The sequence below is a fragment of the Melopsittacus undulatus genome, chromosome 6 (genome assembly GCF_012275295.1).
Source record: "Melopsittacus undulatus isolate bMelUnd1 chromosome 6, bMelUnd1.mat.Z, whole genome shotgun sequence".
NCBI lineage: Eukaryota > Metazoa > Chordata > Aves > Psittaciformes > Psittaculidae > Melopsittacus > Melopsittacus undulatus.
Genome location: NC_047532.1, coordinates 62,919,654 through 63,208,011, shown reverse-complemented (window position 1 = coordinate 63,208,011; position 288,358 = coordinate 62,919,654). Strand labels below are relative to the sequence as shown.

Sequence of the window (288,358 nt, the reverse complement as noted above, 5' to 3'; positions counted from 1 at the left end):
AACTTGATGATCTTAAAGTCCTTTCCAACCCTAACTATTCTAGGATTCTACAAAACTACTACTACTACTGCCACCTATAATAGACATGATAGGGGAAATTACAAGCGGAGAGGATACAGGACACCAGCACTGTACACAGTGCTCCAAGTGGGGTCTCATGAGAGCAGAGCAGAGGGGCAGGAACACCTCCTTCGACCTGCTACTCATGCTCCTTTTGATGCAGCTCAGTATACGAGCCTACATGATTTCAAATAGGAGCTTTAGTCCTGCGTTTGACAGAAATCTAGTTCTGTCAGTGAAATCCTGAGAGTGTATATGTGAGTAGGAGTTAGTAGAGCTGAAATATTTGATGAAGTAAATAGAGCAGTGTGATTCTCAAGGGCTTTTGGCATACAGATTATACAAACAAGGCTTTGAGATGGTACATTACATTCCTTCTTCCTGTCACACTATCCACCATACTTTTCCTTTCTCTATTTCGCCTCTAAAAATCAATTTGATGAGAGTGTACTTAGTTTGAACCTAGTGTGGTTTCAAGAAGAACAGAACTTCATCTATGATACTGGAAAAATCTCTATCGATGGAAAAAGCCCTAATGGGGAATATCTTATTAGCATATTTCTCAAGGAAAGCTGCCACCTTAGATTGTGTCCCTCCAGGAGAGAAAGGCAGCAGTATCCCTTGTGTAAAATGTGTGTGTGCATGTGTATGGTGACACGACACAATGATTTGTGACAGCTCATTTTATTCTGGGTCCTTCACATGACAGTTATAATGATTTCTGTAATTATTCTTAGGTATAAGACCCAAAGTCTGTTCTGTTAATGCATGTACTTGGATTGTTTGGCATAAAATGCATTTAGGCATCTCACTTAAACACCCCTCTGGAAAAAAACTCTGGAAATCAGAAGGGACTGAGTCAATGAATTGCAGCTGTATTGCCTTGAGGCTCAGGAAAAAGGAAAGTATAACTGCCTGATTTTAATTTCAAATGTTTCATTTGCAGTGAAATTTCATCTCAAGTCTTACATAATCAGACTTACTTTACTTGTAGCTAAATTAGCTCTTGTTTTACTTCTAAGTTAAATTAAGATCATTGCCATTTTATGTTAAAAAGTAGGAGAAAATTTAAGCACATACTTGCTTCAGAACAGAAATGTGCATTAGCCATACCAGTGAGAAAATACTACTTGTCATTACAAGTCTTCATCACCATTTGTGATTAGAAATAGATGAATAATACAATTAGACATACTTCTGAGGAAACTGTTGTCTATATAACTATGCCTTATTTTAAAAGAATTCTTAAATTTATAATTAGTTTAGAACCCCCAAATCTTTTGTTAGTGAATTAAGAAAAAATAATGTAGTCTCCTAAAGCTTGAAGAGGCTTTGTTGTCTCTGTATTAGTTATGTAGTAATAATGCACACATTACGCAGCTTTTATCATCTATTTAGAGACAATCCTGCTTAATTTGGTGAAGTTTTTATTCCTTTTTTTTGAGCATTCCATGTGAATTTTGCCATGCATTTTGAAGCTTCCAGCTGGGCTGGTTTGTTCTCCTTCTAGGACTGAAGTCAGTTGGTGTATTCCCAGGATTATTGAATGGTTGAACCTACCTTAGTGATGTTTTGGGTCTATAGAAAAAAACGTGCCTGAGAGAGGGAATATGTCCAAAAACATTTGCTAAGTCACCTATCAAAAACACCAGTGTAGCCAGTGGCTTTATTTCTCAGGAAAGCAGAGAGAGATGAACTTTCATGAGGAGATATTTTTTTGGTTGCTTTCTGGGAGAATTATTTTATATGTTACTTTAGCAAAGGATGTAATTTGTCTGGGGTGCAGTAGGAGTAGTATGAAAAGGACTGGGAGAAATGCATTCCTGATTTACTTTGTGTGAAATGATGCAGTTCTATCAGAAACAGAACTGTATTAGGAGCTCCAAAAGTGTCACTTGAGATGGATGTGACTTGATGTGTTTGATTACAGTTAACTCTTAAAAGATTTGTTGAAAGAAAAAACTGAGCATTGGGAGGAAGAGAAATTTTTTTACTTCTCAATGAACTGTTCATGCAACAGCAAAGAAGTTAGCATTTTTGCTCTTTCTTTGCTCAGGCATACCTTGTACTAGCCTGTCAGAATGATGGGTGACATTACACATAGTCCATGTGCTTGAAACTAAAAGGGTACAGAGGCTTGGAGATAGCACAGGTGTTGCAGTAATCTGGATCATCCAGAAGAATAAGATACATTTAACTGTTGCTATCATGAGGAGGACTCCTGAGAGCCTTAAAAAATGCCTAACTTTGATAGTTATATTTGTCTGATGGAAATGTGATTGTTGATGCTGCCTTTGATCTGTTACTGCTTTGTATCAAAGTGGTCACCTTCGAATATTCCACACAGATACACTGGGCTTTGCAAAATTCAGATAAAGTAGAGCTTAAATTCATAGTATCTTGTTTTGGTTTGGAAATCAACAGCTCGATAGATGAAACATTGCAAAAGAATACCTTGACAAAAAATTACATCCTCTCCAATATTTAGTTAATATTAGAGTGTTTTGCTATTTAAAATCTCCAGATAAGGTAAGTACTTTTACCAGTTCCCAACCTGAGCAATGGCAGTCCTTAGGCTGTGCCAAGAGCAGGGATATGGTAGCAAAAAAAAAATCTGTGTTTCCCCCTATAAAATCCTGTGGAGACCCCTATTCCAAAAGGCCTCCATTTGCTGTGGCTGTTAGAAAGGTATGGATTCATTATTAATGAATATGACAGATATGACAACTAGGATCCATTATGGTAACATGTTTGAGATGTGTAAACATTCTTTATAACTGGACTAAGACTATTAATTCATTACATGCATAGAATCAGGCAGCCATGGATTAAATAGTATGGTCGGTTTGTTTCTTATTGTGTGGGCCAGATTAGAAATGATGACTGAGAGAAACTGTGCTGATTCTTAATTCTCCATAAGATACATTTTCAACTGCATGAGGATATAAACAACAATTGTTGTTTATAACTGTGTTGTTCTTCTGGCATTCAGTATTCATTGGTTGTATGCTATCAGTTGTGACTGTAGATAATCAAGAATTTGATTTTTATGGAAAATTATAATTACCTTCCCTTTTATTCTATTTTTTACTTACAGCTTCAAACAGCATTTCAGTGCAGTCTGCACAGTATCAGAGAAGAAAATTCCATACAATCCAGAAAGAATTTTCTGTGTAATAGAAGAGGCCACCTGAGTGGAACAATGACTAGGTGTCATACAGAAGAACCATGTCTGAGACATTGGCAATGGTCTGAGAAAACATGGAAAGACAGTTTGAAGCTGGTAATGAGAAACAACAAGCTACCTTTATTGTTACCCACTTATTACTATTTTCTGTCCAATTAAAGATTGTTAAAGTGAATGAATGAGGATTTTTACTCTTGTTTTTTGTAGACAATGTTTTGTCTGAAGCAACAGACTCTTGGAAAGCTTAGCTGAAACTTCTTTGCCTGAGTTGCTGTATTTGTTGTAGCTTAAAGTTTTTCAAAAGGAAGTGGTGCTGTCTATCCTGAATCACTTGAGGCTTTAGAGCACCTTGGGCCTGATCAGTCACCGTAAACAATGATTTCATAACTGTTAAGAGACAAAACTTTGCATCATCAGTAAAAGACCCCAGGAGCTTATCAAGGCATCGATACTTTTATTTTCTTCAGCTAATTTAGGCTAAACTTTCACACATGTAAGTAATCAGCTGCAGGATGTGATGCACTGACATACTTATAAGACTGCTTTCTTTCCCATCTCTGTGATGGAAACCTTGAAAATCTATTAGTGCATGCCTTATGATACCTTTAACCTGTATCATAACATTGCCTGATCTAAGATCTGATGTCAAAAACAGTATCTTCCTTAAATTTGAATCTGGGAGTTGATCAACTCTATCAGTTTTTCCACATGCAATTCTCTGGATATAGGTCCCATTTCCTTCTACTTGTGATTCAGAGATAGGCTCATCTCCTGCAAGTTAAAGTAGCTTAAAAAAATCAAACAAACAAACCTTTTTAAAACAAATTATTATATTCTTTGTATCAACCTGCCTAATAATTATCACTGTTTATTATTAGAACAAATCTGATCAGTGATTTGATGATTGAAATTTGTATAAATGTTTTCTGGAGTATTTGTTTTTTATATTTAAGGAAGAAAAAACAATTCAGTGTTCCTGCATTGGACACATGAAAGGTCTAAGATTTGCTGGAATTAGATGTCGCTCCCAGTTACTATCAGTCCTCATTGCTCACTGTCACACTGCAAAAGAACATAGTTAGGTTTTCTGAATTACAGAGTCTTACTGTACAGCCATACACTGACATTTTTCACTGGCATTAACATAAAGTAATCTTATTGGTAGAAAATCCTGCTTCAGTAGTCAAAGTGGTGGAGTTGTGTTCTGAATTTAGTTTTGATGCACTGTATGCTTTTTTAAAATTTGTATGAGTATTTTTGTGTCCAAAATTCATGAATGTATTTACAAAAGTGAATTGTTTCTCTTCCAGACTAAGAAGAGAATCATGTAATTTGATTTACACAAAGATAGCAGTCAACAAGGTAGCTGAGTTAGACTAAGAACTATACCATGGTGAGTAAACTGAGGTTTTCATACACTGAGTGGATTCTGTGGCACATTCCTTCAAATAAGTGGACATTACAAAGTTGCAGTAACTGAATGAAACCTCAAAGAATTAATCTTACAAAAATAGTTATTAAAAATGAAACATTAGTTACTGTTTCAGTACTTTAGCTAAGGTAGTCCTTTTTAGTGCAGACTGGGATTTGTTGTTAGTTTGATCAACATTCTTACATTTTACTGTCACTTTGTGACATCTAATGCTGTATATTGTGGTTGTATCATCAAACAATATCTGTAGGTGAAGCTATGAAGCACTTTTGCCTACTAAGAAATCTTACTACTTGACAAGCTTGTATTTGAATATATCATTGCTGTAATTGCAATTATATACTACCAAGTGGCATTTAAGGCATTGATTTTGTAGGGACATGACTGTCTTCATCAATTCCAGTCAGATTTACCAAAGGGACAAAGCTTGTTCTTGCTAAAATTAGATCAGTTCTTGCTGGAGACTGTAATGTGGCTTGCAGTAGGGATCCTCAGTGATAAAGCCAATGGCCAAATAGCTGAGAGAAAAGTGCTGCAGACAGAGCAGAATTCTTCCCATGGGGCTCAGCCTCTCAGTGATAGCTGGTAATGCTACTGAATGTAGGGAATCTAAACACTGCTCCTTTGCTCTTCTGATATACATATTCACTAGGACTCAAAAAGCAAAACCTGAGCACCTATAAGTGAATGTGAAAATACCGAGCTTTGTTCCTGTGAATGTAATCATTTGGGGGGCATTTTGTGCAGAGGAAAAATTAAAAAGGAAGCTAACACTTAGTATCTTTTTTTCAAAATTGTGTCTATAAACTGTTTTACTGAGGCCTTGTGCCTGTATCCATTCTGCACAATTAGGTAACCTGAAGCTCTAAAAAAGAAACTAATTTTAAGGGGCATGATTCAGCCTCTATTCAAGGAAAGGAGGATTTTCACCTGACATAGAAGACATTTAGCTGACAGAGGTGAATAGTTAATGGAGGGAAAATTTAGAACCATATCACTAAGGAAGTGATACATAAGTATGGTTAAACTCACAAAATAAATGCATACTGTACATCAGTTAATGTTGTATTACTGGAGGTTTTTATCTTTGATTCTATTCCTGCACAGTATAGCAAAATTACTTGTCTCTTCCATGTAAAAATCTGCTTTGATAAAACTTGTAAAACTATTAGACCTGGAAAAAGCTACTCAATCATCTAAATTGAGTTTAAAGTTATTTTAACTGGTTTGAAAGGTGGCAAGCGTTTTCCAAAAAGTATTTTCAGAATCTGTGCTAGTGAAATAATTTTCTTATTTTACTTAACACAAAGGAAACACTGTGAACAGAACATTTTGCTCCTCTGCTTTTGTTCATGGATGGATCATTGAAGAAGTCTGGTAGATAAATCACACTTTATCTTTTATATGTGCACTTTGATTCTTGCAGAAATAAATATAACTTTCCTGCTAACATGCTGTATGGTGACAGCTCTAAAATTTACAATTGTGCCTGAGTGTGGAAGGGTGCATATCCTGAAGCAGGACTATATTGCTTTCTAGTATCTTCTGGGAGCACAGCCAGGAAGAAGCAGTGGGGGCAGGTTTGGTAAGGGGGATGGAGCAGAAGCGAGCAGATTCTAGTCAGACAGGGCAGGGATCTACCATACGGAGTTGCACAGCTGCTGTTCAGTCATTCATCACTGTCTTCTTTACATGGCAATTCCTTAGAGCTGGGCAAAAGTTTCCTGCCAAAGCTGGGCATTGTCTGCTGAGTGTACTGTGGTCATTTGTTTAGTCATTGTCTTCATACCACTGCTTCCAACTTCAACTCCAAGCCTAGTACTACCTAGTACTACCACTCTTCCTTCCTTCCCTTCCAGGGGCTCCCTATTGATGTGGCCCCCTGCTTAGATACTTTCCCCCTCTGTTCATACATCCTTACTCAAAAACTATGCTTTTGTAAGTCATGTGTATAGCATGTTGAAGCAGGCTTATTAAAAAAGTCTGTTGGAGGGGCTGCTGTTCCACCTAGACTATTCTATGCAGTTAAACATATATATACAGACTGATGAAAAATCACCCTGGATCAGACTTTTGTGCAGGCTAAAATGCAGCAGCTAACTAGGCTGAATTTGTATAGTGGAATAAAGGGAAATGCATTCATCTGAAAATTATTTGGTGTGCCTGATAACAGATTTTATAAATAAATTATCTTAAGAACCTCTTGATACTTGCACAGAAATAACACTAAATCCAGTGAGATTTCCCTGCTTAAATAATTCTGAAATAATATACTTGTGGGTAGCAAGAAAAATAAATCAATATTGTGTTATGTCTACGTAAAACTTTCAGACAAGTCCAATATATGCTAGTTAACTCCCTAGAGATATTATTGAAACATGGGTTGAGGAGAAGAAATGTTTAAGACTAATTTCTATATAATATTTACACGGAATAGGTTTGTCATATTAAAGTAAAGGGAAAATAAACAAAACAGCTGAACAAATGTCCTTATTGATTGAACTGTTTCGGTTTTTTTTCTTTCCTGTTTAATGCCAATACACGCTCTTTGTGCCATAGGATTCCCTGGTTTTCACAGGACTCAAATCTGATAAAACAGTCTACTGCCCCTGCATGACTTAATTTTAGGTCTTCACTGAGATCACTAGATGCCTTAGTAAACATTACTTGTGTCCACATTGCTATGCATAAAATTAGAGCTATATTGTGCCAAATTAATATATCCAAAGCACAAATGAGAATGCTCTGTCAATAAAGAGCACAAAGAAAGAGAGATATCTAGGGCAAGCTATAAATACCACAGGATAATCCCCTTAAGAGGAAGGCTCGTTTCCATTTTCTGGTGAGCATTTTCAAGCTGTGGGTAATGATGGCTGGAAATTACTATTTCTTAATTCTCCATGAATTAAAACTCAGGCTTGAAGCTGCAAAGGACTTTATAATATAGTAGATTGTGTTCCTCTGTAGTTGTAGTGGACTACAGAGGGCTTGTCAGTAACAATTATGTATATATATGTATGTATATTTGTATAACTATCTTGATATTATGCTTGTGTGTATAATATGTATGCTATACAAATGTGTAGCTCTGGAGTCCTCAGTACATGAAAGACATGGACCTGTTGGAGGGTAGCCAGAGAAGGACCACAATAATGATCAGAGAGATGGAAAACCTCTTCTAAGAGGAAAGGCTCTCTCAGCTGGGTTCCTGAGCCTGGAGAAGAGAAGGCTCTGGCAAGACCTTATTGTGGCCTTTCAGTTCTTAAAAAAGGCCTTGAAGAAAGATGGGGAGAGACTTTTCATCAGGGCCTGTTGCAATAGGATGAAGGGTGATGGGTTTAAACTGACAGAGAAAGATTCAGGCTGGACATGAGGAAAAAATACTTTACAATGAGGGGGGGAAAACACTGGCACAGGATGCCCAAAAGAGGTGGAGGCTGGAGACATTCAAGGCCAGGCTGGATGTGGTTCTGGGAGACTTCTCTAGGTCAAGATGTCCCAGTTCATTACAGGATGTTGGACTAGATGAGCTTTGGATGTCCCTTCTAACCCAAACAATTCTGTGATTCTGTGATTCTGCATACTTAGCATATGCATGTGTATTTATATTATAGGTATGTAATGATATATATGTACAGTTATAGAGGTATATATGCACAGTTATATAGGTATATATGCATGTGTGTGAGAGAGAAGTTAAGATATTTTTTAAGCTCTGTGGAAGAAATATAAGCTAGCACTATTATTTCCAATAAGTGTGCTATGGGAAGTGTTGTTAAGCATTATTATTGATGAGTAATAACCCTTTTCAAAGTTTGCCTTTCAAGCAAAGGCATGACACTTGTTAGAGTTATTAAATTCTTTCTCTCTTCTTTATTTTCTCCCTGATGTTCTGTTGTCTCATCCAGATAGCTTTGAACTGGTGCTTTCAGAAAGCATTCTCACTGTCAGCTCAGGGATTTTGTATTTTTCTGGCAATGATGCCTAAAATGAACTAAGCACCTTGTGACTGAGCATGCTGCCAGCGTAACAGATGGATGTGATTGTTCACAACTAAGAAGCCCTATGAAACATGGGTATCAAATCATTAGACAGCATTTTTGATTCAAAAATTTTTGTTAGATGTTCTGGGTTTATGCACATGATTGAGCATAATATAATCAGGTTGACAGAGTTATTTTAAAATGTAAACTATAATTCTTAATCATATAGTTTGAGTGTTACTTGCATAACCTTGAGCTGTTATACTTTTGTGTCTTCAAGATTTATGTTTAATTTGTGCTGAAACTTCCATCTTAGAGAATAAGGGCAGAGGACTAATAGCTGTGCTTGCTTCTTAGACCATAATGTGTATGGTATGATATCAATATCATGACATATATCCCTCTCCTTTTCACACATCTAGATCATTGTTGAATTTGTTGCAGGGATTAATTTATACTTGTATTTTAATGTCGCATATATTGCTGTATTTCAAGTTATATTCTTTTATTGTAGCTAATTTAATTATACAAAAATAAGGTGACATTTCTGAGATACAGCTGACCTACTGCTGTTTTTCCCTCCTTTTCTGCCCCACATGGAGAGAAAACATTAACATGTACAAAAAACAGTGACAGATAGTTTTTTGGAATATCCCACTGCATGCTTATCTATACCTGAGTCCATAATTACTTTGATACGAAGGCACTCATCATCTCATCATCATCATCATGGCTTGACTTTGCGAACAAAAGTGTGGGAAAGGCTTTACCCATGCTTACTAAAAGTGTGCCGATGACTAAAAAGGCCAATGTGGGATAGGCAAATCCAGTTGCAAAAATCACAACGAAAGGTCTCCTTAGGTGGTATAGGCAGGGTGCAATTCTTTCTATGTTGTCTTTTCTTCTCGAGACTAGTTCTGCATGTGTTCTTAAAGAAGACAACAGCGTTATGTATGGTGTGTCTCCAAGTCTCCCGACTGGAGGCCAAGGTGAACCACTGATGGCAGTCGACATGACCAAGGCTAAGGTATTGTTTCAGGGAATCCTTTTATCTCTTCTTTGGGGCACTTCTCTTGCAACAGTTGGTGGCAAGCTCACTGTAGAACACAGTCTTAGGGAGGCGATGATCCTTCATCCTAGAGACATGCCTTGCCCAGTGCAGCTGCAATTTCAGCAGTATGACCTCGATACCGGTGACCCCTGCCTGTTGAAGGACAGTAACATTTGACACATAGTCAGTCCAATGAATGTTTAGAATTGTACAGAAGCAGTGCTGATGAAAGCATTCAAGGAGTCGCAGGTGATGGTGGTAGATAACCCATGATCCAGACCCATATAAAAGAGTAGACAGTGCAATGGCTCTGTAGGCACTAATCTTTGTACTTTTCTTCAGGTGTTTATTGCACCAGACTCTTTTATGGGGTTTTCCGAAGGCTCTATAAGCCTTTGCTATTCTGTTGTCTCTTTGTCGATAGTGGCATCCGAGGAAATAATGCTTCCCAGATAGCTGAACTGCTGAACCTACTTAAGCTCTGACTCACCAATGGTAATGTGAAGATGCTGATAATCTTCTTGTGGTGCAGGTCAGTAGAAAACTACTGCCTTATTCAAGCTGACTTCCAGCCCCAAAAGCTCAGCTACCTCTGTGAAGCAAGATGTTAAACGCTGCAGAGCTGTTTCTGTGTGGACAACAAAGGCAGCATCATCAGCAAAAAGTAGTTCATGGACAAGATGATTTAAGGTCTCAGTGTGGGCCTTCAGTTGCCCAGTGCTCCCATCAGTACGGTATCGAATATAACTCACTCATGTCAAACCATACTGGTTTTCATTCAGGTTTTCTGATTCTAAATCAGTGAAGTGCTTTAAAATACCTTCAAAGGTGAAAAGTAGACTTCCTTTTTTGAAAATGGTTGGTTGGCTATCTCATTGAGTACAGAATACTTGGAATCCTCTGGTTCATTGTATCTGCTCAGCATGATCCCCATAAACCAATATCCTGCCCCTTCTTATTAGATGTTATTCTTTGTTAGTTCTTAGAGAGCTTGCTGTATGAGAAGGTGGGGTGTGTGCTGGTATGTGGAAACCTGTGGTGTGTAATTTGTCTTCACATAGCATTCACATGCAGATAAATGAAAGAAAATGTTTGCTTTGGGGAACGGAAACAAGGTGTTCTAGGAAAAAAATAAATTACAGCTTATAAAATCACTGTGATATGTTGAATTAGCACATTAAACTGAGCACATTAATAATTTAAGCCAAAACCAAATATTTATACTTCATATTTAAAATTCATGTCTGAGAGAGATTTTTTTTTTTTTCTCCTTACATCCTGAGATAGTTTCATTTCAGGCTGCATTATCCTCTGAAATCCGATGTACTATTAATAGAGATGGGAAAGCTAGTATACGGCAAGAAGCGTCATTCAAGGCAGGCAGTTCTGCATCCTTATCGTAAATATGCTTGAAATGACAATAGAGAATGTGCAGGAGGAATCTAATGGTGTTTCTCAGTGAATACTTAGTGACCTTGGTCTTGAAGTTCAAGAAGGCCTCTGAGTTTGCATTTATTCTAGTTCTCAAGCACACTTAAGGATACCTGGAGATTAAAAAATCACAAATCCTTAAGACTATATGAATATAAAGTAAAAAGAGAAAGGGGACCATTTATAATGCAGTGTCAGCACTTCTGATTTTAAAACATAATAATGTATTAATTTTATATCTATCCAAAGTGGCAGATTCTAAGATGAAATAATAACAAAACTTGACCAGTGTCCGTGTAGCCATGCAGATTTATTAGACTCTTGCCTATTCAAAGAAGTCCAAATCTAGGATTTTTTTTTTATTACACTTACACCATCATGAAACCACATAATAATTAATCATGTTTTATTACTAGATGCCCAGTCTGTCCTTCTTCTTCAATTACACAGAGAATTAGAATATGGTCTGGGGACAGAGGGGCACCCTCAAACTGAGGAATTAATCACAATACATTCAAATATACACATATATATACTAAGCACATTGGAAGAGAGGAGGGGGAATTGCTAGGAAGAAAATTCAACCTGTGCATTTCCAGGGCTGGCTACCATTAATAAGTATGGACACCTGCACTGAGATGTGGGATTAGGTATTGGGTAGTTTGAAGAGTCAGGAAAACCTGTAATTGCAGGCTTTGGGAGCAGTATGCCTGCTGTTGAAACTGTAGGCATCTTTCACGAATTCAAAGCAAGGCTTTCAGGCTTATTCCTTGGCAATTGCCTTCTGAAATAGTTTCTGCAGCAAAATACCTCGCCTACATTTTGTCTGTAACTCTTTTCAGTGCTGCTCAATGTACACAGGCTTTTCAGGTGTACTGTGATAGCATATACTCCCTCTCTTATTGAAACAATTTGATTTAATTTCAAGAAAAGCAGCAGATCAGGACAGGTTGAAGTGTGGTCTTCCTGTTTGGAAGTGGCAGAGTAACATGTTAGTATTGGCATGCAGCATATGTGTCATGGGTGCTGGTACAGAAGGAGATTGTGAAAGTAAATAAAATTTAAAGGAAAGGGGAAGAGAGAGAAAACAGATAACTGGGTTTACTACTTTTGAGTTGAGACCATTTGTTTTTAGGACTCCAGTTGTGTGAATCATGTTACTATCTGCTAAACCTTAATCACACTAACAGTGCCTTTGATTTCAGTGTGATTTTCGGTTATATGAGTAAAGTTAAGGATGCGCAAGAATGTGCAAAAATAAAATAAAAGTAGGCATGGTGCTAATATATTTATACTCTCTCACACAATTATATCATAATGCTGCATGTCCAAGTGAAATAACACAGAGCAACAGTATGTTAATCCTGACATGTTTCTAATTCAGGCTACATTCTGAAGGCAAGTCTTTCTGTAATTGCACTGGCTCTGTTTTCTAAACCACTTGTGTCTCTAGTTGTGCTTATTTCAGGAACTAAAGCTTATGTTGGACAGAAAGTAAACAGAAATCTCATGAAATATTCTCAGTATCAGTAAGCATTTATAACAAAGATAAAAATAGGTATTTTGAAAAAAAATGCAAGTGCAACTGAGGGAGAACTGTAATATTTACATTGGACAGGGTTTTTACATTAGAAAATCTGTCACATAGTTCAGTTTTTCTGTGACATACTAACTACTTTTATTTTATATTATTTTACTTCTTTTTTATATATTTTTCTATTATTTTAATATATTTTACATTATTTTAATTATTCCAACATACTTCTTTCAGCAAAGGCTGTATCTTCCCTTCTGGTCATGCCTGCACTTTCAGCTACCATCAGTAGAAGGTCTGCCCAAAATTACAGATTTCTTGTGCTTTAGAGCTTACTGAAAACTTGACAGCAGGAGAGGTTGCAGCTTAGCATGCTGTCTGGTATTATCACTTTTGTGTGTCCTCCATCAGTTTCTCTCAGCCTTTCTTGTTTCTTTTGAGACATTCCTAAAAGAGACAGTCACTGGGAAGTGGGCTGTTCTAACACCTCACTTTTAGGCATAGTGGAGGCTTATCAGCTCTTTGAACAGAGCATGGGTGAGCTAATGCCTTACAATGGAGTACCAACCACATCACCACCAGACTTCTTTCTGCGAGGCATTGGGGGATACTGCTTATACTGGGAATCTTCACAGGGCTTCATGGCTCTGGGGACCTGAACTCTTCATGGCACCCCAAGCGCTAATGCAGCCAGTAACACTAGGTCCTCATGTGTTCACTAGTCTCCCATCTCCTCTCCTCTTACACCTGTGTTCTGCTTTCCACATATCAAGATCCAATGGAAGTCATGGTGCTCTCACACCAGGAGCAGGCCCTCAGAGTACATCTGCAGGTCACTTTCTAAATGTTGAAGTCTTTGTTGATAGAGATAAAATCTCACTTTTGATCCCCTAGGAATTGATAGATAACCTCAACATTGTCCCAGCGAACCCAAGCATAGCTATCCTTTTGTGAAATGGGCGCTATGATATTAGTAATGATTTGTGATACGAGAGGCCCAGGTTCATTTTTCAGTTTTGACCACAGATGTTCATTTTCCTGGCATGACCTAACCATCATAATGGGATAGAGAAAACAGCAAGGGAGAGGATGAGGAATCTTTCATGTTGAAAATGTTCCTCAAATAGCAATACACATGTACAGCAAAAAAATTAAAAGACAGTTTTTCAGTAAAGGAGGGGGAAAAAAACTTTTTTAACACAGGAACCTGCAATTTTTAGGAATGCTTCTAAGCATGTATAATCCTTTCATATCCTTTGGAACAGCATTATGAAAAGGAATTCAAACCAGGAACAGCTTCTGAAAATTAGTTGAAGCTCAGCATATATGTACAAAGCTGCTGTGCAGTGCTACTAAAACTGAGTTACATTTTGGTATTCATATCTTTGAAGACCTGTATATGGAAAAACTGATGTTTCTTTCAAGTATGAGTACCTTCAGCTTTCAATGAAAGTTCGGTAGATATTTCAGGATAATTTAGGAGGTGGTCTTCCAGTTTTTACATTAATGTTTTTGCAGATGCTTTTCTTGAGCTCTGCCCCTCAGTTGTTTTGGGCTCAAGTAGCTTCTTCTCATACAGTATATTGTGCACATTTATAACCTCCTATGACTGTCGTTCTGAAGATTACTCAAAAAAAAAAAAGTAAAAAAATGGTTATAGCAATAACAGTGCCAGTAAGGACACTGAGATCCACACTGTTCTGGAAAGTATTGTCAAGCAGTGTGGTCACTGGCTAGTGTCAGAGATACTATGGATCTAATAGTCACAGTCAGTGCATGTCTGAGGAATGCAGAGTTAGTGTTCCTCACTATTAGCCCTTCAGTGCATCAGAAGCCTGTAGGAAATGAGGCTGAAAAAAGTCACAGCTTCATTTCTCACTAGTTTAATGAAGTGAGTGGTAGGCTTTGAAAGAGACCACTTGATTCATTGCTTGGCAGGAGCCATTGCAGAATTCCTCTTTAGGATGTCTCTTTCACTCTCTCTAAATTATGGTGATCAAACAAAGCCTGTCCAGTATTGGAAAAAAATCAACTTTTAAATGTGTTTAGGACAGAATAGAGAAGATTTTTTTTTTCAAAAAAAAAAAAGAAAAATTAAGAAAAGGGGAGAGGGGAAGGGAGGAATCTGATAAAGTTACACAGGATGTAATAAAATAAGATCCAGATAAAACCTTTGCTTGTATTAGGTCCACATTAACTTCTATTATGTGGAAGATTCTAGTTTAATCAAGTGGAAGGTTTCTGTGTAGGGGTGCAAAACTGCTAGCACCAGATTTATAATATGAATGCTCACAAAAATACTGTGAATGGTTTCCTTTCCACTGTGTTAGTTTCCTTTCCACCTCTTAGGGGAGAAAAGGGGAATCCTGAGGTAAAGTAATTCTAAAAAGCTTTTGCAAATAATTTTCAGTGTTTATCTAAAATTTAATGGGCTGCTGTCCTGGGTTTAGCTGTAACAGTTGTTTTTCTCCTTAGTAGCTGGTGCAGTCCACAGACTGACTGGCTACCAAAGTGTAAAAAAATCATACAAGAATTCAGACATCAGTGTATTCCTCTTGCCTAGGGGAACCTACCTTCCTCATCAACATATTGTTAAAAATAAAAGGGTGGGTTGAATGTACCTGCAGCCCTTACTGATATTGCTTTCTAAAATGCATTTTAAAAGTATTTTTGCTTTACTTACACAATTATTTTCATTACAGTTTCTTTTTTTGTTTTCAATTGAAATTGTTCTGTTTTCTAAAGGCAGATTTATTAAGAGATAGAAAGCATTTGGCTAGAACACCATACTGGGGCCAAGAGAGGAGTATTGGAGATTCTGTATAGTGACCTTTTAGACTACTTTTCCACTGCAAACAGTTCCCAGTTGTCCTGGTTTGGGCGACACCAGTGAAGTAAAGATAATTAAGGAGGGTAAATTTATCTTATTCTTTTGGTTGTTCTTTCTCAGAAGGTGTCATTTATCAGTTCGATTTCATATAAAAAGTAGCGAAAATATCAAAAGAAGAGTGGCACTGTGTATCTCTAAAAGGGATGAAATAGAAAAAAGGCACAGGTACCTTGTATTAAAAGAAATAGATTGCATACTATTTTTTGGGTGTAATTTTCTAAACCTGTTATATCTTTAGGTATTGATTTACCCAAAATACAGTGGAATATCTCAGTTGCTCTGTAACCCCTTCACATGAAAGCAAATGTCTGAGTCAGAGGTAATTGTTTTCTGACTTATGATTCATAGAATCATAGAATAGTTAGGTCTGGAAAAGACCTTAAGGTCATCAAGTTCCAGCACCCCTGCTGTGGGTGGGGACATCTCACACTAAACCATGTTACCCAAGGCTCTGTCCAACTGGGCCTTGAACTCTTCCAGGGATGGAGCATTCACAACTTCCTTGAGCAACCCATTCTAGTGCCTCACCACCCTCATAGTAAAGAACTTCCTCCATATATCCAATCTAAATTTCCTATGTGTAAGTTTTAACCCATTGCCACTTGTCCTATCACTACAGTCCCTAATGAAAAGTCCCTTCCCAGCATCCTTATAGCCCACTTCAGATAATGGAAGTCTGCTATGAGGTCTCCATGCAGCCTTCTCTTCTCCAGGCTGAACAGACCCAACTTTCTCAGCCTCTCTTCATACAGGAGGTGCTCCAGTCCCCTGATCATCCTTGTGGCCCTCCTCTGGACTTGTTCTAACAGTTCCATGTCCTTTTTATGTTGAGGACACCAGAACTGCACACAATACTCCAAGTGAGGTCTCATGAGAGCAGAGCAGAGCAGAGGGGCAGGATCACCTCCTTTGACCTGCTGGTCACAATCCTTTTGGTGCAGCCAAGGATGTGGTTGTGTTTCTGGGCTGCGAGAGCACACACTTAAGCTGGCTCATGTTCATTTTCTCATCGACCAACACCACCAAGTCCTTCTCCACAGAGCTGCTCTGAATTTTTTCTCTGCCCAACTTGTATCTGTGCCTGGAATTGCTCTGACCCAGATGTGTAGGACCTTGCACTAAATGGCTCTTCAAATGCCATTGTTTAAATGCCCTGTAGGGGAACCAGAGTCAGTGTATTAGGTGAACATAATTTATGGAAAGATGCAGTATTTTATTTTTTGGAGCTTTTTATTGTTCTTTTCCTTGAGTTCCTTGTTGTTCTTTTATGGCTATCTAAAACCATGATGTAATATGCATATATACTAATACTGTTAGAGTGTCTTTCCCTTAGATGGAAGGCCTTACAAGGCTAGATGAGCTTCATCTGCCCAGTCACCATAGCACTTGTAGGAAGCGTAGGTAAAGCCCTTCCCAAATCTTCATTCGTGAAGCCATGCCATCAATACTGTTAGTATAAAATGGTCAGGCTAATAATGGTTTTGCAAGCATTTGGAATTAATCTTGTAAAAAATGTGCACTAAGCATTAGTTAAATGTTTTCTGCTTTGTTTCCTTTCATTTAACAACCAGGCCTCCCTTTTGCTCAAGGAGACCAGCCCTGCAGAACTACTAAAAATGCACTGATGTCAGACAGCTTTTTAGTTCTTTTAGGGTTTTTGTGGTCTCCTAGGTACTCTTTGCAAAATCAAAGATATTTACCTATGTATCTGACATAGTTTAAATTCAGCTACACAGTTTCTCTCTCACTCCCCCCTTTCCTTGCCCCTGCTCCTGGACAGATGGGCAGGAGAATTGAAAGAATGTAGCTCCCACGGGTTGAGATAAGAACTCCAGTAACTAAGGTATAACACAAATCACTACTGCTACCACCAATAATAATAATGATAAGGGAAATAACAAGGGAAGACAATACAACCAATCACCACCTGCCGACCGATAATACCAAGCCTGACCCCAGCACTGAACTAGCCCTTTTGGGTAACTGCTAATATTTATATAGTGGGCATGATATGGTGTGGCATGGAATACCTCTTTGGCTAGTTTGGGTCAGGTGTCCTGTCTCTGCTTTCTCCCAGCTTCCCCTGCTACCTGGCAGGGCATGAGACTCGGAAAGCCCTTGGTCAGACTAAACATTTGAGCAGTAACTAAAACCATCAGTGTTATCAGCGCTGTTCCCAGGCCGAAAGTCAAAAACACAGCACTGCACCAGCTACTAAGAAGCAGAAAGAAATGACTGCTACTGCTGAACCCAGTACAGTACATATTTTTTTCTTTTAAACCTGGGGATGGTAGGAAACATGTCAAGGAAATTCACATTTCCTGAGTATGTCAGTCATTTTGTATCTGAATCCTGTCTCAGAATACAGTGCTCAAATGTATTCCATAAGATGAGATAGTCCATCAGCAGCTGATCTCTGCAGAGCTACTTCTGTTCCTATCAGAGTTGATTTTGATTTACAAAAGAGGCTCAAATTATTTTGACTGAGGTTTCCAAGCTGTCAATACACAGTAAGCTCAAGTGGAGCATTGTCAAATCTTGCAAGATCTGCCACACGTTGGGAGTCCCTCCCTGGCCCCGTGCTCCCCTTTGGTGCTTCATGCTACCCTGAGGGAAGGTGCGCACATGTCTGTGTGGTGCCACCTGTGCGCTGAGGTGAGCATGCCATCCTGATGTCTGCATGGTGCCACTGGTGCGCTGAGGTGAGCAGGGAAGACGTGGTGTTAGGAGCTGTCTGAAGGATGAAAAGTAAGTGGCACAGCAGACATCAGGAAAGCTGAAAGAGTCCACCAACTCTGTTCTGTAGCATTGAGTGCTGAATGTAGTTTATAGCATGTGATGCACTTCACTGCTAATAAGAAAAACTACTGAATTGGAAATTATGTTAATAGACCTATCTGTAAGGTGGATATGTTCAAGGTCTAGAAAGTTGGTTGAGTGAGGCTTATTTATAGAGGTTTTGGGAATGTGGAGCATTTCAGTAACAACCGAATGTAGCACAAAATCAGCTTTTTCCTCCCTCCCAGTTGTGAGCTTTGAGGACATAAGCCATTGTTTTTTATCCTGGTTTCATAATTAAAAAAATGTACTGATCTGTGGCATATGCCCCTTATAATAAATACTCCATCCTTTACAGTGTTCAAGGCCGCCATGTTGGATGGAGTCTTGGGCGACATGGTCTGGTGTGTGGTGTCCCTGTCTATGGCAGGGGGGTTGGAACTAGATGATCTTAAGGTCCTTTTCAACCCAAACCATTCTATGATTCTATGATCTTTGTCCTAGTACAGTAGAGGAGTGCTAAGTGATTCTTTGATAATAAACAGGTTACCTGTCAAAGTTTGGTGGAGTTTTTTTTGGTTGGTTGGTTTGGGTTTGGTATGTTGGGTTTTTTTTGTTTGTTTGTTTGTTTTGGTTTTTTTTAATAGCTATTTGTTTGGTTGGGGGGGTTTGTTGTTTGTTTCTTTTTTTAATAACTGTTAGGAAACATACAGGCTCAAAGGCAAGCTTTTTCTTACTAATCACCCCCATGATCCAGTTGAAATAGAACTGATTTAAGTGTTTAGTGCAGTGGTACTTTATCTTTGTTCATCTTTTAACTGCTAATATGTGGTAGGCTGATGCCAAATGAATCTTTATATCTGCTCCTAGTAGTATAAACTAGTCAATTCAATTTTAGTTTTGTCAGTCTCTTGCATAACCTCAGCCATTTGTTTCACAATCTTGAAGTCCTTATTTTTCTCTGTGACATTCAAGAGCAAAAGATAGGTCTTCACATGCTTCACTGCACAGCTTTTAGGTTTATCTTCATACTTTTGATGGACAGTTACTATTTTTTATTGACTCAAACTGCATTTCTGTCTTTAAGTATACAGTATATATAGAACTGGAACACTTTGTCCTCTCAAATAGGAAGTTTAACAGTAGAAGTTATTTTTCCAGTCCATTTACAGAAGTAGATTTTTCCATATATATTTATAAGTATAATCTTTGTATTTTTAGTGAAAATGAAACAGGTGGGTGCCACACTTTTTATTTAGTAGAGAAATGAGCAGTCACTAGAGAATAAAGGTTTTCTGGCTGACTATGATGCAGAAGTAAAATTGAAATAGCCAGTCTATCTTTCAGCTAATAGAAGTTAATCCAAGTTAAATTAACTTATTCTGATGAAAATATCTAAATACTGGCATTGATAAAAACCCTCATACTCAGAAGAGCCAGTCATTCTAGGTTCTTTAACTGGGTATATGCTTCATGTCCTGACCTTGAATGACCATACCAGAATCTAATTAGAAAAACACAAACTAAGAAGCAGAACTGCTAGAATTTCTCTTTCAAGTGGTGAGGAGGACAGAGTTCCTGTTTCCTTTTGGAAAACAGAAACAGGATTCTAAAGGGATTTGATTTCTTTAGTCATTTTGTTGTGAGCTACAGCATTTAAAGGGTTTTCTTCATTTGCTGCTATGTCACCACTGGTTTGTTCTATAAAAAAAGACCATTTTTTTAAATGACTGAATGCAAAACCCATCCCTTTTACTTTTCTATATACTGACCTGTATATTCCTGGAGTTTTTTTGTTGTTAAGCGTATTTGGATTAAAACATCGAATAAGCATTTCTTGCTTCCTTTTCGAAATCTGAGTCTTTATGATTCTGATTTATTTGCAATTGGATGCCATAAACCAAAGATATTTCCAAGCAGGAGTCTATGACAATGTAGTTTATTCTCTCTTCTTGTTCTCTGCACTGATCTTCTGTAACAAGATAAAGCAAAACAATATATCCTTCTTTGCCTCAATCTCTGGTCTCCTGAGATATTACTGAGATAAATCACTCTTGTTTACCCTAGGTTCATCTCCTTCTCTTTCTGGTTTGCCTCTTGTAATGTTCATTCTCAAGTATAACTAAAAAAAAAAAAAAAGTTAAATAAATGGAAGTAAAGGTGGAATGAAATACTGTAACTATGTGATGATCCTTTATTGCTGTTTTCATTATGCTAATAGTAATAATTCGTGTCAAATCACATAGTACAAAGATAACTTCATCCTCACTATTAATATGGTGAGCTTTTTGTTCTGCAAGTCATTCTGGACAATTGACAATACTTATTTTTGTTAAAATTGAATTATAAAAAATATAGTAATTCTAATGTGCTTCTCTGCGTGTACTTAATTCCACTGAAACACTGAGACTAGATAAAAGTTGTTTGTTTTGTCAGTGTTCATTGGGGGTTTCTTTGATGGAATTAAAGGAAAAATTAATATTAATCTCTATTAAAGTTTCAAATGGACAAATTGTCATAGGGCTGCTACATTTATAAAATGGAAATAAGTGTACATCTATATTTATAAATGGTTAATAGTAATTTTAATACTAAAATGAACACTGATTTGGTCTGAAACTCAGTCTTTCACTGTTACACCAGCACTAGGAATCTGTCATATGTAACAAACATGGGGGAAATAACTGTATTTATGTAACTAACATAGGGGAAACCTGCAGGGTTGTCTGCAACTGTAAGTATGTGGAGACCAAAAGGTTATTTAGTTTCACTGGTAAGTCTGATCTGGGGACTTGGACCATGTCAAGCCCAGTATGTGTGCAATAGAAACAGGAAATCACCAAATAATAGTGCTATTCATCATGGCATTCTCATTTGTCTGCCTGTCTCTTCATTCTCTGGATATCCTATATTTCCCCCACTTGCCCTACCAGGCTTTATTGCTTATATTGTTCTATCAGTACATCAGATAATAAAGGTATAGACAGAGAAACATAAAAATCTATGCTGTTTTTATTGGCTTGCTATCAAAGCCAAGAAACAAGTAAAGAATACTATTTTGAGAACCTTACTAACATCATTTGATGAAGCTTATGTGTGTACCAGAAACTTGATACATTATTTTGTTGTATTTGAGGTGAAGAATATTTTATTTGAGCAGGCAAAAGCCAATTTTAACTCCAGTTAAACCAAGGAAAACCTCTACTTTGGAGAAATAGAAAAGGCATGAACACTTAATAGCTGATCCCAAGTTATTGCAAGCATTCTAAACATCAAGCCAATATTATGGAAGTCATGCTAACTTTTCACATCATCTAATTAGACACACAGGTTTATTCAGATCACAGTGAACAAACTGAGAAATTAAGAGGACAAATTAAAAAGAGTTGATAGTTCCTTTATGAAAGTAGTATGCTTAGATCAAAGTAAAAACTAAAAATACAAGTTAAAAAGCTAAACAATACATTAAAAAGTCAAAATTTCTCAGGATGGACTTTATCATAGTAATTTAGGAAAGAGCCTTAGTCTGTGGCTCCATGTTCATCAGTGAATCTGTGTGCCATTAAGTAGAAGCACAGACTTGCATCTCAGTAAAATAAGAGCATTTTGGTCAGTTTAACCCTTCTGCTGGCCAGCTGAGGGGGTTAGCTAAATGAGATACTGGTAGTCTTCTGCTTAAAAGTGAATTCCAGAAAGGAGAACTAGGTAAAGGTGTCAGTAGAAAAGGTTATGAACAGATGGCAGCCTCAGGATGACCTTTTGTCTAACTCTTCCATTACACTGGTGGTATGATGCATACAACAAAACAAATTAACAGTGTTTGTATGAAAATAAAAATGACAAGATGTCTCTTTTCTGGAAAAATAACTGTACCTTTCTTTCCTGTATTACTGGGGAAAGTTGCGTATTTTCTCATGAAATGAGAAAATGGGAAATGAGAGAAATTAGGCTGTGGGTGTGTTTGTGTGCACAGCGCATGGTATAACATATGGCACTATATATATTAACTAATACTTTTATATATGTTCATACTATCAAAAATGTTGCATTTTTGTCAGTACAACTAACAGTTATTCTGCATTAAGTACTGTACTCTTTGACTAGTTTAATTCATAAACCAATTTCCCCACATACAAATGGCTTTCTGAATTCCACATCATTAGTTTTCCTGTGTTGTTTTTGAACTGTCAGAGCATTAAACGAACATAAGTTGTAGTTTGAAGAAGTTTGACTATCTAAAACAAAATATATAAAGGAAATCTATGAAAATAGTCAGAGTAAGTACCTGTGCTTGCGTGCTCAAATGTCATATTATAGCTCAATACATACATGAATATTTTAGGCAGTTGGGCATAGCATTTGTAGTAGTTTAAGAGATTTAGAGAATGTGGGAATTACTGTTAACATAAACAAGGCTGTAGTTGGGTTTATTTTTTCTTTGCTAGTTTTTGTTTTGTTTTGTTGGTAGGTTAGTTTTTTGTTTGCTTTTTGTGAGTTTGGTGGTGGTTTGGTTTGGGGTTTTTTGACACAAGCTATCATCTTCTTTGGATAGTTATCACACAACCTTTTTCAGCTCTGAAACTGAAATAGCAACAGCAAAGAAACAGACAGACAATGTTTACAAATATCTAGCTCATAAACATAGTTTAGTCTTCAGCCAGGGCTGTCTGCATGCTTACATTTCATTTTGCAGTAAGAATGCCTTCCATCACTTTTGGATGGGTATTAAGTGTTTTCTTGTAGTTAGTTTGCAAGATCATGTTTTAAGATTTATGAATTAGACTGCTATGTTTCCATCAGGTTCTTTGTATTTCTAACCTACAAACAAACATACTGCAAACTCAGGATTTGGAAGAGAATAAAAATGCAAAATGTAGAAATGCCTAAACATGTAAGTATTAAATAGATGACAGTGGTACTTGTGCAGTCCTAACACAGATAACCTGAACAAGGATTTGTAGATTTTCATATCATTATCATTGCTATAGATCCTTTTTTCCCCTCTATACAGTGCAGGTTTTTTTGTTCTTCAGTCCCACCTAAGATTCCTCCTCTGAACAAATGGAACATATTTGGTGGGTCATTGTATATTATGTTTCTATTGGAAAACAAGGCATGCTCAGAAGAAAGAAAAATAATTCAAAGAAAAAGCCACAAAGGATTAAACCCCAAGTCTTTGTGGTTATATTATCAATTTTGCAATAAGAAAGTTCAATGGTAGTTTAGAAGGAAATATTCTGCTTATGTTTGTGTTTGAAGATCATCATAAAGAGTTTTGGACCTTATAACTGATGATCAGAAATAACCAATAGGATGGCTGGTTTTTAATGATCTGTTTCTAAAAGACAGTATGGCCCGGCACAAGCAATCCAGAAGGTTTCTCGATTGTGTGGAAGACAACTTCCTTCTGCAAGCAATAGAGGAGCCGACAAGGAGAGGTGCCGTGCTTGACCTCGTGCTCTCCAGCAGAGAAGGGCTTGTTGCAAATGTGGATCTCTAGGGAAGTCTTGGCTGCAATGATCACGAGATGGTCGAATTCAAGGTCCTCAGGACAGTGAGAAGAGCATGCAGCAAGCTCACTGCCCTGGACTTCAAGCGAGCAGACTTCGGACTCTTCAGGAACCTGCTTAGAAAGGTTCCATGGGATATAGCCCTAGAGGGCAGGGGGGTCCAAGACTCTTCCTTAATATTCAAGGATCACCTGCTACAAGCTCAGGAGTGTTGCAACCCTACCAGAAGGAAGTGCAGCAGGAGGGCCAGGAGACCTCCTTGGATGGGTAAGGAGCTGCTGAGAAAAAAATAACAGGAAAAAAAGGACAGGCAGCCTAGGATGTTGTCCAGGAAGCTAGGGACCGGATTAGGAGAGCTAAGGCCCAGTTGGAGCTAAACTTGGCTAGGGATGTTAAAAATAACAGGAAGGGATTTTATAGGTATGTAGCGGCTAAAAAAAGGACAGGGAACAATGTAGGCCCCCTCCAGAAGCTTTTGGGAGAACTGGCTGCACAGCATTTGGAGAAGGCTGAGGTTCTTAATGACTTCTTTGCCTTGGTCTTCACTGGCAAAGGCTCTGACCACACCACCCAAGTCTTGGAAGGCGGACGCAGGGACTGAAAATCTAGACCTTGGGCCCACTGTACATAAGGATCTGGTTCGAGACCATCTTAAGAACCTGAACGTACACAAGTCCAAGGGACCTGATGAAATCCATTCACAGGTCGGGAAGGAGCTAGCAAATGAAGTTCCTCAGCCACTCTCCATCATATTTAAAAAATAGTGGCAGTCAGGTAAAGTTTCTGATCAAAGGAAAAAGGGAAATATAACCCCCATTTTCAAGAAGGGGAAAATGGATGACCCGGGGAATTACAGACCAGTCAGTCTCACCTCAGTGCCTGACAAAATCTGGGAGCAGATTCTCTTGGAAGGCATGCTAGGGCATATGAAAAACAGCAAGGTGCTTGGTGACAGCCAGCATGGCTTCACTAAGGGGAAATCGTGCCTGACCAATTTGGTGGCCTTCTATGATGGGGCTACAGAATTGATGGACAGGGGTAGAGCAGTTGATGTCATCTACCTGGAATTGTTCGACACTGTCCCACACGACATCCTTGTCTCTAAATTGGAGAGACATCATTTTGATAGGTGGACCACTCAGTGGATAAAGAACTGGCTGGATGGCCACATGCAAAGAGTTGTGGTTAATGGCTCAATGTTCGGCTGGAGACCCATAACGAGCGGTGTCCCTCAGGGGTGAATGTTGGGACCGTTCTTATTTAAAACATCTTTGTCGGTGACATGGACAGTGGGATTGAGTGTGCCCTCAGCAAGGTTGCTGATGACACCAAGCTGTGTGGTTCTGTTGATATGCTGGAGGGAAGGAATGCCATCCAGAGGGACCTTGACACACTTGTGAGGTGGGCTGATGCCCATCTCATGAAGTTTAACCATGCCGAGTGCAAGGTCCTACACCTGGGTGGGAGCAATCCCAGGCACAGCTACAGGTTGGGCAAAAAGGAAATTCAGTGCAGCCCTGCGGAGAAGGACTTGGGGGTGTTGGTTGATGAGAAAATGAACATGAGCCAGCAGTGTGCACATTGGTCGGTGCTCGGTCAGGCAAGGTGGGGTGAGTTGTCGGTCAGCAGGTGATGAGGTGTTGTATTCTCGTCACTTGTTATTTCCTTTATCATTATTATTACTATTGGTAGTAGCAGTAGTGATTTGTGTTATACCTTAGTTATTAAACTGTTCTTATCTCAACCTGTGGGAGCTACATTCTTTGGATTCTCCTCCCCAGCTCTCTGGGAGTTGGGGGAGAAAGGGGGGGGGGGATTGAGTGAACAATCTGGGTGGGTGGGTTTAAACCACAACAGTACCCAGGCTTTCCTACTATGTTCTGGGGGATTTGCAGCCACATCTTTTTATTGTATGTTATTGACTAGCTTTGCTGCAGAGAAGAACACTATCTGAACAGGTTTTGGTATTTGCTGAGCTCTGCATCAGCTTTCAACATCTGAAATTCTCAGCATGGAGCCCCAAGTAGAACAAAACCATAGCTACATAAATTCCCCCAGTATTTGTTAATGTCTTCTGTTTACCCATCATATACTTCCCATTTCATTTGGAAGTGACAGTCCCTCTTCTTCCTTAAGTTTTTATTTAATTATTTTATAATGTCAGCATTAAATGCATGGTCAGTCGACCCTAGAAACATAACATCATGCTGACCATTAAAAATTAAACTACTTTTCTGATTTGGTTTTTCTAATTCCTGCACTCACTAGAAATTTCAAACTGTATTAATAATGCTTACACTAATTGCAGCAGAGCTGTACATTTTCCTGATTTGCTTCAATACTCAATATTAAATTGCTCAATATTGAAGCTCCCTCACTTAAAAGTTGCCAGATAATTAAATATATTTTGGATTAGATTATCAGTTGTTTTTTTCCTTTCAGCTTGTGTTCTTGCTTTTTTTTTTTTTTTTTTTGCTTGCATTCTTTTGTTCTCTTGCTTTCTTGCTTGCTTTCTTCTTCAGGATTGATCAGGAATAATTTGGTTATGCTAGAGAGTGATATTTGTCAATATTAAGTGATCCTCAAGAAATTTACAACCTTTTTGCAATATGAATCAAGTGATATTATCTTCATGAATTTTCCTTCTATTTTTATTATTGTGGTGTCCACAGTATAATTTCAGAGACATCTTTAGTGCAACTGTTAATATAGTGAGCTAGGTTCCAATAGGATTCCAATGAGAAGAGGTCAACACAACATCTGTCTTTCTTTTTTTTGCCTACCCAGTAATGCACACCATTCTGCTACTTCAGGAATCTCTGGAGTATAACATAAACTGAGATTTAATGGCTTGGAACCTGCTGTTTCAACTGATATTTTAACAAACTGCTAGCCTGCTCTAGCTTATGCAAGACTCTTTTTGTTTTAATCCTTCACAGAGACCTTAATAATTTTTAATTACTGGTGGCAAGTTTTAGGGTAAAACTTGTGCCTATGGCGATTTCTTGGCATAAGAGACACACCAGAGTTTAAGCTATCTTGCTGAAGTGTGACAGTGTTTTAGGTAATGCTGCATTCATCTCCTCCTAGGTTTCACTGGTTGTCTGTGAGGCATTTCTCTTTCCATGACACTTACTAATGCTTTTATGAAGACAAATGTGTGACATGCATTTGGAGGAACAATTGATTTTGTAACTGAAGTCATAAAGCACGTCCTACACTGCAATGAGTTACAAGGAGCAGACAATGAGAAGTTGCATGAACATCAGTACAGAAAAGTCTGATCTTGTTTACATAAGTATAATCACAGATCTGCCCATGTGAACAATATGAAATTACTCTGATTTTACCCTGCTTTTACTGAGATGTGGATGTCGTGACTTTTTCTGTCAGTGAGTGGTGTCCTTGAGTAAGGGTGTGTGGTTCATCTAAATGCTGCAATAGCAGAGGGTAAAGTCTTTTTAGTTGATATAATTTTTAAAAACTCAGTTCACTGCTTAGTAAAAACAGTGTGCAGGCTAGATGTAATAACCAAGGAAAAGGCAGGACTTTGCATTGCAGTTTTGCTTTCTATTCTCTTTTTATCATGAGAGAATCTATGTATCCAACAGCCACAAAGTGTATACAACAGGTAGGAAATACTGATGTTTAGACTAGAAGGAAATGTAATGACTGAAGGGCAGGACCTGACTCCTTGCTTGATGTGCAGCTGCCAGTCAGTCTGGTGTAATGCCTTATGCCAGATTAGCATGGAGCTGTTTCAGGAATGAGAGAAGTGTGGGTTTTCGCTGTTGCAATAGTGTTGTAACGAATATTCTTGAATAGTGAATAAGAAACCGTTCCTGGATGAACAGTGTGGGAAGGGTACTAGAGTACTGTTAGAGAAAAAAAACACTAATTGATAAACTGATTTCTGCTTTCCCCAGGACCCAGCAAAATTGTTATGCCTCTTGTTACTTCTCCTATAGGGTGTAGCAGCAGCTCCAGGTTGCTATAAGCAAATTGCTCAACTGAGGGATTACTTATTTATCAGTTATGATTAAAACTAGAGGGAAATACAATGCATACAGGAATTCTAAATCTTGAGTTCCTTCAGAGATAGTGGCAGAATTTCAAGTTAAACACAAACATAAACATAACAAACATTTAAACATAAACTTTGTTCCATCTATTCTTAAACATTTAAATCAGTGAAAAATTCTGCTCAAGAAGAGATCTTATGGTCTTTTTAGTAGAGAAGATTCTGGCCTTGGTTCTACAGTCACTGAATGTTAATTTCACAGTTAAATGAAGACATTAAATAAACATGGTCAAACCATTTTATGTGGCATTATGCATTCAACTGATTAGTCTATCAATTTAAAAAGGATTGATTTTGGTTTTATTCACAGGACAGTCAACATATTTATATTTTCCTACTTATTTGTTAGTTAAGTACTTTCTCGTTAACTACAGTTCATTTAAGAAGCAGGGACTGTGAAAACCTAGACCTTGGGCCCACTGTACATGAGGATCTGGTTCGAGACCATCTTAAAAACCTGAATGTACACAAGTCCATGGGACCTGATAAAATCCATTCACAGGTCAGGAAGGAGGTAGCGAATGAAGTTGCAAAGCCACTGGCCATCATATTTGAAAAATCATGGCAGACAGTTGAAGTTTCTGATGACTGGAAAAAGGGAAATATAACCCCATTTTCAAGAAGGGGAAAATGGATGAGCCGGGGAATTACAGACCAGTCAGTCTTACCTCTGTGCCTGGCAAAATCTGGGAGCAGATTCTCTTGGAAGGCATGCTAGGGCACATGAAAAAGAGAAATGTGCTTGGTGACAGCCAGCATGGCTTTACTAGGGGAAAATCCTGCCTGACCAATTTGGTGGCCTTCTATGATGGGGCTACAAAAGTGATGGACAGGGGTGGAGCAGCTGATGTCATCTACCTGGACTTGTGCAAAGCGTTCGACACTGTCCCACACAACATCCTTGTCTCTAAATTGGAGAGACATCAATTTGATAGGTGGACCACTGGGTGGATAAAGAACTGGCTGATGGCTGCACTCAAAGAGTTGTGGTCAACGGTTCAATGTCCGGTTGGAGATCAGTAACGAGTGGTGTCCCTCAGGGATTGGTGTTGGTTCCAGTCTTGTTTAATATCTTTGCCGCTGACATGGACAATGTAATTGAGTGTGCCCTCAGCAAGTTTGCCGATGACAGCAAGCTGTGTGGTTCCGTTGATATGCTGGAGGAAAAGAATGCCATTCAGAGGGACCTTGACACACTTGTGAGGTGGGCTGATGCCAACCTTATGAAGTTTAACCATGCCAAGTGCAAGGTCCTACACCTGGGTTGGAGCAATCCCAGGCACAGCTACAGGTTGGGCAAAAAGGAAATTCATGGTAGTCCTGCGGAGAAGGACTTGGGGGTGTTAGTCAATGAGAAAATGAACATGAGCCAGCAGTGTGCACTCACAGCCCAGAAAGCCAACCGTATCCTGAGCTGCATCAAAAGGAGCGTGACCAGCAGGTCGAAGGAGGTGATCCTGCCCCTCTACTCTGCTCTCATGAGACCTCACTTGGAGTATTGTGTGCAGTTCTGGTGTCCTCAACATAAAAAGGACATGGAACTGTTAGAACAAGTCCAGAGGAGGGCCACAAGTATGATGAGGGGACTGGAGCACCTCCCATATGAAGAGAGGCTGAGAAAGTTGGGTCTGTTCAGCCTGGAGAAGAGAAGGCTGCGTGGAGACCTCAGAGCATCCTTCCAGGATCTGAAGGGGGCCTACAGGGATGCTGGTGAGGGACTCTTCATTAGGGACTGTAGTGATAGGACAAGGGGTAATGGGTTGAAACTTAAACAGCAGAGGTTTAGACTTAATATAAGGAAGGAATTCTTTCCTGTGAGGGTGGTGAGGTACTGGAATGGGTTGCCCAGGGAGGGAGTGAATGCTCCGTCTGTGGCAGTGTTCAAGACCAGGTTGGATGAAGCCTTGGGTGATATGGTTTAGTGTGAGGTGTCCCTGCCGATGTCAGGGGGACTGAAACTAGATGATCTTGAGGTCCTTTCCAATCCTAACTAGTCTATGATTCTATGATTCTAAGAAATTCCAATACAAGTGGATTACTTCAGAAATAAAAATACATGTTCCCCTCAGAGAATATTTCTGCAGAAATTAAATGCTGGCTTCTATTCTGAAAAACCTGTGACTGCCAAAACTATTTGTTGATTTGGATTTCTGTCACCTGACCAAACTAAAGCGGTCTGGAAAACAGAGCAGCATCTACAGGTGCTTTTCACAGACTACATCTGGAAACTTGAATTAAAATTTGTTTAATTGTGCCTGATGCTCTTGAACAAAATCGAGGCCAAAAATTACAAGCATAAAAGTCATAGTATGTTTAAATTATTAAACTCAAGGCCAGGTTCATTCTGCTCCTCTTAAATATATAGAAATGCTTACATCTGGCTGGCAAAAACACTGGTGCTTTTAAAATCTAAACTTCCATATACAACCACTATGATCTTAAAACTTTTTAACTCATTGTCAAATAAAATAGGAAAGTTGCTTTGCATTTGATTTAAAACCTTTCAACTCATTGTCAAATGGTAAGGTTACTTTGCGTTTAGTTTGACATAAGAAGTTTTAAAGCTGACATCATTGGAATACTAGGTAACATAATATCCATTTACTATCTATTAAACCTGAACCCCTTCTTTGAGACATCCATGCAGATAGACATTGTTGCAAGCAGAATGATTTGAGGAAGGCTAGATTGAGATAAAGTGTATATTTTTTCTGTTTTCCTGTGTGTTACTGCTGTATCAATATGGTGAAAAAGCCCTTTTGGATTTTGTCATTGTTGTGACATTTGTCCACTGGTAGTGTTTTCTCAAAAGAAACTTTATCTCATTAGAAATACAGACACTCATGGGGTCTGTCACCACTTTCCCTCTGCAGTTAGATTGCTGGCTTGCTCATCAGATATCCTGATTATAGAACCTCTTCCAAAATTACTGCATAAAAGCTGGTTCAAATATATTTATGTGCTGCTTCACTGCAATCTCTGCAAGACATATGACTAGGTGAAATCAATACAGAATTTCATTATAAAGTTTCTATAGTCTCCAATTTCAAACATGGTTTAACATTACTCTTACTTGGGCATAGCATTGAACAGATGTTATCATGCTTCAGTCATGGTATTCCTTTCCTTTGTGATCAGTATACTGATCACATAATTGTAATCTGTTCAGTCTGTAGATCTGCTAGAATCTACTCGTTTTATCTGTGGATTTCTGTTGGATCTGTGAGCTGAAGCAACTCACCTTGTTGCCTGCATGAGAATTAATTAGATCCAGAGCAACAAAACCAGTAGGAGAGCAAGGCCAGGGATAAGTAAACTGAAATTCCTTTTTTACTTTTTTTTTTTTTTTTGGAAGCAAGCCACAATTATCCTAGAATAGCCATAATAGGAAACTGTAAGATTTGTTTTTTTCTCATTTCTAGGTAACTGCAGAGTCCAGCCTCATCGTTCCACTTTTAAAATCAACAACATCAACTTGTAGGTAATCTTCCTATTTAATATAAACTGAAAAAAAAAAATTATCTTTGTTTTGATGAGAATATTTTGGTCATTCAGCCTCTAACAAAGAATGCCAAGCTGTCTATCAACACTATTGCTAGTGTCTGGTTTATAATAGTGTGGGATGTAGTTCTGTAATAAATGTAAAATAATGTAACCTTGTGTTGCAAGCTCACTGGGTATAGGGTTCTGATATAATTTATGTTTGTGTGTCTGACCCAGTCTTTCTAGTAATCTGTGAATCTGGTAAGAAGCTGATGTTATGTATTATGTCAAATAGCTGAGACTTGAAATGTGAACCGAATTCCATCATCACTTGTAATCTGTTCAGGAATACCTAACAAGTTTTAACACTTACTTACTGATGGTTCTGATCTAGCTGAGCTCACACAGACTACTACTGTTATTAGAATGAATAATGACTATAGCAGAAAGCATATACTTCTTGAACTGTATATCAAAATACTGTAGTATATTGGATCTTAACTGCGAGAATATGAACCACATTTCTTGAGATTATGGAAGATCTAATACTACTAATAATGTATTATTCCAGTATGTTTGGAATCTTGGGAAAATTAAGTATTTCCATATATATATGTATTATTATATTTCATTATGTTTTACAATACTCCATTAAAAAAGAAAAGAAAAACCAAAAAAACAACCAAACAAAAAACCCCCCAGAAACAAATACGACTTTCAAGAGTCTTTCAAATGACTTGAAAATGCATTTCACTAGTAGCTGCTGTAACTGTTATATTAATGTTGTGAACCAGTGATGTTCTAAAATAATCCTTCTAAAACTTCCTGTCAAATATCGTGTGTAGGTTTTGTTAATCTGTAAGCTGAAGTAATATCTGTTCTAATAAATAGGTTCCTTTTTTATTGCACTTTATACTGTCCTCCCAATTTGTTTCAGCAAGGTTGATGTTCTAGAAATGTTTCTACCACATAAGGCAGATGAAGTCTTCATTCGTGTGACATTTATTTATAGGTGACATGGCTTAGGGTGAGGTGTCCCTGCCTATGGCAGGGGGTTGGAACTAGGTAATCTTAAGGTCCTTTCCAACCCTAACTATTCTATAATTCTATTATTCTATTCTGGGTAAAAAGAAAAAAAAAATAGAAAAAGGAGGAAATGTGGATTCCTTTCTGGTTAATGTAATCTCTAAATTACCCTAGATCCAGAGACTGTATTTTTTTCATTACCCACAAGTCAAGGGGTTCATTCAATTTTGGAATATAACTCCAAAGGACTGAAAACCTGCAAGTTTTGCCTCTAGTTTTGATTGTAACTTTGTAAGTTATCAGGCATTGCAAAACCTAGGCATTACAAAATCTTAAAAAATTTTGTTTCACATATACTAAGACTGTAATTATATCCCAGAAGCCCTTGTATGACTTTTCCCAAAATTTTAGCTAATTTTTGTTTTCAAAAGAAGTTAAATATGGTAAGCCTCCAGACACATCATGATTTGCCAGTCGAACTGAATACTTCCATAAGTTAACATGTATCACTGCTGCTTCCAGTGCAGAGGTTTACAGTACTGCATCACCTCCAGCATGTAAGGCAACAAAGATTCTTCTGATCGTGCTCCATATGCTTCTAGTTTATATGCTTCTACTCTAATTTACTGGAAATGCTCTGTGATACCCAGCTCCAAATACCAAACTCAATTGGTCCATGGGACCTGATGAAATCCATTCACAGGTCGGGAAGGAGCTAGCAAATGAAGTTCCTCAGCCACTCTCCATCATATTTAAAAAATAGTGGCAGTCAGGTAAAGTTTCTGATCAAAGGAAAAAGGGAAATATAACCCCCATTTTCAAGAAGGGGAAAATGGATGACCCGGGGAATTACAGACCAGTTAGTCTTACCTCTGTGCCTGGCAAAATCTGGGAGCAGATTCTCTTGGAAGGCATGCTAGGGCATATGAAAAACAACAAGGTGCTTGGTGACAGCCAGCATGGCTTCACTAAGGGGAAATCGTGCCTGACCAATTTGGTGGCCTTCTATGATGGGGCTACAAAATTGATGGACAGGGGTAGAGCAGTTGACGTCATCTACCTGGAATTGTGCAAAGCATTTGACACTGTCCCACACGACATCCTTGTCTCTAAATTGGAGAGACATCATTTTGATAGAGGGACCACTCAGTGGATAAAGAACTGGCTGGATGGTCGCAGTCAAAGAGTTGTGGTCAATGGCTCAATGTCTGGCTGGAGACCAGTAACGAGTGGTGTCCCTCAGGGACTGGTGTTGGGGCCAGTCTTGTTCAACATCTTTGTCGCTGACATAGACAGTGGGATTGAGTGTGCCCTCAGCAAGTTTGTCGATGACACCAAGCAGTGTGGTTCTGTTGATACAATGGAGGGAAGAAATGCCATCCAGAGGGACTTTGACACATTTGTGAGGTGGGCTGATACCAACCTCATGAAGTTTAACCATGCCAAGTGCAAGGTCCTACACCTGGGTGGGAGCAATCCCAGGCACAGCTACAGGTTGGGCAAAAAGGAAATTCATGGTAATCCTGCGGAGAAGAACTTGGGGTTGTTTGTTGATGAGAAAATAAACATGACCTGGCTTCAGTGTGTGCTTGCAGCCCAGAAAGAAAACTGTATTCTGGGCTGCATCAAAAGAAGCGTGACCAGCAGGTCGAAGAAGGTGATCCTGTCCCTCTGCTCTGCTCTCATGAGACCTCACTTGGAGTATTGTGTGCAGTTCTGGTGTCCTCAACATAAAAAGGACATGGAACTGTTAGAACAAGTCCAGAGGAGAGCCACGAGGATGATGAGGGTACTGGAGCACCTCCCATATGAAGAGAGGCTGAGAACGTTGGGGCTGTTCAGCCTGGAGAAGAGAAGGCTGCGTGGAGACCTCATAGCAGCCTTCCAGTATTTGAAGGGGGCCTACAAGGATGTTTGAGAGGGACTCTTCATTAGGGACTGTAGTGATAGGACAAGGGGTAACGGGTTAAAACTTAAACAGCAGAGGTTTAGAGTGGATATAAGGAAGAAATTCTTTACTGTGAGGGTGGTGAGGTACTGGCATGGGTTGCCCAGGGAGGTAGTGAATGCTCCATCCCTGGGAGTGTTCAAGACCAGGTTGGATGAAGCCTTGGGTGATATGGTTTAGTGTTAGGGGTTTGGAACTGGATGATCTTAAGGTGCTTTCTAACCTTAACTGTTCTATGGTTCTATGATTCTGTATTGCTCCTTCTGCAAATCCAAACAATAAAATTACCTTCCAATGTAAGCAGTCATATAATCATTTGAGAAAAATATTTGTTTTCTCATTGGCCTTGAAGTTTGTCATGGTTTAAAGCAAGTCCACACACAGCTCGTTCACTCACTCCCCCCATCTCTCCCCCAATTCCCAGAGAGTTAGGAAGGAGAATATAAAGGATGTAGCCCCCATGGGTTGAGATAAGCACAGTTTAATAGCTAAGGTATAACACAAATCACTCCTGCTGCTACTACTACTATTAACAATAATGATAAAGCAAATAACAAGTGAAGAGAATACAACACCTCACCAGCTACCGACCCATAACTCATCCCACCCTGTCCGACTGAGCACCGACCAATACCTCCTCCATCCCCCCAGAGCTCCAGCCCTTCCAGGTCTCTCCTGGTTACATCTTGGGTATGACATGCTATGGTATGGAATACCCCTTTGGCTAGCCTGGGTCAGGTGTCCTGTCTCTTCTTCCTCCCGGCCTCCCCTCCTCCCTGGCAGAGCATGAGGCTCAGAAAAGGCCTTGGACAAACCAAACATTTGAGCAGTAACTCAAAACATACTTGCTATCAGCAACTGCTCTCAGCCTGAAAGTCAAAACACAGCACTGCACCAGCCACCAAGAAGGAGAAAAATGACTGCTACTGCTCAAATCAGGACAAAGTTCCATGTGTATTCTCGAATTTCTTGTAGATGTTCTTTGACAGAAAACCCACTGACATTTTCTTACAGTGAAAATGCACTATGAATATTGTCCTTGATGTCCTTTCTTTCTGAGTCAAGCTTGTTTCTTCTACAGAGTATTTAATTTTGTTGCAACTGTGAAACATGCACTAAACCTGCTTTTTTAGTGAGCATGCCAGAACAATTGCATTTCCTTGCCAGGTTGCATTGCTTCAATCTGTGTAGCACATACAAACCAATTTCCTTGCTTCATTTTAGCCCTTGACAAATCAAGTCCATTCTGTTTTTTTGATGCAGCTTATATTCAGGGATAGATGCACTTCCTCTTTCCATCTGTAACAGAAGTCCTCTGTAAGCACCATTGACTTTGGGGGCAAATGACTGTAGAATTTCTGCAGTGTCAGCTAATATTTTCTTCATTCTTTGTAGAGTCTGTAAGGCTGCATGGTAGCTTTATAACTGCTATGTCTTTATTAATTTCCATTCTGTTATATAAAGCCGCTGTCATTTTCCTAACAGACAGGGTGATGGTGGTGTTGGTTTGAGTAACCTAATATTTGAGAAAAGGTGTTTCAGAGAGGCTGGAGTGCAGATTTTTGCATTTTGCAATCTGAGCCACTCACTGATGGGCTTCAGTTGTAGCTTCAAATTGTGGTATTCATAGAATCATTTAGGTTGGAAAACACCCTGAAGATCATCAAGTTCAACCATTTACCTAACATTACCAGTCTGCCAAGACTTTGCAACACCTTTGTAACATCTCCGCATTAGAACTCGATTTGATCTTTATAGCTGCTTTATAGTACCTGGTTTACACATGCTGTCAATGTGGGAGCCCACTCTTGTATATCTGAGTTCATATGAAGCAGAAATGGATTTACAGTTGTGTGAGATAACTACCATTTTTCTCCTTCTAGCCTAAAAAGCCTGAAGTTTGTTTTTCTTAGCTTGGTAGGCACAATTGTGAATGTCTCAGTGATGCCAGGGTGCACAAATTAATAGATTCATCTTTGTAAAAATCTTCATTCATGCAGGCATGTTTAATTCAAGATTTTACACAGAGAAGGGACTACTTATTAAATAGGGAACATTTTTTAAGATCAATATTACAAACAGTAATTGAAACATAAATACTGTGATCTAATGCAGCATCAGCATAATTTCCGCATCCAAGATGCAGATTTAGCTGAATCTACATATTTAGGCTTCTCTCCCTGTCCCTTGGTTGAGATAGAATTGAGAGAATGGACATGCTGGATGATGTAGAATGCAGTTCCCAGGAGATGCCAGCCACAGATGCTTTAGTAGAGCATTCACCATAATAACTAGATAATCTGCTTCTTTTTCCCTAATGCCTAGTAAGTAGCAATGGTCTTTAGCCTCAAAGGAACCAACGTTTATATTCAATTTTTTCATCCACTGTAATCCTTCATTTCTTTGTACACATTACCATAACTGAACATTTCTGTAAATCCTGCAAATTTCGGTCCTTTTGGACTGCTCAAATAGTCCTGTGTTTAATGGCAACGCTTCTTAAAATCTGTTCCTATGCTGTACTATTACCTAGAATTAGTCTGCAATTAGCTTGCTTCCTATTTTTAGTGTCATTTTGTTCTTACCTTGAGAGGCAAAGAGAACAGAAATTTAATCTGCCTTCACTGTTTAATACTTCTTAGTGTCTCCTTTGTGAGTTATCTTTTTCAAACTAAGCTGTCCCAGCATCTTTAGTATCCCACTCCTTTGTTACACATTGTTTCCTTTTGTTTTTTTGCAATCAAGTGACTAATGATGAATAAGTTTAATAACAATCACATTGCTAATTTTTAGACATTTATCTGAATTTGCATTGTTCCCCCAAAAGCCAGATTGTTATACTGACCACAAAAGTTGCTCCATCCCTGGCAGTGTTCAAGGCCAGGTTGGACAGCGCCTTAGGCAAGCTTGTCTAGTGTGTGATTGTCCCTACACAAGGCAGGGGGGTTGGATCTAGATGATCTTAAGGTCCTTTCCAACCCTAATGATTCCATGATTCTATGACTCTCAGGATCTACTGCACTAGTAAAGTAGAAAATAATGATTTCTTTAATGCCATGTAAATGTATTCCCAGATTACTCTTCACCTAATTCCTTTTGATTTTTGGATTGAAGCCAAATATCTTATAGGGAACTTCATTTAGTCATCTGTCCTGAGTTAAGCAGTAGCAGTCATTTTTCTCCTTAGTAGCTTGTGCAGTGCTGTGTTTTTTACTTTAGTCTGGGAACAGCACTGATAACACCGATGGTTTTAGTTGTTGCTCAGTAACATTTAGCCTGATCAAGTACTTTCTGAGCCTCATGCTCCGCCAGGGAGGAGGGGAAGTCGGGAGGAAGGAGAGACAGGACACCTGACCCAAACTAGCCAAACAGGTATTCCATACCACAGCACATCATGCCCACTATATAAACTGGGGGAGTCACCGAGAAGGCCCAGATGGCTGCTTGGGTCGGGCTGGGTATCAGTCAGCAGGTGGTGAGTGGTTGTATTCTCTTTCCTTGTTATTTCCCTTATTATTATTATTGGTGGTAGCAGTAGTGGTTTTGTGTTATACCTTAGTTATTGGACTTTTGTTATCTTAATCCATGGGGGTTACATACTTTCTATTCTCCTCCCCATCCCTCTGGGAGCAGGGAGAGGAAGAAGGAGGGGAGTGAGCGTGCAGCTGCGTTATTCTGGGTTGCCGGCTGGGCTTAAACCACGACAGCATCTGCGATGAAGCCCAGTTAAGTATCAGGAATGTCATGTCATACTGTAGGGTTTTGAAGAAAGACAACAACAAACTTTCTTTTTAAACATGTATTTGTTCCAAACAGTACTTTGTTTTCTTATTTAAAATTAGAATTTTCTTTTTGAGTAAACATTCCTGGGCAAATTGTACTGTAGGAAGTTTCTACTCCATAGAGCATGTTTGCCAACTTTTGAATGAGAACATTTAAAGTAAGTGGCCTTTTCTTTATTACTTTAGTTCAACTGAATGTTATTACAAATTATTCGAAGTCATATACCTCTTTGAATTATGGTAAATCCTTGATTTCAACATCAAGGCATCATGTATCCTATTTATGCCACTGGACGTAAAAATAAGCTGGATTTTTTAATTTGCTCACTTAATGTGCATTAATCATCCCTGTTAAAGAGTATAGTTTCTTTCACACCAGAGATTCATATAAAACCTAAAAATTAACTACCCGTGACCCAGAACGATCCTTTGCCTCAGCTGGTAGGATAAACACTGTGGTTTGCAAACTGTACTTTCTTTTTTAAGCCTTTGTACCATCAACTGTTACTGATTAAAATAGGCTAGTGCTGCTAAATATTTTATAGTGCAGTGCAACAGCAGAGGATTATCAGGAACATTGTTAGGCCCCAGCAGTCAAACATATCAGTGTGTAAATTTACTTCACTGTCTCTTAAAACACAGTTGATTTGTTCATGTTTTCCTAAGAGCAATTAACAGCAAGCAGGAGCTTTAATGAAATGAGCTGGTGATTCCCAGAGGGACTATTTTTAATGAACATTACAGAGTAGCAACAGCTTCAAAGTGTTTACATTAAGACATGATTAATAACAAACCTGTTAAACTACACATTATATGAAATGCAGATCCACAGTAAAGGACATTCCTAATTAAATCATATTCATTGGTATCTTCTCTGTTTAGGTATATTTTTGGGGGTGGGGTTATTTAGGAGGTGGTAGAACTAACATCTCAGATTTTTTTCCTAGTCTCCTTAGATTTCGGAGCATAATATGTAATGTAAATCATGTTCTTCTGAACAAGCAAACCCAACTGCACTTGTAAAAGTGAGGTTAAAAAAATCTTCAGGAGCTCTTTAGGTGAAATAACTATTCAAAACATGAGAAGCATATTTAAGAAACTTATGCTGGAAAGTGAGATTTTTAGAAGCACCTGAGTGATTTAGAATTTAAACCACCACTTGAAATCAATGTGATTTATGCTTTTAAGGAATTTAAGTACTTAAGAAAAATGGATGACATGATGAAATAAATAGCTGGATTTTTAAAAATGTAGTATCACTGCTCTACAAGACTCTAACTAGATGATCTTAAGGTCCTTTCCAACTTTATTCTATGATTCTATGTTGTATAGATGATATTGTGATACAACTTCATAATCATTGGTATCACTGAACTCAGACTTGGCTTGCTTTAAAACACTTATGCAATTGAAATTATCTTACTTATGTTTCTGTAACTCAGTTGTGAGACTCTTGATTGAGGGTGTCTTGATGTTTTAGCAGATTGCTTCCAGCGCTGTTCATAGCTCAGTGTCTTCAATCCGATTCACTTCCTGTGGCAAGTTTTTAAATGAGAAATAGTTGTGCTTTTATCTCCTGACTAAGTAAACTGAATCTGCTGTTCTGATTGCTTTGTCTTACTGCAGCCCTTTAAAAGTGGGATCCTTTAACAAGAAATGTGCTGCTTTCATTATGAAACTCCCCAGGTCAACATAATCAAATAGTAATTAACATTTATGTAAGGTGACTTTCCAAATCAGAATTCATTCTCTTATTTTGGATTCCCAGTTTTTTCTTTATGGAATGCTTAAACATCACATGTATGCAAGGAAAATCGTTTTATGGATACCTGGAGCTCTTTATAACAGGTATCTTTATCCAGTGCAGAGATCAAGCAAGGCAGTGCAAATGAAAAGTGTAAGTGAAATAGCATTTGGATTCTGCATTGGAGTTATAAAGACGGTGTAAATAATATAGCCAGGTTGAAAAAATACGTTGTACTGATGTATACACACAAATGCATTTACTAATACATAACTAGTACAGTGTACCAATTGCCACAGATTTCTACTGAAATAGAATTTAAGCAACGTATATGAGTACATTTACATTACAGATTTGGTGGTCAGTTTTTTTCATACAAAGGACATAACCTTTGTGTTGGTAGACAAGGCCCTGGTTTAAAATCATGGACATCCTGAGGGAAGAAGTGCCCTCCACTGGAACAGGTTAGCTGTAGAAGGGGCCTGAACACATTAGATGATATAGTCTATTAATTAACAGGTTTAGAATTGTTTCAAACATATATTCAGATGGCTCATGTGAAGCTTTTCTTCACTTCCTTAAAGGTCCTGTATTTTCTTCTCATGATGGTACTTTCCCACACTAGTCATAGAATCATAAAATAGTCAAGGTTGGAAAGGACCTCAAAATCATCTAGTTCCAACCTCCCTGCCATCGGCAGGGACACCTCACACTAAACCATATCACCCAAGGCTTCATCCAACCTGGCCTTGAACACTGCCAGGGATGGAGCATTCACCATCTCCCTGGGCAACCCATTCCAGTGCCTCACCATGCTTACAGTAAAGAATTTCTTCCTTATATCCAATCTAAGCCTCTGCTGTTTAAGTTTTAACCCATTACCCCTTGTCCTGTCACTACAGTCCCTAATGAATAGTCCCTCACCAGCATCTCTGTAGGCCCCCTTCAAATACTGGAAGGCTGCTATGAGGTCTCCACACAGCCTTCTCTTCTCCAGGCTGAACAGCCCCAACTTTCCCAGCCTGTCTTCATATGGGAGGTGCTCCAGTCCCCTGATCATCCTCGTGGCCCTCCTCTGGACTTGTTCCAACAGTTCCATGTCCTTTTTATGTTAAGGACACCAGAACTGCACACAATACTCCAAGTGAGGTCTCATGAGAGCAGAGTAGAGGGGCAGGATCACCTCCTTTGATCTGCTGGTCACGCTTCTTTTGATGCAGCCCAGGATACAGCTGGCTTTCTGATCCCTTCTCAAGCTTTTGATGAGATGAATAATACAATTTCTCTGTAAGGCACTTATAAAAACATGATTCTTGTTAAGGATACCTTCTTTTTTTTTTTTTTTTCTAATATTCTCTGTTGTCCAGTAATTATTTTGCTGAAGCAACTGTAAGAGATATTTTACTCCTTCCGGATAAATCCAGCTCAGTAATTGCTGTTCTCTAGGCCTTGAGTTAAGTATTAATTCCCAAACGGTTACAGTAGCTGTTATAAAAGCACTGTTAAAATTTTTCATCATATGACTCAAGTTTTATGATGGGAACATTTGTACCTAATGGACAAGAATATATGTTGGTAAAATATCTAGTGATTTTGTGAACAGAATAAAATATCCTAAATATGAAGGAAAACAGATCTTTAAAAATACAATGAATCTGAAAATTCATTCTATTTCAGTTTATATGACCCCATTTGGAGTATTGTGTGCAGTTCTGGTGCCCTCAACATAAAAAGGACATGGTACTGTTAGAACAAGTCCAGAGGAAGGCCACAAGTATGATGAGGGGACTGGAGCACCTCCCATATGAAGAGAGGCTGAGAAAGTTGGGTCTGTTCAGCCTGGAGAAGAGAAGGCTGCGTGGAGACCTCAGAGCAGCCTTCCAGTATCTGAAGGGGGCCTACAGGGATGCTGGTGAGGGACTCTTCATTAGGGACTGTAGTGATAAGACAAGGGGTAACGGGTTGAAACTTAAACAGCAGAGGTTTAGATTGGATATAAGGAAGAAATTCTTTACTGTAAGCATGGTGAGGCACTGGAATGGGTTGCCCAGGGAGATGGTGAATGCTCCATCCCTGGCAGTGTTCAAGGCCAGGTTGGATGAAGCCTTGGGTGATATGGTTTAGTGTGAGGTGTCCCTGCCGATGGCAGGGAGGTTGGAACTAGATGATTTTGAGGTCCTTTCCAACCCTAACTATTCTATGATTATATGATTCTATACCTTGGTGAATGTAGTACCAAAGCAATTCACACAGTCTCTTCCTGGGTCTATTCTAGAGGTTGCACCTCCTAAGTCAATCATGAAAAGTCGGTTTTCCATACAAACAAGTACAGCAGTCATTCTAGTAGAGGAGACAGTATTGCAAGCAAACATGTCTCTGATGTGATAGACTCAAGGGCTCTTTAGAGCTTGGTCTTGGCCACAGAATTCAGATAAGTAATAAATGTCTCCATTGGCATTTCAAAGTGGTGTTAGGGTGCCACAGTCAACAGGACATTCTAGCACTTTGCATGGACAATGCAGTGCCAGTTACTATTTCATTAAGCACAAGTCTCTATAAGTGTAAGGACTCTTCCAGCTGCAGAGATGAGATTATTTTAGTATTTCATTGCTATAAAATCAAACCAAACAAAAATCCATACAATACGTTTGTGTAGTTGGTTATATACTGGAAATAGAACAGTTGCGAAGAGCCTAGGTTAAGCTGTGGATATTAACATTCCTAAATCTAGTAAATAATTTAAAACAGCCATTATAATGAACCAGTGCCAATGTAATTAAGTATAACAACTCTACAAATCACACATTAGTTCTTCTTTTTAATTTTTGGCACCACCTTATTAAAAAAATAAAAATCCTCAGCGCATCTGTTGATATATTTTAAACTTGCTATTTATAAAAGCTTGGAAAACTGCTTGCTTCTGGTTGCCATCATATACATATTCAGATGTGTAATTATAGCAATTCAAAACCAGTCTGTAGACTGTAGTATTAACTACAAGACAGGTTTTAATTAGAAATAAAAATACATTTATTGTGGGTTTGTAAATTATCTTTTTTTGTGTTACTGCTTTTTGAAGCCGGGATAAAACCTGACTTTCAAAGTTACTTGGTTTATACAGAAACCAGTGTTTCTGAAAGTAGTATGGTAGCATTGATCATAAGAATTGCAATCTACTGTAGATGAACTTTTAATATGTGAAAATGCAAATGCAATAATTCTTTTAAAAAATGCTTGGGTATTGAAATGTTCGTGGCACCTGGAAATTGCATTGTCATTATTATTGTATTATTATCTTGTATTGTAGTATTATCTTGTAAATTCTTCCAATTTGATTATCAGAATTTATTTCAACAGTTTGAGGAATAAAAGAAGTTTAAAAATTGAATTTATTTCTATTTTATATGATTTTAAATAGAATGAATGCTATTTCTTCAAAATAACCAAAAGAGGGTGGGAGAAACATTAAATCTTTAACAGTGATGTTTCAAAATCTCTAAGTTCTGGTCTTGGTTTTTGTTGTTGCTGTTGAGCCATGTGTGTTCCCATGGGTGTGTGCACTTGTATTGCTCAGTCTCTTACACTCTCAAGCTTAGCCTTAGTTGAGAAAAAAAGATGTATGTCTAATTCCTAATGCTGAATAGGAACAGAGGTCCTGTTTTCTATAGCCATATGGGGGGCTACCAGCAGACAAACCCAGACTGAACATTTGAGGAGGATTTACCATTTGTAAATATTTGACTTGATTTGGGGAGGAATAGAAAAAATTGTTGAATTAAAATGAAACCATGGTTAAACTGCATTATAAAGGTATGCCTATTCCTTCATCTGCTTCTTCTGACTATTTCTGTTGTAATAATCCATGTTACTCCTTGATCTGTTTCCATAAAATTATACTGAAATTATCTTTCAAATCATTCAGGCTTCTTTTCCAGAAATCTCAGCGGTTCATGGTCTTTTCTAAGGCCAGGTTCTCTTCAGTTTCTGGCCATCTATTGAAGGACTTGGCCAGAACTTCTCCACTGTTATCCAACTCAGAATTTTAGGGCTTTGAATTGTATACCTAATCACTGACCTTAACAGAAAGTCTGAGCCTGACAAGGACTACTGTCAGCATTACTCATGTTCTTTATTCAATATATCACCCTCACAGCTCTTGTCAGAAAACTTAATTTTACATCTTTAAGCAACTATGTTCAGAATATTAAAGTAATGAAGTGTAAATATTTCAGCATGTGAATAAAATGCATTAGGCTTTGACTGGAAACTGTTGAAGATGTTATTGACACTTCCTTATATTAAAATTCCTGCTTATTGAGGCTGATGAATATACATACATTTATTGATAATCTAAGCCAATATAGATAGTTTTCCTAAAGTACATTTCAAATTTTTATTTCTGTTTTCTATTCTCTATTTTTAGATATTTCTAGAGATCTTTTAACTGAAGTGTTATTGTATATTCAGTATTAGTTTTGTCCCAGTTTTATATGTACCACTGTCCTTGGTTCAGCTGTAGCAGTCATTTTTCTCCGTTTAGTAGCTGGTGCAGTGCTGTGTTTTTTACTTTAGTCTGGGAATAACTCTTGTAACACCGATGTTTTCAGTTGTTGCTCGGGAGGAGGAAGAAGGGGGGGAGTGAGTGAACAGCTGCGTGGTTCTGAGTTACCGGCTGGGTAAAACCATGACAACCCCAATCTTTCTTCTGCATCTGATCAGAGGGTCTCTATGTTTGCTATTGCTGCCTTAGCTGGTTTTTTGCTTGTCCACATCTCTCTGTGTTGAATTTCATTCGTTTGGCCTGTTGCTCTGTCTATTCAGAAAGCTTTTTTTTTCTGGAATCTTATCATCTTCTATAACATACTTTTAGTTTAAGTAACAATCATTGTTCTCTGCAAGATGTTATTAAGTTAGCCTTGATTTGGGTATCGATACTGTGACCTCTAATGTTCTGTAGTGTATTAGGCACAATTGATTGAACTTCTTCCTAATAGTTTGCAAATACCTTATCCATTAAATATCTCATGGCTATCCATTAGATATCTTACGATTATCCATTAAATGATCATGGTTAAGTAAACAGACTAAATTGTAAAATACTTCAATGGCATGCATTTGGGGTTTTTTGTTTGGTTTGGTTTGGGTTTATATCTATCTACCTACCTATCTCTATGAATCTTTCTTCCGTGACGTCTTTGTAGTTCATTCACATGGAAATGAACTGTAGTTGTGCTGTGTATGTTTAAAACAATTCTAGCAGAACAAAACTCTACTAATGGAATATCTGCTTCTGAAATTTTATGTTCCAGCATGACAAAGAAGTTCTTATTCCCTAGATAAACATCATCCTGTGCAGAGAACTATTCTCTTTGAACTTGTGTGAGCTGACTAAAACTTTGTTACAAGTCTCTCTGGAGACAACTGACACTTCAGGTTGCTGACAAAAGAACCCTTGAGGGGTTTCTACGATCACTTCAGCTGCACCAAAAATCAGGTATTCAAAGTTCTCCTTGATGATGGGCTGTGAAAATTTGAAAAGCAAAAAATTCTGGAAACTTCTCTGGAAGAGTGGGAGGACTAAACCACTCCTCCACTACGAAACTACCAGCAACTAATGACTATCTAGAGGACAACATGTAAGTATGACAACCACCTCTACACTGGAAAAATTACTTGGAGCTTCAGTGAAAAATCCAGTAAGGTGAGATTTGTGTTGCTAATTGGGATTGTATTGTCACTGCAGAAGGAAGTGTGTAGGTTCAGCTGTGCTTTCTGCTAAGAACTTTGGACAGCAAAAACAGGAAAAAAATACAAAAAAAAAAAGGGATTTGGAAAACTATTTGTAAAGATTGGTCAGCCACTATAAAAATGACAGGTCCTAAGTTTTTAGGTGGGACTGGTTTTGTGCACAAAAGGTAGTTCACTGTCACCTCTTCAGAAATTTTACATTGTTTTGGAAAAACTGCTGAAAATTGTATTTTTTAATCTTTTTAAAGAAAACTTTATATTTCATATAACTCTGTCAAATACATTTAAAATTAATTTATGGTCCTACCCCAGACTCATCAAGTATATGTTCATATTTGTTTTTTTGGAAATTGCTTCTAAAATTTCTGTTCTCTCTCTCTGATCCTCTCCCCACAACTTGATCATGAATAATACAATGATGTCCTGTATCAGATAATTTATGTTCTCTGGGAGGCTTCATTGTACAGTAATGATTCAGATTATCCATAGGGGCCAGATTATCAATCACAATATAAATGGATATGCTTGAGGAAAGTTATTGCCAGCTGAACAAATGAGCTTTATCGTCTAAAACTACCAAAGTACTAGAGTACCCTTATGTATGACTAGCCCTTAATTCTAATTATTAACTTCAGTGCTGTTAAGATGCATGCCAAGCTAAAGTTAACCACAATTTAAGGAGAAAATGCTTAAACTTAGGTCCTAATGTAATGTTAGTTTAGCTATGGCTGATATAGTTGCATGTCTTAGGTTATGCAGATTAATGTTAGCTCCTCTTTACAGCAAGCTCTGCTCTAGGAAATTCATGTTGTGATCTGAAGAACAAATACAACTCTGTTCATTCCTGCTCTTCTCATGCAGAAATGATTCACAACCACCTTCCATGGAAAGGAAAGATTTTTCCCTTGCAATCTACTTACCTTACAATCTAAATGAAAATCGGGACTTTTCTTCTACCTCTTACTGGGCAGCTTCCTGTCCAACCCACCCAAATTGGGACTGTTGTTTTGTTACCTTTCTGCAGTGGGTATAGGAATAAAGATTCTAGCTTCCCTCTGTTCTCATCTTTGCTTGCAGAAAATCTTCCCTGACTCTATGCAGAAGGAAAATGAGAAGAACCTCATTTATTGGAGCCACAAAGAGAATCAGTTTGGATGGAGAAATGTGGAGGAAAGAGATTAGGTATCAGTGGAGAGGAATGTCCAGATGTAAATAATAGGTAAGGAGGTGATGAACTGAGCGGCTAAGGAATATTGAAACTGCACAGAAACACAAAGAGAGACAGAAAAATAATGATATAAAGTAGATATTTATGAGGAAATAGAACTGGGCATATGCTCACCATAAAATTTGATTTTCCTCTGCCCAGAAGAGAAACAAAGTTTCTTAGACTTTTTCATGTCTGTGTGTGTTAGCAAACTGCTGGGAAGTCCAGTGATTGTCCTGCTTAACTCTGGTTTTCATCTGTGTTAGTGAAAATATGGGATATCTTTCCATAACTGTACAAAACTGTGGATTCAAAGATTTCAGCACTGCTTATTACTTATATCAGTGACTTAGATCAGGCTACTCAATGGAATTTCTGTTTAAGGTGGATTCACCCCATCCCCTAAAAGTTTGAAAGCAAATTTTCTTGTAAATATTTTTGAGAGAGATATATATATACCCTGGTGTTGTTCCAAGCATTTTCCAATCCTGTAAACAACTCAGTATTCAGTACTGAGAAAGTACGGTTTTTCAAACAGTGTATCAGTTCCTCATGAAGTGTCAGAACTTGTTACTGCATGTAGTATGTTTTTGCCACAGCATTACTGATTTTTCCTTTGTCGAGAAGGAAAAGAAAGTAAACATTTTTTAGGGAGGTGGGAGCCATCTGACCCTTGTTCCATAGAAGCCAAGGGGATTTCACCACTTGTCTGTTTTTTAACCAATAATAGATTGTGCTAAGTAAGGCACCTGGACTTGTGCAAAGCGTTCAACACTGTCCCGCACGACGTCCTTGTCTCTAAATTGGAGAGACATCAATTTGATAGAGGGACCACTCAATGGATAAAGAACTGGCTGGATGGCTGCACCCAAAGAGTTGGGCTCAGTGTCCAGCTGGAGACCAGTAATGAGTGGTGTCCCTCAGGGATCGGTGTTGGGACTGGTCTTGTTTAACATCTTTGTCGCTGACATGGACAGTGGGATTGAGTGTGCCCTCAGCAAATTTGCTGATTGACACCAAGCTGTGTGGTTCTGTTGATATGCTGAAGGGAAGGAATGTCTTCCAAAGGGACCTTGACACGCTTATAAAGTGACCAGCAGGTTGAAGGAGGTGATCTTTTCCCTCTACTCTGCTGTCATGAGACCTCACTTGGAGTATTGTGTGCAGTTCTGGTGTCCTTAACATAAAAAGGACATGGAACTGTTGGAACAAGTCCAGAGGAGGCCACGAGGATGATCAGGGGACTGGAGCACCTCCCATATGAAGACAGGCTGAGAAAGTTGGGTCTGTTCAGCCTGGAGAAGAGAAGGCTGTGTGGAGACATCATAGCAGCCTTCCAGTATTTGAAGGGGGCCTACAGGGATGCTGGGAAGGGACTATTCATTAGGGACTGTAGTTACAGAACAAGGGGTAACGGGTTAAAATTTAAACAGGGGAAGTTTAGACTGGATATAAGAAAGGAGTTCCTTACTGTAAGGGTGGTGAGGCACTGCAATGGGTCACCCAAGGAAGTTGTGAATGCTCCATTCCTGGCAGTGTTCGAGGCCCAGTTAGACAGAGACTTGTGTGATGTGGTTTAGTGTGAGGTGTCCCTACTCATGGCAGGTGGGTTGGAACTAGATGATCTTAAGGTCCTTTCCCACCCCAACTATTCTATGAGTCTATGATTCTATGAAATGCCAGTTTTTCTGATTCATAAATTTTTCTGAAAGTTGAGTGATTATCTGCTGGCCCATATTATTTTGGAAAACAAGTTCAGTGTATCTTTCCAAGGAAACCAAACGGGTGTTTTAGCTGATGTGATGTGAATCAAAATGAAACATTTGGGCAGCACATTTTAAAGGCTGTATGTGTGAATTAATGTGGAGGTACTGTTGCTAATTCCTTAAGCTGGTCAAGGATGGAATTTTACTTTACCTGGATATTTTAGAGAATAAAAGGACAAAGTAATTTGCTCAGCATCACACAGCACAGCCAGGAGAACCCTTCTGGCTTTCTGGTTTATATCTGACACCCTATGTCACTAAGGTATGCTATTTTCTGTGTGGCTAAATCCATCATTATTAGGTCCATAAAATGAATGAAGCCCAGTCAACAGAAGAGGAAGCCAAAATTTCATACTGAATATGATGCCATTTGTGTTCATACCTTTGCTCATGTGTAGCTTATGTCTGTCCGTTCCATACAGGGTTATAAGAACAGAAATAACTTGAACCTTTCCCATTAGTAGGGTAATTGTTTCTGTGGTATCCATGAATTATAGTAATGCATGACAATAAAAAGCTGTCCTGGAATTATCACAGCAAGGTATTTCCCTCCTGTTCTGAAGTCTTAGATCATAGTGAGGTCAAGGCATACAGTTTAATTAGATTATTTTCTTGAGTTCTGCAATGAGTTATTAATTTTGAATCGCTAGATATTTATTTCATTTTTTGTAAGTACAAATCTAGTCTCATTTTATCTTCTTAAACTGGGTAAAATAAAAATTACCATTTTTAGTCAATCAGTAGCCCACATATGAAAAAAAATTACCAACCCTGGATTCTATCCCTTCCCTCCAACTGAATCACACAGCTTAGTGTCATCACAAACTTGCTGAGTGTCATCAGTCCTACTGTCCATGTCAATGACAAAGATGTTGAACTGAACACAGTTAAACATAATATTGGTAGTACACTTAATCAGTGCACTTATTCAAAATGTTGCAGATGTGTTTGCATTCCCTAACAGTTTTTCAGCTAGAAAACATATTTTCAATCTTCACTAGTTTTAACAGTAGTCAGGGAACTTCTTACTGAAATGCTGATTTACAGAAGTGTAAAGTCATTGGAGTTTCTTAAGAGTGATTGGAGGTATTTGTTTGCATATGTATTTGAAAACAAGCACAATGCACAGCTGCATCTTGTACATATGAAGATTTCCAGTATTGAAGCTCACTATTTCAGTGGAAAGTTCCTAAAAATTCTGCTACCAGTATTCAAGTTATAAAAAAAGCATTCATATTCCAAGTGAAAGCTCAGATGGAGGAGGAGCCAAGAAAAATCCTTTCCTTTTGATGCATCATCACCACCCATAAATATGCTGTGAAGTTAGTTAGACCCTAAGCTCCACTTGTAGAAACTCATTCTGCAGTGAGGTGGCATAACTATAATTAAGGACAGAAATGACTTCGCAATTTATAATCCAGTTGAGGTCCTCAATGGCTGTAAGTCATCAGATATTACAGACTTTAGTGGAGTTTTTCTATTTACTCTTAGTACCTGCCACACAGTCCATAAGCCTGCCAAAACTTGTTTAGAGGAAAGAAACTTGGCTCAATTTCTCATGGGCATTTAGGCTAATGCAATCAAAAAGGGTATTGTTTTGTTCTTCAAGTAAAGAGATGAGACCTGGAGCACAAAGCAGAGTAAGCAGCTGAGTAGCAAGGTGATGTTTAAACAAGATGATTTGTTCTAGTGCTTCTGCATTTGTAAATTATGATGTGTGATCTACAGTAGATGGCTGAAGTTCTGCACTGCTGTTATCAGAGTAATTATTTATCTGCCAACAAGATGCTGTAACATAGGATATCAACATAGGATACTGTCTGGAATAGCTGCCATTGCTATTCTTCATTTTGGTGTATTTTGTAGCTGCTAATTTTGTTGTCCTTTAGTTTACATGTATTTTTTTCTTACTGGTTTAGCATAGCTGCATTTTACAGAGTACAAACAATCTCGCACCTTTGATGTGCTCTATATATCAGAGAGTGTATGCTGCAAAGAAATTATCACATGGAAACAGATTTATGACTGTAGAACAAATTCAGATATGAGAGCTGTTTGTGCAACCTGTATTATAAAAGCACAGCTAGACTCACTGTATGCTAATGTGATACTGGTGCACCCTTTTTTCCCTATGAGCATGTCTCACTCCTTTACTTTCCATTCAGTTGACAAGGGGTCTTTCACATCCATGCTGCTTGCATTCTCCTTTATCATTATGAGTCTGAATCCTTTGTTCCTGGCTGGCAACAGGAACCGTCTGTAAAATCCAGAGTTCATTTTTTGCATCTTTACACGGATACTGCATGCTTTTGTTGAATCTCTTGCATGGGTCTAGTATGCTCAAAACATTTTAAGGTGCAATGTTTTACCCCAGTTTATAACATCCCTGGTCAAACAAGGAAGATAAAAATCTTAATCTCAGTTTGAGTTTGCTTTTTATGTTTCTTAGTCATATTATGAGTAAAAAGACCTATTGAAGAAAAATAGCAATCTGTGTGAAAGAGCTAAATCTATCTGACCTTTTGCATGTTGTAACAAAAGAACAGGCTATAGAGCTAAGCAAAAGCAGGCTCAGAATGACTGCAGTCTCTGATACCATGCATCAAAGCATGATTGATGTGCTGCTGTCAGAAAAGAATACATTGGGAAGGTCTACATGAAAAAGTCAATGGCAGCAAGAAGAGGGAGCACAGAAGAGCTTGAATTGCTGCTCAATGAATAAGAATGCTGCATATTTATGCTAATTGCCTGACTTGGTGTAGTGGGATTATAACTAAGAAACAAAGCAAGGTCTAACAACAGGGAAAGTAAGCCCAGCAAAAATGCAAGGTATTTGGGGAAGGTACTGGCGGAAAAAAGGCACAAAAATCAGCCAAATGCAGTAGATATGCTACCTGCAGGTTTTGTACCCAACAGAATGGAATGAAAGCTTAATGGCTTGAAGCTGGGTAGCTGAAAGGGTAAGTAGCAGGAAGATGCAAGAGAATGAAACTCTCCCCTCCTGATCTTCATTATAAAAAAAAGTGGCAGTTTACCCTATAAAGGTATAAAATGATGGCGGTTAATGTATTCTCATGTGGGCTGAGAAGGTTAGTGCACAACTATAGGACCTGCGGCTTAATTTGAATGTAAGTGCAATTTATGTATTTATTTTTAGAACCTTATTTCCTGAGTTCAAGCTTATTTTAATTGCAAAATGAAATTAAAACCTTGAACAAAACATGATAGTCTAGTGAAAAATTCAAATTACTTTTTCCTCACTGGATTGAAGTCTGCAAAGAAAAAAGATTGGAGAGAATTCGAAAACAATGCAAAGGTGTTTGCAGCGGTAAAAAAAAAATAACTGTGGAGAGAGAATAAATAATCACAAAATATGAAAACAGTCATTTGCACATTGCTTTTGCTTTTTAGATGAAGTTTCAGGATGATAGGTCTTGAAAGTGATAAATACAAACCAACTTTCACTAGGTCACACAGTATCCAAACAAACACATTCTCACCACAGAGACTTTCAAATACTACACTGCATGATGATGCTTCTTTAGAAGATACAGTAAGGTCCATATGTTTCCTTGAAACATGCTCCAAGCAATGAAAAGTCTTACATAAATTACATATGGAATTAGAATTTTTATCTAGGCATCATAATCTACCAAATGAGGCTTAGAAATATCAGAAGGGGAAAACACGAAAGTCATACTTCAAGTCCCATAAGCATTTTGTTTTTACTCTCTTAGCTCTTCTGTGTTGTTTCAGTTTATTATTTGGAATTTGGTGTCATTGCTGATAGTTGTTATTCTGATAGTTGTCATTGCTGATAGCTGTCATTGCTGAAAATTGCCATTGCTGATAGTAACAAAGATTTGTTTCCTGCTGTTCTGAAACATAACTGAATCTTCTGGGTTTGTTTTAAATTGAGCATTCTTTATTTTAAGATTCACAGTCTTTAAGAGTAAGTGTATTTCTGCACTGAAAAAGTCAGACTGTGTTTACTTGACACTTAGGCAATATTAAAAGAAAAACCTAGATCTGAAATACTTTGAAATGAAAGCACTACTCCTCAACCTCAGTAATTATGACTAAGCAATACAACGACTATGCATGGAAAACACATTCTTAAATGTGTGTTAAAGGAGTAGAAAGGCATCCATGGAACAGTGTCTCAGAACAGTCACTGAGACGTTTACTAGTAAATCTTCCCAAGGGCTATTGCATGACTCAGGTGAGTTTTAAGTTTTTATCTAGTTGAAGGAAATTAGTTGATTGTTTCCTGAAAGGTTAATCACACAAATCATTAGTATTTTCTCCCCATGAGGGGGAAAACCAAATAGAAATAATTTCTCCTGTTAAATATTTTTTTCCTTATCATTCAAATCCCTTCAAATTGCTGGAGAGGAAAAAGAACAGGTACAAAGTGAACAGCTGCAGTGTATGATTCTGTAATAACCGTAAGTCTAATTTTAGAGGAGATCAAATAGGTTCCCAATCAAACATAGTGCAATTCACTAAGGACTTTGGCCTCTATCACTCTTTGAATGCACTATAACTCAGGGTACCCTTCTATAGAGTTTATTAAACTTGAATCAACAAAAATAAGCTAAAGCAAGCTTAGAATAAAAGGTGTTTCTTGACAAAGTGACATTATAGCTAACAAATCAAAGTAAGACTATATCTACATAACAGTGAATTTATGTTAGTATTGCATTATAATCAGAGCATGATGTTAGCCACAACTCTAGATTAATACAATCAGTTTTCAAACTTTTACATAGAAGCAGAAAATAACATTCAATTTACCTTTTATAAAAGCTCAATATTAAATGTGAAGTGCTTGAGGATGCTATTGGCACAAGAATAAACAGCTATTACCCGGCTGCAAATAACTTCAGCCTGCAGATGAAAAAGTTTAACATGTGACAAAGATTTACAGCAGAAGAATATCCCTAAGCCTTGCTGGAAGAGTAATCAAAAGTTTGGTGTTTCTATCATTTTTCACTTTTATTCTTTCCACAACAGGTGTTAAAGTTAGCAGAAGCAGTGGTTTCTTAGTGAAGCTTTCTTGTGCTTGCTGAAAGAACTTGTTTGCATAGCTGTTATCTTAGCTTTTAACATTCAGTTTTGAACATACTGAATGGGCAACAGTGCTTGGCCCCCAATAATATCATAGAATCATAGAACAGTTAGGGTTGGAAAGGACCGTAAGATAATCTAGTTCCAACCCCCCTGCCATGGCAGGGACACCTCACACTAAACCATATCACCCGAGGCTTCATCCAAACTGGTCTTGAACACTGCCAGGGATGGAGCATTCACTGCCTCCCTGGGCAACCCATTCCCATACCTCACCACCCTTACAGTAAAGAACTTCTTCCTTATATCCAATCTAAACTTCCCCTGTTTAAATTTTAACCTGTTACCCCTTGTCCTATCACTACAGTCCCTAATGAAGAGTCCCTCTCAAACATCCTTGTAGACCCCTTCAGATACTGGAAGGCTGCTCTGAGGTCTCCACACAGCCTTCTCTTCTCCAGGCTGAACAGCCCCGACTTTCTCAGCCTGTCTTTATATGGGAGGTGCTCCAGTACCCTGATCATCCTCGTGGCTCTCCTCTGGACTTGTTCCAACAGTTCCATGTCCTTTTTATGTTGAAGACTCCAACATAAGTATTTCAGTGTATGACATATAACTCAATCAAACCAAATCAAGGCAAAGTTTATGCTGGCTGGGTGCCCTGAAATTCCCACATGATTAAAAAGGAAAAAGTAGTGCCTACTTCTGAGCCTGAGTCAGAAGGTTACAGCATTAGCCCTCATTTTTCATAACAATACAAGTAACAAGGTATGAAAAGTCCCAGGACAAAGCTATCTGGCACCAGACATTTCTTGACCTGCAGACCTCAGCCGGAAACTGGTGAAGTCAGTTCCAAAAAAAAACAAAAAAGCACTTGAATTTAAAGGAATTTTATTGAAACTTAACCAGAAACTACATGATGCACTATAAATATTTCATGAAAGATATATGTAAGTAGTATAATTTTATATTCCGTTAGGAATGAGAAGGTAATTATTGCTGAAATCCTAATAAACCTTATGATGTGAAGAAATACTAAAACATGGCACAGACTATTAAATCTAAATTATCCTCATGCTTTACATGTTTGAGAGGGAATGCACATCTTTGTGTATCTTTCCTGAAGATAGGTCCTTCAGCAAAAATATGAGTGTTCCTGTTGTTTATTACGTAGTCACTAACTTAAAGCTGTCATTTTAGAGATACATTAAGTGGATGCACTTAATTTACTATACTGTTTCTGAGGAAAGAAAAATACTCTTTAACCTTGTTTATATTCAACTGTTACATGAAACAGTCTGATCATGTTGCTGGCTCTTAAATATCACCGTTATGCTTCATTCTTCTTCTGTGCTCAAGTTCTTTTTTTGATCTGACTCCAGCTAAAAATCTTTGCTCCTGAAGCACTGCAAAAAGATTTTTCTTCTTTTCTGTTCCCTAATAACTCTCTACAGTAGAAGTGTTCTTAATTCTCTTCTGGCAGCAAGGTACATTACAATGTATTCATAATCTGTGACTAGGGCTCCTAGTTGCTGCTATAAGTCTGTACAGAAGACCTGTACAGTCCTTATCAGCCAGCTCTGGGAAATTTGACCATATTTTTTCTTTCTAGCAATCACCTTCCTTATGTATCAGTAGCAATGATATGACTAATAATACAGTCACAATGTTTTAGATCTTGTGTAGATAGAATACCATATCTCAGGTGGACTAGAAAATCAGTACGCAGAAGGCCATTTCTTAAATCTCCCAGAAGAAGCATTATGGCTGTTCTTCAAGCATGTGAACAGACAGAACAACTGGAAGAAATATGTTAACAAAATATCTTCATATTCCAGACATTCTCTCGTGGCCAGCATTAACCGAGGCTACTGCTGCACTTACTTAAATATTAAATAGTCTTATGTCTGTGTATCACCTGCTTTTTTGCAATTGTACTCTGAAAGCTAACCAACCATAGCTCCAGAGAAAGACAAGAAAGGAGCTGGAGAAAACAACTGGCAGCATGTTTTGGTGAAAAATGTGCCAAACAGTACCATACCCAAATACAGAAGAACATGGAATTATAGAATAGTTAGGGTTGGAAAGGACCTTAAGATCGTGTAAGTTATTTGCACAATGACCAGTGTTGAGTACAGGTGCTCTACAAGTACAGTGTTGCACAGATAATGTGGGACTTGTTTATTAGTGCTAAATGTTTCTTAGCACTCTTTGGTCATACTATATTATAAAAACAATGTAAAAAAACTACTCTAAAATTAAGAAGTAGGAGAAGTATGGAAATAAGAAAGACCATGTGTTCATCTTGTGCACCATCATGGCAACATAAGATTGTTCCCTTTTACATGTCTGCATCTTTCTTATCTAAATTGTTATGCAGAAGTAATCTGAGTTTCCCATATTGCTTAGGAGGCAACCATTCTTACCCTATGAAGAGTAAAAAGTGTTCTGATTTTTGTCGTGGTTTCTGTTTTGATAAGTTACTTATATTGATGCCACTGTCATAATAAATACTTCCTCATATTCCTCTGAATTATATTTTTCTTTTTGTTTCATAAGCCATAGGTGTGTATTGTAATAGACAGTGAGATCTTGGAACTTAATGGACTGCATGAAGCTATGAGGCTTGGGATGAATTTTTAAAATCACTGTTAAAAGCTCATGGGAACATTCAGATGCAGTTTTTATTGCACAGGAAGGACAAAAAAGCAGTGAGGTATCTGTGTTGCTCTTTTTGCTTAATGCTGTAGATGACCATATAACATAATTTAAAATTGCCTTTACCCTTTTGTAAAGCTATGTGCATGCTCACTCAGGTCTTTATTAAGACAGGTACTTAGCCTGTTAATATAATGCCAATAAGGCCATCTGGCCATGAATAAATTTCTTGGTTGAAATATTCATATTGACCCCACTATAGTTTCAGGACTCTCTCACTTATGTGAAAAATAGAGGTTGTAGGAACATAGTTTTAAGATTCCTGTATTTCTAAACTGTACTCTCAGTTTCTAAGGTGCATTTACATTAAAATTATGTAAAATGGAGTGTTTAGTCAAAGATCCAGGTGAATTTCTGGTCTAAAATGTATTCAGACCTAAAGTCTATCCCACATAATATGTCTCTAAAGCAAAAAAAAATTTAAATGTAACACACTAGAAAGAGAAGTAAACTTTTTTTCCAACTGCACAGGGTTCACATACATACTGTGAATCTCTAGAACAATAGAGTAAGGTTCTTATTTGAAAAGACAAGTGAAATAGGATAATATTTTTACTGCTGGTGACTTGACTACATGGGTTTTAATAATTTTCAGATTGAGTATTCTAACTGGTATATTATTTACATATGGGAAGAGCCAGTTATGATAAGAAAGTTCTTTTTTTGTGGTATGAAATGAAGTAGCATTGGGGTATGTGGTGTATTCCAATAATCTCATTCATGTGTTTCAATATTTTTGAAGCATTTGGATTAAAGAAAATACAATCAAGTAAAGAATGTTTAATCCAAAAGAAAAGTGTGAAACACAGAATCATAGAATCATAAAATAGCTAGGGTTGGAAAGGACCTCAAGATCATCTAGTTCCAACCCCCCCTGCCATGGGCAGGGATGTCTCACACTAAACCATATCACCCAAGGCTTCATCCAACCTGGCCTTGAACACTGCCAGGGATAGAGCATTCACAACCTCCCTGGGCAACCCATTCCAGTATCACCACCCCATCAGTAAAGAATTATTTCCTTATATCCAATCTAAATCTCCGCTGTTTAAATTACAACCCATTACCCCTTGTCCTATCACTACAGTCCCTAATGAAGAGTCCCTCACCAGCATCCCTATAGGCCCCCTTCAGATACTGGAAGGCTACTATGAGGTCTCCACGCAGCCTTCTCTTCTCCAGGCTGAACAGACCCAACTTTCTCAGCCTCTCTTCATATGGGAGGTGCTCCAGTCCCCTGATCATCCTCGTGGCCCTCCTCTGGACTTGTTCCAACAGTTCCATGTCCTTTTTATGTTGAGGACACCAGAACTGCACACAATACTCCAAGTGAGGTCTCACAAGAGCAGAGTAGAGGGACAGGATCACCTCCTTCGACCTGCTGGTCACGCTCCTTTTGATGCAGCCCAGGATATGGTTGGCTTTCTGGGCTGCAAGTGCACACTGAAGCTGGCTCATGTTCATTTTCTCATCCACCAACACCCCCAAGTCCTTCTCCGCAGGGCTGCACTGAATTTCCTTTTTGCCCAGCCTGTAGCTGTGTCTGGGATTGCTCCAACCCAGGTGTAGGACCTTGCACTTGTCACGGTTAAACTTCATGAGATGGGCATCAGCCCACCTCACAAACATGTCAAGGTGCCTTTGGATGGCATTCCTTCCGTCCAGCATATCAATGGAACCACACAGATTGGTGTCAATCAGCAAACTTGCTGAGGGCACACTCAATCCCACTGTCCATGTCACCGACAAAGATGTTGAAGAAGACCGGTCCCATCACCAATCCCTGAGGGACACCATTAGTTACTGGTCTATTCCAGTTGCTGGTTGTTCAATGCAGCAGAATAGCTGAGGTTTAAGACAAGATCTTTAAACATCTACAGACTTGCAGCTCCCTGAAGAGGAGCAAATGAATATGTTATTATTATAGTACTTGGATCTTTGTATTAGAAGAGGACCTATTGCTTTACTTGTGCAAGTCATTATAACACAAAGTTTGTGCTTTATGGAGCCATAAGAAGTAACGGAGTAGGCAAGACTGCATACAAAGTGGTTTGCCTAGGAAGTCACTATCCAGAGGATTATAGTACAACTTAAATGTGAGTTAATGCATAGGAATTGGGATAGAAGGAATATGTAGCTGTCTTCCCTGCTCTGACCAAACCGAGTTCCTTCAGAGTGGAAGTGTGGCATGTAAGAGCAGCTGTTTATTGGACATACTGCAGTGAGTGGAAGATGATTTTCACAGCAAGGTTTGGAGATATTTATGAAGACATAATCACTGAAACTGTTGTGTTCCATATTTTGCATGTCCATGTGTGAGTAACTGTGATGAAGATCCATGGACTGCTAAGCAAAACAAAGAAACACAGCTAGGAATATGGTACAAATACTGGGGTTTGGTATATGAGGTAGGACTCAGCTCACTCTGTATTAAAGGGATTCACTTTTCCTAAATGTTGGTGCCTAAAATGTAGGTTTTAAGTGATTTTCATGTCTAGGTGCCTGTAACAATCTGGAAAAACTGAATCAGTTCATTCAGTGGAGTTCAGGCAGTTTCCAAGCTAACCAGAGGTACAAGATTATTTTCAAGGGGTGGTTAATAATTCTCTAAACTCCAGTGACAGGAGCCCAGACTCCTCTGTTGCCAAAATGCAGTTACGTGAGTTGAATCTCATCCTTGGAGCTCATATTATGAGGTGCCTCTCAAATCTTGCTACCTTTTGCCCATTCATGTAGATCCTTAAATAAACTGCCTAAGCTGCGCATCATGAAATAGCCACAGCAGGAAACTGCAGCTTTCAGTGTCTATTATTGTCTGTCAGTGAAGAATCTAAATTGCAGTGACTATGACCTTTCTTAAAAGACTGCTGAAGACTAGACCTGGACTCTTTTCGGCAAGAGCTTATAACTATTTTGACTCTTTTATGGGGAGATAACTGAGACTACCCGCAACCAGCAAGAATGTCTAGTTACTATGAAGAAAAGGACTATAGAGAAAAATAGAAAATGAAAAAAAAAATCACTAAATTATTTATCTTCATTATATTTACAGATCTAATCACTTAGGGAGCTCTGAATTAAAGTGTTTGGTCATGTATCTATAAATGCATTAACAGCTTGATACTGTGTATTGAAGATCCTTCAGAATCTTTTAGATATTAGCTCCACAGGGTTATAAAAAGAAAAAATAAAGAACTGATGAATTTTTGCATTACAGAAATATTGTCCTTGGACGTTTCCCCAAGGTTTTATTTCAAGGGACTGAAGGCAATATTAGAGAAAATTAATTTCCACTAAGTCATGATGACACATTTATAATTTTGATCCTGAAAAAAAAGAGACCTGAATGATATTGGAAATTTGCAGAACGGATTTTTCTGCTCTTCATAAAATAAGTAATTTCAGTTGGAGATCTAGCAAACCTTAGGAAAGCTGCAGTTTGCTGAGCTGTATTCTTTGCCCTATTACATTTTAACTTCTGAGATTTTGTTCTAGAGTTTCTAGAACACTATACATTTATAGTTTGATAATTAGTTGATTTTGTCAGATCAAGAGATATTACTCCTTATTACATTAGTGATAGAATACTCTTCAGAATGTATGTTGAAAAGGGAACTTATATTGAACTGAAATACAATTAATAGCAAAGTCTGAGCAACTAGGGCAGTAACATCACTTGCCACATTGGACAATTAATGGGCTGATATTTTCGTGGTTGTTTTTTAGATGTTAATGACCCCTACTGTGGGTTTAGGCATTATTTTATTTCTGATTCTTTTCTCATACATACATTCCAAACTGTGATGTGTCTTATATTGAAAACCTAATTAATTTTAATTACTGAAAGGAGTAGAGGTCAGTAACTGCCAGTTTATCCTTCTATTCCAGGATTACTCAATTGGTGTGCAACTTATTTAGAGGCAGCACTGGTAGGAGTCTGACATAAATTAATTCACATAAGAACAGGCCTTCACTAAATCATGCCAGAACAGTATGAGAAGAGAGATAAGGTAGCGGAGCTGAAAATATTCATCTTTACTGCAGTGGGATGAGCAGCTTTAAAAAACTAAGGGATAGTGTATTGAAAGGCAATAATAAAGGCAGAATGTTGGGAAGAAGTCCCTATGGAGTCTGCAGCCTGTGTATTTAGAGGTTTATTTCTTCTCTTTTACTTTTAGGAGAGATGCTGCCTGGATAAAGATGCCAACCCCCCAGGTCTGTAGCCAACTTTAGTATTACTTTATGAATTAAACTTAGGCCTACATTAGCTTCTTTATACTTTATTTCCTGTGTTTAGGCCTTTCACTGGTTATTTGCATTTTCCACCTCATAATGGTTCCTGTCGTAAGTCCAACATTGCACATGAATGTAACTGTGAAACTGAGAAACAATACTGTTAGTTTCTGTGCCAGATAGCTTTATATGGTAATACATGCTTCACAGATTTAGCTATATTAGCTTCCTAATATCACTGAATTAAATGGAAGTGTGTTACTTAATATTGTCCTTAGTGGGGAAAACCACTGATTCAATCTAATTTATGTGACAGAGCAAACCACCTTGGTCTAGCCCTCACTAGGATAGGACAAGTCACACTGCATTAGCGGGTATCACCTGCTCTTTTCAGAATAAAAAACAGGGTGGAAGGGGGCCTGAAATATCACCTAATCCACCCCACTGCCCTTGAGCAGGATCAGCTATAGTTAACAGATCTTGTGGGATGTTTGCCTAACCTTGTGCTGGACACATGCAGTGACAACCATATAGGAGTTTTGCTGAGCAGTACTCATCTAGCATAAACCTGATTGTCAAAATGCAATGAAACAAAACTGCTGATCTCTACCTGAGATCAATAAAAGTGCAAACATTATGGGATGAGAATTTGATCTGCCTTGTCTGTTATCAGAGTTCTTGCTCTTCCACTAGCCCACAGCCAGATGAAATTTCAGTATTTGACTCTTGAGTCTGCTGTCTTTTTCTACTTTTTGCTGTCTCTTTCAGTCTTTACTATGTCAGCTCCATACATTGAGCAAAAAGTATTGCACTGCAGTTATTCTTCACCACTGGGTACTTGTATGTGGTTCTGAAACCCACTATTGCTGGAGGCATCTGTAGAACGTGCAGTTCTGACAGCCTTCTCTTGTGTGTAAACTGTGGAAAGCTTTGTTTTGCTCCTTTTAAAGACATATTTGGGAAAAAGTAGATTATAACGTAAAATATATTGACTCCCTCCCCCAAAGCACCAGCACTGCAGTACCATAGTGAATATACTAGAGGCCCAAAGGTACAGACTTCTGTTTTTGTATATACCCAGGTGGCATAAATACATACACAAAAATGTGCTTAGCACTCTTTCCAATTAATATACACTTGTTTAACAGCAAGAATGTGAACTTTGAGTATGGATGGAGATGGTAACAAATGTTTGCCAAAAGTGGTGGAAGAATAAAAACATAATTCTTTTTGTGAATTTTGATACTCAATAAGTTGAAAATTTGTTGCAGTTCTTCAATATTGAAAGTCAGCAGTGAACAACTCTGTCATTTCAGTGTTGAAAAAGGACTTGAGGAATTATTTAGAAATGTATTGATCTAGCTCTTGCAAACTTATTTCTGAAGACTGTAGCACCTGAATTATTATTTTTAGTTAAGCAACTTCAAAATAAAACTGAAATTTTTATGACAGCAGAAGCATGTGTGCACAGATACATTAAATCCAGAATAGCAATATGCACCACTGTAAGCAGTGATTCCTTATACTAGAAATAAGTAGGCCTAGATAACCCTTTCTGAAGAAACTAGGAACACAAATGATACAGAACTTAGTAAAATCTGTGGAGGAATATCAATAAAATATGTGTATTTTTCACAGTCTTCAAGTACTTTTCCCAAATGTTTGCTAGGTTTTGCTTCTCTAAAGAAGTGTTTTTTGTCCTTGTCATCAAGCTTCTGTGAATTTAGTGCATTTTTTGACACAACTGAAAAACAATGGAATTGGGCAAGAAACAACTTCCATAATGGAATCATGTCACAAATGTATTGAATGAGTACAGTAAAAATTGGTAGGTATGTCTGTATTAACCAGTTACTAAAAGCAAACAAACATGTAGGAGGGAAGGAATGATCAGATTTTTCCAGTCAACCTAAATAATTCAGATTATACTATCTACTTAGAAACACTTTTTTTTTTCTGTTGCCTATAAAATGCTTCTTTCTTGATGTAATATGCATCAGCACTGACACCCGGTGGCCAGAGGGGTTTAAATCATGTTACTCGCAACTTGCTTTCTGTGCCTATTTTAAACATATTAAGACCCTGAATTTAATTTAATATCTATGTAATTATGCTTACGTGCACACAGACACACATGGCTAGGCAGAGAGAAAGTGTTTTCCCATTTGAAATATATTAACAAATGGAGATATATTCAGTAGCCCAAAATGGCATTTGGACATCCATCTTCCTTTGACTTTCAACAGGAATCAGCCCTTGGGCTGACATTTATGCTAGTGAAAATCTTCTCTTACACACTGCCCTTGTCTGGTTGCAACAAGTTAAGAAACATGTTCATACCAGTCAGAGAGAATTACTTCCTACCAGAACTAAAATAAAAGTTCAATTAATAATGTAAGTACCATAAGAAAAACACAAACCCAAAGTATTTTTACCTCATTTTATGCAGTTCTCATGTTGGCACGGGCAGGGTTGATGTGAACAAGTCTCCTGAGATCTTTAAGCCAGCATTACTGAATGCAAGCTGTAGACAGATATGTCCACTAGAAGTGGGGTAAAGCTTTATAATGAGGAAGAATATAAGGACTAAGGAGAAAAAGAATAATAGCACTTAGCACAGATGGGATAGAAGTCATCAGGCAGTGAAAGAGAGTAAGGCAGCAGGCTTACCTTTGTGAGAACGCTGGAATGTGAACAAGAATTGTGGCCACTGCAACACCAAGAAAATGGATTCTGATAGTTCTTTTGAAAAACAAAACCAACTAAGCAAAATCCAACAACCAAGAAATCCAAACACCAAACCACCACCTTTTTTTGTCTCCCCAAGGTTTTATATTTTTCTCAGCCTACTTACATCAAAGGGCATGTTTCCCTAGAAGATGACCAGTGTACTTGACACTATTTACTATAATGGAAACATAAAGCTGGACAAGCCTATAAGAAAAATATTCAACTCACAAGCCAGAGGCTAAGTCCTTTATATCTCAGGACAGGTAAGTACAAAATAACTGCACTTCATGAAAGAATTTGAGAAGCAGGAGGAGAATAGAAACTAAGAATTATTTCCTATTATGATGTAGGACTCTGAATAGTGAATAGTTTGACTGAGGCAGAATTTGCCATTGTAGTTTGATTCAAGCAGGGAGGTTGGACTAGATGACCTTTTGAGGTCCCTTCCAACCCTTGGGATTCTGTGATTCTGTGAAGACACACCTCATCTCTCTCAGAAGAGTTGGCTGACCTAGATTGTTGCCTTTGCAATAAGTCTTTGACTCTTCATTGCAAAGTCTTGCAATGCAGAACAAATCCCTGCCTCCTGGATTGAATATTGAGTCCACATTTCCTTTACATTTTAAGGTCTTATTCTAAATTTCTGAGAATAATGGGGGAGGTTTTTTGTGGAAAAAATTAATTATAATTTTGGGGACAAAATGTAAAGAATTTCATGGAGAACGTAGATCATTATGTATGTATTGAGACAGAGAGAGCAAAATGGGGTAAGAAAATATGGGAATTGTCAGCAACAGAAATGCAAAGGTAATTTATTTTTAATAAGAGTAGAACAAAATAAGGTAAAGAATGCCAATTCTTTTCAATAAATACAACAGTGACAAGCCTACTTATCATTGAGAGACCATCCATTGTCTCCTTATAAACCTAATTTTACTAATATGTGTGTTGTACTGGTAGGTATCTCAGAAAGAGGAAGAGGAGAACAGCACTAATGAAAGTTCTATTACATAGAATAGTGGAAATGAGAGTTTTCCAATTTAGAATCATAGAATGGTTTAGGTTGGAAGGGACCTTAAAGCTCATCCAGTTCCAACCCCCTGCCAAGGGCAGGGACACCTTCAGCTAGAGGAGGTTGCTCCAAGCCCTGTCCAGCCTGGCCTTGAACACTGCCAGGGATGGGGCAGGCACAGCTTCTCTCAGCAACCTGTGCCAGCGCCTCAGCACCCTTGTAGTGAATAATTTCTACTCTAAATCTGCTGCCTTTCAGTTTAATACCACCCACCCTTGTCCTGTCACTACATGTCCTTATCCAAAGACCTCTCCAGGTTTCCTGTAGGCCTCTTTTAGGCACTGGGAGCTGCTCTAATGTCTCCCTGGAGCCTTTTCTTCTCCAAGCTGAAGAAGCCCAATTTCCCTTCACCTGTCTTCATAAGAGAGGTGCTCCAATCCCCTCATGATCATCTTCATGGCCCACCTCTGTTTTATTATTTACCTGTTGTTATCCAAGGCTTACTGTACCTTAAAAGCCCTCTGCTTTACTCTCTGATATGGCTAATCAACACACAGATTTCTCAGCAGATACAAGCAATGAAAAAGACAGTTCTCTCTTGTGCCATAAAGAGTGAAGTGGTAATGGTTAACTAATTCCCATACAAGGCTTATGTTTTATAATTCATATCTGATTGTATGTTTAGCACTTATTACTGACATTGGAAACATATCACAAAGGGGCCTTGGTTGCCTTGTTGTTTAGGGTTCTTTTAATACCCCTGAGAACTGTGTCTCAATATCAACTTAATGGAAAGCCAATTTCATTTCATAATTGTAAAATTATACATTTCTTTAAAAGGTTTCAACTTTGAAGATAGTTTCAGACTTTCAGCCTGTGATTTTCAAATTTCCTTTGATAGCAGAGTTTTACAGGGAAAGGCAAACACAATTGAAGTGCAGTACAGTTTGTGAGGATGTTACTGTATCTGCAGTTTCATGTTAATTTTAATACCTTTACTTTAGCCTTTAAATACAACTTCAGTTTTGCTCTTGAGCCATCACAGGAAGCTGTAGAGAGCAATGAGATTACCCCCTCCACCTCCTTTTCTCTACACTAGACAAGCCCAAAGTCTTTAGGCACTTCTTTCAGGATTTTCCTTCTACCTTTCACCAGCTTTCTTGCCCTCCTCTGGATGCATTTGAGTACCTTGACATCTTTCTTAACCTATGTGGCACAGTGCTCAAGATGAGCAACCCCAATGCTGAATACAGCAGGATAATCACCTCTTTTGTTTGCCTCTTGCCTGCCAGGGCACTGGGGACGCTGCCTCTTTCTGCCTACTTAAGAGGCTATGGAAGAAAAATATTCTCCTAAAAGCTACTGCTTCTATTTTCAGTTCTTGCACTAAATGTCATTTTCTAAAACTTTTCCTTCAGTATATTTTGAACAATTCTCCTGACATTGTATTAGTGAACATGAATACTGTGATGCTCAGTGCTCCTACACATAAAGCCTGGTAGTCTTTTCATCAGTCTATTCACTGGTGCCTTGAAAGATATCTTTTGTCTCTTTTGCATTTAGGTGTCTTCTCTCTTGCTGCAGAAAATAATTAATCTCACAATTTAAACAACAAAATTATTATAGTGCCTTTGTCAGTTTTCAAGTCTTGCAATGACACTGGAAATAAAAACTACTTTAAAACAGAGAGGAAAATTCACTGCATGGTGTTGCTGGCCTTGCTCACGAAGGTCAGAGATCTACTTGCCCTCTTTCAAGGCAAAAAAGCACACTATGTTTTCCATATGAGCAGCCTGTATTTGACTTTTCATTCTACCTGCTCCTTAATATGATTAGGACCATATCTAACAGCATCAAGATGAGTCTGCAAACCCTGTTGTGCCAGGTGTGCAGAACTGAGCACTGCATGGGAAGTGTAATTGCTGAGCCCTCTTTAGAGCATTCACTGCTTGACTACAAACTGGGAGGAGCTGCAAGTAAATTGAGAGACAAGAGTAGAATTGAAAATGATCTGGACAAGTAGGAAAAACAAAAGCAGGGGTGGGGAAAGGAGGGAGGAGAATTGAAGGCAATTTTGGGAAGACAGGAGCAAAATATCATCCTTTTTGTGACAGAAAAATCAACTGCTGAGTAGAAGATGGGGTATGCCTAGCATGGCAGTAGTTTTGTTGAATTTGTCCTTCTGTTGTAAAGAGGAAGAAGATAAACAGTGAACTGTAATGTGTATAGTATAGTTTATGCTATTTTTAATATAAGCTTAACGCAAGTTTCAGTATTATCTTCAGGTGTGGGTACAAGACTGCAATATAGAGAGAAAATGTTTAGTTTGAAGAAGGGAAAGAAGAATAGATGGAAATCAAGATCTTTGAGAAATGATTACAAACATTAGGTTGTTTTGCTTAGGCAAGTTAATTTATAGCTGCTCTACTTAAACCAGCAGAACTATTTCCTGTCAGCTGACTCATGAAAGCCATGAGTGTCACTTTGAAAAGCCCCTGCTTTTGGCTTAAGGTGTTTCATGTTCTTTCCTTTGTAGCTGTGGCAGGCAAAGAAGAGGGGATTTATCCAAGATGAGTTGGTGGGTGGGATAAACACATGACCTGCAATGAATTTACTGCTTTTACTACCTATGTGGGTTTTTTTCAGTGGATGCACCTTAAGAAGAGACATAGTAACAGTTTTCACATGTAGAAAAGAGAAAGAGAACATAGCATGCAATGTATATAAAAGAAAAAGAAAGAGTGTCAACCACAGCACAGAAAATGTAGGTTAGACATAAAGAAACACAATCCTTTCCCAACTGTGAGGATTGTTAACGACTGCAGTGGGTAGCTTAAGAAAGCTGTATAATCTACATCAATGGGGATAATTAAAAGTACAGTAGGGAAGTAGCTGTCAGGAATTGTTTAGGTGCAGTTGATCTTGCCATGAGGGTTTTTTTTTTCCTGAATGTCTCTGTTTCTGTGTTTTTTATTTGCATGGAGCTGTGGGATCAGATCTGCCAGAGGAAGTCTACATTGGAAAGAGCTAAACATTTCTATCTACTTGTTCTCTCTCACACACACACAAAAAAATCCCCAAAAAGTTTACTTTAACTTCTTTTAGATCAGTGACTGTAAAACCCTAACCAGTAAAATTTCCACAATAAAACTTCATATATATGTTCGAAGCCAGAAAATGGCTACTGGCATCTGATCACATGTGAATTATTTTAAACTAAATGCAATTACAATGAAGGATAGACGGTTACATGCTCAATGATACAAGTTGTCCAACTTTTAAAGCTTAAAGCTGGCTTATTAAAAGCTGTAAGGGCTTAGTGAAGTAACAGTATTGTTCTGTTTTGCTTGTAAAAGTAAGTTCACTCTCTGCTACATAGATCAGTGCAAAGGAGCCTCCTGCAAAACTAGACATAAAAAACGTCATTGTTCCCTTCATATTTATTATACCAGAGTAACTTTATATAAGACATCTAATCAATCTATCATGGGTGTATTCTGGCAAACAGACAGCTAGATAAAATTATAACAGATAATAAAAAACTCACATTTGTCATACTGACTGACTTTCAACACATTCAACTACACCAGAATTAAGTACTGTCAATCTTTGCCTGTCATATGTCGCTGAGGTGAGTAGCTTGAGAGAGGATGCTTGCAACACCGGAGCGGAGTGGGAGAAGATCAGCGTCCAGGAGCCTCACCTCAGAGTGACAAGAGCCACTGAGGAGGGAGCCTGAAGTCCTCGATAGGACTTGCCCAGGAGCTGGCAGCTCAGCTCCCGCGAGGAGGTGACTCACCGGGGGCCGAGCCAGGAGGAGTGGCACCAGCTGTGAGTGGTTAAAAACCTACCCAGGGAGCTCAGTGACCAGGAGCGGGGTGAACAGAGCGGGTCGAGGCAGTTTGCATGGCAGTTCGCACAGGCAGGTGAGCGGGATGATCAGTATTCGCCATATGACCAGGGTCTGGTCTGGGAGCTCTGACTTGGCTGCCCCAACGGTGGCCAGCATAGGCACCCAGACAGAGCTGGTAAGAGGGGAGGCTCTGGTGCAGAACTCGGAGTGTAGAGAGTGCCTGCACTGGTCTGGTGAGGGAAAGGTGCAGAATGGGCAGGGCTGCGCTCACTGCTCCCTGATGGAGGTCCTCCTGCAGCAGGTGGCTGAGCTATGGGATGCTGTCAGTAAGCTGCAAGTTGTCAGGGAAGCTGAGAGGAAGCAGGACTGCTTGCTCCAGGACCAAACAGCACAGGGGCCTCAAACTTCTCCTCTAATTTATGGAGGAAAGAAGGAGGCTGTTAACCCAGGAAGCTGGGAATTATTGACAAAAAAAAAAAAAAAAACAACAAAAAGAGGAAGAGAGCAATTAAAAGCAAGGGGCTTCCTTCTAAATCTGCTGTACCCACCCAGAACTGCTTTGCTGTCCTGTAGGGGGCTGATGAGGAAATGCCCTTGCATCAGAAACAGTCGGCTGGTGCACTGGTACAGAAGATCTTTACTGGTGCCGCCAGGAAAAAGCAGCAGGTTGTAGTAGTAGGGGACTCTGCCTTGAAAGGGACAGAAGCGCTCATCTGTCGCCCTGACCCAGGTGCAAGGGAGGTGTGTTGCCTGCCTGGGGCACGGATCAGGGATGTTGTGGAGAGGCTGCCTGCTCTAGTAAGTCCCATGGACTATTACCCGCTTCTAGTGATATATGTGAGTGCTAGGGATATAGATAGTAGTAGCCTGAGGAGTATAAAGAAGGACTACAGAGCTCTGGGAGAGGTGGTCAGGGGTTCTGGAGCTCAGATAGTCTTTTTGACAATTCTCCAAGACACAGGGAAGGACCTTCCAAAGGCAAGGAGGACTGGACAGGTTAATAAATGGTTTGGAAGCCATTGAATAGTGAAGTTTCCGACTGAGTACATGGTAAACAGTGATTCAGAACCACAAACAGGTGTAAAATTGTACTAAGATACTGAAGGATTAGATCTTCTTATTTTAGACTTGCAAAGTACACTGGTTTCAGTGAACCCACTTCAATTTACACCACCTGACAAATTGGCTTTAAGGGTATTGAATAGAAGCTAAGATATTTAGAAACACCAGGAACAGACAGAACCATAGAATCATTTAGATTGGAAAAGACCTTTGAGATCATCAGTTCCAAATGTAAACCCAGTCCTGCCAAGGCCACCAGTAAACCATGTGCTTAAATGCCGTGTCTACACACCTTTAAATATCTCCAGGGATATTGACTTTACCAGTTCCCTGAGTAGCCTGTTCCAATGCTTGACCTTTTTGGTGAAGAAATTTCTCCTAATATCCAATCTAAATCTCCCCTGGCACAACTTCAGGCCATTTCCTCTTGTCCTACTGCTTGTTACCTGGGAGAAGAGACTGACACCCACCTTGCTACAACCTCTTTCAGGTAGCTTTGTTTACATAGTAATCTAGCAAAAAAAGGACGGCTCATGGCCAAGACTGTTTTATTCATACTGAAAGAAAAGCTAATTGAATAGGTAATTCAAATCTGGAACAACAACAAAAATATATTAAGAAATTGTTTTCTATGTTAGTTATTCTAAAACTTTTACTTCCAGGTAGTCTTTTATTATTCACTTGAAATCTTACAGACAAACATATTTCTGACTTCTGACTGGGAAATTTAGAACTTTCGGCCTTGCCTTTAAGACAGCTGCCAGTTTAGGAGTACAGCTTCTTGGCAGATCCTCTCCAATCACTGAATTCACCGTAACAGCAAGAATTTTAACATGGGTCTCTTTAAAAATCCAAATAGTTTACAGAATCATAGATCTGCTTGATTGGAAGTGATTTCCTGAAATCTTCTGCTTCATCTTCTCAGACTGAGGTTGGCACAAGAACACCTCTTCTTAGAATCTATTAGTAAAGGGATACCATAGCTTATTCTGATAAATTTGTTCAGTGCTTATTTTCAAAGTTGCAATGTTGTTTCTAATAGCTGAGTTATGTTTTGTCTGCTGAAACTAAATCAATTTCTTTTCCTTCGGCTCTTCCGATAGAAAACTAGTAACTGATCATCATTTTCCTTACATTTTCCATTTGCTGCTGTTTTAAGGATTGTCTCTAGATTTCCCTCCTTCCTTGCAATTCAGGGTTTGGAGTCTTGGCTCTATAGTGCCTCTGCAAAGACCCTGTCAGTCACCTGTCTTATCTGTATTAGACACTGCAATATGTCACATCACTATCATCACTGTGTAGGAGAAACTTTTTTTTTTGTGCTGCTGTTGCACAGCTAATTGCTGTGACTGTCAGCTTGCTTTTGTTCATAGTTGTTCATTACTTGTTCTTAGTAAGGATACTACGTGCTAGCTGAGACCTTACCACAACTGTAAGTGCATAGGAATAATTCTACTACAGACTGTAAGATAGCTAACTTCCTTCCACACACTTTTTAAATACTGATTCTTCCATACCCTTTTTAGGAGGTAGCGATTGGTGACTTACTTTCAGTTTGTGATTCACTGTCTCCCATATCTTCAGCAGTACTGTACCTAAGCAGCTGTTCCTTCTTGTGTTAGTCACATGGTTTCTCCTCCTTTATCTCACTTCCTTTGAAACAGCTTTCAAAATCAAATTCTGTTGCTTAGAATGCTCTCCACACTATTTAGTACCAGTCAAATACAGTGCCTTAAACTTTTCTAACAATAAGTTGCATAAAAGATGTAATCATAAAAGCAAACCAATGTAACATTCCTGCAGAAAACAAGGATGTGTTTTATTTGCAGTAGGTGTCATGGTTTAAGCCTAGCTGCTAACTCAGAGCCATGCTGCTGCTCGCTTACTCCCCCCTGTTGTGGGAGGTATGAGGAGGACAAGGGAAAAGATATAACTCCCACGGACTGAGACAAGAACAGTCCAGTAACTAAGGTATAACACAACAAAACCACTACTGCTACCACCAGTACTAATAATGATAAGGGGAATAACAAGGGAAGAGAATACAACCGCTCACTACCTGCTGACTGATATCCAGCGTGACCTGAGCAGCGATCTGGGCCTTCTGGGTAACCCCCCCCAGTTTCTGTCCTTGGCATGATGTGCTGTGGTATGGAATACCTCTTTGGCTAGTTTGGGTCAGGTGTCCTGTGTCTGCTTCCTCTCGGGCTTCCCGTGCCCCTCCTCACTGGCAGAGCCTAAGACTGAAAAGGCCTCAATTGGGGTAAACATTACTTAGCAGCAACTAAAAACATCGTTGTGTTATCAGCACTGTTCCCAGGCTAAAGTCAAAGCCACAACACTGCACCAGCTACTAAGAAGGAGAAAAATTACTGCTATTGTTGAACACAGGACAAGTGGGTCAAATCTTAAAGCAAACAAATAAATCTTTATTATTTTCATTGATTAAATATTTCCAAAGTTTCCCTGAGAGCTTTTACTGTGTGTATTCCTGAATTAATGCCATTCAAAACAATAATAAATATAAGACAATACCTAAGGAGTAATAAGTCAGCTTGAAACTAACTGAGGTTAGAGACGTCTTGGCAAGGAAGAGAAATCAGGCTTTCAAACTCCCAGGTTCAGTATCAGGTTGTAATATAAACCTGCTTATTCATCTTTCTAGTGGAACTGAACTGATTGGCACACACTGTTTTCTAAATTGTGTTAGATAAAACAGCAATGTCTCTAGAGACAGATGTTTTCTCATCCACTTAAGATAAGCTCTTCCCTCTATTGCTTTTGCTTTTCCTCAGGAGTTAAATCACAGTTTTATGCTTACCTGGCAATATAAAAATAGCACTGCTGAATCTGCTTTTAACTCCTTAAATCTCCAAACTGTAAGGTGGAGCCACTGAAAATCCTGAAAATTCACTGCAACTCTTGTAAGAGAAAGTGATAACAGTGAAAGACCTTGGTCTTGATTTGTGAGCTGAAGAATCCATTGGGGGTCTTATATAAGCATCTCTTTCCCCATATATCAGTACCTTCTGGAAAGAAGGCTTTCTGTAGTGTGATAAGGGCAGCATGGTCTTAGTGAATCAGGCTATAAGCAATATGCTGGTTACAAATGTCCAGTATTTTTAGAAATTCTTCTTGAAAAAAAAAAAAATTGTGGGTTTTGTTTTGTGTTGGGTTTTTGTTTGTTTTCAAGAAATATTTTTTGGACAGCAGACATATTTTTTCACCACTGGAATTCCAGTTCACAAATTTTTGCTAACAGCTGTAAGGTGCTAGGAGAGAAGAATCAATATTTGAAAGAAGGTATTACTTTGGTCTGTTAATAATACATTTTCTTCTATGTGTATACAATACCTGTGCGAACTTCATGCAGTTCAACAAAGCCAAGTGCAAGGTCCTGCACCTGGGTTGGAGCAATCCCAAGTCCACATGCAGACTGGGGGAGACTGGATAGAGCAGCCCTAAGGAGAAGGACTTGGGAGTGTTGGCTGACAAGAAGCTCAACATGACCCAGCAATGTGCACTTGCAGTCCAGAAACCAATCATTTCCTGGGCTGCATTGAAAGTCCCATGACTGGAGAGGGATTTTTTATAAGGTCATGTATTGCCCTTACATGTTCTTTGAGGGGGCGTGAATTAAAAAGAGAAATCCAGTCATTTCAGACTGTATGTTCTGTAAACGTGCTTAGTAGTAGTTGACTTGTGGGTCATAGGATAAAGACATTTTGCATGAGAATATAGTGAATTTCTTAGAGTGAAGCAATAAATAGGAGATCTTGGGTTTCATTTTTCAAGCTCTATAAATGACTTAGAGACATTGCCACCACAACATCAATAATGAGGAAACAGCCATAGGGAAAACATGAGAGAACAATGTTGTCTCTCAGTCCCAGAAGAGATTTAAACCTTTTGGACTGTATATTCAGAGGTATGTTCCACAAAACAGATGTTTAGTGTTTTAAAGCCTATTGACTTTCAGCAGAAGACACCTGAATACATTTAAATATAACTGGTACTGAGGGGTGAAGATATTTAACAGCAAAAATAGAAATTTAGAAACATATAATTTTCTTTTAAAGGTGGCACCTTATTGTTCCTTTTCTCTTGGAAAGACATTCTATTTTTGAAACCAGCCTGGACCTAAGGATGCTTTATACTTGTTCAGCCTTCAGAAGGCTCTGGGGAGACCTTATAACAGTTTTCCAGTACCTAAAAGAGTGGGTTGAGATTTGGTTCAACAAGAAGGTTGAGATTTACAAGTTCATGTAATGACAAGACAAGGGATTATGGGTTTAAACTGAAACAGGGGGTGATCAGGTTAGATAGAGGGAAGTTCTTTATTGTGAGGGTGCTGAGGCACAGGGTGTCCGTGGGTGCTCCATTCCTGGCAGTGCTCAAGGTCAGGTTGGATGAGGCTTGGAGCAGCCTGTTCTAGTGGAAGGTGTCCCTCCTTATGGCAGGGAGTTGGAACTGGATGAGCTTTAAGGTCCCTTTCAACCCAAACCAGTCTGGAATTCTGATACTTCAGTGCTCTTTAATATTTCCTTACAATCTGTATTTCAAATGCATTCAGGGCTCCAATGAGGGACATACAATGTCTGTAAATGAGGTAAAGTGCTGTTTCAGAAGTGGAGGTGTTGAGCCCACTCCATCTGTGAAAAAGAACTGAGTAACAGTACAGAGAGCAAAACATTCATGCATGCAAACTGGGTGACAGAACAAACAGAAAAACCCAATCGTATCTAGGTGAATGAAGATAATTTAACTTCTCAGGTTCTTTTATGCCAATCAGTTCTTCTGCTGTGTGTTGCAACTATTCAAGTTAAAGTTTGGCCAGGTTTCAAAGATCGATTTCCCTGTATTTGTCAAGCTTTCAGATCTGTTTGATGACAGCTTCTTAGATCAAAGTCAGTTGGATTCCTGTGACTGTCTAAAATAAGATGGTATCTGAAGTGATTTTCAGACATAACAAATGCTGCCAAATGTCTTTCAGTGACTCTCTGTCACTAGTTTGTCATCCTTTTTAATACATTAAGATTTCTACTTACAACACAGACAGCCTTATATTCATTTTTTGAATGCTTGGATATGTTCTATTATTTACCAGGCATCAGATGCTATATGAAAACATGGTCAGAAAGGTAAAACATACATCATGAATGCTACCTGGCTTCTTTAAAACATGCCATATCTAGCCTACCTAGCAGTATATTTGTTTGACTTTTCAAGGAGGATGAAGAATGTTTCATCTCTGGATAGGATCAAATACCAAATAGTAGTATTTGGTGAAAAAATAAAATCCTTCAAATATTGTTCTGTCTTTGAAATATGGCTGCATCACAGTAACTGAAGAAAGGTGGACTTCCTTAAGGGTCACTTCCTCCATCACTGTCTGCCTCTAGACAGACTTATGTGCCATCACACATCTACCTGTCCTGAGACACTAGTGGCTGGGAATCTATTTCAGTATTTATAGCCCTTTTTTATTCTGACTGGTTACAGGTAAGGAAAATTCTGTTTCACTTTGCATGTTATTTGCACTGTCTCCATACAAGGGAGGTCAGGCAGACCCATGGGCTAGCAGACTTCAAGTGGAATATCATTCACAACAGATCTGCATGAATTATAGGGGTTTTAAAGTACTGGTGATGGTCTGTGCTTTGTGTCCTTAACACTTGACAGTTTCTGGCCTATTATGTTCCTAGAGTCAGGCATTTCTGGCTTACTACATGAAAGCTGGCAGCTTTTAATTAGCATTCTAATCAGAATTGCAGCTGCTACTCAGCACTTGGAGCTTTGGTATCGTCCAGCTGGGTATATTGTGCTGGTTTTATGCTCCTGTATGATCTGTTCGCTGGAATGAATTCACCTTGCTGGATTTCCATGCCAGAACCCAAATCTCATGACAAAGATTTCAGTCCCTAGCATTATTGTTTCTCAGAAAAGTTAAGTTTGAAAGCTAAAGTTTGAATATCTGACTATGGGTATACAGGGCAAATAACCCACATCTATCACACAATGACCCACATCAATGAGTCATGCTAAAAGGAGGGAAGAAGTGGTTAAAATGAAAGCTTAATAACTCAATTTCTGTATGACGTTTTGTAACTTTCCAAAATCAGCAACAGTGTGAAAACATCACAATGACAATTCCAGATTTTTCAGCACTTTTGGAAAAAAAATCTATTTATTTGCTAATTATCAGTATGGAAAGCATGTGAAGGGCATCAGCAGTAACAGGGAATTTTGTCTCTTTAGGTATTTAGTGAATGCAAGATGTGGCAAAACCAGAGGAATGAACTAGTTATTTTGGATATGATGTTTTAGACAATGTCTCATTTCCTTCCTAGTTAAGGAGTGCCCCTTGTCAAGCTCAGAACTCTCTGTTATAGCAAGGTAAATTGTTAGAGTCCTCAAAGTCCTGCATATACTTCTGCTTGGAGTCAGACTTGGACAGAGTATCTTCACTGATGGAAGCCCTGCACATGTAAATCAAGCCCTGTATCTTACTGAAATCTATTTCCTAGCATGCTACTAACTAGAAATGCAGTTTGATGTGACAACCCCAAATGCTTGTTGTTACTGAAGATCCTATTACATATTTACTGAAATTTAAGCCATATATTTTAGTGTATGAAATCTTCAGCTGGATTCCCTTCTTTTCATAATACATGTCTTGTAGGTTTATTAGAGATCATAAAACCCAAAAAGCCAGAAGGATCATGAGGCCCCGCAGATAACTGGCTTATGGTGGCCAAGCGTTCATAGCGAGGTCACCTTTTGATCCTTTGATATCGGCTCTTCCTATCATTGTGAAGCAGAATTCACCAGGTGTTGGATTGTTCACCCACTAATAGGGAACATGAGCTGGGTTTATGCCATCGTGAGACAGGTTAGTTTTATCCTACTGATGATGTGTTGTTGCAATAGTAATCTTGCTCAGTACAAGAAGAACTGCAGGTTCAGACCCCTGGTGCGTATGCTTGGCTGAGGAACCACTGGCACAAGGCTACCATCTTCAGGCTTATGACTGAACACCTCTAAGTCAGAATCCCACCTAGATATAGCGATAACACAGCACCACCGGCGCCTCAGTAGGCTCGCGATAGCGGTCATTGGAGATTGACCCAGGAAATGAGAGTCTTGCTCAGAACACAGGGAAAGGAAAACTCCTCTCTTCAAACCCAGGTGGATGGTGCTCATCCAGCCTTACATGTCTGCCACCTAAGAGAAGGACACTCTTACAAAGCCTATGATCTGCGGACTTTGCTGTCACCATCCTAGCTCGCTAGGCCTGGCAGTTAAACCTCAGGTGTAAAGGGTGGGGACAGTTCTGTGCAAGCTGCACCTCATCTAAAAAATCCACTGAGAGGGCTTGCTCTCACTTGTGGGTATGGACACTTGAGGGTCAAATCGGTAGGTGACAAGGTGCATGAGAAGCTGCAGATCCAGCCTTGCATGAGAGCGGACCAACGTATGGGTAGTTCGAGTTTACTCGGGAAATGTCAGTCATGGTCGGACACTCCCTGTTTGCCTAAACACCCTTTTCAAACCAGATTTGCACGTCGCACTCACCCTTGGTCACTGTGCTTGTAGTAACTGTGGTTAAAGCCCTTCCCAAAATCTTTGCTCCCAAAGCCAAGCCATCAATCAATCAATTAGAGATCATATGAACTGAAGGTAAGAAAAAGCTAGTTTTTGACCTGTCTTCTTCTAGTGAAAGACTGAAGACTGGAAGGTTATTCCCTAGGAAATGTGGAGATAATTTGTTATCTTGTTTTATGAATGTGCTGTTAAATGGCTGCTATGTTTCCAATGAGAGGTGGCTGCAGTGAAGTAAAATCAATTGCTTTGGCAAAATGATCCCCAGAGCTTGATAATTAATTGCATTTTACTTCAGGCTTGCACAATCTTTTTATTTTCTTTGGGACCAAAGAAAATACAGAGTTGCTTTTATTTATTAATGAGGATTATTTTTTAGCACCAAAGCTATCCTATCCAAATACAAAGCAGAAGTTAAGATATACAGAGAAATGCAGACAAATGAAGACTCTCTCATTCTGTCTCCTTCCAGCCCTCCTTTTCTCTTTTTCCTTTTCCTTTGGCAATAGCAATTCATTCCCTTGGTCCAGGAATTGAAAAAAGAAAGTGTAGGCTGAAGTAACTAACTAGATGAAGACAAACCAAACCAGTCACCTCTATTATTGCTTTATTTTTAGATGATACTTGTTTTAGGTACAGCCTGACCCTAAAGACAGCACAAGATGGAGACAAGGAACTAATAGTCACAAAGTAAAATTGACACTAGTGGAGGATTAATAAAATCTCTGTATCTACCTCCAGACATCACCTCTGAGACAAAATTAGTTTAGACATATTAACACTGCTAGTTACTCGCGGACAACAATATCAGATGTTAAAAAAGACAATATTGTAGTTGTTTTCTTTTATCTTTTGATTTTACTAACTGGGGTATTTTTCTGCAGGGGAGCTCACACAGGTTTTTCTATCCAGTTCTTATATGCAGATGGTTTAGCATTCCTCAAAGTAGTAGAACATAGCAAACTACATCCATTGCTGATGTTTCCTTTGTTTCACTTACAGGTAGGAGACAGACAGCAGCATAAAAACTCCTACGACTTTAATTAACTCAGGCTGCCTCAGGAATACTTTCTCAGAAGGCTGATGCTAATGATTCGTATGGTAATAGCTTAAGAGCCGAGAAATTACCAGTAGGATTATGAAGTTGTCCAAATTCTGCAGTTTACTCAAGGGGAAGCTGAGGTCAACATCCTCACCACTGCAATAGGACATAGGCACAAACACAAAGCCCTTGCATTTGATTTGATGCCTGGCATTTCAGCCCCATATATTTTAATGTAGAAAGTCAAATATCAGGGGAATAAAATTTGATTTTCAAAGTATTTCCTGGCTGCCTGACATGTTAAAATACTTGTAAATTATTACTAAAACATTCATATTTAGACTGTCGTTATTTAACATTACATCTGTACTCACTGCAGTTTTTTTTTTTCTTCAGGGTTTGCTTCACTTGAAGAAGTAATTGTCATAAAAAATGCTGGCATAAGAACACTTAGAAAAACTCAGATGAACAGCTCTACATTATTTCTTGGCTTACAAACATTATTACTGAACAGCTGTAAGATAGAATCACAGAATGGTTTGGGTTGAAAGGGACCTTCAAAGCTCATCTAGTCCAACCCCTGCAATGAGCAGGGACATCTTCAACTAGATCAGATTGCTCAGAACAACATCCAGCCTGGCTTGGAATGTCTTCAGGGATGGGGCATCCATCACCTCTCTGGACAACCTGTGCCAGTGTTTTACCCCTCTCAGTGTGAAGAATTTCTTCCTCACATCCAGCCTCTTTACAGCTCCCCCTCCTTCAGTTTAAACCCATCACCCCCTCATTCTTCATAACAGACCCTGCTAAAAAGCTTATCCCTATCATTAAAGAGTAGAAATATACCTTCTTTTTGGAAGGAAAAAACATCTGAGGATTTAATAGTTTCTTTGTCTTATAAATCTTCTGAATATTACAGAAATATCCAGATCAGGCAGAAGCTTTGAGATCAGAATGGGAGGATTAGAATAATAATGATAGATTTAGTATTGAGCTTTATTTTAACATTTGAAATTATGATCCACTAGAGTGACCAAATTTAAGCTCAAGTTCTTTAAATAAATCTGGAGAAAACTTCCTAATTTATGAGGGTATTCTGAGGTGGCGAGATTTGGTAATGGCCTTAAAGACATGTAAAATAATTATGCCAGCTACAAGATGGTACATAGTAAGTCCCCAGCTATGAGATCTGTGCCACCAGCCAGCAGAGCTACCATATGTTGATGAGATGAGCAGCCAAGAGTAATTTGGAAGACATCAATTAAAAATATGGGGATACTGGTATGTGAAGAGAAGGATTTAAAACTAAAGCGGGGGAAATAGGGACGCACAGAAGGAGGATGTTAGTATTGATTATGGACAACTGGAGCAGATAACTTTTTTCACGTAGGGAGCTGATATAGACACTGAATTCTGATTAATACAGATCTGGTTAATACAGATCCCATTTTCTTGTTTCATAGTGAAATCACAATGATTCAAGTATCATTCTCTTTGAGGTTTCAGTCCAAAGACATGGAAAAATCCCTGTTCAAGAACAAGATTATTGCTACATATCTAATGCCTTTGATATTGGCTAGCACCGTAAATCTCCAGATTTTAAAAATATGAACAGTAGCAACCTTGCTCTCATTGCCCCGTTACCAAAGAATTGACAAAATCCCATTGTGGGGCTTGGTTGTTTTTTTTCTGCTGTCAGTGAATCTTGCAGTATAATCAGGGAAGAAAAAAATAGTTACTTCTAAGAATAATGCTCTTTTATACAGATAACATACTTTTTTAGAGAATAAACAAGTGGAAAAAGGGAAATGAACCCTTTCAGGCTCTGTTCTAAGTGGAAAATAAAGTTTTCTTAGATTTAAGGGACATTCAAAGCTATCCTGGTTTCTGCTGTGACAGAGTTAATTTTCTTCCCTAGTAGCTGGTGCAATGCTGTGTTTTGGATTTAGTATGTGAATAATGCTGATAACACACTGATGTTTTCATTGCTGCTAAGTAGTGCTTAGTCTAAGTCAAGGACTTTTCGGTCTCTCATGCTATGCCGTGATGAGGGGCAAAAGAAGCTGGAAGGAAGTACAGCCAGGACAGCTGACCCAAACTAGCCAGAGCAATAGTCCATAGTGTAGAACATCACACTCAATATAAAAACTGAGGGGAGTTGTCTGGAAGATGCCAGTTGCTTCTTGGGTATTGGCTGGACATAGTCAGTGGGTGGTGAGCAACTGTATTGTGCATCACTGTGTTTTGGGGTTTTATTCCTCTCTGTTGTCTTCCTTTTCATTATGATGATAATGAATATTACTATATCTCTATTTTAATTATTAAACTGTTGTCTCAAATCACTGGGCAATTTTCCTCACCATCTCACCAGGGCAGGAGGGGGGACACAGCAAGCAGCTGTGGGGCGCTTAGTTGCAAGCTCGGTTTAAAATGTAGTCCTTTTTGGCATCCAGTGTGGGGCTTGAAGGCTTGAGATAACAACACATCTCACTAGCATGTGTTAAACTGAATTTGTTATGAGCATTCATCATATTAGTTTAATAGCATCTGGTCACAATATTGATTTATTTGTCCTCAGAGTTGCTGCGCTTGGTCTCAGAGTTACATCATACCTTACTAGGCATATATATTCTCTGATGTGATTTCTGTCATCTCTGGGGGTCTGGGCTAAGAGTATCAATTCCCAATTCTTCTTCCCATCCCACATCACACCTAGGGGATGGAGGGAGTGAGCGACTGTGTGGTATGTATTTGCCAGCTGGGGTTAAACCATGACAATAGTGAAAACATACATGTTGTATTTTCAAGTAATAGAAACTAAATCACCCTAAATTTGGCAACAACTAAATTGTTGCAAAAATAACCTACAAATTACTGAATTTATCACTTTAAATTTAGAGTAAGATAGTTTAAAATGTTAATACAGAAATCACAGCGTAGTTGATAATCTAGTACCAATTATCTCTTTGAAATCTTTTTACATCTTCAAATTCTAGCTGCATCCTGTGAGTACAGTATTCTTATGGGATCTAATTACTGGTGGCCTAAGGACGACTCTTCACAGCATGTGCTTTTTTCCAAATCTTACTCATGTATTTCAACAAAGGAGTGTATCTGGCTGACAGTGAATGTAAGTCTCTTAATGTGTATGGATGACTTCAGAAACCCATTCCTTACCTTCTTCTCAATAAGGGAATCTCAATGACATTTGGAAGGTGCTTTGGAAGGTACTCTGTGTTTAAAATAATTTCGTTTGTTAGAATCCTGACCATCTGAACATGTGGTTTAAGAGAAATATTAGTTACAATTTCTCAACTGTTCTAGAACCATAAAGACAATTTAGGACTGCTGTGGTTTAAGTCCGGTCAGTAATTCAGAACCACGTAGTCACTCCCTCACTCCCCCCTTACTCCCCCCTGCTCCCAGAGGGATGGGAAGGAGAATCGAAAGAATGTAACTCCCATGGGTTGAGATAAGAACAGTCCAGCAACTAAGGTATAACACAAAACCACTACTGCTGCCACCAATAATAACAATAATGATAAGGGAAATAACAAGGGGAGAGAATACAACCACTCACAACCTACCGACCAATACACAGCCTGACCCAAGCAGTGATCTAGCCCTTCTGGGTAACTGCCCCAGTTCTACATCCTGGGCATGATGTGCTGTGGTATGGAATACCTCTTTGGCTAGTTTGGGTCAGATGCCCTGTCTCTGCTTCCTCCCGGCTTCCCCTCCTCCCTGGCAGAGCATGAGACTCACAAAGTCCTTGGTTAGACTAAATATTTGAGCAGTAACTAAAAATATCGGTGTTATCAGCTCTCTTCCCAGGCTGAAACTCAAAACCACAGCACTGCACCAGCTACTAAGAAGGAGAAAAATGACTGCTATTGCTGAACCCAGGACAAGGAGAAACTTCCATTCAAGTCTCCTTTTAACACATTATTAGAACTAAAATGCGCTTCACCAAGTGATGGCAAACCACTTGGGTGCTTGTTTTTAGTTCAGTTATAGAGTCTGTGTCCAGAAGTTTCTCTCTTCATTTTACATTTTTGTTGAAGCTGAGACACTCTATGATCTGAGACTCACTGTGATCTGAGATCTCCTATGATCTTCCCACACAGAGAGGACAATGGTCATTAATCTGTAACTGAAGTCAAGTTCGTGTATAAGAATGCAATGTGTAGTGTGTAACCTAACTTGGGAAGGTCAAAAGGGGATTTCTGATTATAATACTGTTTGAGCTTTTAAAATAAAGGTGTGAGTTTTGAGTTGAAGCAAGTTTTTATGTGTTAGCATCCTTGTACCATCAGTCATCAGAAGCAGCTCCGTTTTTGCCTTTAAAATACATTGACTGTATGAGCTTATTTTCTATACAAGGACACAAATCTATCATCTCCAGGACAATGCTGTTTACTCACAAAATCCCAGTTTGTAGTTGTTGTAAACCAGACTAGTCTCTATTGCTGACTTGTGATTTCTATTGCTGGTTGTGATTTGACCCAGATGATGGATTGAGGAATTCTGAGTTAGGGTATTATTGCTCTTGTTAGTCTTAACTACCTGGTATCACCTCCGTGTAGAGATATGAGACTGCCTATGCTAGTGAGTGATAAATGATTTCTTTTAGCCTACCAGCTCCTTATACCTGTGTCATTAATGTTCACTTTGAGCATCTTATTAACTATGCTATGGCTAACATAGAAGGAGAGTAAGGCAAACAGAAAGGAAAGGAGTGCATACAGGCATCCATTCTTAATGAAGATGTTTTTTATCTTGCAAACATTTTTACTTGCAAATGTGTTTCCAAGAAAATTAAAATGACAAGTGCTCCTAAAACACACCTGCATCCCATCTGATCTCAGCAGGTCCTTATATTACTCAAGCCCATCTGCTGCTGCACAGTGACAAACCACTTTGCTTCCAAAAGAGCATTAAATTTACTATCTATGCACAGACCCCATTATCTCTTTGGATAAGAGCTGAGAGAGCAAACCTGAAACCCTAATAATTGTTGAATCTTTAGTGAAGTAAGGAATATTCAGTCAAATTACCATCCTTCCTTGAGTGTGCATTTTTGAACTTAATCTCAGAACTGTAAAAGGTGAAATTATCCTCTCCCAGTCGTATTCTTAGGCCCTGGTAGTTACATTTCTTCTATTGGCAAAGGCTGGAATCCAAGGACTTGTATTAAAAGACTGTAATGTGAAAAGCAGCACTGAAAATTTTGAGCATGGTAAATACTGGGGACAAACTTCACATCTGGACTTTGCAATGCTGTATGGGATTAGTCTCTCAGATCCTGACTCCTCAATGATCAGCACAAGCTGATGCAGAGGATAAAGCCACTACCTATATGAGATGGTACCTTCAAGAAGAGTTTTTGTCTTTAGGCTTAGTAGCTAGAGATTGTAGAGATGTTTCAAATGGTCTTGTTCTTAATGGCTCTGCTACATCTTTCCAAGAACTGAAATCCCTTGAACATCTGCTAGATATTAAGAAGTGATTGAGATGTGCTCTCTAAAGAGAAAAAGTAGCAAGGTTTTGTAAGTATGATAATCTTCTACACTAATAACTGAATATCCATGCCAGCATTAATGAGAAAAAACAGGTAAGCTTTTAGGCCTATTATTCTCTCAGCCAAATGAACAGTTTTAATATGCAAGATTTTAGGATGCTCATGCAGTTAACTCAGTATATTTTATAATGCCTGTCTTGTCACTGAAGGAGCAGATTTTCTTATAATAGAACCACTTCTGGTGAAAATATCTGCTATTTCCCCATTGCTTAACAATTCTGATTTCCAGTCCCATAACAAGATTTACAAGTGAAGGAGGATTCCTATGCAGCTGCTTCAGGAACGTTTGTCTGCAAAGGCACATTTGTTTTCCATCTGAGTGTTCACTTAAACTGCATTTCATCCTTCATTTGTATTTCTCATCTACCTGATAACATCATGCATGCTGATGCAGTTTCTATAGCTATCATCCACATGACTGTATCTGATTTCATTTGACACTGTATTAAGGTAGACCATGTTCTCAGCACCAAGGTGGCTGAGTGCTGCTTTGAATGAAGACAGATGAATGGAGGGAAATGTAATGACTATAAACTATGCAAAGCAAAAAGGCTGTCTTTATGAACTTAGACAGCTTATGAGAATAAAATGACTTCACTAACATAGAGTTGAGATGGATTTGACTGATTCAGCCAACAGCTTGCTTAAGGTGCCATATTATTATCATATCACTAATAACTACAATGTAAAGAGTTCCCTGAATCTCATAGCTCTGGTACCACTCATTCATGCCTGTAAAACTTAATTTTACTCCTGGGTAGGTCTTCATTTGATTTATTTCACTAACATATGCTTATTGCACTGAATATATTTGGGCATAACATTTGTTCCTTAAGTACTTTGAAATAAAAAAACCCGAAGCTACCAGAATGACCTAAGAGAGCAGACATCACAAATAGAGCGGCCAGTTCAGAGAAGTGTTTTCAGTGAAACTGCAATACATTCTCTAGGCTAGTCTTTATGCATTGTATATGTTAAACTGTCAGCTGCTAGATGTCACAGTATAATTCCAGTTGCAACAAGCATTCATACAAATACTATATTATGCACAAAGGAAAAAATCATGCTAATGATTTTATCATGGTTAAAAGAGCAGTGGAGTTCACATGGAGTGACAGTGTGTCTTCACAAAGGTTTTTGGGTTTCTGTAAGCTTGCTAAGACAGTTCATTTTGTATACTAGTAGGAAAGAAAATTTAATACTTGAGAGATGGTTGAAATAAAAATACTTTAAATCCAAGGCAGCATTAAGGAAAAAAAAACAACAAAGTTGTGAGTTCTCTGATCTTAATTTTGTACTTCTACTGTTAACATACAAAATCATCTTTATATTTCCAAAACTGTTTTTCTCACTGTATCATTACTTTTTTGGGTATTCTAGCAAGTACCATCACTGAGAGTAGATCTCTGCGTGTGCATGGACAATTCTTTCCAGTATATTTACTCAAAAGTATTGATAAGGTGAAGCATAAGTGTGAAAAGTTTGTCTCTGCATCTGAAGAACTTTCTTATGAAAGTTGGGACACCTGTTTTCCAAGAATTCCGTGGAAAACCAGGAGTTTGTCATGACTTCAATTTCTGACAGTGATTTGTACATATTGGGAAAGCATGGATTTAAGCAAGGAGGAGACTTAAAGAAAAGGCTGGTCTTTTAGCAAACATAAGACATATTGAAACAACTCCTTTGTGTATCTTAGAGGATGGGCAAATAATTCAAGGCAACAAGTCTATAGGAGATACAGTAGACCACTTCTTGTGGACTGTACTTGCTATTGTCTTCTTGTATTGTGTATAATGTTCAAATATTAGAAGCGGTAAGACATTTAAAACCATGGCTGGTGATTTCTGTCAGTTTGGCAGTGAACATCAGTGAACTGATGTGAAAGAAAATCAATAGTAGCTAGATAAGGCCATACAATTTAATGAACAGTTTGCATACATGTCAATAAACAGAAGACTGCTGTTATATTCAGATTTTTTTTCTCACTGATGTAGATTTGAGGGTGGGAAATCTCAGTTACTCAATCAGTGCTGGATTGTGTCACAGTAAAAATAAGAGTGAGCTTTGAAAAAAGAAATTTCAAATACATTTTGATATTTTAACTGGTTTATTCATCACATATTGTTGCAAATGGATTTAAAAAAAATAGTCCATGTTACATTCAGAGTCTTATTGATAAACTAATTGCCAAGTTACCTTAAAATTTGCTAAACTTTCCACTGTTCCTGCTAGTAATTTCAAGCAGACTGCATTATCCAAAGGCTAGATTTCAGAATCCGTAACTACAAATGCTGCTTTGTTGTTCATGATTTGGGATGATTTTTTTTTACCTATAACCACATTGTATTCTCCTTAGTTTACTTTTAAAATCCCTAAATAAAGCAGGCAAAGTGAGGAGCTGCTAGCTGATTCTGCTGTAGTGTTCCTTTGTCTTCTAAGCATATCTGAAATGCTGACCTACTATTTTGGAACTTTTGTTTTTTGTATTAGCAGTCTTTCTTTCTTTTTCAAAATCTTAGGCCAATAATGCACAAGCAATGGAGCAAATAAGTAGGTAGTTGACTAGCCAGAAAGTGCAGCTACTGGCTTCCTTGCTAGGGATACTTTTACATTTTCCAGCATGAGCTCTTAAGAGGGATTTGGACTTCCAGACCACTCAGAATGATCACTAAACATTCATTTGTTGGAAACAGTCACTAGTATTAAGTGACTCTACATTCCTTTTGATTTTTGAGTATCATTTGTAAAGCATCTGTGCATCTGACAGCAACTGGACCATATCATTAGACTATCCAAGGGATTTTTCATCAAATATATTTCTAAAGGCAATGCTAATAGAAGAACTCTTTAGTTCTGAATCAGAAGATGGGTATGTAAGAGAGGGTAGTATTGTAAATGAAAGAACTGAAAGAAAACACCTGCTAGAAGGCTGTTTGAAGTTACAGATCTCAAGTAATCCTTGATCAAGGAAGGTAGCACCATAATTGACCTGAACGTTTTTGAGGATGTTGAATTCTTAATATTTGTGGGAGTCTGTCAATAGCAAAAAGCCTATTTCTTGGCTCCAGAAAAAGTGCACCCTCAGAAAAAAGAAGAATGTAAGAGGTGCTTGGCCACACTTCTGCATCTGTGGCAGTTCATAATGCACCATGTCTAGTCCCATGCTTATGAGCTGACTCATCTAACCTTCTCCTCTGGGGCCATAGACAATGTGAGGTATCTACTCCACAAGTAATGCTGCAGCTGGGGCTGTGTGTGTGACCCTTTCCTATCATGTGGTGTGAGAAACACTGATTTGAATTAGCTTTAGGTGAATACATCTGAATGTGTTGCAGAACAATTCCTGGGATTTTTTTTAATAGGCTTTTAGAATCAGGTCAGATTGAGCTAACTGAGATAGAGGAGAGATTACAGTATATTTCACCTGTAGTTAGTTGAGCACTGACAGCACCCCAGACATACAACCTGTCACTGTTTTGCTAGCAAGAACAGATTTCCACCCCCAATTTACAAACAAAAATCTGAAAAGATTAACTTGGAAACAATAGTATCTCTACCCACCAAGCAAAGACTAAAATTTATTTACTGCAATGAGCTAGAATTTAAACAATCAAATGTACTTTCTTTTTTAAAGTTTCTTTCTAAAAATTCAAGCACACAACTTTAGCTTTGACTTTCACCTTTGATTAAGTTTTGATCTCAGGTTCTCATGCAATTTAACTTCCTGTTGCAATAAATAGGATCCAGACAAGAATACTAGTATTTTGGAAAGAAAATACGTATTCTCAGGGTTCTGCACTCAGAATCTAGGCTTCCAGTTCTAGAACTTTCCTTTCTTACTACAGTTGGTTAGTTATCTTGACCACTACCTTACCTATTAAGTTTACCCAAATACCAGTCAAGTATTATTGTAACTGTTACTGACAAAATACTTCTGAATAACTTCTCCAAATTTGTGAAACCTGTTAGCAAGAAATATGAACTTTTATCTTTGAGAGTCTTGAAATGCCCTTCCAAAGTATATTGAGTTTTTCCAGAAATTTGAGTTTCAGAAGTCAAAATACTTAATACTTGAATTTAATACTTAAACCACAAAACTTTGCATATGTTTTCCTTGTAAATAAAGGCTAATGTAGTGCAGAAGAAGCTTATTTAAACTATGCATACAAATATGCATGAATGCCAATTGGCTTCAATTTATCCTGATTTAATTTGAATTAACTTGATGGTTCTTTTGACACAAGCTGTGCTAATTGTTGCATATTTGGGTGCACTATATCAGTGAGCATGGCAATCAAAAGCTCAGCCAGATGTTCATATTTCCTTTGATTGCCCACAGACTTAGGTTTCAAGAGAAGTCAATCAGGAAAATTATACTTCTTAGCAGCTGTCAAGGTACTGATCGCATTACCATGATAGCAGTCAGGAAAGCAGAATAGCTCTGATTTTCCTTTCACTTACCATCGTATCAGCCTTCAGCAGCGGTACTCAGTGTTGGTTTGTTACTAGCACAAAATATAAAATTATGTGAAATTAGACCAAAAGTCTTTGTAAGTCATTGATATCACCACAGCGAAGAGTGAATGTATTTCTTATCTTTGTATGAACTTATATTTTTGAGTCAATTCAATAAAAGTATCTTTTATATATTTTATACTGCCATATGTTTATGATGAGTTATTATTGACTGCAGGCATACATTTTCCAAACATCACCTAAAAGCTTTTAGAAGCTGAAAAACTGTAATGTGTTGCACCTGTATCCAGGAAACCTAAGCCTAGTGAAACAATTCCTTTGGATTTACTTTAAGACCTGTAAGATACATCAAGCTTTAATTTACTGCACAAACAATATTTTTCAATTTAGTAGTGTTTTCATGAAAGCATGCACACAAAACTAAGGTGGTGTTGGGTTATTTTCCCCCCTTTTTGTTTATTTTTTTCCTGATATTCTGGAAGCATGTAACAGATGGAAAATGTGCATTTAGTTCTAGGAGGGATACAGCTCAAAACCGTCTTAACCTTTCTCTCCTTTCATTCCTAGGTGTTTGGAATGTATCCTCACATTTGTTTTGTTTTTTTTTTTTTTGCTAAAGAGAACTGAGGGAAGAAAGCTTAGTCTTTCAGCACCACTGTTAATTTGCTGCTGGTCTATGTGTAGGACTGGAGCAGGTCTCTTTGTTGCATGTTACCTAGAAACATCCTGAAACCGAATGTACAAGACCCATTGACATGGTCCTTAAAGGTGATGGGCTGTGGACATGAGGATTCCTTGTCTTCAATTGCTAATCTTAAAAGTTGTGATGAAATGTCCTACATATTTCATCAAGTGCAAAAGCAGACCTGTGGACACTAACAGCGCTGTATTTTTGAATAACAAAGTCTGTCCTTTTTTACACTGTTTAATGGGTGTCACATCAAAAAGATGAATTTAACCTGACAGATGACGATAACAGGGGAAAGATTCTGGAAATATTACCATGAGTGGTGAGCTCCAGCAGCAATGAATCCAGGAATAAGTTTGCTGAAAGGAAAGCTCCCAGGCTCAGCCACAAAACCATGATCATGGCTTAGTTTTCAATAAAAACTGTCAGAGGAAGAGATTACATGGAAGAGGAGCTGTCATACCCATCCCAGAATTATTTAATATGACTTTTAGTCTCAATGGAAGAGTTTTCAGTGTAAAAACTCTGCAAAGGGTGTCTCAAAACCAGTGACACATATCCCTGGTTAGTTTATAGTTGTTTAAATATTGTTCATTTTTGCACACCTGCTGTCAGATGTCCCACAGCTACTGAGGTTTTTCAGAACTGTGCAGCCCCTTCTACCAACCAAAACACCTGGGTAAAGAAAACAAATAATCCCATTCTTTCCTTTTACTATTTGAAAAGGTTTCTTGCTGGACATTACATGCACCAAGATCATCAGAGATTGATGCTGACTTGTGTGAAGTGTTTGGATGGTGTGACAGGGGAGAAAACACAAACCAGAGGTGGAGCTGATCGCTGTACACCATGTGTCAGAGGACACACAGTGGGTTCATGCATCTGAAGGAGAGGAAGGCTGGGTTCTTATTTTGTGGTGTTGTTTTTTTTTTTTACTTTACCCTGCAGAATTAATAGATTTTAATCTATTTGAATGTGTGGCTCTGACCAGTACGTAGCATTCACATGCCATGTGCTTTGCCCTTTTCTGCTCTTTGCCTTGATCCAGCCCTGTGCTCTCTGTGTGGGAGCTGGCCACGTTTATTCACAGGGATTTGAAAGCAGACATCATATCCTCTACTCCTTTCCTGTGTTTAAGCAGAAAAAAGGCTGCGTGCTGTCTGGCTAATACTGCCTATGCCATGAAAATATTCCAGTGTTGAAAGAACAAAAGAGCCCTCAAGTTTTGTGGGTTTGCTTCCTCTGTGTTATGTGTCCCATTAGAGTTAAATGTATGATTTCATACACCGTCACAGCTGAGTTCCACTTGGGTAATGTGCATCCAAATTTGCTGTCTATCTATATGAAGTATTTATCAGTGTGCATATTAAGAAGCTACCAACTAAATCTGCTTGCATATGTTTCAGCCCTTAGATGTTTTCAAATTTGTGATTTTGCTTTCATCTTAGTTTTATACTAGATAATTCCAACCTACTCATTAAATTTAATGAGTAATCACACTGGCTAGCTGCTGTTTCCACATGGAACATTTGTGCACACAGTCATCAGGAAGATTATACAAAATACGAGAATTTAATGCACATATGGAAAACTGTATAATGGCTTGAAATAGTCAAGAATCATTTAATCAGGACATTTTGCAGGTATCATCAGTTAGTGTGTACTGACCTTTTCTTTTAGTATTTTTATTGCTTTCTCCAGGAAAATAGTTATGGAAAGATGCGGCACTAGTTCAAATGTGGTTCCTCAAAATATTACATCTTTTTTTCGAGGTTAATGGGTTTAGAAAATGAAATGGACTAACACTAATGTGCAGAGGGAGGTTTCACATGGTCATCAACACGAGCTGATCTTCCTGTAGTATTCATCTGACTTTTGTTGCAGAGACAGTTGTCAGGAAGACTGTAGTGCTCCCTGACCCATATGCTTGTCTATGGTTGGGTAAAAGACACAGAACTTGAGAAGCCCTGGTCATTGCTTATTCCTAATCTGGATGTCTGTATGGTCCTGATACGTGTCATGTTTTGTGAGTCTGGAAGCATGTTATTGTGGCTGTATACTGATTTCTGAGCCTGCTCATGCTCTCTGATGCACAAGTCAAATTAAACTTAGAGCAGAGCAACAAGCCTGAGGTTTTAAATGGAAAATATTAACTAAATGTTGAAATTGTGGATATGACTAACAAATAACAATAACAACATTCCAATACAAGTAGTGTTTCAAACACAGATACTAGTTTGTTACTTGTTAGTTTACTCAGAATCATACAAAGAAAGCCCAGTGAAATCAGCTAGGGTATAATCACTGATTTGAATGACTTTCAGAGCAGGCACTGTTCTTTACAACATAAGTGAATGAAAAATGTTTTTACTGATATAAAAAACTGATATAAAAAACAAGAAATTGTTTTTACTGATATAAAATCTTTTTTCAGTCAAATATTAACAAAAATAAAAGGTTTTATATTCTTTTCAGACAGTCTCTTGACTTTTTTTTATTAGAATATCATCTCAATGACAGCTAAGGTGAGAAAGTAGCTCTGCTTTATGGTCCCATGGTCCAAATTTGTTTACAAGATAACACAGCACAATGTGAAGGCTCAGGAGAATGCATAAATATATAATCTTCATAACATTCACAGTCACTTTCTGATTTGGTCACTTAGTCCTTTATTATTCCTCAGAAAGATTTTTGAAATAGCCACTTTGCTCTAGGCCTGCAGACTTGCTCAATACACAGATGCCAAGATCAGAGCTGTTTACTGTCAGAGCCAGAACAGAGCCCATTTCTGAAGAGAGGAAAGTGTGCTTCACCTGACCACTTTTCCCCTTTTTTTAACTGCGATCTTTCCATTGGAAATAATGAAGTATTCTTCTTCAAACTAACTGAATAATATTTGACTGGTAGAAGAAAGTCCAGTCATCTCCACACTGAGATTCTTTACCCATGTACTAGGGGATGGGAGCTGAGGACAGTAGTGACAGTTGAATAGAGTAGAAAAGAAAGGCACAATAAAGCCAAAGCAAAATGGTTTTCAGTGTACAACAGAAAGAAGTAAAATATAGGGGGGAAGGAAATAAGAAAACAGTGGGGAAATATGTTCATGAAGTTCAACCAAGCCAAGTGCAAGGTCCTACACCTGAGTCTGGGCAATCCCTGGCACAGCTACAGGTCGGGCAGACAAGAGATTCAGAGCAGCCTGGGGACTGGGGCTGTTGGTCAATGAGAAACTGAACATGAGGTGCTTCAGTGTGCGCTTCAGCCCTGAAACAAGTCTGATTTTGCCTAGAATACCATGTCTGAGTATCTGTATACTTGCAGCCTTCCTCACTGTAATAATCTTCAATGTCCTTACTGAAAATAAAATCAATAAATATCTTAGAACTCTTTACTCCTTTGCAATAATCTTGGCATTGCTTTTCACCAAATTAGCAATAAGCCTCTTTGACCATTCATGTGCCTAGAAAAGGATCACAAATAAGATACCTTTCCAAGTAAATATGATAGACATCTAATATCCTGCCCTTGTCATTTTCAAGTTATTCTTGGTGCATGTACAATAAAAGATGCTCATTCACAGAAGACGGAATGTGTTTGTAATAGAAAATCAATGGCTATTAAGACAACTCCTAGCAGTCATTAGCATGTGAAGCTTAATTTTAAATTAACAATGTTGTTCCTAAGGGGAAGAACCTTAAGCAAAGAACTGTGCCTGTTTTTTTAACAGCTGGTTGCTTTCCGTGTCACGGGGGGACTGCTGATGTTTGCTAGCTATAATGACTGTCCACTTAGACTGAAAAAAATACCTTCCTTACATTACATGCAGTTTTCCAAGAGATGTGCCAGTCGTGGAGAATGGATATTGCCCTATCCTGGGTTAAAAAAAGAGGAAAGGGGGGAGAGAAAGGAGAAACTACATCTATACACAGGACAGTTTATACCTCCTTAGTTGTAGCTTGTCATTTAAATCTCTATCATATGTTTGTATTATTCTGAACAGAACACTGCCTCTATCTGTAATATTTGTTGTGTTTGCTGTGTGCCTACTTACTCATTTCCATGCAACATGACAGTCACACCTGCATCTGCAGTGAAGAACCCATCTTCGTTATACCACCTCCAGTGTTGCTTTTCTTTATTTGGAGAGAGAACAGAGAAGAAAAACTGCCCAGTTTGCTCTGAGGGAGGGTGAAATTGCACCATCACAGAAAATCCATGTTCTCAAAAGTCTGTCAGTTGCTAGAGGTAAAATCCAACTGTCATATAGCAACAGAATTGTCATCCAGCAGTTTTAATCTGTTTGTGATTACACAGGGTTTTGATTTCTGGTGTAAAAAATGTTGAGCCTTGTTTTCTTATGGACTTGGTTGAGTAAGGAATTTAGCTTACATAGAGCACTGATGAGGCTTCTATTGGGAGAAAAATAAATATTGTAATCTTTGCTTGAAAGCAAGAATACATAATGACAATTTTCCTCCTTTAATCAGAAACTTGGAGAGAACAAGAGTGCATTGAAAGAGAGAATGGACAAAGAGGCATTAGAATCTAGAGGTGGAGAAGTGTTCATGGCAAGGGTAAATAATAAAGTACCTGGCTAAGGCCTTGCCTGAGAGATGTAGAAAGACTCAAGTTCATTTCCTCCTTTGAAATGTTGTCAACATGAACATTGGCAAGATATGTTGACTAATACTGCAAAAAATCTGGGTTTGTTTGTCTTCCTGCATACACCATTACACTCTACTGCTGCATCAATCTGCTGCAGCCTAATCCTGACTTGCCAAATCAGTTAGCAGATTAAAAAAAGCCATATAAATCATTTTGGAAGAGGACTCAGGTGACACAGGTCATGTCTCTAGCTTGGACCCATCGCTGTTTCTGGTTCCACTACCTAAACCACTGGAAATGTGTTTCAGTAGTTTCTAGGCCTTGGCCTAGTTCTTGTTGATAAATGATTTATTTACGTTATGGGATCCTACAAGGATAAGCATGAGATTGTAAAGCAGTTGGTCACTGTAGGTAAAAGAGTGGCTTTGGAAAAACTTCTGGGTTCCTATCTTGTGTTTCATAATTTTATGTGTAATGCTGCAGCCACAAATCCATATGAACTAAATGAGAACTTCTCAGCCTTGCTGCATATGCCAATGGCCAGATCAGTATCTTTTCTATTAACATTTCTCTTCCCAGTAATTGTGGTACTACTTCCTCAGTGCTTGCCAGGACATGTAGTAACATTAACTTTGTTTTTAGTCTGGATGGTCTGGAAGCAGAGTGAGGTTACAGTACTAACAGTGGATGAGCTCTGGACACTGAAAAAAGATAATGACCAATCCAGGTAGACAAGACTTGATTTTATTAATAAAATTTGTATTTTCCTCTTTGAGGTTAGAGTTACAAACTTTGGTTCAAAAATAAAGAAAATATGACCAGCAAGAAGTTGACTTTTGAAATCTCACTTTTACATGTATAAACGTGCGTAAGAAAAGACCAGTTGGAAAAGAGCCAGCAGAAACTACTACTATTTAATTTAACAATTTTTGAAGAAATAGAAACAAACATTTCAAGTCTTACATATATTACGAAAAATAATTACAAAAGGACTTGTGTTGTAAAGCTAAAATGTAATTTCTACTTCCAACTACCTGAATAAAATGTTCAGAGGGAAGGCCAAACCAACATTTGTTTGGTGACATTTGAATAGCACATTGTATCAGGTTTGGTCAAAGACAGCTCAGTAGGAAGCAGTACCCTTGTATGTTGCTTAGCAACTGTATAGAATCACATGACCTAGACATATTGCATCCCTAGCCTTCAGGTGAAATAACAAGGAAAAAATACTTCATATTAATGGGACAGGCAAATATTGTATATGACCATCCTGTGGAACTTCCCGTATCCAGTTCAGGAAGCAAACATCCATCATTGCTTACATAAAAATCTAAGTAAACACTGCAAGAATCCATAAATAACTGTTATAATGCAGTTTCAATATTGATGTAAATAAACACAATGGAAACAAATTCAGATGAGATGAAAAAAAAGAGACTGATTTCTTTCACACAGATTTTTAACAGATCTTTTACAGAAAAGTTGGTGGGTTTTTTTCTCATTTTTGTCACATATTTTCCCCACCCAAAAATAGAAATTTGTTTATTTTAGGTATATACAGTTATCTTATGAAATGGTGGAATGAGAAAAGAACATAAAAAGTCTGAGGTATAGCACCATGGAACACAGCACCTTTGAAGGTGTTTTCACTGAAGTTCATCATCACAGAGTGATACTAGAAGAGAGTTTCAGTGTGCTGCTCAAGATCTTCCAGTTTTGCCACCTTACATTTTGTTGGTGACTTCAAATAACAAGCCCTTCAACAGCAATATATACAAAGGGAGTTTTATTATTAATCAGAAATGGAATTCGCTTCACTTGCAAGTACAGCTTTATTTTTTCAAATACATACACAGTTCTGACAATGGAGTTTTGTAATTATAAAATAAGAGCCAGATGCAATTCAAAGACACATGCAAGTTTTGGAAATTGAGAGAAATAACAGTATAGTACTGTACACAGAATAATTACAATTTATTCAACATTTTCTTAACACCTCTTTGTTGTAATGGAAGGAGCACCATGTCATTCATTTTTTTTACAGCAACAAAGGACTCCAAAGGGGCTGTTCCTAAAGTGAGCCCTATTTTGTCTGTGCCACAGCATCGTTGTAAAAGAAGTTTAAGTCATGTGATTCTGGCCCTACAAGGGCAACAATTACTTTCTAGGTAAGACATACACAACAAGACATATTTTCTACGCCATCCTTACTCAAAACTTGCATGTGGCATAAAGTGGGTTGGTAGCACCAAAGTGCAACATTTTTGTTGATGTGATTTTTGTCTTAAGCTTAACCAAGGAAGCAGACTGGACCGACCTCAAATCCAAACTTCTGGTTCTGATCACCAAAGTCATTGATCATTACATCAACTATAGGCACTTGGTCTATTTTGGGTGTGTTGATTTCAATCACTGTCTTTGCATAGCCTTTTCTTGACTGTTAAAAAACAAGGAAAAAAAGAGAAACAAACCCAAACATGGTTATATATCAGAGCAGTAAGCATGTGCTATAGATCTTCATAGGCTATCTCTTGAGTGTAGAATTTATAATTTATTGCTCCCCTCATGGACAAGTTCTTAGGATTTTATTTTGAAAATTAAATGGAATGGTTTTGATTTAAGAAAGTGATCAGCCCATAGCTTTTGGCTTACTAGAACAGGCCTACAAATGAAAAGTTACCCAAGACATTTAATGTTTCTTAGAGAATATATATGCTATCTATACTATTAAATAACTTATAACAATATTCTACTAGCAGTGTACATGTCTTCCTTGTGAAAAAATTACTGATTAGTTCTGAAAGGCAGAAGAAAGATCCACTTCTAAGAAGAAAGACTGTGACTGTCTCACAAAATATTACAGCAGCTGTTTGGACATGTGAAAGAAAGCAGTAGTCTGACAGGACTGCCAACTGGTGCCTTTAGAACCAGGTTTGAAGGCACACTTCCTAACAAAGGCTCTCTAGATCCTCTAAATATCATTCAGCCAAGTTGTTCTGTGAGTTATCAAGACTGCACTTTGTTAAGATTGTCTCTTGTATCTTGCTGAGAACTCTTTCACCTATACCAGGATCTCAAGTTTAGATGAGCATCAAAATTATGTAGATCTGAGAGTTCTCAGTTTAGTGACAGACTTAAAGACTCTGGAGCTCTACATTCATCCACTGTGGATAACAAAAGCAGAATACAGAACCTACAGAAAGGCTGTCCCGAAGCAGTATGTATTCAGATATCATTACTGAGGGGAGGAGACTCTGCACCTACCTGAGCTGAATCTCTCTCAGACAGGTATGTATCCAGGTACTTTCAGGTCTCTGATTTCTATCACTGATTTCTCAGGAGCTGCCTTCAAAATGCTCCCATATCAAACCCCAACATAATTAATGATGCTTTAACTGTCACTTGCTCCTTTGATGCCTTTGTTTAAAAGTGTTCAGTACAAGCCATTCTGTTTCTAAGAGGTAACAGTTGCTATGCCTACAAGACCCTGCTGGAGAGGTGGTCAGGAAACTGATACGTGTTTGGGATTTTAGCTAAGCTAAGAAAAGATAATGAAAGAGACAATCCACAAACTTCACCTGGCTTTGACTACCAAAATTGAGAAAAGGAAATACAAAGAAACATATCAATACAATTAATTCACTGTTTGGGTACACATATATGGCTTAGTTCATAAACGTTTTTACTGTATTCACTAAATACGCTGTCTTCATATGCCTTGATTTTGAGTATAAACATATTTTCCCAATGGGCTACCTCCCCTGATTATGCTTTTTCTGCTTCTGCTCTTCTCTTACACTGCACTCATATTAGCAAATAGTCTAGTTTCAGCACAATGGTGCTGACAGCCTGTATGCATGCCAGGTTTGCTCCATTTCTGTTGTTTTGCTTATGTTTGCTTAGGATTTTTTTTCTTGGTACCTATATGAAAATTAAATAAGGGAATTATGTACTGTAGTTAAAAATCTCCTGAAAGGCATTCTATTAAAATAGAATAGTTCAGAGGATTTTTTTTCCAGAAGAAAACTGTGAAAAAAAAGTGTTTGTTTGATTTCTACTTTAATTGATAGGTTGGTTTTGTAAAGACTCTTCTGAGCCTCCACTTACCGCACAGCCGTCGTGAAGGGCTTTGATGTAAGGACTGTTGTCATAAGACATTTCTTCATCATTTGATCCTAAGAACCTTAGTGCTTTGTCATAGCTGTCAGATGATGCATCATGCCAAGCTACAGACTGATGACAGTTGTAAGTGAAATTCTGTCTGGCAGAGGCACTCAGTAGTCTAAGGAATGTCATTTGGACCATATTAATGGAATTGCCTTCAACATCCAAATAGGAAAGCTGAAAAATACAAGTTACATCAATATTTTCAATTTCCTTTGTTAAAATGCAAACCAAAGTTATTGTTGACAAAAGAACCACAAAACTGTCCTTAAAATAATAATAATAAAAAAAATCAGCCAACATAATAACATTTTATGGAGTGTTAAAGTTCAATAAAGCTATGACCCAATAAATAGGTTTTCATGTTGTCTCAATAGATTTAAGATGAAGAACTATAATTCAGAACTCAGGACAAAATTATACAGTGAAAGACAGCAGAATCTCTTTGGGAATATGTGTTCAGTTAATTATAAAGTGATGTCATCCTGCAGTCTCATCTTTGTATGCTCAGTATATTTCCAGTTACCTAGAAGTGGGCAGGGGATCTGTGTTCCAGCTGTTTTACTAAGGGTCAGTGGTGATGTGAGCACTGGGATCACTGTGGCACAATACAGAGCAGGCTGCTGTTCAGTGGCAAGAGGTTGCATACCTGTGCTAATATCTAGGGGAAAAGGACTGGGGCTGAAGAGACTTTTTATTATCTATGTATTTGTAAAATTATTTGGGATCTGTTGATCACTGATAATGTGTACTTGATTTGTGAGTAAATGTTATGTTGCAGTGATAACTTACAAGTTTGCCTCGTTTAAATTCACTAAACCAAGATCCTGGATTCTCCTTTGGCCATGATGAAATCCTAATCTGTGTGGTAAAACAGCAGAGATAGAAGTATTTAAAACATATGTTATCAGATAGAAAGTTTTACATTACCTCGGACAAATTTCACATCAGATAGTGAGATCTCAGCCCCTTTAAAAGGTCTAAAATAGGATGGTTTTCTTGTACAGAATGCCTTCAAATTAGTGACTTTAAACGGAATCCAAGGTGATAGCTTATAGAGAGCTACTTCTATTTAAAGGAGACTGTTTTCATTTGTTAAGTTTCAGGTAAACTGCTGGTTTAAACTGTCCCTGTGAAGAGTGTATAAATTAGAGTTTTCACTGTTGTTAACGCTGATAGATCTCTCTCATTTAGGCAAGCTTTTAGAAAGCCACCTCTACACCATCTGCCCCAACAGAGGTCATTTATAACAAGTGAGGACACTGTTAATACAGTGTTTTATATCTACTTTGCACAGGTATAAAAGGAATAGATAGATATAAATGAAACCACAAGAGAAATGTAGTTAAGAGTCTAGGTTTTAGGTCAAATGCTAGATTCTGCACTTTAACTGCCTACACAGCTATGTTGCATCCTGAAATGTAGTGAAATGTCAGCAAGCAGATGCAGAGATTCCCTATCTAAGCAAAACAGTGAAAATACTGTTTGTTACATCTATGTACCATTTTACCACTTCATTCAGATTTGTGCACATTTTAGTGTAACCAGAAAGATAGATACATGAAAATGTGACAATGTAGCTCAACATTGCAACAGCGTAGTAGGATCTGTCAGCAGCCAGCTGAAAACATGGATTGGCACTTACTCCTTCAGATTTCTTATCTGGGTAGATGCAAGTTTCTCCACCTGCTGTGAAATTGCAGTACACTTTGAAGGAGTCTCCAGAACATCCCTGGTTAGGATCAATCCAATATTCCCCTAAAACAAATGAGAAATTATTTGTCTTATGTAGTGGAATCAGTATTTGTAAGATCCAGGTTTTACTGCTACCCCAGTACTTTTTTCTTTACTTTGGTCCTCCAAAGTTTATAGCAAAGTTGTTTTCTCTGAATGATGAGAAAGCAACCCTTTTCTGCCCTGTGATTTGTTTCTGCTATTATTAAGACTTAACAGACATATCAAGTCTATTTTTATCTTTTCTTTTCTCTAAGTTTTTCCTTTTCTTTTTCTCTAATTTTACTTCAAACTATGATTCTGTTGCAGGATATTGCTTGAGGTTATGAAGGAACTTGGTCTAGTGGAGGAAGGACATTATGCGTGAAACATACATTGCAAATCTCAACAATTTGGCCATTTCAGTTTTTAAGATAGAAGGATAATTTGTACCTGTGATAACAGCACTCTCAAAAACCGAACACAGGCATCTTTAGGCACAAAAAAGATATGGCTTACGTCAGAGAGAAAAATCTGTAGTCATTTGCACACCTATCTACATAAAAATATGGTCACACAGGGTTTGGTGAGGATGTAGCTGGCACAGCTTCTTTTTATTGAAAGAGACATATTTTAAGCGAAGATGTTTTTGCTACTGGGTTAGGAAGCTGCAAGACTAGACTAGTGAAGATCCAGGCTGCTTCAGTTGATAAAAGCACCTTAACTAATCCTTGGTTAGGTGACACTATGGGAAAGACAGCTAAAACTTCCCCTATATAGTTTCAAGAATCCTGCCAGACTGGCATGGCTGAGAATTCAGGCTCTACAATGCTAAGGTGAGTGAAGGCTGGGCATTAAAGAGAGCCACAGTCAATCCAAAGTCCATTAAAAATGAACACTTTTAAACACCATACTAATTATAATGGTGATATCTGTGGTGTGGGTCCTTATCACTGGCTAGTTCCTCAGTAAGACGATGATTTTCTGACGTTACTGTTCTAATCCAATTTCAAGCTAATAGTGAAGGTTTCAAAAAAGAATGACAAATCCCTTCATCAGTTCTATCTTCTAATTACAGGGCACAGACAAAGCATTTATGGTATTTTAAAATCCCATTGATTCAGGCTGTATTTACTGAAAACAAATTCTTGCCCCTGGAGAATCCTGTGTTTTAATGAATGCATTTACTTTTATTTTAAACAAAACACTACTTTTATATGAAGAAAGCTCCAGATACTAAGCAAATACTGGTAAATGAAGAAGGTGAATCTAGTTTATAAAAAACATTTATTATTATGAACGTCACTGAATTGTAAAATATGTACTTTTCATATAGCGTATACATGGCTTAACTATGCCTCAAGGCAATCATCTGTTTTTATTTATCTAGAATGAAAACAATAAAATAGCATTAAACTGTTGAAATCTATTTTCCCTCCCATTTAAAGGCACAAAAAAAAATACTGCTTTGAACTTGGAAAATTATCCATTACGATTGAAGTAACTATGAAAGCATGAAAGCTCTGTGAAGGCTAGCTTTCATTTAAACCTTTCCAGAGGGTAAGCTCAGAAAACAACAAAGAATAATTAAATCAAGATAGTTCTTGAAAACACAGTGTCTTGTTCATACTACTCTGCATTTTATTGAGCTAGTTCTTAGATGCACTAAACAGTGTAAAAGAAACTTGAATGTCTATTTGCTGAATGATACAGAACAGTGGTCATTCAGTGAAACAAAATGTTGTTTCTAAGGGTAAAAGAAGAGTAAATTTTTTGAGAGTCACAGTGCTATTTTATATTATTTTGCTCAGCTAAAGTATACAGCTAAAATAGTTTTTGTTTCTTTTAATACAAGCTGATGTTTGTGATTTTCCTTTCCAGTGATGTATCAGCATCAATCTTTAATTTCTCTCCTGTTTGGATAGCTCTGGAAATGCAAGGCCCACATTTCCAAAAAAAAAGAACTGTTTTTTATTTGGCACTCAACAAAGTTTTAAATCTAAACCCAAATCAGGTTATGTATTTAAAGCATTTAGGATTTTACCAAGAGAACAGCTCTTACTTACATTTTATGCATTTTTATAAATGAAAAATTGATTTAATGAGACTGTGTTTATTGATCAACTATATTAACCACCTACCAATAATGAATTATTCTCTAAAGTATCTTAGCAGATTATAATTTCAGCCTTGTTTGCCTTTGTCATGCAATATTAACATACCATCTGGGAAGTCTGAGTGGCAGAGTTGCAAGTCTTTGCAAGTTCGGGCTGGGTTATTCTGTGTGCCCATTGGATACTTCATATGCTCAATGTCTTGCTTCAGTGAATTCAATGATCCAAAGATCTCTTCCATGCCATCGGAATAATCCAGAATATTATCACCAGCATCAGATAACATGTAATCAGGAGATCTTCTTGTCTTTTTGGGAGACTGGATTGGCAGTGGCTGGATTACCTCACCCGGAGGACCCTGAGTGGAAAACAATGCATCTGGTTACCTTTTCTGCCTGTTTTTTAGCTGCATAAATAGGCAGAGGAAGCCCACAGGATGTGGCTTGCAGGAGCTTTGAATAGGCTTTCTTCAAATGCTTTGTTTCACTTATTTCCTTGATATTTTGCCCTCATATAAGTTAAACATGCAGAACTGACTTGTACTTGCCTATTTATCCCTGGCAATTCCCTCAAGCACAGGCATAACCTATGACAAATGAAAACTGAAGATGTTTTCTTTGATAAAATTTTAAAACTCCACTTGGGGTCTATAAAGCAATCCTTCAAGTGATTGAAACATTTCATTTAGATTTGCAAAAAAACCCATTTTTCATTAATCCAAATCATTAGTATATTCCTTATCTGCAAGTTCAAAAATGCTGGCTTCTACCCTTCTGCATGTCAGATAAGAGTTCTTACTTACTGGGGGACCAGGTGGACCAGGTAACCCACTGTCACCTTTTTGACCAGCAGGACCCTATAAGGCAATTAAAGAAATTAAGTGCTGACCATACTACACAATGTTAAAAGTAACACACACAGAAGTTAAAGAACAAAGAATATGGATGCAAACTACTTACACTGGATCCTTTGGAACCTTTGGGACCTTGGGGACCCTATGGGCAAAAACACAGAACTATAGCTGGAGTGTATGTCACACAATCAGGGAGTGTTTTGAACAGGAGGACTGGATGAAACTACTTACAGGTAAACCAGGAGGACCAGGGGGTCCGAGTGGACCTGCAGGACCAGAAATTCCCTAAGACAGAATAAGAGAGTAAGTACAGAACTGAAATACTGGACTGGATTTAAAAACGCATATCTATGAAAGCATCCAACCCCGATGAGTTTTGATTAGGGTCATTTGCTACAGTCCAAATAGCCTGTAAGTTTAAAATATTACCAGACAGTTTGCCTGTAGTTGTTCTTACTCTGCAGTACCTACAGTCACAACTGTGTTTCCCTTTAGACTGACTTCAAAACCTCACTTTTTACATAATGCCTGGAATCAGGGATAGTAACTAGGAGAAAGGAAGCTACTTTGAATAGTGCAGTTTATAAACATAATGAGATTGGTGTTGCTATTTTTATCTTATCCCTTAGGTGTATATGATTACTTCATCTTCTGAAGTATGATCTTGTTTTAAGCTAACTTCACCCTGTCTGTAGGAAAGTCTTAACTTCTAGCAGGAGGTTCTGGGTGTTACATGTTTATCGTAACTCTCAAAAGAAATAGCTGAATATGTGCTCTTTGCTTGCACAGTACTTGAATGAAAGCACAAATATGCTTTACTCACTGCATCGCCCTTGGCTCCAGGAGATCCCTGTGGGCCAGGAAGACCTCTATCACCCTTTTCACCCTGTTCTCCTGGAGGTCCAATCAGGCCTATCAAACCAGGATGTCCCTAAACAAGAGAGAAGAAAATATAGTTAACACACAATACATATAAAGTAAATGTGCTTTTCAAACACAGGAATGAGAACTGTCAAATGTCATCACTGTTGCTAGTCAATGATTAACCCAGAAAAAAGTTGTTCTGAAAGCATATTAATAGGTTTTACTTGGCCTTTTAGACTTAATTTACAAGCTGTGACTGCTTATTCGGGTACAACATACTCCTTACTGAAACCAATACAGAAATAACAATACCTGTGGGTACAAATTTCATAAATGTTACATTTAGATGCTATAAGCATATTATAGAGTTGCACGGTTGTTTCCACATGCAGTAATAAGCAGCTGCTGCAAGCACATAAACAAAACCTGAAATTCAGAAAATACTGATATCCCTTTCTCTATGTAGTTTTTGTCTGATATACAAGCAATCAATAAACTGTGCTATCATGGATTTCTCAACTCATTATTTCAAAAGAAGGTATTATAGCTGTTAAATATTTAGATTTTATTGTTTTAAAATAAAAATCTGAAGTACTTTTTATTGCTACTTAGTTTTTGTCAAATGAACAGCTCTCTTTACATCACTGTCTTTAGGATTTTTATTGCAAGGAAGAATCACATGGTCAATAAATTATGACACAGGAAGCAATCTCTTCCTTTCTATATAGCTCCAGGATACTATATGTGGATTAAAACTTCACAATTACTATCAGACTATGTGAAGCTGAGTAGACACAGTAAGTTGTCTTGCTTTCTGATACAAAACCTCTGGTGTTTCTTCTGCTAATTTTATATAGACTTTTAGACTGGATAAAAATTACAAATGCACAAACAATGACTACATTATACCTTCTCTCCTTTGGAACCTGGATCTCCTTTCAAGCCAGGCAGGCCAGGTGGACCCTAAATAAATCAAGGGAAGTAATGTTAAAGTAAATTTTAACATACTGCTCAGATCATGGTTGCTTGAAATACTACTAAAGGCAGTGTGAGTCAAAGTACAGAATCATTCAGTCGTTAATGGTTGTCATTAATAGCGTGTAATTTAGGGCCCATGATGAAGCTGAAATAAAAAGTGTGATACTGCTGCTGTAGCTTTAGGTTACTTTATAATTAGAAATCTATAGAGTTGTGTGATTAGAAATCTATGAAGCAGAGGGTCAACTAAATTCTCAGAGCACTGAAAGCATCCAGTGAAGCAAGTGATGTAAAAAAATTCAAATACTCTTTTTTTATTACCTTAATTTTACCTGTGGTTACATTACATGCTTTCAATTGTGACTTCCATTTTAATTGTCATACCTTATTTTAATTGTTTATTTTAGCCCTTTCATATCATAGTGGACAGTATTGTCGTAAAGTTTTAATGCTTATAAAAGATGGAAGCAAGGACAGGTGGCCTTCGAAGAATACACAGATGTTGCCTGGGAAGCTAAGGACCAGGTTAGGAAAGCTAAAAGGTCCAGTTAGAATTAAACATGGGTAGGGATGTTAAAAAAAACAGGAAGGGATTCTATAGGTATATTGCAAATAAAAGACAGACTAGGGACAACATGGGCCCTCTCTGGAAGCTATCAGGAAAACTGGCTACGCTGGATTTGGAGAAGGCTGAGGTTCTTAATGGCTTCTTTGCCTCAGTCTTCACTGGCAAAGGCTCTGACCAAACCATCCAAGTCTTGGAAGACAGATGCAGGGACTTTGAGAATGAAGACCTTGGGCCCACTGTAGGAGACGATCTGGTTCAAGACCATCTTAAGAACCTCAATGTAAACAAGTCCATGGGACCTGATGAAATCCATCCGCGGGTCCTGAAGGAGCTGGCGAATGAAGTTGCAAAGCCACTGGCCATCATATTTGAAAAATCATGGCAGACAGGTGAAGTTCCTGATCAAAGGAAAAAGGGAAATATAACCCCCATTTTCAAGAAGGGGAAAATGGATGACCCGGGGAATTACAGACCAGTCAGTCTCACCTTTGTGCCTGGCAAAATCTGGGGGCAGATCCTCCTGGAAGGCAACAAGGTGCTTTGTGACAGCCAGCATGGCTTCACTAAGGGGAAATCTTGCCTGACCAATTTGGTGTTCTTCTATGATGGAGCCATGGAACCGATGGACAGGGGTAGAGCAGTTGATGTCATCGACTTGGACTTGTGCAAAGTGTTCAACACTGTCCCACACAACATCCTTGTCTCTAAATTGGAGAGACATCAATTTGATAGAGGGACCACTCGGTGGATAAAGAACTGGCTGGATGGTCGCACTCGAAGAGTTGTGGTCAATGGTTCAATGTCCAGCTGGAAACCAGTAACGAGTGGTGTCCCTCAGGGATCGGTGTTGGGACCAGTCTTGTTCAACATCTTTGTCACTGACATAGACAGTGGGATTGAGTGTGCCCTCAGCAAGTTTGTTGATGAGAGCAAACTGTGGTTCCGTTGATATGCTGGAGGGAAGGAATTCCATTCAGAGGGACCTTGACATGTTTGTGAGGTGGGCTGATGCCAACCTCATGAAGTTTAACCATGACAAGTGCAAGGTCCTACACCTGGGTGGGAGCAATCCCAGGCACAGCTACAGGCTGGGCAAAAAGGAAATTCAGAGCAGCCCTGCAGAGAAGGACTTGGGGGTGTTGGTTGATGAGAAAATGAACATGAGCCAGCTCCAGTGTGCGCTTGCAGCCCAGAAAGCCAACCGTATTCTGGGCTGCATCAAAAGGAGCATGACCAGCAGATCGAAGGAAGTGATCCTGCCCCTCTACTCTGCTCTTGTGAGACCTCACTTGGAGTATTGTGTGCAGTTCTGGTGCCCTTAACATAAAAAGGACATGGAACTGTTAGAACAAGTCCAGAGGAGGGTCACGAGGACGATCAGTGGACTGGAGCACCTCCCATATGAAGACAGGCTGAGAAAGTTGGGGCTGTTCAGCCTGGAGAAGAGAAGGCTGCGTGGAGACCTCATAGCAGCCTTCCAGTATTTGAAGGGGGCCTACAGGGATGCTGGGGAGGGACTATTCATTAGAGATTGTAGTGAGAGGACAAGGGATAACGGGTTAAAACAGGGGAAGTTTAGATTGGATATAAGGAGGAAGTTCTTTACTGTGAGGGTGGTGAGGCACTGGAATGGGTTGCCCAAGGAAGTTGTGAATGCTCCATCCCTGACTGTGCTCAATGCCAGGCTGGACAGAGCCTTGGGTGATACGGTTCAGTGTGAGGTGTCCCTGCCCACGGCAGGGGTGTTGAAACTAGATGATCTTAAGGTCCTGCCCAACCCTAACTATTCTAGGATTCTAATGGTTTTTTTTCGAGTTTACTACAACTCAGCAATATTTTCTGCAGAATATAAATCATGTTGCTTGTACTCACAGCTCCTTAGTATTGTTTTGTTGGAGATCTACTACCTATTTTGTTTTAGCACTTGGGGCATTGTCTTGGGATCATGGTTTATTTGATCTGCCGCATGTAATTCTTGCGTGACCACTGTGATGCATTTAAATTTGTATTTTCTACATAGTCACGTCTTTTCTACTCAACATTGCATGCTTGTTTGATGTTATCTATGTGCGCTAGCTCCACTGACATGTACAAGCTTATGACCCTTTGTCATTTTTGTAAATGTGATTAGTTACACAAATTACTCAAGTTTTGCAATTCTAGTCTGGGCAATCCTAAATGCTTTTAGCAACTGCCTTAATCTTTTTGGGCCTCCACTCCTCATCTGTGGGATAATACCCCTTTGTCCTGTGTTCAACAATAGCAGTAATTTTTCTCCTTCTTAGTAGCTGGTGCAGTGTTGTGGCTTTGACTTTAGCCTGGGAACAGTGCTGATAACACAACGATGTTTTTAGTTGCTGCTAAGTAATGTTTACCCCGATTGAGGCCTTTTCAGTCTTAGGCTCTGCCAGTGAGGAAGGGCATGGGAAGCCCGAGAGGAAGCAGACACAGGACACCTGACCCAAACTAGCCAAAGAGGTATTCCATACCACAGCACATCATGCCAAGGACAGAAACTGGAGGGAGTCACCCAGAAGGCCCAGATCACTGCTCGGGTTGGGCTGGGTATCGGTTGGCGGCTGCTGAGTGGTTGTATTCTCTCCCCTTATTTCCCTGATTATTATTATTATTACTGGTGGTAGCAGTAGTGGTTTTGTGTTCTACCCTAGTTATTGGACTGTTCTTATCTCAACCCGTGGGAGTTACATTCTTTCCATTCTCCTCCCTATCCCTTGGGAGGGGGCAGGCAGAAGGAAGTGGGGGGAAGAAAGAGGGGAAGAGAGCGAGCAGCTGCATGGTTCTGTGTTACCAGCTGGGCTTAAACCACAACACCTTACCGTACAGAGGTGTGAAACTGATACCTTTTTACTGGTATCAGTTTACTTAAATGGTTCACATCATGAGCAGCTTACAATTTCTAATTTATATTTATAAGCCATCCTTTCTACAGCACAGTAAAGGCATATGTTAGTTTATGAAACTGAGTAGGAAATTAATGCTTTTTATTCTCTGTCTTATCTGCAGTTGTACCTCAGCATTACTCCACAGAGGTAGATTTCTGTAAACAAAAAGTGCCAGGACAGGAGACAGAGCTGTGAAGAACACAGTGTCAACAAAACCATTCCACAAGCCTTTCCATGTTTCTGGGATGGGTGTGGGGAAGGGACAAAGTAAATCACTTTTTTTTTTCAGGTGGATCCAATGTAAGCTAACGCTTATAGAATCTATAGGAAAACTCCACTGCAGTCTTGCTAGCTGGGAAACCACTGCAAATGAGAAACATATTCACATAGATAGGTCTTTTTTTTTTGCACCTCCCTTGCAAAAACCACTGAATAACCTTGTTCTTATAACTTGACACAAGCTGGTATTTTTCTGTAGCTTTACTGGGTCATAAGAAGAATCCATTGAAGATACGATTTTATCAATTGTAAAAATCCGGATAGATGTCACAGAAAAAGTCTCTATATGAAGCTTGTTAAAATCACCTTGGCTTGCATTTTTTTATTATTTTAATCCTTATTTATCATTTTAGAAGAATTTTGAGGGATTTGAGAAATATTCTGAACTTCACAAGAATGGCAGTGCTGGTTTTCTGTAATTTGTACTGAATTAAGTGAAAAAATTCAGGCTATGCAGCGCACATGCAACCCCAGAAAAAGCATTCATTTCTCAGAGGCTATGAATCCGGGCACTGAACACTTCTGCGTCAGGTGTAGAGATACTAGACTCAGTCAGTATCTCATCTCTGCTGGCAGTTGACATCTGAGAAGTTATGCTATGGATAGCAGTAATAAGTGACCTTTTCAACCAGGCACAGATTCAAAAGTGCTGTAACAGTTCATGTACAAAATATTATTCAGTGCATACCCTTTCCATCTCTACTTCAGGTATCATTAGATGCAAAAGCCTAGGCAAATACATAATTCATGCATAAAAAGTGGAATTTTTAAGCTTCTTGAACACAGAATTAGATATTTCACCTGCATTGTGTTGTGCTCTGCTGCAAATCTGTTTTCATATTCTTCTCCCTATAACAATCTCCTGTGGAGGGAGGAATGTGAAGGAGGGAGACCTAACCTCAGCAACTGTTGCATATAAACTTTACTTCCTTAAAATCCAAACTAAAGTTTAAGTTGCAGCAACGCCATCTAAAAAAAGGTTCTTGTTGGGCTGACAAGACGCTCTTGTTGAGCCTGTTCATTTGGGAGTATACACTTCATTAATACATTCAGCTTCAGACTTGAACTGAATATTTAAGCTCTCAAATGTTGGAAAAGAGATTTTTTGATGATGTATTAGGAGGCTTCTGGTAACTGATGAGTGGGAAAGGGATGCTTATTATTGCTGAGTAATTGTTCTTTGGCTTTAGGTATCAACACAGAATTGTAACAGAGGAGAGCAGTTTTCAGTTCCTTGATTTCTCCCCCAAGCATTTTATTGGGCACATCATTTAAAAACTATGGTGGTGATCCCATCATAAACTCTCTGTAAAAAAGAGTTTGTATTACGGGCTTAGCACCGAAGAATACTTTTTCCTTGCAGCTTCTCATTCATTGTTTTCCATTTCTGACTTACAAGCAATATGTTAACCATGAGACTAGACAAAATTAGAATGTTAAAATGAAGGACAACAGAGACCTATAGCGTAAAGTTTCCTTGGCACATTATTTGCTCATTTTTTGTTTTCTAATGGACAGAAAAAAATAAACTATATGTAGGTGCCTTTGTAATATCATCTATAATTATTTACATAGAAGTGATAGATAGATACACCTATCCACCAGATCACAGTCCATTGGGAAAAATCCTTCTAGTGAGTGGGGCATAAAACTATTTGTTCTGAAACTCTACTTAGAGGTTATGAACTTGCATGTTTTGAAAATGCAAATGGTACCCAAATGCTTTCACCTGTGCAAGTGTTTCTGTCAATGGAAGAAAAGGCAATTGCTCATTTTCACATATGCACATGAAAGTGAACAACTGGTTTAGGGTAAAAGTCTTGATTTATGCAGCATCTCAGTTTAAATTCCTCATTTTTTTCCACTTCCATTCTTATCTACTGGAGAATTCTGATATGAAAAAATGTATAGCTGCTGTTCAGACCTTGAATTCTCACTGAGGAAGCAGGAATGCTCTTGGAAAGATTTGAGTTCAGATTTATAGCTTAACTGCAAAAACTTTCAGTATTAAGGCTACTTAAGGACCTGTAACATTTGTATCTGAGTCTATACAGGAAAAGGAACAGAGGATTCCCTTCACACTTCTTACTCAAAGCCTTTCTCTTGCCCTTTAAAAGCCACATAATTTCTGATGTTGAGGTTAGCTCTTTATTGCCCTATTCTCCTGAAGTAACCTGATTGTATATTCTGGCCAAAATAACAGAGTACATTTTACTTAGTATGTGGTATGTTTGTACTGCTTGCGAACTGTAAAATGCCTTAATAGTGTAACACTTATTTTTTTTTCCATCAAACTGTAACAGTCTATATATTGTTTCAAGGATTTTTATTCCCAATGTGTCACTCAACTGTGACAGTTTCAGTGAATTTGGAAAGCAGCAGATGTAACATCTTTCCACTAGTTTATATGATTTAGATTTGAATTTCTGCACATAATACTGAATAAGAACAGCAGTGTTGTGCAATTTGTGCTCGGTATCATGTTTTCAGCTTGTTAGAAGAAAATGCACTAAAATAGCAAGTGTAAAAAGAAGCAATGATGTAATTTGATAGTATGTCATCTATGAGCTTCCTTTGCTTTAATGATTATTAAGACATAGCAGAACTGTGGCATGCCTTAGATGCACTAGAAACTGTGAGTTTGGCTCATTCAGACCCTTTGAAACACTGGTTCCTGGCACTGCCTCAGTGAACAACTGATATGATGCTACTGTTCATTTTTAGAAAACTAGCAACTTTTTTTCATTGGTAGAAGCTCCTTTTTGGCCCTAATTCTGACTTGATTTTTACTCTCTAAGGAATACATAACTTTTACCCTATAAATAATGTTTTCCTAAACTAGCAGTCACTAAAATCAATGGCTGTACAAAACTTGCAACTGCTAAGGAAACTCAAAAGATTTAAAGTATGAAGCTTTGCTGATGTGAGGATAGAAGTAGATTCTTTGATTGCAAGTTTCATTAATTTTAGTTTTAATTCTCTTCAGGAGATTTCAAAAATTTGGTTTTACACTGCCTTATGCAAGTTTTTATGTGCTCAGCATCATTCAGCACAGCTGCCTACTGAAGTAGAGCAGTAAAATTCGAAGGCAGTTGTGCATCAGATTTTACCAGCACAGAAGAATAGTGACTTTGTGCTAGGAACAGACTTGTACATTCATTTTCTTGTAAATGCTGTATTTTAATGAAATGGTGCTTTTTCTGGTTTGGCACTGAAAGGAAGTGTACTCACCAGAGGCCCAGGAGGGCCATCGCGACCTGGCGCTCCAGGTAGACCTTGTTCTCCCTAGAAAAAAAAAATTAAAGTTGCTTTACCAAAGGATATACAAGAAATGCAACATTTATATTATTTCTATATGCTCTGTTTACTTACCACAGGGCCAGGAATGCCCCGGAGACCCTCTGGGCCAGGTTTTCCTGCAGGTCCTTGTGGACCAACAGGACCTGTTTTTCCAGGAGCCCCTTCTGCACCAGGTTCACCCTAGAAAGAACATAGCAACAGAGATCAGATAAGATCTAACTAAGCTTGGCACTGCAGGGAGATACAAGCTGCACAGTGAGAGTCAAGTTTCTTCACTCCTTTTTTTAGAAGCTATTCTAGAAACAGTGTTCTGTACAGGACAGGTTTTTGAACAGTATTTTGATAGCTTCATATAAAGATGTGGTGCTGCCAGTAAAGCAGGCTCATCTTGCTTTTCTGCAGGTATGAGCTAGATTTGGGCCTGCACTGTGAGAGTCCACCATGTACTCCATTATGTACTGCTACTAATTCTGGAGTTAAATTTGGATTTTACGGTTTGCCCATTATTGTTTTGGTTAAGTTTCACATTCAATGCATGAGAAGGAATTTACTTTCCATTTATATACAGTGTACATCTAAATGCTCCCCAAAAAAATCTTGCCTGTATTACCTTGGCACCTTTTTCGCCTTGTCTGCCTTCAGCACCAGTTGCTCCTGGAGGTCCCTGTAAAACATGGAGACAAAGCTCATAATCTCAGGTTTCTAAAACACTGCCAGTGGAAAAAACTCTGAGAATCTGATTTCCACTATATTAATAAGCAGTGAATACTAACTAAATAACATTAAATTTCTCTTTTGGCATTTAATTCACAGGATAAAAATCCCAATCTGTCATATCAGCTGTTTTTCTCTTTATAAAACTTTCTGGATTTTTAGAATAGCTAAAAGAATATACATCATCTAACAACTCTGATATGATTAAAAACAATAAATAGCTTGGAAAAATCAAAACAGGATATAAAAGGGAAAGAACAGTGCTAATTTACATATACAGTAACAGTTTTAAATTTGCTTTGCATTGGTTTCTACCTATTCATTGTAATCCACTGATTCCAGAAGTGCCTGTCATTCTACAGTGCACAGAATGGCATATAATTCTTTATTCTAAGTCAGGAATGGTCTTAGTAAGCATTTGATGATATCTGGACAGCCAAAATTGATACATGCCTTAATATTATCCAGTAAATATGGAAGAGATAAAAATAATCATGAGTAGAGGTTGTAAGGAATGAAATGAAGACACTGACTACAAGTAGCTCTTGGTACCTGGTTCCCTGGTACCTTGATATCTGGATACTGGTCTACAAAAGCTCTATTTGACTAAGAAGACACAACTTCGTACTGCAGAAGAACATGGAGATGAGATAAGGTTAAGGTGAAGACCACAAAACAGGAGTTGCAGTCACATGGAAACACTTCAAATACCTATTACTTATGTCACCCATCTTTCATTTTCTTAAGGTTTCAATGAAAAATAAAACTATATTTTTCTCCTCAAAAACATTAAGGGGTTATTTTCAGGTCAGGGAATTAATATTCATAGCTCGTGTTATGAACAAAAGCAGTATCTAGAATCTAATGTACCCTGCTGAAAATGGTTCTCTTACATAGTTTACAAAAAGATGCAGTCAAGATAATAGACCAACTGTTTCCTAGGAGGTTAATTTTTATCATGGGAAATGCCTTTATTACAAGTGGCCATTTCTTGCCAATCAATGAGCAGCTTAAAGCAAAAGGAAGGTAAAGGGACTATGATCAAACACAAGGTGATCTTCTGAATCTGTAAAACTTCCTAAGACTCAGCTATTCATTAATGCTGCAAGCAGTTTGCTATGTAGAAATGTATTTACTGCTTTTTATTTCAAAACAAGAGGCAATTAAAAAAATGCAGGTCCCTAAACCGCATTCTTTAATTTTACAGATAAGACCTGTTTTTACAACCAAGCATGAGCCTGTATGCTTTGTGAGTTCTGGGTTTTAGACTACAGTTTGACCTAAAAGCAATTTTTTATACTAGAGCTGAATTTAGCCTAACCTTGTTATAGCTTAATATATTCCATCATCCACCATTACTGGCACATATCTTGAGCAACTCAACCAGTTTTAATGTACTTCCTGGAAATATGTATTCTTTTAATAACTATTTCCATAGAAGTATACTAAGATCATTCATTTGCTTCTGAAATAAAGCTTTCTCTAGGGTGGAACTGAACATCAGCAGCACTGCATGAACCTTCTGGTCAACAGAGACAGTTCATAGAATCACAGACTGGTTTGGGTTGGAAAGGACCTTAAAATCACCCAGTTCCAACGCCCATGCCATGGGTAGTATGCCTCACACTAGACCATGTCACCCAAGACTCCATCCAACATGGCCTTGAATACTGCCAGGGATGGAGCATTCACCTCTTCTTTGGGCAACTGTGCCAGTACCTCACCACCCTCACAGTAAAGAACTTCCTTTTATTTAACCTGAACTTCCCCTGTTTAAGTTTGAACCCATCACCCCCTGTCCTATTGCTGCAGTCCCTGATGAAGAGAAGTTCAGGCTTTCCATCAAAGGTAACACAAAGTGATTTGAATTATCCACAGTGGACCTTGGCCATTTGGGTATCAACAGGTTGTTCTCTTTGGTGTTTTTCAGAGCTGTAAGTGGTAAAGGACTTAATTTCATCTCTTCAAAATACAGAGAAACTAAAAAGCCCTGTGCAGTGTGGGCAAATTGCTCACTCTTTAAAACAGGAAGAATAATTCAAATTACTCCTATTCCAGTAATAATCGCTGGTGCATATACCCCTTTGTGTAGATTGCAATTAGCTGGGTGGATTGCAGTTTGCAGCGGTAACAAGAAAACTGATTAGCAGGTATATAAACAAACTCAGGAGCATTTTAGAAACAGGACTTTTTTGTTGTGGTTGCATGAATTAGTTTACATGCCCGCTGTATTTACTGCATGAAAACTCCTTGCACTCAAGTTCCCGTATGGATTATAATCTACCTAAGAAAGCAAAAAGGGTTGAGTGTTGTAATTTGTATTTGAGAAATATGGTCTCTGCCTCATCTAGAAATGCAGCTGCAACATGAATTTAACAGGGCTAAAAACACTGTGATTGCTAAATTACAAATACAGTGAATCACAATTGCTAAAGAAAGGGGGTGCAGTCATTATCAAACAGTGCCAATGCAAAGCATCTCAATAAACTGCTCTTTCTAACAGCCTGTGATTGCTGGCATAGCACAGATGGTGCTTTTACACAGAAAGACTGCTAATTATTATTTATTTTACCTTCCTACACTTGAGCTATTGGGAGTGTGTCGTGGTTTAAACCAATCTGCACAGCTTGTGCACTCACTTCCCCCCCTTGCTCCCCCAACTCCCGGACAGTTAGGAAGGAGAATCCAAAGAATGTAGCCCCCACGGGTTGAGATAAGAACAGTTTAATAACTAAGATATAACACAAATCACTACTGCTACCACTACCACAAACAATAATGATAAAGCAAATAACAAGTGAAGAGAATACAACACCTCACCAGCCACCGACCCATAACTCATCCCACCCTGCTTGACTGAGCACCGACTGATACCTCCTCCATGCCCCCAGAGCTCTCTAGCCATTCCGGGTAACTGCCGGTTACATCCTGGGCATGACGTGCTATGGTATGGAATACCTCTTTGGCTAGCCTGGGTCAGGTTTCCTGTCTCTCCTTCCTCCTAGCTTCCCCTCCTCCCTGGCAGAGCATGAGGCTCTGAAAAAGGCCTTGGACAAACCAAACATTTGAGCAGTAACTCAAAACATACTTGCTATCAGCAACCGTTCCCAGCCCGAAAGTCAAAACACAGCACTGCACCAGCTACCAAGAAGGATTAAAAATGACTGCTACTGCTGAACCCAGGGCAGAGTGTCTTTTAAATTCTAACCGACAAAAAAGATATCAATAATTTTAAACTGATGCAAGGCTCCCCACCATCACCACCCCAGCTACCATGGTGATTTTTATGATCATTACACTTTAAATCTGGACCTGATATATTTTATGCAGAACTGAGAAGACAAGAACTCAGACAGAAACAAATCTGTCCTCAGCTTTTGTTACATGAACCTACCAGGCATTTTTTTTTTGCTATGCTATATTTCATCATTTAATTAAAATGATTTGTTGTTTATCATGTCTATCATCTAAGACATGAAAAGGAAGTCAGGCAAAAACTCCAGGGGGCCTGCATAGATGAACAAGAAGCTCTGGCACAAAGTCAAACAGAGATGGAAACCTACAGAGGGTGGAAGCAAGGACAAGTAGGTGGCCTGGAAGGAATACAGAAAATTATATGAGCAGCCAGGGATCAGGTTAGGAAAGCTGAAGCTCTGACAGAATTAAATCTGGCCATGAACGTCAAGGGCAACAAGATAAGCTTCTATAGGTACATTGGTGATAAAAGGAATACTAGGGAAAATGTGGACCCTCTCTGGAAGGAAACAGGAGACCTGGCTACCTAGGATATGGAAAAGGCTGAGGTACTCGACAACTCTTCTGCCTTGGTCTTCACTGGCATGTACTCCAGTCACCGACTAAGTCACAGGAGGCAAAGCTGGGACTGGGAGAATGAACGACCACTCAATGTAGGAGCTCAGGTTGAAGACCATTTAGTGAACCTGAAGGTGCACAAGCCCATGGGACCTGATGAGATGCACCCATGGGTCCTGAGGGAACTGCAGATGAAGTGGCTAAGCTGCTGTCCATCATATTTGCAAAGTTGTGGCAGGCCAGGGAAGTTCTCACTGACTGGAAATGGAAAAACGCAACCCCCATTGTTGGAAAAAAATGAACATGTGGGGAACCACAGACCAGTCGGTCTCACCCTGGTGCCTGGAAAATATGTTAAGGCACATGGACAGTAAAGGGGTGATTGTTGACAGCCAACATAGCTTCCCATGTATGCTCTTTTACAGCAGGGTTGGTGGTTAAAGGAAAAGCAACTGACAGAGTCTACTTGGACCTACCAAGTCCAAGTAGACATCTACTAGTGCAAAACATGTGACACTATCCTGCTTGACATTCTTGCCTGGAGAGACATGGAATTTGACAGATGGATCACTGTGGATAGGGAATTGGCTGGATGGTCATATTCAAAAGTTGTGGTCAACAGCTCAATGCCAAGGTGGAGACTAGCAATGAGCAGCATTCCTGAGGGGTTGGTATTAGGGCTCGCACTGTTTAACACTTTTCTCAGTGACATGGGACAGTGGGATTGAGTGCACTTTTAGTGCACCCTCAGCAAGTTTGCTGATGATATTAAGCTGCATGGTTTGGCTGACATGCTGGAGGGAAGAGATGTGATCCAGATGAGGACTTTGATAGGCTTAAGAGGAGGGCCCATGTGACCTCATGAAGTTCAGTAATGCCAACTGGAAGGTCCTGCATGTGGGCTGGGGCAATCCAAACACAAATACAGGCTGGGCAGAGACTAGATTGAGAGCAGCACTGAGGAGAAGGACTTGAGGGTGTTAGCTGTTAGGAAGCTCAACATGACCTGTGAATGTGCACTTGCAGCCCAGAAAGCCAACTGTATCCTGGGCCGCACCCCTAGCAGCATTCCTGGTAGGTCAAGGGAGGTAATTTGCCCCCTACTTACTGTGAGGGGGGTGAGACACTGGAACAGGGTGCCCAGAGAAGCTGTGGCTGCCCCATCCTGGCAGTATTCAAGGCCAGGTTGGACAGGGCTTGGAGCAACCTGTTCTAGTGGAAGGTGTCCCTGACCATGGCAGGGGGTTGGAATTAAATGAGCTTTAAAGTCCCATCCAACTCAAACCATTCTATGATCCTTTTGTGAGTTTGGCAAATTTAATCTTTTTTTTTTTTTAGCATATAGAGAAATTCAGGCAGCAATATTACAAATGTTTAACAGTCATATAATGAAAAAGGTTTAGAAGAGGGGTTTCTATTCCCAAAGCTATACTAGACTATTTGTTCAGCTTGGAATGTGATATAAATGCATGTAATGCCTCATGTTTTCTACAGAATCTAGGCTGATTTCCATCAGTTGAAAACTTGTCAAGGGATCTGATGCGAGGAAGACATGCTGATGAAGAGCAGCTATTCCTAACTCAGACAGAACTGGTAAGGCTAGTACTGGGTCCTGGACAGCTGAGAAGTCCAGTTAGCCATCTGCTGTGGACTATCTCTACCAAACAGCTTACTGTATTGGATATTTTTAGACATATAAAGTGAATGTAACAGCCAATGAAGTGATAGCCATTATGTCAAGCCTCTGAGGTCTCAATTTGCTAAGATGCTTAAATAGAGGGGAAGAGGGGAATAACAGAATAAATAAGGGGACTATACAGCAGAGGAGGTCAAGGGACTACATTTAAAAGTACAAATGCTGAGCTCTGTCAACTTGTCATTTCAGAAAAAGAAAAACAAAAAGCTGGGGTTGAATATTGCTTTCAAGTAATACAGCCAGAGCTGCACCTTCACAGATAGCAGTACTACTACTAAATGGTATGTCCTTCTAAATACAAATGAAGGTCACTTGTTAGTGCTTTTTGTTGGAATTGATTCTACCATACAACTGATGAAAACCTGTTTGTGTTCATTCTGCCACTGAAGTATGAAGCTTTCAATCCTTAGTTGTTTCTCTCTGGTACAGTATCAATACAGTACAGACCCTCTACATGCTTGAAACATTCAGGTGCTTAAGTAATGTAGAATTTGATTCTGTAAAATGGTTTCTTCAGAATTCAGGAATGGGATTACCTGGCAATTTTTGGCTATACATTCTCCCTAAATTGGAATTGTGTCAGACTACAGGGTGTGCTTGTAAAGTGTTTTTTGTCTAGGTACAGTCAGATGCAATATATCCCATCTGTTTAGAAATGAGCTAGTGCCTTTCTGTATAATAAAGCAGGAAGTTCTAATTTGATGTCAAACAAACATACAAATTGGTAAAATTCAATTGAGCCACATTTTAGTTCTAGTGATAAGGTTGCTAATGCTACTATAATAATTTACAGTATTATCAATGTTTTGCAAGTTGGTGTAGCAAATAGATTATTGTGTAACTTAGAGAAAACTAATAAGGCATGTCAGTTCAATCAAGCCCATTAAATAGAGCAGTTTAAAGTATTTTGTTAAATAGCTATCAGCTTACATTTAATGACGCCCTCTTCCTTACTTTCTAAAGTGTAAAAGTTGCATGTAAATGCTCTCTAAAGGTTAATGCATCTACTACAGTTCTGTAAATGTAACGTTATTTACTGGTTTTGATTAGCTATATTTGTAAAGCCTGTGAACCTTGAAAGACCTTAGAAATCATGGAATGGGTTCATAAGTTACAAAAACGTCTGCTTGTTAATTCTGTATGCAGAAGAAATGATACAGAATTGCACAAAAACTGCATTGAAATGATTCTATTTTCAGAGACACCAAAGCACAAGCATTCTTCCTGTTCCTTGCTAACAATAATGTGCCTACAGGTGATGTCTTGTATTACACTCATAATCACTCACTCCTAATGAGTGGAGACTTAAGAATTAGTCTCCTTAGGAGACTAATCCAGCAGATACTAAATTCTTACACTAGCAGACACTGAATTCACTTGGGTGGACAGAAAAAGCATGTTTATAGATAAGGAATAAATTCTTTCCTGTTTTATTTTTTTTCCAATGTTCAAGGGTTTTCTCTGCTGTTTCTATTTTTTCACTTCTCACATTACTTAGAAGAAACTTCAGACATCACCTATGAGTGTCACAACACAGAAAACAAGTAGCTGACATTGTCTAGAAGATAGTGTCTCAGAAAGAGAATTGTGCAAGAAAATTACTTACTCTTTTTCCAGGTGGACCAGGTGGGCCAGCTTCACCTGAAGGACCTGGTGGACCCTGCAAGGGAAAATGATCTGCTCAGTGGAAACAAAGGATAAAGTTTGGATAAATCTTTACTAAACTCAACAAACATCAGCAGTATGTTGGCTACTTTCAAATGACAGAAAGTAAGCACCATAAATACACACAGAGAAGTATACAAGCGTATTCAATAAATCCTTTCTTAGGGTAGTCTTTCGAAACTTTTGACAGCTTTTGTATCTGTACAAAATGTAATTCTTCTCTTTCTACCGGCAACAAGACATTTCAGACCAGGAACTGTCTGCATAGAAATAACGTATGTCTTAGCCTACTAGCGAGCTCTATTAAGAAGCTTCTCTGTCTCAGGTGCTGAAGTCATTACTTTTGCTAAGTATTTTCACTAACATTCGTGAATTACCTGCCCCATGGGTGCCCTGATAGCCATTTGGCTATTCCATCTGGGTAATCTATGATAATCTTAAACATTTCAGGGTTGCTAAACAATTTGATAAGCTTTCCTTCAGGAACTCTAAAAGCACTTACTGTTAAAGTAAGACACACAGATACTGATTTCCTGAAGTTTGCAGCTAAACAGCAGTTTATAACTTCCAACCTCAATGTACTACCATTTTTTTATTTTCAAGCTGACCTGTATAGGATAATTCCCTGATAAGAATCCATTTAGAAAGTATTTTTAAGTGCATGAATGTATAGAAACCACAGATTCAGCATAAGATACTTTCTTAGCATAGGAGAGAACATGCAGCTGGAATAAAATGACAAGAGACAACTCACAGGTTGACCAGGATCACCATCTTCACCTTTCTCTCCACCAACACCATCTTGACCCTACAGAAATCACAAAAAAATAAACAAAATACCAATTCAGCTAAATTAAGTAACTTAGTTTCATAGATGAATATAAAAGACCTGTTTTTCTACAGAGCATTTTCTTAAATACACTAGTCTTCAAAACTTTTTAAAGATTTCTAAACTTTTTAAGCCTTAAGAAATACATGAACAGAAAAGCAAGGGATCTTAAAGGGAAGACCACATCCCCAGATAAGGAAGAGGCAGGATTAACTAGAATTTAATGCAAACCAGGACTAGGACCTAAACCTGTTTTTTTAAAGTATACTTACAGCTGGACCAGGTTCACCAGGGGGACCAGGATCCCCAGGAAATCCAACTGGGCCCTAGATAAACAAGGAATGTGTCATCCATTGGCAAGCAGGCAGCAATCAGCACAAGTATTTTATTAAGCATATAATGAATTTAGTTCAAGTGTGGAAAATTATATACAGTTCTATACATAGCATAACTTTGGCAGTGCTTCATAATGCTTTATATGAAAACTATTAAGCTAACTTACTGGGTTACCCTTAGGTCCATCATCACCTGGAGGTCCTTTAGCACCTGGTGGTCCAGCTGCTCCAGGTGGACCAGCCTCACCTTTTTCTCCCCTTTCACCTTTTGGACCCTGTGGAAAACATATAAACCCCAAACAGTAATCTGAAAATTGAATGGCTAAAAAAAATCACAGTGGCAAAACTGTTTGTCAGACCTAGGCAATGTTACTCCTCACTAAATGCTGGCAAGTAAATGGGAAAATAGGGCTTCAGCCTCAGGTTGAAAAACCTGTGAATCTCAGGTGAAGTGCCAACATCTGCACCCAATTTGAGTCAATGAACTGTCTTCAGAAAGAAAAATGTGTCAACTGCATGTCAAAGTTAATACATTTGGAAGAAAAATAGGTACTCTTTTAAGTGGCTTCAGCTTTGTTCTCTAGTTATTAATACAAGATGTGGCTATAATTATGCAGAAGCAAACTGCATTTTAAAAGTGTAAACGCTTCACTGAAAATGTAAAGAAAACGTACACAAGTAATCTGATGAAACACTTTCTAAAGTAAGGACCACCAAATACCTTAGTTTACCATATTAAGTGTTAAGAATAAAACTAACCCCAAATACTCACAGATGTTCCAGATTCTCCAGGAGGTCCAGGGTTACCAGCTTCTCCAGGTTCACCCTGTAAATTTGTGAGGATATATTGATGAGTCATTAGGGAGAATATTTCTATTAATTTACATGTTATTACATATGCTTCTCGTGCTTGTTCATGTTAACAGTTTACAATAACTGTCTCATATTTGGTCCCCCTAAAGGGTGTTCAGTTACACATGAGTTTGCAGAAAGGGAATCAGAAATTTTAGAGAGATTACAGCAAACTAAGCTTTTAGTGAGCTTGGAAGACTAACCTTCCCTTTGGGCTTTGGAAGATCATCGAATCATAGAATAGTTAGGGTTGGAAAGAACCTTAAGATGGTCCTAGTTACAACCCCCTTGCCATGGGCAGGGACACCTCACACTAAACCGTATCACCCAAGGCTTCATCCAACCTGGCTTGAACACTGCCAGGGATGGAGCATTCACTACCTCCCTGGGCAACCCGTTCTAGTGCCTCATCACCCTAACAGTAAAGAATTTCTTCCTTATATTCAATCTAAACCTCTGCTGTTTAATTTTCAACCTGTTACCCCTTGTCCTATCACTACAATCCCTAATGAAGAGTCCCTCCCCAGCATCCCTGTAGGCCCCTTCAAACACTGGAAGGCTGCTATGAGGTCTCCACGCAGCCTTCTCTTCTCCAGGCTGAACAGACCAAACTTTGTCAGCCTGTCTTCATATGGGAGGTGCTTCAGTCCCCTGATCATCCTCGTGGCCCTCCTCTGGACTTGTTCTAACAGTTCCATGTCCTTTTTATGTTGAGGGCACCCGAACTGCACACAATACTCCAAGTGAGGTCTCATGAGAGCAGAGTAGAGGGGCAGGATCACCTCCTTCGACCTGCTGGTCACGCTTCTTTTGATGCAGCCCAGGATACGGTTGGCTTTCTGGGCTGCAAGCACACTACTGGCTCATGTTCATTTTCTCATCAACCAACACCCCCAAGTCCTTCTCTGCAGGGCTGCTCTGAATTTCCTTTTTGCCCAACCTGTAGCTGTGCCTGGGATTGCTCCGACCCAGGTGTACGACCTTGCACTTGGCATGGTTAAACTTCATGAGGTTGGCATCAGCCCACCTCACAAGCGTGTCCAGGTCCCTCTGGATGGCATTCCCCTTTATTATCCCATATATTGCAGATATCCTCTTTGCCATCTTTCTTTCTTTCTTGTCACAGAAAAGCCAAAGAAGTATATTGACTGTATATGTTTTTTTTCTTTAGAAGACACATTTTGCATGGAAGCAAGTTTCTACAAATAAGAGGAAGTTAATTGGAAATGAACATCAGTGGAGTGAAAATAGTATTGCTGCTATTATATAAAGGAAAATATAAGGATAAAATAGTGGCTGTTAGTAAAACTTTCAGCACAAGCTATAAAGCTGTACACTATGATTTACTGGTGATGGCAATTGTTTAGTAAAGGAGATGACTTTGAGGATGAAACTGTATGAAGAAAATCTGTGCAAGCCAAGTTACACACTATTAAGTGAATACTTAAGTTAATTCAGTCTCTTTTTGAGCTACTAGACAGTATTAACCTTAAGTCTGTCTTTGCAATTGTTTGTTTTAATTTTTAGTTATGACTGATTATTTTCTAGCTCAGTGGTCTGATAAACCTTTTAGAAAACTACTGTTAATAGAATATTTAGCTATTAGCATCACAGACACACAAAGCTGTGAAAGGATAACAGAATCTGCTTTGTAATTACCATGGAGTGCTGAGATAAGAACTAGTATGTTTTTATTCCAAAGGATTTCTCAATGTAATGGAGGGATATTTTTCCCCCATAAATATTCTTTTTCCAAATCAAATGATCCTTGCCAATAATTATGCCTATAAACAAGAGTAGAGGTGTTGAAAATGCATTTCACCTAATCCTATCTACTGAACTCAAAAACACATTCGGAATAAATCCGTGTCTCCCTCATATCCTGTATGACCTCCACACCTCTCTTCATTCTATGGCAAATCAGTTAATACAACATGCACATCTGGCATTTCCACCTGGACAGTAAAAAAGTATAAATTATAAATTATGAATTTTACAGGAGTCTCATGATATACATACTGAACATTTTCTCATAAAAGCTAATGGCAGCACGATGACCTTTCTGGGACCAGAATTTGGCCCAATTAAGCATAATGTTAGATGAATGGAAGAAGATCTGAGTACTCAACTGAATTCAAGAGTAGGATAAATAATAGATAACCACAATTTTAAGAGCAATACTAAAATGCTGTTAGAAAGGGAGGTGTGTTTTATTAGACATATTTGCATTTGCAGTAATTTAATGATTAATGATCCCTTTTAGTACTTGTTGTGGTTTAATACTCATTCGCTTCTGTGATACAGCATTCATTATAAAATAAATCTAGTGAATATTTCAGGTCAATAAGCATTAAGTATGTTTTCTAGAAAAATTCATGATCTTCATTTCCTTATTCTCTGCATGGGCTTTATTGAACCTGCAGCATTATCAGTATTTTTATTTATTCTTATTATTAATCAAATTCCATTTATATAGCAACAGAGAATAAGGTCTGGAATTAGCAAAACAAAATTATGTTTTTCAAGTTAGTAAATGTATCAAACAGAGTACACAATACTGACACTTTCAACTGGTGTCCCTATTGCAAGACTAACTAACTGAGTGACATAGGAGCACTAATTATGCCAAGTCTTTCCTTGTACCAGTATAATACCCTTCTAAGTTTCTCATCGAGTAAGTTCTTTCTTTGCCTTTCAGATTATGATGATTTGCATTTGATTTCTAATGCACTTTTTACCCTTTCCACTGACAAACACGTTTTCATTTTATGACATCATGCAACAAGAGAAAAGATGGGCTTTCTACAACATCATGATCTATACTTGGGGACAACAGAGGAAAACTGTGCTCCTGGGATCTCAGGGTCCCTACTATAGCACGCATGTCCAAACTGGAAGATTGAGGCAGCCTATATAAGCTCTGTGCACAGTAGCTCCCCAATAAGCAGCAGTGTGGAAAACAGTAAAACTGGAGAATGTCAAAAATGTTCCCCTTAAAGGGCATCTGTAAAAGACGAGACCAGTTAAAGTCTCATCTCAGATTAACACTTCTAAATCATTGCTCTATTAAAAAATATGACCCTTCCCTGTATGGAGTCCTTGTTTTTTCTGACACTGGTTTTTATATTCCAAATATTAGGTTCCATAAAAAGTTATACTAGTTTTAGACAGCTGTTACAGGAGCTAACCACTGTTTTGATAGAGAAGACTGGAGCTGATATATATTTACAGAGTGCATATTTATATCTACAAACCCCTGTGTGATCTGTAGGTTATTGTTTGCCTTTGTCATTCTTTGCATTTTTAGTAAAGACGGTATTAATTCATAATCTGATGCACCTTCTTCATGGCAAATAATTCATATTCTTTCAGGAAATGGATTTTATGATCTAATAATAAATTTATTCCACCTCTGGAACTTTTTTATCTTTCGTTATTGGATCAGATCTTTTAATAGTTAGATAGGCAAAGTCTTCCTCTGACAGGATTTCAACAAGCAGAGACAAACATTTTAAACTACAAAGAGTCATGTAATTTCACGGACATGTTTAATTCTGAAAACCTCCTTGGATTAACTAAGCAGAATGTTTTCTATCAGGCTAAGGACAGTAGTGTAAAAGTCCTTTGTTGTCTTTATTATTACCAGTTCTAGAGAACTGTCCATACAAAGCACAGACAGAGAAATTGTGACTCTAGAAGACAATCCCTTTTCACACTGGTATGCATATGTGACTGTGTTTTTTATATTTATATTTATATTTTTATGTATATATAATGGCTCTGTGGAGAGCTAGATTTAATCAAGAGAGAAATTCTAAAGCTGTGCTGTATTTTCTGGGAGAGCTTATGTTTGCAAGCATGTTGAAGTGATGGAGAAGGATGAAAAGATATCACAGTTAGTGAGCTCATGAAAAGTTGTTAAAAGTAATTTGTTAGGATAGATACTCAGGTAGCATAAACTGTGACAGATACATCTTGATTAAGTACCTTAGCAATTGTCTGCACAGAGGTGTGTGGAAAAATTATACCCACACATGAAGATGCCTATGCAAACTTATCAGATGTAGTTTAAATCAGATGTGTTTAAAAACCATAAAACTTTAAGGTTTAACCTTAAGGGCAAGAATATTCAATTGATTTTGTCCTCTCACTTCCATCTGCAGTAGAAATCAATGGCTGATTAAGCATGTCAAGTATTGATTTCACTTGTTTACTGTGTTGGACTCCTTATTAGCGTACTGTTTTAAAAATAATTTTAGAATAATATAATAGGAAGGAGGATAAACCCAGGTGAATGCAGTGATTTTCTAACCAGACTTTTTCATATAGTAAACCAGATCTAAACTCTGAGAGACTGCAGAAAGAATGCTTAGGTTCTGCAGACATTTGTTTTGCATTACGTACTGACTCTGCCAGTTTAACACATATTGTGGCCTCTTATACCAGATTAGAGATAAGCATGTGTTGGTCCATTTTGGTTTTCTGCTTTTTCTTAATTGTAAGCACAACAAAGATAATAATTTCTGTGGGGAAGCCAGATTCAAGTAGTTCTAGTTGAGTGCAATTCTCAAGACTTCTAGACCAGTCCATGTAAGCTACTGGTATTAATAATGCAAGGCTACATGCACATCTGTACTGAAGGTGTCTTTGAAAATTTAGGCCTTTGTACGTACAGCAGAGGAAACAAAAAGTTACTTAAAAGTAAATGGTGTTACGGGTTACAAAAAAATGTAATTTGCCAGAAGATAAGGAGGCTTTGAAACCCCAGTATCAGTAACAAAATCTCTCCCAGTCTAACCATTCAAATATGCAAGTAAGACAATCTATTTCACTTCTCCACAGTGACAGATTAGAACATTTGAACACTCTCTACAATCAGCACACTCTCTACAATCAGCACTGCATTGCATTATCTATAGCATGCTTTGTCTTTCTTGAAAGAGATGCAGGGGCCAAAGCATGATGAGGTAATAAGAAGAACATTGGGGAACAAATGTGTGGGAATAAAGAAGAGAAAATGCATGTTTTGTTGAAAAGTGTGAACTATCCTCCCACTGCAGGAACTCCTACTGACAAAACAACTCTTAATGATTTCTATGCTTGCAGAGCTTATTAAAAGGAACTGAAATTAAGAAGGAAGGTAACCTAACTCAGAAAAAAACCTGGCATGTACTAAAACTTGATCAGGAGAAAGGTCATTAGAATAAATAAAAATTTCCAAAGTAATATACTTGGAAGCTTCTCTGTGTGAATGCAGAGACCATGGGAAATAAGCAACAGGAAATAAAAATGACAACCAGTGATAAACAGTCTGAATTTCATGTTCTTGAATTAAATCTGGTGAGCTGATTATCACAAACAGGATTCTAAATCACATAGAAGAGTCACCGGGAGAAACAAAGGCATAAGGAGCTCAAATAAGTCAATGTTTTAACAAAATGACTGGAATATAATTTGATTGTGATACAGTAAGAATTAAAGCGACACTTCAAACCAACTGCAAAATTCCTATTGACTTCAATGTGCCACGTATTATAGAAAGTACGGGTTTTTTTTACAGCAGTGAACAGAATAGCTGCTCCCCTGGATGTGGTGTTCTCATAATATACATTTTCTCATTACCCCAGTGGTCACAGGAAGAATTTTTCTTTCCACAGTGCCATTTGTTTCTGTTTCACTGACATACACACTCTCTTTTTCTAATCACTTTTTTTACCACCTCTACCAACTCTAATATTCGGACACATTTTTGGTACTCTTCCCAGAGGGAAAACCAAATCCTATATCCTTCATGAGGCCAAGCTCTCTTTTAAAATGTGATGGAGGACAACATCACAACACTGGGAGACGAGAGGGAACATCCTTGTTAATAATGCACTCAAGCAGAAGGATGTATTTTGTATGACTTATGAAATTCGAGGTAAAAATTATTGAAGACCTAAGAATGCCACTGCTACATAACAGGTGAGCTGATGCTCAGAGCCACATCCTGAGAAACAGGGAATGAAATGAAGCACTGGCAGCTTAAGAAATGACAGAGCTACAATGAATAAACTACAGTGTAAAGTTAATAGTTTCAACTGCTTGGGCTCAGTACACTTTGATCTCAAATGATAAAGAAGGGAGACAAAGTAGTATACTTTTCCATCAAGCCGTATATCATATTACATCGTTCTAGTACTCTCTTCACCATATCCCAGAGCACTGGTAAGTAGAAAAAAATCATAAAACATCCAAAGATTCTATTAAAAAGAACAGTTCGGTCATACTGATAATAAGTTGTTGATTTCTTTTAACACAACCCTAATATAAGTGAAGGGCTATTTAAAGATAACACATAACACATTTCACATTTTAGTGAAAAAAACAGACATGTAACCAAAATTTTATGGTAGATGTCAACAATATTGAAGAGCATCGTAAGACAGATCTTTTGTCATCACAAGGGAACAAGCTTGTAGGATGAGCTGCAGATTTTCATTATATTTATTACTTGTCATACAAATGATCCTGTGAAAATAATGGCAACTTCCTTATCTTCTGAAAAGAAGGAATACCTAAGGGCTCTGTGAAGCAGAGTGACATGCTTTTGGACAGTGATCAAAAAGATGATAATGACAAGTATAAGTGATTTTGATTGACTTGATACCTGAGTCATTACTTGTAACTTCATAGATCTGATGGATTTGTACCTAGAGGTACAATACAGAATCACAGAATCCCAGGGGTTGGAAGGGACCTCGAAAGATCATCTAGTCCAACATCCCTGCAAGAGCAGGGTAACCTAGAGTACATCACACAGGAACTTGTTCAGGCGGGCCTTGAATATCTCCAACGTAGGAGACTCCACAACCTCCTTGGGCAACCTGTTCCAGTGCTCTGTGATTCTGTGAGTCTGTAAAACTTGCCTCATATTCTGAAAGGTTATCAATAGAGTCAGCTTTACCAATACTGGCATTTCAAGGAACGTCTTTTCTAGGATTAACATCACTGCTTCTTTGAATACATATAATATGTGGTAAATATATAAATATGAGAAATCTACATAGTTTCTCAGTAAGTTATTTATACAGTGGCCTTGAATACATTTATGTTGCTTTCTTCACCTTATACTCCATTCAAAATCGAAATTTAGAGAAAATAAATTGTATTAAATCTACAACACTACAATAAAATGCTTTTAGCCTTACATGCATGATACGGCTCAGGTCATCTAAATAAACTTACCTAGGAATTTCAAGAGACTTTTGAATTTTCTGTTTGCTCAGCGTTTTATAATAGTTTACACTGGCAATTCAAATAAATCACACAGAAAAAAAACATTTAAGAAAAGGAAAGCATATTACATGCTCTTTGGATAAGATATGAAATAAAAAAAACAAAAATCACTACATATATTGATAGGACATTTTCTAAATAATGAACTGAACACAGAAATTAAAATAATTTGAGAAATGCATGTCATATAACGTCAATCTTAAGGCAAGTTTTCAAATAGCATAAATCATCCTCAAACATTTGACTTTATTGAAACTGTATCTATCTATATGAGGAACAGATACATATTGAGGCTTCATGTCTGCTTCACTTCATATGTATGTTTACCACTGATATGTTCTGTAACAGTTTATAAAGTTCCAGATAAAGGAGTATATGATATTCTAAGATACACAAGTATAACATGAAAAATACCTGAAGCCAATAATGTTACTGTAGACATCGAATTATGTACTTATGGAAATCACCATAACCTTACTTTAATCCTTCACCTGAAAGCTACCTTTTCTGCTCTAAAGCTCTTTCCTCTGATTATAAAATATTTTTTGTGATGTAAAATGTGAAACAAAAAGACCAGCAGTGGTAAGTCAGCCATTAGGAATATAGCTAGATGACTATTAACAATGGTTAACAGTCAATAGGTTAATGAGGATATTTAGGAACTGTAATATATCTATATAGCTCTAAAGAAGAATCCAAATGTATATTCATATTGTATTCCAATGATTTCTCTTTCTGGGAGGTTATTATCAATACTCACCTTTTCACCAACACCTCCAACAGAGCCAATTGAGCCAGGTGGTCCTTGAGGACCCTAAATAATAAAAGATATTAGTTATCCCAAATATAGTTATCCACAGTATAGTGCTTATTACTGAATTACTGAGAGAACAAAAAATATGTTAATTCTTACATCAGCTCCATTAGGACCCTGGGGACCTCTTGGACCTGGAGGGCCAGGTGGACCCTGTATCAAAGAGAAAATTTTATATAGTTACATTCACAATGGGGTTTATTTGGCCAATGAAAAATAATATGCTCGATCCCTATAGGGATTTTAATCTTTGTACTGCTACAGAAATGGCAGAGCTAGACTGCTGCCCATTACATGAGTTCATAATGTGACAGGGTATCCAGGCTATGTGTATGTAGTACCTGAGCTGGAAAAGATCAGATGCTTAGGACACCTGAGGACTGGTGTTCTGCACTGTATTTTCTCTGCAGGTTACCTGCATACCCATTGCACTGTACAGTGACTCTGGAGTATCTGATATTGCTGGTAACAGCTATGGTGCCTACACACGAGAGGCTTGGCACTGGGTGTTGGAGGAAAATGTAGCTTGCATTTCAGTCAGGAATTCTGTCAACAGTATGAACTTAAGATCACCCAGAGAAACAGAGTGAACATAGCCAAAGAGTGTTTACCATCTTCTGGCCTGCAACCCCCTGCAGCTAAGGTACACTGCCCTGAATTTCAAAGCATCTCTAAACACTCTGGTGCAGTGGTCTCTCCTTTTAGTTGTTTTTTCCTGAACCTGCTTACTACCGTCCTGTCTCAGACACACACAGCATCTGCTCTGCTACCTAGTCTTTTATTTTCTTAAGTTTCTTAAATCTTGATATAAAAGATGAGGAGATGTGGGAAAGCAAAGTAAATGCCAGAGAGTTTATGTTACACAAAATGTTTCATACACATGCACCAAATTCAGGACTAGCTTTTCAAATTGTGAGCTACAGAGTAAAGACAGGACTACACGGGACTACTTATATCCTCCAGAATGAGCAATGGGGAATAAGTCTTACCATTGGGCCCACATCACCATTTTCACCCTTTTCACCTGGTGGGCCAGGCAGACCCTAAAACATGAGGAGGAGAAAACTATTAGAAGGGTACCTGGAATTATGAGTTATAAATCAATATGAAATAATATAAATCAGATCTACAAGTGAAACTTGGAGAGGAGAGGAGGGGAGGGAAGGGGAGGGAAAGGGAGAGGAAAGGAAAAGGAAAAGGAAAAGGAAAAGGGAAGGGGAAGGAAAGGAGAAAAGAAAGGAGAAAGGAAAGGGAAGGGAACAGAAGAAAAGGAAAAGGAAAAGGAAAGGAAAAAAGAGGAGAGGAGAGGAAAGGAACTGAAAGCAAATGAAAGGAAAGGAGAGGAGAGGAAATAAACGGGAAAGAAAGGAGAGGAGAGGAAAGCAGAAAGATTTTTGGCAAAAAAAAGGCAAATCAACAACAAAACCAAATAAAAAACCGACACAGAAATGCTGATGTGGGTGGCTGACTTTAAAAACACTGCCATCATTACCCAGACCCCAGATGGGCATCTGGATAATTTGATTTATGATATGATGCATATATATGTAAAGAACACATGATCAGTGCAGCACAGTGAAGTGGTATGCAAGGATGTCTAAGCTACCTGAGTACTGGAAGCTCTGCAACTGCTTTAGTAAGGTGTCCAGTGGAGGTAATAAATCCTGCTGAGAGGCATTGCATTGGGTTATACAAACATATTCTTAGAAGCAAACTGTCCAAGTTTGACTACTAACAAACACCAAGAAAAGGAACTGTAGCTGATGCTTACCATAGAACTACAGAATAGTTTGGGGTTGGAAGGGACCTTCAAAGCTCATCTAGTCCAACCCCCCTGCAATGAGCAGGGACATCTTCACATAGAGCAGGCTGCCCAGAACCACATGCAGCTTGATGTTGAATGTCTCCAGGCATGGTGTATCCACCACCTCTCTGGGCAACCCATGCCAGCGTTTTACCACCCTCATTGTACAGCATTTTTATCTCATGTCAGCCCGAATCTCCCTCTTTTAGTTTAAACCCATCTCCCCTCATCCTGTCACCACAGGCCCTGCTGAGAAGTCTCTTCCCATCTTTTTTAGAGGACTTTTTTAAGAAATGAAATGCTGCAATAAGGTCTCCCTGATCTGAAATCTAGTATACTATTACCACAGCCAGAAGCTGGGCATTCCTAAAAGCAGGATCAAAGCTTAGCTTCTATAAAAAGCAGATCCCTTGAATCTGGAGTCAACAGCATTACATTGACTTACATTACATTAAGAGCTGTTTCTAAGTGTTACCACTTTCTAACTTATTTCATGTTTACTTTTGGTAATATTGTAATAATTCAGCAAGTAAAATTTGAACTGACTTACTTTTTCCTTCACTGTGAGGAGTTTTAAATAACAAATTTGTAGCTAACTGTTCTAAAGTGTGAGTAGAGGAGAAGCCTAGACCTGGACAACATGACTAGTCTTCAGAGAGCTGATATTCAGAGAAAATAATCTCACCTCAAACAAACTAGATCTTCCAGCTGCGAACAGTCTACTCAATTCTACCCCATGCACATAGGAAGATATTTAACTTAAAAAGTTGAATGCTTTGTCCATTATGATTCATACTCATGCTAATCCTAAACAGTTCATTCAACTGCTTGCAGAGGAGGTATTTATAAACCTTTCAAGGCAATTAAATATTTACTTGATATTTCTATCAAAAACTTTCCAAAACTATTTGGTGAACTCCTATTTCAACCTTGAAAAAAATCACACTAATTTCACTGAATCAATATTTCATGCATTATTGGACATAGTATTTTCAGTTCCTTTTGGCAAGAAGCAATTGAGGTGTTTTATATTCAAAATTAATGAGCACTAAGTTACATAAATGTAATAAAAGTAAAAATTGACATAAATTGACTATAAGATAACCTAGGCCCATAGGATTTTTCAGCTATTCTTTACTATCAACTCATTTTGTTAGAAATTCCCCTATTTTAAAAAATACTAACAAAATTAAATAGCCAGGAAATTAAAAATTAAGGTAATAAATGTTCAAAATTACTGATATCCAATTTTATGAACAAAAATACTTTTTACTTAATATCCAATGTAGGTAATATCAACCAAATTTAACTGAAGTGTGATACAGTTACTGTGCAATATTATCTATAAGACAGAGAAAGTTGTTACTCCCCAACAGTTCATAATTACCATGAGAACTGGATTACTGAATAGAAGAAACTCCTGATTTCTCAAAGAAGCTCTTTGAGTTCTCAAAGGTACTTCAATACCATTAGCAAATAAGGGCTCTCAGTCCAGGAAGCAACATATTCAAATTAAAATCTTAATCAGAGAAATAAAATTCCCCATTTAACTTATTTAATTTTTGTAAGTCTCAAACCAATTGTTTTTTACATTTATGTAATTTAGTGTTCATTAAACTTAAAATGTGAAGGTGGACTTTACTGAAAAACATCAACTGAACAGTATCATAGAGCTGAGAAAAATAACAAGAATAATTTTATTTCACTGTCTTTAGTAAAAAATTTCACAGTTCATATTAAAATTTAGGAATAACTTTTTGGAGTTAAGATTTCTGAAAATAAAGACATATTCCATTTCAAAGGCAGTATGTAAGACATGTTGGTGCAGTAATGAACTATTTAGAGTAGCCTGAGAGGGGATCTCATCAATGCAGATCAATAGCTCAAAGGCAGGTGCCAAGAAGATGGTGCCAGACTCTTTCGAGTGGTGCCCAGTGACAGGACGAGGAGTAATGGCCATAAACTGACACACAACAAGTTTCACCTCAACATGAGGAAGAATTTCTTTGCGTTGAGGGTGTCAGAGCACTGGCACAGGCTGCCCAGGGGGTTGTGGAGTCTCCCTCTCTGGAGACATTTTAACCAGCCTGGGCATGTTCCTGTATGCCCTGCTCTGGGTGGCCCTGCTGTGGCAGGTGGTTGGACTTGGCAGGTGGCAGGGAGTGATCACTAGGATGATCTACAGAGGGCCCTTCCAACACTAATAATTAGTCTGTGATTTTCCATGAAGATACGAAGGTTTGCAGCATTTTACGTACTTCATTGTAAGTTTTGTGAGTTGCATTATGTAAAAGAATTTAAAAAATAATAGGTACAGGTTCAGGTTTCCATTTTTTATGATTCATATTACAGCTTAATGCATGGATTAGAAATAGCTTCAAAGTGTTCCATGCTCTAATATTAATTACATAGAAGTTAATCAAAGGCCCTAAATGTCTTGATCTTTGTTTTGTTATAATTAAGCAAATACAATTTTTTGAAAAAGCAGAATTTTTCAACTGTAATTCTCTGGACGCTGGAGTGAGAAGCCTACAATTTACTGTATGCTTTCTTTGTCTTTTTGGACTCAAAATAACAATTTGAAGAGGAAGACACATGAAACTATAGGAACCTGCCAGTGATGGCAGCAGTGTGTAAGCATCATGGAGTTCTGATAATCTTTCTAAATGCAAGTATCTGTGACGGTATCACTGAGAAAACACTATGCTGCCAATACCTGTTGTGAAAATACAGTTAATGACTAGGACATGGTAAAAACACCTCCAATCTTTTCTTTAAGATGTGTATCTCCAGTAAAAGAAGTGCTCTTAGTGAAGCAGAAATTGTCAGACTCTAAAATGAACGAATAATCGAATGAAATTCTAAAGCCTGTGGTAGCCAGGAGTTAAGAACATTCTACCAATCTATCTCCTTCAGCATTTAATCTTCTATTTATGCATGAACTCTACAAATATGGGGTACTTCAGTTCTTATTAAATGATGCTATCATTTATTTAATAGAAGACAATACTCAGTTTCTGAAAGAATCAGGGTGCTAACAGGTGGAGGGTAAATAATAAAGGAATTTACCTGTAAGCCAATAGGGCCTGGAGGGCCTGGGAATCCTCGAGGACCTTCATCACCTTTTTGCCCAAACATTCCTTGCTGACCTCTTGGGCCTGGTTCCCCATCACCTCCCTGTTTGGAAGCAGTGAAAAGCAAAAATATCGTGGGTTTGATAATAACAGAAAAAGCTCCATGGAAATCAGTGGAAAACAACAGCAAGCAGGCTCAGAATCATGCTGATATCTTTACAAATGCATCTATACCACCTTGAATGAATGAAGTCTGTTATATAAATAAAATACCAGCATATGTCCTGGTTTAATGTAGGTCAAATAATACTGCATGTCTCACAAAGATTTTTCCTGAATACCTCTTCCCTTTCACATCTGCATAAATTTTGTATCTTCTGAATACCTACATGTTAGTAACTATGAGTAGGATATAGTTCTACCAATCTTCACGGTACCTTCAAGAATTCAAAACCTTCTAAATAACAATAAAAAGCAATGCACCTGGTATCAGGTGGATTTTAGTTTTAAATGCATCTGGTAGTGAGGTGATTTTAACACTGACTGTTATACAAACCATCAACCAAGTTCACTGAAAGGACAGTCCCATTCACTATTTACACTACTTCATTTTTAATAATTCCATCAAATTACTACCCTGCAGTAACAGAATAACAGCTATGAAGAATATAACAATAGAGTAACACCTTTGCGGGCTTACTTATAATAGACAGCTGCATGTAAGTGGACAACAACAGAACTGTTGATAGTGATTTAATAAATGCCTGGGTAAGGAGAATGCAGTTAAAAGAACTTCCAAGATGAGTTATGGCAAGACAGGGGTTTGCTCTAAGCTACTTACAGCTATACCAGGGGCACCAACAGGACCCTGGAGACCTGGTGGACCCGGAGGACCCTGCAACAAAGAAACATCCAAAAGCTTGTGATTATGGCATTTGAAACGAGATTAAAAGCAAATATAGAGACAACCTATTTGCATGATCAAGGTCTATTAAGCATCTCTGCATTTATTCATAGAGAATGTAGCATTATTTACACGTCTCTTCCATTCAGTGCAATCATTATTTGTTTATCTCTCAAAAACTCAGATTTGCACATCTGTAACAGACTTAATATCGGCATTTATTGAAAGCACATTTGTAATGTTTCAGAATATTTACAATAGATTCCCATGCAAATGTGAATAAAATGAAAAATGTATGTTTTTCACAATTAAAAATAACAGACGTTTTGAATAATTTGTGTAGGACAATCTATATTGAAATTGAATGCTTATTTGGATTTGTTCTTATGAAATGGCAAATGGTTTTTGTAACAGCACAAATGACCTCCAGGTGGCATGAAAACGTCTAAGTCATTTAGCACTTGGAGACATGTACCCTTTGATACTAAGTCTCTTTTCAAGAGAATGGTAAAAAACGTGTCTCTGAGATGAATTTCTTATTTTTTTCAGTCTCCTTACAGAATAATAGCTTTCCATGTTACACTGCACATAATTTAGAAGTCAGTTATGCAGATATGACATAATGAAAGTATCTAACAAATAGAATACAGGAATGCAAGATACTAGTTTATAATGTAGGTAAAATTATGTAGTAGGTTGAGGCTGGTTTTTGCACCAGCTGTAGAGACTAGACTGATAAAAAGTGAAGCTAAGGAAGCAAAAAACCTTACAGCTGGCAAGGGCTGAATTCCAGTCTGCTATTTCAGATGGCAAGAAAATTGTAGTTTCTTGCCTGGGAATTTAGTGCAGAATGATCCTTGGATTTAAAAACTTACTAGAGCTAAAACTGGATTACTCTACCCTTTATAGGGAGATTAGGAAAAGGAACTTCTTAAGTCTTATAGTCTATTTCTTTTCATTCTATGTAGGTTTTAGAGTATCTTATTTTCTAGGGAGATTGAAGTGTCAGGCTATGTATTTCTTCACTTTTATAATTTTCTTGTCGCATATATGATACCAATAGAGGAAGCAAAGGCTTTTATCCTCTATGGTGAAACTAAATGAAAGGAGTCCTAAGAATGCTCCTGTTGACTAGAGGGGGGGTTGTTACCATAACAAAGGGAATTAGCAAAATCATATCAGAACAGAATATTCCTACACTCTGCAGAATGCTTCTACCTGCTCCTTTATTTTTCAGGATGCAGAAAGAGATCTACACATTTTTAATCTCATTTAAATACTCATTTTGATACAAAGTATCATTGAAAGGTACTTTGCAATTGATTAACACAAAGTTATTTGGAGACATGGCTAGACTCTTTTTTGTTCTTTACTGTGGAGGGCAAATGGAGGGGGAATGATCAGAAGAGACTATTTAGCTCATGAAGGCTCCTCTGACTGTGGAGGTTTTAAAACTCAAGATAGAATGTACATCAACAATAAAATTGCGCTGTCCTTCCTCTTCAGAATCTTCCAGAGGCCTTTCTCCCTACCCCAAAATCCATCAGCATGTTTAAAGGAAAGGAGATTTGAAATAAACACATTCTAGAACTGTCAGGGTTAAATTACTATAATTGAGGACAAATGAGATTCAATACACTTGACTTGAAATGGGGTAACATTCACTTCAACTAAGCAGGCCTGAACACTGAATCTTGTATTTTAAGAAAAACGTTATATTCCCAAATGCCTCAGACCTTGAGACTGAAAATACAGGATATGCTCTCAAAAGGATTTTACTGCAGACACTTTACTTGTAAAGCAGATGACCTGGGTTTAACTGTAACAGTTATTTTTCTCCTTCTTAGCTGATGCAGTGATGTGGTTCAGCTTTAGTCTGAAAACAACACTGACAACACACTGATGTTTTAGTTGTTGCTCAGTAGCACTTAGCCAAATCAAGGACTTTTCAGTCTCATGCTCTGCCACTGAGGAGGGGCACAGGAAGCCGGGAGGAAGCAGAGACAGGACACCTGACCCAAACTAGCCAAAGAGATATTATATACCACAGCATGTCATGCCCAGTATAGAAACTGGGGGGAGTTACCCAGAAGGGCCAGACTGCTGCTTGGGTTGGGCTGGGTATCGGTTGGCAGGTGGTGAGCAATTGTGTTTATTCGTTTTTTAACTTTTCCCCTTTTAGTTTTGTATTCTTTTCCTTTGTTATTTCCCTTAGTAGTAGTACTAGTTTTGTATTTATACTTTAGTTATTGGACTGTTACTAGAAATTTAGTTATTGAACTTATCTCAACCAGTGAGGTTTACATTTTTTTGATTCTCCTCCCATGCCACCGGGAGCAGAAGGGGGAAGAGGGGAGGGAGGGAGCGACCAGCTGCATGGTTCTGAGTTACTGGCTGGGATTAAACCACAACAGCAGATCTGCTGGAACATGCCCAAATGAATTAGCACTCACGATGAGAATTTTAGTCACAGTCTAATGCTCAGTATAACTAGCTGGTCTGCTAAAATGGTCTGAAAGAGAAATGGGGAGCATGTATTTCTTCTGCATTCCTCTAATGCAGAAGCATCTCTAGTGAAGAGGCACATCAGAGGGGAAAACAAAAGGATATGCATTTGATCACATGCCAAGCCTGAAGTGAAACTGGACCATGACCTACTTCACATGCCACTTCTGCGCTTTCCTTTAAACACCATAAGTTATCATGTACACAGGGCCTGTACTGTTATGACCCTTTTTAGATGGACAGGGGAAGAGCTGAATGTATCTTTATGTATCCCCACAGCTGGTTTACAACTATGAGAGCAAATAGATTAAGACTGATTTTCAGCTAACGGGGAACAAGTCCACAGCTTTAAAACTAACTTCTAAAATGTCTTAATTTGATAAATTAATTTTACCAAGTTCATCAAGGCATTCAAGACCAGATTATCATAGAATCACAGAATGGTTTAGGCTGGAAGAGACCTTAAAGCTCATCAGTTCCAACCCCCTGTCATGGGCAGGGACACCTTCCACTAGAGCAGGTCACTCCAAGTCCCTGTGTCCAATCTGGCCTTGAACACTGTCAGGGATGGGGCAGCCATAGCTTCTGTGGACACCCTGTGCCAGCGCCTCAGCACCCTCATAGGGAAGAGCTTCTGCCTAATGTCTAATCTAGATCTATCCTTTAAAAGCTTAAAGCCATTCCCTCTTACCCTATCATAGAATCATAGAATAGTTAGGATTGGAAAGGACCTCAAGATCATCTAGTTCCAACCCCCTGCCATGGGCCTTACATGCCCTTGTTAAAATTCTCTATCCAGATATCTTATGGGCCCCCTTTAGGCACTGTGAGCTTCTCTAACATCTCCCCTTCAGGAGCCTTCTCTTCTCCAGGTTGAACCAGCCCAGCTCTCTCAGCCTGGCTCTAGAGCAGAGCTGCTCCAGCCCTCACAGCAGCTCTGTGGCCTCCCCTGGACTCACTCCAGCAGCTCCATGTCCCTCTGGTATTGCAGGCCCCAAAGCTGAATGTGTTTCTCCACGTGGAGTCTCCCCAGAGCACAGCAGAGGGGGAGAATCCCCTCCCTGAGCTGCTGCTCATGCCCTGGAGGTGCAGCCCAGCACATGCGGCGGTTCTGGTCTCAAGAGCACACTGAAGCCAGGTCATGGGCAGCTTCTCCTCACCTGGCACCCCCAAGTCCTTCTCAGGGCTGCTCCATCCAGTCTCCCCCAGACTGTAGCTGTGCTTGGGATTGCCCCGGCCCAGGTGCTGGAGGAATTTTAGGCTGGACCAGAAGTCTCAAACTTGGTCATACCTATGTTCCTTGGAAAACTGGGGTTTATAATATAAGTGTTCTCTCATCCATATGTGTAATATTACAATCTTTGTGTTAATAGGGCATAACAAATAATTTATTATGGCACTTGTGATCTGATAATGAAATAAGGTTGTGAAAAGTATGTGGATTCTGCACCTGAAACTGTAAAAGCCTCTCACATAAATAACTGGAAAGAAAAATCTTATCTTTAAAAATAAAAAAAAGCTTGTCTTTTTTTGTACATTCTGTTAACACATTTTTTTCCATGAAATTATAAATATGCAATCTGCTTGAATTTTTTTGTATCTTCCTATAGAACATCATCTGATTATGTGTAAGTCATAAATTTGGTTTTTAGAAGCAATCTACTTTTATGATGTGAAGTTATCAATCAGAATAAGCACACAGTGTTTTCAAGACACTAAATATGCTTAGATATGAATACCCCAATATTGAACTCTGAGCTTTGCTAACTGTGAATATTGATAAAATATAGTAACAATAAAAAAAAATTTCTGCAATTACTCCTGCATTATTTCTTATGTAAAATTATTGAACTAAAATGCCAGTTTATCTTGAAACTGAACAGAAGTATAAACAAACCTTTTCTGACTTTTTGGGAAAGAAACAAAAATCAAACAGAAAAAAGTGCCTTGTTTTATTCTTTCTAGCTTCAAATTTTACTGTAGAAAAGCTGATTTTTATCTTTCTGGCTTCAATTAATAGAGGCAGTGCTTGAACTGTAGAAGTAATTTTGAATTTCATCTGAGGTCCTGAAATGTTGTAATCAGTGAAGTGTGCTTTCTATGAATTAGGTATTCTTTACAAATTTTAAAACTCTATTAGTAGGTTTCTCTACTGAGTCTTCATATTCTTCATCGTTATGCCTAAGAAGCTAAAGCTGGGCATGTTCCCACAATCCACTCAGTGAAGTTAACTTAGTCACAGTAAAAGAATGTATGTGTATTCCTTGTCTCTTCCAGTTCACATGTAGAATGGATGAATTAAAATTATATAGGAAGGAATGTATTTTACCTAGGTATGTTTTAATGATTCTATATGCTCAAGGACTATGAGAAATACTAAATACAGTCATGGCTCTAGAACGACAAACCTCTAGTGTTTCATAAAAATTCATCTTATTTTGAAGACCTGTTTTTGAAGTGTGTCTTTGTTTCTGTTCAGTGATGTAGCAAGGCTACCTGTATACTTCATGCATGAATACTTTCTATTTATGAAGAATATAATGGATGAAGGATTTTGCTACTCACGTTTTCCCCCTTGTCGCCTTTACTACCTTTCTGACCTGGTTCACCAATTTCACCCTGTAATGGAAAGTTGAAAGTTAAAAGTTAAACTTCTTGTTTAAAATGGTCTCCTTCTCACTTAGCTGAAGTCAATATAACAGTATCTTTAAATGTCCCCTTTGGTATGATTCTTCTGTGTTTTATGCTGCTGCTTTAAGTGTGAAGGTCTAAAGGGGGCAATTCTGCATCGATCAATAGTATGTCATATTAATTTAGTTATTGATGAGCTCTAAATAAAGGAAATTGTGTTCCTCATGTCACCTTCAGTATGAACTTATAAAAAAAGTACCCTGATTTACAGACTCATCTAACTGTATGTGACTGAACAACTACTTCTCACTGAAGTGTACAATATTTCAAAACTTAAAAATTATTCAAATCACCAGGAAAAATATGTTTTCTTTATACAATAATAAAAGATAATTAAATCACAGAAAATACTCTCTGTGGGATAAATAACACACATGCATAATAAAAATGAACCTTAAAATCTTTACCTTTACCTTATGCTAACAGAACGGTGCCGGACCGAACAAACATGCAAGATGATCCTGAAAGGTGCTGTATCCTAAATTCTGCCAGAAGTCAGCAGAATATCTCTGCTGTGAATATATTATATTGACACCCTCAACCTATTCAGTGATTCCAAATCACAATATGCTACTGAGAATATTTTATCTTACTCATTCTGCAAATAAAGTTTCTAAAAAAGCAAGAATTAATTTTGTCATCATCTGCCTTGATTTGTTTTGCCACATTTTCATTCTTGCTTCTTTGCCAGGATAAATGTTAGTCTTGAACACAAATCCCAGTGTCCCATGGCATCTGCTCCTCAGGCATCTGATTATAGAAGGGTTTTTCAGTTTTTTTTGCAGTAGGCGGAAGGAGTCTGGGGGAGGCAGGGTTGTTTCGTTGTTGTATTTATGGTGAGAAAAACTACAGAGAACTTTACTGACAGATCTCACAGATGCACTAATACAAATTTTAATGATTCACCTTGTCACCATCTTCTCCAGGAGAGCCACCAGGACCGGCAGGACCAGGAAGTCCAACGGGACCCTGTACTCCATCACGCCCAGCGGGACCTTGAGGACCTTTTTCACCCTGGTTTTCAAGAAATAGAAGTGACCCACCATTATCACAGGAGAGTAATGGAGATTTCAGTACAGGGAGTCATACTACCAATAAAAAATAATAAGGAAAAGAGAAACAGAAAGGAAATTCTAAAAGGAAGAGAGCACATCAGAAAATTATACTAAGTAATAACGGAAGCCAATGACAAATACAGGTCCAAACTAAGGCAGAGTGGCTGGGTACAAAGTTTTAATGAAAGAATGATTTGACAGCCTTTTATATCCATTCCCTGCTGTGATAATAACAGGCTTAACCCTGCCTGGGTGTTAGAGGTTATGACAATAAACATGTTACTATTTACTTACTTGTAAATGTACAAGGACTAGATCAGGTATTCTGAGGATATGCTTAAAAGGCAAATACTAGAGTGGGTAAGAGTGACATCCTGAAATGAAATATCTGTGCTGTAATAGTTTTATGTGACTCTGTGATTACTTACAGGAGCACCCTTCTCTCCTGCAGGGCCTGGAGGACCCTGAGGTCCAGGACGACCTGGTAGACCAATTGGGCCAGCAGTGCCTGCTGCTCCTCGTTCCCCTGGTGAACCCTGGGAAGAAAGAAAAGAGTGCAAGATAATTCTGATACAAGCCTGATAACTGCTGGTGGAATTCATGACTCGGTTCGACAGAGAAGATAATCTGTTGTGTGCAAGTAAATAAAAAGGCTGAAAGAACTAACCTGAAGTTCATACTCAAGAGTTCTTATTCAGTGCTATTTGGGTTTTTTTCACCCCTTCCTGTATTTGTTCATCATAATAGGAATGTGCTTCAGCCTGTTTTCAAGAACATTTTCCCCTCTGCTTCAAAAATACACTGCCATACTATGATAAACGAATATTCACCATATTAAAATACAGAACTAACCTTCACCACAACCCATATTTTTAGTCAGGTTTCTTGCTGAACACTGCTGTGATGGTCAATTCGCCTGTGTAAAACTCTACTGAAGTATGATTCATTTGATGTGTCACACTGAGGATGCTTGAATGTACAGGGATCTTCAGATTAGCACAGAAGTTAAAAACCTAATATTGCAAATTCAAAGGGGAAACAGAGATGCCACATATGGCAAAAAAAAAATAAACTGTGTATTTTAAAATACATTTTTGCAGACAATAATAGCAGAGAGGAAAAAGTTTTACTCTAACATCAATAAGCCTCATTTTTAAATGAGTCATACCATTGTAATTACTTCATTCCATTCTACCTGGAACTACCAAAACGTCCATAAATGAGAATTTAGTTTCTACATTCCCTCTCAGTTCTTTCATTTGAAGCAGTGTAGGGCTTATGGCTGTTCCATAAAGAGCCAACTTTTCCTTTAAATATGTCAATCTGCCACAGAGCTAAGCTCCATAACCATTTATCATTTGAGCCATGCCTTTATGGTTTCTTCTGGATTAAGCTAACTAGACAAAATGAAGAGAATGGCTCTCTCTACACATATATATACTCTATAGGTATATACAATATGCCTGTATGGAGAGAATTTAGGTATATAGAGTATACCTGAAAAGAATGATTATATAGAATCACAGAATCATAGAATAGTTAGGATTGGAAAGGACCTCAAGATCATCTAGTTCCAACCTCCCTGCCATGGGCAGGGATACCTCACACTAAACCATATCACCCAAGGCTTCATCCAACCTGGTCTTGAAATATATTTATATACCTGTCTATACTCTGTAGATATGCAAAATCTGCACTGCTCTATAAAAAAAGAGGTACCTAGGATGGAACAGTTTTTTCCTCTCATCACACTTTCTAGGAGTACAGATGGCATATGCTGTTATGTAGTGCTGAAGGGGGAAAAGGAAACGAAACAAGGTGCTCTGGTATTAAAAAATCTTCCTAAAAGGATAGAAAGGAAGAGGCAACAGTACAGATTAGAACTTGTACTCAAATAAAAGGAGTTTCAGAATTAAAAAGCTAAATTTTGGCCTATCCATATTTGTTTATCAGTTAGTTAAAAGCCACAATGTGGAGTGCTGATCTTAAATCATTGCAGCAAGCTGCGTTAATTTCCAAACAGTGATCTAACAGTGAAGTCCTCTATAATGCACAACCAAAGATATGGACACCTATTTGGAGGCACATCATGGCAAGAAAACAACCAGGAGGAAAAAACATTTACACTTGAATTCTTAATACCTCCTTGATCACACAGGCAGATTCTGACCAAGTGTGAAATGAATTCCTGACAGCACAGGGGAAAACTTCCTTTGCCTTGACAGAGATTAACTGCCATCTAACTTGCTTCTTCCTGTGTCTCCACAAGAGTCAGCATGTACAGGGAGACAGAATCACAGAATCCCAAGGGTTGGAAGGGACCTCAAAAGATCATATAGTCCAACCCCCCTGCAAGAGCAGGGTAACCTAGAGTACACCACACAGGAACTTCTCCAGGCAGGCCTTGAATATCTCCAACATAGGAGACTCCTGAGTACAGGCAGAGCATGGAGAATGACGGAGCTTCTTTGTGCTTTTTTACACCATCACTGGCTAACAACTCTGTCAGGAAATCCAGCTTTGCTAGTCCTGAGGATTCAAGATGCTGTACATCCTTCCTGTGCCCTGTAGATAGGAAAGCATGGGAACAAAGACAGTGGGATATTCTGTTCCATTATATATAAGTGGAGTGATACATGGAATAATTTATAAATAATAGGTGGTGTAGCCCAAGGCTCTGAACAGCCAAGTGATTTTTTCATGTTTAAGAATGATCAAATTTGCTGGCTCTTGTAACACTTGAATTTTAAGATGCTTTCATTTCTGGGGGCCCAAGTTTTTGCTTTTTATCATGATATACTTTTCTTGGACTGACATTTATTAATAATAAAGAGCTTTTCCCTTCAGGTAACAGTGGCAGAAGAGAGTGACGACTGGTTGCTCCAAATATTTTTGCAAATTAACTCAGTAAAATCTGATTTTGTGTGAGCATTCAACAAATATTATTTGTGCAGGAATCACAGATGCCTTTATATTTCCAAGTGTTGGTCTATTTATTTATTTAGGTCAGGTTGGATGCCTAAGTTTCAGTCATATTTCTGTTGTTTTAGTTTCTAAGACTTCAGTGAATTCAACAGAAAAAATGCCGTACCCTGCAGATATGCTCTCAGGGTCTCTGATCTTGTCATGTCTTGTAAGCTAAACAAATTTAGGTCACCTCATCAGTAGAATGCAAGAAGAGAGAGGAAAAAAATCTAAGTAAGTCATAGATTTTTTCTGTATCAGACCATTAACAGTGACCATAATTTCTAGTAGTTCTTTTTACTCAGCCAACTTTTCATCTTCATCTTTGCATAACTTTTATTTGTTATGCTTAAAATCCACATGAGTTATACACAGAAACTAAACCTTCTGTTTTCAAGGATCCTCTCATGTCTTTGTGAGAATGTCCTCTGATCAAAGAAGAACATTTTAAATTACAGTCACAACTCATACAAGCATTTTAGGCAGCTTCTTAAGTCTGTTTTATTTTTCAGTGTTTATTATCTTTTTTGCCTCTCTGTCGCAGCCTGAAACAATCCTGTTATACTACTAAACTTCTTGTTAAGCTGTGGTCTTGCAGGGGTACTCACAGCTTTCAATCTATTTGTTACTTAAAACAGAATGGAAGTGTCATGCTTTGTCTTTCATTTCTCTTATACAGACTAAACTCATTAGTAACTGTGTTTTTTCTCACTTTTTGGGAGGAGATATGTAACTATAGCTATTGTATATACTACATAGTAGAAGCAATACTTTTCACTGATTAACAAACTGTCTAACCCCAATTTGGGCATCCTATTCCAAATAAACTAATGAAAACTGAGTGCTTGACATTCCAAAGAGTTTTTTCTTATTAGCATTGAGCATTTCACACAATAGTATGAGGAGGGGAGAAAACAAACAGAAGACAAAAATAGCACATAAAAGAGAACTGTTAAAAAAAAACCAAACAACCCCCCCCGAAACCCAATACAACACAACAAACACACACACACACACCCCAAAAATAAAACAAAAAAAAACCCAGAAAAAAATCCCATTGCTTTGTAGTACATTCATGCATCTCTTTCTTTTGCCCAAATCCCTCTAAACACAGTAATTGGCATGCACAGTATTTGGAGCAGTCATTTGCTTGGTATGCTTGCAGATGCATGCACTAGCCAAAAAAGCTTGTAATTGACTATATATGCTAGTTAGAAGCTATTGGTATTGACAGAGAATTAGAGGAAAACCATCCAGTGGCATGAGTTCTTTTCCTATTATAAATGGCAAATGAAGACTCTCCATTATAATGACACTCCTGTGCCTATCCTCTGTTGGCTAAAAATAGATGGGAAAATATTTTAGGACTATTTGATGTTCATGGTCTGCTGTGAGATACTGTGAAAGAACCCCAAGCTGTTGTGGTTTAATTGCTGCCCTCACAGATGCACAGAAACCCAGTATGAAGGACACCTCTGCATCTTTTTTGGTCTGAAAAACAATTTCAACATAACAAGTTCGTAATTAAAGATGAAACAGGACACAAATCCCACTGAGGACATCTGGAATACTCACAGGGCAGCTTGGTGCTCTTTGTGCTCAAGGGGCACTGCTTATGCTATAGTGAACTTAAGGTATACTTCAAAAACAATTAATTGTTTACCTTTCAAACTCTCTTTCCACTCTGCTTACAATTCCTGCTATCACTACAACTATTTCTCAAAGACTGGGAAAACAGTATTAAAAAAATCCTGAGCTTCCTAAGTGAATCTTTCTATGACTATGTTTACCTTAGTAGGTAGTGTGGCCCCAAGAGCCATTTATGTGACTGCACAACACCAGTAGTATTTTTTTACGTAATGCTGGTCAACTGCATAAGTGAACTACACAAAGGAACAAAGATGTATTGTTTTTATGTGGCAAGATCTAGGGGGTGGGAGGAAGGGCTGCAGGGGTGACTACTGTGAGAAGATGCGATAAGCTTCCTCTGTGTCTAATACCAATGGCCAATGCCAGCTGGCTCCAAGATATACATGATGCTGGCCAAGGCCAACCCTGTCAGTGACAGTGGTAGTGCCTCTGTGATAACATAGTTAAGAAGGAGGGAAAAAAAGAAAAATTGGGCAAGAGCAATTAGTCAGAGAGAGGAGTGAGAATGTGTGAGACATACAACCCTGCAGACACCAAGGCGATAAATTCCCTGCAGCCTGTGGGTGAAGACCATGGAGAGTCAGGCTGTTCCCCTGCAGCTCATGGTGGTTAATTGTGGAGTGTGTGTCCACCTGCAGCCTGGGGAGGTTGCAAGGGAGATGATATCCACCTGCAGCCCATGGAAGTTAACAAGGGAGCAGGTATCCATTTGCAGCCCATGGAGGACACCATGCCAGAGCAGGTGGGTGCCCAAAGGAGGCTATGACCCAGTGGGAAGCCTGTTTTGGAGGAAGCTCCTGAATTACCCTTGTCCTGTGGCCCTGTGTGCAAAGAAGCCCACAGTGGAGCAGGTTTGCTGGCAGGAGCTATGCCCCACAGGGAAACCGCGCTGGAGCATCCTGTTACTCAAGAGCTGCACCCTGTGGAAGGGACCCACACTGGAATGGATCATAAAGAACTGCAGCACATGGAAGGACTCCTGCAGGAGAAGTTCCTGGAAGACTGTCTCCTGTGGGTGTCACCCCATTCTGGAGCAGGGGAAGAGCATGAGAAGAAAGGAATAGCAGACAGAATGTGTGATGAACTAACCACAGCCCCCATTCTCTGTCTCCTTGTGCCATTTTGGGGGAAGAAATGGGGAATTCAGGATCAAGGTTCAGCCTGGGAAGAAGGGAGGGGTGGGGGTACGGTGTTTTTAAGATCTGCTTTTATTTTTCATTCTCCTCCTCTGACTTGATCAGTAATAAATTAAATTAATTTCTCCAGGTCCAGCCTGTTTTGCCTGTAAGCGTAATTGCTGAGTGATCTCCCTGTCTTTATCTCAACTCTTTTATCTTAAGTTTATCTTAAGCCTTTTGTTGCATTCTTTCTCCTCCCATCCAGGTAAGAAGGGGAACTGATAGAGTGGCTTGGTGGGCACCTGGTGGGCAGCCAAGTATACCCACCACAACAGCACGAATCCACTACTGACTATCCATAGATTTTGTACTATGGAACACCTCTTTCATCTCAATTAAGGAGTTAAGTGCCAAGTACTGAGCAACAAATCCCATGCCTACTGCTAGCAGAAGGCTTCAGATGTTCATAAGCTTCACACTCCTTGAATGTTTGTTAGTGTGTAATTAGTAGAAAATAATTATTGATCACCTCAAATTACATCTATCTGCTGGTTTACAGACTGTGTTGATGAAAACATCACAGCATGTAAAGAAGAGAAAAGGTTACTACATAATACTGTTTCTATTTCCATAAAGTTATTACGTTTACTTACAAGTGGGCCAGGTGGGCCTTGTGGGCCTTCCCCTCCTTTCAAACCAGCTGGACCCTAAAAAAAAATGAAAAAAGGGGGAAAAAAAGCTTTTGCTTACACTGGAGAGTTCAAGAGCTATTTCTGCAATACATAAATAGAAGAACGTAGAAATCCAAAGACAAGAAACTGAATAAATTTGTTGTTACTTATATAGACAATGATACTTAACAATGTTGGATGCTTGATGTTTGTTCTCCTATTGCATTCATCTTTCAGCACAGGAGAAGATTCCATGAAAATAAAGAGCTAATCCATTGTTTTCTTGCATTCAGAAACATCATGTCAGTTGTTCTAGTGCTTTTATCATACCTGAGCACCTGGAAGGCCTCTCTCTCCAGGGAAACCACGAAGACCTGCTGGTCCATCTTTCCCAGGAATGCCTTGAGGGCCTGGGTCACCCTTGGAAACATATTATATTTTGATTAAAAGAATGTTTAAAATGCTTATATTAGTCATTAAATGAATGATGAAAATGAAATACCAGATCCTAGTTATAGTAATGACAAAAAAAATTATGCCCCCACCAATTCACCCAATAGTCTGTCACCATAAATTAAAAACACACTATTAGTTCTAGAATATAAATAGTGACAATCACAGCAAGCCATAAAAATGTTTAAAGATACATTCATTAAAAATTAACAATGCTCACTAAAAATAGAAGATTAAAAATAACTATATAATAACTAAGATAAGCAGTATTTGTCTTGTGCCACAATTGTGGCCTAACAGTAAGGGGTTAAATTTGCCTTTTAGCCAGTAGTAAACCTCTTACTTTAAATGACAATGTCCATAATAATGCCTTAGTATGAACATGTCATTACTATGTATTTCTACTACATTACTATGTATAGTGTGCTGGTTTTGGATGGGTATCTGTTTTTCTTTTTTCATGGTAGCTAATATGGGGCTGTGGTTTGGATTTGTGCTGAAACAAGTGTTGCAAACACAGGGGTGTTTCCCTTACTGCTGAGCAGTGCTTAGAGAGAGCCAAAGCCTTTTCTGCTTCTCACACCATGCCACCAGCAAGCAGGCTGACAGATGCACAAGGAGTTGGGAGAGGACACAGATGACCCCAACTGACCCAAGGGATATTCCATACCATATGGTATCATGCTCAGCATATAAAGCTGGGGGAAGAAGCAAGGAGGGGATGTGGCATGTTATGGCATTTTCCTTCTCTAGTTATGCATGACGGAGCCCTGCTTTCCTGAGGATGGCTGAACACCTGTCTGTCATTACAAAGAAGTGAATTAATTCATTGTTTTGCTTTGCTTGTGTGCATGGCTTTTGCTTTACTTATTAAACTGTCTTTACCTCAAACCGTGAGGTTTTTTTCACTTTTACTCTTCTGATTGTCTCCCCCATCCCTGTGTGATGGGCTTAAGTTGCCAGCTGGAATTAAACCATGACATATATGTAAAATGTCTTTTTATGAAAAAAATACATTTATTGGCTCAAGGGAATTCTCATTATTTCAGTGTAAGCGGACACAGCTCCAAAATTGGAATTCTCCAGACTTCAAAATCTTTCTGGGTGAAATGTGCCAACTGTGATATTGTACTGTATGTTCTGATTTTATTCTGCATGTTCTACAGGATGATTTAAAATATAAGACTGTCAGCAATTTACCTGTCCCTCCAATTTGTTTCCCAAAAAAAACATCATACCTTAGCACCTTCTTTTCCTGCAGCACCTGGGAGGCCTTGTTCACCTGGTGGACCAGGAGGACCTGGATGACCTCTTTCACCAATTGGGCCAGTCTCACCAGTAGGACCCTAAGCACAAAAGTAAAAAGTCAGTCACCTCAAGGTAATGAATGTCTTGGGGGTTAAAAGTGGGGAGTAGCAGATTCTTAACAACCAGCTGTGATGAGTATCTGTTACAAAACAGTATTACCCTTGGTTAGCATACATTCCTCACCCTTCCCTCCAGGCAAAGATGACTTACAAAGTATCTTTGTCCTATAAAATAAATCTTGCACTGCATTCTGCCTGCAGATGCATCTGTACAGCTTTCAAAGTGTAAAATACTATCCTTGCTCCTTAAGCAATGAAGCCTTAAAACAGTGTGCATCCATGTATATAGGGGGAGGTTACAAGAAGGGCGTAGGAAGAACATGCAATATGCTTGTCTTGAAACACTATCTTTACTGTTATTTTTCTGTATAATATGAATTAGAATGTGGAAATGTTGAAAGATATCTCTTCAGATTCACTAACCGAAAATTTTCACTGAGGGAATTACCTAAAAAAGTTCATGCAATCCAAAAGCTTGATTTTGTTGCAAATAATGCAGTTTTGACAGTGAATCTGTCCACAGTCTAAAAGTGACTGAAGTTTGGCCTCTGACAAGAAAGTCACAGAGAATTGTAAAATCATAGACTTGTTTGGGCTGTAAAAGACCTTAAGATAATTTAGTTCCAATGCCCTGCCATGGGCAGGGGCACCTTACACTACACTAATGTTCAACCTGGCCTTGAACAATGCCAGGGATGGAGCATTTACCACTTCTTTGGGCAACCTCTTCTAGTGCCTCATCACCCTCACAGTAAAGAACGTCTTCCTTAGATCTGACCTGAACTTTCCCTGTTTAAGTTTGAAACCATCATCCCTTGTCCTATTGCTACAGTCCCTAATGAAGAGTCCCTCTCCGGCATCCTTGTAGCCCCCTTCAGACACTGGAAGCTGCTCTGAGGTCTCCATGCAGCCTCTCTTCTCCAGGCTGAACAGCCCCCATGTTCTCAGCCTGTCTTCATAAAGGAGGTGCTCCAGCCCCTGATCATCCTCATGGCCTAGTATGGACTTGCTGCAACAGCTCTTTGTCCTTATGTTGAGGACACCAGAACTGCACACTGCACTCACGAGAGCAGAGTAAAGGGGCAGGATCACATCCTTTGACCTGATACTCATGCTACGTGAACATGTCGTTTTGTTCTTTCTAAACTATGTCATGGTAGATGAATCTGCCTTCTTGAATTCTCATGAAGAAAAAAACCTTGGAGGTGGAAAGGTAATTCCATCATTTGTATATTTCATGGAATCACTGATGATTATTAAGTACACCTTTCTAAAATTGTTATGCAGCATTTGTTACAAAAGTTAATATAACCATCAATATAGCTCTTTTAATACACCAGTAGCAACTGCCTTAGCCATAATATCACCATTAAACATTGGACTTATGAAGTTACTATGAAATTGAATGATGTACCTGAGGGCCAACAACACCACCAGGACCAGGAGGACCAGTTTTTCCTTGAAAACCCTGTGAAATAATTACAAAATACTACGTTACCAAGGACAAGATATGGAAGAGAATAATTCTTGTCTATGTTGAAGAGGAAAAAGAGAAATTCCACATTACACAATCCTTCTCTTCAGGACATAAGAATGAGAAATTATTTGTTCTTATGTATTTTTTGAAGTGAAACATTGATTAATCTTTCTTATCTCTATCAGTTTGAATCTCTCTGAGGTGACACAACAGTAAAAAATCCAGTCAATTTTACAAATATCTATATGTGAACTTGATGAGTTGATTCTGAATGCATAAATGATGCAGCTAAAAGACAGCTGAAAATCCATTTGTACATATACACATTATGAGTCATAAAGCCAGACATACAAATGCTTTTTAAGGAAAGACACAGATGGTGGATTAAATTGAAGAGGCGTTAAAGATAAAGGGGAGGTTAGACAGAAAGAAAATGAAAAGAAACAGAGATCCAGGGAAGATGATTATAGAGATATGGCAAAAAACACAGCATGAGTGCCACATAAAAGAATCAAGTTAATGAGAAATTGATATTATGACAGTAACTGGGAAGCACAGAGGAGAAATGTAATATTTTGGGGAGTTTTTCACCACAGTGGCAAATTTTACAGAATTTGTATTTTCTCATCAGTGGCTCCTGACTTCAGTCCAAAACTTGTCAATAAGCTGAGTGACTACCTCACTTGATAATACTGTTTAGTGTATCTTTGAAACATGCTAAATTATTTCTTTTAAATATTGGAAGTGTGTTGCTGCATCAAGTTAGGAGAGTGCATTCACTGCTGGGGTTCCATAGAGTATATCGTACCTAACAGACTATCTGCCTCCTACTCTGCTCACCTATGTAACAAAAGGTGTCATCTGGCCCATATTCCTTCTGGGCCCTGCTCAGCAATCCTCTCGGACAGTCTCAATGACAGCTGCCCCATTACACCAGATGTGGTTTAAGCTTTTTCTAACCTGACTCAATCTGATTCTCCTCTTGCTGCTAGCCAGATGTTATCCTGGTTCAGTCTGGCAAATAACTGTTTTAGGCACTCTCTCTCAGACCTCTGAAATGATCCAAACTAAAAACAAATACAAAAGCACCCCTTTGCTCTAATGGCTGAAAATCAGAACCAATACAGATGGAATCATTCTTGTGTCCCTTCTTTTACTCAGTCAAAGCTTCTTCTGAAGCCTGCTGTAAGGAAAGACAAAGGAATGTTGAGTATTACTCATGTCCTGAAAGTATCTTGAGAAGATCTGCTATTTCCAGATTTGCATAATGAATTGATACTTTAAAGTACATTCAATGATTCTTGATGTTAAGGATGGTTTTAGTACTCTGCTTTCTCTTACGTCACCTAATTAGCTTATTACACCTACAGATTCAGATTTGTAAAAGTAGTAATAAGTAAGGGAGATTTCAGCAGCAAATATTTAAGATGACCTGAACATCTCATGGGTTCATCTAAACTATTTAGCATTAAAAAATTTACATGAATGTCTCATGCAGGTGTTTTTAAGTGCCAAATTAAGTCTCTTCTTTTGTTATTTTCTGGAAAGATAAATTGAGTTTACTGTAGCAAGAAGAAGGTCCTCGATTAATTCCAGTAGATGAAACAGCTAGTATATTTCTATTATATCCTTTCACAGACATGAAACACTTCATGTAACACCAGACCATCTAATAATCTCTGCAGCTGATGCCTCCTGCCAGACTGAGATTGGTATCACTGAAATTGAGAGACACTTCTAAGGACGAACTAGCTTAATACAGGTTTTCAGTATCTAGTTTATTCCTACATTTATATTCCAAATTATTTATCATGCTAGTATTGTTCCTATGTCTAGAATTTTAGCAAACAATGGCAGTTCTTCAAAGTGCATATGGTTTACTGAGGGAAATAGCTGTAGCCTGTTCTCCACTAATACTTACCTCAGTTGATGTCAGCATATGCTTATTATTCCATAAGCAAGCTACAGAGTGCAATCTGGGAATCTGACTTTCTAATTTGTTAAGCTTGACTATGTCTTTTAGCCTAATTCCCTTATTGCTCTAAGGCTCACATGCACCACTAAACTTTAATGAGACATACGCCTAACTAAGAAACAGAATTCTTAAGACCTTGGGTGAAAGCTTTCTGATTTATACATTTCTTTAAAATCTGACATGAAAATGTTCATATAAAAAAAAATCAATAAGTCTACTTTTTCTTTTTTTTAATCTGGTTTTCTCATTTAGTTGAGAACCCAAGGGGGGATAAATACTTTTTAAATAATTCTGGGCCAAGTATATATATACACAGGTCAGAAAACAATGCTAATGAAAAGCTGCATTTTATTTAATGCATTTATGAATTTGCACTCAAGTTTATTATCAGTCTAACCCTACTAAAGCCAAAGGAGATACAAAATTAGAGAACTGTGGTATTGATTAAAACCAGAGGGACCTGGTCCAAACATCACACAGTAGAAGAGTCCATAGTTCCCTTACATGTTGCATCTTTCTTTTCTAGTCATAAATGAAACCAAGAAATCATCGAATCATAGAACAGTTGAGGTTGGAAATGACCTCCAGAAATCATTTGTCCAACTGTCCTGTTCAAGTAGGGCCACTTAGAGTTGGCTGCCCAGGAATATTTCCAACCTCTCTTGGCAATCTGTTCCAATGCTCAGTCACCCACACAGTGAAAAAAGTGTTTACTATTTCAGATGGAACCTTCTGTGTTTCAGTTTATTCCCATGGCCTCTTGGGCTGTCACTGGGCACTGTTGAAAAGAGCCTACTTCCATCTTCTTCTCCCTTCAGGTTTTATATACTTTGGTAAGATTTGATCTGGGCCTTCGCTAGGCTAAAAAGCCCCAGCTCCATCAGTCTACACTCATAGGAGAGATGCTGTAGTCCCTTAATCATCATAGTGGCCCTTTGCTGGCTTCTCTCCAATAGCTTTCTCTCTCTTCTCTTGAGAAGTCCAGATCTGGACTCTTGGCCCCACCAGGGCTGAACAGAAGGGAAAGATCACCCTCCTGCAGCCCAGGATACTAGTAGCATTCTTTGCCATAATGGCACATTACTGGCTCATGTTCAAATAAGTAAGAATAAAGGGAAAATAGTAACTACTTTTTCTTATCAGACTAAAGAACAATTTTGAGCTGCGTTTTAAAGAATGATTCAAATTAATTTTTATGATACACAAGACTAGTCTTTACATTACTTCAAAGAAAAAGAAGAAAGAAGTAGTCAATAATGATTCTCTCACACATAGAAAAGCATTACAATGCATAAGAAAACATAGTTTTTCTGCATGGTGTGTTACTGCAAGCTCTGTTCTCCCCCTCCAGCAGTGAAAATGATGCAGCAGTCACTAACAGATTTCCAGTGAAGTTAGAACCCAAAACACAGTCAACGTGTTGAGAAAATTTATCTCTAAATTCATTTATGGCTTCTCCAGTGCTGAAAAAACCAAGTAAGAAGTGTATTTGATTTCAATACTATATGAGCAAGGTTTTGGCATTATGGAAGTAGAGGGTCTTTTTAAATAATTCCATTAAAACTGTTACATGTAAATCTTTTCATGTTGATGCCAGAATTTCCTCATTGTGATTCTTAAGGGGATTACATAAGATATAGTTTCAAAATTGAAGTTTTTTTCAGAGGTTGAATCATTCCTGATCCTAATTTCCAAAGGTGTTAGCTTTTCAGTCTTCTAGCTGCTTACAGCTGATAAGCATTTTTGTTACTTTATGATTTATGTTACACAGCATTCAGTGAGAAAAGTACCATATAGTAATTACCTGACAAATCTTTATTAAAATTGAGATTTCAGTATTCATTTATTTGACTTTTATTGACTATTTAAGTTCATCATGATGTTCCCAACCAAGCATAGCAAAAAATAAGCTCACTCTTGTAGCATGGAAACTAAAACAAAGTTATGTCATGCCTAACCTACCAACCATAAGAAAACTACAGTCCCTTCCTCTTCCCCTTTTCTCTATTGGCTCTGTTTCTTTAGTTTTGATCACACAGTCATGACCTTTAGAGGTTTAAAACACTAACACAGTAGAGTAGATTCACTTACAGTTTCACCCCGCTGCCCTGGATGCCCAGGCAAACCGTCTTTTCCAGGTGGACCCTGAAATTGTAGGATACATAAATCATTTCTTACCCATCCTTAATTCAGAAAAAAAAAAGCATGGAATTAGCTGTAAGAACCTCTGATCTTGGTTTTGTTTTTTGTTTTTGTTTTTTTTTCTAGGCTAGTCTTCAGTACAGCTCAACTGCTCCTATATCAGCTAACTATAATTTTAATCATACATTTTCTTTGTGTCCTCCTTGATACATGCATGTTCAAAATGGATTTCGGCAAATTCAGAAATCGTGGGAAGAACCTAAACTTCCATTTTCCTTTGCTTCATGACTCAGTTAACACAAGACTAAGCACGACAAGAGTATTTGCTGAAATTCCAGTTTTGGCAATGAACATACAAATAAAAAAACGCAAGGGTAAAAAAAAAATCCCAGGTAGTTTGATGCTTTTGTGCTTACCCTACATGAGCAGAAACATACTGGAAGACCAGCATAACTAATCTAAGCTGCAGCTCAAATGTACTATTACTTCTGTATGTTTCTACTACTAATGAATGTCTCTTTCCTCTTCAATTTTTTTCCTCAATTTATCCATTGTTGAAAGTAAAGATACACCAGCAAAGTACTATTCACCTAATCTCAGTCTGTCATCTGGATATTGGCATCGACATACAAGAGTTGCAGTTTAATACAGTATGCTGAATGTAATACATGCTGTATCCATGATCATTTTGAGTATGTGACTTCTTGTGTTAGCTCTATAGCTCAATAAGCATATTTGTAATCTATACAACCATCCCTTAGATAAATCTTCAAATATTCACTTCAGAAACACTGAAAGAAAAATAATGCTCCTACTTTTGCACATAGTTCATTAAAAAGATACTTACTGGAGGTCCCTTTGGTCCAGGGAATCCAACAGGTCCTTGAGGCCCTTGTGGTCCCTAGTATAAATGTAACAAAACAAGGGAAGTTTTAATCAGGCTTTTATGACACTGGATTAAAAAGTTTGCTTAGATGATAAAATATATGCACTTCAGTTATAAAATTTATGAACTCTGTAGATAATGTCTGGTTGTAAGTAAAGCCTCAGCTCCACTGTGAGATAAATACTGATAGCAACAATTCACATAGACATTCACTGTAGAGGAATGCAGGAAGGAAAAATAGAAATGCTTATATAATATATTTCTGCATCTGACCCCTGAAACTGTGCATAATAGAGTAGAAATCAACTGTGAGTAAAAAACATTGTTTTCTATGTTTTACTGTTAGTTGCACCTTTTTTCTCATAAATTCCAACTGTACTGATCCTCACATCTTGAAGCTTTTTAAGGAAAAGATCTGCATTTTTTTATTCACAATATGGCTTGCAGATTTCAAGTCACTGGACCGACAGATAAAGTGAGGAAAAAGTGAGAAAAAACACTAGAACACTACCAGAATGTTACCAAAATTACATTTTCTTTTTTGTCATCAAATTCCATTTTCAGGGTATGGATTATTTAATACTTACATATCTGGTACCAGAAATAGTCTCAGTGGAGTAGAAATGAGTGTTCTATTTTTTGGCTGACACCCCTACTGGGAAGCAAATAAATACCTCACACTTATATTAAACAAGTGATATGAGATGTGGTGCTTTGAGGTTCTTCATCTCTTTGATCTAATCAATTCCTCTCCGGGGATGCCTTCATCTTAGATTGATCTGCTCACTGTTTTCAGTCTCCACACAATTTCGCTACCTCATAACCTCTTAGAGCCATCACAAACTCCTCCCTTCATGAGCCTCTGAAACTGACCTTCTGGTAGAGTACCTGTGATATTCCTCCACAGTGTAAAGCAACCTATAGTTCCTTTCTTGGACTATGCCTAGTTCTTTACATCCAGCATCCTAGTTAACTCATTCTTCTTTTGAATCCCAGTTTCCTGCCCCTGTGTCTCTTTCTGCTTGTCACATCCCTCCTGTTTCACCCAAACTTTCTACTTCATCCTGCTGTCCATGTTCCACATTGTCTTTTGCTTGATATAAAGGTACTTCAACTTCTCGCTGCAGCATCCCTTGGAGTGTTACCTTCCATATATACTGGCTACAGTCCAGTCTTCCAGTTCTCAACTTCTCTTCCATTCTACACTATTTCTCCTCCTTACTCCAGGAATCACTGTCCTGATCACTAACCAGGTCTCTTGGATAGTTAAGCAACATTCTGCTTCAGGAATAAAGGAGGTAAAAGCATGAAAGGTTTTTAGTAAGTGAAAAATTTTTTTATTATTACTCACAACTGCTAAGGAGAAACAACACAAAATTAACCTAAATTTTTTTTTTTCTGCAGACACACAGAGTGAAAATTTGAGATTTCCAGAACACACTCATGGCATGCTCTTATTATCATTAGTGGCATGGATGTCCTTATCTCCAGTAAACAACACAAACAATGTGGTCTGGTCCTATAGTAATTTTTCCTTTTTCAGTTTGCTTAGTCATTCTAGCAAAACCACTTTGCTGTTGTTCTGCCAGTATTTTTACACCAAGTGTGCACACATTCAGCAAGGAAATAGTGTAACACAGTGACATTATGGAGCAGGGGAAAATGCAAAAGGAGGTGCCTCCTGAAGAGTAAGACTTATCCACTGGAACTTGGGGGTGGGTGCTGAGGAAGTATTTATAGATTCTCTACACGAAATAGGTTAGCACTTTAATGAAACAAGACTACAGAAGAAAAGTCTCTTAAGCTTTACAAAATACTGTGTCAGAAAGCATATCCTCTTAAACTAGCTGGAGTTGGTTTTCAAGTGCTGCTATTACAAATCTGATTTATTAATACTGTTTTTCTATATACTGCTATGCATTGAGCCGACTGTATACTGGATTTGGTTACTGACTGGTAAGATACTAGCAAGCAGAAAATTTTATTTTAGTAAGCACAGTAAGATTTCTCAAGCATGCAGAAATTAGGTTGAAGGGAATTCTCAGCTGATCAGAACAGAAAAAGATCAGGTGCTTCAACAAAGAAGCTTCTGGAGGTGGCCTGAGTTGTCTGCAAATTCCATAAACAAGCTGCAGCAAATGGGGCATTCGTAAGAGCAGAAGCTGGTAAGTACAACTGAAATTTGCATGGATATATATGAAATGCATGGGTATAAATAGAAAGTGCACATGTATTCTCTGTGTCCTGTATGTACAAAACTGAGCTACAGATGGAAAAAGCTTTCAGCAGACTTCAGCTCATAGCTTTCTGAAAAGCATCATTTTAATTGTTTTGTTACTTCTGGCTACTCTGGTCAAAGAAGGGCAAAGACATGTGAGGGAGAACTAAAAATAAAACAACATCCCCTCCTCAAATCACACTCCTAGTTAGTGGAAAACAACAACATGTATATAAATAGTTTTCACATACCCTTTCACCTGGTGGGCCAGGAGGACCATCATTGCCTGAAGTACCCTAGAAAGGAAAGACAACATGTTCAAAGATTGGCCCTCTATTTTATTTAAAATAAACAGCCTGCAGCCAATCTATACAGGGTGCTTGACAATTACCTTAGGACCTGGTTTGCCAGTGGGACCCCTGGGACCTCTTGAGCCTCTTGGACCCTGGCAATTTAACAGAGATGCACTTAATGATAAATATTGGATACTATCATCAAATCAGAATAATTCTTCACAGTTTAGTGGAGGCAATTAATATTGGAAAGCAAAGTGAAAATACATACTGTTGGTCCTCGCTGTCCTCTGGGGCCTGGTTTGCCATGTAAACCCTGTACAGAAAAGTTCAGGGAAATCATCTTAGCAGACACTGTATTTGTGAAATAAAGGGTTTTTTTTTCTTACTGAAGTGGAGGCAAAGTGCAACTTCCTTAGGGTTAAATGTTATTTTAAGTATCTACTTTGAATTTCAATTTACAGACTCATGGTCCTCTATAAAAAAGATTATCTTTCTGAGTTCACTGAGACTTGTAGCTAAATGTACTAAATTTAATGACAGATTCTGTCATTAAAACAGTTTGAACTATGTTTAAATAGTAATAAAGATGGCTCGCAGCAAGCAGAGTCCCCTAAAGATGGACAGATCCATGGAGAAAATAAGGGGCAAGCCTCTCTTTTTTTTATAATTGAAATAGGGACTATAATACCTACCAGAATTCTGCACAGAGATACAGAACTTGTACAGAGATACAGAGCTTGCAAGAATACCAGCCCTTAATTTTTTTGCTTCAATATATCTCTTAATCATATCCAACACATTTCTTTCCTTACATTCCACATTAGTATTGCTGTGCATTCTAATGTAAAGAAGCTTAAAATTCAAGAGAGTATTCCCTGGACAGAAGAAGGAACTTAGTGACTTCTACTTTCTGATCTCTGAAGTAAATATGACAGCAACAGAAAATCAGTGTAGATGTGTTAGCATAAAGCTTGCTTTTATTTGAAAATGATTAAATGCACACACCAGTTTTCTTGAGGGTTTTCATGTGTGTGTGTGCAGGGAGGGTTTCTATTGATTTTACTACACTTATAAAAATTAATATTATGTGCTGTTCTTAAAATGCTACACAGCTTGTGAACTTCTCAGGGACAATTAGTGTCCTTCCTAGTACTGCTAAGCGTGACAGCATAAAACGCAATGATACCCTTTAAGCAAGATTAATAATAACACCTGATTCTCATTATGGAATTATTTTATCATTGATGAGCAGCTTATACTTACTACTTATGTTAGCTATACTTACTGCATGTAAGTATACATGTAGTTAAATTCTACTAATTATGTGGTTAGTACCCTAGCTGAATTGAAAGCTTTATAAAGGCCTGATAACGAATCAATATAATCACATTTTTATTATTTGAAGTCTGCTCTTTGATATTGTTTTGCTTTGTTTTCCAATCTGGTATCTTTATTAACAGTCATGTCTCATTTTTCCCAACAAGGATGAAATGAATATTGATTTATTGCTTGTGTCTGTCCATAACAACGTATCTTTATCTTAACTAAATTAATACAAGAACAATTTAAACCATACATAAGCAATGCATATGCAACTGGATTTCATACATTTTATCTCAATTTCTTCTTGTTTTGTGCTCCAAACTAAAATATATTCCTAGGAACAACGATATAAATTATTTCAGTTTCTCTTTAAGTTACTATCATCTATGAAAACTGACTATGTTCTTAATCTCATCACCTTTCTAACAACATATTCTGCTATGGTCAATTAAGCTATAGAGGCAGCAGCACAGTGACCTTTTTCTAACTTACATTTCATTTTTATAGTTTGAAGAACATGCATAACTGATTCTCCCTTACCTGCTCCAAGTAAACAAAGCAGCAAAAGCTGTCATGATATGTTTTAAATGTATGTAATAGTACATATTCTTCATCTTGTCTGGTATAATTTGCATTTTTGAAGCTCTGCCTATAAAAAAGCTTGTGGCTAATCAGAATTCTTATAAAATACAAACTGAAGTTCCTTGAAGGTAAATTGCATGGTAGCAGAATAATTCATGGGATACAGGAAAACAGTCTTTGCCAACTCATGCAGCTATACTGTCAAGAAACAGGCTTCAGCAAAGGAGATTTCTTTTTTTTCTTTCCAAATGTATAATTATGGTAGCATAGGCAACAAAAAAGTGTCTGTATTCCTTTATATTTAGATTAATATCATAAAGACTGAGATTTAGTATCTCAGTATGTCTCTGTTTTATGTAGCTGTAGGGTTCATCTTAAGTATGAAAAGCCTGTTTTCATAGTTCTTTACAGACTTTTTGATTGTATCTTTCACTTTCAGTGAGTTCCAAAAGTTAATTATCATGCAAGCATGAATTATCATACCCTTGCGCCTTTCTCTCCACTGGCACCTGGAAATCCTGGGAAACCAGTTGAGCCCTATGTAAGAAATCAATGCAAATATCAGAGCGTATCAACAGCAAAACAGTAGCATAGCCAACATTAAATTTCTATGAAAAACACATCTCCAGACTCATGTACATTGTACATGTCAAACTTACAAGTGTGATGGCTCTGATGAATAGCTATAAATTAACTTACCATAATGCCTCAAGTCCAGAATGCATTAAAAAAATCAATGTATACAATAAGCGTTATTTGTCATCTTATGAGACAATAAACTATTAATTAAATCTGCACCATTAAGAAAAAATACAGTAACAGCCATTAGAAATATCTTGATCATAATGAAGAGGAACAAAAAAAAAAAGAAAGGCTTCACCTCACAGTAAAATAATTCTTTTACAAATTAGCTTAATTCAAAATAATTGTAAGGCTGCAACATCTGAACAGTGGTGTGATCCTCTATTCACATTACTGAGCTATAAATTACTTCATGTGGTTTAGTCACTGTAAGCTGATCTCTGGCTAGCTTAATTTAACTGAGACATGCAATTTGTACATGTGCTTGTATGATAATTTCATAATCAGGATTTATGAGGAGATTATCTGACTTGAAACTACTTCCAGGCATTACTCCTCCTCCTTTTTTATCCCCTCTTCTTCCACTAACTGCCCAGTCTAATCCAAACAATATTATTTTCTTTATTTCAGGTACGCAGGTCTCATGGGACAGCAGACTTGTTACCTGCCAAGGTGTTAATCTGTCATTAAGGACTTGGAGTCAAAGAAGTGACAGACTTGATAAAATATACTTTTAAGTGACTGGAGATGAAAATCAAAGCAGTGTTTGGTTTGGTCCATCACTAGAACTACTGGCCAGACTCCATGTTGTGATAATGAATTTATATCTGTGCAGCTTCCTATTGCTATATGTGGCAAATTAAATTAATATAACAAAAACTTCAAATATAATTTCTTGATGCTCTTCTTTAAAGCATCAACTTTTTGTTTGTTTGTTTATTTCTTTAGGTTTTTTCTTTTTCTTATTTATATTTTCTCCTTCATGAATCTCATTTCCCACTATCATTTCAATTGTCCATTAATGACTTAGGGGCAGTACAACTTGACTGAAACTACTTCAAGCAAAACTCTGACTGATATTTAATAGTGTGAGAAAAGGAAGAGATTTCCTTACTTTTGTTCTTTTTAATTCTTCACCAGTTATAACTTAAAATGTGAATGAAACTGAAAATTCTGCTCTATGAAACACAGGCATATTCTTTATAATGGAAAGACCAGAGGAAAATAACAAATTCTAATGATCAGCCATGAATAAGCATAACCTGGTTGTAAATATATGTACAGTACTTTTTGTAATTGTGTTAGTCAAGAGGGACTAGACAAGAGAAACAGTGAAAATTAACAGATAACAGCAGTTCTCTAGAGAACAAGCCTGAGAAGGAAAATCATGAAAATTAAATAAATAACAAAAAGAATGGTGTAAACCTTCTTGACAATACTGCGGCAAGGTTTTGTATTTGCTTTACACAGCTAATATGTTTTCCCCTGCTTCTTTTTTTTTTCTCTCCCTTATGTTAATTTAAACTGGACTGTGAGTTTCCAAACAAGTCTCAACAAGAGTTGATGTACTGTAGCTGTCATTACTCGTTCTTGGATGTTTAAGCAACAAAGTAGAAGAGCAAACGGTTAACATAGCTTGAGAACTATTTTCAATTTTAATGTGGTAAAAATTTAATGTAATGAAATTCTTGATCAATTCCTTGCTGAAAAAAGAATCAATCAACTTTTATTTGAAGTGTTACATCATTTTTGCTCTTAGAACTGAATAATGTAAAACCTCTTTGATCTCAGACTTTTCAAGACACTTTTAAAGAACAGAGTGACTAAAATCTCAGACATCTGAGTTACAAAAGAGAAGCAAGAAAACGTGTCTCTCAAGGGTCTTTGTTTCCATGAATACTTTCCATAGACAGCTGTGTTCAATGGATATTCTTCAAACAACACTTGACTGAAAAGGGCCAACGTACAGGCCAGAGTCAGAAAAACACTGCTTAGCCAGCTGTAATTTCAACTTTGAAAGTAAAAATAGATCCCAAAGTAAAGTGAACATTTTGCTGCACTTGCATTGTTCAGTTGTGTAGAAGGGGCAAAGAATTCTTTTAGTTGTGATACTTCCCTATGTGAATCTTGGAGACCATCCGGAGATCCAGTCTTTCCCTGATGACATCCACTACACTGGGAAATGTCTACAGAATTATGCTATTATTCATTTTTTTTCTTTCTTGTTAATCACAGAAAAGAGAGCTTGCAATTCATTTAGCATGCCCATTGACTAAAGCTGTGTTAGGATGACCTTCCTCAAAATACGTTTCATGAAAATATATTCAAAATATAAGCCTTTATTTAAACCAGAAGCCACCTAGATGGTTTTCTATTGCAATCAAAACAGAAAAAAAATAGCTAAGGATAATGTAGGCATATAATTCAACTAAGGGCTGGGTTTTGTCATGTTTGTTTTAACCTAAGCGAAAGGAAACCGTGATGAAAATCGTAAATTATGATTCAAAGAAATGTGGCTTATTCTATGGAGGAAGCAGTAATTCCAGTAAATGGAAACCTTGTACCATTCCCATCAATATCAGCATCCATTTAGTGGTCAAAAGAGTGCTTTGCTCTCTTTCAGGCATATCAGCAGTTCCTTTGTTTTCAAACTGTTGTTTAATGCACACCAGTCTGATGTTCGCACAAAAACACAACTCATGAGAGGCTGGCAAAGGTTTGAAGGCAGTCTAGTTAACAGGAAAGACAGTGCTCCTTAAAGAGCTTGCCTTAGGGAATCCAATGTTTTTAAAGATTTTACTATGATTGTCAAGAAAGAAAATGTGAAAAAATGGCCCTTGCTTTGATGCCCACAACCTGTTTCCCGAACCACAAATAAAATAGCTGCTCTTGTGACTAATGTCAAAGCACAAGATACACAGCTCATTTACAGCTCACCTTTGGACCTTGTCTTCCTGGATACCCTGGCAATCCGGGTACACCAAGCTTACCCTGAAATAAGAAGGCAGTATTAGATTTTATTTTATCCTACTCAGTTGTTCATCAAACTTCTATAGAAAATATTTTTTTCCCACAACTTAGTGTGATGATACCATGGAATATAATATTATTTCAATTTATCATCTTTACTATTAAACACCACTTTACTTAGCTCCCCAAACTTAAAATTCCCTCTCCAACGAATGAGTTCAGCAAAATCAATACCCAAGTGTCTTTTCTGCCTTGAAGTGCTGCACAGGGATATGAGGCTGAGGTCATTAAACTATTAATATTCTCCAAAGAAATCACGGTGTTAACAGGGTTAAGACAGAATAAATTCTTTTTAATTTATACTGTGCAATGGCTGTTCCATTTTCCACAGATTTTTGATGAATATATTTTTTTCTTGAATAGTTTTAAAATATTTGAGACTGATAAACCATACCCCACTGACTATTGTTGACAATAGATTTGTCAACAACTATTATCAACTTGCTATGTTCAGAAAGGACAACAGGATGAGCAATCTGATCAACACTGACGTTAACAACCTAGAAATGAAATACAGTATCCTGCCCCACTGAGATGTTTTCTTCATACCTCTAGAGGATGAGTGATGGTTTGCCACTTTCAAAAGCAAGGAAAAGCAGTTTGTCTTTGAAATATCACATAAAGAAAAGTGTGAACCTTCTTGGTAATACTGGAACAAGGTTTCTTATTTGCTTTACACAGCTAATAGGCTTTTCTGCTTTCTTTTTCTTTTTAGCTCTTTGTCTTTTTTTTTTATTCTTCAGACTATCACATTTTGGAGAAGATCTTAATGGATAAGATATGTTTATCCAATATAAGATGGTACTCTGCAGTAACTTTAGATAAAGAGGAAGGAGAGACCTGGACGGGAAAAGGAATTTGCTCAAAGACATATGTTTATTCCTAAAAATGCAGCACATGAATAAAGATGTTGTATATTATTATATTCATGTAAGTGCATGTGTCTGGAACAGACATTTTAAAGAATGTTTTGATTTATGGAAATACTACAATGCTTCCAGTTCTGTGAGAAACCGAAACAAGCTGCACACATTACAATAAATGGAATGTTCTGCAGCATGACAGTGTGTCAAACTCTCACCAAAGTCAGTGTAAGTTTTGTCCCTGATTTTATGATTAAGCAAGCCCGGTTGCTAGGTTTTGAATGAGGGTATGGATGGCTTTTTTGATAAGCTCTTCTCTGATGTGTTCCTCATTTTTTTGGCACCATATCTGGCATATCCTTTATTAAGCAAATCCAGCCTTCAACCTATCTGGGCAAGAGAGTTTTCTTATCACGGGGTCACTTGAAAATAGCGAATAAGAGACAACTCTGGCACTTTCATTACTACGAAGAGTAGGATCTTTGCCTTAAATAAGTCATAGGAATGACAAAGGAATACAACATTGATAACCAGTCTTACAAGCACTTTCCTAATACTGTAGGGAAATCTAAGAGTTCACAAAGATCATTCTAGTCTTTGTGCTAAAATAAATATCACACAGCCAACATCACAGAACTCTTCTCTGACCCTGACACACTCTGTTCTGACCAAGGATCCACAGACTATCCAGAGAAGATGCTTGACTTACAGTGAGCAAGAAAATGTATAAATCTTTGTAGAAAAGGTAAAATTTTGGGTCTAAAATTCAAAGTCCAGCTAGCAGTGTTATCAACACCATTATCTTTTTCAAGTATCTTCTGATAGTTAGGGCTCCAGATTCTGGACTTTGATGTCAGACTGTGACTCCCATATATGTCACTGTGAAGAAGAAATGCCTGAAAACATGAACCTATATTCACATTGAATAATTTCAGTAACAGGAACTGAAAATAACTCAAATTCATATTTAAAAAGTAACAATTATAAAACAAAGTTTATTTGGTTTTGGTTCGGGTTACTTTGTTTTTACTCAGGTTATAAAGACTCGAGAAAGACTCTTTTGTACATGTTCTTAGTTAATTATTCTGCAGATATCATGAAAACAATACACATTTTTGTAAGATTCCTAATATTGTTACATTTTTGTCAACTCAGTGATACAGAAAATAACCATTGCCATGAAACATACAGTTCTTTCTTGAGAATACAAATATATTGTGAGTGAAGATAGTATGATACTTAGTATTGTTTAATATGTATAATATGACCCTTAATATTGCGGATTGTTTTGCTGATCTAGTTAAAACTGAGTACACTGGCTTTCTGGTGTGAACTCAGGTTGAGTTCATGTAGGAGTATAGTTCTGAGTTTCCTTTTTTATATGTTGATTCGTGACATAATGAATCAATTCAATAATCTAATAGCTGACCTTGCAAAATTGTGGAGAGAGCAGTGATTCATAAATAATTTGCAGTAGTTAAGTAAACCTAAGAATAAATCTTTTTATCTTTTTTTTTTCAATGAGTGAACTGAGTTTTTGGTTATATACTTCTCTAAGAATTTATGAATGGCATTATGCTGACATTATAACCATAACATCTTTCTAAAGTTCTACTAATGATATACTTGCAAAATAGTAGCAGCTTTTGATGAAAAGAGAGCTTGTTCCAAAGTTTGCTGAATACATTTTTCAATTCCTTGCAAAACTCTTAACTGTGAACCTTATTATCTTTTCAGTGGTACCAAATAGTTACTAAGATTTCAGTATATACTTTCAAAGACTGCATATAGATAAAAAGACAGAATAATCCATCATGATGTCAGATGGGACGTTGCTGGAAAATAGGAACTGTTCCAATTTCAAAGACAGCAAAACTGAGAAAGAAATCTAAAATGTACCTACTGTCCTATTCTCTTTAAGACAGAATTAGCACTAAGGCCACAGTTAAACAAAAGAAAGGGGGGGGGGAAATATTCTTCACTATGTTCTCACTTTAGTGAAATATAGTATAAGCATTTCTGAACCATCACTTATGTTTTATCATTCTTTCCTAGTTATCCAGTATTCCACTGCTGAAATCGCCTTTGTTTTCTGATGGTGTCACACAGTGAAATATGGTACCTACACATGCATTCCTCACTCTCATTTCCTCCTCTGTATCAATCTCCAGTGGTTCTTGTTGAGGTCAGGATTCTACAGAGATCTGTACTTATCTTTGGGCTTGTTCTCTCCTATTTGTCGTAACACCATCCTTTTTAACAGCCCCTTTCACTTTTTTCCAACCCTACTTTGGATTTTTATTTTGTTTCAAACAATCTGCATGTCACAATTTGTCATATTATGACTGTGAATATTGATTCATTCTTCAGCAGCTCTTTTATCCTCTTTTGTGCTCAGCTATTTTCTTTGCATCATGTTTCCCTTAGCTGGCATGCACTGTATGTAATACGGGGTAAGGATTTAGCTGCCTTATGTGCTGATGTAGTACTATAATGCCTTTCTGTATGCTTACAAATAATATCAGTGATTCCCAGTACTTGTGCAAATGTGAAGTCCAGTGATCCGCTGTAGTAGTGTGTCCTGGTTTGAGCAGTAGCAGTAATTTTTCTCCTTCTTGGTAGCTGGTGCAGTGCTGTGTTTTGACTTTTGGGCTGAGAACGGTTGCTGATAGCAAGTATGTTTTGAGTTACTGCTCAAATGTTTGGTTTGTCAAAGGCCTTTCCTGAGCTCATGCTCTGCCAGGGAGGAGGGGAGGGCAGGAGGAAAGAGACACAGGACACCTGACCCAGGCTAGCCAAAGAGGTATTCCATACCATAGCATGTAATACCCAGGATGTAACCGGGAGAAACCCGGAAGCGCTGGAGCTCTGGGGGGATGGAGGAGGTATCAGTCGGTGCTCGGTCGGGCAGGGTGGGGTGAGTTATGGGTCAGTGACTGGTGAGGTGTTGTATTCTCTTCGCTTGTTATTTGCTTTATCATTATTATTTGTAGTAGTAGTGGCAGTAATGATTTGTGTTATACCTTAGCTATTAAACTGTTCTTGTCTCAACCCATGGGGGCTACCTTCTTTGGATTCTCTTTCCTAACTCTCCAGGAGTCGGGGGAGCAAGGGGGGGAGTGAGTGAACGAGCTGTGCGGACTTGGTGTTAAACCACGACATAGTGTCTCATAAAACCTACTGTTAGGTAGCTAAAGATTTTGCAGATAAGAAAACTTTTTTTTCTTAGGGATGAGGAACATACATGTTCTATGTATATTATGAGGCAATTATATGGTTATTTAGTTGGTATCTGAATACTGACCTTTTCTCCAGCTGGGCCAGCAGCACCTGGGTCCCCAGACGGACCTGCTCGACCTTTGGGACCTTCTGGACCATCTTCTCCTCGTGGACCTGGCTGACCAATTTCTCCCTAAAACACCACATTATAAATACGGCCTTTGTGCATATATTAAAGAGCCTACCCACAGTTACTTGAAAATAAGTTTCCAGTAAATGTAAATAAAGATTAGAATCACAGAATCATAAAATGGTTTGGGTTGAAAGGAACCTATAGGGGTAATCTACTCCAACTCCCCTGCAACACAGAGAGACACCTTCAACTAGATCAGGTTACTCAAAGCCCTACCCAATTTCCAATGAGGAAAATTCACTGTGTATGTTCATTATATGAATGGATATATATATATATAAATTAGGCACTGAATATTACTTTCAAGAGTGTAAGAACCCAGCTGCTTTGCTTGAAGATACATCTGGAAATGGTGTATTCTTATTCTCTCTTACCTAAATTCTCCCGAAAGCACTCTGACAGTCTATAGAAAGAAGAATGTCTGTATTTAAGTACTAATGTGGATACCATCTTCCCAGTTATTTATGTATACAGACACAAGATACAGACCAGGAGCCTCTTACAAGAAGTTATTTTAGAACCTACACAAAACTTTCTATGAAAGGAAGTGTTCATTGGGTTAAATAACACTTCATTTCAGCAGACATTTGCCATATGCTATGTTGGAATGGAAACACCTTTATCCTGGATAAATTAATTTTCCTCAGGCAAATACCAGAGATCTTGGAATCTGGAAAAGGAGATTCCCTAAGCACAAGCTTAGTGAAAAGGATATCCAAGTCTGATATTCTCTTCCACCTTATAACCCTGCCATTATTGACTCACAAAAACCAAACCTCTGGCTCAAATCTGTGCATGCACAGAGAACAGAAATAATTTAAGCTACTAGCTCTTATGTCATTTTTGGTTTACATTCATTTGTTCACTGATCCTTTCAAAATAATAACACTGAAACTTTTTAAGAACATATGGGTTATGAGTAAATGCTTACCCGGTCACCTTTAAGGCCCATGTCACCTTTAAATCCTGGAAAACCGTCTTCACCCTAAAAAAAAAGCGGAAACATATATAATGACTTTTAGTAATAGAGAGGATGCTTTTTGTTGCAGAAAAAAGAAGAAAATAAATTCACTACAGAATATACTTAGTGAATATATTCTGTAGTGAGATGGTCAGACACCAGCAAATCCAATATGGCTATTGCTATTTCAGAGAAAGTATATCAGTGCATTACACAGAATTGGTTCTTATTCAAAAGCAACTGTTTAAATGTTTAACCATTTAACTGTTTTTATTCAATAACAACTGTTTAAAGCTGTTTAAAATCTGCTTGAAGATACAGACAATACCGTTCTCCTGTTTTATTATGAGTTATCGTGCAAAGCTCTTTCTTAACTCCTAAGCTTTTTTTTTGATAATTACTCTTTCAAATAAGGTCATCTATTTAATTACCTAAAAAAAATTGGTGGCATATTATTCAGTGTTTTTCTTCTTGATAGCAGGATCTCCTTTTGAATTAGTTTTTCTTTTAAACTGGTGTCTTAATAGAATAATGAAAATGAATAAATAAAAAAGGCTGGTTATTACACCTTAATAAAAAAAAAAAAGAAAAAAGGACAAGTATTAGTGTTTATAACCTAAAAGAAGAAGTAGTCATCTCTATATAGTAGCTCAATCTCTAGCAATACTTAGCCCTGCCTACTTTCATTGGATGATGTGATTGAAAGAAAGTAGAAAAACTAATGGCCATTAAGATTAAATCCATATACAGTGGCAAAATAGCTTCACACTGGTGTTATTCCTAGTGGGAGGTACTTATTTACTACCTAGTAAATTCTGACAGAGAATTTACTCTAAGCGTTTTAATAGGCCTCCATGCTGAAGGTAAAGCAGACACTACTCTGACAACTTTCATTTATGCCATTAGAAGTTAGTTTAGATACAAACAGAAATCTCCAGAGTTGCTCAGCGGAGCTGCTCAAGACTTGATCTAGTATAACTGAACACATTTGAGTTTGCTATTTCTCAGACTGTATATAGCTGTATGAGTTCATCATACAGCTACTGTTCTAATATCCAGACAACAAAGATTATTGACTGCGGTTTTCTTGGATGCTTTCTTATGTCCTGGGAGCAAATGTCTTTGTGATGAAAAGCACATAGTAAAATGTTCAGTATTTTTTAATATGTTGAAGCAATACTGCTGATTTAGTAGCTGAGTAACATCTGGACTGTCAATAAAGCCAGGAAAGAGTGCTACTGTGCTCCACATTACTGAAAAAAACCAAACCCAAAAGTAAACAAAAACCTACAAGATGGGCTTTCTGTTTCATCCTCACTTTGAAAAAGAAGCTTGTATTTTATATTCCTGTGCTTACAAAAGCTCTATCTTCTTCCCAGTCAGCAACTGAGCCAGATTGCAAGGCTAAAGCCATTTTGATTTTGTTCAGAAGCAGTCAAAGTGCATGCAACAAATAACCCTATAAAAGGTGACAGAAATAGGTTTGTGGTAAACAGCTCAAAATTGCTGAAGAGACAGAAAACAGAAGAGGTAACCCATTGTGATTCATTGAAAAAATATACTAAAAAGCCTTCTTAAAGCAGGTTTCCCATGCTTTCTAAATGGTAAAACTAATCTTTATACAGTCATCTTATTGCATAGATTAAAATTTCAGGGTGGTCTTTCTTAAAGTTTAGAAAGAGGTGAAAAAGAGTGCAGAATACATGGGAAAAAAAAAGCTTTAGTTATAGAAGTTGCTCAGTTATGTCCATGGTCAATAACAATTGAATGAGAACACTTTGCAACATATCAGCAACGACTGATTGCACACCAGCTACTGTCCAAATGGCTGCCAAATGAACTGAAACTCTTCTTCAGCTTTCACAGTGAGGTTGCAGCTACTGAGATCTATAAGAGGATGATTTTATTCTATGTGGGAGGAGAGAGCTGAACGCTCTATTTCCTCTTCTGCTGCTAACAAAATATAAGATAACTAGATTTCTAGTCAGATTTACTACAGAGACAGACACGTCTTCTGATACCCCTCGGACCATTTCAGATCTACAGAGGCTTTCCTAAGTGATGTATTTATTTCTGTCTCTTACAGTGATTTCCTTCATGTAATGGCATCTGAATAATGTCAGTAAAAAAGGCCTGTGTAATACTGTGCGGACAATCTATGAAATGCCTTTGTGTGGCCTTTTGAAGTATTCACTAGAATTCAGTGTCTTATTGCAACTGTGAGATCAACACAGAAATATTGTGAAGATAACAATAATCAGTATTCACTGATACACATACACATATACACACATGTATTAAGCTTATTTATATGCGAGTCCTGTATTTTGTCCTAGATGGATATTAATAGTTTAATAAGAAAACAAGAAAACAAGAAAAAGCTGGGGCTTTTTGAACTCTCCTGTCTCCACAGGTATTAAACACACACTTTTTTTTCTTAGATTTAATGAGCAACTTTAAAATAATTATGCAGACTAGACAGACTGTGGTTTAGGAAAGCCTGAAAATGTACAGCAGCTGTTGGCGTCTGAGCATGAAGAACAGATCTCTAGTGCTGAAATCAAGGCTCTTCAAGAAGACTGAGTCTTCTGCTTCAGAAATAGCTATAAATATCTGCACAGTAGCTACCGGAGCCATAAGGCTGAGTTTGCCTGTGCAGTCAAGAAGTATGACTGATGGTGTTTGTTATCTGTCTTGCTCTGAGTGCTAAGGAAAGTGGCAATTTAAACAATTATGGCTGTATCTTTAGCTACTGTGGACCATCGGAAGTCAGTAGAGATCGCAGTAACTGGTGTTTGCTCTAGTAAGAGCTCTACATACAGAATTAATGGTATTGGGAGGGTGTAAAAACTTTCTTCATGTTCATATACATGCATCTGGCGGGGGCTGTCCAACACTCTGGCAAAGCCAAAGATCTGAAACAAAAACACCCGTAACCTAGAAAGCCATTGGAAGATGTATGCTAACAAAAATACAAAATCTAGCCTACCACTTTTTCGAAACAGGTAAAATAACACTATTGCCACAACAAATCTCTCTGAGGCACAAGTTTCTTAGTACCCATTATAGTATTAACAAGAGAGGGGATGCCTAAGTCTCTACCATAAGAGCACCTTAGAGAGAAGTTACTTAAACTGGAGCAAAGAGAATCCTAAACCGTTCTAATAACTGAAGATTTTATATTTATTTGTACCAGTGTAAATACCATGGAGATCACTGACTTATGAACTGGGGTTAGTATATCCCTAGGGTAATGCAAAAATAAACTCACTGCTACAAGAGAAAAAACGCTGCTGTGAAGGAGACAGAAGACAACATAGTGAAAAAAGGGAAAGGAATTAAAAGTAGTCAGATTTACCTTTTCGCCTTTGGATCCCTTGAGACCACGGACACCATCAGCTCCCTAAAGAAAGAATATAAAGAATTACCCACATGCACATATTCAAAAATGGTGGAGGGAGGAATCCAGTAATTAACACTTACCTTTACACCACGAGGACCTGGATAGCCAATTGGACCCTGAGGACCTGGAGGCCCCTAAAATACATTGGAGTAAAGAAGCTTTGTTTGTACAGTACTTGGCTAGCAAGCAGTTCTATCCCGAGTCTATCTTTGTTCTTTCACTATAATGCAGCAGTCTTAAGTGAGACATCAAAATAACACTTGGCTGCCTGCCACTAAGAAAAGTTGTATCACATATCAAAAGACAAGTTCAGTATCACTATAAAATGATTAAAAGAATTACGAACTTGGTTCTACTTGTATATTTCAGGAAAATCTATCCACAATATAAATTATCTGAAACAATGGTCATTGGGAAAAGTAGCAAGCAAACAAAACCAATCTGTGTCTAAGGATGCTTCGCTGATGATCCTCCAATGTCTGCAATGGACAGATCATAAAATCTTCCCCTAATGAGGCCTTTCCATCTGTCTTCTCACAACACCGCTAGACTGCTAACATCTCTGAGAAATAAAATTTTCCATCAAATCTGGCTGAAATTGATTTGTAAATTCAGAAGAAATAAGGAACAACTGACAAAATGATCACACACACCTGTACTTTCGAAACACAAATGCTCAGGGTAAGCTTTATTCCTCAAGGAATCAGGATAAAATCTACAAGCCTTTAAAAAAGAACATTTTGGACACAAATACTTATATGCTAGTTTCAATGGAATTGTACTTTCTGAGCTGTTCATTCATTCATGTATTTATTCACAGAATCACAGAATCCCAAGGGTTGGAAGGGACCTCAAAAGATCATCTAGTCCAACCCCCCTGCAAGAGCAGGGTAACCTAGAGTACATCACACAGGAACTTGTCTAGGTGGGCTTTGAATATCTCCAACGTAGGAGACTACACAACCTCCCTGGGCAACCTGTTCCAGTGCTCTGTCACTCTTACAGTAAAGAAGTTCTTCCTGATATTAACGTGGAACCTCCTATACTCCAGTTTACACCCATTGCCCCTTGTCCTGTCACTGGACATCACTGAAAAAAGCCTAGCTCCATCATCCTGACACCCACCCTTTACATATCTGTAAACACTGATGAGGTCACCCCTCAGTCTCCTCTTCTCCAAGCTAAAGAGACCCAGCTCCCTCAGCCTCTCCTCATAAGGGAAGTGTTCCACTCCTTTAATCATCTTTGTGGCTCTGCGCTGGACTCTTTCAAGAAATTCCCTGTCCTTCTTGAACTGAGGGGCCCAGAACTGGATGCAATATTCCAGATGCGGCCTCACCAAGGCAGAGTAGAGGGGGAGGAGAACCTCTCTTGCCCTACTAACCACACCCTTTCTAATGCACCCTAGGATGCCATTGGCCTTCTTGGCCACAAGGGCGCATTGCTGGCTCATGGTCATCCTCCTATCCACCAGGACCCCCAGGTCCCTTTCCCCTTCACTCCTTTCCAGCAGGTCAACTCCCAACCTGTACTGGTACATGGGGTTGTTCTTCCCCAGATGCAAGACTCTACACTTGCCCTTGTTGAATTTCATCAAGTTTCTCCCTGCTCAACTCTCCAGCCTGTCCAGGTCTTGCTGAATGGCAACACAGCCTTCTGGTGTGTCAGCCACTCCTCCCTGTTTAGTGTCATCAGCGAACTTGCTGAGGGTACACTCAGTTCCCTCATCCAGGTCGTTGATGAAAATATTAAACAGCACTGGTCCCAGCACCGACCCCTGAGGGACTCCACTAGTCACAGACCTCCAGCTAGATTCTGCCCCATTGACCACAACTCTCTGCCTTTTTCCTTTTAACCAGTTCTTGATCCACCTCACTACCTGATCGTCAAGCCCACACTTCCTTAGCTTATCTATGAGAATGCTGTGGGAGACAGTATCAAATGCCTTACTGAAATCAAGAAAAACCACATCTATCACTCTGCCATCATCTAGTTACTTCCTCGTAGAAGGCTATAAGGTTGGTCAAACATGACTTCCCCCTGGTAAAACCGTGTTGGCTATTCTTAATGACCCCCTCATCCTTGATATGTCAAGAATAAGTTGCTCCATCACCTTACCAGGGACGGAGGTAAGGCTGACCGGTCTATAATTACCCAGGTCCTCCTTCTTGCCTTTCTTATAGACTGGTGTGACATTTGCCATCTTCCAATCCTCAGGTACCTCTCCCGTTTCCCACGACTTACCAAAGATGATGCAGAGTGGCCTAGCAATGACCTCCACCAGCTCACTCATCACCCGTGGGTGTATTCTATCCTGACCCATTGATTTATATGTCCAGATTGCTTAACTGATCCCTAACCCAATCCTTACCTACCAAAGCAAACTCTTCCTTTATCCTGACTCCTTCTGGGGCTATATGAATCTGGGAACCCCAGGGAGAGTCTTCAGGAGTAAAGACAGAGGCAAAGAGGGTATTCAGCACCTCTGCCTTCTTTATATCCTCTGTCTCCAGGGCACCCACCTCATTCAGCAATGGACCTATATTGTCTCTTGTGTTAGTTTTATCCGCTATGTATTCAGACTATATTTCAGCATTGCCACTGAAATCAGTACTGCAACTGAAACTGATTTCACCTGCTATAAAGGGTGCTATTCTGGATAAATGAAGGTCAATACTGAGTGAGCAGACAGATTTAGAGCTCCAAGATGTTCAGTGCTTCATAAAGAAATAACTTTTCACTGGAACTGACTTGAAGGCAACCTCAAAAATACAATGAATATGCATGCATTTGTACAAGGTTCTGAAGAGCCCTTGTCGATACTCTATACAATGGAATTGTAAACTGAAACTATTTGCAAATTATTTCTATGAAATGAATGCAACAACTTTCATTGATTGTCATTCTGTCAACTTCACAATCAGTTTTACTTTCAAAGTTTAATCTCTATAGTATTTAGAATTTCTATGATAATTAGAATATAATAAATATTTTTGTCTGTATACAGATGCTTTGAATGTGCCATGAGTTTTCTAGTAACTTCCTAAACAGCTCTTGGAGCAGCAATGTGTCATAAAACAAAAACTGCCAAAGGTTTTCTTGAAAGTTGTGGAAATAAATGGAAATAAATGGAAAAGTTTTAAAACTCACCAATGCACCTTTATCTCCAGACTGACCCTCTTTGCCAGGATGACCCTGATTTAAAAGAAATGTATAAACACTTGAATTTCAGGTCACTCATCACCCTTTCTCTGTATCAGAAACACACAGAAGCACAAAATGCTGAGAAACTATATTCTTAAAAGAACTTAAATTAAATTTAAAGATTAAATTTAATTTAAAAAATATATTTAATTTAAACATAATTAAAATTAAACTAAACTAAATTTAAAAATACTGATTTAATTTACATAACAAAGAATAAACTGAACAATAGTTACGTTAATGTTTTCAGGACTATCCTGATCACCCCTTTTGTTTAGTTAATGTTTCAGCAGTAAGAGTTTATAATGCAAGACATTGTCAGATTTGATTCTGAAACAAGCAGAGTGATTAATATTAGACATTCCTAAAATTATTTAAAATTTCACGGAATTTGCTGCAGAAGCCAACAGAAGGCTGATCTAGCCCTATCGTTCTATGTCTTTGTTTTAAAGTGTGACTTATTTTTCAAACAAAATATGTTTCTTTGTTAGCCTATGTTCTGCATCACTGACATTAATACTGTAGCACTCAAAATATTAACTGATCCACTGTTCCTTTCTTGAAGAAATTATACCAAAATGCTGCAAAAATTAAATGTAATTTAATGCAACTAAAGGTTAATTGAAGTTTATGAGAATCAGTCGGGAATTTATGTTCATCAGTCTTCCTAGAGAAGCATAGTAAATCTTCACTTTTGCCAAGCATTTGTTCCCACCTAACATGTAGCCAGTTACTAAAATGGTTCATATTTCGATGTCACTGACATTGCAAAATGTTTTCAGTGTGTCATGGCTGTTAATCTTATATGATCTTATAATCTTATATGACAGACCCCTGGTGCTTACATTCAATTTTCTGGCCTTGGAAAACAGTTTAAACTATGTTATTTATTAAAAGAATTATTAAAATAAAAAGCATTTGATAGCTGCTTAACAGTGATGGCTAGTTTTCCTTTAAACAGTTTGTCTTACTAATATTAAAGATTTGTTATTTGCTTGTTTCAATCTACATATATCAGTTTTTTAATCCTAACCTCCCAGAATATACATTCTTGAGTACAAAATTAAAATCTCAATCCAGTTAGAAGTCTCTAAAACATGAAATTACTTTAAAAATGCTGCTAATAAAGAATGTATCCTTTTAGATTTCTATTCATTCCAGTATAATTTACCATTTTAAACAACGTCTCATCTTCAAAATAGAAGGACATTTCCTCCTACAGAAGTGACATGAAATAGCTAGTTTTCCTCATCTCCTGAATAAAATGCTTTGGAGCTTCCATCAGATATTAACACAGATACCATGGAAGCAGCTACAAAGCTCTCTGCAGTCAGGAAGGTACTGTTTATTGCCTTCAATTACTAGTGTAGTTCTATGTTTGTAAATAGGTCATATCAATCAAAACAGACTGAAGTTTAACCTGCCTCTACAGCCCTTCCTCTGAACAAACCTGAGGGTGCATGAGGGAGATAATTTTGGGTGGGTGTACTCATTGAGTTAGTTTTTTCATAGCAGCCCATTTGATGCCGTGTTTTGGATTTGTGACTCAATCTGTCTAGATAACACAACAGTGTTTTAGCTATTGCTCAAGTGCTTCTACAGTGTGGTTTTCTTGTCCCATTCTAACCTCAGACAGCAAGCTGAGGGTGAGCAAGAGGCTGAGAGGGAACACAGCTGGGAGAACTGACCCCAGCTGACTGAAGGGATATATCACACCATACCATACCATATGATGTCATACCCTGCAGTAAAAGCTCAGGGGAAGGAGAAGGAAGGAGGGGACATTCACAGTTACGGTGTTTGTATTCCCAAGTAGCCCTTATGCATGCAGTCAGTTCTGGTTTTCTTATCCTGCTGAAGCTCATTTAAGAAATGCAGATTTAACTTAAAAAGAAATATTGTGAAGGAAAATGGCAAGGGGAAGAGAGACATGACCTGAGAAGTCACACTGACTGCCTAATGTCTCTTGGTGGTACAAAAAGATGATGCTTTTGACACAAATAGTGTATATCCATGTAATTATGAACAATCATTCCATTTAAGTTTAGGGCCTGAACTGTAAGCAATACTGCTTCAGGTGGTTATACTCTGTTCATGTGAGTGAATGCATCCTCTGAGCTAAGCTGAATTCCTTAATGATCACAAGATTCTAAATACTGCCTGTCCTGGTGCAGACAATGAAAGAAGCAGCCCAAACATGTAATAAGCACCTTAGGTCAGGAAGCAGAGAAAGACCTAGGCTATTCTGTGTTTTCTCAGAGAACAAATGCTGAGTATTTTTATAGATTATTTGCTTTGCCATACTGACATAGTATGACTATACTGAGGCAATGTCTAGCCCTCTGTGAATTAGAGTATTTACATATTCCTGCAGATGTTTCAGATGCATTTCATCATCTGGAAGCACATTTTTAAAGCCCGCAGCCATTTCTAGCAGCTGCTTTAAAGATGTAATTCTTTGATTTTTAACTGCTCCAACAAGTTTTAGGAGAGTTTTAGATGGATTTTATAATGCAGTTGCCAACTAGAACTACCAGTGCTCCAATTTCTTTTTGCAACATGAGTATTCAGAAATACTGGTTACTTACAGGAGGCCCATCAGAACCAGGAAGGCCAGGAAGGCCAGGCTTGCCTTGAGGTCCCTAAATGCAATAACAGAGACACATCTTAAGAACAACAGTGAGCATTATATTATTTATAAGGATAACGAGTGTCAGCCCTGCTGAGGACTGACATGCCCTAAGCCAGCAAACTACTGTAAATATTTTTAGCATTTTAAAACAACTGGCAAACTCACTACATCTGTAGAGAGCAATAATAACAATACGCTTTTTTAAAGCAACAAATTAGGGAGGAAAAAAATCCCACCCCAGATCCAATACATTTAACTCTAAAAGCCAAGAATATAAAATATATTTATACCCAAATATCTTCATATAGATAATAGGGATAAACCAAAACTATGACAAAACTAAATCCAGAAAGATACTATCATAGAATATATAAGCACAAGGCCAATTCTTACACTCTTTAGCCAATACAAATCACCCATATCCCTGAGAACAGGCTTCAGGAATTACCTACGAACATGGAAATACACAACACAAGGTGGGGAAGAATTCTTTGGAGTACAAAGTTAACTGTTATTTAGAATTTCAGGAATGAAAGGATTCACCATATTAAAGATACCAACAAGATCAAGAAGTAAAGAGTACAGGTTACAGAACTGCAGCACTCATAGTTGAAAGGCATAGTACATTTGTGAAAGCCTCTTGAATATTGTGGACCTAGCCCATTTTGTTAGAATAATACTTCTGCGGCACAGAGGCAGGTAAAATGCATGTATATCGATTCCCAAAATCTCCTTCAATTCCCTCTAAACTATATATTAAACAATGAAGAGAAGCAAAATCAAAGAAGAATCAATAGAGCAAGAATTCAGCAAGAGGGGAAGAAAGGTAAAATTAGTGTAAATTCAAAACTGACATTTCTGAAATTAATACAAGACATGTTTCAAACCATAAGAACACGTACCAACAGAGAGATTAGGAAAAAGAACACAAAGTGGCACACTACAGTATGTCAATTACACTGCAAAGTAATGTCAAAACATAATCCTTTAGAACAGAGAAATTGTGTGGATACAACTTTGTTATAAAAAGAGATTAATAAAAATAATTTTCACAGCTTGCTGTGAAACTAATCAACACACAAATACACGCTGTTCAATATTGTAGATGAGATTATGAAGCAAGTAACAGAATTAACTGAAATTAAAGGGAGGAAATGATGCTTGTGAAAGTGTTTATATGAGAGGACAGCCAGGCCTCTGTTGGCTATTCATTTACTTAACGATTTCAGGAATATCTGCTAATTTTTAGACCTTAGCTTACTATTCTGTGAAATATAGCAAAGCTCTTAAACACACAAGCAAGGCTGCTGCACAGAACTGACTGTAAAACACCAGAATAATGCTGTAACTTACTTTTTCACCAGGAGGTCCGATAGGACCTTGAGGACCAGGAAGCCCCTGTTAAAAAGAAACCAGTGTGAGAAACCAGGGAGAACAATATACATACATTCACCCTACTAAAGGTCCCTCATTATTCTGTTTAAACATACTGGTAAATACAAGTGCCTTCCCCCCCCAACCCCCCTTACAAGTTAGATCAGGAGGTTTGTGTGAGCCTTTTGCACAAGCCACTATTCTGGCAGCGGGTCTGTAACAAGATCCTATTCAGAGTCCTCGTCCAGGTGTGGCTGTTCCTGCTGCATTCCAGGAACACTGAATGAGTCATTTTTCTCCTGAATGAAAAATCCCTCTGAAAGCTTTACTTGAAAACTCTGCTCCCACTGCCCTGAGTACATTTGCAGTGTTATTTATAAAATCATTGAAGTTTTATCGGTTTTGCACATTAAATGCTAACCTTTTAGTAATTCACATTTATTAATCATTTGCTGCATGTTACATCATATGTCTTGAGAGTTATTTTACGCTTACCTGTGGGCCTGGAATTCCTTGCTGACCAGGAGGTCCTGGTTCCCCTTGAGGACCCTACAATGAAAAAAAAATACGAGGGCATTAGGTTTGCATTTCTGCACTACAGATCTTAATTGTCAGTGCTAAAAGGAATACAGACTCATCATTGTTCCTCCCTCTTTAAAGTCTACCACCAATATTCTATCCAGACTGACTCTTTTTTTTTGTTAATGCTAATTAACATTATGTTTGGGGTTTTTTTTTTAACAGAGAATAACAGACCACATGTAGGACCTAAGCACTGGAGTCCATGGTGCTAAAGGAGCTTGACAGAAAGCATGGTTAGGCCTTTTGGCTGAAGACTGAGCAATAGATGGCTTCTCTTTTCTATGTAAAATCATAATGAACCTGAATATTCTGACAAAAAAGCTTAATTAAGTGGAAGAGATAACATAGTGGCAGGGGCAAGAGAATGTGGAAAGGATTCTTAGAACCCACACCCTTTTTAGTTCCCAATTTACTTACTCACCATGTTTCCTTTTGGGCCAGAAGGTCCATCAATACCTGCAATGCCCTACAACACACAATATAAGCATGAGCAACTTTTGGTGGACTTCCATTTTTCTCCTGGAAATTGCAAATACAAAGCAGTTCATACATACAGGTTGTCCAGGGGGACCAGGTGTACCTCTGGGGCCCAGCAATCCCCGTGGACCCTGTAAGAGATGAAACACTTATAAACACCACCATGACTCTTTCTGAACAGAGATGCCCAGGAGCAGAACTGGGCAAGGAATGTCACAGGAATGTCATATTTGAGCTTGATGATCTTAAAGGTCTTTTCCAACCTAGTTAATTCTATAAGAAGGATGAGGGGAAGTCAGCATGAGGGTTGAGAGACAAAGAAAGTGAGAAAGGAAGAAAAAACCACCAGTAACAGATTCTCTTTAATCACAGAATCAACCAGGTCATAAAAGATCTTTAAGCTGATCCTGTCCAACCGTTCCCAGCACTACTGATGCCACCACTACCCCATGGCACTCTGGGCCTCTCTCCACGGGTATGTGAACACTTGCAGGGACGGTGACTGCAGCCCTGCCCTGGACAGCCTGTTCCAATGCCTGAGCACCCTCTGGGGAAGGAATTGTTCCTCAGCTCCATCCAAACCTGCCCTGGTGCAGCTTGAGGCCTTTCCCTCTTGTCCTGTCACTTGCTACCTGTGAGCACAGACCGACCCCACCTCACTACCCCTCACCTTTCTAAGGCGGCGCTAAGGGGCAGCCCGCACCCGGTGGAGGCCCCGCCCCTGGAACAGGCCCGAGACACCGTGCGGTGGGGCGGCAGCCCCAGCTCTGCTGACCGCCTGCGGCTCCCGCCCGTTGCCGAGGGGCTGCCTTGGCGCCGTGTGCCGCTGCCTGCACTGGTAAGCTCCCGGCGGCGGCCAGCCCCTTCCCTCCCCGCACGCAGGAGCGGGTGGCACGGCCCAGCATCCATCTCAGCTGAACAGGATGGCAGTGTAAGGGCGGGTGTTGATTTAGCTGCTGTATGGTCATATCAGGCAGGGGCAGGAGATAACTATTTAGATTCCTGGTGCAGAACACTCGCACAGCATCTTCCACTGAAGTTTCAGCTGTGCCTTGGCCTGAAGGCCTGACCTGAATAGCAGCAAACATGTTTGTATTCCTGTCTTAAAAATATGTTGGCCTTCGTACTTGTGTAATGTTCCAACAAATTTTATCTGTAGTAAAGATCCAACAAATAATTAAAAATTACCGATAATTTTCTTATAGTAAATGAATGCATTCTGGAAATCACATTTATTCCTCTTACTGTGTGGTTCGGTTGATATGCTGGAGGGAAGGAATGCCATCCAGAGGGACCTTGTCACGCTTGTGAGGTGGACTGGTGCCAGCCTTATGAAGTTTAACCATGTCAAGTGCAAGGTCCCACACCTGGGTGGGAGCAATCCCAGGCACAGCTACAGGTTGGGCAAAAAGGAAATTCATGGTAGTCCTGCGGAGAAGGACTTGGGGGTGTTAGTCAATGAGAAAATGAACATGAGCCAGCAGTGTGCACTCACAGCCCAGAAAGCCAACGTATCCTGGGCTGCATCAAAAGGAGCGTGACCAGCAGGTCGAAGGAGGTGATCCTGCCCCTCTACTCTGCTCTCATGTGACCTCACTTGGAGTATTGTGTGCAGTTCTGGTGCCCTCAACATAAAAAGGACATGGAACTACTGGAACAAGTCCAGAGGAGGCCACGAGGATGATCAGGGGACTGGAGCACCTCCCATATGAAGACAGGCTGAGAAAGTTGGGGCTGTTCAGGCTGGAGAAGAGAAGGCTGCATGGACACCTCAGAGCAGCCTTCCAGTATCTGAATGGGGCCTACAGGGATACTGGGGAGGGACTCTTCATTAGGGACTGTAGTGATAGGACAAGGGGTAACAGGTTGAAACTTAAACAGCAGAGGTTTGGATTGGATATAAGGAAGAAATTCTTTCCTGTGAGGGTGGTGAGGTACTGGAATGGGTTGCCCAGGGAGGTTGTGAATGCTCCATCCCTGGCAGTGTTCAAGGCCACGTTGGATGAAGCCTTGGGTGATATGGTTTAGTGTGAGGTGTCCCTGCCAATGGCAGGAGGGTTGGAACTAGATGATCTTAAGGTCCTTTCCAACCCTAACTATTCTATGATTCTATGAAGCACAGTAGTGTGAAAAAAGAGAAGCCAGGCCTTATTTTCTAATAAACAGATGTTTAGAAAACGTTTTCAAAGCAACAGGGGCTTGGTTATAGTCTCATGCATCAAGGACTGCAGTGACTGATTTTACACAGCAGGATAAGAAATAGCTTTCGTGACTCTGGCATTTAGGTATGCTTGGCTGGATGTATCTCTGTCCTAGTTCTAATCTTATACATAATGTTTCACCCCTAACAAAACTATTCATTTGTTTTCTTTTCAGCCATTATCAGTATTCTCTATATGCACGCACAGGCAGTAATTTTTATATTTGGAATTCAGAACAGTTCAATGGAAAGGGGAAAAAAACCTGATAGTGACTTTTGTTTGTAACAGAAACAGAAGAATAAGAAAGCATTGCTTACAGCTTCACCTGGGAGACCTCTTGGTCCTACTTCCCCATCTTCTCCCTGATTTTGTACAAAAGGAGTATACGTTTAGGAAAAATACCATATTCCGACCTTATGAGCATTCACTCTGGATCTGACTGTGTAAATAGCAACTTACTCTTGATCCATCTTCACCAGGTAAGCCAGGAGGACCCTGTGGGCCACGATCTCCCTGTAGAATAATGAAAGTTATAAAAATAACACATCTGTTGCTGGAAACAATAGTGGATAGGAGGGAAATGAAAACTAATGTGTTAGCTGAAGTGTGATGTGTCAAAACACGTCAACACAATGATACCATAATAGCTTACAGGATTCAGTCTTTTATTACTTCAGCATAAAAATAAACATTATTGATACAATGAATTATTTGTGTTTGTAAAATTTCACTCTGTAACTATTCTTGGCCCCAAAACATAAACAAACAACTGCTACAAAATGCAGTGTTACCCATACTTTCCTTTGTCTCATTGGCACCTTCCCCCTCCAGCTACACAAGGTACTACTGCCAATAAAATAAGGCATGTATACATGGGTCAGAAGTTAATAAACCAGTTGCTGGGCCCTGGAATATACACAGTGAAGTTTCAGAACCATGCACCCTTGCACCAGTCATTGAGAGCCTTGGGACTGATTTCTCTGAGGCTGTGGAGAGCAGACAGACTTCCACTCTTATGCCCAGAGGCTGGGGCCTTTCAACTCTATATATGCAGAGCCACAGTAGATTCTGGACCATACCTCTAGGATTTATTTTTCTTTCCCCATTTCTAAAGAGAACTAGTGTGCTACATAGCTCAAACAACACTGACTGACCTCTTTCTGGGCAGTGGGTTTTTAGACTATGACTTCCTTCTGGCATTGGACAACAACCAAGTATTCATGCTTTTTTCCTTAATTTTATGAGTGTCTCCAAGGAGCCTGACCACAGCATGGATCCTAGCAGAAATATATGAAGTTGCTCTTTAGCAGATCCATTCTTTACTCTTTTAGACTTTTCTGGGAATTTTAGGTAACTTTCTCTCTTACCCCAAAGCTATCTAATATTAGGGATGCTGGGACTTTATTCAACTGCCTTTTTGTCCTCTGTAAGTTGGAGTTGGCATCAGAGAGGAAATGAAATCCTGTGAACTGCAATTTAACAGCCGTAAGATGAATCAATACAGCAGTTCCTGTATTTTGCCAAGTTTTGGAACTACTCAATGTGATTTGCCAGTAGAGCATGTAGTTTTCTACATGCTAAATGACACTCCTGAAAGATTATAAGAGACGCGTGATCTGTACCCAGCCTTTCAATTAACATTCAGGTGAAGACTTGACTTAAGCTTTCAAATACTGAAATAGTTTATCCCCCTCAATGGCTATCTTTCTAGTATTGCAATCACCTGGCAGTTAGATTAGGAGCTTACATTCAGTGTCCTGGTATTCTCATGCACTAAGATCCAAACTTCCCATCATTATCAGAATTCTAAGCCTTCCGTTCTCTAATACTCTCCTTCAAATATTCTGTTAAAGCCAGAATTTAATTTTCCTTAGACCTTTTCTTCTAATATACAGTGTTTTGCTTTTTTACTGGAGAAGGGTTATACGTCTGGTATATCTAAATAATAGAATTCAAAGACATAAATAATGAAGTTAAAAAGAATATTACACCATGTGGTCTGGTCTTCCCTACATTGGAATTTAAACCAGGATCTCCTGTCTGACCATTTGTGTTTGACACAAGCTAAACTTCAGAGAGACATCCAGTTTGCAACTCATATTTCAAACACGAATAATTCTAAAAGTAGTCTTAAAACTTCCACACAAGTTATGTGTTTTCAACATCAATTCTCTTATAGCTGAAACATAACTACAACAGAAAATTTGCTTCTCTTGTCTTTTGTGCTCTTTAAGGCAAGCCAGAGAGAAATGAACACTTGCATTATATTCTGTCAGTTTATATGAGTCCAAAGAGCTACAGTGACCTGATCTGGCTTTGAATTTAGCTGCTTTTAGAAAGAACATCCTTTGTACTTTTACAGATTTCCACAGAATCATGAGAATGCAGTGATTTTAAATAATGGGCTGAAAGAAATACTATTTTGCAAATTTCAACCCGAACTTATTCTCCTGCTTTAGTTTGTTTAGAAAATATTAAACAAATAGAGTGCGCAAAAAAAACAACCAACCAAACAAACCCAAACCAAAAAGCAACCAAACAACGCAGTTATTTCTTTATGACTGGTCACACAGAGAGACAATTCTAGTAGTTCAGGTTGGAAGCTCCACACACTCTGATTGAACCAATTTCTGCTCAGCCTTCAACGGAGTGAAGTAATGGTAACAGCTTAATGCCTATCCCCCTCTGCTGGTCACCTGCTGATTAAGCTAGATTTCCATTCTATGGTGAGCTAGTTGCTTTACTCTCTTTAAGTGAAAGGGGATGATGAAAGAGGACCAAGACATTTCTGTATGACACTGGAAGTTCTTTTTACATTGCAAACAGAATTCAGAAAAGTATCTTTAGATGCTATTAGAAAGAACTACATTATGGGCCAGTAGACAACACACAGATTTTCTGGGAAGTGTGGCATTGTGCTAACTCATTGAAGGGTGAGAGCTGTAGTAATTCCTTAGTCATGAAGGTTTAGAATACATGGGAATGGTTCTGTTGACATTCCCACTCACTGCTTCTTTATGGTTCACTGCACTTACCAGGACAATAGTAAGGGATTTACACTCAGGAGAGCTTGTTGTTACTAGCATCTAACTTAGGGGTATAATCTAAGGCAGAAATCCCCTGCTCTGATCTTTTCTACACTTCATAGTGAAAGATGCTGTCTCATCCTACAGATTGGTATGACATAAGGAGCAAGTACATTATTTAAGTGTTACTTCAAATTTTCCTGTCTGACCTGACTCTGATCTTTCTTTAAGCTGCAGTTACTGGAAAAAGCCACACTGAACAATTCAGTTTGTAATTCAAATATACAAATGCATTTGTTGAGCAAGCTTCTCAGCAGGTTAAAATTTGTCATGCTCCTGATACAGAAACTTCATGCTCATTTCCTTTTCCTATTACTATTTCCCTTAACAATCACTATAAATACAACCAGAAAAACCCTAAACTAAGAAAAATTAGATCAAAACCTAGATGATGTGATCTGAATTCTGAAAATATATTTAAATCATTAATATATATGAATTACTGTCGATTGATATTACTAAAATGTCTCAGAAGGAATACATTATGTGACAACACATACAGTATTCTGTAGTGTGAAAAGATGACACTGTTTTCAGTCTCCCCATAGTCCTTAGTGTTATTTTTAATGAACAGTGCATTATTTCTGTGAACGTATCAATTTGTTGTTGTATAAATATACATGCTTTCCTTACCCTGTTACCTTTGTCACCAGGGAGGCCAGGAAGACCATCAAATCCTCTGTCACCCTAGGAAAGAAGAAATAACAGCTTTAGTAAATGACTACTGCATTCTGTATTACTCCAAATAAATTGTGCCTTCTCTCTAAAAGTTAGTCTCTACTCTTGCTTATATTTAAATGTTTGATATTGAATGAAACACATGGAAAGAAGCACACAGATCAAACTCATGAAATTTGCTTTTATGCAGTACATCAAGAGAAGATGCCACACCAATTTTTTCACTGTGCTGTAATTATGCTATTTATAAAAAAGAAGTCCACACTGAAATGAAAGCTTGGTTCTAGCTGTAATTTGCAGTTGAAAAACTGACTTTACTATTGCTGATACTCTGTAACTAGAAACTTACTCTGAGGGACATGAATCATGCCCCAGAACCAAATTACTTCAAGGTCAGACCCCTTACCATTACCATTAATTACCATATTTTAAATGGATGATTGATTCTCAACTCACATCTAACCCAGCTATCTGAAACCTCAGTATTTTCACTTGAGAGAATAATTTTGTGGTGGCCTGGAAGAAACTGTGGTACCAACAAAAAATCTGCCTAGGCCATTCCGAGACTGAAATAAAGCCTCAGGTCTCACTATTATTTACCTTTGCACCAGGTTCTCCTGGCATTCCTCTGGCACCATCAGCTCCAGGACGTCCCTGCAAAAACCAAAAGGGATAAACATTAGAAAATGGAGTGGAAACAGCTAATATTTAAATATATTTAAATAGAAACTACGTACCCAATGTAGGATGGATCCATACACTACCTACCCTTTTGCCAGCTTTTCCACTTGGACCAGGGGCACCTTGAACACCACGAGGGCCCTAAATGTAAAAAGTATAATTCTTAGAATCACATTCATGTCAGCAAAAAGCTAGTTAAACAAGCTAGTTAAACATCTCTCCTCAAGAACAAGGTAAGATTTCTGTTACACACAAACTGCATTTTTACCCAGAAGATGCACTCTGGTTTCTAAATTCCTATGAGTTTAAAAAGAACACAGGCATACAAATTGTCCTTAGCACTACCAATTTTAACACCAGCTTTCATGAGATGGCACTAAACAAAGCGTAGTTTCAACATAAAAGCTTAAGTTTTATTCCATGGATTTGAAGATCTCAGTCCTGTGGTTTGATAACCCTTTTTTCTCTCATGCCAAAATTATTTTAGTCATAATTATTTGATGAAACCTAAAAAGTGCTTATTTCAGCTCTATAACTCATACACAAGCATGAGTTGTTCTGGTAAACAGCTCACATGCTGTCTTAGATTTACACAGCACAGTCTTAACTAGAGGGAGACCGTATTACTCCAGACTGAAAACAACTCCACTTTTCAAACACATGTAACCTTCACCAATGACTGCGTAGGTGTATTTTTCTCATCCCCCATGTAAATTTGTCTTTTTCAGGTGAAAAGTGCAACAGTAAGGCCTAGCCATCCAAAATTACCAAGTAGAAAGATAAAACTACTAACAATGTAAGACAGTAAACCAGAAGACTGACCAGGTGTTCAGAGTACTTCTCTGTTTAATTGCTTTGGTTTTCTTGTGAAAATATTCATGTGGAGTTTTAAGGGCACTTAATAATGTACCAAAACCATACCACTTATGATGTGTCAAAATCATTGTTCCAGATACTCCAATCATGATTTCTGTAAGAACCCCTTATTACTTTTAGGTTTAATCTGAAAGATTTCAATGTGTTTCAGTGCTCCATAGCATCATTGACCAGGAGCTGATATAGTAGTAAGCTAAGAAGAAAAGCATGCACTTATTCTTAATGACTTATTCTAGCTATGTCATGTCTTTCTTGAAAATATCCTGTTTAATTCCCAACTAAGTTCAACCTCTCTCACCTTATGAGATCTGATAAGATCAGAGCCCAAGGTCATACAATTGCAGACTGACATTATTTAACAGAGAAAAGAGCCTGAAATGACAATATTAAAACATGTTTTCAAGTGATGACACTCTACATGTGATTAGTTGCTCTTTGTTATATAAAGATTGTTATTCTCATATTTCAAAATAAACAACCAAGCTATTACATGCTATTAGGATAGCACTATAAAAGCCATTTTTCTTCAATGGTATGTGGAAAGAAATCATTGACTGGTTTCTTCTAAGTGATATGAATACATTTTCTTAAAACTATACACGCTCAAACTTAACAGCTAATATTATTGTACCTGAGGACCTGGTTCACCACTTTCACCCTTGGCACCTGCTGCTCCAGGTCCACCCTTGATAAAAAAAGCAAAATATACTGTTTAAATATACAAAACCCTCTTTAAATTAGTAAATTAATTTCTATAAATTAATTACAGGGAGAAAAAAACCCAAACAATCCCCTATTCATTAGAAGGTATGAATTCATCATTTGAATCTGCAAATACATCATGATATATTACTGTCTAAACACTGGGCCCAACTGGGCCAAAAATCTATTACCAAAGAAAACTCCCATCCATTCAAATGGGATCAAATGTAGCAGTTTGTTCTGTATTAATATTTGAGAGCTAAATATGAGCACAGTAAGAACATATGAAATGCAAAAGTGCATCCACTGTAGAGAAGCCACGTCTTTTTACGTTTATCAGTTTCTGTGCTGTACAGGAAGTAACAGTCACAGAGTTCAATCCAAAGATCACCATAATCAATGTAAAATACCCTGTCTAATCTTGTCATGAACTTCAGTTGTCTCTGTGCATCTGGCCCAGAAGAAGTGGAAAACCTATATAACTACATCTCTTTTCTATCATTAAATGACAATACAAATTTTCAGAGGAAGTTTTACTCATAAACAGACCTAAGCCAGATCTTCATCCAGGGCAAGATACTGTACATGGAACCTGGGGCAGAATTACTCAAAGTCTGTGTTTTCTTCATGGCGGTTTTGCAAAAATAGACAAAACAAAAAATCTCAGTGTGCTCACATAGAATACAGGCTCAGCAAAGGAACATACTGGAGTTTACTATTCTGGGCAAAAGAATTTTTGCTTTTCTAACCTCTGAAGCAGGTCACGACCAAAATGTATGGATTTAATATGAAACAAATATTGCAGGCCTTGAAAACTGATAATCCTCCTATATTCACCTTAGTGACCATTCAAAGAAAAAAATTGTCTCATAGCTTGACTTAATGCTGAGTCTAGTATCCTGGAGTGGAAGACTTGCAGTGTCCTAAGCAAATTGAAAATCAGATCCTGAGCTGGTACTGACAGTGAAGAGAACAATGGTGACAGCCTGTTTGGGTTTCCCCGAAGTAAACCCTGCTTTTAATTAACATAATTGATAACATTTAATATCTGTAGGCACAAATGACATATTGCATGCTGTGTTTATTAAAAATGTGAACTCCAGACTCAGTCAAAGCTAGTTTGGGATTTTGATTTCTATGTTTGAGATGTATAATAGCTGATATACTTTAAAATGGATCATATTGGCCACTAAATTAATTTTAAAAAATACACTTCCTATTAAAAGCAAAAGCTCCAACTATTTAATTCTTAAAGTAAGACAGGCACACAGACACTTGACAGATAAAGAATCTGTAGTTTCTTCTGGAGCTGTAGTCCAAAAATGTTGCCAGATCAAAGAGCTGGATTAATAGAGCCTCCTGGTGGCTTAGAAGCAAAACAACTATTAATACATTAATTTGTTGAACTTAGCCTACAGAAATTCATGAAGGCTTTTAAAACATGAAAACATGAGTATGAGGCCAGGTTATGCCACCACTAAACGTATGCAACCTACTGTCAATATTATTCCAGTCTTACAAATTAATTCCTTGCTTACAGCAGTTACATAGTTATTTTATCTGTACAGACTGAATGTTATCTTGCAGGTCTCTTGATTTAAATACACTTCTGGAAATAGTGTATTTGTAAAATAGATCCAGCATGTTTGACTATTTGCAAGCATCACATACCTAATCTCTATCAATCACGAACCTGTGAGCCAAGTTCTCTGCTTGGTAGCAACTATTTACGTTGGAAGAATTATTCTAGAAAAGAATTGCTCTTACACAGGTTTGCTTAAAAATACAAGTACAGTGATTTTGGTTATTTCAGTTTCTGGGGACCAAGTGAAAATTTACCTGAAAACAGTACATTTCACCTAGATAAACAGCCTGGTTTCATGAGACTGGCCAATTTGGAGCACAGCATAATCTGGAACAGACTTTTTTGATACTATATAAAGATGGGGCAAACCACTCTCAAGCCAACTGATAATACAACTTACTATGGTTTTAGTATCATGTAGCTTTTAAGAGTCACTGAAGAGAATGCTAAGCTGCTAGGATCAGAGAAGAACACAATCCAAAGTATTCCTTATACTTCCAGAAATATTCATTCAACAGTATGTAATTATTTTATGTCCCCCTGGGTTTTGTTTGTTAATAAAAGTGGTCACTGGAGGAAGTAGCACCAAGAGCCACTGAGGCTACCTTCCAGTTGCATTGTGCAGCTAAAATTGTACACAGGAGATAGAGAGTAACCTGACCAGTACTTTCTATTGGTAATAGTAGGATGTTATACTCATGTAAATAATATAGCCTTCTGCTTTCAAACTAATGGACACTGTACATTCAGGAGAGTGAGGATGAGAGAGAAGGAGACTGGAAAGGAAGGTCTCAATTATTACTGCTCAGCTATGGGCTGTTGCTGAAACATCACATTAAAGAACAAAAGAAGTGCAAACGAAGGGAAAGAAACTATTTCTTACCCTACAGTATCACCACTAAGTTACGACCAAATCTCCTCTACAACTGTGCCAATCTCATTGTGCCATCACAGTAGACAAAACAGCTTCCAAATTAAGTGCATCTTTTAAATATGGATGCCGTACCAACTGTAGAAAACAATTTCACTCTACATCAGAGTATAAATACGATCATCTGGGTGAAGGTTAGAAAAGACCAGTCTACAAAGCTTATGATCTTGGCTGCATCATTTGTTGTTTTGTATCATGGTACAAATGATTTATAATAGCTTTTTGAAATATAGTAAATGCTAAAATACATCATGTAGTGGACTACCGAGTCTGGAAAGTATCCATTTCCTAAAAGAGGAAATTGCAATTGCAAGATGGATCAGGTGGTTTTGCCTTGCTGAGTTTCCTACCTGGTTTTATTCTTTCATTGTAAATATTGTCTTTTAAAAATGTTTGTAGGGATTACAGAGGCAAACCTATCTGCAATTGAAAAGCTGATTTGCATGTCAACAGAAAAGCTTGTGTTCCATGTGTAAACTTTTTATCTATACATAAATAAATACTCAGCTTTTTGAATATCCACAAAGCTATTTTCCAGATCATTTGGTATTAGCAGTCAAGCCAAAGTCAGGACTGAAATAAAAATTGCTTCTAGGAATGTCTCTTAAGAACTTTCCAGATTCAGTTTAAATAATGAGCAAAGATAATTCTTCACACTCTTGCTTTAGTAGCTTCTGTAGAGTTTCATATTTACCACAAGAAATTTTATTAATATTATTACTGAGATTACTGATTGCAGAGGCATATGTAATTAATTACATAAAATTACTAGTTTTGTAAGTTCTCCAATGTGCTATATCCAAGCACCCCAAAATCTACAGTAAAAACGGATATAGTATTCAGGTTGCATTGCGGACCTTGAATAAGAGCACAAACTATGGCTTTAGTTCTATCAGTTTCTTTCGAAATAAAAGTGGTATAAATACAGAAGTGTAGGCAAGGCCAGAATGAGATTCACTGACTTGCATTACTGCGTTCTTAAACCTATGCCCCTGTGTTGTTTACATACCACAGGACCTGGTCTTCCAGTGAGTCCCATGGGACCAGGTGGACCTCTCATAGCAATCTGAGGAAACAAACAGATCAAAACCACTGGTATCAAGAAAAAGCTGCCAGCCAGATACAGATTCAATTTTAATACAATTTCATAATGCATTAGTAAATAGCCCCCTGTCATTGATTCAGTTTTGAATAAACATAACTACTGTGATGAGATGATGATTAAAACTCTTCACATCCTGCATGATATAAAGTGGATTTTTTTTTGGGGGGGGGGACCTGTATCCTTGTGATAGTTTCGTTTGCAGGCTCGTTATGCTCACCCTGGCTTGCTGAAGAATAGCTTGTGCTTGAGCTTCCTGAGCTGAGATTGTTGGGCCCTTCTCACCATCTCCACCAAAGCGGAACTGCAAGTACCAAAACAAGAAAAGGATTCAGAATTTACCAAATTACAACCATACTTGTTCTGAACTACAACTGTGTAAACCAAAGACAAGCTCTCAGTTTTTAGTTCAATCCACTAACTTCAGAAGACTGCTGCACTGAGGCACTGGATACAGCATGAATATTAAGTCATTGGTTATAGGTTAGAATTGAAATGCAAACATTTTCTTTATTTCATAGGATTTGGGGTTTTATTTTGTTTCCAAAAGAGGCTAAAATAGACTCTTAATTGTCTGCAAAACCTCATTAAAAATGAGGGGGTTATATATAGCAAAAGTAATTAATTCTCTATACTTTGGTAGCTACCCACAGAAAAGTGCTATTCAGTTTAAGGCAGACTTCAATTTCAATGATGATAAAGAGCCATGCATCCCACAAAAGGCGTCTCTCACATGTGACTTGGTGTTTTCTGCAAGACAGTCAGCTACTGCTAATATAATTCCCCTAAGTAGTGGCATTCTCCCATCACCTAATTATTGGTAAGCAAATATTTCTGAGACTTTACTTACCTTGCTTTACTTCAAAAATACTGTCCCTTCATTTACAGATGGTTTATCAGTTCTCTGCGATAGCAGTACTTATCAGAGCTTTCACATACACACATACACACAAAATTAATTCCATGTGCATAGTATTTCTCATACCACTAAGCTGCAAGATACTTTAACAGCTTTGTGCTTGTTCCTCACCTGCTGTAACAGATGGTGTTTTGCTTTGACTCTAGGGGGAGCAGAGCTGGCTATGTGCATTTGTATTTCTATTCAAAGGATGCACTGACTCTTCAAAGAGGACACTGAAGTCCAGTGGAATACTTAAGATTTTCCACATCAAAGAGGCTTGAAAGTATACATGTCTGCTGGGAGTACATGTCCTCCATGCAACGGCAAACTCCTTGTTTAGGACATACAGTAGCAAATAATAGTTACTGTTGAAAACATAGGGAGGATTTCAGTGAGTGTATTACATTCCTGTAAGTTCCAATCTGGCAGCCATGGAAGAGCTAAAGCATATTTTGTTTGAGGAATATAAGGTACCATATAACCTTCAAATTCTTACAGCATACAGGAAAGCCTGTATCATCTCTCATTCAAAAGACAAAATCAGATGAGAAAATACCCACACATTTCTTGAAACACACTTCCTCTTTTGGAGGCTGGCTACTCTGCAGTCTAGTAAGCCTCCTACTTACCGGCAACATTAACATGGTACCCGGGGGACCTGCTAAACCATCAGCACCAGGGAGACCAGGGCGACCAGGAGGACCCTGAGGACAAAGGATGAGACCAAAAAGACAGCTACATAAGATGAACTTTTTGAGTCACATTTGTGTTCATGACACACTTACAGAATCATAGAATGGTCTGGGTTGGAAGTAACCTTGAAGATCTAGTTCCACCTCTGCCATGGGCAGGGACACCTCACATCAGACCAGGTTTCTCCAAGCCCTGTCCAACCTGGCCTTGAACACTGCCAGGGATGGGGCAGCCACAGCTTCTCTGGGCACCCTGTGCCAGCACCTCAGCACCTTCACAGGGAAAAACTTCTTCTTAACATCTAATCTAAGTCCACCCCCTTTTATTCTATTTAAAGCCATTCCCCCTTACCCTATCCCTACACACCTGTGTAAAAAGTCTTTCTCCAGATTTCTTGTAGACCCCATACAGGCACTGGAACCTACTCTATGGCCTTTCCAGAGCCTTCTGTTCTCCAGACTGAATAAACCCAAGTCTCTCAGCCCATCTTCACAGGAGCGCTGCTCCAGCCCTCTACCACCTTCATGGCCTCCTCTGGACTCATTCCAACAACCTCACACCCTTTTTATGTTGGGGCCCCATAGCTGGACACAGGATTGCAGGGGGATTGTCATGAGAGCAGAGTAGAGAGGAAGAATCCCTTCCCTTGACCTGCAGCCCAGGATATAGTTGGTTTTCTGAGCTGCAAGCACAAATTGCCAGGTCATGCTCAGCTTCTTATCACACAACACCCCCAAGTCCTCCTCAGCACTGCTCTCAATCCAGTCTCCACCCAGCCTGTACTTCTTTAATTAATATTATTATAATATAAATCAATACATAATATAAATTGACATAAAATACATAACAATGTTATAATATGTTAAATATGTGTTATAATATGATATGATATAGCATATTATATATAATATAAATATACTATAAATATGATTAAAAATATATAATATATATATTTCTCACAGCAATTTGTATGCTGAAGTTCTACTAGTTTTGTAAAATAACCTTAGGTACCACAAAATAATTTCCTACTAATAGCACACTAAAGATAAATCTTAGATTGAGAATTACTACAAATTCAGATGTAAGATATTGAATAAACTGTTTTAATTGTTAAAAAAAAAACACTACATAAGCAAGCAATTTGAATTAAGTTTAAAAAATAGAAAAATAATTAAATGCATTTGCAAGGCACCCACAGAACCTTTACTCTGACCTGCAGTGACTTGATGCCATAGGATTATGAGTCTTTGTGAAGATTAGAATTGAAATATTAGATCAGAAGATGCAAGATCAGTTTTTCAATTTCTTATTCCATTGCACCATTTTATCTGAGTGAAATTCATCCCTACAGTAAGTAAAAGTGGGACTACTCATGATCCTCTCCAGGTTTTGTTCTTTCATTTCTCAATTGTCTCATATCCATTATTAGTATTAGAATGATACAATGATTTAGTCCAAAAGCTGAAGCACCATGGGCAACTACAAAAAGTGGTGGATTTCTCAACTGATTTTTCTGTGCTTAAAAAACACTCTCAATTATATATATGTTATATGTGATATATGTTATATATTATATGTTATATATATTATATGTAATTTTTAAAATTAAGAAATGCACTTTTCTTGAGTGGTAATTTTCTCAGAATATCACTTTTTAAATTTTTTTATTTAAGACGAAAAGTAGTCAGAATAGTTACAGCAAGAACTAGAATCTTTTTTCATATACACTGATTATTGTTTAAATAAAAAAACAAACCCATTCACATATGTTTAAAATACAAAGCAAGACATGTTATCACATTAGGATGGAATCTGATGGCAGAATCTGGTTGCAGAAATCTGTTCCCACAAGTTTGGTAATTTGTTTCTACAATTACTTATTTGTGAAATGTGTCCCTTTTTTATATACAACATGAAGTCTGTTCCATAAGCACATGATGTGTTTAGTCAAGAATTTCCTTGTGATGAATTCAGTAACCAGTTATTTTAAAAACTGAGTAATATCAGTAGTTATGACATTATAATGTGTTAAAATTCCCATTTTACAAGCCTAAATTCTAAAATATGTTTAGTTAATCTATAGGAAGGCACCATGAAAGAAGTATGGATGCTGACATTATCAAGGTGAAGCATTGTTGGGATTTTAACATTAATTCATTCAGCAAAGTAATAGCATCTTCTGAACATCCACTGTGCACAGATACAGCATGAACACAGTGGACTTGTGAGTATACTAACACTCATGAAATTCAGGAAAGCTTTTTGGTAACATCTTTTCCTCAAATAAATATATTTAGGCTTTTTCAAAACAGTTGTGGCAGTAAGAAAAGGCTTGTGAGAACATGTACAACTAAAATAATAGCTTACATTTCAATTATACTCATGACTGGATAAGGTTCTCACGTGGTACATTATTTAATATGGCAAATAAATTCTCCCTAGATCATCTAAATGTTATTTAGCTCTTTCAGTATTTCCATGTGTATTTTGATTCTGCAGAGCTTATTTTTCTCTGCATCTCTATATGTTATATAGCTCATTCAAATCCATATGAAATGCTTGTACTTATTGCTTTGTTATCATTTTTAAAAATTTACATCAAAGCAGAGAAATATAGACAAATAGGTACTTGACCTTTTCCATGTATTTACAGTACATATTTCTACCACTAAGGAAATATTTGTCCAGTTTCTCAGTTGATTTGCTCAGCTGATTAAATCAACCTCAGTTCTACTGGAATTTCTTAGCCTATGTTTATATATTTCAGATCAGGATAGAACCCACTTAATCTTGTAGCAATTAGTGCAAGACGTACCATGAATACACAGGACAATCTGTTTGTTGACTTACCCTTTCACCAGGGTCACCTGGGGGACCAACAGGACCTTGTAGACCTGGGGGACCTGTTAGACCCTATGGAAAATTAATAACATTATTATACTGAATTCTTGCAGGATTTTTGAACTATTCTTTCTCTGGAAAGTTATGTTGAACATGTGTTTTTACAAAATAATTTATCAGGCAGCATACTTTTCTACCTTAGAAAGAGTTGTAGTCAACATTCAAAAGTTTGCTTTTCACGTGTGCTCAGCTTGTAGCAAGCTGTCACTAAAAATGCCAGAGATGACCCTTTTTTACTCCTGTCCAAAAATGCTAAGTCAAATATGATGCCATTTGGGAATTACAGTAAGACCAATATTAATTGTGTTAACCCATGAATACTGAACCACAGTGGATAAATCAAATTCAATAAATAAAAATTGTGGTTAATCTACTCACAGCAGGTCCTCTTGGTCCCGGTGGTCCTTCAATGAGCATACCCTGGGCAGGGGGATAAAACAAGATACTAAATTTGTCATGTTTTGGACAAAGCCATAAAACATCTTTTTAATGCTGTTAAAGAGTCAGATGTGAATGATTCTGGTTATTTCTATGGTGTGGGTCTTACAGCATCTCCTAGTTCCTTTTTTTGGGTGCAGATGCTAGTTCAAATTCCAGGTCATTGTAAGACCTACGAACAGCTTTTACTGGGCTTTCCATAGGAAGGAAGACTGGACAAAGAAGCTGGAAGCCAGCTTAGTGAATTCCAACAATTTTGGAGATTTGCAGTGGAGATCTCTTTAGTATTATGGTTGTAAACTAAACATATCTTGCAATGGGTTAACAAAGCTGTCGTTTCATGAGCTAAGACACTTTGAGCTTCTTCACAGGTCATGACTGAGAGTAAAACATCGTATTTGAAAGTAGTCCCTGAAAATATCAGAAGAGTAAACCAGACTGGCATGCAACTTCTGCCAGATACTATAAAACTATTATTTTTATATAAACTATGCCTTTTTTAAAACTCAGTTACTTTTGAGTTTTCACCCGTCAAACATAATGCTACAGTATAACTTTGTCCTCCCTCAAACATAATGCTACAGTATAACTTTGTCCTACTGAAAAGGCCACTTCGTTACTGTACTATGAGACTGGAAAAATTCTGTAAGCTACCGATCCATTACTGTGCTTATGACCAAGTTGTAACCTCTGAATAAATTATTTAATTAAACTTTTAGCAGTTTGATTGCACCAGCACAGGTTAAACATGCAAGCATTTATTTAACTTCTCAGAGGGACCTCCTTGCCTGCACTGAAACCTGTTGCTGGAAGCTATCTCTGTAGGTTTGTCCAAACTGTAGTTACTAAATGGCCTGAAGAGCAAATCTATGCTCTGTTTTTCTCTGCACAAGAAGAGTCTCCTTGGCTTAAGGAACATGTGTTAGTCCTTTGTGTAGCTAAAAGAGAAGGATGAACAGGCTACTGTCTGTATCACTTTTACACCTACCACCCTGCAAGTGATTGTTTCAGAGATCATGGATAAGGTTACTCCCATCAACATGGTTTGATACTGATGTATCAACAGTGTACATAGTTATATAGTGCTAAAGAAAAATTCATCCATGTCTGTACTTACAGGTTCAATCACAGCTGGTTCTCCCTTTTGGCCTTTTTCTCCATAAGCCCCATGTCCAGTCACCTAAGAAGTGAAAACAGCACCAAAAATTAAGTAAGTAGAAGGTCCAAGGATCTGGTAAAATAACGAACTGCAGCTACCTGTAACTGAAAGCTAAAGCTGGAATTGATCTGTGCTACGAAAAATACATCACAAGCACAAACCATGTAAATAAAAATATTTAATACATGAGAAGCGGAAAATGCAAAAACTGCATGTGTACTTTTCAAATTATTAGACATTGGCCATTTGTATTTTCTGAATTAGGTGCAGTAGCTTGCATCCCATGGTTTGCATTCAGACTTTGGAGCTAGAATTTAGAACTTCAGTGTGCAAGTCACAGAGTTATTTCTTTGCTTATTTGAATGGACATATCCTTGGCAATTTATAACGATTCTTCACAGCTTTCACTGTTAAGCAACCCTAAAGTAAGCTGGAAAAAAAAGATCCTTTAGTCCCATATGCACAGTACTCTTTGAGCTTCTAATTTCTTTAATTAGACATTCTAAATATTTTAATTAGTCTGTGAAGAGTATATGACTTTATGGCATAAATGGGAAAGTGGCCTTGTAAACATTAAATATTTCATGGATAGCTAGTTATGCCTCCTAACTACATGAATTAGCATCAACTGCAAAATCCTTTTAGGGTCAGCCCCATGGAAGTTTTGGTTTCAGCATTAAGATAGCAGAAGTACTTAAAACAGTAGGTCAATAACACATGGTAATGGCAAAACACAGACAGATTCAAGTCTCATACAAAGAAAAAGGAACTAATGTCTTTTTCAAGCCATGACATAACTATTTTTATTTGGAAGTAACTCTCTTGATTGCTAACATACCCACTAGACATCAAATTCAGCTCTGATCAGATGAAAAATTGAAACACTTTCTTTTCATTTCACTACAGTGATTCCACATTTCCACTAAATAGCTGGGGATTTGAAAATATTAGGGATAATGTTACAGTATTCCAATATGAAATATTTTGCAAAGAAAAAACAGAGATTCATGGCTTATGCATTTTGTATTGATTTATAAAGGCATGGTTTGCACTTGTGCCTTTATAAATCAATATAAACAATGCAATAGTTTACAAAAATAAAGTAGCAAGAGGTAGAGATAATTACGTTTTCTTATATTAATGAAAATTGGTTGTAAAAAATTACATCACATCTCCATCTTTGGAAATATTGCCTTTTTTTTAAAGCTTCTGGGTACTGCCAGGTACTGACTACTTTTCGTCTTGCCTTTTTTATCAAAGGTAGAACTTCATTTGCTTTAAATATATCCATATGTCAAAGGAAAATTATATGATGTCTCTGGTTCAGCAGATGAGAGTTGTAATAAAGCTGGCACAGGTCAGAGCCTGTGGTCTAATTCAAGCTCCCAGATTCCTTCAGTTTTGTAGCAAGGAATTTCAAGTTGAAATTTGCACCAGGGAGTAGAGTCTACACAGTAATCTGCTTAATGCAGGTACAAATGGTGCCTTATGGGCTTCTTGCTTTGTAGATAATCTGATTTTTCCTGTGTCATTCTACCATAGTGTCCCCAACTGAGCTAGAAGGAAAACAGTAAGCTTGTATCACATTGTATAGATAAGGATCATTTAAAAATACAATGACCCTAACAGGTCTTAGAAAGGAATGAAAAATGAAATAGAGAAGTACGGGTTTCAAGGTTGGCAGAGAAAAGCAACCTCACAATATCTGCAGTTATTTCTTGGATCCTTTGTAAACTGTTTTACATTCATGAGAAGAAAATAAAGACAAGACTGAGCAAACACCGCAAACAAAATTCTTCTTTCCTACTATATTCAAGGGCTTCCGAATCAAAAATCCAAATGGGAATAAATTTTGCTTCAAGTCTCAGTCATATTAGTTTTCTTTGCAGCTTCCACAGTCCAGGATACTGGAAAACAAAGATCTTGGTGCAACTAAAGTAAAATGAAAGCCTTGCTGTTAAGTCTGTGATTAAATCAGACTGAGAGGGAGAGCTATAAAAGACAAAAAAAGAGTATGATTCACATGATCCACCATGTCATTCTATCTTTCTTTATATATACTGAGCTGTTAAATCGCTCCTTCAACATCATAAACCTGTCACCATTGACTAAGCTTATTTTCATGAAAGGGTTCAGATCTACACCTTCCCACTCATGATTTTTTAACTTGGGAAGTAGCAGAAGCTATAGGATTCTAGACATCTATAAGCATTTCAGCTTCTTTGGGTAATCATATAAAACCATTAATTACAGTACTTGCACCTGCATTAGAATTTATATTCTTTCCAGCTTTAGCTCTAGTTGAGCAAGGTTTTTTAAACTGATCATTTTATCATTTATTTTTGAAATTTCACCTTGTCTTTCCTTTCCCTCCCATCTTTGCCCTCCCTTACTCCCTTCAGTGAAAGAGAGAAAAACTTGACATTTAATACAAGTAGAAATATCAGGATTACTAGAACAAGAGGATGGGTTTGACCCAAAGCTTATGAAAAGTGAGAATATATCTACTGTGTACAACGAGCTCTGAATTAGGGTCTATACATTTCTGAAACTGTATAACTATGAAAGAATTGCTATATTAAATTAAGCTGCATTATGCTTCCAATCAACTTACACTTGTTTCTGTGATATCAGTCTCTGCAGGAACACCTGGACCAAACTCCTCATTAGTGGAATCAGTTGGTTTCTCTTCATATTCTTTATATTCATAAAAATCATATTCGCCTAAATCTCCATCTACCAGCAGATCAGATTCACTGAGGTCTACTCCTCTGCTTCCATATTCAGTTTTTTTATCATAATCCTCTCCAGTTATATATTCTTCGGCAAACACTTCTTCAACAGGCTTTTGCTATTCATAGCAGTGCAAAGATTTGGGAATAGGAGGAATATGTGGGTTATTGTTAGTAAAGCAATGTAAGCATATGCGGATCCACCATGATGACTTGTCAAAAGAAGAAAGAACAGTAGAACTACAGCATATTGTCTTTTAATTAGAGTCTGAAGGAATGGAAGTCCAGCCTTTCAGAGTAATTAAAAGATATTTAAAATCTTTGTACCACTGTAAAAGTGGTACAAAGAAGTAATGCTTTCATATATATGCTTTCTTTTTTACTATTTCCAAAACCACTGAATTCAATATATACAGTACACTATATGAACTGCTTGCTTAATGTTACTTCAGTGTCAAACATAGCTGTATTTCCCTGCTTGGTTTCACACTTACAAGGATTCATGAATAAACACATGCACTGCAATGGGTGAGTAACTTCAGACCAGTAACAATTTACAAGAACACAAACATCATTTTAGTTAAGCCCAGGCCTCTTCATTATTTTGTGTCTATAAATACCAATGCTGAGCTAAATGTTTCAATTTTTCTTTTTACTGATCTTGCAGTTTATTATCACTCAGAGTTCATGTCTGTCATGGTAATTTCTATATTTTTTGTCCAAGTCAAATTCCACCAGAAAAACTCAGATTAATTTTAACATTTCTGAAATCCAAGCTTTCAAGTATGTAAACTGTCAAACCAAGCAACTAACTTACAAGCACCAAAGCAGTTTAAAAGAATTGCTATATTTGAGATGTACAAAAACATTTGTGAATAAAAAAAGAGGACTGCTTTATCCTGTTACAGAGGTCTCCTGAAAGTATGATTTTGAAAGAAATCAAAGTTCAGGTATTTTTAATACGAATATGAGATGATCTAAATACTATGATCTAAAAATAAATATACTAAGATGCTAATCAACGTCTGGAGTAATTAAAAATATTTTGATCTAATCAGGACATTGAAATACATTGCTATTAAAAATAGAAGGCCAGACTGATTAACAGCTGCCTTACTCCAACAGCTACAGGACTATGCCTTTTGCCTTAGAGTCAATGCAGAGCTGAAATAATTCTAAGCCAAATTTTGCCTTTCTGCAGAATTGCTCCTGCTACAGACAGCTTTTAGCACTTTGGATTTACCCCATTACCACTGTTGTACAATTGACCTATAACTGCCCAATAAACAGCATGATTTGAATATTCCTCTATCAATCAGCTTGTGAGAACATGTGATCTAACACAAGAACAGTTCACAGTAGAATAAGAAAAATATAACTCAATTCACCTTCACCTTCTAAGACACATAGGAGGAAAAACAAAAAGAAATGGGGAATCATTTTCTCCTTTCCAATGTTCAGGGAGCAGTTTTGTACATCTTTTAAGCAATATATCTTCATTTTAAAGGAAAATGTAAAAAAAATTGAAAACAGTATTTCTTATAATCAGCCATGATTTTTTCTAAAACTAGCATTAATTAACATGCATACGTATTAATCAACACGGGTGTAGTAATCTTACCAAAATAAAGTTTAGGCTTGTAACTGTGGCTTTCTAAAAATGTGGTTTCTAATGTAAGTCAAACTAATAATTTCAACTTTTTTGACAGTTCAAAATACATTTCATTTGAATAGAACCTCAGTGAAAAATAATTTCGTTTTGTTATCTGAAGATGAGGCCCTTGGTGACACAGTTTAGTGGTGGCCTTGGCAGTGCTGGGGGAATGGTTGGACTCGATGATCTTAAAGGTCTTTTCCAATCTGGTTGATTCTATGATTCTATGAAGAATTTATTAAGGAAAGAAGATCTAAGAAGAACTATTGAAAGAAAATAATGGCTCCTGACTCAACTTCAATATGCTGCTATGGTTGCAGCTTTTCTTCATCTTGTGTTAGGCTTGTTTTATGCTGCATTTTAAGAACCACAGGAAAAATTAAAAACTTCACTTCTTATTAGATCAGGAGGAGGATGGTATCTAGTATTTAACCCAGTTTATACTAGACATAGCTCCATTCACATTCATACTGAATGCAACAACTCTGTGTTCCCACAGCATATATCACTGAATGATTTCCAGAATCATGAACTGTACAGTCTAAAGATTTCAGCAGATCTCTACAGAACTAATGGGAGTTCTGCCCAAGAAAACAAGAGGTTCTGAAAGTAGGCTTAGAAAGCATAAAGTCACATTAGCTGCTGTTGCAAATATTTACATTCACACAGATAGACATTCATGCTTTTAAAATAGGTTTGTGGGGTTTTTTAATCACTGTTACCTGGTGGGCAAGTATTTTTGCCTATGATTTTCTCAAGAATCCTTATTACCTCATTGCCTTCTGTAGTTCTGGAGGGAGCTTCTGTCTGGGGCCCATAGTCATTTTCAGCTATGCTATACTCTTGAAATCCATCCACAACATTTGCCTAGTATTAAAGAAAAAGTACATTATTAAAAAAAGTGCTGTAGGAAAAATTCCAGTTACCATTTTTATTCAGGTTATAGTATTAGACAGACGTATTCATCTAATGGGGTTAGGTAGATTTTTTCTTATTATTAGAGATCTTCCAGTCTTGGCCTGGGAAAGATCTTTATTATTTCTTAGCTACCTTTACCCCTAGTTTGCCTTTTGTTGCTGCTTGATAACTTTTCTTCTTCTTGGATGCATATTTATCAGATTTTTTGGTTGTGGCCTTTTGGGGTTTGTCCTTTGAGCCAGTGGCCACTGTCCTCTTCTTCTTTTTGACCTTGGCTTTCTTTTTCTGTAAACATTATGAAAGATGGAATGGGAAAACATAAATAAAATGGAAGGGAAATTGAGAATGCATGAATGAAAAAAGGGTAACCAAATGTGAGATGAATGCTGTCAGCTGTGAGACCTTCTATCTCTAACTGAAAGCAAATGTTACAGCTCCAGAGTAAAGAAATGAGAGAAAGGAAAACATTAAGCTTATATACAGAACACACAAATTGACAAACCATGTGGTAGGGGACAGCTGGACACCACACAACAAACAGATCAGATTCTGTTACCTCTGTTTGTGCTACCGTCTCTTCGAACACTGGGGGTCCCTCTGTTACAGAATCAGTTTCTTTATAATCTGCATCCCCATACTCATAGTCATATTCGATAAAATCTTCTGGTGCATACTACATTGCAAATGGAAAAATATCAGGCATTCCCATGTTAGTGGTAGAAAACTAGATCAGCAACACTGGAAAGCATCTTAACCTTTACTTAGGAGTAAAGCTTAAGAAAATTAAGGTAGCATGAATAATTTAATTATTCATTTGGGTGAAAAAAATGCAATTACTTATTTCTTTCAAAGCACAATACAAAAGTAGTAAAAAAGCAAGTAGTAGTACCAGGAAAAAAATCTATTTTATTGGACTGTACAGAAGAATCAACTATAATTTGGATTCCTGGGAGCACCAACTGATTTTTGTGAAATTATATACTGATTTAATATTTAAATTGTGAATAATGGCTCTTTTTACTTACACTCTTTTACATGGGTTTTTTTTTCAGGTGACCATGGAGTGGAGACATGCTAATATCTGACATGAACAGGGTAAGTAATTTCAGATACAGGAAAGAGGGCACAACTCACAAATAACCATGGCTATCTTCCTCTTGTTTGCTGGAGAGTTCTCAAAACCTTGGCTGTTCCACGGTACACATCACCTAAGCAAATGCTTCACTGGTATAATTCCACATAAAGGTCAGATCTGTAGCTGCTGCAAATTGCCCCATTATCTCTGTATCTACAGTAACTAGTATCAAATTAATATTTGATACTTTTACACAAGACTTTTACAAGAGAAAAGGAGTTCAGAATTGGCTTGTGTGATGTTGTGAACATGATCTAGGGAGCCAGGAACACCTGAGCTGTAATCATGTCCGTGCGTGAAGATACTGCTCTGGATATTATGTGCACCAAGTACATCATTGAGAAGAACAGGTAGCTTTAAACTATCTTACCACTCCTATTATGCTTGAAGCTACAGGAAGTGGTTGCTCCTGTAAATTAAAGCAGTCTCATGGCTGCTACCAATTCTCTTTACATCCCCAGGGAACCAAAGGAAGGTGGAACTGCGGACAGAATCTGGCTAAGCGTCTGCTTTTCCTTGCTTAGGAAGAAATATTCTAATGTGCTTCGTGAGCTAGCCATTTCTGAAATCTCTACTATTACAAGTCAGCATTGTTGTAGCTGAAATAAAGACAATATCTGTTTGTTTCATTAGCTTACTGAGAGTGTTAGTACTTTACACTTCTAAATGACTCTGAGGATTCATAAGTCATAAATATTATCAACATAGAATCACAGAATAGTTAGGGTTGGAAAGGACCTCAAGATCATCTAGTTCCAACCCCCTGCCATGGGCAGGACACCTCACACTAACGCATGTCACCCAAGGCTTCGTCCAACCTGCCCTTGATCACTGCCACTTGAGAAGAAATTATAAATGAATTTAAAATGGATCTCTATATCCCAAACTACCTTCTATCATGTGACCAAATTACTGGTTTAACCATTTTCTCTGACAAAGCCTTCTGGTACAATTCTTGTACTTATGATTTTAGTGCACAGAAAGCATGGAGAAGTTAATTTCTTCAGGAAGTATGAGACTAACACAGAAAGGCCTTAATCACTTGAAAGTCCCTTTACATGCGTTTCTGCTACTTCACTCCTGTAACTCCTCAGTCTTACTACGACCAACAGCTTTTCTTAAAAAGAAGACAGAGGTTTTTAACAAGTAAGATACTTTATGTTTGGTTGCCCTTTTGATTACTTCTTCACCCATGCACATATAACTTGGTTACTCATGAGATTCAATGAACGTATAGAAAAGAATGTAACATAATATTGTCACTTGTCCAAAAATACATTGCACATTAATAACAGAACATCAAACCACACTTAAATAACAAGATGTTTATCATCTTAGGTAGAGAATATCCTCTCTGTGAAGTACATCAGTGCTTTATATCTGCCTGCTATATAAACAACACTTTGATTTTATCAGTGGTTTCACTGGCATTACAGAAATAGGTTGATTCCATTTATACTTTTCAAAACCAGTAGCATTTTAGACTTAAACCATTCACAACCTCCCTGGGCAACCCATTCCAGTACCTCACCACCCTAACAATAAAGAATTTCTTCCTTATATCCAATATAAACCTCCCCTGTATAAGTTTCAACCCGTTACCCCTTGTCCTATCACTACAGTCCCTAATGAATAGTCCCTCCCCAGCATCCCTGTAGGCCCCCTTCAAATACTGGAAGGCTGCTATGAGGTCTCCACGCAGCCTTCTCTTCTCCAGGCTGAACAGCCCCAACTTTCTCAGCCTATCTTCATATGGGAGGTGCTCCAGTCCCCTGATCATCCTTGTGGCCTCCTCTGGACTTGATCCAACAGTTCCAGGTCCTTTTTATGTTGAGGACACCAGAACTGAACACAATACTCCAAGTGAGGTCTCATGAGGGCAGAGTAGAGGGGCAGGATCACCTCCTTCGACCTGCTGGTCATGCTTCTTTTGATGCAGCCCAGGATACGGTTGGCTTTCTGGGCTGCAAGCGCACACTGAAGCCAGTTCATGCTCATTTTCTTATCGATTAACACCCCCAAGTCCTTCTCTGCAGGACTACAATGAATTTCCTTTTTGCCCAACCTGTAGCTGTGCCTGGGATTGCTCCCACCCAGGTGTAGGACCTTGCACTTGTCATGGTTAAACTTCATGAGGCTGGCATCAGCCCACCTCACAAGCGTGTCAAGGTCCCTCTGGATGGCATTCCTTCCCTCTAGTGTATCAACCAAACCCCACAGCTTGGTGTCATCAGCAAACTTGCTGAGGGCATAGAATTACAGAATCACAGAATGGTTTGGGTTGGAAGGGACCTTCACAGCTCGTCTGGTCCAATCCCCTGTATGAATAGGACATCTTCAACTAGAGCAGGTTGCCCAGAATCACATCCAGCCTGGTCTTAGGTGTCTCTGGTGACGGTGCATCCACCACCTCTCTGAGCAACCTGTGCCACCCTCACTGTAAAGATTTTTATCCCCCTCTTTTAGTTTAAACCCCTTGTCCTGTTTCAATAGGCCCTGCTGAAAAGTCTCTCCCCCTTCTAAGAACTAAAATACCACAACAAGGTCTCCCCAGAGTCTTCTCTTCCCCAGGCTGAACAACCCCAACTCTCACAGCCTTTCCTCATATGAGAGGTGCTCCATCCATCTGATCATTTTTGTGGCCCTCAGAGAGTTGAGGAGCAGAATCTCCTCCCTCAACCTGCTGGCCATGCTCCTCTGGTTGCAGCCCAAGATAGGATTGGCCTCCTAGGCTGGACAGGGTCATATCCAATCTTTCACCCATCAGTACCCCCAAGTCCTTCTCCTCAGGGATACTCTCAAATCTTTCTCCATCCCCCAGCCTGTATTGATACTGGGGGTTGCTTGATCCTCATGAGGAACACTGCACTTGACCCTGTTGAACTCATGAGTTTCACATGGGCTCCCTCTCAAGCCTGTCCAAGTCCCTCTGGATGACATCCTGTCCTCAGGTGTGTCACCTGCACCACTGTGCTGTTAGGAGTTTGCTTTATTAACTTCCAGACACATAGATTTCCTTTTAGTCAACATTGTAGACCTATTTGGAAACTGGAAGCATTCATTCCAGCATTCATTTTGACCAATTAGCAATTCAAATATAACTCTGTGTTGCTCAGTGTTATAACTGCTTTTCAAACACGACTAATAAAATCACAACAATGGGTTACAAAAAGTTCTTCAAAGGCTATAAATTAAACTGAAATGTTGACTGGAAAAAAGGAAAAGAAAAAAGGAGGAGAAAAAAAGAAAAGAAGAGAAAATAAAAGAGGAAAGAAAAAATATCTGTGCCAAGTATGTTAATATTAAAAAAGAAAGTGGTGAATAAATTGATATTTATACTAAGATCTAACAAAGGCATCATTTGGAGAGCCAGACATTTATGAATGAGAACTAGAAATCATTCATACAAAATAAGCATGAGAATGCGGAGAGATCTACTGCATCATGCATAATGACACAGAAAATACTTCTGGGTATCATGCTACAGTCAGTTCTTGTAAAGAAAATGAAACTTTTTTGACATATGTAAAATATTACTGTACAAACAGTGGTACATTTGGGTTGCAATGATATGCAGCACACAGACAAAAAGAACAGGAATGGAAGATAAGAGAGGAATGCCAGTTTTCATGCTGGAATCTGATTACTGCCAAGCAAGTGAAGATCTTCACCATGGACTTTTTTTCTTCCTTTTTAAGAGTACCCGAGGGGCATTATGAAAATTCTTGAACCCACAGGTTTACCAGGACACATGGCCACCATGCTGAAACCATACTGAAAGGGTTTCTAATTGCCAATAGTATGTAGTCCCCCTAGTACAAAAGCTGCAATATGCAGTAGCCCTAAACTTCCTGCACAGAAAGACATTAGTCTTAGCAATCCTTCCTTACCACGTGTTTTTTGCTGTTGAACTCTAGTCTTTCACACCAGCCAATAAACAGAGAGAATATGTTTTGTACTGTACTGCACCGGTCCTGTTGCAATTAGTGAAATACAGATGCAAAATCTTCCAGGTGTATTTTCTGAGGCAAAATATGTCCAGATGGAGCAATGCATCTCTGCACCCTTAATTGGTCTATAGGTGAACTTTAGAAAAACAATCTACTCCACAGCATAATTTTATCAACTCAATCTGATAAAGGCTATTCCTGTTTCTTAAGATGAGTCAATGGGACTGGTGAAGGGCTGGCCAGTTAAACAAGGACTAAATTTATAAACTCCAGGAACAGATTTCATGGAGTGAATCATTATTCCCACTGGGCTTAGTCACCTGCGGTGAAGCCTCATCTCAGGCTTATGCTGCCATTAACAGTCAAGACTGAATATGTGCCACACATCCTTTCTTTTTCTGGAGCTACATAACTACACGGTCACCTTTATCAGGTGATGAGATACATCAGCATGACACACTCATTTTGAGGCCCCAACAAACCTTGAGAAGTGTGTCTTCACATCTCGATGTTAACATTTTGAGTGCAAAACCCATCTCAGGCCTTGGTATTAGCTCACAGAAGTTGGGGAGTTCACAGAAAATTACTGTGGTTGCACTGCTAATCAGAGGGAAGAGAATAAGTAGACTCCAGAAAATACAGCAGAAAGCATCTAGAATTTCAAAATTAATTAATGCAAATGGAAAAGTATTTTCTGCCACTTTCTGAATTTAGTCAAGACTAGTAACTAGCAAGAAATCAAAGCAGGGAATGAAAGCAAGTATGACACGGATGCAGAGTTTATTGAAGAGAGCATCATTTGTTTTGTTAGCTCTATACCCAGTGAAGCTAATACTAGTCAGGAATGCAGCCAGAGAATCAAGAAGCTGGAATAGGATTTAAAGGGACATTCAGCTTGTTGATTATCCTCATGATCCTTTTATGGGTACAGCAGCCAAGTGCAAAATATACCTATCACAGCTGTGCAGCACTACTTCAATCCTGCTCAAGAGATCTGTCTATGGAAGTGTACCTAAACCCTAATTCTGCTAGATAATGGGATGGTTACAGATCTGAGACAACAGAGATGAGAGTCACAAAGTGGTCATAGTAATATCAAAATATATACAGCTCTACTAACGTTCCCAGTGATTTCGCATGAATATCAAAAAGATTGACTCAAAATTATGTCTTCAGTTTGGACAATAGCTGTAACTTGATGAGAGATTTCAGCTAAAAGCCATCAGGGAACACGTACTTCAAGTGCGATGCAATTTTCTGTTGGTATTCTTCCTTCTCCCGTAAGACCACCCATAGTTACAGAACAGCCCATTCTTGTAATGGAAATTGCATATGACTGTTTTCTTAGAAATGAAAGAAGAATAAAACCTGCTGTTTCTAGATGGGACAAAATCTTTCCACTACGACCTCATGCTTTCTTTACTAGAGTGATTATATTACACTACCAAATCATCCTGCAATTCCAATTAAAGAGATGAGCTGTTTTCTTCACCAGATGAATTTTAGAAGCAGAAAATCAGCAGCATGCAAAGTCTACTTCAACTTTGGAATGACTTAAATATTCTGAAGTCAGCCTTACTTTGAACATAAATTCTTCTACTATGCATACTCTAAAACTCTATTCCCCCCACCTCCATTCCAAGGTGTAGATTTTAGCAAGTTTTGCTTTATCTTTCCAAATTACAAGGAACTAATAATCCAAACCCTAAACTATAGAACTGTCATAAGATCAATTTTTCCATTGCCTGAAGATTATGCTAAATCATCTAGCTAGCTAAAGAAGCAAAGATGACTTTGAAACACACTAGGCACACTAACACTTCACAAAGCACAATAAAATAAAAATGAGAGTTCTAAAAATCAGATGCAGTAATATAAATAAATGTTAGCAGATGTCTTTCTTAAGGCAGAATGAAAGTTAAAAAATCTAAAAGACGGCCTCCTATTATATTGTTCAGAAAAGTAATAAAAGCAGAGAACAGAATCTTCAGCTTCCAAAGACAGCCTCTATCAAAAGAACAAGACACTTAAGGTTCTTTCTCATATTAATTGCATAAAGAAAAAGGCTATGCAAAGAAAAAGAGTTTAGAAGCTCTCTGTTTGTAACACCTGCTGAGTTAGCTAACTGCAGTTCTAAATATGACATGTTTAGAACATATAAACATGAAAATAATTATCTTTCTGTATTCTTCAGAAAACTTGTCTTTATGATAAGTCAAACATCTGAAAGGACACTAAACTTAAGAAGGACTGAAAGGATGCCTGAAGCCTCCAAACTGACATGTTCAGGAAACATTTGTACTTTTACTTTACCAAGTTTGTTTCATTAAAGGCAAACATTTAATGCCTTCAAGTAATCTATTTGTTTGGGATAAGTCCAAAATAAATGCAGCAGAGTTCCTCTGGGGAGCAATTTCTTCAGCAGAAGTCAGATGGTGTGATTTACTGGGTTGCAGAAGAATCTTCCAAAAGAAGATTTGAAAACCTCATGGCTGGGCCCATTGAAAAGTAACTTGACACTCCAGAAAATACACTGACCAACATCAAGGAAGATTAAGACTGGCGAGGTCTTCCTCTGCTCTAGTTTCTGTGAGTTGGTCAAACATCTGTGATTGAACTGGAATGGAATTGAATACATTTCCATTTATAGTAGAAAGGGTTCAGAGAAGAAAATAAGAGACCAGACTATGCACAAGGTCTTTATATGAAAAGCATAGGTATGTATCTTCCTTAGCAAAACTGATCTTGCTAGTTTTAAAATATAATTGCATCCCCCTATTCAATCCTTAAAACCTAATTATATGATCAGCATGAAACGAACTTAATGATTACTGAATTAATCATAAAGCTCAGTATAAGGAAAACTTAAAAAAAACACCCGAATAAAAAAGCTAAGCTAAAATAATAACGCAAAACAAAATAAAACAAACCAAAATAAAATAAAATATTACATTAAATTGAATAAAATTGAAATAAAATAAAAATAAAAGGCGCTGTTCTCCCAAAGACACTTTTGTGGCAAATGGCCAATTTGCACCATGTTCATCAACCCTGCAATGGATCTGAATGTCTTGCACCAGCAGCTGCAGAGTAACTCGCGTTACCATTTAATTCTAACACTCAGTGTATTACTATGGCACCATTAGTGCTAGCCTTTTTAGATACATTGCAAGGTTCATGAAGATACCATACTGTTAAAGATCAGACTTCCTTCTGTGAAATACTATGACGGAAGGATAACAATCTAATACAGAGAATGCCCATTTTTCCCTCATTTCCTCTCCCTACTTCATACCAATTTACTTGTTTTCAGCTCTTTGCTTTATTTATGTAAAAAGACTCCAAAATTTGCAGACCACAGAAAGATTTTGCATGGTCCAATGTGACCAAAGGCTATTCTGTGACACTAGACTGAAATCATGCTAATGCACTATTATAATTACTTTCTAAAGTTTTTGGCTAGTTTGTTTTCCACTTAATTCTCTTTATCCAAAAGATACTTAATCACACCAAATATTCTGAACTCTCTAGCAACCCTCTCCTGACATAAGACAATAATATGCAACACTGAATGAATATGTTAAGAAGCCTGTAGAGAAGGGTAGAATATAAGATATGTCCTCCTTTTATAGGCTGGCTAGGTCTGTGTCTTTATTCAAAGCTTGCTGGTTTTGTGAATCCCATGCTTGATTCTTCCTAAGATTTATTTAGGGTAAGCTCAGCATTTACTTCAGGGATAAAGGGACACTGCAAGTAAAAAGCAGGCAATGAAATTCTCTCTGTTGCATCACTGAAATCACAATTTGAATCTGATGCTAAAGGTAAAAAGAAAATGCAACAAGAAAATCTCAATGCAGCACTTGAGGTATCACCAGCAAAGACACTCTGATTATAAATCAGTGTCCACAAAATTTACATATGAGTGTAAAGTCAAGGTCTTAAGGCCTTAAGATGATCCCTAACATTTTAAGAAGCAAATATTGCACTCCTGATGTTGCATTTATCATGTGTATCTTCAGACTCATTTAAGAGAAGATTACTACAATATGTTCTATTATTTTTCTCATTTTATGGTTGGTAAATTACTTTTAGTCTAGATGAAGTATCAGACCCTGCCCCCAACAAACACATAAACAATTCTACCAGATGAACTGGAAAGATGGCACAGGGTGGAAATGCATACAGTAAAGAAAAGTATTCATTTAAGCCACACTGCTATTGAAAAGAAATGCCAGAAAACCTACAATCTTTAGTATTTGGTTGCTCCTTTGCAGACAGAAACACTGCCTTTTGGACTACACCCAAATTACTCTTGCCTTTAAACCTACAGCATCTTAGCCAAGTTTTCTCTCTAGATCTCTCTTTAGAAATCTTCCAGCTTTTCAGAATAACTCCTTTCTCAGGCTGTGAACTTGCCAGACGACTACAAAGGTGTGTGATACCAAGATAAATCCCGTTCAGCTTCTGAGGTGCAACTCCACAAACATAATCTACTATTTCACTGACAAAAGTCAACCACTTCCTTTGGATTTTGTAGTCAGTGCTGGAAACACATACTAATGGGCTCTGCAATCACATAATTTGTCTCTTTCCTCTAAGCCAAGTATCAGTTTCTTATTCTGGTCTGCAATATTTCAAAGGCTCAGAGACATAAAGCCAGAAGGGACTATCTGATCATCTTGACTACTTGCTTCATACTTTCAGACTTCAAAATTTCTTACTGTTACCCTATAACTGAGCCAACTAAAGTATGAATGACATTTCCCAAAGCTTTCAGAAAGGTATCTATCCTTGGCTTGAAGATACCTAGAGATACACCATTTTGGCCATTTGTTCTTACATTCCTCAAAATTTTCGTAGATCTTTTCCTACCTGAACTTACTTTCTTTCCTCCTGCCTACTCACCCATCCCCCACCGGTATTTTATTTTTGTGAAGGTTCATTGCATATGGTAACTAAGCAAAATTTCAAGCTTATGTCATTATTGTGGACAAGTCATTAAGTTTTCCAAACAAACTCAAAACCATTATGTGGCTTTTTCTTGAATCATGGGGTTGCACTAGATGATGGGGGCTGGACTAAATGATCACCAGACATCCCTTACAACCCTAATGATTCTGTGATTTCCATTTGTTTTGGTAACCAAACACCACGACTGTATGTGATATTCCAGTGTATGTTTCAACCAACAGTATACAGAGATGTAATACCACATCTGTATTCTTATCCTTTTGCTTACAAACCAAAACATGCACTGTTTTTTCCAGTTTTGCTTTGAGTGCTCAGGTACAAACTGTTTCCCTGTTTTAACAGCCAGGATCTTTTGGGGCTCCTGTCCAAGAAATATTTTCAGCTTCTGCTGGCTTAAACCACAGCTAACACTGAAAGACACAACTCTGCCCAACCATCAGACCAGTGTTCTCTCTTCCCTCTTCCTATCACAAAAGTTCAAGTGAAAATATGGAATATGAAACCAGAAAATCAATCTAGCTAAACAGTCATCTTTTCCTATTGGCTTTCAGCTTGATTAGTTTCCCAGTTTGGTAAAACATGTATTCCCAAAATTGCTTTCACTGATATAACAGCAGATGAATGGGGATAATCTGATGCACACGAAAGATTTTTCTGTTAACACATGCAAGCAGCTTGCACTGCAGTGTGTATTTCCTAGTTCTTTGTGCTTGCTCTGCATTTCTTTCTTTTTCTTGTATGCCTCTAATACTGCCTTTAGTTGTGGTTTCCTCATTCCCTGCTCTGCAACATTATGACTGAAAGATTTTAATAGTATCCATTTTACACTCATTTCTATATTGCTAGCACAATTCCTCTAAAATTACTCTAAGCTTAATTCCACAATTGCTCTCTGTTTACAGGAATTCCTGAAATAAGGCACTCAGATTTGAAGTTTCTTGTCAGGTACTTTATACCACACAATACCTTCTTCTTTTTTTCATTCAGATAGCGCTATCAAATTTGCAATGTCCTCAAAATACACAATTGGACATTTTGAAATCCTCATTTTCCATACAGTAAAGTTGTAATGATAGTTTAATTTTTTAGCACTTTATTTAATCTTCTGTAACTTCTTCCAGTACCTAATAAGACTTGTTTCATTTCTTTCTTGAAAAATTGATTATTCATGTGATTTGATGGGCTACATCTCAAAAGATAACAAAGTAGCCTGCTTTAACAAGCTGCTTATCATATAGCAGGAAAGTCTATAATTCCATGCAATTCAGTCAACCATTTATTCTATTGCATATTCATCACACTGGTAGCATTGCCGATGTGATTATTTCAGGTTACTATTTCTTAACATGTTAAGAGATCCACTGACTTCACTAGGAATAGTCATACAAAGTTACACATACAAACTCACGGATAGCAAGAGGGAAATTTTGGGTTAGCTTGGAAAGCAGAATAATTCAATCACCATTCAGAGAACCAAATGGAAGCAAACAGAAATACCATTTCTCCAGTTTTTCTAATCCTTTAGCTCTTTTCAACCCTTTTCAAATTAATTTTATAATGTTACACTGCAAATTAAGATCTTTGATCTTTTTTCTCTGTAAGTACTCTCACATGCTAGACGTGTTATCACAGGGCAAAAAACAGGTCTTATAAAAACACATTAAAGAAAAACAAACACTAACCCCAAGAGCAATCTTGCAATGGCTGCTGAATTAACAATATTTGCTGACTCCAGTGGCAACTGCATTAGTTTATAGATGATTACTGTTCAGGACAATAGGGCAGATTGTTTGATTTATGGTTCCCTTCCTTTGTTTGGTGCCCCTAGACTACTTACAATACATGTGGAGTATATAGCTGGGAATTCTATAATATGCATATATACGTGCACACAATTTTTATAATTATGATGAGGCTTATTTTTGTTTTGATCTACAAATGAATACTCTCAACTCATGCTAGTGTTAAACAGCTTTGATAAACATAATGTTTGACAGCAGGAAATTTAGCTAGTCATCCATTATAGAGGGAATATAATCCTTAGACTATTTTATTCATATTCTACATCCTTTAAAAACATTATATTACAATCTAAATAATTCACTAGTAGCCATTGCTAAAAAATGAGCACAACTATTCATTATTCTTTACCTGGCATAGATTTTGAATCTACAGTCTGATCCCAGACTGTGTACTCCAGGCCTCATTCACACTGAAGGACAGGAGCCATCATTGCCATCAGTGACAGCCAGAGCAAGCATTTGCAACCTTTCTGTGCCATACTAACTCCTGCTTAAGAGTTGATGTGAGTCATTTCTATATTGCTCATTTCTATAATGTGACAGCAGTCCCAACTTAGTTAAAGTATTTTAAGTATTTAGATATATTCTTCTTTAAGAAATAAAATCTTTTCCCACAAAGATCAATTCATTAGATTAACTACTCTTTGGTCTTATTTCAAAGCATAAAAGCATAAGTTTATTCAAACCTTCCATGTCTTCACAAAGGAAACAGAATCAGTCTTGAGTCACAGTACAGAAAAGCCAAGGAAAGTTCCCAAGCAAAATTTCAAATTTCTTTGACAGGTAATAATGAGGAAAAAGAATAAATTGATTCTGTTATTTTTTTATTCACTTCCCATAAAGTATCAACAATATGCTTTCAGCTTGTTCTGTTTTGGAACATAGCATATGAAGATCCACACTGCCAAGCACATAGGCAGATGGTCCTACAGGGTCCTCACAAAGAGACCAGTCTCCATACATGATAATGTAGTGCAAAGGCCTCTGCATACATGTAACTGACACATCTTGAACTGTACCTATGACGCAATGGATGTGGAAATCCCTTTAAACTAAGTTCTGGGCCCTGTGGATCATTGTCACTTGATGACATAATTTTCAGATAGAAGAAACAGTAACAACAAATAAAATTATCATACATTTAGGAAACGTTCTGTCACAAAATTGGCTCAAAGCAGGCATCTGAGAACAATTCAAGTTTTTAATGGTGATTTCTTGAGCAATCAGTAACAATAACCAGTCAGATCACACACGGCTGAGTGCATACTAACTGTCCAGCGGCAAGGTCAATTAAGACTAGTTATATTTTGCAAAAGCTTTCCACTTTACACTGTTTGATGCAAGTACTTAGAATGCATACAACTCACACAACCGCTGGCCCTCAGAGGTCTAATCTGAGGAACTCTCAGTGAATTACTCAGTTTAAAGCTGTGAGAACTGTCTACAGTGACATGCTTTCTGTAAACATTTTGTGTGTTTGGAAAAAAATCCAACTCTGCTTTGCCCCTGTCCGTATTTACTCCCTAATATTGAAGCTGGCTGAAATAATTATGTGTATACATGTGTTTGTACACTGGACACAGCTCATGAAAATACATGGCATTTCTGGCAGATAGAATACTCACAGCTCCCACGGCATCTGATGGTGCTCAGCATCAGTGAAATCAGAAATGCACACAGGAAGAAAAGTTACAACTAAACAAACTCACATCGCTATCATTTTACGGTTTAACTTCATTGAGCATGCTGGTTATTCAAATACCAGTGTGATAGGTTCCTTCAAATGCTTGACATAAATGAGTGGATAGCAAAAATAAATGCACTCCTGCAAAGTTCCTCCCTCATATTTAGAACAATGCATGCCATTTAGCTGTAAATGCTCCTTGAGTAACGTACTTATCCAGCACAACCACTAAGTGCAGTAAATCTAGTAATATGTGACTGATTACTCACCTCATCAACTTGAGGATCTTGAGCTTGAGCAGCATTGGGCACTGGGGAATCACAGTCTGGGCTATAATGCTCACAATAGTCATATGCAGCTCTGGGGTCAGCTATAATCAACAGCTGCTGGATCTCACCCTGCAGGAAAGCATATGCAGATTAAATAACAAAACCAGAGATTGCCTGGACTTAATTGGAAGTACAGAGTTTTCATTCAGAAAACAAAACTAGGCACCTAATACTTAGATATAATATGAAAATCTGTGTTTATAGATAACACATCTACTTAATTTCTGCTGCCATTCTGGAAAACATCTTAACTATTGTTCACATGGCAAAACAATGCAAACTAATACTGAATGGACAAGAGGCAGAATTCAGGCTTAAAATGCTGTCTGGTTTCGAAAGGAGAGGGTGGGAAGTTGCAACTCCTGCTCTGCCATTTTCATGCTGTTTGTTTACTTCTCCACTGGGAACCAGTCTAAATTCCTAAGATTTAATTCAGGGCACTTCCTATTACCAGCATGCAGCTCAGCATGCAAGTGATCAACAGTATTAATTCTGAGAGTTTGCACAACATCTGTACTCTCAAAGAAGGAGAAAATGAAATAAAAAATGCTGTACTAAAGATACAGTTATTGGAATAAAAAACAAGTAAGTAAGCACTGTGTAAATACACACTATAGAACGTGATGAAATAAAAATTTTAACAGCTAACAAATGTTATTTTCACCTCTGTTCCCATATATCACGCGTAAAACAAACATCACAGTAAAAAGACCCACTATTCTGGATAATAAAAATGTCTCTGCTGAGATCCCCTACAGAGACCTGGTATGTTTATCATTTTCCACAGAAAGCTGTCTGGTATCCAGTGTGTTTCTTAACATAGTGGTACCATTTAAACTGCATTAGGTAAATTCCTGCCAACATTTCCACTATAAATTTCCTCATTCGGGAGCTTCTTATGCCGCCATAAAAATAAGACTGTTGAAAATTGGCACATGTTCTTGGTCAAAACCCATTAACTTTAGTCTCTCACTATTTCGCCAGGAGGGGGGATTTTTAAGCCTTTATATACTTCTACTGAAATTTTATTTTGTTTTTGCCAAAATTGAGGGTAAACGAGTAAGTTCTTTGTTAGTATACCTGTGCATGTTTTGTCTTTACAGAAAAAATACCTTAAGGGATGGAAATGTACAGCTGGGAAAATCTGTAAATATCTCAGTATTTCCAAAATGGCTTTACATCTCTCAGAACAGTAGCCTTTAACAAATTAACAAAATTGAGGAATATATTAAAATAGCAAAGAAGAATTTGTAACACTCCTTCCTTTCAAAAAGAAAAAGCACACAAAGCAGCAGAACACCCTCAAACTGACAAAATCAATCTTCTGCAATTTGCCTAGTTCTAGAGTATTTTTTTTACTAACTTAACACGTAATGGCTATATATTGAATGTTTTCACAATATTCTCAAGTCATTTTACTTGATAGACTCATGTGTGTCTCAGATTAATTTAGAGTTGGAATATACATATATATGTGTATATATATATATATATACACACACATATGAGCTTCCAGAAATACTATATATATATATATATACATATAAGCTTCCAGAAATACTACCAGTGCAGCAGTTTACTGCTACACATACACAGAATTCCTCCCTTTGGTCCGTTACACGACTCCCTCCAGAGGTGGAGTGCTTTGGGAGGTTTTGTACAGTCACTGTCAGCCTGGGCTGTGCATCTGCCATCTCAAGCAAAGTGTTTCCAAAGTGCTCTGCCTTCCCTCTTCCACCAGGCAAATTAAAGCTAACTGAAGCAGACAAATAAGTCAGAGAGAATTAGCAACTGAAAGACAAAGAGGTAACTGTTTTGGAGTAACCATTAGAGATGGATGTATAGAACCCTTGTCCTCACCCTGCTGAACTCAGGCATACTGAAATGCCCACACGAATCACCATGTGCCAGCACCAGTGTGCCAACTAGTGTGAGTAATTACAGAATGGTTTGGGTATCATCCAGCTCCAATCAGGGATGGCTCACCAAAACTGCACCTGAAACTACTGTTGCTTAGTATGATACGCTAAGAGAACCCAGGTCAGGGGATATAGTCAATATTCTGGAGATTGCTTTGTGTTGATCTTGAGTGCCATGGAATTTTGGCACTGGGTTTTGTCAGACTGTGTGTTTGCAAGAAGCACTCAGCATGCTGTTACCATTTGGCTTAGATGTCCCTAAATTGGTTAAAGCTGTTCCTGAACCACTGACGGTACTTCCCAGCCCCACCTGTCTGCCTGTCAGGGGTCCACATAGAGGTAAGCCCTCAGAAGTCTTTCACAGTACACATAAATTGCTACTGGCTATTAATGTGCAAGAACTGAGGAACCTAACTTATTCTACATTTGCCATCTCAAATGTTAATTTTCCTCTTTTTCCTTCAACATTTGCTATAAAAATATTTCCAGTAAATTATTGTGGGGTTTTTTTGGTTGTTTTTCTTTGTTTAATTATTTTGGAAGTTTAGTTTTTATTTATTAGTCTTTGCTAATTTGGCTTCTTTGACCATTTGTCTGGGATGCATTGGCAGTGTTGTTTCACTGACCAGTGAAGAGCTTCCAGATCAGGTCAATCAGCTCAGGACATGAAATTATTTCATTAGATTAATTAGCAGATTTCATTAATGTGATTTAGTTATCATTCTAAGGCATCTGTTGGACAAATCTATACTCTTTTAGAATCTTCCACAGAATTACTTCAGTGTTCACAGTACAAGTTAAAACTGCTTGACTGAAATAGAATCTTTTTAAGTTCTTTGTGAATAACCTACAAATACTTAATCTGGCCATACTTCACAATCTGGAGTCATAAATCAGGCACTTAATGATCTGCCTGCACAAGTCCCAAAACTTTAAATGAAAATAGGAATAAATGGAGTCATGGGCTATTAACAATTCTAACAGTTGGTCTCTAAAACAGTGTATGTGCATAATGTAATAAGAAAATTGTATGATAAAAGGAAGTCTCACAGGATAAGAATGATGAAAGCAAGAAAGAGAGAGCAAAGATGAGGAAGGAGACAGAAGAACAGAGTAAAATTTAGAAATACACACAAGTATCCATTAAGTAGTCCCAAAAGTGCATATAGGAAAAAAAATAATAACAAAAGGTAGCTCTCTATCCAGATTAGTTCTGTTCCTTTCTCTGGGAAAGACTTCTCAGGCAATTTCTGAAAGTTGATAGATGATATATAGGGCACTATACAAGCCAAATGTTTGATGTTTCTGTTAAGCAATTCTTCCCCCATAATTTGATGTCTGAGATAAGGGGAAGACAGTAGAAGGCAGAATCGGAGAACCTGTGGTGAGTTATCAGATATTCACGGCTACTTTTTCAACTTATTACTTGTAACAATGTGCATGCTTAACTTGCCCCCAAAAGTGTTAAAAGCCTATTTAACCGTTAAATACAAATACCTGCTGCTTTCTAACATTTTTTAATCCTGAATAACACTTAACACAATGTATTTTAAACAGTGCTTATCAGATATTTAACATTACTTGCATATTAGGGATGAGAAAACTGAGAGCTGGGTCTCTGCCTTAGCTGCCCAGAGGTGAAGGAGAACATTCAGCAAGGTATTCAAGCACATCTAACATTAAACATACAAGTACAGCTTGTTAAGTAAACCAGATCAATCTGGAGTCTTAATACTTAGTTTAGATCATAAATATTGAAATAGACACTAAGTTGTGTCAAAGCTAACACAGTTCACAAAGTCAATGCATAGTTGAATAATTCATCACAATATTCAATAAAAACAGTTAAAAGTCTATGAATGTTTTAATTCCTCTCTATTTTGGGAATGTGCTTATAATTAAAATCAGAGGCTTCTGAATCAGCCTCTTGGTTGTATGAAATAAAAGCAGTGTGAGAATCACAAAATATCCTGCCCATCAGTTATGCCTAGCATGAAAACATGGTACAGAAGGATTACTTCAGTAGTGTTGTTCTAAAACATACTCTACAAAACAAGATACTCTTTGCTGAATCCTCCGAGACTATTAGGAGTTGATTAGATCTGAGGAAACATTTGCTGCTTTGCGGCATTCCACAGCAAATGTGGAGAACCAGGCTACAGAGCTACCACAAGAATACGCTCAAATCAGTCGAAAGCATGCCTATTGCAACAGCTACACATATATTCACTCAAACTAACTGTTCTACAGCAAGAAACAGCCCAGCTCAGAATGAGAATTCAATGGGGAATTTAAAATTCCTCTGGGAATCTCACAGACACTCAACATTTCTTATTCTAGAATGATTTATCTAGTGTCATTTTAGAGTAAGAAAGTTTATAAAGAACATACAGTTCCAGGAAGTGTTGAAAAACACCTCAGAAAATAGTAGTGCCCAAGGTGGGGTATCTGCACTGAAAATGTAGCCTCTTGATATGAAAACGCTTTGCAACACTAAAAAAATACAGCCTTGACCAACAAGCAAAGGAAATATAGACCTAATCTCCAGGAAAGCAATTGAGTACCAAGTTCTCTTTCCAATTTATGTAATTCTCTTCCTCTTGATGCAATAATTGCTTTAGCTAGGCTCATGGTAGTAATCACTTTATTTGATTCCATCTTTTTAGAGCCTTTCGTAGATCCTACAGTAGAAATACGAATAAGGAAAATCCCTGGTTAGATATGGTGCCAGATTTCCTCAGTAATCTAAACTATTGCCTGAAGAGTAAGGAATGAATTATTTTATCATTATATTTTATCAGCAATAAATATTAATGGCTGCTTCTTATCTAAATTGTGACTTCATAAAATGTCTCCAGCACTTCAACAGCTATTAAGGAGAAAAACGACTGCTACTGCCAGACCCAGGACACCCTTATTGAAACATTCCCTTTTACTTTTAATTATGTAACTTACTAATACTTTCAAAATATGGTGTATTAGAGAAGTACAATCATAAAGTAACCTGTTTACAGTCTATTTATCAGCTAAAAGTTTCTCTCACTGATAAAAGAGATCTCTACTATCACCTGCCAGCATTGTTAAAAAGGCAAAAGTATGAATTCTCACACGACTGTAATGGCAGTATATGAAGGACTAAGTGATGAAATTAATGTTTTTTCCTAATATTTGCCCCTGTACTCTGCTCTCATAACACCTCACATAGAGCACTGTGTCCTCAATATAAGAAGGAGATGGAGCTGCTGGTGCAAGTCCAGGGAGCCCACAAAGAGGATAAGGGACTGGAGCACCTGACATACGAACACAGGCTGAGAACATTGGGGCTGTTCAGCCTGAAGAGGAGGCTGCATGGAGACCTCAGAGCAGCTTCCAGTGTCTGAAGGGGGCTACAAGGATGCTGGAGAGGGACTCTTCATTAGGAACTGTAGGGACAGGACAAGGGGTGATGGGTTCAAACTGAAATGTGAAGTTCAGGTTAGATATAAGGAAGAAGCTCTTTACTGTGAGGGTAGTGAGGCACTGGAATTAGTTGCCCAAAGAACTGGTAAATGCTCCATCCCTGGCCTGGCTGGACAAAGCCTTTGGCAAAAAGGTCTAGTGTGAGGTGTCCCTGCCCATTGCAGGGGATTGGAACTGGATGATCTTAAGGTCCTTTCCAACCCAAACCATTCCATGATTCTGCTTAAAATTTTATGGTTTAGTTCCCTAGTTCTACAAGAACACCCAAACAGTTCATTTGTAGCAACATTTTGGGGATATCTCTTTCACAAGAATCTCAATAAAACATTAACCCTGCCAAGTGAAAGCAACCTTTGCCCAGGGAATGGCAGGTAAGCATTAATAGAGAAGCACTGCAGGATGCTCTTCATAGAAGAAAACATCAGAAATTATTCAAAACACTTTAAAAAAAAGAAAAATAAATCATAATTTCTAAGAACATGTGATCTTGGTACTTGCTACAACTAAGATACTACAGAACAATGTGATTGGACCGGAGCTGAGAACTCAGGCTGTAATTTCCTGCTGTAAATTAGTAAGATTTCATTGGATGATTTCATTAAGAGAAAGTTCACTACTCTTTCTCCAGCTTGACAAAAAAAAAAAAAGTGAAAAATAATTCAGCAATTACTGAAATATCTAATGTATATATTAGAGGTTCAGAAGGACTTTCCACAAGCAGAGTGGGAAGGTTAGTATTAGCAAAATGCTATCCTTCCAATTCATATTCTGCATAAATTAGTACCTCTTATGTGGTTATAATAGTAATTAGATTTTAAAGATTGCTACCTAAATGGTGATAAAAGCCTAACAAAACTAATGCTTGGTATTATACCAACTCAGGAGAACATCAAGATTTCATTTTCATTTTCAAGATTTCTCATTTTCATATGATGGTTAAAGCCTAAGAATTACAGAGGTGACACTTCAGTAACGCAGCAGAAACCCCAACCTGTGTGTATGTGCCAACTTTCTCTTAATTTGTCATGTGACAGTACAACTATAGACTCCAAACAACAAAAGTCTACAGCCTGGACATTATTACTATAGTATCTAGAAAAACCTGCTGCAGAGTTCATTTAAACTTCCTGCAAAGATTTGAGGGATTGAAGAATTCCAGTGGCCTTTAATACAATATTCCATAACCCAGGCCATTGCATAATATAGCTACAGAAAGATATTTAGAGCCTGCCAGACTGAAGAACTGTAAAAGCAATAAATTGTGAAAACAGAATTCTGTACAGGTCAAAGTTTCCATAGAAATAAATGTCTTTTTGATTCGTTAAAACTCCATGGGTATAGGAGTATATATTCTGCTTGGTTTAGAAACAGATTGATATACCAATTACACATTTTAACCTTGGTTTACAGACCAAAGTCTACTGCAATTCTTAGCTGAGAGACTAGATTTTATTACAACGCCTGGATATACAGCATGTGTACATAACACATACATGCACACACAGACACACATGTGACCAAGAACATGTTATTTCCTTGGTAAAGGACCTGAAAATCTATCATATTGTCATTAATCTCTGAAACTTCATTTACAGCTGTTGTTTAAAAATTAAATGTATTACACAGAATATTAAATGAAGTGATCATAAATCCTGTCTGCAAAATTCTCTGGAGCTGATGGTAACAGGCATTTTTTTAGTCCAGGTTGTTCATTTTAAATGTAAATACAAAAAATTTATCGACAAGACCATTCCTTTTTTTCTTGGGAATATTGCTTGAAAATGAACTTGAACTCCAATGAATTACCAAAGATTTGCTTTCTTTTACTTCCCCCTCCCTGATCCCAAAAATAAGGAAGGGAAACAAGGAAAATAGAATTATTTACTTTGGTTCATCGAGAGTAAGTTTAGAAATACTATGAGAAAACATTACCTTTTAGTCTGACTGACACTAAACATTAAGTGGGTCACTAGAAATTACTAAAAGTGATGTATAATGGCAAATATTTTGGCTATGTCTACATTAGTTAGTGTTACAGCTCAACAAGACAAGTACGAAACAGAGGATACTGATGGCACATCATTCATACTACCTGTCCTTGGGGGACTTTTACTTTGGGCTAGCTTCAGCATTCTACCTTTGCTGTACAACAGTTCTGGTGAAGCTGTAAAAGCTATACCCATTCTGCTCCTGCTGCCTTCTTCAGGGAGTATGCACACAGATGGATGGCCTTTCTGCACCTGCATACTAGCAACTTCCATGTTTACAGATATGTTGAGGTGCCTTTCTGCACCTGGATACTAGCATCTTCCATGTTTAGAGATATGTTGAGGGTTGGTTACTCACCTGAAAGAACTTCTAGATTAAATCAAAGTACTATCACTCCATCTTCAGCTGCTCACTCAAGTTATTTAAAGGAATGCCATGTTGTATGGAAGTGTAGGAATTATTTTTTCATTAAAACAGGTTGATGTCTATAACTGAAATCTAAACCCTTGATTAACAAGGATTACTGCAAGGATTTGATCTCATAAACTGTGTGCAGTTACAGCTTTCATTGGCTTTAAACGAGTCATACACAGTATGTCTTTTTTTGTTACACTCATTTACAGCACAGAGCCTAAAACAATCATTGTATTCGTCTGACATCAGGGAGTTTTGAAAGAAAAAGGTCTCTACAAGAAAATATCCGCATAAAGGCTCTGTTATTAACTTATTATAAAATAATTATTATAAAAAGCTGTTGTATTGTTCACACCAACAGTATTAAATGAGTGACAAATTCTTAAAGCTGGCAAACAATAAAAAGATGCCTGCTATTTACCAAACATTTCAGCTACAAATATATTTCAATTGATATAATTCAAAATTCTTTTACTAGGTGCCATATACCAACATCTGCAGCATCTGACTATTTTTTTCCCTTTCTTTTTGTATGCTGTTTTAAGGAATTCTCTTCTTCACAACAAGCCCTTCACACACTATGCATTTGAAAACACAGAAGAGCTTAATTTAAAATGAGATACGTGAAAGTTTGAGATGTACTGGGTCAGTCTTTCATAAAGTCCTTCATAAACAAGCTTTTACAAATTAGTCCCACTGATGTCAATAGATCCACTTCAGTGAGTGAGTGTTTAGCAGTGTAAATGAAGGTCTAATTTGGCACGATGCCATAAAATCTCAGCGGAGGAGCAGGTTCAAAACTGAATTTCCTCAGATCTTTCTAAGAGCATTACTAAAGAATGCGCCTTAGCTTTAACACCAGAAGGTAAACTTACTGAGGAATATTAGGTTTGTTGAATACACAAAGATAGTAAAACAGTAATTTCTCATGCTCTAAGGGCACTCATCAGGCTTTTTCTTCTTGCAGTCATTATCTACCTCCTTTCTGGACACCCTGCATGCTTAATTACTCAGAAATTATTGATCATCAAAGCAATTATGTTAAACTGATTAAAATGTATGCATTTAGAATTTCCCAGTGTATTATAACATATTGTTGTCTTAGCAATAGACAAAGGTGGGAGAACTGCCTAGAAAACAGTAGTTAATATTAGGAACAGAAAAGAAAAAAAAAAAAGAAAAGAAAGGAATAGCCAAGAATTTGATTTCCATTGTAGTTTCTAACTCTTATATTTTAGTTTTGTCATACAAGGAAGCGCATTTAATCCACTATGATTTAACAATTTGAAAATAATGTGAAATACTCCTCATACAAGCAGTATTTGTTCTGAGGCTTCTAAATGAATTTTTCACATGACTATATTAGAGCAGTATGACTGAAGAAGTAATTTTTTTTTCCAAAGACACAAAGAAATTGTCAGGAGGTCAGAATAATGTCACGTTAATAGTATCTATTTCTGACTCATGTGTGTATGCAGGAATTCATAGGTGTTTAAATGTACCCAAAAGGAACAGGAACATATGATGTATCTAATGGTTTACAGCACTGATTCTGGCAGTCCTAAATTCTGCTTTCAACAGGAGTGAACTAACTTAATGACACAACTCGTTTTTGTGCAGTTGTGTCATGCTGTATTAATGAGTTCAGCACCAGGAGAAACCCTGACACCTTCAAGCAGCAGATCACTGAAGCCTAAGGTTTCATTATGGCAAATGAAGGTTTCATTCAAAGGCTCTGACCACACCACCCAAGTCTTGGAAGGCAGATGCAGGGACTGTGAGAATGAAGACCCCAGGCCCACTATAGGAGAGAATCTGGTTTGAGACCATCTTAAGAACCAGAACATACACAAGTCCATAGGACCTGATGAAATCCATCCGCGGGTCCTGAAGGAATGGAAAAGAATTTGTTAAGCCACTCTCCATCATATTTGAAAAATCATGGCACACAGGTGAAGTTTCCGACGACTAGAAACAGGAAAATATAACCCACATTTTCAAGAAGGGGAAAATGGATGACTCGGGGAATTACAGACCAGTCAGTCTCACCTCCATGCCTGGCAAAATCTTGGAGCAGATTCTCCTGGAAGGCATGCTAGGGCACATGAAAAACAACAAGGTGCTTGGTGACAACCAGCATGGCTTCCCTAAGGGGAAATCCTGCCTGACCAATTTTATGGCCCTCTATGATGGGGCTATGGAACTGATGGGCAGGGGTAGAGCAGTTGATGTCATCTACCTGCACTTGTGCAAAGCGTTTGGCACTGTCCCACACAACATCCTTCTCTCTGAATTGGAGAGACATCAATTTGATAAATGGACCACTCAGTGATAAAGAACTGGCTGGATGGCCGCATGCAAAGAGTTGTGGTCCATGGATCAATGTCCATCTGGAGACAAGCAACGACTGGTGTTGGGACCGGTCTTTTTCAACATCTTTGTCGCTGACATGGACAGTGGGATTGAGTGTGCCCTCAGCAAGTTTGCCGATGACACCAAGCTGTGTGGTTCGGTTGACACACTGGAGGGAATGAATGCCATCCAGAGGGACCTTGACACGCTTGTGAGGTGGACTGATGAAGCCTCATGAAGTTTAACCATGCCAAGTGCAAGGTTCTACACCTGGGTCAGAGCAATCCCAGGCACAGCTACAGGTTGGGCAGAGAAGAGATTCAGAGCAACCCGGCGGAGAAGGACTTGGGGATATTAGTTGATGAGAAAATGAACATGAGCCAGCAGTGTGCACTCGCAGCCCAGAAAGCCAACCGTGTTGGCTGCACCAAAAGGAGCATGACCAGCAGTCAAAGGAGGTGATCCTGCCTCTCTACTCTGCCCTTGTGAGACCTCACTTGAAGTATTGTGTGCAGTTCTGGTGTCCTCAACATAAAAAGGACATGGAACTGTTGGAACAAGTCCAGAGGAGGGCCACGAGGATGATGAGGGGGCTGAAGCACCTCCTATATGAAGACAGGCTGAGAAAGTTTGGGCTGTTCACCCTGGAGAAGAGAAGGCTGTGTGGAGACCTCATAGCAGCCTTCCAGTATCTGAAGGGGGCCTACAAGGATGCTGGAGAGGGTCTCTTCACTAGGGACTGTAGTGATAGGACAAGTGGTAATGGGTTAAAACTTAAAGAGGGGAAATTTAGATTGGATATAAGGAAGATGCTCTCTACTATTAGGGTTGTGAGGCACTGGAATGGGTTGCTCAGGGAAGTTGTGTCCTCCATCCCTGGCGGTGTTCAAGGCCAGATTGGACAGAGCCTTGGGTGGCATGATTTAGTGTGAGGTGTCCCTGGCCATGGCAGAGGGGTTGGAACTAGATGATCTTAAGGTCCTTTCCAACCCCTACTATTCTATGATTCTGGTTACTACAGGTTCATTTTTTTCCACATTTTGAGTTTCCATTCAGTCTGAGGAGCCTGCAGAGTGCTCAACATTTCTTGTGATCAAATCACTGGCTTATTATGACTAAGACCATCATTATTACCCAAGATAAAACAGCTCAAGTGATGCATGGATATGATATTAATCCTTCTGCCAGTCTGTGCTGTGAATTCCAACAGGTCGCTATACACTTAGGTATTTTTATGTGCTTATTACATGTAAGCTAATAAAGGTAATAAATGTCACATGGAAATTCTCTCACAGACAGAATAATCAATTTTATGTCTTAAATATTTAACATTAAATATTTAAATCTTATGTCATGGCTTAGTAATATCATTTCTGGAATTCTTTGCACATAGAATAAGACGCATTGTGCTGTTTTTTTAGTGCCTGTTTCAGTCTCAAGATATATCAGGGTTCATAACCCAGAAACACTACCAAGGACAGCCTTGGAACCACCAAACATCACTCTGTACTACCATGAATGAAATAAACAGAACATTTAAGACACAACCAGAGGATTCTCAAGCACAAGGCAAACTTCAGGGAACACCCCCCAAACTCTACCAGCAGTAACTAAAGGATGGATAAAATCTTGTGAATGAAAGAAAAAGAATGCTGTTTAGAGAGTAGAAAAACATCAGACAAACTCAAAAAGAACTAGATTATTTTTGGCTTGGCTAGACTTTGAAGGACACATAGCATTAAAATCATATATACGGCACAGTACTCTGTGTAAGCTTTGAGGGACATCATAATTTCAATATGCACATTTCTAGCTAAAGATTCAAATAAGTCAGCATAAATGCAAAGGTACCCATGGTGGCTGTACGGTAAAAGACAAACCAGAAACCTATTCTAAAAGAAAAGATTGTAAGCTTCTAATTTAAGAGACTTCAGACTAAATCTAAACCCCCTAAGCATTACAAGAACACCTTTACAATAACATAACTGATTTCTCTTAATAAAGCCAGAGAAAAGGGGGCAACCAGTTAAGTAAGGAAACCAATCACTGAGGGAATACAAAAATGTACAGTGATGTTACAAATCATAGAAGTGTTGCTGGGTTTAGTGCAGAATGTTTAGATTTAGCCTGTAAATGGACTTCACAGACAGCTGCACAATTTGTTATTTCTTTTCTGACTCAAAAGTCATTTTTCTTCTTAGGGTGTCTCAGCTGGAACTGAAGCACTGACTTCCCACATCAATGCAGATTTCAGAAAAAAAATTTGACAGAGGATCAGTAGCTTCTTTTTATGTTCTTCAACATATGACAACCCCCCCCCCCCCCCCGAGAAAAGTATTCTTATTTAAGTCATTCTAGCAAGTTCTAGCAAAGTTATATTCATTCTAGCGACGTATCTTCATGTCTGTTGACTTCACATAATTGAATGTAGGGTTATTTTGAGGGTTTCTTCTATCAATCTGGTAAATCAGATTTTTAAGTACCAATTTCAACTTGTTAAGCAAGTCTTAATCCAACATTACTGACTCTTCCAACAGTTGCTAACCAAATACTTGCATTCTATCACATCTCATCTCTCCTCCTGCAGAGGGCTAGAAAGGGCAGTGAGAATTGCATATATAACTGCAAAATGGATGGATCCAGGAAACTACCCCTGAGGGGGAACTGCTAGAACTGGAATTATTTTGCCATAAATAGTTACTCTTTTCATGACTCAAAGTTTCATCTTTCTTTCTCAGCGGCTAATAACTTTTGTGACAGAAGAATGACATAGCAGGAAATCTCCAGAGCTATCATTTTATTTACTCCTTAGCCCATGCTCCCTCTGTATTCCCATGAGAATGGACTTAAATTGCTTTTTAACAAAATTTCTTTTTGAGGATTTTCATCATCCACTATACTTATTTTTTAACAGCTCAGTACAATCATTTCAGCACCTCTGAAACTCCAGACAAGGATTCTTATTTAGCAATTGCACTGACTAAAACAAACTAAGTGTTAATGTTCAGTTATTGCAGAGTTCCTTCCAAGACAACTTTTAAAATGGTTACAAAGTTTGCAAGAACAAAACAGGGCCTGTTGCCTTAGTTTCTGTTAGAATCTAAAAACACTTGCAAAACACTAACAAAATCCCAATTTATCTACTTTTTTTGAGGTTTTTGCTGAATTATTTTTACTTATGCATATGAACACTGCACATATTTTTACAAACATACATATTGTGGGACTTGGTTTCTGACCTATGAAAGAAATACAAGGGAAAATTGAAAGTAATTATCCCAAATGAAGACAAAAATCCTTGTCCCACCTGAGATAACGCATCTAATGGAATTCACCTTCAAATGGAAAATAACTTCCCTCAGATGTGCAAACTGTATTGGGGACCACAGGTAAATTAGGCTGTGAATATCACACAACACACTGGTTGATCCATTTAATCATGCCAGAAATGTCCCCATTCAAAAGGCTCATGTTTCATCATGACCATGGATATGAATGATAACAATGCCACAGTTTTAACACTCAGAATTCATATTTCCTCTCTTGATACCTACACTGCTTCTCAAGGATATACTCTGCTTAAAGCTAGGATTATAACTCTGGACATTTATGGAGCACAGATGTTCTGTATATGAAGTAAGCTTACTGATCTGTATTTTCTTATTTTTCAGCTTTAACTTAAATTTGACTGTTGTGCAACAATATCATAAAAGAAACTCAATATTGCAGATTTAAGAAGATTCATTATTAGCCTGTAAAAATAATTATTGACGTAAGGATTCTAGCCAGACAGGTCTCATGATTGGCAGTCACATACTTCCTCTGAGGCGTTTTATCCTTCCTATAGGCACTTCTTGGCTAGTAAATGATGAAAACATGTATGTCCTTATTGCCAAAGTATGTTCCAGTTACTGGAAAGAGCAGTAAGTGGGATAAACAATATAATGGATTCGTATTACACAGAAAACTTTCCAGGTCCTTCTCCCCCTCTCTCAGATACTGTTAACATGCACAAGTGTCTGTAAATGTTTAAGAGAGGCAGAAGTAAAATGATTCAGTATCATACTACTCAACTTTTCCAGAATAATTCTCCTAAGTATCTCAGGTACCTCAGTATTAGGCAGAAAAAAAAAAGACATGCAAGCCCCTTCCAGATACAACAATCTAAAGGCCAGAAAAATGCGTCGCATCTTCCAACAATAGAGACACTTCCCTGGTTTACTTTTCTTTTATTTCATCCTATCCTACCAGGTTCTATAAATCAAAGCTTTGACATTATAACAGCTTTTGCCCCCCCTCCCCAAAAAAAAACAAACCCCCCAAAAAGCCAAACAAAAAACCCCAACCCCAGGCATTCTCATTTTCATTAAACATTTCGCTCAACACAAAATCACTCAACTCCATTTGCTCAGTACAGATTTTTACCTCAAAAACTTCTTCATCCAAAATCCTGGTTCCAAAGACAGTGATGCCATTGGTGTCCACAACTGTTTTGTCACTTCTTTCAAGTGGTTTTGTAGATTTTTTGTTACAGTCAACAATCATTGTAACGCTTTTTTTCTCCACACTAATAGCTACCCGATGCCACCTATTAAAAACAACCCAAACAATTCTACTGTAATTTCTGGTTTTAACAGGTCATTGTATTCTTACCAGAACAGTTTATGGTAGGTCCTGCACCAATCAAGTCACAGAATTTTAATGCCTCCATTTCCTCCTTTCATACATACACAAATGAAAACAATGTTTTGTCTATTTACTGTGTAACTTCTGTCACTTAGTACAAAAGAACAGGACAAAAGTTCTGTCCTTAGTATAAAGGATTTTGAGCCATAGCTCATTGTGAATATCCTGTATAAGATGAAGTTCAAGCTCCTCTGAAGCTTTACCCAGAGAACATTTGAAAACCCAAATTCGGAGCAAATGAACTGTTTACATTTCATTAGATTGAGCATCTGACAGCAGATTTGTTGTTTATGAATGCGCTTGATTGTCCAAATTACTTGAGTGATTACTTGTGCCAATATATTTAATCCAGCACCTTAGTCTAAGTTATTTAGATTTTAATACTTGTTTTCTGTGATCAATCACCAAATTATTACCATGTTCTTTTGCTTATTTGAATGTATCTCATAGCTATAGACATTTTTCAAAGATGTACAACAGTTCCAACACAGATGCTTCTCCAGATACATATATTTACAAAACCCTTGCCACTACTCCTGCAACAGTGAATGAGGCAATTCAGAACACTGACAAATTATTTTATTTTAGAGACATCTGAGAACAAGGTTTTTTACATAGTTTGCCCAACTACGCTATATCCTTTATGAGAATTTATTATCATGACAAACCACATTAATTTAGTGAGCTTCTCTACTATGACAACTTAAAATATCAAATAGCAAGAACGGCCCACCTTGTAATCTACTAGGGACCAAAACATGAAAGAATCTTTGATATATCAGGGCAAAAAAATGTCATATTATGGTAAGAGGAAGGCTGGAATCAAATTATTTCAGTTGGCATTGGCAGCACTAAGATTGTCTACATCAGAGAGACAGCTTAGATCACTGTTTTAAAGAGCTTCTGTATATCAAAAGAAAGACCTTGAAGCTAATGGAATCTGACTGCTAAAGAGTATCACTGAGACAGAACTATAATTCCATGTTTTCTCTGGAATACAGTTAAAGATTATCATTATAAAAGCAAACTGTCCATGCATCCTCAGACACATTACTCTCTTTACACTTCTTAAATATATCTCATTTTGAGATGAAGATTGTTGTCCTAGAGCTCTCATAAAATAGCTGACTCAGATGAAAATTGTCACTCTATCTTTTGAAAGCATGTAGAAGCTGAAAGCATGAAATCACAGCTCACTGTGCACACGACTGACTCCAGCTGACTTTGAAGTTGTATAGTCTCACTGCAGGAAATTGTACCAAACCAAATTCATGTTGATTTCTTCATTTTTTATCAGTTTATCAACATTTTGGGTAAAATTCTGAATTCCATGTCAAAGTGTCATTATTTAGATGAAGCCAACAACAACAATAAAAAAAAAAAAGTCTGCTACTTTGTATTATCACTGCTTCTGCTACAGAAATGCATCAGGTTTAGGTTTCATGGCATAATTCTATTCTCTGGTAATACAAAGGCTAGAAGACAATTACTTTTTTCTCTTTTTCATCCTTTACTGCTTTATGAACATATGTCATTATAGATGAATTTCTGTCCTTACTTCTCTACTGATATTTTTTTCTCTTTTTATTTAGCTTTAATAACATTTCTTTCTGTGTGTCCCTGAAAACTCTGGCTGCTCTTCCTGGACTGCCGTACAATGAGTAGAAAATCTTTAAAAGAGTGAATGTTCATTTACAAGCATCAGAATGACATTCCCAGAGAATGGCTGCTTGTCTACAAAGGGAAGTTACCTACAAAAAACGTTAACAACTGCATTAATAACACATTGGGTGTTTGAGATTAACTGCCTTTATGGAAGGTATTGTATAAGTCCTTGCAGCAAAAATTAATTGTTCATCTTATCCTTCCTTCACTCCTTTATATATAGCCATTTCAAACCACTCAGTATATGTGCTGTTTCTGTTCGGGGTAAGAGAAATTTTATGCTCTCTTGTCTTCACTCTTCCTTTCACCTTTAAACGGACAAGGCCTTCCAGTGAGACAATTCCTTGAGGTGTTTTGAAAACAGTTTCTTTCTATATTGCACAAGAAGAATATTCATAGGCTTAGCTTTGGTGACTTTATCTTCTATGATCATTTCTTCACTCTTGATTTATAGAAATGGCAAATATGTACAATGGTTTGGCTTTATTTGTAGATGTATACACCATCGGAAGCTGGAGCTCTATTCTGCTGCAAAGGTTCTCTGATTTTGTACCACAGCAGTCCAACTAGCTGGAAACAGCATTAATGATTTATTTAAATATTTCAGATAATTGTTTGTAAAGGCCATAATCACTTACACAGTGGTCTGTGGTACTATTTTTCATCTTAAAATTTTACACTTACTTGCCATCAGCAATGTTGACAGTCCTGAAAAGCGGATAATCTTCTGGGGCAGGTTTTCCATTTTGGTCTTCGAATAGGAAGACAGGGGATCTACCAACTTCAACACCTACTTGCTGAATTCCTTGCTCATTGTAGACAGACAGAAGGAAGGACTGGATCCCCTTTTTAGGTTTTATTGTCATCAATATTGAAAAATCTTCTGGAAAGTCTCCCCCTGTAAATAAAGTGATAAACAAATTCAGAAAAAAAAAACCCACTCTTTAAAGATTTGCATTTTTCTATAAGCACAGAGGATCCCTCAAGCAAACTGTCGTGGGTTTTTTAATTTTCAAAAATGAAAAACATAAATATTGAAAAAATACATAACTAGTTTTATTTAGTAGGAGATTTAGGCAAAATCAAAGAACATTTCATTTTCACTTATTCCCTAATGCTTTCTCTTTGAAATAGCAATTATATATCAATTGTTGTTTCAAACTTTACAACTAAACACAATTAAAAGCGGATAGAACTTTCTCATAAAGAAGGACTGAGGTTTGTACTCAAGACTGCTCCTGTTGAACGTGGTGGTAAATCTGCATTTCACTTGATGTGAATGTCTATTAGGCTTAATAACCAATGAAGTGTAAGACTGAGATTCTAAAATTCAGAATATGCATTGGTGCCATGTGGCTTCGGCTTTGACATGCAAGAAACAGAGGGATAAGAATCTAATCATAATGTTGGCAATTAATACAACTGTAATTCTATGTGCATAAGAGTAAAATATTCTTAAACATTTTAATAATATATTAAGTTTTAATAAAATAATATGTTATATTTTTGTAATTAATAAAAGTATGTAAGATTTCTACATCAAAAGCTGATTTAGGAATTACTTCTTCCAGTGGAGAAAACTGCTTCCAAGACAAGTCTTGTGGGAAAATTCTCAGGAACCTAAATTCTCCCATGAAGACAAGCTATTGATGGCATTAACTCTTAATATACAGTATGAAAACAGAATGCATAAAATCTTCATTGCTCTTTAAATGACATGCTACTCTTCTAAAACAGAAAATCCTTACCCTTATACTTACACTGTCTACTGCAATGTTGGTTTATGTGCTTTCTAGCATCTTTTTAACTTATTTGCAAAGGTTGTTGAAACACTAGTAATAACAGCCCACTTTAGGGCTTTTTTTGACATCTTATTTTGAAGGATCAGAACTAAATAAATTGAAAGAATTTAATTTACTCTAGTGAGTCTTTGGTCAAGCTTTTTAATGACAAAGGCAAAGCTGCTAGTTTACAGTTTAAATTAAACTGTATACCTTTTATCATCTGAGTAAATAGATGACAGAAAGAGGAAAAGAAAAAAAAAGATGACTGTCAACTAAGTCCAGATAAATTAATTGAAAAACACTGTCTGCACTATTAAGCTGAAAAATATTTTGAAAATGCTTAATGCAGGTGATAGTAATTCAGCTAGTCTGGACATGTGCTCTTCAAACAGATAACATCCTATGAAAAAAAACCCTTGGAACTTTTTAAGAAAGGTCACCAAAAATTATTCATGTGCCTTAGTTCAGTAGTTTCTGTTATCACTGCTGTCCTATATTAAGGTTTTATAATTACACGGTGTAGGTGTAATATACATAAATTTCCTCCAAACATGGTTTTGTTTTTAAAAGTCAAAAATGAATGACATTCTAACATATAAAACTTTATGAATTTCTATGTGTATATATATATAGAGAGAGAGGGAGAGTTCTTGGACACATACCTGGAATAGTTATCAAAGTCTTTTCAACTACTTTCAAATTTCTTGTTTATTGGTACAGTTGGATTTAAACAATTACCAAAAATAACAATTGGAAGGAAAATTGCTAGAAAAATATTTGTGTGTATATATATATATATATATATACACAAGTTGTCATTCCTGTCATTCCTATATGCTTTTGTAAAAGATAACTAACAACACATAGACAGTACAACAAAAAACTAAGCAGTTATTTTCCCAATCATAAGAGGCCTTCCAGTCAGTGAAGTCTGGGAAGCTAATAAATATTATTAGATCCACTTTTAAAAGATGGTTGTATTGATGCTCCCAGCTTTTTGGATTCAAAGCTCCCTTTGAGCTACAATAGCTAAAAGAATACTTATAATTCCTGATGAGTTATAGGAGTTAGATGAAAGCAAGCAACAGATGCATTACAACTTGTATTGTTTAGCTAAAATGATGTCTCACCACTTGGTCTTATCTTTGCTATCTTCTCTTAGTCCTTCCACTAGTATAGAGCAGTAAGAACAAGTGACATGATCACTCAAATATCTTTAAGAATAATCTCAGAAAGAAAAGAAGGGTTTTTCTTGCGGTGGGAAGATGATGCCTGTTCTGCAAGATTCAAAAGAATGCAACAACCATAACCAAAAAATTGTTTCTCGATTCCTTACTGAAGTAGAGGTTAGCATGACATTCTCCTGCATTAAACGAGGTTTTCTGATGGCTTCTTTTTATACCACATGAGCAGTGCTTTTTGTCTCCTGCACACAGAACTGTTGCAACAGACTGGTAAAATCAAGCAAACCCATTCCAATTGTAAAGCAGAAACTGAAAGCATTTCAGAAGAGTACCTAAATTAAGGCATTCAAAGGCTATAGAAATTTAGATGCCAGCCAGCAACACGAGGTACTTACTTGTTCTGGCATTCAAAAATCATATGAACAGTTACTACTGTAGCTGCCAGATCTCCTCTTTATTCTACAATTTCAGTTAATCTATACTCCCAGACTTCTAGCTCTAGACTCCCAGGCTTTGATTTCAGCAGAAGGTGCTTGTACTATTCTAAACTTTAAAAAAATCAGTGATTCCAAGGCAGTTTAATCTTATATCCAGCTGTATTTGAATGCTTATTTTTAAAATTTTTGTTGCCCACTTGGCTTCAATGACACCCATTGTAAAACTCAGAATATAAAGGAGCCAACTTTAATACACTGTGCAATTTGGGCAGTCTTTCAATACCATGGATCATTTTTGCATTTTTTTTAAAGAAAGAACAGCTGGTATTCTGCTAACCTTAATTAAGTAAAGTAGTAATTAATTATACACACAGTCACACTAACATCAGTAAGACACTGTGGACTGCAATTTGCCTTTCAGTGAATGATATTTTCAGATGGACAGCTCTGTTAACTATATGCAACTGTCCAGAGTTCTGCAGTAGCAGTCATTTTTCTCCTTCTCAATAGCTAGTGCAATGCTGTGTTTTTGACTTTGAGCCTAGGAACATCGCTGATAACACCCATGTTTTTAGTTCTTGCTCAGTAATGTTTACATATGTTTATGTATAGGTATATATGTTTATATATATGTTTGTATATGTATGTTTATATATGTGTTTATATATGAATACCTCAGCCAAAGAGGTATTCCATACCACAGCATTGTCACTGTATAAACTGGGGGCGGTTACCCGGAAGGGGAAGATCACTGCTCAGTCAGGCTAGGTATTGGCCAGCAGGTGGTAAGCGGTTCTATTCTCTTTCCTTGTTATTTCCCTTATCACTATTATTATTGGTGGTAGCAGTGGTGGTTTTCTGTTATACCTTAATTACTGGACTGTCTTATCTCAGCCCATGGGAGCTACATACTTTGGACTCTCCTCCCCATCCCTCCAGGAGCAGGGGGAGGAAGGGGGGGGAAGTGAGCGAACAGCTGTGTGGTTTCTGAGTGAAACTAACTGAGCAACTAAACTGAAATCGTTGTTAAAATCTTACAGAATCATAGACTCATAGAACAGTCAGGGTTGGAAAGGACCTTAAGATCATTCAGTTCCAACCCCCCTGCCATGGGCAGGGACACCTCACACTAAACCATATCACTCAAGGCTCTGTCCAACCTGGCCTTGAACACCGCCAGGGATGGCGCATTCACATCTTCCCTGGGCAACCCTTTCCAGTGCCTCACCACCCTCACAGGAAAGAACTTATATCAAATCTAAACTTCCCCTGTTTCAGTTTTAACCCAACACCCCTTGTCCTATCACTACAGTCCCTAGTGAAGAGACCCTCTCCGGCATCCTTGTAGGCCCCCTTCAGATACTGGAAGGCTGCTCTGAGGTCTCCACACATCCTTCTCTTCTCCAGGCTGAATTTTCTCAATCTGTCTTCATACAGGAGATGCTCCAGCCCCCTGATCATCCTCGTGGCCCTCCTCTGGACTTGTTCCAACAGTTCCATGTCCTTTTTATGTTGAGGACACCAGAACTGCACACAATACTCCAAGTGAGGTCTTACAAGAGCAGAGTAGAGAGGCAGAATCACCTCTTTCAACGTACTGGTCATGCTCCTTTTAATACAGCCCAGAATACGCTGGCTGGGCTACCATGGCTTTCTGGGCTGCGAGTGCACACTGAAGCCGGCTCATGTTCAGTTTCTCTTCAAGCAACCCTCACAAGTCCTCCTCAGGGCTTCTCTGAATCTCTTCTCTGCTCAACCTGTAGTTGTGCCCAGGACTGTCACAACCCAGTTGTAGGACCTTGCACTTCACTTTGCTGAACTTTATGAGGTTGACACCGGCCAGCTCCCCAGGGTGTCAAGGTCCCTCTGGATCCCCTCCATTCCCACCAGCATGTTGCACCACACAGCTTTGTGTCATCACAAACTTGCTGAGGGCACCCAAATCCCACTGTCCATGCCACTGACAAAGATGTTGAACAAGATCAGTCCCAACATCAGTCTCTGAGGGACACCACTCGCTACTGGTTTCCAACTGCACATTGAGCCGTTGACAACTTTTTGAGTGCGACCATCCAGCCAGTTCTTTATCCACAGACTGGTCCATCCATTAAGCTGAGAGACAAGGATGTCATGCAGGACAGTGTTGAATGCTTTGCATAAATCCACATAGACAATGTCAACTGCTTTGCCCCTATCTATCAGTTTTGTAGCTCCATCATAGAAGGCCAACAAAATTGTCAGGCAGCATGGCCTTTAGTGAAGCCATGCTGGCTGTCACCAAGCACCTTGCTGATTCCAGAAGAGTCTGCTCCACGATTTTGCCAGGCACAGAGGTGAGACTGACTCGTCTGTAATTCCCTGGGTCATCCATTTTCCCCTTCTTGAAAATGGGGGTTATATTTCCCTTTTTCCAGCCATCGGGAACTTCACCTGACTGCCATGATTTTTCAAATATGATGGAGAGTGGCTTAGCAACTTCATTTACCAGCTCCTCTCCTACAGCATGCCTAAGGTCTTCATTCTCACAGTCACTGCATCTGCCTTCCAAGACCTGAGTGGCGTGGTCAGAGCACTTGCCAGTGAAGACTGAGGGAAAGAACCTTCATTAAGAACTCTATCCTTCTCCAAATCCAGGGTAGCCAGTTTTCCTGTTTCCTTCTGGAAAGGGCCCACATTATTCCTAGTCTGTCTTTATATTACTACAAAATAAGGTATGTTTCCCCCTTTTAGAAATCTGGGATGATATCTGTTATGATTTCTACTTTGAAAGACAAAAAAATATTTTTCTTCCCCAGTATCTTCTCTGTATGTTTGTAGACTGACTTATTCAAATTCTACATGATTTATCAAAGCAGAAAAGTTAAATGTTCCAAGACTTTGATTTTTTTAATATTCTTATTATCATTTTCCCCAGTGATAAGTGGCAGCAAAATAGCAGAAGTATCCCCTCAATAGCCAAAGAATATTTTCCAAAGCATGATTTTTTAATTTTAAAGAAATTTGAGAAAAGAGGGAATCACATTACCTTCTATCCACAACTAGCCTTGTTTAGTCCCCCAAATACCCAGATGCTTTTAGGTAATTCCTAACAGATGGTACTTTTGGGAATGATTTTGCAATGGCCAACCACAGTGCATTTCTACCACCACAGCACTACTCCAGGAAATACTGCTTTTAAATGGGCTACTGAAACTGGAGGAAACTCGCCAAAGCCACCAAATAAGCTTTCCATCAGATACCACCATGAAAGAACAGGTAATACGGCTTCCAGGCCAGTTCTGCCAGTGACACAGAAATTGATGAAGGTTTATAACCAAAGCCAATAAAACCATATTCACTCAGTGGATAAAGAGCACATCCTGTCACTCACACGCATGTTCAACTCTGCAGATAACAGAAATGTTTTGTGGTACTGATGACATAAAAACATAAAAACACAGGCAGTAAGATAATTCACTAAAGTAAAAGCTTTCTGACAATCTTACCTGGGTACAGCTGCTTTGTTGGGGCACTCAGCTGTGCAGTTTTTGAAACTCTGTAGGCTACATCCGATCCTTTTGAATCCCTTCTGTTTGTGCAAAATCCTGATGTTCTTGATACTCCTTCTGGTAAATTGTGAAATTCTAATGCTTTTAGCACATCAACAGGCTCAGCTGACAAAAAGGAAAAAAAAATAAATTACTCATCTTGCATCTCTACAGTATTCAGCCTCCAAAAAGGATAACGATTTCACTACAAAAGTGTATGTTTAATCGTTAACAGTAGCTGCATCCTATTCTGATTTATTGAAGATTACTTCTATGCTAGAATATTATTTTAACAGGATTGTTTAAATATATGAGAGTTTATCCCATCCTATTTAACTGTTATGATCAGATTTTCAAACTACTTGACTAAACATTGAAAATCACTGTTTCCCAAAAGCAGAGAAACCTGGTGATTGAAACTTACAGCATATTGTTTTAATCTGTGATTTCTAAGAAGTGGAACCGATTTTAAAAGTTTGCAGAAAAGTTTCAGAAGCATTTAGCTACTAATAATCTGCTATCAGAAACTTGATTGTTGCTAACATTAACATATATTCTGATTATATATGGCTGTTTTAGCCAATACAAAGTGGTAACAAAGAAACTAATTTTTTTTCTCACCCAGTTAGAGAAAGAAAAATGTACCTGCTTTGCCTGCAAGGAATGAATAGACTGAATAAGTCATTATTTCCAAGTTAAAATTCAAATGGACTTGTTTTGTACTTTAGAGCCCAACTACAGTCAGGTTGTATTTATGCTCAATTTAAAGTTGAAATCCAGAGCTGCTATTGCACCCATACTGATACAATATTATATATATATATATATATATATAAAAAGATCAATTTACATAAATATATGTAAAGCCAAAAACAAAGCCTTAAACTATAGTAATTCACCATGTCAAAAGGGCCAAGTACTGAACAGAGAAGCACTTCAACAGAGGCAGTAAGAGAACATAGCTTGCCTACTGCATTATTTTTCCCCCTACAAAAAATTAAAGTGTTTATTCTCGTACTTCCTATAGATAATGGCTTCACTAATTTATTTTTTTAGCGGAAATAGAATTTCAACAGGTATTTTTTTCACTGGGACTATTCTGCAGCTTTCGTGTTGGCAAAACTTTTCTGGAAGACAAAATTTTCCATGATTTTCACTGTTAAAGCTGAGAAATGTGTTTGGTAAATTTGACCCATGTTCACATTTTTGAACTGCACTGTGGCATTAACTATAGCTCTGTTATTACTCATTTTATGTGTCAAAAAACATCAGCTTTAGGCCCAAAATTCATTGTATGCGAATATTCAACTCTTTGCAAACAAGTGAAAGAGCAAAAACATAGGCAAAGTGATATTCTATTTACAGTCACTGAGCAACATCTGTACCTTCTTTTCTTACTATTTGTACAGTTGTAGGCAGTGTTACTATTTTTTCATCATTTACTATTTTTTCATCACTGTAGTATCTCAGATGTCACTTTAGTATCAATAACAGATGTGAACAAGGTCAAGTTTAACTAGCTCATCCTACTCATCTCGCATTGTCAAATATGAAGAATTCAACTTTGTAGTTAAACCTATTTTTGAATACCTAAAGTATATTCTTTAAAAACAAAATCTGGGGTTTTCTCAGTCAGCCTAGAATGCACATAACTTCTTTTGTCTTAAAATACATTTACAAGAAAATGTTTATGAGCTTCTTTATTTTTTACTCCCATCATGCAACTTCTCATTCCCTTCTTCCATCAGATGGTGATACCAAATATAAATTGAATAGCCAGTGTTTGCTGCAAGCTAATCCATGTGGAATCAATGAATTTATTTAAAACCAACATATCCTGCAGATTCAAGAAATTATGTTTAAACATTCTCAAAAGAAAAGTTTCAACAGTGGGCAAATTCTGAAACATTAATCTTACATCTCTGTTAAGTACTGACTAAATAATTTTAATGGACATAATGCATTTTCTATGGGGATTCCACACAGTTCTAAAGTTACTCCCATACTGAAAGAACTGCCACACTTGTTTTTCTGGTAAGCAATGGCTATTTTTGCAGTACCCATCATAACTGGAACCAGCAAAGCAATGAAGAACCACTCCTAAAAAACAGCTTAGATCCTAACTGCTTACAGGTAAACTGAAGTATAAAGGTCAAAGAGAAATCCTTGCACACCCAGCACTTGCCTGCTCAGAAGACTAAGGGAGAGAGGTAGGAAGCCAGCTCACTGAGTCAGGGAAGAGCATACTCTGGAAGCTATCAGCTAAAACCATGGCTTCTCTCAGCCAGCTTCTATAGGTTCTGCAGTGCTCAGTGTCACTGTATCCTGGGAGCTTCAGTTCTTCCTGAAAACTGCCTTTTCTCCAGCATTCTGCTCCCACATGATTTTGGGAATGGTAAGAAATGGCCAGAAAGAGCATCAGTGCTAAGGCCATGTAGTTTGCCTGTTTGCATAGTCTACAAATTAAGATTACATCTTGTAATGAGACAATACTGTAGCCTATATACTGGCAGATCTAGGGTCTCTTCCAAGAACTTCCTTACAGTGCCTAAAGCAGCTTGCCTAAGTGATTTTACCTTCTAGCCTCATTCCCTTTGATAGTTTTCTCATAAGAGAAGCAAGCAAAACTGCAGATTAATGATATATGATGTAATGCTTTTCTATCCTTCCAATTTGGTGTTAAAATGGCAACAAAATAACCAACAAATAAGAATCACGCAAACAATTCTGTTCACCTGATCTTCAGGTGCAGTTAATTCTCCTTATGAAACTCAGCTTTGAAAACTTAACTCTGCTTGCCATGGCAAATTTGACAAAATGCAAGATCCAGACCCCGAAAGTGGGTCCCTTCATGCCGGTGGTTGTGGCCACACTGCACTGTTACTTGAAGGCCACCTCCTGCAGGCAAGCCAGACAAAGCTGCAAAATAACACTCTGAAAGGAAGCCCGTGTTCATCACTCCAAGCCCAACTGAGCTCTCCAACAATCAAAAAGCAAATTCCCACTGTGCTACCTTCCCACTGATTGAACCAACTGCAAGGATCAGTTTCACTAAATATTGTAGTGCAAAGTTCAGCAACATATATTGTCCTCAATTCAAAAAAGAGACACCTGCAAATTTCACTGCCACTGAAAGGATATACACTACTAGCTAGAAGAGAAGGGTTTAAAAGTGCTGAGATTTCTGGAATGGCACAGAAGTTTTCAAAAATCTCTCTTTAGGAGACAAAGCTGTGTGAGGAAGGAACCTGAGTGTCCTAGTATCTTTCAAGATATCTTTCTTTCTTTGACAGGCTGAGAAAGTTGGGGCTGTTCAGCCTGCAGAAGAGAAGCTGCGCAGAGACATCAGAGCAGCTTCCAATATCTGAAGAGGGGCAACAAGGATACTGGAGAGGGACTCTTCATCAGGGACTGCAGTGATAGGACAAGGAGTGATGGGGTTTAAACTGCAACAGTTCAGGTTAGATACAAAGAAGTTCTTTCCTATGAGGGTAGTGAGACCCTGGCACAGATTGCCCAAAGAAGTGCTAAATGCTCCATCCCTGGCAGTGTTCAAGATCTGGTTGGACAGTCTTGGGTGACATGGTCTAGTGTGAGGTGTCCCTGGCCACTGCAGGTGATGGAACTGGGTGACCTTAAGATCCTTTCCAACCCAAACCATAGATTCTATGATTCCATAAAGATACCAAACTGTTAATCATTTAGCTCCAGCATAATTTTCTAGTTTTGAAAAACACAGAAGGTAAAGCAAAAAAAAAAAAAAAAGTGGTGCAACACCTCAAGACCTGAAATAACTTGTACTTTGCAATATTTGAAATTGTAGAGCCAAATTCTGGTCTTCATTACTGTGCTATGACTGAAGTACTCATTCACTCAATGAGCTTTCCATATTCATAGTGGTACACATAGGAACATTTGTTCCAGAGTATTTCATATTAACTATAGCTCCAAAGCCATGTTTATTTTTCCTTTGCTTTCCCTTTAGCTTTCTTCCACCAGAACTAAACATGAACCTTAACGGGAAGAAAAAAATGCATTGACAGAAATATAAAATCTTCTAAGCTAATTTAAGTGCCACTAAAATATATGTAAAAGCATGTTAACTAAAAATAAGAAATGAAAAAAAAAAGCCACTTCTGTCAGCATATCTCTGCTGAAAATTAAAATAATTCAATGGAGTTTAGTGGTTGTAAACTGGATCTCAGATCACACTTCTACACTGCTAGGTTAGAACAGAATATCAAGAGTCAATTGCATGAGGGAAATTTCACATGTTTTCTGTTTGGAGAGGAGGAAGATGCATAAAAAACTGATTTCCAAATTGGTTAGCATTTTCAAGCCTAGACTTCCTAAATATATGATACATTTATTTTAAAGGCTATGACAATGCATTTTAGTCAATGAATAAATAACCACATTTCTCAAAAATATATCACAATTCTAGACTGGAAGAGAACCCATGTAAGAATATAGATGACATTTCAATCATATATTCTCAACAAAAAAAAAAAATCATAGCTTTCATTTCATGTCATGATCTCCAAACTGAAATAAAAATTTGTGATATATCATTCTTATTAATACTGATATTGATACTAGACACTTGAATTAAATTCTGATGCCTTTATACTGCATTATACCTAACAACTACTGCCATTGTTCAATATGATTTTTTTTTTCTGGAGGCAATTAGAAGCTAGTTGTCGTGGTTTAAGCCCAGCTAGTAACTCAAAACCACACAGCCACTCACTTCCTCCCTTCTTACCCCCACTCCTGGTGGGATGGGGAGGAGAATTGGAGGAATGAAACTCCCACAGGTTCAGGTAAGAACAGTCAAGTAACTAAAGTATAATACAAAACTACTACTAATAAGAGTAACAAAATAACAAAGGGAGAGAATATAAAACTAAAAAGGGAAGAGAAAAAAAACAAAACAAAACAAACAATAAACCCAAGCATGCACAATGCTATTGCTCACCACCCACCAATCGATACCCAGCCTGACTTGAGCAGTGATTTGTCTCTCCCACGTAACTCCCCCCAGTTTCTATAACTGGACATGTCATGCTGTGGTATGGAATACCCCTTTGGCTAGTTTGGGTCAGATGCCCTGCCTCTGCTTCCTCCCGGCTTCCTGTGCCCCTCCTCACTGGCAGAGCACGAGACTGAAAAGTCATTCATCAGAGTAAGCATGACTTACAACTAAAACAGCATTGTTCTCAGACTAAAGTTGAAACACAGCACTGCACCAGCTACTAAGAAGAAGAAAAATAATTGTTACAGCTGAACCCAGGACACAAGTGAAAACAGCAGTTTCATTTCTGATACAATGCCATAAACAGCACTTAATATACACGACTTGCTTCCTCCACTTCCAGATACATTTGAGCTAGAATCTATTATGGCTCTCCATTTCTCTTGATGGATATTATCTATGGAGGAGGTTCCCATGTACCATAATGATATAGGTTATGGGATCAGAGAAATGAGAGACTGAGAAACATAATGCAGAAACTGAAGTCCGCTGGACGCAGACTGGACTGATGACTTATTCAACATGTGACATTAAGTCTCCTTGTAGAAAAGCTGACCTCAGTTTTCAGTATAAATGCTTAGCATTTCCACATCTCTCTTTGGGAATGCTTCTTGTAGGTGACCGCGTAACCCTAGGTAAAAGGATATGCATTACTAGACAGGGACAAGTCAGGCGCAAGAAAATTTGTAGTTGAATGGTCAAATCTGGTTCAGAACATTTGGATTTATTTAAAAGCAGATTATAACTAAATGAATACTGTTTAATTATACCTTTTTAGTTTATAAAAATATGCAACTCGTCTGTAGCTGAAATCATGGCAAACTTAACTTAGTAAATTTCTTGTTTGTGCTTCAGCAGCCACCATTAAAATTCTGCGTTGTGATAAAGCTCATCTGATCCTGTGAAGGCAAACTGCACAGAACACAAAAAAAAGATGGATTGACAGTGCACCTAATGGCAGCAATGTCATCTTCAGAATTACACCAGCAGCAATCATTTTGATTTGAACTGAATTTTGATTTTGAATTGAGTCTGGCCAGGGATACCAGAGATTACTGTCTAGTGTGAGGCATCCCTATCCATAGCAGGGGCTGGAACTGGATGATTTTAAGGTCCTTTTCAACACAAACCATTCTATGAGTCTATGACTTTGGATAAAAGGGTAACATCTACATATTATCTTTATAGCTACAATCACACTGTACAGTAACTTATTTTAATCATGTTGTGATGTGGAGACAGTGTTCTCACAAGAGAATGGATATTTGGTACATGAGCTCTGAATAACTCCGAGGGATACAGCAAGGCCGTGGGAGGCCCGAGGAAGCCTAAGCAAGCAAGATAAGAAGAAGCTGGAATTCACTGACTTATGAGAACTGTGGACTGTTGGCAAGCGTTCGAGGTCAAGTTCTCACACCTGTGCTTAACCAATTATATGTTAGTCACTAAGGGTCTTCAAGACAAGTATCCAATCATTATATGCCAAATTGCCGTAGGTGTGTGTAAGCAACAGTATATAAGGAGCTAATGCTTTGCAATAAATGGCTTTTTGTCTGATCACATTGATCTCTGACTGAGCCCATTCCATGGCAAATAATGCGCGAACAGGGACCCTCTATAAGTTCACATTGAAATGGAAGAGAGTGTGAATCGCTGGGCCATGAAGAAATCGGCTGGAATCGATCTGGCTGGACCAAGATCGGGAGGCAGAAGCCTCAGAGGAGGGAATCCTCAGATCGGAGCCTTGTGAGCCCAGAAGACACTGCGCAGTGCAAATAAGGTGAGCACCCAGACGGTTGGAAGGGAGCTTAAGGATGGGAAAACAGTTAAGTAAAGAAGAAGAAGTAATACTTAAGCTCTTCCAACATATCCTCTCTGTGAGAGGGACAGACTATGATGAAGCTATGCTAAAAATATTGTTGCTCTGGAGTAAGGAGAAGGAGTTAATTGTGGGAGTCGGCGAAGCTTTTAATCTCGAGACTTGGGAAAAAATTACTAAGGAAGAAGCCTCTGATTTATGGATGTTTTCAGTCCTTCTTAAGGTGAAGGGAGCAACCTTTAAAGAGGCAGACTTAAAGTTAATGTTGAAATGGTTGCAGACTCGTTACCCAGAGATTGATGAGTCTACCGGATTTGAGATATCCTTGTGGAATGGGGCAGGAGTTAAACTGTGGAATGCAGCCACAAAAGGCAATGATGCTGTGAAGTTTGTTAGTTATTTGGAGAACTGTTTTAGAGATGTTAAAGTCAAAAAATGAGATCATGGAGACCAGTGTGCCCCCCCACCCCCCGCCCTCCCCACCGAACCTCCGCCGGTTGCCTCTATGGCTGCGAAGACTGAGGACAAGGATGAAGACAATCCTTTCAGCTCAGACCCTATTGACCCCAAGAAGGAGCCTGTGCACGTTCATCAGTTTGCTGTTGCTGCTCCTGAGATTCTGACACCTGACAATTCTGACGCTGACCTGGATCATCCTTTTGACCCAGAGCTTATTCATCTGGAAAAGAAGCCTGATTTATATCCCCCAGATCCTCATGATAAATGGGCAGCTGTAAAGGGAGAAATGAGATGGGTGGGGGATGCAGATGTATTGCATGGTTTCCCTGTGGTGTATATGCTGGTTCAAAACCTGCAGTGGGAAAGTCTCTTGTATGCTCTTATCAGGGGTATCGGGCAGAATGTGTCAGACCATGGAGTTGGGACCCCATATACAACTCCTTTGATACAGTCTCTCTGTGATACTCATGTACTAGAAGTTGGTAAATATAATTATGTCCATGCTTCTATCAACCCTTGGAAACCTTTATAGATATTTCTGGCAACTTCTTCCAACATAGGCTGGCCACCTGTGTCAGAATGAGTGTGCATTTTGGTCAGTATTAAAGCCCAAGCCTCATGCGATGTGAGGGAGGCAGAGCCTCTGTGGGGACACCCGCTAAGGTTGAGCCTGCCACCTCACACTGCGATGATGCTTCTCGGAGCTGGTTTCCTGATAGTCTTCACAAGGTCCTTGTGCCACGTTCGGTATGTGGGACCGTGTAGTGGGAGTAATGATTGTCTGGATTTTGTGTTTCAAATTTTGTAGTTGTGGGGAGTGTGCTTGTGGGATCCTATGTGTGTGTGTGTGTGTGTGTGTGTGTGATGAGGGCAGACAGTGTTCTGTATATTTTTTGTTGTCAGGTTCATGTAAAAGTTTTTAACGGGTAGCAATTTAACATTTTGGGCAAGAAAGGGTTAATGCAAAAGTGCGGCAGGTATTTATGGTTGCTGCTGCTGAGAAGGCTGATGCCGATAGGCCAGTGGTTTTAGCTGTGCAAAGCAGGGTGAGCGACTTTAAAAAGAAGAAAAAATGGGTAACGATAACTCACTCTAGCTGTTATTAGTGACTGTAGTTTTGGTGTGTATTGCTTCAAGCTTGTTTTCCAGCCAGTGTACTATCAACAGCACGTAAGGGATTTGATTCATTGACACTGTCAGTGTGGGTCCCTGAATAGGTTAGTCGAATCACCCTCCGATACAGTGGGCTGTCCAGTACGATTCCCACAGTGGGATGCAGACAGGCTGGTCAGACACAAGGGTCTCGTCTTTCCTGGGACACTGACAGGCTGATCAAATATAAAGGGTTCAAGGAAACCCCCCTTATAATGTTACAATGTGGTCTGAGCCATAGGGGTTAGGAAGTATTGCTTTTGATTCTGCTTGTACGACAAAAAAAAAAAAAATAGGGGGGAGTGTAATGATGGAGCAAACCCCTTTGACTGTTAACACTGTGCAGTCTATTTCTGCAGCTGCTTCACATTCTGTTTGCATCAGAATGCTTCTGCTTTAAGGAATCACTTTAACCTGTCTATTTCTCAAGAACTGATAACTCGGATGAAAGGGTATATTTGTGTCCTTCTACCTAGAAGTCCGTGGCAGCTGCCTGCAAAGTCTGTCAAGCCTTGCCATGAGTGGGACAGATGAGTGGAAGAACTCGATGCATCATCTACAGAAGCTGACCGTGAAAACCCCAAGCAGAATGAGACAGAAAGAAAGGAATGACTGTAAAACATCACTTGGGGGCAACTGAAAAGTAACAGCTGGAATATGTGTGCTTGAAAAGTAGCTATTACTAGAGGTTGTGATTTTGTGTATAAAATCACCTGTATTTACTAGCCAGTTGCTAACAAGAAACAATACCTTGTATTGTATGGATTTATCACTTGTGAAAGAGATGTTAATGCAGATTTGCAGCAGCTGCTAGAAAATGCTAAAGCAAAAGCTAGAAAGATTCTAAGATGATGGTACTGTTACAAAGCAGGTAATGGAACAAATTAAGAGAGTGGGAAAACTCCACTGGTAGGAAGTTTCTTTGGTTAGTCACCCACTGCCATCAGCATCTTCAACATGCTGATGCACTCTGTAATAGTTACTCTGCTAATGTAAATCTATGTGTGCTTTGCTGTAGTAGTGACTTGTTACTGGATGAAGCAGGTGAAACTCTGCATTGACAACAAGGTGCAAGGACTGAGATTGACCAAATGCCTCCTACCATAGTCAAGGGCAAGACTGGGTTGGCCTCTGTGTCTGCCACCAAGAAGAACCTTTAGCTCCACTGCTGGCTGCAACCCAGCAGGCGTAGAGCGGTGAAGACACATGTCATGCCAGACCTTGATGTGAGGGCTGACCTCCGCTGTTATCAGAGAGCCATCCAGGGGAAAAAGGGCAGGCCCAGCTGTGTACAGCTATCAACAGAACCATACTGGCTGCCAGCGAAACGAACAAAGCCGCAGAACTCAACCACATGAAGGAACAGCAATGGTAGAAATCTTTGTAAAATCTTTGTAATATCTGTTCTATTATGTGTGACCATGAGTAATGGACAAGTATACTGAGCACATCTGTTAAATCCCCATTATTCCATCCTCTTACATGGTGTGTAGGATTCACTGGTATGCCACATGTTATAAAGGTTCAAGTGACTTCAAATCAGACCAGTCTTACTGAAATAATGCTGCCTAGAGTAGTGGGCTGTTATGTTACACAAGTCCAGCAATGATAGAGCAGACACACCAAACTGTAAAAAACTTTTAGTAAAACTAAAAAGGGGGAGATGTGGAGACAGTGTTCTCACAAGAGAATGGATATTTGGTACATGAGCTCTGAATAACTCCGAGGGATACAGCAAGGCCATGGGAGGCCCGAGGAAGCCTAAGCAAGCAAGATAAGAAGCTGTAATTCACTGAGTGATGAGAACTGTGGACTGTTGGCAAGCGTTCGAGGTCAAGTTCTCACACCTGTGCTTAACCAATTATATGTTAGTCACTAAGGGTCTTTAAGACAAGTATCCAATCATGATATGCCAAATTGCTGTAGGTGTGTGTAAGCAACAGTATATAAGGAGCTAATGCTTTGCAATAAATGGCTTTTTGTGTGATCACATTGATCTCTGACTGAGTCAATTCCGCGGCATTGTATTAATGGAAATGTTCTGATTTACAAGACATGCTTTTCTACAATCTTCCAGCTGATGACCAAATGCAGCAATGATCCAAACCCAAAGAATTTCTCCATAGCCTTACTCTAATAGCATAGATTTACTCAAATCCACCTAGTAACATTAATGCAAAGGCTAGGTATGTAAATATAAAGCCATTCACACACACTGAAAATGGAGCTGCATTGTTGCACGTAAGTAGACTGTTTTGTCCCATATCACTCTAAGCAGCCAGTTGGTATGTCAACAAATTTATACTTAAGCATATGAAACACTTGATCTCCTGTTTCTTAGCACACTATCAACTTCCACTCACAGTATCTTACTAGTAATTTAAGTCTGCTGCTGTCACAAATCAATTGACAAATTCTGTCTTGAATTCATTTCATTGGTAGACAATTACCTGGATGCTATTTTACTAACAAATTTTGCAACAAAAATTTCTGCATACTTGTGAGTGATTCCTCAGAAATTCTTTTTTGACTTACACAGGCTAGTGGGTTATCAGGCAGGTTTCTAACCATCCTTTCCTACATAAAGCTGTATTGAGAAACCGTTTATGGGTCAATTCCATCACAACTTTCCTATTACTACGTATATGACACAGTATTTCCTGTCTTACTCATTTCTTAAGAGGTCAGACATCTAGAGCAATCTTATCACAGATGCATGCAGTGGTACTCAGCAGCCTCGGAATATATACAGATTGAAAAGATATTAGTCACTGGAGTTCTTTTGAGTGAATTTGATTACTCCTTAAAAGATAACCAAGGAAGTCAGAATGGACAACTGTCCTTACCTAGAAGGTTCCTCACCTTCAATTTTCTTCTATTCTACACAGAACATGCTGCAAACCACTTAGAAGCTGCAAGGAGAAATTAATATATAGCCCTGAACCTTTTTAGATGGACTATACCAAACTTCTCTTTCATAGAATTAACTGGGTTAGAAAAGACCTTTAAGATCATCAAGTCCTTTACCCCAGCAATGCCAAGGACAGCACTAACCCAAGTCACTAAGGGCCTCATCTACATGGTGTGTGAACACTTGCAGGGACGGTGACTCCAGCCTGTTCTAATGCCTGAGCATCCTCTGGGGAACAAATTGCTCCTAATCTCCAATCTAAACCTCCCCTGGTGCAGCTTGAGGCCATTTTCTCTTGTCCTGTCACTTGCCCCTTGGAAGCAGAGACCAACCCCACCTCACTACAACCTCCTGTCAGGCAGTTGTAGGGAGCGATAAGGTCTCCCCTTGAGCCTTCTCTTCTCCAGACTAAACCCCCCACCCAGGTCCACCAGCAGTTCTTCACACTTGCGCTTCAAACCCTTCACCAGCTCCATTGCCCTTCTCTGGCCCTGCTCCTGCACCTCAATGTCTCTTTTGCAGTGAGGGGCCCAGAGGTGAACACAGGATTCAAGGTGCGGCCTCACCAGTGCCCAGTGCAGGGCACAGTCCCTGCCATGGCCCTGCTGCCGCACTGGTGTTGATACAGGCCAGGATGCTGGTGGCTTCCTGGCTGCCTGGGCACAAGCTGCTCATGTTCAACTCTGTCAATCAGCACTCCCACCATCAACACCTCTTTCTACGAACTGTACAGCAAAGCATTTTTAGCTGCTATTAAAGGCGCTGGGTTACTAATGACCAAACAGTTCAAAACATACTTTTATTCAAGATAGGGTATAGGCAGGAATCAACCATCTGCATTTTCAGAAGGAAGGGTTTCACTGTCAGGCCTCAAAGCAAAACTTTCCAGGACTGAGAGGAAAGTGACTGTAGTAACAACTTCTGGTTACAAAATTAATTCTCATGAGAAACTGTTCAGGGGATGACTCATTTAGACTAAAACATTTTTTCTTTCTGTTCAAATTCCTAATAAAGCATAGAAATTGAAATCCTATTAGATTTAGATCTTGATCTGGTAATTTCTGGGTCTTGGTCTCTTAAGTTTATGAGAGCTCAGGCCCAACGAGACTTCCCTACTTTAAGGCTATGTTGACCTACATAATTTACAAGATGCTCCCACACTGCATACTGGGGGGTCATACTTTAAAAGTAAATAATAACAAAACTCAAGGGGGAAAAAAAGAGCTGGTATTCTTTATGCATATACCTTAGTAAAGTGAGTGTGCAACTGTTTGCTGTACTGTTAATACCTTTGGTAACTATGGGTTTTCCCTTTTTGGATATAGTAAACATTTTTGTAATAAACAGTAGTATGTGTTTTTCAGAGATAATAGATAACTTTGAGTCATCATAATTATTCAGCAATGTCCTTCTTTTGATTAATTAAAGTGAAAATTTATCAGTGATGACTCCACAAATAACCTGTTTTATCTAAAAATAATAACTTGTAAATTGCGAGATACAACCCTGGAGTAGAAAGGGGCTTGCTCTGGCCCAGTATAAAGAATTATCAGCAAAATTTAGGAAGACTAATGTTTTTAAATTACTATTATTTTACTTCATATTTTTTTCCATGGAAATATGTTTCATCCTGCCAGTAATCTGTTCCAACAGAAACACCGTGAAACTAAAGCTTAAGAGTGTTGAAACATTAATTTCAATGCAAAATGAAGTGGTTTTTCAAAGTTTAGTCCAGTTTTATTTCACTGTGACAGAGCATTTAAAGAGTAGAAGCTAATTATAGCCTAGTAAGCTAAAATATGCGTACTTAGTGGGTACTTATGAAGGGACTCCTTATATTTGTGGACAAGACTTCAAAATAGGCTGGATGTTAGATTTCTAGGTATATATTTGGAAATTTAAAAACAAGGCACTGGCTGCTACACAGCTTTTTGAAACTATGCTACCTATTAAAGGCATAACAGCCTACAGTTATTTAGTTTATCTTAAAATTTTGAGTCATTGTAAGCGCTCATTCTAAGGACCCTCCATGTATTTTATAGGTGAGTAAAAATAATCTATGATGAAAGTTTCTAACTCACACACATTAGACAGTCCAAGGTTTAACGAATATAAGAGAGGAAAATATTTTCATAAACTAGAACAACTAATGTGAAGGGGTAACTATTCTTCAGTTTCTGCTGTTGACCTCTCAGAACAGTGCTATGAGAACAAAAAAAGGGAGAAATGTTTCTCTTTTAAAAACAGTCTTCAATACAGATGGTGTTCAAGTTTTATAAAGCTTCATTTAGCTTCCAATTGTCAAGCTGTTTCAGCAGTTCTACTGTGAAACCTGGTAACTTTTCCCCTCCTTGCATTCCTTCTCAAAGATTATCAGCCCAGTTTCTGATTCTATCACCAATTAGCAAGCATTTAGTTTACCAGCTAGACCTAAGTTTGCTAAAGCAGAAAGAGTAATAAATGTTGCCCCTTTGCCAAATTATCAAAAAGGAGAAGTGCTAAGATTTGGATTTGTTAGACTTAGCTTATTGATCTTCAGGAGACAAGACAGGACCCATTTAGAAATGTGTGCTACTTCTAATGTGGTAGGAATACTTTTGTTATGTTTATCCTTACAAATTTTATTTGGTAGGAATACTTTTGTTATGTTTATCCTTACAAATTTTATTTATGTGTAAAATAAAAACAGTGATACTTATTATCTGTACTTGACAATTTACTATGTACTTCATCTGTTAAGCATTAGTACAGAGCAGGAATTCAAAAGCATGTCATGCCCAAAATGCTTCACTGATCTTCCCATTTCTTAGATAGGCCTCTATTAGCTTCCCACTGCAGGCTCTGGTCTCTCTATCCCAAGCAATTCTCTCTAGTTCTGCCATAGGTGTCTAAGCATCAGAAGAGGCTCAAGCAGGCTACTGGGCTAGCTGGGCAGATCTGCACTTCCTCACAGGCTTTTGGGATTGGCAGTCTGAGAATTGCCTGTCTCCTAACTCTCTACTGAGAGCCCAAACATGGAACAGAAGACTGTTCTGGGAGCAAGCATCCAGAAGCATTAGCTGTGAAATGTCCTTTGTGAAAGTTCCAATACTTCTCATAACCAAAGGCCTTTTCACAACTGGATAAAATGAACTCCCATTCACAACTGGATAAAATGAACTCCCATTTTTGGGGCTGCAAAACTGAGCTACAGAGCATCTTCCAGGTATAAAAACAGAACCAACTAAGCTGCCTAAAGTAATTACATAGTGCTCCTGAAAATCAAGCTGTTTTTTTTTCACAGGTACCCAAATATAAATTTATGAGATTAAGTGAATATTTCCCATGTATATGTTTCTAGAGACATACTCCAAGGTTGGTTTTAGCTGTTAAAAATTTTCCTACATATTAGCTTTTCGATGAATTAAGTAATTGGGATCTTGGATAATGACACTTCTAGAAGAAGATGTTACTGCAGGGCTTTCATATTTAATGATTTCAAGAACTAAAGATTATCCAGATGCATACAGGAATGCTTCATATGACCTATGGTTGACTAGTTCACCAGCAATTGGCTTGTATGAAACTGCTAAGACCTAGCTACTTCAGCTGTTTCCACAAAAAATTTCACTGACTTCCTATGCTGCAAAATCTGCTACATACATAATAGTATTTCAAAATAGAGACAGTCCATGCATATATGGGATGCATTTTTGGTACTAACTACTAACTATATCCCTTTTTAAAGATCAATCTGTAACACCTGCACAGTATAAACCTTGTCACTTGCTCAGCCACACTGACCACAGTCAATCACTAAGGACCTGATCCTGACTCTGTAAAATGTTTCACTTGTTACACACAAAAGATCTGACTAGTTCATAATCTGGTGCAGACCTGTATTGATCCATCATTTTACAGTATTTTAACATCTGTCTCAATACTTCAGTGGAGTTATTCCTATTTTACACCACAGCAGATTATACCAGAACTGCAGTCCAAGTGTCTAGGTTGAGGCCCCTGCTAAAGACTCAAAAAGTTCCTTATATACAGACAGGGAAGACAGTACTCCCAACTGTGAAAATCAGAAAAATAATTACTAAATTCTTCGAGTAACCTATTTCTATTACCATATCAAAAAAGAGACACAATCTAAAAAAATGGTCACTACCATAGGAGGAAATAAGGTGTTCCCTCAGCAATTAAACTTGAAAGAAATTGACCCCATATAAAAGCTTTGTCAATCGATGTATTTAGTCAGAAATAATTCAAACAGACTTCAAAAATATCTTTTAATGATTGGGAGTTTTCAAACATGGGACATATTTTTAGCTATAAGCAAAAAAAAAAAAAGGCAAAACAAAACTGACAAGTAGTGCCATTTAAAGTAACCCTATTCAATTTGATGAACTACATGATTTTTTAAAAATCATACAAGTAAAAACTTTGACCATATTTTCACTAATGCCAAAGGTATTGCCTCCCTTTTGAAAGCTATGCAAGGAAATTGAATTAGATTCCATATCCTACTGATATTAGCAGGAATCACACTTACACAGATCTCAAGGTTGTAAAATATTATTATTTTTTTACAGATATATAACCTATGAATGTTTGATCAGGTTACTGTGATAATTTGAGTAAAAATACAGGTAAGAGACATACTAGGTAAAACTTAGACTGCAATACTTTAACAACATAACTATAATTTGACTCAAGTCAATTTGTATTGTAGACAAAGTTGAACTGCCAGTGACATTATTCATAGCAGGATCAGGATCTTAATTTCTTTAATCATCTTATCATAATCAGCTTTCAATCTGCTTTGCAGCAAACACTTTGCTTCCGTAATATCAGCTCTGCCAAATAACCTGTATTTCACATACTGTATGCATTAACATTTTGACATACAGTGAAGCCCCAGACCTAGAATTTATAAAGGTTTTTATAATCCCTTATGTTATAAGGGATTATAACATAATTATAATTATGTTATAATCCCTATAATGTTCTAAATAGAATTTAAGTTCTGCCAGATTCTACTACTATTGTTAATAGCCAGGTCAACAATTAATCCTTACAGTCTATAAACTTGGTATTTAACACTGAATAGTACAGTTACAAGCCCTTGCAACAGGCATGTGTGTTCACCTAATTCTGTTTAAGCCACTGTTCCCTATTCTGTCCATCCAGAGGGCAAATCTTTAGAGACTTCGCATTCTTAGCACATAAGAGATTTCTCCCAAGCTCTGCTTAATTTATTCCTCCCTGTTATCAACAAATACTTAGAACAATGATAAATTAATCAGTGTTGGGAGGATTTCTACTGAAAAGCAGCAGACAGCTCTACAGAGAAAAGAAAAGCAACTTCAAAATCTTTCTGGCAGATGGAAACCCTACTGTTCAGCACTGTACAGAACAAATCCGGGAAAAACATAATTGATCCAGTGTGACTTAGGTATAACCTCAGTAGTAATAGCATGGCTCTTTTATTACACTGCAACCTTGTTAGAATTAAGGGCCTTATCTGGAGGAGCCCAAATCACTTTTGGCAAGAGAGTTATAAAACTGAGCATGACAACTCCTTTCCAACATTTTCCAACTGCTACAGTGACCAATATTGCCAATAATGCTTTTTTTTTTTTTCAGTGAAAACACCATGGCACCAGGAAAGGTCTTACATCAAAGATTTTTTTTTTCTAGTGACATTTCACTAGTAGCTACTAGGCAGAGTATTATTTCAAGCCAAAAACAGTGAATATTTGTGGATATTCTATATGTACTTATATGCAATTACATTTGTAAAAATATATACACAAAACTGAAGTTAAGAAACTTCTTTTCTGCAGAGCTAATAAAAAGACAGTTTTTCTGCAGCCATAATAGATCTTTCTGGGATCCTTGTAAAGTCTCCTTCTAAATTAAATGCAAAGATTTATGCTCTAGAGAATCCATAACACATACCAGTCATTTTTTTATGTCAGATGTCTGTTGCTGAACTTGAAATAATCATTTTACCTTAGGAAAAAAAAAAAAATCTAAGTTCTATAGCAAAACAGACATATGCATAGTGGTCTCTGGCAATGTACTAGGAAGACTGGACCCTTTCACCTGCTGATCCCTGGGACTCAAAAAAACTTCAGCTAGGTCTACCAGCTGAATCTAGTAAAATCGGTCTTTGTATCACTTTTGCTCATTTTGTGAATATCTGAGAAGTCTCTGTATGTTCTCTTTCTGAAGTTTAATAACATTCTGTTAAACTAAAATCAACCCATAAGGCTATTTCAATATAAAATAATGAAAACATTTATATTCTTTTTCAACCTTAAAAGTGAATTGATCAGTTAAAATAGTAAGTGCTTTATATTACTAACAGTTCTGAGAAGAGATTCATGGTTTCATAGTTTAAAACACCTTTTTGTACCAGTTTAGACTGACATATTAAATAGTTTTCACTCAAGAAACAGATCTGTATCTTCACAGTGTAACTTGCTAAATAATTACAAATAAGTAAGTGTTAAGCGTGCGTGCACAAAAAAAAAAAACCTCTCCTGCCATCACTTAGTGCACCCATTTCTTCATTCCTTCTGCACCTACAACTCCCACTAGTTTCCAAGCCTGTGCGTGGGAAGCACAAGGAACCTTTGTATTTTGTAGGATGACTGTAAAAAGTATCTATTCCATATTAGAAATAAATCTGCTTGTCATTTACACAGAAGGTCCAATGTGTATTTTCTAGATACAGCTTCATAGCATCATTTTCAGCAAATATTTTTGCACTCAGACCGAGAGCTGGATTTCTATTAGCTTGAAAAAAGTTTATAAATAATAAAAAGATGGATTTTTCATTTCTTTGCGCATGAAAATTAAATCAGCCTCACAATAGTGCATTGATGCCAGGCCTTTGCAAAAAAAAAAATTTATAGTGTTGAAGCCATGTCATTTCAGCTTAATGAGTTTATTCATTCCAAACACATTACCAAAACATTTAGTATTAAAGGTGAAGAAGGGGAAAGGAAATCAAAGGATGTCTTTTTAAATACTGAATTTTGTTTACTTTAGCCAAGTCATAAAGCAAAAATATTTCTAGAAAGAGCTGCTTAAGAGCTGGTGGGCACTGAGATGACCACATACGAGTCACTAGTTTTCCCATGCAGTTATTTCTCACTTCTCTAATATTTTCTGTCTAAAGAAGAAATACCTCAAGAGCCCAATCAGGTCTTCACACCCCCTTTCTTGGTATTATGAAAGACACCTCATACTTCTCTTTCTTTTTTGTGTTACAGAAACTTGAAAAAAGGTCAAGAATTTTAGGAATCTTTTGAGGTTTCTCTACATGGAATGAATTCTGCTGTCTTAAAAAGAAGTCACTGCTAAATTATTAACACTTTATATGAATATCCCATGCAATTTTATTCACATAGGGGTAGTTCATGAACAGATAATTTAATATAGGATTTATTTCAAGAGAGTTTACAAGAGCAGTTTCATATTTTATCCAGCATTTTCATTTGTCATACTGTTTACCTATTTCAGTATGCTATTTTACTTTATTCCTCAGTATTTTCCCTCTCCTACTTTCAAATATTAATCATTATGTCCTGTTTTATCTTTTAACTACTTTAAATAAGATTAAAATACATAAAATATTATTCATAAATATCTCCCTTGTACTCCATTAGGGAAATTAGGTCAAATTCTACTCCCTCTGTAGTCAATGGAAAAACTCTTAATGACTTCAATAATAGATCAAGCCCTAAACACACAGCACCCTGTTGTTTCTAAGCAAATGGCATACTGTATTTCAGGAAAGTTCAAGAATTAAGTTCTTTTCATAATGCTTCTACAAACATAAACTACATAGTTTTATGTTGCTGAAATGTGCTTTATACATAAGACTACCGGAAAAAAAATTAATATAGCTTTTTAATAGTCACCAAAACCAAATTAGTCTGCCTACTGTTGCCTAATATATTTCCGTAAGTACCAGATAATTTCTGTTGATTTTTCCTGGGTATTTGGGTTTAGAGTTTTAACTTTTTATTTGCATCAAATCTATTATGTGCAAATAGCATACATAAATCCTACTTAATTAGGTCAGTTCTACTGTGAATGGTGACATAAAAAGCATTAAAAACAAAAATAAAATCTATTGTGCCATTGCGGACAGTATTTCTTCTTGAAGAAATTCTGCTTCAACTTAGTAATGAGGAGCCGAATCCTTGAAGCTCTGTGAGGTTAATTCACCCTGGAGCCTGTGGAATTGCAGCAGGGATGAAATGTGATCCCTTCCAAGCCCTGTCAGAAATGGGGCCAGCAGACGGCAGAAGCCCTGATGGATCTGACACCGTCAAGGTTGCACCCAGGTATGAAGGGCTTGAACGGAAACTTATCACCTTACTGTGCTCCCTCTTGAACGCCTGTTAATTCAGAAAGTGGGAATCCAGATCAAGAAAATACCCCAGTAAAGTAATAAATGCATAAAAATTAAACCTTTCCTTCAGAGAGCTGAACCGCTTCATGGAGAAAAAATAAAAAGCTCAGCCTCAGACAGGCTGGCCCCCAGATGCCCCTGCGGGCTCTGGTGGGAGGAAAGGATGGAGGGAAGAAGAGAGGGAGAGGCAGTAGCATTTCCAGGAGAGGAAAGCACTCCCGCCACTGCGGATCATACACTGCAGCTTCGCGTAAGTGCAAGCACATCTCGAAAAGCCGGGGTGCGGAAGGGAGCAGCGCGTGGGGCAAGAGGAGTGGTGCGGTAGGGCGGAGATGTGGAAGGATTCGTTTCTGATGAAGCTGCCGCACTGCTGCCTGGCTCTAGTTACCATCGCGGACTGCACCCTGCCCACCAAGTCCGCGGGCACCTAAGGGACCACTCGATTCCGTCGGGGAGGCTGCACAATGGGGAGCAGCCTGGCGACGGGCGTGTGGAGGCAAACCGACTGTCCAGCTGAGCCCGCCGAGCCCCCCGCACCCCACCTGCGGGTCCCCGCCACCGCCGGGAGGTGCTCTCCTCAGCGTCTGGCAAAGGGCCCCTTTCAAACGGATTTTCTCCACCCCTCGCGTCCTGCAACACTCTTTCTTGACCACTAAAATAAACCCTTTGCAAAGGGGAAAAATAATAAAAATAAAATAAAGGCGGAGAACGGAGAAAATCAGAGCCGAGGCTTCCATTCCCCAACTTTCCCTTTTCTCGCCCCTCGGAGAAGGCAGATACTTGTCGCTCTATTTCAGCCACAACTTGTTGAGTGACAACTAAGTTCAACACAACTGAAAATCGGACGCACACTCCACAAAACTGAGTTTAGTGCTGGAAGGGGAGAAGCCACTCTGTTCTGCAAGCATTTCTTTCATTTCCCCAGCCGTGTGCATCCCCTTTACTGCATTAAAGCCACATTCGCAGCAAAACGCTTAGACTGAAGAGGAGCCACGCCGGCGGGTCTCCAGCCCCCTCACCCTTCGCCTCCTCAGCACCGGGAGCAGCTCTGACAGGTTTCCTCTGAAACAGGACCCCAGCCATGCCCTGGGTCCTTCTTCCGAGGCTGGGGGGGGGAGGAGGGGAAAGACACGACAGGCGGACAGGAGAGGAGGGGACACGACTGGACTCCCCGGCTCCCCTTTGCTTTCTTACCTCCTCTGACCTCTCCAGGCAGGAGAAGGATGGCGAAGGTGACGAGCACGGTTACAGCCGAGTCCCAGTGCCACCTTCTCGTTTTCCACCTTGTGGACCATCTCTGCATCTCCATGCTGGGCACCCACAAGCGTGAAATAAACGCGGGCACCTTCAGGTTATACCTGCTCCGTCCTTTCCACTATATTTCCACAGATGAATTCTACTATAGAGCCATACGTGATAGACCAAAAGGGGTTTTCACTCTCTGCCCCCTCCCTCCCTATCTTTCTCTCCCTGTCCCTGTCCCTGTCCCTCCCTCCCTCTCTCTCTCTCTCTCTCTCTCTCTCTCTCACTGTCCGGCCTTACGCAGGCTCCTCCAACCCGTCTTCCCCGGTGCTCTGCCTTCAAACTGAACGTAGATGCGGAGCTTTAACCCAAACGCGAAGAGCACCGCATCCCCCTCAACGCTTCATCCCCGTCAGAGGGCTGGGCGAGCGGCTCCTGGGGCCACCCCTGCAACCCGACTGACAGGCCAGCTGCCGGGGGGAGGCCAATCGCGCGGCTCCCCCGGCCGTCACAGCACCGCCCTCCGCCTCGGCGACAGCACACCGACAGTTCCACGGCCGGCAGACCCTGGCACGGCGGACAGCAGCCCTCCTGATGACTCTTCGGGAACGGGAGCAAGCTGGTGGACGCCGATGACGTATCCCCCCCACGGTGCCACCGCTGACCGCTCCGGCCCACCACCCCCTACCCGGAGCATGCGCAATGCCGGCTCCCCTCGGATAGGAGGGACAGGCGGCGCCAAACGGGGCAGCGTGGGGAGGGGGCGATAATGGAGACAAGCGGAAAGCGGGGGGAGGGGGATGCTCGAGAGGGGGTATGTGTGTGAGAGGAGTCGGGGCGTTGAGTTGGAGGTCTGTTGTGGGTGTCCCTTTGCACCTGAACATTGTCAGTTGGGACTTAAGCAAAGCACTGACACTGTGTTCCAAAGTGTTCTGGAGAAACTGGCTGCTCATGGCCTGGGTAGGTGTTTTCTTCACTGGGTAAAAAACTGACTGGATGGCAGAGCTCAAAGTACGGTGGAAATGGTGTCACATCTAGTTGGTGACTGGTCACTAGTAGTGTACCTCAGGCCTCGGTGTTAGGGCCAATGTTTAATATATTCATTGATGATGTGGATGAGGGGATCGAGGGCACCCTCAGTAAATCTGCAGATGACAGCAGGTTGGGTGGGAGCATTGGTCTGCTGGAGGGTAGGAGGCTCTGCAGAGAAATCTGGCCAGGCTGGATCCATGGGCTGTGGCCAAAGGGATGAGGTTAAAGAAGGCAAAGTGCTGAGTCCCATACTTAGGCCACAGCAACTCCCTGGAATGCTCCAGGCTTGGAGGGGAGTGGCTGGGAAGATGCTCATGGAAAAGGAGCTGGGGGTGCTGGTTGGCAGAGCTGAACATGAGCAGCTTGTGCCCAGGCAGCCAGGAAACCACTAGCATCCTGGCCTGTATCAGTGACTGAGCTCCTGCACTGGGCAGAGGTGAGGCTGCACCTTGAATCCTGTGTTCACCTCTGGGCCCCTCACTTCAAGAGAGACATTGAGGTGCAGGAGCAGGGCCAGAGAAGGGCAATGGAGCTGATGCAGTGCCTGGAGCACAAGTGTGATGGGAACGGCTGAGGGACCTGGGGGTTCAGTCTGGAGAAGAGAAGGCTCAGAGAGGACCTTATTGCTCCCTACAACTGCCTGACAGGAGGTTGCAGAGATGGGGGATCATTCTCGGCTCCCAAGAAACGAGTGACAGGACAAGACAAAATGGCCTCAAGCTGCACCAGAAGAGGTTTAGCCTGGAGATGAGGAGCAATTCCTTCCCCAGAGGATGCTCAGGCATTGAAACAGGCTGCCCAGGTCAGTGCTGGAGTCACCATCCCTGGAAGTATTAAAAAACCATGTAGATGAGGCCCTTAGTGACTTGGCTTTGTGGTGGCCTTGGGAGTGCTGGAGTAAAGGACTTGAGACAAGGTCATTCTAAAGTACCACCAGTACAACACAGACCTTACGAAAAACAAAAACAAGCTATCCTTTTTCATATTAACTCCTACTTAGTGACCACATCCCAACTCCACAGATGAGGTTTTGAGACCTGTACGGGCTGTAACTTCCAGGAACTCATGTAGAAAACTCTCATTTTGTCTTCACTTAAAACTCATGAATTGCGTTACTCAAGAGGAGTCAAGTAAACGTGTGCACAAACTATATAATTTGCTGATTCCTCTTCCTGTTTCCTTTTTTCCCTCTCTTTTAGCTAATGCTTACCCAGCCTGTTTGTCTTCCCTTTTGTCTTTTCAGAATTGCACTTGTAAGTCACACAATAAATCAACAATACCATCACCATCATCTTCCTTGTGTCATAACTGTAGTAATTCTAGTTTCAGTTCTTAGGTAGAAGTCCCTTTTCCAACACACATGCTTTACTTCAGATGTAATTAGAAGCATGAGGCAGCTTTTCTGACTTAATTCTGAAGAATCTGGCATTGACTGCAATTTGCCTTCTGTATATCAATTTGTGTGTTCTCAGAATTAAAACCAGACTAAGATAATCCTTGACCAAGCAAAATGCCAAAAATTAATTCCAGAATCCATAATAAACCCAAGTCCACTTAACTGCAGAGTCATCCTCATCTCTTTAGGAACCTCTTCTTCTATTATAACAACAAAGAAATGAAAGCAATGGCAACAACCAATAACAGTGGATTCATGTCGGAGCAGCCTGCTGTCAGAAGCATTTCTCTGACTCCACTTCATTCTTCTGCCACATTCATTTGTGCAAGCAGTGACAAGAAGTAGAAGAAAAAGCAGAAAATCAGCATCCACCACATCTTACGCAGGTGCTTCTAATTATATTAGGCACAGACAGAATTTGGGGCATGCCCCAGAAACCTGGGGCATGTTTTGAAGTTACATCTCTTTTGCTGTTGAAGTCTATTCCAAAGAAAATAGTTTACCCCACCAGATAGCACCTCATGCAGATCTGAAGTCAACGTGTACTACTGCATTTTCACCATTAATTCTTCACTCAGTTAATGAGTTCTAGCTAAGAAGCTCTCACAGATACAAAAGGGCAGATGACATTGGCCCAGGGCACAGAGCCCAGGCCAAGCCCTAACCAACGACAGCTATGGCTGCCCACTGCTGTCTACCGTATGTCTGCCAGAGCTGTGGAAAGCTGACACAGCTGCTCTGGCTGTCACAGAAGGGCTCAGTCAGTCCTGTTCAGGAGGGCTTCCTCTGTCCCAGCTCTACCGCTGCCCTCCCTGACTGCCAGCAGCGTGCCATGTCCTCTTCCTCCCCCCTCCCCCCCCCCCCCCCCATCAGCCTTGTCCTGTGTTCTAAAACAACTGGAATTATGTTTCCAGTACCATTAAAGGAACTGAATCATAAGTATGCAAAAGGATAGAAGAAATCATAAGTTTTGCTTCATATTTGGTTGTAGAGCATTAAGTACAGACATTATTCCCCATCACCTCCCCCAAAAAGCCTCACAAAATTCATTCTCTGAATCATAGAATAGTTAGGGTTGGAAAGGACCTTAAGGTCGTCTAGTTCCAACCCCACTGCCATGGGCAGGGACACCTCACACTAAACCATATCACCCAAGGCTTCCCGTATCACCCAAGGCTTCTGTCTGACAAGAATTGAATGTCCATATGTTGCAAAGAACCTTGCTTGTAACTACTTTTATTCCTTCAATATCACTGAAGATATTATTTCTCCTTTCCTTGGTAATTGAAATTTATATCTAGCAAGGACAATAAGAAGCATGCTAAAACAACTCTGAACAATACTGAAGGTACTTTCTTAAATGTTAGATTTTTATGGGCTCAAGGGTACAAACATTTCCCTTTCTAGTGTTTGGCTGATCTTCCTGTTGTGTCTAGCACAATGCTATCTAAATTTCACCCTATGCAGATATCTACTGATTGTGATAGATCTACCACTGAAGAAGCCTTTAGTAAAAGAACTGGGTCACCTCTGGGACCACTTTGCTATTTTCAGTTTTCCAACTCTTCACTGGTATTAGAATGAAAGACTTAGTTACAAGAAAGCATCTTCCTTCTCTTGCTGAAATCCAGAATTGCACAAGTCAGCAACATTTTGGTCCTATGCTCGGCTTTCAGCTTGAGGAGCTGAATGCTGTCACTTGTTTCCTGTAACTACCAGAGAATTCAGGAAAACTGTTAAGATCAAATTATGCCTTTTCAAGGGCAGGCAACTCGCATGGTAATGTTCTGAGCCACCACTAAGGAATTCTCTGGATTCTATTAATGCCGGGGCAATTTTGAAGCATTTTCTCCAAATGTGTAGCTTTACAAAAAAGGCCTTATTTTCATGTAGCTAACACAGTGGAAAATAAGGCTTGAAACTTTCTAGTAAAGCACAGCAACTTGGGCTTGAATAAAAGAAGAATTAGTGTAAGTCTTATGATTAAGGAATTATCAGTTAGATGATAAAGTAGGATACTGGTAAAAACTAAGTGTTAAAGATTAGAATAATACATATTTCTTTGTTACTGACAATGAGACACCAGTTCACCAACTGTAGTGTGTATGCATAAAATGATTAGACTAGGATTCAGTTTTGATGAATGTGCTCATGAACTGGGTATTCATTTAACATCTTAATTTTTTTCTAAATATTGGGTCTTTCTTACATAAATGTGTGGCAAACATGGAAAAAGGGATACAATATCGTACTGCTTTTAAGATAGCAACACATAGCAAACTCCATGGTTAAGCAAAACTAGAAAGCAGCCGAAGCAAATCTCCAGTCAGTATGGGGGTTTTCAAACTGTTCATCTAGAAAACCATACTTCCCATTTTTAATCCAGATTCTGCAGTGCTTGTAAGAAGAGTGACCCATGAAATCTGCTCCATGTTAAATATCACCCTCCCCTGCTACACACACAGAGTTACAGTGCAATTTCACTGTGTAAAAGTAGCAGAAGACTTAAGCCTTTGTAAAGCCACTTGTGTTTCTCAGACTTAACATACTACTTTAAATATGCATGTAACATGTTGGGATCTAAACTATTACCAAAAATTTAAGGGAACTTAAAATTACTCTGTGAAATTTTCTGATAACTGACAAAAAGACAAATAGAAGTTAATGTGTGATAATGTGTGATAGCACAAATGAGAAAATCATTAAACAGTGACTAGATCTCTAGCATCCACATCTGAGCACTGCTGCTAGTTATCACCTTTAACAAAAGGATGTTTAGTATCACACTAGGTAGATGCGACATAACCACTTTAAGCAGAATTGGGGAATAGTTTCTGGACAAGGATAGATTTAAAAGACTCTTCAGCTTTGGTATGAGTTGCTCCAGACAAAAATATTGAAATTATAATACAGAAAGTGATCTAGGAATTATTTCTTAGTGTTTCTCGTCATTCAAAAAAACTAGCGGTCACCTGAATAAGTTATCGGTCAGTAAAGTTAAAAATAGGAAACACTGTTTCACATACTGCACCTCAAAATGGTAGCATTCATAGCTGCAATATTTTGAATGCCAAATGTGTAAATAGATTCAAAAGCCAATTAAGCAAATTGGTATCCATCAGTAGCTTTCAAACATGATGCTGAGGATGTTCTCACTTTAGAACATCTTTGATAGTAGATCCCTAGAACCTGGGACAGTGCACTGGGAAATATTCCCTGCATGCCTGCTGGCTTCCACTCATGGCCACTCTTCGGGACAGGACTCTGGGTTAGATGGATCTTGGGTCTGATACAGCATAGCCATGCTTATTTTGGTATAACTGCATGTGAACGATACAAGAGCATCCTACTGTTTTCTAAAGATAATAGAAAAGGAATTGGCATGATCCAGCTTTTTCAATTATCATGCAGTATTAAATTGTAAGTCTTTAACTCCAGTTGTTCTGCCTCTGGTAGAACTGTATGCTTCCCTCAATAGACAGGAAAACTTCTCTAGCTCCTGAGTAGACACCGGTCCTGGGAGTAGACAGAGTTTCAGAATGGAAAAACCTGAGAATTACCAATTCTAACAACTTCCTGTCTTTTAGGAGCCTCGTGCCTTGCTGTATAGGACAATATAAACATAAGCTCTGTTTTTTTTTAGCATTTTCATTTCAGTTCATAGTCAAATCAGTCTCCTTATTTATAAAAAAAACCAACATGAGCTTCTATCTATAAGTCTGCAAGTCTTCTCTCCCTTCTCACACCATGTTGTGCCTGGCGCTCCAAGAGACAATCAAAGCCCATCAGTATACATGTGGAGACCCTTTAAGCAAAATCACTCTAGTGGTCTGAAACTTGGGTATTCCCAAGATGAATCCTTGGAAAATAGGAGTTGTCAGCGTAAGATCTCTGGCACTGCCTGGACCAGGAATCAGGAATGCAGTATTTTTCAGCTGATTTCCTGTGGGAGGACTATGTGATCATGCTACATATCTGTGTGCCCATCAGATGGGTTTTGCTCAAATTGCTGCTGCCCCTGATAATGATGGCTGGCTGAAGAGAAGACCTGAACTTAAATAAAAAATAATAAAAAAGAATACTTGAACTTTCCGCAGTCATAACTCCCATTAGTTCACCCTGAGAACCTTCTGTCAGAGGAATTCAAACTCTTCATCTCTTTCTCCCCTGTCCTAAGAATGGGAGTTTCTCCTCCCTTTTTCTTCATTCTCTCCTAACCTTGGAGAGACTATCCCTTCCCCACAGGAGCAATTTGAGTTTAACAGCTTGCTCTTTGTCTATGAACTTTTTGTGGCTGTTCTAGTGACTTGTGCTAATCACTACCACAGCAACATCAAGTATCTGCTTACTCCAAAACCTAGAGATTGGGACTGGAAAATTCATTTGCTAGTAAACCTCTCTCAAACTGTACAGTTTACTTTGTATTCAGGGCTGGGTATGCTTAAGATATTTTATTTCCCTTTCAATATTTCTTTCACAAATTGTTCTAGTTTGTATTGCACGAGATTTACACTTCAAGGAAGTTTTTTCTTTAAAATGATTCCTTCATCTGAGGGGTTTCCTTTTTTTTATAAATCAAATTACTTCAACATATTCAGGCTGTCACTAAAAGAGCTAAGCACCCCCAGGACTATAATGCTTGCCCAGACAAATGCACATTCCTGTCTGTAGAGACCTAGCTGGAATGTCTAGCATTAGAATTTCACATTTTGCGTAGTCAATTTTATTTCACATACTAAGCCACAAACCCATTATAGTTGAAAACAGCAGAAAGTCTGTTTTAAATTAGGTGACACAAATACAGTAGTAACAGAAACCACAGAAAAACACAGGCATATAATATATACGTACATACAAGGCAACCAAGTATGAAATGCAGGTATCTGTTAAAATGTTTTTCCAAGTCACAGTTTTTAGTGGCTAGTACTAACAAATAAAGCAAAATTAAATATATTACATGAGCAAAAATAAAATGCAGTATTTTACATTCCCCATGTACTGAAATTCTACAAAATACAAAAGCAACAGAAACAGGTAATAGCACAATGTCTCCTATGAAGACACACTATATTAAAGCAAGGGGTGTCTTTCTTTGAATGTACAACTGGAACAAACAGTAGAATATAAACTGATAAAGAAGATAAACTTTGCAAGTCTTTTATGAACAGAAATACCAATGATGGATCTAGATTTAATGTGGAATCAGAACCAAATGGCTGACAACATATATTTATTAAATAGAAATGTTCTATCCCTCTAAGTAAGATTATGCCTGATGCTGTGATTTGATGCAAGAAACCATGGGCTGCATCAAAAGGAGCGTGACCAGCAGGTCAAAGGAGGTGATCCTGCCCCTCTACTCTGCTCTCGTGAGACCTCACTTGGAGTACTGTGTGCAGTTCTGGTGTCCTCAACATAAAAAGGACATGGTACTTTTAGAACAAGTCCAGAGGAGGGCCACGAGGATGATCAGGGGACTGGAGCTCCTCCCATATGAAGACAGGCTGAGAAAGTTGGGGTTGTTCAGCCTGGAGAAGAGAAGGCTGTGTGGAGACCTCAGAGCAGCCTTCCAGTATCTGAAGGGGTCCTACAGGGATTCTGGTGAGGGACTCTTCATTAGGGACTGTAGTGATAGGACAAGTGGTAACAGGTTGAAACTTAAACAGCAGGGGTTTAGACTGGATATGAGGAAGAAATTCTTTACTGTGAGGGTAGTGAGGCACTGGAATGGGTTGCCCAGGGAGGTACTGAATGCTCCATCCCTGGCAGTGTTCAAGACCAAGTTGGATGAAGCCTTGAGTGATATGGTTTAGTGTGAGGTGTCCCTGCCCATGGCAGGGGGGTTGGAACTAGATGATCTTGAGGTCCTTTCCAATCCTAACTATTCTATGATTCTATGATTCTATGTTGTTTATCTTGCAGTAGTACTGGCACTAGAGATAGCAAACTTTGCTTTCATGTGATTTTTATTTTTTTTTTTGCATCCCACTAAGGAAAAGAAGAAAGAATGTCCAAAATGTCTCATTTATTGCTCTGTTTCTGTATAGCTCTTTTCTTTCCCCCCCCATGTCTGTCTCTTCTAGAGATGCATTTTACTTTTAGAAATTCATTTTCCCTACCCTATTTTTTCTATAGTATTTATCTTTCATGTAATACATGATGTGTATTTAAAAATTAATTCTTATAGAAATTACCCTCACATTCAAATTCATATGCCAATGTACTATGTTTATTTTGAATTCATGTGACCCTTTTAAGATAGCCTGTCTTATATTTGACTGAGATGAGTCAACACAGCAAAACAGGCAATAACAAACTATTCTTAAAATTTACATACACTGACAAATGAAAAACATTTCCTTTTCAAGTGACATTGTAGCACATCCACTATATAATTTATCCTCACTTATTATTATTTTACCAAAATAAATAGTGAATAGTAGCATGGGTGAAGCTAGAAGTTAAGAACAATTAGTCTTTGATGCTGAAAAGAACATTACAGTAATGAGTTTATTTGGCCTAGCCTGACAGAGTCAGCCTATAATTCAAAAACTGAATTCTGACAGAATAATTAAGTAGATTTTTTACCATCTGTCATTTTTTTACCTGTCTCTGTATTTGGTTTCACTCAGCTGTCTCAAACAGTTAACTGGGACAACTTGGGAATGATATGGATGAAAGGGTTTCCCCCCTCCCAGTTAAAGTAGTCAGTGTTCTCATATTTAGACTTAATAGCTAATAAATGTCTTCTCATCTGCAATTTTAAATAATCATTGAAAGTAGAAAAATTCTGTACAATTTTTTTTCTTAAACAGCAAAGCAAACATCCTTTTATCAGGAAATTCCCTAAAAAAATTCCTAGTTTTTAAATAGGTACTTCCCAGTGAAAGGAATTAATAAGATTTATGCCTAAAGCATATGCCTTTAGCTGTAGCTCATTATTATGTCCAGAGACATGTGGGTCTTTGGAAGCTTGGCTCAATTTTTTGCAGGTTTTTTTCCTTCACATTTTAATTAACTTCTGCATTTTAACAAAGATGCAGTGTAAGCCCAATGGAATCAGAGTTTTAACAGTTACACATTTGTAGAATGCAAACTGACAGCAAGTCTTAGTAAATATGTACTAATACTTATTTTGAGAATCTGTTGTACAGCTTCTCTTTCACACCCAAAAGGTACATAAGGCTATGATACACAGAAACAAGCTGTGGGCTCTGGTATACTTTGTCAAGCCACAAGCAAAAAAATCTGATGAGGGAAGTAAAGGTATCCAAGACTTGCATTCCACCAGAAATATGGATCAAGATAATTCCCTTCCTTTAAAACCAAATGCTACAATAGTTATGATTTTTAATACATTCTGAAGGATGTTTAATAGCAAAGATAACTCAAAAATTAAAAAAAAAAACCAACAAAATTTTGGAGCAGATTCTCCTGGAAGGCATGCTAGGGCACATGAAAAACAACAAGGTGCTTGGTGACAGCCAACATGGCTTCCCTAAGGGGAAATCCTGCCTGACCAATTTGGTGGCCCTCTATGATGAGGTTACAGAAATGATGGACAGGGGTAGCACAGTCAATGTCATCTAACTGCACTTGTGCAAAGCATTCGACACTGTCCCACATGACATCCTTGTCTCTAAATTGGAGAGACATCAATTTGATAAATGGACCACTCAGTGATAAAGAACTGGCTGGATGGCCGCATGCAAAGAGTTGTGGTCCATGGATCAATGTCCATCTGGAGACAAGCAACGAGTGATGTCCCTAAGGGACTGGTGTTGGGACCGGTCTTTTTCAACATCTTTGTCGCTGACATGGACAGTGGGATTGAGTGTGCCCTCAGCAAGTTTGCCGATGACACCAAGCTGTGTGGTTCGGTTGACACACTGGAGGGAAGGAATGCCATCCAGAGGGACCTTGACACGCTTGTGAGGTGGGCTGATGCCAGCCTCATGAAGTTTAACCATGCCAAGTGCAAGGTTCTATACCTGGATCAGAGCAATCCCAGGCACAGCTACAGGTTGGGCAAAGAGGAAATTCAGGGCAGCCCGGCGGAGAAGGACTTGGGGGTATTAGTTGATGAGAAAATGAACATGAGCCAGCAGTGTGCACTCACAGCCCAGAAAGCCAACCGTATGCTGGGCTGCATCAAAAGAAGTGTGACCAGCAGGTCAAAGGAGGTGATCCTGCCCCTCTACTCTGCTCTTGTGAGACCTCACTTGGAGTATTGTGTACTGTTCTGGTGTCCTCAACATAAAAAGGACATGGAACTGTTGGAACAAATCCAGAGGAGGGCCACGAGGATGATCAGGGGACTGGAGCTCCTCCCATATGAAGACAGGCTGAGAAAGTTGGGGTTGTTCAGCCTGGAGAAGAGAAGGCTGTGTGCAGACCTCAGAGCAGCCTTCCAGTATCTGTAGTGGGGCCTATAGGGACACTGGGGAGGGACTCTTCATTAGGAACTGTAGTGACAGGACAAGGGGTAACAGGTTGAAACTTATACAGGGGAGGTTTATATTGGATATAAGGAAGAAATTCTTTCCTGTGAGGGTGGTGAGGCACTGGAATGTGTTGCCCAGGGAGGTAGTGAATGCTCCATCCCTTGCAGTGTTTAAGGCCCGGTTGGACAGAGCCTTGGGTGATATGGTTTAGTGTGAGGTGTCCCTGCCCATGGCAGGAGGGGTGGAACTAGATGATCTTAAGGTCCTTTCCAACCCTAACTAGTCTATGATTCTATGAATATACCATAACTTTCTATCAAAATACCAGGTGAAGGAGTAGCTGGAGGCAAGAAAAGTAACCATGCACTCAAATAAATAATTAGGTATAAGTTACCCATGCATAAGTGCAGTCAGCCTATTTTTATTTTTACGTTAAATGATGGACTTCTGGAACAATCTTTCAGTTACAGAAAGACCTAAAGTTGTTTGAGATGAGGCTTGATAAATTCACAGAGATTGTATTTGAAGAGTTGCCTGAAATACCAGAGGAGTAAATTCTGAGGAGTCTTGCCTGATTCCTATCCATTCAAACATTGTTTGGTTTTTGAAGAAAGTTGTACTCTGAACAACAACTCAGAGCTAACAACTTCATGTACTTAAGGAACAGATGAAAAAGGCACTTCAGAAATTATTTTAACCATCGACATATAGACGCCAACACTTCTTCACAGCTCAGACTACTGAGATGCCTGTAGCAGCTTGAGGAAACAATACTCTCCAAAAATGGTAGAGCAGTAACAGAGCTATTCTGTAGTTGTTGATTGTTGTCCCAGATTTGACACAACCGTGACGATTAGATCCTTTCATTGTACAGTGTAGGGAAAAGGGAATTTTTGCCTGCTCATGTTTCCACACACCAGTTTTCACGTGACACCAGGGGAAAACACAATCTGTGGAAACCAAACTTCACCTCATTTTGTTCCTTTAACAAAAGGAAAGATGCAATGTTGGATTCTCTGTAGACAGCTGTCATGGTCTTTCTCCCACATTACACTTCTGTGGGATAGGACTATATCAAAATACATAAAAGGTGGAGGAATAGAAAATGGCCCTATTGCTTAAGAAGAACACATGCCAATGTGGGAGACTTAGACCTTCTGCTAGCACCGAAGTGTCATCTGCTCCCATCCCCTCAGCTAGAATCAGTAGTAAGCTATCTTATTTAAAACTCTTGCAACTGCTATACTATCATGCCAGTTATTGCACATATTTAATTTTGTATAGATTAGTGATGCTTAATTCTCTTCCCACAAATACAAGTTAGCATTCTAAAGAAAACATATTTTAAAACATCTATGGAACTTAATTTTCTTGAGATTTTAACAAATTTCTTAACCTCTCAAGTTCAGGAATAGTTTCCTAACATTTTTATGTTTTTCTTGGTTAATCTATGTTTTGTAACATTCAGTTTATGTTTCATAACAGTATAAAGAAAATGCAGGAACAGTACACAATGATACTGTAATTATTTTTGGCACTGTAATTAATTTTGACTGTAATTTTGGTCTTGTGCATCTCAGTGATCACATTCCTTTGATATGCCACAGTAAATTTTAAAATGCTGCATTAAATTGTAAGTCTGGTAAGCCACAATTATAGAGCTTTTTAATGCTTGTTTTGGCTTTGCTAAGTGATGTATCAGGTTGGTGTAAGATCAACTTGCCATACTCAGCACCATCAAGTTTAACTTAAACTTGTATCCTAGGTGATTGGATAGTCAAATAAAACCATCCCTCAGGAATGGTTGGTTGTAAAGTCGTCTGGACTGAATATAATGAACTCAGCTAGCTTGAGCTCCAGGAGCTGTTTCTTTTGCTTCATTAACAGAGATTTTGTTTCATACGCTAAAGACCTTATGTTTAGTCCAGCAACAAATTCTTAAATGAATCAACCCCATGTAGGTTTCATTGTACGTTTACCAAGACTTCCAGATTTTTGTCCACATAATTTACACAGGATGGTGTGGTTGTCTGTATACTACCCTACACTAAAAATTCAAAATAAACCAAAGCTTTCCCTTTAAAATAGCTAAAAAACCCCAATTGTGCCATAAAAAAAACACATTTCTAGTCATCAAGAAGACAGATCTGCTATTGTACTTGCTCTCACAAAATGGCTGGTCTACTCCATTCTAAAGGAATTTATCAAGGGTCTTCCTTCTTCCTTGGCGGTAAATGGGTAATACTCTCTATGACTTATTTGTAATTCTGTATTTCAGTTACCAATATTTTTCTTCTCCCTTTGCCATTTTAGTCTTCTTTCATGGACTACACTACTTTATACAATCCAAGCTTTCCATTTCATATCATTACTATTATTTTAAGGCAATTTCCAACTTAAATATATACCCACCATGGGCATAAATATAAGTACTTCAATGCAGAAATACAAGTCAGTATGAGGCAAGGTTATAGAACCAGTCCTTTGTACATTCAAATTTCAGCCAGTGTGTTCCACAAAAACAAGATTTGTGAAATCATGACTTTGGAGATGAAATAGCATAATGCTAGAAACATCCAGCTAATTCAGTCTTACAGCCTGAATTAATAATTTATAGGAATTCTTCAGAACATTGCTCAGGAACACTGAAGAAAGACTGAAAGTAGCAAGTTGTATCTACTTTATTTAAAATGCTTTTAAGTCATGACTTTATGTTCTTCACACTACCAGCAAGGGCTGCAAAGCTTTATCTAGACAGACTGACAACTGTAACTGGGGTTTAAAAATATGGCTACATGGATGCCTACCTGGCAGCAAGTAAATCAGATTTGTAGTGACATGCACAATTGTGACTTTCATCTTACACATTCCCAAGGGAGATGTGTTCTCTGCTTTCTAGAGAACTAGACTGTGAGTCAGTCTTCAGATGTATAGAAAAAAAAGGCAAGAAGTCAGGTAGGTGTGTAGATCCTGACTCTTGGTAGGAAAATGTTTTTCAGCTCTAGCAAGTCCAGTTAAGATTTAGAAAAGGAAGTAAACTTGTCCAGTTTGTTACGCAAATTTTCCAACAATCTGCAATCTTGATTTGATCCATTTGAAAGGTTATTTGGCATTTTACTAAAATACAAGTTTAGAACCCTCACTTCATTGCTTTAAAAGAAACCTTGGTGAGCTCCACTAGCCAATCTTATTTGCTTTCACCGCTAATGAACAAGGCAAGAATCTACTGTTCTATTCCTTATCATATTACTGTAAACTCCTATCAGGAATAACTCATCAAATGCAAACTACTATCCCAACTTAGAAAATATTCACAATGTCAGACTATGGCTATCTGGTTTGCTACGATTTCTTCATCTATATATTTCATATCTCTTCTCAGCTTTTGCCACCTGCTCCTTTCCCCCAAACAACAACAGTTAAAGTTCTGAAGTATTTGGGAGTTAGTTGCTTTATATGTTTTCATGCATATTCATAACAGGGTACCACTGTTACAGTAAACATTTACCTACCTCCCTTCTGATTATAACATTAAAGAGAAAAAATGCTGCAGTAATGATTTCTTTACTGCTTGTTCAAAGCTGTACTACCAGCTAATATCATCAAATTGTACATTTGTTACTGTGAAATAATTTTCGTAACATCTAAAAATATTTAACACTCTCATGTTACATAGGCTTATTAACACAACTGTCCTAGTTACTTTCAGATATTAAATAGAATTTTTTATTTGTAGAATAAAAAAGTTACAGATTCCGTTATGGAGAGTTCACAGAGAATATCAGTTTTCTATACTGCCCAAGTAATAGGAATAAACTAGTGATTAAGTAATACATCCGACTCAGTCTTTGCAGGGTCACTTGGGAAAGCAATCCAAACTGAATTTCAAAATTGCAAAGCAAAAATCATATCGAAACTCAAGTGGACAAATTTATGCAGAATTAGTCTCCATATTTATGTGTAATTTAACTCACTTTCCTTCTAAAAACACATTAGACTTATGCACAAAGTTTAATTCTGCATGAGAGCGTTTTCTAGAAATAAGATTTTTCACTTAAGTTTTAACTTGTATCTTTAATAAATCCAAACTCACTTTTCCTCTGTCATTTTAGAGGTAAATTAAAAAATGCTCATTCAACATGTAGTTCTAGACATTGACAGTCACTAGAGTAACTAACTGACTGCTGTCAAGGTACTAATCAGACAGTAACACATGCACTAGAACTAGTGTTCTACTTTTAGTAACTGAACACTAGAAAAGGGAGAAACTAATACTAGTAAATCTAAATGGATGTTCTACAGGGAAGACCTTTTGGAATAAAAATAGCATCTTTGCTATATTTAGGTAGATACTGTTAAATTTTTTTTGTTTCCCTTTCCGTTCCTCCACCTTTTTCAAATGAAAAATAGGAAAAACAACACAACCAAAACCAGAAAACAGCCCAAGAACAACCTCAATTTTCTCACCAAACCTTTCATTTCTTCATAATTTTTTTTGGGGGGAGGAGGAGATACACTTTTTATGTCATTGGTATTTTTGTTTATTTTCTCCTTGTGAAAAATAGAATTGAAATGCTGGAGAATCATTAAGAGCCTGTCTCTTGCCGCTACCCTGGCCAATTTAAAATTACAGTGATCTATAGGAATTACAAACCCACTACGTTTTAAGAAAATGCAACTGAAAATATGCAACATAAAGATACAAAATTCAGTTACTATTTAAGACTTAAAAGTATTGAAGCAGGAAAAATTGATCTCTTTTTGCACTTGTCAAAACCACACTACATAAAAGACTCCTAGCAACATATTCGCAAGGAACATAAAATTTCATAGTATGGTTATAGTAATCTATCCTGATAAAGACACACAAAACAAACAATCAAAAACCAACCTATACTTCTGATACACCAGCTTGCTTAGATTTATAATGAGAAAATTAATAGCATAACCTTTATTGATGACCATCTAATCGTGTGCTTCTGATATCACTTATTGATGACTTACATGGATAAGTCTTTTTAATCAATCATGTAAAATTGCTATAAGAACAAGACTGTTCTACATATAGCCTAAATTAAAATTCTCTTTCAGAGATATTTGTGTTTGAAAAACCAGGCTTGCCATTAACTATCATCTTTACCACTGATTTCTGAATACTTATTATACAGTACATATCAAGATACACAGTGTGGAAAGAAAGTAAAATCTATATGATTTATCACAGCAGGATTTATATCCAAATTATGCAAGTTATGGCTCAATGATGGCTGATGAAAACTCCACGGTCGAACACACAGATACATATTCTTTTAGAGCAAACATACAGTATTTTTTAGGTACTTCAACATAAAACATTTGAGTTATATTTTAAAATTCCTGTGATTACAAACCAGACTGTCGTATTAGTCTGATGAGTTTCATTTTGCAGTCTTTGAAAGAAGACAAATAGTATTTATTTCACAGCAGCCCAATTTTTTTTTTTTTTTTTTACATAGGGATGTTAGACTTTAAATTCTGGCATTTCAGGATTTACTACCTCAGTGCACTTTTCCCTTTTTAATCATACCAGTCTCTTAGTTCTAGTTCTTACTGCTTATTTCTTGCTCTAACAGAGCATCTCAAAGCAATTTAACATTGACCAAAGATGGAATATTGCCCTTCTCAGCTTCAGGTAGCACAACTGAAATGAGACACCATACTGGCACTATGGAAGATGTACACTTGGTACATGCACATTGAAATTCTGCTCCCAGGTCCAGCAGTTTTCAGTTCCTAGATTGCTACAAAGACAGCATCCCTTATTAAAACCCCAGGAAGCTTTCCATCTCCCTTCCTCTATGGGCTTCTAAGAATTTTCCAGCTCCTCTGCAAACTCCCCAGCTGTTTCCACTGAGCTTCAGAAGTTCTACCAGCTGAGCATGGCGAGTAACACTCAGAAACAATTCCAGAAAGCCACACCCTTTGGAAAAGCTCATCTGAAATGAATAAATCCCTCATCAGGCCTATTTTCACCTTTTCATAAAGTGCAGCACACAATAAGCTGTGATCAAACAAATTATATAATACCCCTTTCATCACACCATGAATAGAAGAGGGTGCTCAGGTGCTAATTTCAAAATTCTGTGATTGCTGAATGTACTTGCTTACTTTTAACAGTGCAGGAGGAGATTCTCTGGACTCATTTCTCCCTGGTTGTGCTTCCTGGGAGTATCAAATCACCTGTTCTCACACGTGGAGCCCTACAAGGCTTTTCTTCAACATGTGCTTACTCAAGCAGAACTCACTGATCTCAATTCTCTTCACTTAAACTAAGACTTTTTAATTTCATGCTCAAATACTTGCTAGTTGGATATGAGATTATTTCTGTTGCAGGACACAGCTTTAATGGAGAAAAAACTGCAGGGCAGAGTTTGATTTTGGAGACAGGTCAGGTTTTTCCCATGTTTTTTCCCCAGTTTGCTGGGTATTTTTTTGTTTTCTTGGTTGTTTTTTCTGTTGTAGTTTTTTTTTTTGTTTGTTTGATTGGGTTTTGTTTTCTGTTGTTGGGTGATGTGTTTGTGTTTTGTTTGGATGGGGTTTTTTTGTGGGTTTTTTTTTTTGTTCTTTGGTTGGTTGGGTTGGGTTTTTCTGTTGTTGTTGCTGTTGTTTTGACTCTGTTTATACTCACCAAACACAGGTTTGGCATAGACCTATGGAAGGCTGCCACGGGGTTTAATTTTTATGAACTCTTGATGTTTAAAAACTTTTGTCCAAAGGATTGAAAACCTTGGAACTGATAACAGCAGCAAGTTTTTAGGAAATGAGGATTAAGACATTTTTTAAAGTGAGACAGCTAGCAAGTGAGAGAGGAAGCAGAGCACTGAGCATCTATTTTTATGGAGAATTTTTCAGAAACAAGGGGATGAACAGGGGAAGCTCAGGTTAGATCTAAGGAAGAAATTCTTTACTGTGAGGGTGGTGAGGCACTGGAACAGGCTGCCCAAAGAACTGGTAAATGCTCCATCCCTGGCAGTGCTTAAGGCCAGGTTGGACACAGCCTTGGTTGACGTGGTCTAGTCAAAGGTGTCCCAGCCCATGGCAGGGGGATGGAACTGGATGATCTTAAGGTCCTTTCCAACCCAAACCATCCTATGATTTTATAACTCCTGCATTTCTTCCTGCAGTCTTCTACATAGAAAGAAGCCACTGTTTCACAAGCTATACCATTTTGTCTTTGCAGAGGGGAAGTAAGCAACAGGAAAACTCCCTGTTGAAGTGACAACAGCAGCATTCCTGTGCCTGCAGCCCACTCCTGTGGCTCCCATAGCTGGAAATTAAACAGAAGAAGTGGGTAATGCAAATTCATAGTCAGGTTTCAAAGTCGGTAGTTTGCACTAGCTTGACATGCTTGAAATCACTCTTTCATTCCATTTTTTAATTACTTGATCAATGTAGGTATTTGCAATTTTATGAATATCTGCTGGGACAGTGTAATATTGCTCTCTTGACACCTACAATCTTTAACACATTGTTTGTGTTCCTCTTTCCCAATATACTATTAGATTAAATTTCAGTGTGACTATCAGTGTAAGGGAACTACTAATAAATAAATTTGCAGCTTCATTTTGTAGGGTAATCTCATGGATATTTCTAAATATTTTTTTCCTAAAACCAGCAAGTCCAATGAGTTACAGAAACATATCTAAATATAGGGTATCAGAAATCATGTTTCTAGACAAATAACGGATGACAAGCTTCCATCTCTTTCTCATTCCTTCTTATAATAAAAAAATTGCTCCAGACTATTCTTGGAATTTAAGACATACTGAAAGCAGACAAGAACATGTAAATGCTTTAAGACGAAGGTAAGCCATTAGGGAAAGAACGCCTTGGGAAGAAAATCGTTCTGAAAAATCAGCCCTAACAGAGATGAATACAGTGAAAAGACCCACAGGCAACTCCAAGGCTTGGGAAGAAGCTCTACCACTTTTGAAGTCTGCCAAGAAGCATAACATGTCAAGGTATTTCCAGCTGCCTGTTCATTATTCTCATTCCTATCAAAATGCATCTTTCTTGCAACACTACCATCTACAATACATTCACTCTAGGCTTCAAAGGCAAACAGAACAAATTCAGTGCTCTCATAATCTGACTTAAATCCACTAAAGTTAATAGTTATGCTTGCTTACATGCATGAAGAAATTTATCTCGAAATGCAGGAAATTCTGATCTTATTCAAGTAGGTGCAAAATCTTGGAGCAGATCCTCCTGGAAGGCATGCTAGGGCACATGAAAAACAGCAAGGTGCTTTGTGACAGCCAGCATGGCTTCACTAAGGGGAAATCCTGCCTGACCAATTTGGTGTTCTTCTATGAAGGGGCTACAGAAATTATGGACTGGGGTGGAGCAGTTGACGTTGTGTGCAAAGCATTCAACACTGTCCCACATGACATCCTTGTCTCTAAATTGGAGTGTCATCAATTTGATAGGTGGACCACTTGGTGGAAAAAGAACTGGCTGGATGGCCGCATGCAAAGAGTTGTGGTCAATGGTTCAATGTCTACCTGGAGACCAGTAATGGGTGGTGTCCCTCAGGGTTCAGTGGTGGGACCTGTCTTTTTCAACATCTTTGTCACTGACATGGACAGTGGGATTGAGTGTGCCCTCAGCAAGTTTGTCTTAAATGAGGAAAATTCTGGTATTCTTAATATGTTATGTTCTAGGAGACATATTACACATGACACTAATTGTTTATATATTTCTTCCTTTAATTAAGTGTAATTATGATGACAATAGGTTATGATCCCCAGAAGAAATACATTAAAATAAAAAACGAATGGTGGGTTGCTGTATGAATTACAATGTGCTGTGCTATAAAGTGACCCTTGGAAGATTAAGGAGTTTGGCTGAAATAAACTCCAAAAACTTAATCTGAATTACCAAGCTGAGCTGGCAATACTGAATAATACTTGATACTTCCTGCTGCTTCCTGAACAGGGTGGAAATGCTGTGCTGTTTATATGCTGTAAGATGCTATTTCAGCAATATTTTTCTCTTTACTGAGGGAGGTGCAGAAAGATCAGACTATGCTACAAGATGGTCATGATTAAGATCCAACAAAGTCAGTATGACCAGTAAAGACAGCAATTACTGCTTTTCGTCAGTGAACTTCATAAGCTGATGGAGTTTTAATTTTCTCTTTTAACTTGAGATCAAACACATAGCACATTCCCAGAACAATTCCAGCCAGAAAATCTTCCATTCACAAATGTGTGGTCCTATGGACTCACAATCCACAGAGAAGCTAACATCCCAGTCATACATGCTGTAGGTCCTCAAATAGGTCATCCATATCAGCATTAGAATAGCGTTTACTTTTGTTTTTCTTAAGGCTATGTAAAAGCAGGAAAGGAGGAACTTTAGAGAGCATTACGATTTTATCAGGCTTATCTAAAGAACAAAGGTAATGAAAAAAATTGTGCTCCTTAATTGTGGCCAGATTTCATGTAAATGCGGTCATTTACTTTTCCTCTCATAACAATATAGGTGCACAATGATAAAAAGGAGGGTTGGGGAGCAGGACATGTGAAGGAAGGCAACTGTGGGACATGGAGGTGTGCATAAAAGTAGCAAGGGGGTAGAACACATGCCCTCATCTTCTCTCACAGACAGGTCAGAATTAAGTAATAAACTATCCAAACAACCCTGATCTCCATTATGACTTAGTAAACAAAACCACTTAAAACCCCACAAAGCTACCCAAAATAATGCAGTAGTTTCTGATAATACCAGTTTATTTCCTCTCCCTTTGATGCACATAGGGAGGGTTCTTCACCCTTCTTTTCCTATATTGCAACCATAACCAGACCAATAACTACAGTAAACATGAAACTAAGCGATTAATCCTTATTACTATCTCTGCAGCTCATGCAACATCAACTGATAACACAGGCGCCCCAAGTGAATGCTTCTCAAGCTCAACTGTAATACATAGCTGGGTAACCAGTGAATATTAACAAAACAAAAGATGATGCATTCTTGTAATACTAGTAGCCTTTGGTACCTGAGCTAATGAGTACTAACCATGCTGTTCTGCATCAAATTTCTTTTACTGCTTCTGTCCTCCCTAATCAATGGACGCTGAGCTATTCCTTAGCCCCAAAACTTTGCTGAGTCACAGAGAAAGCCTTGCCTTCATCTCTCAAAACCTTAGACAATGGAACTGGGGGATTTCAGTGAAGCTGTGAGCTATTTGATATGCTAGACGGAAGGAATGCCATTCAGAGGGACCTTGACTCACTTGTGAAGTGGGCTGATGCCACCCTCATGAAGTTTAACCATGACAAGTGCAAGGTCCTACACCTGGGTCGGAGCAATCCTAGGCACAGCTACAGGTTGGGCAAAAAGGAAATTCATGGTAGTCCTGTGGAGAAGGACTTGGTGTTAGTCAATGAGAAAATGAACATGAGCCAGCAGTGTGCACTCACAGCCCAGAAAGCCAACTGCATCCTGGGCTGCATCAAGAGGAGCATGACCAGCAGGTCAAAGGAGGTGATCCTGCCCCTCTACTCTGATCTCATGAGACTTCAGTTGGAGTACTGTGTGCAGTTCTGGTGTCCTCAACATAAAAAGGACACGGTACTGTTAGAACAAGTCCAGAGGAGGGCCACGAGGATGATCAGGGGAATGGAGCACCTCCCATATGAAGACAGGCTGAGAAAGTTGGAGCTGTTCAGCCTGGAGAAGAGAAGGCTGCATGGATACCTCATAGCAGCCTTCCAGTATCTGAAGGGGGCCTACAGGGATTCTGGGGAGAGACTATTCATTAGGGACTGTAGTGATAGGACAAGGGGTAACAGGTTGAAACTTAAACAGCAGAGGTTTAGACTGGGTATAAGGAAGAAATTCTTTCCTGTGAGGGTGGTGAGGTACTGGAATGGGTTGCCCAGGGAGGTACTGAATGCTCCATCCCTGGCAGTGTTCAAGACCAGGTTAGATGAAGCCTTGGGTGATATGGTTTAGTGTGAGGTGTCCCTGCCGATGTCAGGGGGGTTGGAACTAGATGATCTTGAGGTCCTTTCCAATCCTAACTATTCTATGATTCTATTCTATGATTATTGGTAGTAGCAAATGGTATATTTTCCATTCAAGATAGAATAACGGAAAGAAATAGTAATTTATTTTATCTATATGCATGCATCCATATACTTCTCTCCCTTTAAAACTACAAAAAGCAGCTCATTAGCATTTTCCCTAGTAGAGATCTAATTCCAGCAACCTCTGTTTGTAAGACATCTTTTTTTACAGAGTTCACTTCACTGAAGCAGTATAACTCATTTTTCTTCCCAATATTAATCATAACAACAGAAAAAAAACTTAGAAAACTCAGACCTGTACCAGAAGTGAAACAAGGATTAAATACCAACCTAGATAAACCAAAGAATTCAAGTCATACAAAAGGTGGGTGATGACTTGTAAAACAGCCATTTATTTTGCAATATTCACTTCCGTGTTGTGAACATTGCAAGTGAACACTGCAAGTGAATATAGCAAGATACCTCTTTTTTGGAGAAAAAAAGTTCAAGTTTTAGAAGGCATCAACACCTGTGTGAAGCTAGAAGCAAAGTACTTTATGCCAAGTCAATGTATCTGAGATACATCGAAACCAAAAATAAGAGCATATTTTCCTATCTTCAACTGAAAGGATCCCTTACATTTAGAAAAATAAACATACAAGCCACTGATCTGTTTTCTTACTAGTAAAGGAAACAATAAATATGAAGGTACTTTCAAGCAAGGTTCTTTGCAACATATGGACATTCAATTCTTGTCAGACATTCAGAGAAAGAATTTTCTGAGGCTTTTTGGGGGAGGTGGTGGGGAGTAATGTCTGTACTTAATGCTCTACAACCAAATATGAAGCAAAACTTATGATTTCTTCTATCCTTTTGTATGCTTATGATTCAGTTCCTTTAATGGTACTGGAAACATAATTCCAGTTGTTTTAGAACACAGGACAAGGCTGATGGGGGGGGGGGGAGGAAGAGGACATGGCACGCTGCTGGCAGTCAGGGAGGGCAGCGGTAGAGCTGGGACAGAGGAAGCCCTCCTGAACAGGACTGACTGAGCCCTTCTGTGACAGCCAGAGCAGCTGTGTCAGCTTTCCACAACTCTGGCAGACATACGGTAGACAGCAGTGGGCAGCCATAGCTGTCGTTGGTTAGGGCTTGGCCTGGGCTCTGTGCCCTGGGCCAATGTCATCTGCCCTTTTGTATCTGTGAGAGCTTCTTAGCTAGAACTCATTAACTGAGTGAAGAATTAATGGTGAAAATGCAGTAGTACACGTTGACTTCAGATCTGCATGAGGTGCTATCTGGTGGGGTAAACTATTTTCTTTGGAATAGACTTCAACAGCAAAAGAGATGTAACTTCAAAACATGCCCCAGGTTTCTGGGGCATGCCCCAAATTCTGTCTGTGCCTAATATAATTAGAAGCACCTGCGTAAGATGTGGTGGATGCTGATTTTCTGCTTTTTCTTCTACTTCTTGTCACTGCTTGCACAAATGAATGTGGCAGAAGAATGAAGTGGAGTCAGAGAAATGCTTCTGACAGCAGGCTGCTCCGACATGAATCCACTGTTATTGGTTGTTGCCATTGCTTTCATTTCTTTGTTGTTATAATAGAAGAAGAGGTTCCTAAAGAGATGAGGATGACTCTGCAGTTAAGTGGACTTGGGTTTATTATGGATTCTGGAATTAATTTTTGGCATTTTGCTTGGTCAAGGATTATCTTAGTCTGGTTTTAATTCTGAGAACACACAAATTGATATACAGAAGGCAAATTGCAGTCAATGCCAGATTCTTCAGAATTAAGTCAGAAAAGCTGCCTCATGCTTCTAATTACATCTGAAGTAAAGCATGTGTGTTGGAAAAGGGACTTCTACCTAAGAACTGAAACTAGAATTACTACAGTTATGACACAAGGAAGATGATGGTGATGGTATTGTTGATTTATTGTGTGACTTACAAGTGCAATTCTGAAAAGACAAAAGGGAAGACAAACAGGCTGGGTAAGCATTAGCTAAAAGAGAGGGAAAAAAGGAAACAGGAAGAGGAATCAGCAAATTATATAGTTTGTGCACACGTTTACTTGACTCCTCTTGAGTAACGCAATTCATGAGTTTTAAGTGAAGACAAAATAAGAGTTTTCTACATGAGTTCCTGGAAGTTACAGCCCGTACAGGTCTCAAAACCTCATCTGTGGAGTTGGGATGTGGTCACTAAGTAGGAGTTAATATGAAAAAGGATAGCTTGTTTTTGTTTTTCGTAAGGTCTGTGTTGTACTGGTGGTGCTTTTGAGTGAGCTTCCTTGCATGCAGTCACATCTTTTGAAGTGTGTGAAATCAAAATATTTGAAGTGTCTTGTGTACATTACAGACTCAGAAGGAATTTGTCCACTTGCCCATAGTGGTTTTACTTAATTATAAGATAGTAATAGAACATTATGTACCTTAAACATAGAGGAAACAATACAATTTTCCAGCTAAGCAGCAAACTCAAGTCACATTTTCAAACCTGATTAAGGCACCTGAGACACTTTCAGTATTTTAACTCTGGGGCAGTTTGTTAAATGTTTGGCAGAGATCATGATAAATTTACAACTAAAACATGTTGATTGCTAACCATAAGAATACCTATTTGAGAGTATTATTGTATAACTTTTTTTGTATTATTATTATTCTATTCATCACAGTAAGTGGAAAGACTATTATTTTTCTCTTACAGCCTCTGTTGTGTGATAGTTTTTCAGGGGAGTATTGTCATATGTTACAAGCAAGGGTGAAGAGATAGATAGGAAGATTCTGCAGATTAATGTATGGCTACGTGACTGGTGCCATAGGCAGGTTTTTGGATTTTTCAATCATGGGCTGCTGTATGAGACACCTGGTTTGCTGGTGGCAGGCGGGATACACCAGTCTCAGAGGGGGAAAAGCGTTTTGGGGCAGGGGTTAGCAGGGTTTATTGACAGGGCTTTAAAATAGATATGAAGGGGGGAGGGGATTTAACTGAGCCTGTTAGGGACAAGCCCAAGAGAAACATGCTAGGGCTTGAAGGATGTCGGAGTAGGAAGAACTATCAATCTACTGTTTCATTTGTGAGAAAGGATAGTTTAGACCCTGTCCCGCAGGTGAAAAAGGGTACTAAGACAAGAGTTAGCAGAGCTGACTCACAGAGCTTCAGGTTAGATTCAAAGTGTGAGGGGGTTGTAGCTGACTTAGTGAGGTATTGTCCTACTATTAATGAAGACCAAAAGGCCTCCCACCTCCCAAGGGTGCCATCAGCATGCTCTGCTCTCTCCCTGAAATGCCTGTACACCAATGCACACAGCATGGGGAATAAACAGCAGGAGTTAGAAGTCTGTGTGTGGTCTAAAGGTTGTGATCTAGTGGCAATTACAGAGACATGGTGGGACAGCTCACATGACTGAAATGTGATCATGGATGGCTATGTCCTTTTTAGGAAAGGTACGTCAGCAAAGCGAGGTGGTGGAGTTACTCTTTATGTGAGAGAGCGACTAGAATGTATTGAGTTCTGTCCAGGGGCAGATGAGGAGAAAGTGGAATGTCTATGGGTACGAATTAAGGAACAGACTGGTACAGGTGATACAGTTGTGGGAGTCTGTTATAGACCTCCTGATCAGGACAAAGGAGTTGATGAGGCTTTCTACAGGCAACTGGAAGTAGCCTCGCGACTACATGCCTTAGTCCTCATGGGGGTTTTTAACTACCCTGATATTTGCTGGAAGACTCACACAGCCAATCATTCGCAGTCTAGGAGTTTCCTCCAGTGCATTGACGATAACTTCTTAATGCAAAAGGTGGACAGACCAACTAGGAGAGGAGCGCTGCTAGATTTAGTACTCACCAACAAGGAGGGTCTGGTTGAAGTGGTGATGGTCAATGGCAGCCTTGGCTGCAGTGATCATGAGATGGTGGAGTTTAGGATCCTGTGTGGGAGGAATAGAATACCTAGCAAGGCCGCAGTTCTGGATTTCCGAAGGGCCAACTTTGGCCTGTTCAATAAACTGCTAAGGGAAGTCCCATGGGAAAGGGTACTAGGTGGTAAAGGAGCTCATGATAGTTGGTCAGCATTCAAGGACCACTTCTTCCAAGCTCAGGATCAGAGCATCCCAATGAGTAGGAAATCAAGTAAGGGATCTAGGAGACCAGC

The 288,358-nt window shown here is 38.3% G+C and overlaps 1 protein-coding gene across 4 annotated transcripts; it reads right to left on the bottom strand.

Moving 5' to 3' along the window:
• Positions 1 to 94,035: 94,035 nt before the first annotated feature.
• Positions 94,036 to 262,491, bottom strand: COL11A1 (collagen type XI alpha 1 chain). Of its 4 annotated transcripts, XM_031054761.2 has the most exons (68): positions 262,229 to 262,491; positions 241,204 to 241,371; positions 234,998 to 235,211; positions 232,388 to 232,550; positions 217,770 to 217,898; positions 204,515 to 204,631; positions 204,091 to 204,243; positions 203,812 to 203,907; positions 201,269 to 201,505; positions 198,613 to 198,675; positions 197,436 to 197,477; positions 197,007 to 197,069; positions 194,093 to 194,167; positions 192,783 to 192,866; positions 192,470 to 192,526; positions 188,874 to 188,927; positions 187,454 to 187,507; positions 187,286 to 187,339; positions 186,641 to 186,694; positions 183,381 to 183,434; positions 183,239 to 183,283; positions 180,798 to 180,851; positions 180,665 to 180,709; positions 180,157 to 180,210; positions 179,641 to 179,685; positions 178,244 to 178,297; positions 175,602 to 175,646; positions 172,532 to 172,585; positions 172,407 to 172,451; positions 169,019 to 169,072; positions 167,980 to 168,087; positions 163,720 to 163,773; positions 160,684 to 160,737; positions 158,564 to 158,608; positions 158,391 to 158,444; positions 158,251 to 158,295; positions 155,743 to 155,796; positions 154,845 to 154,898; positions 150,716 to 150,769; positions 149,173 to 149,280; positions 147,812 to 147,901; positions 147,464 to 147,517; positions 141,507 to 141,614; positions 140,930 to 141,037; positions 139,898 to 139,951; positions 134,765 to 134,818; positions 133,919 to 134,026; positions 130,035 to 130,088; positions 129,145 to 129,198; positions 128,992 to 129,045; positions 120,874 to 120,927; positions 120,269 to 120,376; positions 120,039 to 120,092; positions 119,692 to 119,745; positions 118,879 to 118,932; positions 111,660 to 111,713; positions 111,122 to 111,229; positions 110,981 to 111,034; positions 103,931 to 103,984; positions 102,981 to 103,088; positions 102,389 to 102,442; positions 102,264 to 102,299; positions 102,107 to 102,160; positions 101,413 to 101,662; positions 99,123 to 99,235; positions 98,270 to 98,338; positions 97,421 to 97,654; positions 94,036 to 95,750 (listed from the first exon to the last, which is right to left on the bottom strand). In XM_031054761.2, the coding sequence occupies exons 1-68, from the start codon at positions 262,341 to 262,343 to the stop codon at positions 95,604 to 95,606; spliced, it is 5,568 nt and encodes a 1,855-aa protein (XP_030910621.1). In that variant the 5' UTR covers positions 262,344 to 262,491; the 3' UTR covers positions 94,036 to 95,603. The 4 variants fall into 4 exon arrangements, with proteins under 4 accessions (XP_030910621.1, XP_030910622.1, XP_005141026.1 ...); XM_031054762.2 differs by lacking the exon at positions 204,515 to 204,631 and having other exon boundaries at positions 204,097 to 204,243; XM_005140969.4 differs by lacking the exon at positions 204,091 to 204,243 and having other exon boundaries at positions 262,229 to 262,343.
• Between the last annotated feature and the right edge of the window lie 25,867 nt (positions 262,492 to 288,358).

Coding starts and splice junctions, on each gene's coding strand:
- COL11A1 (XM_031054761.2), bottom strand. CDS start 262,343: ATGGAGATGCAGAGATGGTCCACAAGGTGGAAAACGAGAAGGTGGCAC. Junction 197,070..197,435: donor CGGGACCAAGAGGACCTGCT/GTGAGTAGATTA, acceptor AATTTTCCATAG/GGTCTAACAGGTCCCCCAGG. Junction 194,168..197,006: donor CAGGTGACCCTGGTGAAAGG/GTAAGTCAACAA, acceptor CTTTGTCCTCAG/GGTCCTCCTGGTCGCCCTGG.